The sequence below is a fragment of the Xyrauchen texanus genome, chromosome 4 (assembly GCF_025860055.1).
Source record: "Xyrauchen texanus isolate HMW12.3.18 chromosome 4, RBS_HiC_50CHRs, whole genome shotgun sequence".
Classification (NCBI taxonomy): Eukaryota; Metazoa; Chordata; class Actinopteri; order Cypriniformes; family Catostomidae; genus Xyrauchen; species Xyrauchen texanus.
In genome coordinates this window covers 12784916-13058779 of record NC_068279.1, presented here as the reverse complement: position 1 = coordinate 13058779, position 273864 = coordinate 12784916, and the positions used below count along the sequence as shown (strand labels likewise).

Sequence of the window (273864 nt, the reverse complement as noted above, 5' to 3'; positions counted from 1 at the left end):
ATTTCAAATGGGAGATTAACATGCTGCAATGGTGAAAACAATGACATTAAAAGATTTCAGGCTTCTACCAAATGATTAATATGCAAAACTCAAGTCCAAAGAGGCCGTGTTTAAATAGATATAATCACCTAAAAATGAAAATTATTTCATCATTTACTCACTCTCATGGATTCCCAGATGTAGTATTCTGTATTCAGTATTCTGTGTTCAGCAGAAGAAAGAAAGTCATACACATCTGGAACGGCATGATTGTGAGTGAGTAAATGATCAGAAAATCTCTAATTTTGGGGTGAACTATCACTTAAAACATGGTTTCTTTAGACTTAAGTAGTAGGCCAATAGTATATAGTATACTGTATATACTTAGTATATGGTACTCTGTATATACTTAAATATACAGCAGAGCATTGCAACAGAGCCTTGCAATTTTGTAATTTCAAAATAAGAGTCCCTTTTGTATTTCAGGCTTGTTCATACTCCCGGGTAATGTACCAAATATTTATTGGGATTTTGGTTGAGCAAAACTTCTAGGAATTTATTCGTTTTGGACTCTTGTAGCTTCTATGTCTCTGCCCAAAATAGTAAAAAAGAATAAGGAAAGATTTTAACATTCTATAAATCGATTTATAATGATTACTCGGTTATCAGCCTATTCCACCACCTTTAGTTATCAATATTGGCAAAATCCACTATCAAGACAACCTCTACTAAACACCCCATTTGACATCCTTCGTGGTTCTTGAAATGAGTCTTTCAAGACCAGACCATGAATTGCATTGTGTCGACCACTCAGTGAGCTGTAATCTAGTCAATGTCTTCTGAATGAGAGAGAAAGAGAGAAAACAAATATATGTATGCCCACATTTAGATAAATAGATTTGTCCTTGGCCCAGATTTGCCATTATTCTAAACTCCCCACAGGTGAAAACTATACAACTATACAACAAGTCTCATTCTAGTGATTTAAGGCAGTCAGACTAAGTCAAAGTGACTATTGGGTTGTTGGTTTGTACTGCATAAAGTGAAAGTAGGCAGCTGTTACCTCAAGAAACAGTTTCTGATATGACCCTTAAAGATTGGTGAAAGCTAATGTACTGTAGTTAGGATGTTTCGGTGATATTAAATTACTATAAAACCAGATAATTTAGATGTGCCCACATGAAACACATTTTTATGTAACCTGAAAAACCTTTGTATGATGAATTGCTCATGTGCATAATTTGCTTTGTTGCTTTGTATTAAAGCCTCTGCTACATGACTAAATGTACAGGAAATGTAAATGTTGTACACTGTAAATAAATGATTACAACACAAGCATTCGCCATATGGTTTCTCCACTTTAAACATGCTATTATTCTTGAGTGATTCATTTTTTATGAATCAAACATCTGCGTCCTTTCCCCCATTATGTTATGTAATAAAATATGTTATATAATCCAATTATTTAATATTTTAATAATAGTTTACATTCGGAGTGCGGATCATCTCTTCATTGTCATTTCATTGTTTATGTGGCACATGAAATGAACAGCGATCATTTATCTTTCATTTTGTTGCAGAGTATTTAATAAGAGTCTAATTAAATGAATTATGAAGTGTTAAGTTCACAAGCACATATCCACATGGGAATTTGGCAATGGGACAACTGAACTGATATTTCAAGTACTTGCTGACTAACATGAACCAGCTAGCATGAAAGCAACTTGCTCACCAAAAACTCCTTTTAGGGTCATGTTAGGGTAGACCACTCTCCGTTGTACTATTAAATTAGTGGGATCCCCTTCTCTGTTAGAAAAATGTGTGAGTTCGGAGACAACCAAGTTACATGCAGACCGAGGTCTGCTGGGATTGTGCTTGGTGCCGTTGTCAAGCACAACAGTCAGCAGGGAGTCTGTGATGTGTCATCACATGTGTGTAACATGAGCCTTTTGATAATGTGTTTGCATGCGAGTGTGTTTTATGTTTCCATTCCCATTTTGGTTCTTGGCTAATGGTTTCCTAACAAAAACACCCCTTTATCGTGTGTTGCTCTGTGTGTTTAAGTCATTGTGCATGCCCATGTGCATGTCTTTGTACATTTTGTGTGTGTCAGTGTCTGTTTTCCGGTTCAACTAATTGTCGGGTCCCCGCTCTTGGATGGTGACCTGGTCCCTCGTGGTAGAATCTGTTGTTTCAGATGCTCAGTGCATCTGTCATCCTGAATGTGTCTCTCCAGACAACTCTCAAAACATGTCACCTCTCTGTTACCCTCACCTCAGCATCAAACAAACAGCACAGATTCAGTCAGAGTAGAATGGCAATCTCTCTCAACTACTTGGCCTTATTTTATCTGACATTTTAAGCTCACATGGGTTAATTGTAAAATGGGCTCTTATTCACCTGGTGCACACTAGAAGCTTAGTATTCTAGAGCACTTCAGTTATTTCAACAAATAGGGTACAAATTAGTGCATCATTACTTTTTAAAAGCAATAATGGCACAATTTTCTTATTTTATTTTTTTTGGAGAGCTTTAAAATATGTTAAATATTTGATTATCTTACAAAAAATAAGCTTAAACACATCAAATATCTTTGAAAATATCAGTGGCATAATTTTGTCATTTTCTGTTTAATTTATATTTGTTCAATTGTAGATTGTTTTTATTATATTATAGTTATTTAGTATATAGTTATAGGCTATAATATATATAAGCAATAATGTCTAGTATAAACACCAACTAGGTGATTACAGTAGGACTGGTATCACCCTGAAAGGGTTTATTTTGCGAAAATAATAAATTTAGATTAACAGTAATGTGATGTTTGTGACATATCTATTTTAGAAAACAAAAGTCAACAGTGTAGACAGAGAGGTGACACAAACTTCTGAAATCGTCCAGGTACGATCATATTTGACACTGACATTAATGAATATTTTTATGCTTTTTATGCTTTTTATGCTTATTTTTGTTTCTGGCTGACTGGACCAATGTTTGAAATGTTTGACAGTAGTCATGAAATTATCTGATCATTATTTTGCTTAATAGAAACATTTTCATTCATACATGGTTGCTACATTTAGCTTTAGTTATTAAAGTTCTATCATAAAAATGCTGATGTTTCTTATATGTTCAGTTGATATGCTTTCTTTGACACAATGTCACATATTTATTAAAACATAAAACATATATTTAAAAAAACACATTCTCATTACATATACTAAAAAATTGTTTAAAACTGTCATATTGCGAAGAGAGGATGATGATATTTAGAATATGTATTTTAGATTGTTTCTAATGCCCATGCTTGTAGAGATCGCAAAGTGATACAAGAAGTAGGAAAGATGATTTGCAATACCTGAATGACTGATCTGTTTTCACTTTTGTTATTTAAAAATAACAAACTGCTAGATGACTAATTAGAATCGAGTATTCCAGGGAGCCAGGTAATAATTTGTTTTATAATCAAAAACATAATATTTAGCCATGTTACCCATTTTAAGCATGGAATAAGCAAGGAATATTTCACACTAAAATGAAAGTACTCTCATCGTGTAGTCACCCTCATGCCGTCCTGGATGTGTATGACTTTCTTCAGCAGAACCTAAATTTGATTTTTCAAAGAATATCTCAGCTCTTTTGGTCCATACAATACAAGTGAATGGGTGGCAAACTTTCACACAAAAATCACACAAGTCAGCATAAAAGTAGCCTAATCCATGTGATTCCAGTGCTTAAATCCATGTCTTCAGAAGAGATATGATAAGTTGGTTGAGAAACAGATCAATATTTAAGTCCATTTTTACATTAAATACTCCTCCCTGCTCATACAATCTCCACTTTAACTTTCACTTTCTTCTTTTGTTTTTGATGATTCACATTCTTCATGCATATCACATCTACTGGGCAGGGAGAAGAATTCCTTGCAAATATTGACTTAAATATTGATCTTTTTCCTCACCACACCTATCGCATCTTTTCTGAAGACATGGATTTTACCACTGGAGTCATATGGATTACCTTTGTGCTGCATTTATGTGCTTTTTGGAGCATCAAAATATTGGCATCCGTTCACTTGTATTGCATGGACCTACAGAGCTGAAATGTTCTCCTAAAAATCTTAATTTGTGTTCTGCTATAGAAAGAAAGTCATAGACATCTGGGATGGCATGAGGGTGAGTAAATTATAAGATAATTTTCATTTTGAGTGAACAATTTTTTTAAGTAGCACATGGGGGGGGCCACATTGTTCTCCTTTTGAGATACAATGTTCCAAAGTGATTTAGTTTCTATATCTTTTAAGCACAGCAATAGTTGTGTTCTCATACTAATGCATGATGCACAATTTTCTGAAGTTTGTGACTGTGGAATGTTCTGCCTGAAGTATTGCTCTACAAATGTTGATACTTTCCTGATATTGTATTATACAATTTAACACACTCTCTTATTTACAATAACGCCTCACCAAGATGGGCATTGGCAGAATTATAAAGTATATTTGACCATTTAGGCGTATACCCACATTAGCGCACAAACTTTAGCCACCTGTCAATCAAACAGAGTGCAGCTACAGACATCAGGAAATAGTTGATAAAAATAAAATCAGGACAGGGAAGTAGCGAACACAGACGGTGGGAAAATTACATTAAAAGAACAGTTACAGCACTTAAAATGTACTCAAGTAAAAGTAAAAGTATACCATTTTGAAATTACTTTATAAAGAACAATTCCTGGGGGAAACTACTTTACACCCCTGGTCACCATTCATTTTATTTTATGGTAAAACAGATGCAATGAAAGTGACTATAACAAAGGCTAACTTTCAACTTAACGTATCTTTTGCCCTGTAATAAGAAAGTCCTGCAGGTTGGATACAACATGAGGACATAATTGATGACAAAACTTTCAATTTTGGGTGCTTTAATGCTGCAAAAGGGCACTCTCATTCCAGGTAAACCACAGTAATTTTGCCTACTGTTACTAGTGTAGGATGTGAGAAAACCATTGCTGGCGGTGACCTTTGTTTAGAAGTCCCTTTGTACCTTAACACTTCTCCCAATGCTGAATTATTCAGCTACATTCAATAGAATGCCAGTGATTGTTGCTATGCACGGGGCTGGATGTCAGTGTATGTTGCTCCAAAATTTTTACATATCTGTCTGCATTCATGGTGTTCTCACAGATGTGCGAGTCACCCATGCCATGGGCACTTACACACCCCTGGCCCATACAGACACTGGATTTTGGATCTGACACTAATAACAGCTTGGATGGTCCTTTTCCTCTTTGGCCCGGATAACATGACGGCTTTGTTTCTCAAAAATCTTTTGAAATGTGCACTCTTCAGACCAAAAAACACAGCTCCACCATTCTACTTTCCATCTAAGATGAGATTGAGCCCAGAGACGTCGGCAACGCTTCTGGACAGTGTTGTTGTAGGGCTTCTGCTTTGCATAGTAAAGTCTTAACTTGCATCTGTGGATGCAGCAGCGAGTAGTGTTGACTAACAATGTAATGGTTGCAGGAGGAGGCAGACGAGGAGTGAGGATCTAAGTGTGGGTTTTATTTATAAAGGTGAAAACAAGACAGACAGGAACAAAGGAAACATCCACGATGGGAAAAATTAAACAAAAACATGAAAACATCAAAGGTACATGAACAGGGTAAACAGGGCTGACACATCGACATCCAACATCTACAAACAAGTAACAATCGACAAGGACTGGAGAACAAACAGGGTTTAAATACACAGGGAGAGTGATGATCAAACGACAAACAGGTGAGAACAATGAATAACTGCTGGCAGTGATGAGGGCAGGGAACTCTGGGAAATGTATTTTATGACAGGTGACAGGTGAAACACAGGGCAGACAACATGGGATCGTGACCAACAAAGGTTTACTAAAGTTATCCCAAGTCCATGTTCATGATATCCATTACAAATGAATGACGTTTTTTAAGACAGTGACATCTGAGCAGCCGTGGCCTGTGCATTTTAAGTCTAGGCCTTGTTGTAGAAATTGTAATACTCATTGATCAGTAATAGTCATTGCAAAGAAATTCCCCTGTATCTAAGGAATGTAGAGGGGGAGGATCTGCTTCTGTTGGAGACCTTGGGGAAAAGAGGTATAAAAAACAACTCAGCCCTCCCGACAACGTCTCACTCATGGCACAGAGTAATTCCTGTGTAATGACTGGGTCCTTCTTCCAAGAATAAATTCTTTTAAAAGACTGTTTGATTCAGAGTGTCTCTTACACAGTAATAATGGTTGGTTAATAATTATTTTGCCACAACAGCCTTCAGTGCGATTCATACCATTAAGAAAACTCAGTTTTACAATGAACAAGACACAGTATGCCATATCATACATTACGTGGCAGTCAACTAATAATACCAATTGACATTTTAAAAACATGTCCATGCACGAAAGCCAGAACCAAGAGGTCTAATACCAAGAAAAAAACTTTCTAATAATATTTGTTTAAAATAGATTTAAATTTTGGGTACATGATTACTTTTCAAAACTTGATCCGACACTGAATGCTCAAGTATCTTAATTTACACTTAAAAAATTCCTAATGTCGTCTATTCACTGCAGTGTCTGAAGGCCTGACGCTGTGGAGCTCAGGCTCTCTGCTTTGGGCATGCGCTTTGTGAAACAGTTGTCACACTTTGCTTGTAAGCATCGAGGTATAATTTCTGATTGGATAAACTTTTTGTATTTTGCTATTCATTTGTAGATGAAATAGGAGTGGAAAGCAATTGAAAATACATAGGCAAAAAGGTCAATGAAAATGAAAGGATGAAAAAATATTTATTTATTAGACATATTACGCCAGCAGAGAAGGCTTTGCTGGCCATGAGAAATCGCCACTGTGTCTGAGAGATCAGAGATCACGTGCATTCAGAATTGGTTTTCATCTTGCCCTTTACGCGCTGAGATTTGACCAGGTTCCTTGAATGTTTTAACTATAATGTGCACTTTAGAGGGTGAAATGCCCCAAATCCTTCCAATTTGTCTTTGGGGAACATTGCTCTCAAAGTGCTGGATTATAGGCTGAAGTATCTGTTGGCTGAAGTCTCGAATGATCCTTCCTCTTGAAGGGCTAGGCTGTTTTTTGAGGCTCCCTATGATACGATTGCCTCACCTGTTTTACATCTCCTGTTTCACATCGTCTTGTTATTTCAACTCATCAAATTGTTATTACTCTTAAACTCCCCGTCTCATCTTTTTTGGAGCATGTTGCAGTCATCTGATTTGAAATGACTGTACATTTTCAAAAACAACAATGAAATTCACAAGGAAAAACATCATATAATGTGTTGTAGTGCTTTCAATAAAACAAATGGTGAATATAAATTACAAATTTACAGCATTTTTCATTCTGTCTCAACTTTTTTCGGAATTGGGGTTGTACCAATATTGATTGGAATGAAATTAAAAGCATGTGAATAATAAGGTAATCATACCATGATATCGTGATGTATCGCAATACTGTATATAGTATTGTGACATATGAATCGTGATACGTATTGTAACGTGAGGTGGCTGGCAATGCCCAACCCTACTTTCCATTAATAGTGTTGCTGGTAATGTACAGTGTTTCAGTCACTAATGACTGATTTCCGAAAGGATGGTGCCTTAGATGGTAGATGTCTATGTGGACAGTAGATAGTGAGGCAGCACACCTGGTCCTGGAACAGAGCTAGTTAAAAAAAATATGTTTTAAGAGAACATAGAATATATCAGGTTCTACCAAAAACGTTTGTAGCAATAATGGAAATTATCATTATACTAAGATTAAAAACCACAGGAAGAGAGTTTCAAGGATGCAGATCGATTGCTCTTCTTCCTTTAAAGGAAATTACCTAGTATACTGCACCGATTTATTGTTGTAGAAAGATTTACGTTAGTAATGGCCAAGGTTTTACTGTACAACATCTATTTTTATAATAGCAGTAAATTATGTGGCATTTGTAGACCAGAGGAAGCCTAAAATCGTTTTCTCTCCATCTTAAGAGTGTGTGTGAATAGGACAGCATTTAGTCAATCGCATCACTTGAGAAAAGCTTCCTCTCATAGCGTGTGTGAGGTTAAGTGCTGTAATAAAACTATGAGGACCATGGCAGTCACTCTTCCTGGGGGGCGATAATGTATGAGCTGCCATTAAGTGTGGTTAGGTTCAGATTGGACACAGAATTACACAGAAGAAAGATCACTGAAGAATCTCATTGAGTACTAGTAGCCAAAGGTTTATGGTGTAAGGCTGATCCATTGTTAAACACGTATACTTATGTTTGACTGTGCTCAGGTGTGAGTGTGCATATCTAGAAGTGATAAGTAGGTGAAGTCAAGAGCGTAGCCTTCATCCCCCTTGACCTCATGCATATTGCATCATGGACTGAGGGCATGCAGTAGACTAGATGAAATATTTACGATCACCTCCTCCCTCCATTCCCCCCCTCCCAAGTTCTCTCTATATATAAACCCAGAATGCATATATATATATATCTAAATCACCCTGCTTGTTGGTGGTTTGAGTATTTCTGTAACTGCTAATCTCCTGGGATTTTCATGCACAACAGTCTCTAGAATTTACTCCGAATGGTGCCAAAAACATTCAGTGAGTCGCAGTTCTGCGGACGGAAACGCCTTGTCAACGGAGAATGGCCAGACTGGTTCGAGCTGACAGAAAGGATTTGGTAACTCATTGTAGTGAGCAGAATAGCATCTCAGAATGTATAACATTTCGAACCTTGAGGCGGATGTGCCACAACAGCAGAAGACCACGTCAGGTTCCGCTTCTGTTAGCCAAGAACAGAAAGCTGAGGCTGCAGTGGGCCTACCATCTGGGTACCTCAGCAGAAATCAAGATTCATCAGACAAGGCTATGTTTTTCCAGTCTTTAGCAGTCAAGTTTTGTTGAGCCTGTGCCCACTGCAGCCTCAGCTTTATGTTCTTGGCTGACAGATGTGGAACCCATAGGTCGTGATGTGGTCTTCTGCTGTTGTAGCCCATCAGCCTCAAGGTTTGACATGTTGTGCATTCTGAGATGCTGCTTTGCTCACTACAATTGATTAGTATTGGACAGAGTCAGAGTTGGTCAGAGTAGTTATCTGAGTAACCGTTGCCTTTCTATCAGAACCAGTCTGGCCATTCTCCATTGACCTCCCTCATCAATAAGGCGTTTCCATCTGCAGAACTGCTTCTCACTGGATGTTTTATGTTTTTGGTACCATTCTATGGTCTAAATCACTGATATATATATATATATATATATATATATATATATATATATAGTCAGTCAGTCAGCTCTGTTGATGGCTTGAAGCCACAACTGTCTACGAATGCCCTTGAAATAATTTTTTAACAACGGAATCTGATAAAAGTTTACTTTTTGCGCACGTTTTTTGCCACCACTTCCATGTTTGACGTAAGTGATAATGTTGCCAAAGGACTGGCCTATTAAAATAAAAAAAGGCATGTCATGACCCTTAAAGGAGAAATATTATGCAAAATTCACTTTTGTGAATAAATGTACAAGTCGGCAGTGTGTGTACACAATCACACTACAATGTTAAAAGTCCACCCACTCCTCTTTCTTATATTTCTATTAATCAAAAACAGTGTGTCAAAATGAACGGTTTTCGTTTCTGCTCTAAATTGACGTCACTTTAGAGCAGGCCTTGCCCAGGACTGGTACAGACTCCACCCTCCTCCCCTGAGTGATATACACACAGTGCGCCATTGTTTTCTGTGCTGGAGCAGTCATCAGTGAGGAGAATAATGTCTCAGCTTCATAAGCGTCATAAGTGTCCTGTTTGGCTGTAAAAGTGGACATAAGAGTCTTCATGTACTCCCTGCATCAGAGCCACTGATGACGCAGTGGAAAATATGGACTGGTAATCTGGCATACCGGTCATTTTCCCGGTAGGCCGACGCATTTTGGGGTCGATCAGGGGCGGACTGGCCATGGGAGAACCGAGCGGGCCGGCGGCCCTGCCTGAACTCCTGTATTTACATTGTCAGTTATATAGGTTCTGATTTGTTGTTGCTGTAGTAACCGAAGCACGAGCTGTAAATGCACAGCCGTCTGGGGGCGGGAAAGGGGGCGGGAAGTGGCAGCTCATTTGCATTTAAAGAGACACACACACAATCAGTGTGTTTTGGATTCCACTCAAATAGAGGCATTTATAACATATGATCCGTTGGGTATTTTGAGCTGAAACTTCCCAGACATATTCTGGGGACACCTGAGACTTATTTTACATCTTGTAAAAAGGGGCATAATAGGTCTCCTTTAAATGTCAATTTTGGGTAACTGCTCGTCTTTTAAGCTTTAACCTTTTAAAACCGTTTTTAAAACTTTTAGATTTGTTTGCACTCCACTTACGTAATCTTGTGGGTTGAAAAATTATTATTATTCTTTTTTAAGTAAGAATATTATATTAAATGAAGCGCCTCACCTACAATGTGTCACACAACTTAGAAAATGTTGTTTTATAATAAATGTTTAATAATTCAAAAATAAATGTTATACAGTTTTAAATGTATAAAACATTATACGTAAATATCATGCCAGACTGCAGGTCCCTGTTGCGACTGCTTGAAAAGTGATGACAACTGGCTATTTGAGATTACATGAATATCCTTTTGACAAGTGCTGCCACCTTTTGGTGATAATTTGCTATTGCATCTGTATGTACGTGTGATGTGTTACCGTTTGAGCCGTGTGTGTTGCGCTCACATGACGACAATGAATACGGTATGTCCAGTACGGAAGACATAGGGCGTTTTAAAACATTCAAATATTTCATTTAACACCTTTTGAGCTTTCCACCATCTAAGAAGCAACGGAAATGAAGAATGAAGGCATGTTTGTGAGCTAACGCGGTGACCGTTGAGAGAAACGCAGCATGACACATCGCATGGTACATTTTCATTACATCATCGAAATCAAATAAATAGAATTTGTAAACGTGAATTTACAAGTGTGCTGCTGATTATATATATATATAAAAAAAACATATTTTAAGGCAGACTTAAATTGAATAAAGCCATAAAAGCTAGAGTGCATGCTGTTGGTTAGGGCTTAATCTTGGATTATCATCTTTTTTTAATGTAATAGGAATATTATTTATATATGCTATGAACAATATACCTCCCCGATATATATAATGTGTGTATATATAAACATAATGTGTGTGTGTGTGTGTGTGTGTGTATATATATATAGAATCACAATAATGTATTTCTCTGTAATGTCTGTGTTTATAGAGGGAGACTGAGTGGTTATAGAATGGAGGTTCCTGCTGTAAACACAAGCTATCCACCACCACCACCACCACAGCCATGGCCTGGACAGAGCCACACGACCTGGGCCATGTCTCCAGCCAGATGTCCACCACATCCATGTCACTACCCAAACCTGAACTCAATTAATTTGAGTGCAGCAGTGAGCGTGACCCCGATGACCCGGCCTCAGTCGCTGTTTTGGGACCCCTCTCAACAGAGCAATCAGGGTGAGCAATCAGAGTACTGAGCTATCACTATATATCTTTCATAAGATTTCAGTCTTAGCTTTTTAATTTTCTTCTCATGGCACAGATGCCCATAAACCTGTTCCTGAGCTCTCAGATATGAACACTCAAGGGATGCCACAGAAAAGCTACTCATTACCAGTAAGAAATCCTAAAAATGTATTAATGAAGAATGTTTCCCTTATTATTTGTATTCAGTGTATTCCAGGGTCCCACATCAGTTATGAAAACTCCCTGTCTCTCCCTTTCTTGTTTCTCAGACGAGTCCAGTGTCAAATTCTAAGTCAGAGTCTCGATATGGCCTTGATCCTCAGCTTCTTCCCAGTGTAGTAAGTGAACTGTCCCTCTTCATCTCAGATAAATGCAATATTCTTCCATCATGTTTGAGTTGTTTATCATTAGCACTTTTAATCCTTGATAATTTTAACCCTGGGTCATCTTGTTTCACACTTCACAATGTTCATAATTTACACGGGATAATTTACACTGGATTCTTTTGGCCCTGAGTAAAAATCAGTGCTAACACATTTAAAATGTAAGTGTTGCTTAAAGGGTTAGTTCACACAGAAAAAAAAATCTCTCATTTACTCACCCTTAAGCCATCCCAGATGTGTATGACATGCTTTCTTCTGCAGAACACAAACAAAGAGTTTTTAGAAGAATATCTCAGCTCTGTTGGTCCTCACAATGCAAGTGAATGGTGACCAGAACTCAGAAGGTCCAAAAAGGACATATAAAGGAAGCATAAAAGTAGTCCATATGATTCCAGTGGTTAAAGCCTTACCTTTTGAAGTGATTTGATAGGTGCAGGTAAGAAACAGATCAACATTAAAGTAATTTTCTTTTACTGTAAATCTACACATTCACTTCCACATTCTGGTGTGGCGTTACTTTCACATTCAGCCACCTACTGGTTGGTGCTGGTCAAAGGTGGAGATTTGTAGTGAAATAGGACTTAAATATTGATCTGTTTCTCACCCCCACTTATACGCTTCTGAAGATATGGATCTAACCACTGGAGTCTTATGGATTACTTTTATGCTGCGTTTTTGTCCTTTTTAGACCTTCTGAGTTCTGGCCACCATTCACTTGCATTCTGAGGTCCAACTGAGCTGAGATATTCTTCTAAAAATCTGTGTTTGTGTTCAGCAGAATAAAGAAAGTCACATATCTGGGATGGCTTGAGGGTGAGTAAATGATGAATTTTTATTTTGTAGCAAACTATCCCTTTAAAGGAATGTTCCGGGTTCAATTCAAATTCATTTTTGCTCCTCTTTTTTTACAGAAAAGGAGGAACGAGTTGAAATACATTTTTGTGGTAATCAACATTATGCCACAAATGCTTTTGATTGAGCTTAACTTGTATTGAACCTGGAATATTACTTTAACACAGGGTCAAAAGTGGACTTACATTTTGGGGTTAAAAATTATGTTAAAGGGATAGAAAGTTTTAAGAGAAAAAAAAAGATAATTCTGTCATCATTTACTCACCCTCACACGTACTATATGATCTTCTTTCTTCCATGGAACATAAAAGGAGATGTGAGGCAGAATGACAGCCTCAGTCACCGTTTTCTTTCTTTGTATGGAAAAAAGATGCATTGAAAGTGAATGGTGACTAAAGCCCTGTTACTACCTGGTGTTAAGATTTGATATCAGACACACTAAAGAAGTTCAGTGAAGTTCTTGTGCTTGTATATTTTTGTCTTTTTCAAACTTTTGATCTGATGTTTTTTTCTTTTAAAATTGCACATAACCGGCAAAGTTTAAACATTTGTTTAAGTGCAATGGTTGATTGACAGGTGAGAGGTGGTGTTATGCTGCTGTCCTGGACGGATTTAGGATGGATTAGCGTTTACACCTCAAATGTAATGTGGTCACATGCCTTTTTAAATACTTCCGTATGTGGTTTCAGTGATCCTATTCTGATCACAAAATGTTTTGGAACCTGTTTCCACCTGTATTTAGCACAGACCACTTGAGAATGCATCACCAAAAAACGCCAGTTGAAAACAGCCTGAGACTAACATACCTGTGCTATGGAACATTTTCTTTTTGTTCAGTGGAATAAAGAAAGTCAATTGAGTTTGGTTTTACCAAAGTGTGTGAATGATGATAGAATTTTCATTGTTTTGATGAACTATCCCTTTAACAGAGTTAAACATATTGTAATAAGCCTAGTTGTGTTGCTTTGCTCAACGCTTTCCTAAATTAACAGGTACAGGTGATCAAAGAGGACCAGGCCCAATGGGAAGGGAAAGTTTTTGTTTCAGAGTGCATATCCTCTGTTCCCCCTCTCTCCTCAACACAATGCACCCTGGAGGACAGAGGTACTGTCAGTGCTGCCAAATTTAGCCACATAAACTTTTGACTTTATTCCCAAATTCACATGAAATATAAATGTGCTGCACACATTTCATCATGACCGCTTTTGTTGTGCTTAGATATTATATTGACTTTAACTGACTCTCAGGCAATATTGAAGACAAACACACAAAAGTAATAAAATATTGACAGCTGTTTCACCTGTCTGCTATAAACAGGCCATTTTTCACTCCCATAAATAATGCAACACATTAAGGGTGGTATCCTGCTGACAACAGTGCGAACACACAATATGTTTTGGATTTTCATTACAGCTTTACTGCTGTATGTTTTCATGAGGCTAATTTTCTGAAGTAATATTGTGTGAAATAATTTGAATTAATAGCATAAAATATAACATGATCTATCAAGCTGAATAACTTTAAGGTTTATTTAATTTAATATTTAATTTTGCCTTCAAAAATACAATACTTTTTTGTTTGTTTACTTACAGTCAGATTTTACAAGTCAAAATTCTGTTTACTTGTCAACTTGAGTTTTTGTAATCTGGTTAGTTGATGCCATAGTTTTCTACTGTAATTCAAGTCTGTTTTGTAGCAGTTAATGCATATTCTTAAAGTGATAGTTCACAATAAAATGAAAATTCTGCCATCATTTACTTACCTTACATGTTCCAAACCCATATAATTTTCTTTCTCCTGTGGAACACTAAAGGATATGTCTTTAGTGTCATTAGAGAGTATGTAGTAGAGAAAGCTCACTTTACTAAAATGAATAGGAGAAATTAATTCAGAACACCCATCGGTCAACGAATGTAGAAAGGAAGTCCCGCTTTACAGGTAAAAGAGCCAATCACCTTTTAGAGACAGACATCTCCTGTCAATCAACTCAAGAATGTGCATCCGCATTAGCCATAAAAGCAGGAAAATGTAGTTGTTTTAGCGTAAGCTGAGGTAAAGAAGCACAACTTATCGGAAACCTGTTGTCTGATTTTACTGCTGATTTGAAAGATGTTATTTGAATGTAATCTTGAGCAAATGTTATGGATATTTTGGTCTTTCTAGCTGCACTTGTATGCTGCTTGTTTACATAGAAAAATAGCTACCCAGGAGTGTTTCAAAGATGGCCGCCGTGTGAAATTACTTTATAAAAAGACACCATTTTCATTTTGTGGAAAATAGATGCATGAAAGTGAAGCTAATATGCTGCCTTATGTATCCTTTCATGTTTTACTGAAGGTACAAAGTCATAAGGACTTTGAATAACATGAGGGTGAGTAAATGATGATGGAATTTTCATTTTAAGGTGAATTATCCCTCATTCTGTTAGTCAATATGAGGTTTTTATATCTTGCCCTTTAGATTAAACAGTAATGGGACAATTCCTCTTCCTCTCGTGGTAAAGATGGATGAGACAAATTTGTTTGTGTTTCATCTCACATATTTGAGTTTTTGGCTACATAATGGAGGGTTAACCTCTTTTGTTTTCTTTTTCGCTTTCATGCACAGGGAACACCACATCTCGTTTTGTCCGTTTTACTTCCTACAGCTTCCCTGTGGAGGCTCAGTCAGCTCAGAAGAGCCACCTCCCACTGGGTGCAATCGTGTGTCCACTGGCCAGGCCTGAGAGAGGGGAAGTATGTATAATAGAGAATTTATACGTTTTTTAACATTGATAAAATAATCTGTTTAACCCATAGGCATAGTGTGTGTGGTTGGTCTGAGTTATGTTTATTTTCAAATTGACAGACTCCCTTCACATTCTGCTTAGTGTTTTGATTGTGGCATGTTTGACTCACCTGAAAGTTTTATTTAGAATTCATGGGAATGTTTTCTGCAGTGTGCTGTGTCAATGTGCGAAGCAGGGGAATGTGTAAAAGGCTGTGGGCACTGTGAGGCCTTCATGAGCCCTGCTATGAGCTGGCAGGACTGCGGGCAAAGATTCTACTGTCCTTTCTGTGATAGTCTCACTGAAGGTAAGAGTCTCGCTGTCAGCCTTTACAGTCTTTCTCGATTTCTGTTTTTAACTACAGTATGTATTTTCTGTCTCATAGTGCCATGGCAGACTTATCAACCCACTAATCAGGGCCGCCGTGTTGATTGGGACAAAAAACCTGAGCTCAGTCGAGGATCTTATGAGATCCTGGAGAAACAGACGGTCAGGAATGGCATGGACTTATTTAAAACTTTGGTTACAATCTTGGGTATTGGTGTGCTATAGAAATTACACATACATTATTCCTGCAATTTTAACTACTTTTGCTATGTTGCACTTATTATTACCTGGTTGTGGAAAGGTTAATTGATCTCACTCAAATGCTACTTTTCAGTTATAGTTTATACTTAAAATAGAGGTATTTTTACCAAGAATTGCTAGTTTAAAGTGTGATCATATCTTATATATGCTACCAGTAAAAGGTTTAGACACATTTAATTAGTCTCAGTGTACAAGTAGGAATAGTCATTGCATAGACTTTGTCTGTTTGTCATGAAGTATTTGTTGTCCTAATTTGCCCTCAATTCGTAGTCTTCTAAACAGAACAATGCTGCTGTGTTGCTGTTGGCAATAGATGTTTCTGCCAGTGCAATGAGAACGGGGCAGCTAGACCACATTTGCCAACAGATTTGTTCACAGTTACATGCTTTAAATGGGTATGGCACATCAACATCAACAGAAAAACACATAATTTGTACACTTGCAAAAATAGCTATCAGATGGTCATGTTTTACTCTGTTTTAGGGGGGGAAAATCAGATCTTCGAGTGGGTTTGATGACCTATGACAGCCGAATCCATCTTTATAACCTAAGCCCAGCTCTGTCCCGCCCCCACATGATGGTCATCACTGATTGTGAGGAGCTAGAGCTTCCTGTAATGGAGGGCTTACTGGTGCCACTGAAAGACTGCAGACACATAGCTGGGAGGTTTTGTGGAAGCATTTGTTCTTCAAGTGGTCCATATTAAACCGTTAATTGTCCATTTACAACTTAACTAAAATAAGTTTGTTTTTTTTGTTTTTTATGGGCAGAGTTCTACAGGAAATTGCATTTTTTAACCCTGAACCGGAAAACAAATCCAGCTCTCAAGAGCTCCCCGTTTCTGCTACGCTGAAAATTCTTCAGGTAAAGGCTGTGACATGAATCTTACAGGAATAGTTCACCCAAATATATGGAATATTCAGAAGTAGTTCACACTCGTATTGTTCCAAACACATATGACTTTCTTTTCCCTGTGTAACAAAAAGAGGAGACATTTTCAAAACGTATTACTAGTCTTATGAATTAATATGATAGCTTTGTGTGCAGAACTGAAATCAATTTTGTTATTCGCTGATAATCTTGACATCGCTCCTTGAAATAATTATTTTCAGTTGGATTTTGTTAACGACTCTGTTTATCTGGTTCATAAAACCTGTTTGAATGATTTGTTCATGAATCACACTGATCTGGTTCTCGAGTTCAACTCACTGACTCATTAGTCAGGCCACACGTGTTCTCAAGTTTACAGCTCACTGGAGAAGATTATCTGTGAATACAGACATAAATTTCAGTCTGTACCTCATACAAAGCTTTTGTATGCCTTCAGAAGACATATACTGATCTGCAACAACATTAAAACTACCTGCCTAATATAGTGTAGGCCCCCCTTGTGCCGCCAAAACAGCGCCAACCCACATCTCAGAATAGCATTCTAAGATGCTATTTTTCTCATCACAATCGTACAGAGTGGTTATCTGAGTTACCATAGACTTAGTCAGTTTGAACCAGTCTGGCCATTCTCTGTTGACCTCTCTTGTCAACAAGTTGTTTATGTTTGCAGAACTGCCGCTCACTGGATGTTTTTTGTTTTTGGCACCATTCGAAGTAAATTCTAGAGACTGCTGCGTGTGAAAATCCTAGGAGATCAGCAGTTACAGAAATGCCAGGGTCCAAATCAATTAGATTGCTTTTATTTCACCATTCTGATGGTTGATGTGAACACTGAAGCTCCTATGCACTGCACTGCTGCCACATGATTGGCTGATTAGATAATCACATGGATGATTGTTGGTGCCAGATGGGCTGGTTTGAGTATTTCTGTAACTGCTGATCTCCTGGGATTTTACACACAACAGTCTCTAAAATGTACTCCAAATGGTGCCAAAAACAAGAAACATCCAGTGAGCGGCAGTTCTGCGGACAGAAATGCCTGGATGATGAGAGAGGTCAACAAAGAATGGCCAGACTGGTTCGAGCTGTCAAAGTTTACGGTAACTCAGATAACCGTTCTGTAAAATTGTGGTGAGAAAAATAGCATCTCAGAATGCTGTTCTGAGATGCAGGTTGGCACTGTTTATGGGCACGAGGGGGGGACCTACACAATATAAGGCAGTTGGTTTCAATGTTGTGTTGGGTAGTAACAGATTACATGTAATCGGTTTACTTAATCAGATTGCTAAAATTATGTTCTTGTAAATGGAAAAGATTAGAATAGAAGAACAGGGCGCTCTGCAAGAGATGGCATTGCCCCCAAAGAGCCCCCCACTGAACATTGTGTCTGTCTGGGATTACATGAAGAGACAGAAGCAATTGAGACATCCTATCTGCCAACAAACAAGAAAAACTGTGTCCAGGTGTACCTAGGAGAATTGGGGCTGTTTTAGAGACAAAGGTGGCCACACCAAATATTGATTTAGGTTTTTTATGTTTACTGGACTTTGTATGATGTTAATTGATAAATGAAAATAATTTTTGGCATTATTTTTGAAGACATCCTCACTATGCAACATTTTTCACAAGTGCCTAAAACATTTGCACAGTACTGTAGATTATATGATAACATATTAACAAAGCAATGGCAGTAAATATTTTTTTAGAAAATTCTTCATGTTCAAAAGATAATATCTTGCACCTGAGTTTTAGAATAGGTGATGGACCATCAGTAGGCAGTAAGGGTTAAGTGTTTCATTGTTTTCGCTTTGACCTAGCAACGTTGCTGTTGATTTTATGGTCATTAATGTTTGTAATGTTGCTAGTGTTTTATACACTTAAATGAACTTGATGTCTCAGTGTTTTGTATTATAAACTTTGGCCATGTAATGTTTATTTCATTCATATAATGTTTAATTAAATTTTTTTAAATGTCATAGAGCTCTTTTTGTGAAGCTTTTTTGTTAGTAATAAAGAATGGAATGCATTTTCTTTTTGTACTATTATGTTAAAATGATTATCCTACTCAAATACATGTGACATAAAATAAAATAGAATTAGGATGAAATTAATCCAAAAGTAATCAGATTATATTACCCCAAAACATTTTATCTATAAGATTACGTTACTGATTGCATTTTCTTTGTCAGGTAATTTGTAATCAGTACTGGATTACAATTCACAAGTAATCCACCCAGCACTGGTGATCATATAGATCCATTTTAAGATTCTGTTATGGTGCTTTTTGAATCCTTTTTGAAGTTTGAAAGCTATAGAATAGAATCCTTTATTTTGGTCACACATTATACACACAGTTCTTTGCATATATACAGTGAAATGTATTAGTTTTCACATATCCCAGCTAAGCTGGGGTCAGAGTGCAGGGTCAGCCATGATACAGCGCCCCTGGAGCAGATAGGGTTAAGGGCCTTGCTCAAGGGCCCAACAGTGGCATCTTGGTGGTGCTGGGGCTTGAACCCCCAACCTTCTGGTCAGTAACCCTGAGCCTCAACCACTGAGCCACCACTGCCCTATAGTACACATTCATGGTAATTGCGTGGAAAAAAGTGACCAGTACATTCTTCTAAGAGAGAAAGTCACACAGGTTTGGAATGACTTGAAAGTAAATTAATGATGATGAGAATTTTCATTTTGGGGGATTTTGCAGTGTATGCTGTTTTACAAATCTCTTACGTCTCATTTCGATAGGCTGTAGGCTCTCCTGGCAAGTTACTGATCTTCCATTCCTCACCTCCTACTGAAGGCATGAATCAGAGGAGTTCCTCTGGATTCTTCAGTTCTAGCAAAGTGAAGGTGAATCGAGCAGAATCCAATTAAACAGAATATAATTCATCCTTTTATTTACAATATTAAGTCCATTTAAGTTTTAAGTATAACTTAACATGCTTCTTTATCTTCTTAATTTCTATGCTCTCTTTTTTCCATATTAGTCCATCTTTCAAGGGCCGGACTCTTCTACCTCATTGGCTAAAGAGTGTGTCAATCAAGGCTGCTGCGTGCACATGTTTATGCTCTCTCATCAAGAAGTAGGCGGAGCTTGGCCAGGGCACATTCCCAACCTCACAGGGGGTGGCCTAATCTGTTACAACAGTCTACAGGTAATAAATGCCATTTGTATTTGGTTGACATCTACTAAACCCTCATGGCCTATTATATTGGAAGAAGCTTGTCTCAAAACCTTAGAGCCCAATTAGACTAAACTGCTAAACAGATTTGAAATGAAAACAGCCCCCTGCTTGCTTCAAAAATTAGTTTGGAATTTCATAATTAGGTGGTGATGGCCGACTTGTTAAGGATCTCTTCTGCTAATGCAAAAAGGATGTTGAAAATAATTTGGGGCCACTTATAAACTGAAAGAGTTACAAAAAGGTCCACTTCCTATTCTCTTACAGTTGTCCCCATTAGCTGAGCACTTTACCGTAGATGGTTTCAGGAGGACTGGCCCTCCAGCTAGCACACAGTGATTAGCATCAGATGAACAGGGTATGCTCAGTGACAGTTAACCAAGTAACATTGTCTGTGTGCTTACTGAATACTGTGTATTGTACAATAGTTAATTCTGATTCTCTATTTTGATTGTAAAATTACCATTTCAAAAGTGCTGATATTTTCGATGCAATTTGTTTCACTCCGCTTGTCCATATTTGCGAGGTGACAGCTGTGTGTTGCCTGGTGACACACAACAGTTGATAGTTCTTTAGCTTCTTTTGGAACTATTTTAATTGGAGGAGGGAAAAAATTAACAAATTGATTGGCCATATTGTGTCAAAATTGTAAGTTACTCAATATTTAAGGTATTGTTCACCCAAAAATGAAATTACCTTAAGATTTCGCCCTGATGCCATACCAGAAATGTTTGACTTTCTTTCTTCTGCAGAACACAAATTAAGATTTTTAGAAAAATATCTCAGCTCTGTTGGTCCTCACAAAGCAAGTGAATGGTGACCAGAACTCAAAAGGTCCTAAAAGGACATGAAGCCAGTATAATAGTAATTATACTGGCTCCATATGATAGGTGATGGTGAGAAACAGATCAATGTTTAAGTTCTTTTTAACTGTAGTCCCAACCAGTGGGTGGCTGAATGTGAAAGTGAAAGTGTAGATTTTTATCTCTTTTTCATCCATATCTTATCGCTTCAGAAGATAAGTATTTAAACACTTAGGTCTGTTTGGACCTTCTACATTCTAGTCACCATTCACTGGCATTGAAGTGACCTACAGAGCAGAAATATTGCTTTAAAAATCTTAATTTGGGTTCAAAGAAAGTCATGTACATCTGGTATGGTTTGAAGGTGAGTAAATTATAAGAGAATTTTCATTTTTGGGTGAACAATCCCTTTCACTTCTTCTAAATGTAATAAATAACCAAACTGCATGTGTACAGAACACAATTAAGCTATCGAAAGAGGACTGACAACTGTTTTTCTGTAGTTTGTTCATGGCCAGAGTGTAATTTCATAATTCTTTACTTGTACATTTCTTTTGCAGTCAGAGATAGAACAGGAGCGTTTCCGAGCTGATCTGAGAAAAAGTGTAAATATGCAGATGGCCTTCCAAGCTCAGCTCAAAGTCTTTGTTAGCAAAGGTAATCAAATGCACAAATTCAAGGAAATCAAACGCAAGGGTCAGATTCTCAAGGTGTGGTCACACTAGACTTGGCACTCCAGTCACTACCATTCAAATGTATATAAATGTGTATATGTCTCAGTATAAACTCGAACCCATGTGAAAACGTTTCCACTTGCTGTGCACATAAAAGTTCAACTTCGTGAACCATTAACTGCTTATTCATATAACGAAAAGATTTTATGGGCAATAGAGGATCTGAATGTCTCAGATTGACCCCTCTTTGCTCATCACCGAGGATACAATCATAAAAGTCATGGTTTGCATTGCTGTGTCTCCTTTCAGACAGAGAAAAACCATTGCTCAGAAGGACTTTTAACAGTGAATCAATAACTCGATGCAGTTAAGACCGACTGTTTTAGTTGGAGGCAATTGTATGTATGATACATCGATACATGAAACATTATAATCAGTCAGTTGTCAAATAATTTATGTACTTTTGCCACATTGATTGCAACATGAAGAACTATCATTGTTTGAATGGGAGATGTTATTCATCAAAAGCTGGTGGGTATATTAAGAGCTCTGTTGCCATGTCTCTGCAGAGATGCGCGTAAGTGGTTGCTATGGCGCCTTCATCACCAGTCCTGACTCCAGCCGGGTTGCCTTGGCAGCACTTGATTGGCACACAGCTATGGCATTTGAATTTTCTCACAACAAATCTCTAGATGTAACAAAGGGTGTAGCAATACAGGTTTGATTGATGTGATTTGATTGAATGCATGTTCTGTATTGATGTGAAAACATAAATTATTGCAATTAGCAATAATCATATCAAATCAGAGTTATCATAATGCATATGACAAATTATTTGATTGAAGTACTTGTGTGTGAGGGTATTATTGGATCTATTTGATCACCGCTATCATCTGCTTTTGTAGTTTGTGCTGTCATACAGTACATTTTCCGGAGAGAACAGGACACGAATACACACTGTTTCACTGCCATGCTCCCATCAGCTGCTGGACACCTTCAGAAGCAGCCAGGCTGAGACGCTTCTCACATTCTACTGCAAGAAAAGTATTTGCAATCCTTTACTCACCCTCGTATTGTTCCAACCCTATTTTCTTTCTTTTGTGCAATACACGAGGTGTTAGGCTGAATGGCTAAGCAATTCTTTAAAAAAAAATAAACAGTGTGTAATCAGGTGATGTTTTAATGACGTATTGGAGAAAAATAAATGTTATTCTATTTTCAGTATATTCCTCAGTGTTGGAGAGTCCACTGCAGTCCCTGCGTGAGGAGTTACAGATGGAGGTTACTGAGATGTTAGCGTGCTTCAGGAAACACAGCTGCACTACCTCTGCGTCCCCAGGACAGGTCAGTTGAAGAACGTTTCACTGTTGTTCTCCTTGCTTCACGTGTGTCTGTCTATTCAGTGAAAATCTTCTTCCCCTTTAAGGACTCACACATGCTTATGAGTGTTCAGATATCCTGGAGTTTTATCATACAGATTTGCACAATAATTCAAATTAATATTAAATCATGATCAGTGATACTAATTGAAAAAGTAAGCACAGACTATTTTCAGTCCAAGTAATTTTGTGATCGCTTATGTGAGGAACAAGCTGCAATTTAAGGCATTATTCATTAATTACTGTCCCCTCTGCCATAGCCCTGAAGTGTCATTCGTGCTTAAATGCAATTCAGAAATGGTACCTAATGGAAATCATCCATTAATTGGACTGTTTTCAGTCCAATTAATTTTAATTCCTTAAAGGCATAATTCACCCAAAAATAAAAATTATCTCATCATTTACTCACCATTATGCCATCACAAATGTGTATGACTTTCATTATTTTGCAGAACACAAATTATGATTTTTAGAAGAATATCTCATCTCTGTAGGTCCATAAATGGGTAAAGTAAATGGGTGCCAAAATTTTGACGCTCCAAAAAACACATAAAGGCATCATAAAAGTACTCCATATGGCTCTGGTGTTTTAATCCATATATTTAGAAGTGATATGATAGGTATGGTTGAAAAACAGATATTTAAAGGGATAGTTCACCCAAAAATGAAAATTATCTCATGATTTACTCTTGTGCCATCCCAGATGTGTATGACTGACTGTCTTCTGCAGAACACAAATTGATATTTAGAAGAATATTTCAGGTCCTTACAATGCAAGTGAATGTGTGCCAATATTTTTAAACTCCAAAATCCACATAAAGGGAGCATAAAAATAATCCATAAGACTCCAGTGGTTAAATCACTGTGTTCAGAAATGATATGATAGCTGTGGGTGAGAAACAGACCAATGTAGATGTCTTTTTTTGTCTTAAATTCTCCTCTCTGCCCATTAGGGGGATATGCAAGAATGATATGAATCACCAAAAACAGAAGAAGGAGAAAGTGAAAGTAAAGTGGAAATTGGTTGTGCAGGGATAAGTATTTATAGTAAAAAAGGACTTCATTATTGATCTGTTTCTCACCCACATCTATCAAATCACTTCAGAATATATGGATTTAACTACCAGAGTCATCTGGATTACTTTCATGTTGCCCTTATGTGGATTTTGGAGCTTCCAAAATTTTGGCCCCATTCACTTGAATTGTATGGACCTAGAAATCTTCGATTATGTTCAGCAGATGAAAGAAAGTCATACACATCTGGGAGGGCATGAGGGTAAGTAAATGATGATAAAATGTTCATTTTTGTGCGAACTAACCCTTTATGTCCTGTTTTCTAAAAGAATCTTCTCCCTGCCCAGTAGGGGGCAGTATGCATGAAGAATATGAATAACCAAATTTCAACCAACAAAGTCTTCTCCCAGTACTTTCCAAAAAAACACTTTTTTTAGCAAATGACTGACAGTTTAATGTACTGTAACTGTATTCTTAATTTCACATGAATAAGAAGCAACTAACATTTCCATTAGCAATGCTTTGAGGTTATTCAAGTACAGTTAATATTTCTGTGACAGTCATTCTGTGCAAATCATTTCATTTGGATAATAAGAGTCAGTGTGTGTTAAGTGTGGATCCAAGCAATTTAATTCTGTGTGAAAACAGCTTGATTTTCATTCTCTCTCTCTCTCTCTCCAGCTGGTGTTGCCTCAGTTTCTGAAAGCCTTACCTGTCTACATTAACAGTCTGCGCAAGAGTGAGGTGCTGCTGCCTGGGCTGCGTAGCTCTGTACATCAACGTCTACAACTGCGTAGCCTTATTGTCTCCATGGACACACTGAGCACTGCTTCTCAGTTCTACCCACTTATTCTGCCTCTGGTGAGAGACAGACATCCAGAACATTCTGTTCATCCATATTAGTCACTGAATTGTCTATAAGAATTCCGTTTTCTCAGTTGGATTGTTCTGCAGGGACCATATTTTACACTTTTGTAGCATTTTAATGCAATTGTTTAATAACTGACATACCTAATTACTCACAACTTTAAACATACATTGTTTAAAAGTATAGCCACAAGACGAAAACAATATGTGAGTAAACAAGATTTTAGTGTGATAAAATCACTTACTAACATTTTCTGTGTAGTCACATCCAATTTCTTTATTACCATGATGACAAAAAAAAAAAAAACGACAGTAAAAATGCGATTAAGACAACTTTACAACAAAAGTTTTAACAGGAATTAATGTATCGGTAAGTGCTTTTATAAAATTATAAGCTTCACATTTCTGTGTTGAAAGCCTCCAAAATATTTGGCCCAATTTAGTTCCATTAAAAGTGTCACTGTAACATTGATTGTTGCTTTTTTATTGAAAAGGAGAGATGAGTCGAAATCATGTTTTGTGGTAACTATCATTATGCCAAAAATTCTGTTGATTAAGTTTAACTTGTTTTAAATCCCGAAAATTCCTTTTAAATGTGCTACTGTACCTTTAAGAACTCTATATGTAAATGGCATTTGTTATAACTGGCTAACCTCTGCGTACCAGCTTGTTCACACTGTTGTTCATCAGAACTGATCAGGTTGCATAACACTGAATAGACACTGATAAATAAATGTGGGTAATTATATGTTAATGAGCTTTTTATTACATCAATATCATGTTGGTTTACTAATTACCTGTTTTTGCTGGGTTTCAATAAATTGTCTTGGAGGATTTGGAAGGGAGCCATGCAGTGTGAATGAGTATGTCTTGTATTTTAAAATTGCAAAGAAAATTGTGTTTTCCATGATATGTCTCTTCTAAACTCAAGGCAAACCCCTAATGGGATTATGACACTAAAGTCTCTGTCTTTACCCTTCTCACCCCTGCAGCCTGTCTCTGCTGAAAATGCCAACATGTCACCAGTAGGAGAAGCTGTGCGCTGTACTGTCTCTAGTCTGGATCCAGGGGGTCTGTATCTGATCTACTGCCCACTGGCACTGCTCCTATGGGTGGGCAGCTGTGTGCCTCCTCACACCCTTCTCCAGCTTTTTAACACCAACTCCTTTTCCAGTCTCACATCTGGCGAGGTGAGACTTGGCCAGGTGGAGTTCGGCTGCATGTTTTAAACAGTATTGTAAAATTCAGTCGGTCATTTTTCACTATAAGATCTCCACTCAGCAAGTTGACAAATAATGTCCATTAGCTTTTTTTTTTTTTTTTTACTTTAACATTAAAGGAATATTCGTAGCTCAATACGAGTTAAGATCAGTTGACAGCATCTGTGGCATTACAGTATATTGATTACCACTAAAATGAATTTTAACTTGCTCTTTTCTTCAAAAAAGCACAAATCTGGGTTCAAGTGAGGCAGTTACAATGGAAGTGAATGGCTCCAATCTGTAAACATTAAAATAATCACTGTTTCAAAAGTACAGCCACAAGACATAAACAGTATGCATGTTAACATGATTTTAGTCAGATAAAGTAGCTAATTAACCTTTCTATGTAAAGTTATATCCAATTTTACAACTTTGTTGCCATGACGATGTAATGTCAACAAACCCTAATGACTGAAAATATGATAATTTAAACAACTTCACAGCTCAAATAATATGTATTTTTTTTATATACTTCCCTTTTCACCCCAATGTGCTCTAAGTCCTCATGATGGTGTACTGACTCGCCTCAATCCAGATGGTGGGGGAGGAATCTCAGTTGCCTCCGTGTCTGAGACCTTCAATCTGCGCTTCTTATCACGTGGCTTGTTGAGCGCATTACCGTGGAGGCATAGCGTGCGTGGAAGCTTCATGCTATTCTCTGCGGCATCCACGCACAACTCACCACGCGCCCCACTGAGAGCAAGAACCTCATTATAGCGACCACGAGGAGGTTACCCCATGTGACTCTACCCTCCCTAGCAACCGGGCCATATGGTTGTTTAGGAAACCTGGCTGGAGTCACTCAGCATGCTCTGGATTCGAACTCGTGACTCCAGGGGTGGTAGTCAGTGTCTTTGCTTACGTTTTTAACAGTTTAAGTGAATAATTAATGCAAGTGCTTTTATTAAATTATAAGCTTCAAATTTCTGCCTTCAACCCCTCCAAAAATTGTCCCCATTCACTTCCATTGTAATTGCTTAAATGCATCCTTGATTTTTGCCTTGTTTTTAATTAATTTTTAATTGTGGTATTCAACATTATCCACAAATGCTGTTGATTGAGCTTAACTTGTATTGAACCCGGAATATTCCTTTAAGATCGTCAATTCAAATTAAAACACAATATATGTTGAATGGAATGTGTATATTTAAAGGGTAACTAAACCCTAAACCAACTTTTTTTAGTTAATGATCTGTAAGCATGGGGCTTTATTAGTACTGGTCATTGATTCAAGTAATTTTTTTGAGTATAAAGTGTTTTAATTCTACAATATATGGTGTAAAAACGTCTGAGTGCTGCCCTCTTCAGGTTGAACGGTGGCTACTGCAGTTGAATTTTCCTATTGGCTGTTGCGGTACTTCCTGACGTAAGTGGTGACAGCTGACGTAAGCAGGTTCCAGCTCACCACGCCAGATTCACGTACATGTCGTCTTGCGACCGTGTGAGGAATAATAATAACATAGAGTCTGACAGCAGCTGTCAATTAATCCGTCACTACGAGTCTCAGGTGCCCCCGGCTCAGCCCCGCACTCAGTTCGTTCCCTCTGTCCCCGCCAGGGTCTGCCCACTTTTCCTGCATTTTCAAATATTTCTAGTGGGTGGAGTCAGACTCTGAGCAGGTGTTTAGTTACCCTTTAAGGTGCTGTTAATGATCTCCATTTCTTGCAGTTTATTTATTTATTAGCATTTTTAATCACCTTTTAAGCTTGTTTACAGTTCAAGTAGCTTCAATATGTCAAATAATTTTTTTAAAGTAAAAATTCTCTGCGAAGTATCTCAATTAAAGGAATGGTTAACTCAAAAATACTGTAGCTTTAATATAAAAATTAAATGCTAAATAATAATAATTAATTAATTTAATAATATGTAATAATAATTAGAAATGAATAACTTTGAATCAAAAACTTTACAAGGAAACAAATGCAGCCTAAAATATCATAAATGTATTCCTTCTGAAGCCATATGATAGCTTTGTGTGAGGAACAAACTGAATTTTAAGTATTGGCAACTTTTGTGGTACTTTATACAGCTTTTGTGGCTATTACAAAGCTTAAAAACTCCAAATTGTTTGGGTTAAATATTCCTTTATTGAGAGAATACATGAAACTACCCACTCAAAAGCTACTCATTTTGTTGTATTATGTTTTACACAAATTTCTCTGACTTTGCTTTAGTCTTATACATTCATGTTTTGTATATTCTCTATTGATCAAGCTTCCTGTGCTTGAGAACTCCCTCTCCATCAGCACCAGAGCTCTCATATGCTCTCTGCAGTCCACAGCAGCTGCTACTCTCCAGGTGAATGACTCGCACTCCTCATTTGCAGAATGTTTGATTCAGGATCTGACAGGATGTGGACAATCAATTAACTTTGCATTACATAAATGTCAGCACAATGGCACAAACTTCAGCATTGCTTATTTCTAAATAATCAGACCAGTTTGAAACTGTAAAACTTTTGAGCACCATTCCTGAACATAAATATTTATTCTGTAATGGATTTTCTCATATATGTGGTTTTAATGCATGTTGATCGTTGTGCAGCTAAAGTTGGTGCGGGAGGGTGACAGCTGTGAGGAGTCTGTGCAACGCCTCCTTGTGGAGGACAAGAGCCCCAACGGTGGAGCCTCATACGCTGACTTCCTTTATCACCTTCATGTTAATGCATTGCGTCTAATTGTTTAACTGTCTCTTTTCGTACACCAGGCTATCTAATTTGGCTCTTGAATATTTGTAAAGCACTTTTCCAATGGGTGCTTTCCATCAACGTTTATCTTTTGTCTCACTGTGTCAGTTGGTGTTATACTTGGGGATAGTCCACCAAAAATTTGATTTCTTAATTTTCTCAACCACATGAAATTTCAACCCTGAATGTGACAGCCTCAGCCATTATTTAATTTCATTGTATTTTTTTCTCCATAGAATTAAACTAAAGTTACTTGATTTTGAACATATTTTTGCTTTATTTTTTTTTTTTTGCTGAATACTAAAATGTGTCGTTTTAATTTTCAAGGGCTCAACATGACTGAATACTGTTTGTACTCCCTTCAAATACTCGTTAATAATTCTGTATTTGCTGTGTGTGTGTGTGTGTGTGTGTGTGTGTGTGTGTGTGTGTGTGTGTGTGTGTGTGTGTGTGTGTGTATGTGGTTCTGGTTAATTTAATATTTGCTCTTGACTCATGAATTTTGCACTCTGAATTGACTTAATTAACTGAGTATTAGAGTTGAGTAAGAGTGTGCATGTTAATATTTTAAGCAATAATATATTTATTGAATTTTTTTGTCATATTACATCTCAATATTTAATGTCTCGATAAGAGTGCTGATATTTTGATTGGGCCATAAGCATGTGAATATGTTTTAAAATAAATGATTTATCTAACATTTATTTTGTATGAAGAAGATACTTTCCCCTATGAATCATGGAAATACTATAAATAAATATAAATGTGTGTCTGCCTCTGAATCATTCATTCTACCATTAATTTTCTTTCCAATTTATGTAGTTCTGAGAACTGAGTCATTGCAAGACTAATTAGTGTAATCAGGGTTAATGATGTTGACATGTGCTCAATAAGAAATATCGGAGTGGGTGTCCATGTTTGTTATCTAATCTCCAAAAACACACTTAGATACAAATGAGCAGTATAATGTTGGAACCATTAGCCGCTCTTTGTGTTTTATTTTTAATGCATTGGACAAATTTTATGTAGAAACTGAAAAATAAATACTGCATCCAAAAAGAAAGATCATTGATAGCTCAGGATAATGACTTTGTTTATTGCATGCATGTAAAAGGACAGTAAATGTTTGACAATATATTGATTTTAAGAGAAAGCCAACACAAAGGATGGCACCCATTCAGGGTGTACTTACACCCTGTCATTTCTTTTACATTTATTCTTGTATAAACAATAGAAAATATAACCAGCATGAAAGAATAATCCTATTCATGCAAATCAATTAAATATTAATGATGTGATTCAAACATGTAATGAAAACTCACATTTTAATTGCAGGGTTAAGCTATGTTCAGGGTATTATTTTTTAAATGTCAGGTCAGATAATGTCTATGCTGACATATTTTTCACAAGTTGTCACAAGTGTTGTAATTGTGGGCCTATATAAATAATTCATTAGAATAGTGGGCCAAAAAAAATAGTTTATATATATATATTTCATTTGGCTGATTCATACATCATGTTGAGCTTCATAATAGTTTTACTGTAATAAAAAGCCAATAAATAGCTTATAAATATGGTACCTTCCCATTCTGACAACTTATACCTAATACGTTGTGGTATGTTGTCACAAAAGGTTAATAGCCTATATGATCAATGAACTGTTGCTATTTCTTTTCTTGGGAGGTTTTTTAGTTATGTGCCACATAATTTCCATCCATCCATCCATCGTCAACCGCTTATCCTGTGTACAGGGTCGCGGGGGGCTGGAGCCTATCCCAGCTAACATTGGGCGAAAGGCAGGGGACACCCTGGACAGGTCGCCAGTCCATCGCAGGCCACATAATTTGACTCTTAAAAATATACATACCTGATAAATATTCAGTGGAGTAAGAAGAAAATGAGACAATCTTGGGCTGTGTTATGTTTTGTATTTGGAAATGAATAAATCAGTTTATTTTTACGTGTCTGTTTTATTGGTGCTTTGTGTTTTTTCCTTACTTAACTCGGATATATCACGATTACGTAAGAACTCGTCGAAATACAAATAGCCCCCCTCATGGTTTGTCCCTATTTGGAGTTACAATACACCCAGCGCAGCCAACGCATACGAGTACATAAATGCGACACCGCCGACAGGTGGCGAGCGCGAGTCAGATGTCAGCGCGCTCTCGCTGGTGATTGGAGCAAACAAATAACCTGTCGTTTCAAGGCATATCGGGCTGTTTTTTTTTCGAGCGCAAGATCGAGGCGAATATCCCGGACGTTTGCCGCAGCTCAGTTGCTCGCAGAAACGAGGACAAATTTGAATTCTTATAGCGTGTCTGAGTCCGAGACGGGAAGACATGGCCACGACTACATGTACGCGCTTCACGGACGAATTTCAGCTGTACGAGGAGCTGGGCAAGTAAGTATCGCGTGGATTACTGTTGTGCCTGTGTGATACATACAAGATGATGTTTGGGGCAGTGGGGGCAAACTGACAGCAAACGCAATGTGTGGTGCTAGGGGTGGTTGCACACAGGCGGTGTTGCCCCGGTAAACATGCTGTCATAGAGGGAGGAGATAGACACGCGAGCCCTGCCATTTGACATTTCCATGTGAGCAACGTTATAATGTGCAGATTATTCGGTATATGCGCTGATATATGTAGTATGTAAGCTATGAACTGATTCATATGCTCAAATGAGTACTGCTGCATTGCATAGAAGATGTACGCAGTCAGAAAATAAGTCTTTGTTGCTGGTTTATTGTCATATTAGTTACATGAATCTCAAGTTCTGATCGGACTATATCAATACATCTGTATGTGGTCTGTGCATATATGTCTGTTTTTTAATATCTTTAAGGTTTAATCAGTGATTTAACCAAACAATTAAGATTGTGGTGAAAACTTTATAAATTGTTCAATGGAAAAGCCTGTATTTATATTGAGATGTCCCTCAATACCTGTGGTGGTTATGACCCTGATCTTAATGTTCACTTTTTTGCCTGAGGTTCTGAACTTGTTGATAATTGTTTAAATCATGCAATAAAAAGACAAAAAGTATATGAAGTCAAGCAGTTAGCTCAAGACTTTGCATTTACAGTCAGTTTTAGCTCTGTGATTGAAATGAGAGTATATGTAAATTGCCTGTGGGAATCAGATGTTACAGGAACAATGACTGAATGGTGTGAGAGCTAGGAAGAGGAAATGAAGAACAAGAATTGGGATGACAAAACTCTGCCCACGTAGTGATGCCTTTTGGCTGCTGAGGTTTAGCAGAAAACCTGCTGTTGAAGTTAAAGAGGCCATGACATGAGGAATCAAATGTTCCTTAATCTTTTGGAAAATAAGAGTTAATTGTACAATAAAAACATACTGTAAGATTCAAAACTCAAAACCTCCTCATCACTGCAAAAAGAGCATTTGTTGAAACCAAGCTGCCAAAGCAACTCGTTCTCTACTTCCTCCACATTGTGATGTCACGCTGTGGTAGACATTTGCATCTGACGGCCTCCACAACAACACATCAATGCCTACTTTACCTTATCTCTTTCATTGCCTGCCCAGCAGAGTTGAGCAGTGAGATGGGAATGAGACAACAGATCAGTCAAGAGTAGAGAGCTAATCAGATCATTGGGCGTTAGGGCTGGGCGATATGTAATCGGATATCGACCATATCTTACAAATATCCAGGCAATATGCCGATTGCAAATGTCATTGACAGACGACAATATTGGGAAATGGCAAAACTATGGATCTGGGAATTCAACAAATTGAGTGTGAAACTAGCAACCGCCATATATATCTATATATATATATATACTGTATCTCTCTTTGTATTAAAGAAACAAAGACAAAGGTGATTAAATCACAAAATAATACAAGACACATTCAATAAGAACACATTTTGCAGCATTATTTTGGGAACACAAGGGAATTTATTAGGCTTATTTATTATGATAATTATTATCTTTACATTTTATAATTGTCTTTAGTTCTTAATCTTTTGGCTAATTTTCCACCTGTTGTCATTGATGGATATTTGTTTGATGGCAAATGGGGCCATTTGAGATGTATTGTATTTGGGGAGGTGGTTATATCTAACAAGTGCAATTTGAAGTTTTTCATGTTTCAATAAATGCATTTAATTTTTAAAGCGAAATCAATAAAGCAAAATTATTCACTGTATATCGGCAGGGGGGTTGACGATATTATTGGAAGTTGTGATATGTTTTTAGACTATTATTGATAAAATATTTTTTAAATATTGCGTGGAAAAAGATCATATTTTACAAATATAGGACTGTTTTGTGCAAAAAACAAAACTTGAATAATATTATAAGTGAACATAAAGGAGCATATTTAAAATAAGAATTATAAAAATGCATGTCATGACCTCTTTAATGTGGAATCGCACATTGCTGCTCATACCAGCTCATGTAAGCACCTGTAGAGGCTACTGGATGTGTTGTATACTTGTGGAAATGCACAGGTATGTGTGTGATGTGAGGCTCCCGAGAGATGTACGTGACCTCATTTTCTATGACCTTTGTGTTTGTGCATCTATCCTTTAGCTCCAGTCATCCCAGTAATGCAGGGAGAGGTGGTTATAGAGGAGCTGTAGTCTGTCTCAGTGTGTCACCATCAATTCACACACATGCGCACGCGCACACACACACACACATACATACACACTGCTCTAATAAATCACTTTAATGGACACTTAGAGCTTTAATGGGGCTAGCAAAAACAGGGCTCATTTGAAGAGCACTTTAATGGTGATTGTGGCCAGTTAAAGACTGCCTCGAGACAACCTCTGGCATGATTGGCACTGGTTCTAAAATCCGTTTACTTTTTTGGTGTTTCCAATGTCACAGTAGTTACACACTGATGCTTTAATTGCAAAAAAATATTATAGTTTCCAAATAGGTTTCCCAAAGACTCCAAAACACTCCTTTCTCCAACTCATAACATTGGTTGAGCCATTGTTTACCTGTAGGCTATCTAAAGCAAACAGAGCAATTGACCTTTCGCTTAGCTCCTCCCCCCCTTGGTTACCGTTGCTCGCTCTGACAAGCTCTGCAGAGCTCCCCATTGGAATGAATATTCTCATAAAAGGAATGGATAATATTTTTGTGGGCTGGTATGAAGAGTGACATTGTAAAGCATATTTATCTGAAATTTTTTGTAAAAGAATTGATTAAATTGCAAAGTAATTTGATTAAAAACTGTGGAGACAGTGAATCAGAATCAAGGCAAATGATTATTACAGTCACTTGAAAAGAGAAAAACGCCATTTTAATAGCGATTACACATCTAATAACATTAGCGTAAGTGAACAGAGCTGTTTATAACGTCTCATAACACACTAATTTTAATGCTGTGAACTGTTTGTTTACTATCGCTTTGACATGAATGAATGAATGAATTAACATTCAGTTATTAGCTTTAATTTACCTTGGAGCAAATGTAGGTGTCGTTGCAGATGTTATATGTTCATTTGTGTTTGAGGGCAGACACATAATCCATAACATGCTCTTCTACAGATTTATTTAAAGATTATTTAAAAAATAAGAAAGAAAAATAATGTGGGTGTCCTCTCTGTGTAACTCGTGTCACTATTACAAATGACCCGGCAACAACACGTTTGATATTTGTTTTGATTATTTTGATAAAATCCTGCTTAAAATGACTTAAACACACATTGCTTCCATAGGCTGTCATTGGAAAATAGCAAACACGTGTCAGTGTAATGGTGGCAGGGCAACAGTTGCTAAAACAGAATTGGTCAGAAGCACTTTTAAGGCGGGGCTTAGTGAAGGGTCAATTTTGAAAGGCTACATAGCCACAGTTTGTATACTCTTAGCAAAGTAAACTAGGGCTGACAATAAAAATTGTCGACAAAAAATTGTCGAATAGTCATTGGATCTCATTTAACGTAACATGAGATCACATTAAACTCTAATGATGATGTGTGAGAGCAGCACTGTAGTTCTTGCAAGACTGAGGAGAGGAAGCATTACACAGATCACAGTCCAGATGCACTCTAAACATTCCAAAGAGCTTCAGCTTATGCAGATAGCAAAGTACAAGGGAATTATACAAAAATACCAAATAAGTAAATACAGAAGCACTTTTGTTGTGGAATAAGTCGGAGCTCTTTAAAGAAAACATGCCGGTGTTACATCTTTAATGCAGTTATATTTAATGTGCTATATCTTCTGTTAAAAATCAAATATATGGAAGCAGGTCATGTAATTAACTACAAATTGTGAAACTGGCATTTCTCTTCTATGAGTTGCGTGAATGTCTCGATCCAAGGGGGATATATTAAAACTGCACCTGACTGAGACACGCGTTGTGTGGATGTTCGTCCCTCGAGCCCGCACTTGCTGCAGCTAGATTATAAAGCGATGGGTCGCTACTTATTGATTCATAATATTTGTCACTTTGCATTTCTTATTGTGAAGAAAATTGGCAATAAGTAGCTTTATTAATAAGAGAGATTTTTTCAGTGAGTTAAAGATGGATTGAAGTGAACAGAAAGGTTGTGTTCACCCCATTATAGCCTACACTGCAACAATATACGTTTATGAGTTGTTTTGGCTTGTTTTCCTATAAAAATATCTAAAACTAATTTAAAACAATGTTCATTTCCTTTAGGAACTATACTGCAGAAGGAAAAAAGTTATCTGAGAATGTTGAATATAATGTTAAAAATACAAATATTTTAACATTTCTAAAAATCCATTTAAAAAAGATGCATTCACCTGAAAAGCAGAATATAAGATATTTAGACTTGCTTTTAGAGAATAGATCTTGAATATAAGTATATTTTGTCTTTTACTGTTCTCACAGAAGTATAACCAAGTGAAAAAATTACACGTATATACAAAATACACGTATATTTAAGATACATTCTCTTAAAGCAAGTCTAAATATCTTATATGTTGCTTCTCAAGTAAATGTTTCTTGTTTTAAGGATTTTTAGACAATTTTAAATGGAAATAAAGACAAAAACACTTAATAAACAATCAGTTTTTTTTGCAGAGAATTTATTTATTGAATTAAACTTTTTTTAAAAAAAGTATTTTTCCCCTTTAATTCAGTGAATGTCATTTAGAAATATTTTTAAAAGTTGATTTTGTCCTCTCTTATTGTTAGTAAGCACGTTTAATACAACCTTTTAAGTCAGGGTACAAGCTGAATAATTGGTTAAGAGCTAATGATTAATCGTTGCAATAATCAGCGAATAGTCGAATAATCGTTCTAATAATCGTTAGATGAATTGATTATCATCAAAATAATCATTAGTTGCAGCCGTAACGTAAACATAAATGGCTTTCTTATAGTTCTCTGCACATTAATCTGGGATTGGAGAAAGTATTTTAATATATACTGTGTGTGTATGGTGCCTTGCAAATGTATTCAGACGATTTTCTCATATTACCGAATTACAAATGGTACACTGAAATTTCATTCTGATTGATATTTTATTTTAAAACACTGAAACTCAAAATCAATTATTGTTTTTTTGTTGGGAAATATTTTTATGAAAAATTTAAATCTGAAATATCTTGCTTCCATAAATATTCAACCCCCTCACATTAATATTTGCTCAAGACACCTTTTGCTGTAGTAACTGCTTTGAGTCTTTTGGAGTACATATACCAGCTTTGCACACAGTGACAAAGTGATTTTGGCCCATTCTTCTTGGCAGATTTGCTCTAGGTTGTTCAGGTTGGTTGGGTGATGCTTGTGGACTGCAATCTACAGATTCTCAATAGGATTGAGATTTGGACTTTGACTGGGCCACTGAAGGACATTTAACTTTTTGTTCTTGAGTCACTCCAATGTTGCTTTGGCCTTGTGAAGCTCCCAAGCTTCAGTTTTTTTAGCAGACTGAAGCAGGTTCTCTTGCAGTATTTCCATATATTTTGCTCCATCCATTCTTCCTTCAATTCTATCAAGATGCCCAGTCCTGCTGAGGAGAAGCATCCCTATAGCATGCTGCTGCCACCATCTTATTTCACTGTAGGGATGGTGTGTCTTGAGGCTTAGGAAGTGTTAGGTTTACGCCACACATAGCGCTTTGCGTTTTGGCCAAAAAGCTCTATCTTGGTCTCATCTGACAAAACCATCTCCCACTTCACAGCTGGGTCACTCACACGCTTTCTGGCAAACTCCAGATGTGCTTTCAGATGGTACTTTTTGAGTAACGGCTTCATTCTTGCCACCCTCCCATACAGGCCAGCGTTATGCAGTGCTCTTGATATGGTTGACTGGTGCACCATTACTCCATTCCCAGCCACTGAACTCTGTAGCTCCTTCAAAGTGATTGTTGGCCTCTCTGTGGCTTCTCTCACAATTCTCCTTTTTGTTAAAGTGCTGAGTTTCGAGGGACGGCCTTTTCTTTGCAGTGCCTGGATGGTGTGGTGCAGCTTCCACTTCCTGATTATGGATCCAACTGTGCTCACTTGGATATCCAAACATTTGGATGTTATTTTGTACCCTTTCACTAATTTATGCATTTTTCTTACTTTATCTCTGACTTCTGTGGAAAGTTCTTTGGTCTTAATTTTCCTTCAGATTCACAGCATGACCAATGGATTTTTTTTTTCCCAGAAATTTTGATTGCAAATTTAATGATTCACATGTGGATGCCAGTGTTAATGTAATTGTGTCCTCATTGGGCAATAACCTGGGCAGCTTCCACAGCACAGAGGTTGAATACTTATGCAAGCAATTTATTTGAGTTTTTATATATATAAATATATATTTCCCATCATATAATTGAACAATAATTGATTTTGAGTTCCAGAGATTTCAAATAAAATATCAAACATAATAATTTCAATGCACAATTTGTAATTCAGTAATATGAGATAATTGGTAAGGGGTCTGAATAATTTTGCAAGGCACCTTCAATCCTTAAAAGGGGACAGAATATAAACATACCTCAGAAAAATTATTTATTGCTATTAATGTACATTAGGGCCCAAATAATACATTTTCATGTGTTTTTTTTTTTTTTTTTTTCTTCAAAGTGTAGTTTTTATTTTCTTTACAGCTTGTGGCTCATTGATAAATAATTCTGTCCGAGGTGATAAAAAGTAAAAAAATCTAGTTTAAACAAATGTGTCAAGTTTGTAGAAATGTAATCTTTGTGTCCATGTTGGTGTTTGAATGTTTGAAAAAAGTTGCATTTTCTACAAAACAGTCGATTTAAAAATTGTCATGTAGTGTAACCAAGTAAAAGGTATTTAATACTTTACTTGCACTTTGAATATATGCGAGTGTATTTGACGTAATCTTTATTTTCAGATATTATGAATATGAATATCATAAATTTGAGTCACAAATATAATTATTTCTTAGCGATAGTTAGTCTTTTCAAATAAATGTTAAAATATCTGATATTTTTTAAAAACTTCATACAATATTATGAGAAGTTTTAATAGGGTTGTCTTTGTTTTTTTGTTGTTGTTTTTTTGGTCATAAGGCAACAGTATTCCTACCTGTAGGTTTGTTGCGCCTGACTTTGATTTGGTGGACAAAAGTGTCCATCCATCCATCCATCCATCGTCAACCGCTTATCCTGTGTACAGGGTCGCGGTGGGCTGGAGCCTATCCCAGCTAATATTGGGCGAAAGGCGGGGGACACCCTGGACAGGTCGCCAGTCCATCGCAGGGACAAAAGTGTATCAAATATTAATAATATTTTAAAACAAAATTGGTTTACTGTTTTGTTTTGTTTTTTTTATTTAATTTAGTTTTTTAAAGAATTTTCTAAACTACTCATGCCATTTGTTTAAGATGGTTAAGGATGGTTAGAGGACTTGATCTTTTTTTACTGTAAGACCCAGAAAGAAAAAAAAACATCAATAGGACTTTGAACTCAGAAATGTAAAATATTTTCATCATAGTAAAGATGTATCATGTTGTTTTTTTAATTGCAATTTTAATGAATTTTTGAATAACTGAAAAAAAAAAAAAAAAAAAGATTCACGTCATTGACCCTTGTATCTTTCATGAATGTGACATCTAAAAGTTGTCACTTGCCTCAACATGCCGCCATGTTACTTAAAGATATAGATTTTGAGTTAATGGCAGAGATTTTATACAAAGTCTTACACATATTCTTATTTGCAGGGAATCACTTTTTCTATTTTTTTCTCAAACATTTGGCTGACTCAGCTCTTACCCCACCCTCTCAATTAGCTGACTCTGCAGAAATTGCCTTGTTGGAGTCTATTAATAAGACATACTCACTACACAAATTTTCTTTTCATATAATACAAACCCAGTCGGGTAAACTTAATATAGGCCCGGCCGCCAGAATTAGCCCTCGGTTTAGTGACATCAGCCTGCACAGTTGAACAGCCACTCTTGCAGAAGAGTCAGACAGCATGATCTAGGGAGTTTTGAGTGATCTGCTAGGTTTTACATTCAGTGCTGTTGTCTTACTTACTGGTTCCTGTTAATTCCCTTCTTAAAAAAAAAAAACCCACAAAAGAAGGTTCTGTCCAATCAATGTTTTGCGATTTAAATTTTTGTAGAACAAAAACCTCAGTCAACACAGTGCCTTTTATGGCTATGTAGACATTGTGCTGTCAAGATATTATACTGAAAGCATAAAATCTCAAATATTTTGTCTGTTTTCCCAGGGGAGCATTTTCTGTGGTGCGACGGTGTGTGAAGTTGAGCACGGGCCAAGAGTACGCCGCCAAAATCATCAACACCAAAAAACTGTCTGCGAGAGGTGAGTCCGTTCAAAAAAACAGAATCTCAAGTCTTATTTGAATACACATTTTCCAAACAATTAGAGATGCACTGATATGGAATTTCTGGGTGGATACCCATTAACCGATAATTAACAGCTCGTGGCCAATATCAATAACCAATCAATTTGGCTGCTCATTTAAGACTTAAGCATCACTGACTGTCATGTCATCACAGATGTGGGGGTGAACAGCAAATTTGATTTTGTTGTTAAGAGTGATGCAAAGGGAAAGAGACCTAGCCTTTATTTTTGTCTGCAGCTGCACCAGGCATATGTCCCATAATAATAATGTGGGCTACAAGAGGACGTATAATTCAAACATCTTTATTACATAACTCCCGAACAAACAGCCTTAGCAGCAGCATCTGTTCAGTCCGCAAATATGTGCTCTTTCTCCGCTCTCTTCTAATATCTTTCATCACACAAGAGTGTGTGTGTTTCACTCATTAAAGCTCCAGCAGTAACAAGTGAAAGCGGAACTAAAATTACCAACATCCAACACAGTGAAAAGGTAGGGAAGGTAGCTAGAAATCAAATCAATTAATATAAAATATTTAGATCTTATAATAAAATGCACAAAATAAAATCAATATAAAATAATGATGAAGAAATTAATAATTAAATACAAAATGTAAGAATATAATTAAATTAAATGGACAATAAGTAATTAACCATGTCTGTCACAGTAAAGGGATAGTTCACCCAAAAATTAAAAGAATATTTCAGCTCTGTAGGTCCATACGATGCAAGTGAATGATGCAAGTACTCAGACCTTGGTAACTCCATAAATTAGAAGGGATATAAAAGGTGTGGGTGAGAAACAGATCAAAATGGAAGTCATTTTTTTTTTTTTTTTACTGTAAATCTCCACTTTCACATTTACCTTTACATCTGAAAGTCACATGTGATGCCTGTTTAGTTTCACTTTCACATCTGAAAGTGACAGTTAAAGTGGTGATTTAGAGAAAACAAAAGGACATGAATATTGATCTATTTCTCACCCACACCTATTAAATTGCTTCTGAAGACATGGATTTTAACACTGGAGTAATAATGATTACATTTGTGAGGACCTACAGAGCTGAAATATTCTTATAACAATCTTAATTTGTGTTCTGCTGAAGAAAGTCACACATTTAGGATGGCATGAGGGTGAGTAAATGATGAGAGAATTAACATTTTTGGGTGAACCATCGCTATGTTTAATAGCACCTATCGGTTATCAGTTCAATTTAAGTTAGACACCAAACCTTGTTCTTTAACTCACAATCTAACAATATAGAGAATATTTTGTGTAAGTATACCTGTTTTGAAGCTCTTTTAAAACTTTCACTTTAAAAATGAATATTTCTGTGTGTTTTTTTTTTTTTTATTTGATTATCAATTAACCAACCTTTAATATCCTATTTTTGTCAGCAACAACTAGGCAACAGCATTTCAAAGTAACAGTTAACAGTGAGCAGAAAGCTTAATATAACCAGTTATGACAGAGCTCCTGATAAAAGGTTAATGATCGGGATTGGTATTGGCCGATCATGTGACAAAAAAATCAGTAACAGTATCGGCTGAAAAATCCTGATCGGAGCATCCCTAGTGGTGGTACCATGTTACAATGATGGTATCAGATGGTAAGACCAGTGTATTTTCATATGGTGCTGAATGATTAGCACATATGTACTATTGCGTATTGTACTATTTTTTTCATTAGTGGAAGATTTGTAAATGAAAAAGTATCCAAGTATATTTCAAAGGGTATTTAAAAGTTCTAAAACATGCAGATAACTATATTTAAATCCATCTGCTTCCATGGTACTCGCATTGCCAACAGCAAGTCCAAACAACATGGCAATGAGCCAAAGTCTGTGTTTTCTTTCTTTCTTTTTTCTTTCTTTTTCCTATCTTTCTTTCTTTCTTTTTGTATTGATACTTTGGCAATATTGTCAAATCAAAAATGCCAAGAACTTTGAAATTTAAAAAAAAAAGAAGAAGAAAAAAAAAGAGACTGTAACACAAAAATGACAGACAGAGCATTTCCCTCTTTTTAGGCTGTCCCGCTGGTGAGTGGTGTAAATCTTTGTATGCCCTTCTGTCCCTCCTGAAACTTGAACCCAGCAGTTTCTTTGCCAAAGTGTCACCGTCATGATGTCCCCCATTGGCTGTGTGGTCATTGTGGTGAGAATGTGTAATGCGGAGAACAAGAACTTGACATGGATTTGATTCCACATGCTCTGAAAACCATTTTAAAATAGGCTCATCTGCCATCTGAATATGTGTATCGGCTTGTGTGGACAGATACATAGGTAACGTGTGCTACATATTTTCCCCCAAAATTCTCATTACTGTAATTTATCTGTACATTTCTGGACCTTTTTTTATTATTATTATTTTCATTAGATTCTCATTAGTGTAATACTGTAGTTTTAAAATATGAATAATACATTGTATATGATTATTTCTTCAAAAATCAACAAATATAGATAACAAATAACAAATTGTTGTCTATATTTGTTGATTTTTGAAGAAATAATCATATACAATGTATTATTCATATTTTAAAATTACAGTATTACACTGCCATGATGTACAAGGCTCGATAATAAGGATGCCCGGGGCCAGTGTGAGAGAAATTCTGGCCAGTTGCTAGAACGGTCACTTGCCCGAACAGGCCAGTGCTGCACTTATAACATTAGTGCAAGCACACAACAAGCAAAAGAGCACAAAATAATTACACAGAGCGAACACCGTCATCTAACCGAGTACCCAGAGATGAGCGAATGCAATCATTTCTAAGCACACACATATATATATATATATATATATATATACTGGATGTGCTGAGGCATCATCGCGTGAACACTCAAGAGTGTGTAGACACAGAGTTGTTCGGGTTTTCTAATTTCATGGTTAAATCCACATTTTTAATTCAGCGATTAGGCTTAATCTACCTAATGTACATTACACATCACAAACAATTTAGTGGCAAGGTCTCCTCTTTCAGGGACTCTTATATTTATTACAGAAATACTCAAACCAGCCCGTCTGGCACCAACAATCATCCCAGCGATTATCTAATCAGCCAATCATGTGGCAGCAGCAATGGGACCGTGGCATGATAGTTGGTGTCAGATGGGCTAGTTTGAGTATTTCTGTAACTGCTGATCTCCTGGCATTTTCACACACAACAGTCTCTAGTATTTACTCAGAATGGTGCCAAAAACAAAAAAAACATCCTGTGAGGGGCAGTTCTGAGAGAGGTCAACAGAGAATGGCCAGACAAAGTCTACAGTAACTCAGATAACCACTCTGTACAATTGTGGTGAGAAGAATAGGATCTCAGAATGCTATTTTGAGATGTGGGTTGGCACTGTTATGTACCAAAATAATCTTTTGCGTTGAGCCCTGAATGTATAAATGTAGGCCTATATACATTTTAGATTAATATATATATATATATATATATATATATATATACATATACATATACACATATATCTAAAAAAAATAATAATCTATAATAATATCCCCTTTTTTTTTCCAGATGACATTAAAAATGGGCTTAATTGTTATGAAAATAATGTCACAATGAAAAATCCTAAAGGTCTTTAAAATAGGCTTCATAATATTTAAGCAAAATAATATTTCTTATTTATTTCCTTTTGATATGAGAGTGAAACCTTACCTTGACATGTTCTTTGACAGGTTTGGTGAATTTCATAATCATAGACCCCTACTGTTGTTGAAAATAAAGGACATATAAGGTCACAAAATGAAGTATAGGATAAAAAGGTTTACAGTGTTTGATTTTGTATTTATTTACCCGCATATGGCAGTGGAGAAAAACGCTGTTCTAGTGTGGATAAGAGGCATAAACATAAAATAAGGTGGTTTCAAACTAAACGTATTAGTGTGGATGTGGCATTTATGTTTGGAGTGACTGTCTTTTAACCGAGAGTTACTCTGAGGAGAAAGAGACAGTATGATCTATCAAGGGGTTACAAGGAGGATGGGCGTAAGTGAGGGAATGTGACCTAGATATAGTGAAAGATAATGAGTGGGAGAGAGAGGAAGAATCGTTATGAACGCCTGTGCGAGCGTAAGAGGAAGACAGATAAAGAGAGGACTGACAGTAAAGGCACCTTTGGCACTTGGCTGTGGTGTGTTTGTGTGTGAGTGAAAGAGAGAGAGAGAACAAGTATAGTTACATGCCTGGAGCATAGGACTCTCAAATGACTCCCGGAGATGGTCATGACTAGTGGTCGACTGAGTTTTTAATGGCCGATGCCGATATCCAGAGAGCAGGGTGGCCAATAAAATTCAGATATGAAACACAATTATATAGTAACAAGCAAAAAAAAAAAAATTATTATAATAATAAACTCTTATTCTCTTAATAATAAACATTTAGCACTGTATTTACTCAATTTCACACAAAACAAAAAAATAATGTTGTATTTTAAATGGTAGATAGGAGTTTCTTCAGATTTCTGTTTAGTCATCACATTCTAGTAATTAATTTGCACATGAAGAAATATTAGGAAGAAGGAAATAATGGGACACACTGTAGTCCAGCAACCATGGATGGCATGTCCACGTTAGCAATCTCATTTTCTCAAAAATACATGTGGCAGGGCGGAGGGCAGGGCCGGGTCGTGATTCCACACACCCGGCCCCTAATCAGGCTAATCAAGCCTCAGAGAGGGATAAGGGCTGACTGGAGACTGCAGTGGGACAGAGAGAGATTTATGGACAGCTGTCAGACACCTGTGTGTGTGTTTGTCTTTTTGGTTAAGTTTATAATTAAAATATTATTTATATTGTCAAGCCAGCTCTCGCCTCCTCCTTTCCATTAATCCCTTTACACTATATAATATTTTTATTGATATTTGCCTTTTATCATTAGAAAAGTGACATGGTACTGTTGAGGAGAGACTGTTAGAATACGTGCTTTAGAGGAATATTTATGAGCGCTCCACATGATGCTGTGTGAGGTTTGTTTATTCCATCTTTTTAAACGAGATATGCGCTTATTTGCAGATGGTATATGATATTAGTTTATTCATATTTGCCTTTTTATCATTAGACAAGACAGTTAAATTTTACAGGGAACTGGTGAGGAGAGAGAGGGAGAATGAAACGGGCGAACCCTTTAACATTATGAGCTCAAACGCAGCTGCTGTGGCTCTGATATGCAGACTGTTTCAATGAGGCCGTGTTGCACACCGGTCTTTTATTGTAGTAACACGATGGCACTTACAACAAAACGAACCGTGACTGGTTGTTTACATGTCTCAGTGGCTTCACATGCAAGGAGGCCAAACGGGAAAATGTATTTGCCGATGCGATAATTAAAAAAGTCAGAATATCGCCCGATTTATCGGCCTCGGCCATAAATATCGGTCAACCACAAGTGATGACCCCAACAAAACACACTAAGAAGGGCACATTAAGATGTGGTTCATAGGAAACTGCATCATGCACAAAACCACCAAGAAGCATTACATTCTTATATCATCACAAGTGATCTGTTGAACTTATTCTACAATTTTTTTTAGAACTAGCTAAATTGTAAATTTATTATTATTATTATTATTAATTATAAAAGTATATAAATTGTCTACATTGTAAAGTGTTTAAACGTCGTGCTATTATTTTGTCTCACTGCTTTTAATTTGCTGTTACAAATAAAATTAAAATGCATTTGGTTGGAAATTAAATGTTTAAATCTTAAGGTTTTTAGATTTTTATTTTAAGTCTTTTGTAGGTAGAAAAATGTGGTCCTGAAGAAACTGAGGTTGTTAGCGTGCTTCTGTGGTGAACTCATTAGTTCAAAAAGGAGCTTCATAGCTGCTTTAACGGTGGTTGGTGTTGGCATTCTAGTGTTGCAACAGCTTCACGAGTATGTGTATGTGTATGTGTATGTGTAGAGAATGTCCAGCAGCTGAGCTTAAGGTCAACACACATCAACGTCAGTGACGGACAAGGGTGCAGGATTCCAAACCCTCTAAGAGCCAGTCACAAAGCCCAATCTCTGTTAGTAAGACTGGGTTACTTTAATGGTAAGACAAGACAGTATCAAGCCATTAAATCTTAAAATATGGCAAGGCTGAGAATAGGGACAATAAAACATTTAACAATAGAAAAGAGGTGGAAAATGTTTTGCGAAATGGGGAAAAACACATGTCCAAATCCAAACTAATTGGCTTAGCTTATGTAGTTCAGCTAGTCAGACGTTCAGTTTTTGAGAGTTAATTGGAACTAATTTTGTTTAACAGAGGATGAGGTAAAATCAAAAATTGTATTTGGATTTATTGCCACATTCAGCATATCATTTGGCCACTGAAACATGATATGTTTCATGAAACATAACATGAAACATCAGCAACACATTCTCCATCAGTGTTGCTGATGTTTGGTGAAAATGAATTTTTGGCAGCTAGAGTAGCCTTGTAATACTCAGAGAAGCATAACATATCAGAATGGCGCCTGTTCATTTGGAAAGAATGTTCTCAACTCTTTCAGCAGTCATAAAACTGTGTGGGACACCAGTCCAGTATTTGGCTTGTTGATATTTGTTACATAAGGTGACAATATGGTTTGATATTAGTATAGTAGAGTTGCAACAGGGTTCCTGTCCACAATCAGATGTGACTTGAACATGAAACGCCGTTCAAAACTCTAATCTGACATATTTCTGAGTGAAACAGACAATTCAAATAGAAAAAAATAAATAAGGAAGGGATTGTATCTATGGACCCTTTTCACAGACCTGTGATGACACGTTTCCTCCTTATGTAGTGGCATATATCTAGAAAACTTCTTCATATTTGCCATTTTTTATTATTTAGAGGGTATTTATAGCATTGCACTTCATAGTATATTACCCTGGAATTAGATTTTAATGATGAGGCTTATAACACAGCTCCTATACAGTGACAGAACATTTGCCATCTTCTCTCTTCAGACGTTTGTAATCCCTTTTCCCTCAATTTATTTTTTCTTCATTTGAAAAGTTGTGAAAATGTGAAAAAGTGGCGTTTTTATTTTAATGTTGGAGCAATGAATAAGCAAAAATTATATTTGCTGTGATCTCCCATACACTCCCATTCACCTCTATCAAGGTTGTCAGACTGTAACATCTTGTCTAGCATCTTCTTTTAGTGTTCTACTGAAGAAAGAAAGTCATATGGGTTTGGAACAATATGAGGCTACGTCCACACTAATGTGTTGCAATCCTTTATCTCCATGTTCCAAAAACCGGGGGGACCATTGGGAATGTATTGGACTGTGGAAAGTGGGTGTTACGTTTCAGAATAGAGCCAGGTGATTGGAGGGGAGAGGATGAAAAATAAGAATGACATGATCATAAAAGGAGGCAGTGTACTGTAAGTAATTATATACTGAAGAAAGTTAACAGACAAATCTTTTATTTATTAAGAATAATGTGCACTGATGACTCTGATTAAACTTTTGGGTTTTTCTTCACAAAAATTACAATTCTGTTGTCATTTACAAATTCTCAGGCTAAATACTCATTAATACGAATACATTTAAAATTTTGTTTTTGAAATGCTCTCTGCCCACACTGCTGATTTTAAACATTTTAGAATTTTTTTTTCATCCACAGCGAAATGTATGAAAACGATTAAGTCCCCTTACTACAACCTGAACAGTGTTTGTAAATGTATCCACTTGGGAGATCGATTTCGAACAGCTCAGTTTTCGCTGCCATATCAGTGTGGAAGGAAGGCCAAAACCAAGGAGATTTTCAAACGACAACACATTAGTGTGGACGTAGCCTCATATTGTTCCAAACCCATATGACTTTCTTTCTTCAGTAGACCACTAAAAGAAGATGCTAGACAGGATGATACGGTCTGACAACCTAAGTCACCATTTACCGTACGTGCACCGTATGGAAAAAAAGTTCCAATAGAAGTGAATGGTGACTGAGGCTAACATTCTGCCTAACATCTCGTTTGTGTTCTACGGAAGAGAAAGTTGTATAGATTTGGAACAACATGAGGGTGATGATCATTTTGCGTGACTATCCCTTTAATTGGTCTAAAAAAGACAGAAATATCTTGACAGATGTACAGTGCAGCTGAATTTCCAGTATTGTTGATTCTTTTTTCTTGTCTGTCCTCTTCAGATTGTTGAAGTAGATCACTGCAGTGTCATTAGTGCAAGCAGATTTGTAATTGCAAAACTTGATTTTGTGTTTCATTTGTCTCAAATAGCTTGAGGATTTTTTTGCTGCTATCAGTTTGATGAGATATTAGTCGCCCTTTCAAACTCCTTTTAGAGACGAGCATGAATCACGAGTAAAAGACACATGTTTTGTATTATTCTGATACAGATGTCTTCATCAATAATACTAAAAAAGAGCTAAAATCTCTGTATGCTTAATAATAATGAATTAAATGCCCTAAGTTCCTTTTGACCTAACAAATAGGCCTATGCTTAAATTATTCAAGCACAAGGTACCTCCTGTACTTGAATGTTTGAGTTATAAGTAAATTAAAATCTTAATTTTAGGGATTTTTAGCCAAAGAAGTTTAAGGAACTCACAATTATTAATTTACTTGATGTATCTCTCGAAGTTCACCTTATAAATTTCATACATTATCAGGGATCCAGAGTACGATTAATGTGCGACCATTTTTCCTAACAGTGTGATTGAACTTTGCAAGAGCTCGCACTGGTGCGACTACAAAGTTGGCTGACTCTAATTCTCTAACTGTCGTTGAGAAATATCAAACCGCAAATGTTCAAAACACGAAAGGAAACAGCTGTACCCGGATCAGTCAGCGCAGATCATCATAGCGCTATGAGAAGCGTGGGCTGGGTCGTGGATTCAGCATTGATTATTTGTTTAAATCTCTATGAAAACGAATAATGTTTTGATGATTAAACTAGTTTAAAATCATAATAAATGGCTCCAACATTCTAAACAGCACTGAAATGGAATAAAGGAGAAATCTGTACCATGCACAAAGAAATCGTAGCTTAAGGTGCGTACACACTGCCAGCGACATTGCGCGTGACAGCGACTCCATACCATTCATTTTCAATGAGAGCACAGCGATTTCCGGCGACACGAGCTGTCGCGACCGTTGGCGCTAGATGTGGGCGTGTCCAGCGACGCGACAAAGTTGAGACAAGTTAAACTTTATTCAAATGAAGAGGGACTAACAGAAGCGACAGCCAATAGGAGAGAAGACGGGAGAGCTCACGTGATCCTTCTCTCTCTCTCTCTCTCTCTCTCTCTCTCTCTCAGCTCCTGCAGTAACGGAAAGATGGATGAAAGGCTATTGCTGTTAGAAATGTTCCAGTGCTCTATTATATGTCTCTTCCACGTACAAGGACATTTTAAGAAAAATACTGCGTGGAAAGGTGTATCTGAGATCGCGGGTATTTTATGGACCCAGTGGGAACACCCACTAGCGACAAAGTCGCTGGCAGTGTGTACGCACCTTAAGCTGCGTACACACTGCCAGCGACTTTATCGCTGCAGGTCGCCAGTAGCTGGCGGTGAAGTAGCTAGTGGGTGTTCCCACTACTGGTTGCCTAGTAACGTTTATAAATTACATTCACGGATGTCATTCCATTGCTGTTGACAGCGAATCTCTTTTCTTGCCACTAAAAACAAACATTTTGGAGGGAAAAGACTAAATATAAATGGAATCAGTACATAAAATGCTTTATATCAAAGATGAATGAGAAACCAGGCGTGCTGTTTGCCATAGCGGCTGTTTATCTGCGGCGAAAATGCAAATGCCGGTCTGTCTGGGTCCACAATATCCCCGTGATCTCAGATACACCTTTCCACGCAGTATTTTTCTTAAAAATGTCCTTGTACGTGGGAAGAGACATATCATAGAGCACTGGAAAATTTCTAACAGCAAGAATTAGCCTTTCATCCATCTTTCCGTTACGGCAGGAGCTGAGCGAGAGAGAGAGAAGGATCACGTAAGCTCTCCCGTCTTCTCTCCTATTGGCTGTCGCTTCCGTTAGTCGCTCCAAAGTTGAACTTTTCTCAACTTTGTTGCGTCGCTGGACACGCCCACATCTAGCGGCAACGGTCGCGACAGCTCGTGTTGCCGGAAGTCGCTGTGCTCGCATTGAAAATGAATGGTATTGAGTCGCTGTCGCGCGCGATGTCGCTGGCAGTGTGTACGCACCTTTAAGGCTTTCAGTCCACACATCACAGATATTAAAAAAGTCTGGAGCTCTGCATTATGGTTGTTGTGTCAAGGAATATTTTTTTGTGTGTGTCATCACAACACATCCACCTTGTGAACCTGTAATCTAATCCTAAATCCAAAGTCAAAGTACACATTTTAACATTGTGCTTAGTTTCCAACTAGCCACCATCAATTCTGAGCCACACTGACCCTTTTTTAAGACTAAATTATATCTAATTGATGAGTTTTGTTTTGCCACCTCCCCTTGTGCTTTTGTGCCAAATGCTCAATGCTTGACACAGGAAGCAGTGTGGATGTAATTAAAAAGCATAATATCATTTTTGGCATGTGATCAGGTTATTGCCAATGGAAACATGGCATGTAATTCTCTACAGCAGGGCTTTAACCAATGTGACTGGTGTGAGATAAACTGCTAATTTTACAATATGTACCTGCTCTGTCTCTTATTTTTACCATGCATGGTACACCCATTTATTGAAGTTTATTTATTTATTTGAATATGGACAGTACAAAAATATGATGTCAGCACAAAAACTAAAAAAGATGATTTGCACATAGATATTATAGCACATGCTAATCTGCATCTCAGGATCCTTGATAGATGATTATTATTATTATTATTATTATTATTATTAAATTATAAACGTAATGAGGTTGCTCCTAACCATAGTAACAAATAATTGAAAATATTAGACCAAAAGTTTATTAACAATTAAAAATGAGTACAGCTTTGGTTTCTTTTAAGCAAGTCCTTAACCATTATTGTTGATTTCATTTTTATAAGTGGTTTTAATTGCTCTTTCTGTTTTTGACTCTCAGATCATCAAAAACTGGAACGAGAAGCCCGAATCTGTCGTCTGCTGAAACACTCCAATATTGGTGAGTTTTTTTTATTCCCCACAATAATAATAGCTACAATTATTGGCAAGGAATGTGCGTACAAAAAAAGTGTTTGAACTCTATTTGAGTGATTGTTTATAATGGATTGTTCTCCAACTCTCAGCCCAGGTGGATGTTAATTACGATATTGTCCTCATCATCACAACAAAACCTTGTTTCATTTCTCTTTTTCTGTTATAGTTCGTCTTCATGACAGTATATCAGAGGAGGGCTTCCACTACCTACTGTTTGATTTGTAAGTGTTAATGTATTACTGTCAGAATGTACCTCAGTTTCCCGTCATGAATTACCCTTGATGTGAAGTATAGCACAGCTTAAAGGGATTTATCTCTAATAAGCTGTCCCTCTAAACACTTTTAAAATCATTCTGCTTTTTTCATTCTGCTGTACTGTTAAAGGGGTAGTTCACCCAAATTGAATAAGTAACCTAAAGTAATATACATGTTCAGGGTTCCCATGCATCCTGGAATGCTTGGAAAACCTGGAATTTTGCAATGCAGTTTTCCAATCATGGAAACGTCATGGAAAATTAAAAAAATACCTAAATGTCCTGGAACAGAATTATTTGTCTTGGAAAATATTTTTAGAATAATAAAACGGTTTGACGGTGTTGCTAGCAAGGTTTTCGTTACATGTACAAAAACATGATAACGATCGGGACTCCGAATAGGAGTCAAATACACAAATTTGTATATTTTTTGTCACTGCCGCCAGCTGTGCATTGTGAAACAACATCAACAGATTAGGGCGCGGTCACCCTCATGATTGATTACAGCTGCGGCCAATCGTGTGCTTGGCAATTGCGGTCCAACCGAGGAAGATCGCTTGATCGGTTACATCGGTTAATCGCGTGCTTTGCTACAGCAGCACGTGCACAGTGAGAAGTGGCACATGTGAAACTTCTTATTCATAAACAAACTGAATGACCTGGTACATGTACCGACCGACTGAATGAGAGGGGCATGTTGTTCATTTACTTTAGCATCGGCATGTGAGTCTACCTTGTTCATCATGGAGAGAAAAGGGTGGAAGAGCTATTTAAGGTGTAAACGTAACAGATGTTTATACATGTTGTGGGCCTTCACATGACTCAATCAGTGCTGCCAAACACATTGAAGTCTATGAAGTGACGCGTCAATGCAACCTCGGCTCCAACGTCACACAAAAGGGTTTTTCACATTAATTTTTGCCTCACAAGTAATGTCTTTGAAAGTACAAAGCTACAATAAATATTTTAAAACTGTCCAATTTTATGAAGAGGTATTGAATGTCTCATAATTTATTACCTTATCGTTTAGAGTATCCAGAGACCTCAGTTATTTAACTACTTCAGTTTCAGTTTATTCACAATACCTCTTCAAACATTACAATAATACAGTTTTTAAAAGTACAGAGTAGATTGGGTACAGTACAGTGAAATGGGTCTCCCAAAGAAGCAAAAAAAAAGCTTATAAGTAGGGGCTTATACTGTAATTACATTCACCTAAAAATCAAACACTAAGACTTCAAGATAAACAAGTCGTCTTTTTACTTTCTGCAATCAAAGCAATTGACAGGCTTTTTCTATGCCAAACACATGTTTTCAATGTTTATTGTGCACACCTCCTGCTTTCTTGTGTGGCAAGCTTGTAAATTCGCCTCTCCGTGATGCTTTCTGCAACACTTGTCACGTGGAGGGCAAGGCACCGCTTAAGGTTAGCGTTTATTGGAGCATTGATGCCTCGTCTCAACTCATGTGAAATACGTTTTACAATCACGAAAGAAGATTATTGAAACTCAAAATTATTATTATTAGACTATTACTGTTGCCTTTTATGATAAATGTCATGCTCAGCAGTTTAAATGTTGTTGGAAAATGATAACGCACATCTGCTTTGTTCTTATGCTTAAACATTCTACTAAAGTCTGTAGATTTGATATGCAAATTTTAATAAAGGAGAAGGTAAGGACATTATTGAAACTCATTATTATTATTATTATTATTATTATTATTATTATTAGACTATTATTGTTGTCTTTTTGGATGAAAAGTCTTGGCAGTTCACAAACTTAACAGAAATTAGAGATATGCTTTGTTATTATAATGCTAAAATACTATAAAGATTCTTGGCAGATTTTGGTCATGAACATCTCAAAATGATTAATTGACTCACTCATAGCACATAAGACACTCATTTGTTGCCACCTAGTAGTATCTCCAGAAGCATTTTATTTATTAGACATTTATTAAACAGAAGCAAGCCATTCCAAAATACCCTTTATTTTTGCAGCCAATTCTGCACAATTGTGCAGATAATTTTCTATACTTGAAAAATTTAATTAGCTTAATTTGGTTCTTTTAGCTCATTCTTTAAAAAAAGTTACCCCAGAAAATATGTTAGAGGATCAGTGATTGTCTCACCTTGCCTAAAAGCGCACAATTAGAGTTTGCATCCCTGTGAGTTATAAACTTTAGACAATGATGACAGTTGGACCACTGATTATTTTTAAAAATTAATTCACACTGGGTTGGTGAATAAACAAAAACATTGACAACGCCAAAATAAAAGCTTGATTTAAATGGACACATGTGTTTTTGCTTAAATATTGCATTTGTTGTGCACATACAATGTCCTGGAAATGCCCTGGAAAATTGTGCCTTGAAACGAGTGGGAACCCTGATGTTGTTCATACAGCTCCTGCACTATATTCCAAAAACCATAACAATAGTTTTGCTTGAGGAACCGAAAGTAGGAAGTATCTTTTTAAGGGACCCCTTTAACAGACTGTGATGACACCTTTCCGCCTAATTTAGTGATGGGCATTATCGTTCTTTATTTTTTTCTCATACCATTTTTCATCATTTACTCATACCATTCCAGATGTGCATGACTTTTTTTTCTTCTGTGTTTCTTCTATCAATCTCCAACTTTGGCTAGCCCCAACCTTTAGGTGGGCTGGTTGTGAAAGTGAAAGTGTAGATTTACAGTTAAAAAGGGCTTAAATATTAATTTGTTTATAAGACCTATAATATCGCTTCAGAAGATATGGATTTAACCACTGGAGTTGTATGGATTACTTCTATACTGCCTTTTGGGCCTTCAAAGTTCTGGTCACCATTCACTTGCATTGTGAGTACCAACAGAGCTGAAATATTATTTTAACAATCTAAAAGAAAGTCATACACATCTGGTATGGCATGAGGGTGAGTAAATTATGAGAGCATTTTCATTTTTGGGTGAACTATCCCTTTAAAACCCATCTCCCTAGTTTTCACAGTTTTAGACTTCCTCATAATTTTCACATTGGATTCTCCTCTGCTTGGAAAATAAGTGCCAGGAAGAGGCATGCACTCTAGAACAGGAATTTTGTTTGAATTAGTAAATAGCCAAGCTGAACTTGCTGCCTTTTTAGGGTGACTGGAGGTGAACTGTTTGAAGACATTGTGGCCAGAGAGTACTACAGTGAAGCAGATGCCAGGTAAGGAATACTCTTGATTTCTTTTTCCAACTACACTTTTCACTGTGCACCTGTCCTTTCTTCTACCCTTTCTTTTCCCGTTTAATTTGCCCTAGCTTGTTGCACACGTCACCACCACATATACATTTAGTGATAGTTTGTTTTGCAAGTGGAGATGCTATTCCGAACAGATCGTGCTCATTGTCCCCAACACACTAGGGTGAAACATGCAGTTTTGACTAAAAGGTGGCATGATAGAACTGGACACTAACATTGAGGAAAGGAACTGTATTCTGTTGTGTGTATTTCATGTGCTTTATGTGAACTATATAAAGTGCCACTCTAATAGTTCTATAGTGTTTCTGTTCTGTCTCTGTCTCTCTGTCTCTAGATCTGTCTTCTTCTTTTTTTCTACTGATCTATATCTGTCCTAACATAACACATCATAATAACACACCCTTTTTCTCATACACAAACACCTGCTCAAACACACACACACACACACACACACACACACATCTCATAGACGCATATTTTTTAAACCATGATCCTATCCCTTAAGGAACTGGCATACATGGAAACATTCTTTTCGTTCTTTGCTCAGAGCCCAAAAAGTTCAAAACAGCTGAGCAATGGTATACTGTTTGCGAACATTCAGACACCAGCAACACCAATGTGGAAGCCGTTTAGAGGAACATGTAGACTACATGTAAAATCTTAACTAATGTGACATTAAAATGTGTTATCAATTAATTAATGCCTCATTCTATCAGTAGAATTCACACAAGATCAGTAAAAGGACCTGTTTTAACCACTCAATGATTTGAAGTAATAATTATGCAGTATATTATGTGTAATTTGTCATGTTTACATTCTGCATTTGTGATGCTTCTACGTGGTCATAATATGTGCTGATTACCCTCTGTAATGTATTTTATGGTGTTAGTGAAACTATTGCAAAGATAGGTGTATAAAAAGTGTTAATGGGCTGAATACAGACAAAAGAGTGACAATAAAAGAGGCATATCTCACATTGAGCAGATGTGTGAATGGCTTTTGGCTGCAGACAGCACATGAGCTAAGCAGCAAATAAAACAATAGTTAATGGGCACTTAGAGTATTCAAGTAGGTTTGATTCCTTTAGTTGATTAATTAAAAAATAAATTGCATGACATATTTTTGGAAAACGTCTCTATGCGATTGATTGTACAGATGTAGATAAGATTGCACCAGCTCACTAATAACTCTGCATGCTGGTGTGTTCATGTTGACTGAGCTCCTGGTCACACCTACCAATGGTGTGTACCAATGGCAGTAAGAAGTTCTTTATCAGCCGGTGCAACGGTTTCCTGAAAGTTTGCATAGGCGAGCTATTACAAACCACTGAAACAAACTCCAAAAACATTGCACATGACGTTACAACATTTGTTCTTGGATTTCGTATAAAGCATGCTGGGGGCCTTAAAAGCTAACCCTTATTGAAACCTTTTGATATCAGTAGATTAAAAGAAAAACAACATTTATAAACATTGCTACATTCACTTTGGCTTGCTCACTGGGAGCATTAAGGTATGTTTTTCCTTAAACTTATTTGAAAAGAGTGTGCATTGTGAAAAGTGCTATACAACTGAAGTTGTCTTGACGTTAGCATTTCAAATAGTCAGGACCACTTTAGATGTCCTCACAAGTCTGTTTTTGACATGTTTCACTATATTTGTGAAGATATAGCAACAACATTTGGCATATGTATAGCCAGACCAGTACACACAGCCAGACCAGTCTTTTGTCTGCACCTTGCATATCCCTTTCCACAGTGTGTGTGTGTGTGTGTTTGTTTTTGGATGCTTGTTACCAGGGTTTACAGGATGTAGTTAAAGGTGTTAGTCCCAGGCATTATCACCTCTGCTGTCCAACCATATATGCAATTCCTCAGAGCAGCTAACACAGACTTCCCTGCATACATTATGTGGGTGTGTAATACTGAGTTATTCATTTTAAGAGTTTCAGTGTGGGGTGGTATAAATTAGTGGTTGAATATCTGGGCTGGCAAGTGTAAAGCTGTAGGTTCAAACACGGCAAGGGTCGATCCATGAACTGTCACCCAGGGTTCCCATGTTCCCATGGATTTTGTCAACTTTGAAAAATCAGTGCAATCTTAAAGTCTAATATGTAAGTCTATAGTAAAGGTATTTTTTATATATATAATTTAGGGCTGTGAATCAATCATTTTCTTTTATTAATTAATAATTTGATATTATAGAAGTATATGATATATTACAACAAACATTAAAAAAATATAATATACTGTAATTTTTGGTCTCAAAGAACTTGCAAGAAATTTGTTAGTCATCATTTATTTTAATAGCTTAAATATGTACGTTCAAATAATGTGGTTACAAATGTTGAAATGTTGTTTTGTTTTTACTGGTATAAATCTTTGAAACAAGGTTATGTATACAGACCATGAAATCAGTGGACATGCTGTAATTAAAAGTTGGGCTAAATCTTTCATTTTACTTTGGACTTTTTTTAACTTATAGGATAAAAGGATGAGATTCAATTATAAGCAGTATAAACTGTATTGGCAAGATAATCTTAAGTGTACATTGCTAATACATTATTAGGCCTTGTTCAGACTGCCACTAAAAATAAGATTTTTTGCATATCCAGATTGTATCCAGATGAGTTTTTGATAGTCTGGACAGCAAAAAAAAAAACATGAAATCTGATTTTTACGAATCTGATTCAATCCACATCGGGAGGTGGTTTCAAATGCAATTGAAATCAGATTTTTTCAGATGCGTCTCAGTCCGGACACTCTGGCTGCTCAATTCAGATTTCAAATGGTCTTTTAACTCGATACAGAACGATGACATAAAAAATCGGCGACTGTAGCATGGAACATCACAATATTTTAGTTTTTCTTGTGTGACGGAGGAGTTTTGCACCGCTACTGGACAGGGTGCTTATTTGGAGAGCTAGATGGTGTACCTCAATTTTTTCCCACATCTGTTTTGAAAGCTTGATAACGTGGGTACGCCTACGTCATTACCAAAGCAGACCATAACTGATTAAATTTCCCAGCCCTAAATTAATTTGATATATATTTAGTTTAGCTGTTTTCTAAATATTATTGTGTAAATATTTGGCCATAAATCAGTGTGATAATGTCAGTCTGTTTATTGAGGGTCTTATTGGACACATTTGTACACTAATAATTATTAACATTAATCTAAAGTCATAAGATTCATACCCAACATATAAATGTCCCAGCAATCTCTAATAAATTTTTTTTTTTAATTAATCTGTGTTCTGTAATCATAAATGACTGGAAAGTGTCATGGAAGGTCAAGGAAAATTAATTGGTCAAAAATTGTAGGAACCATTGGTCTCCATTATGCACACAAGCAAAACATTTAACCCCAGGACCCTGGAACACTGTCCAAAAAATTTATTATATTATATTACTGGTTGTCTAATCTGGACTGCTTATCATATGTTACAGTTTCAATCCCAAGTAGTTTAGCTACTTGGGATTGAAGTAGCTCACTGATCGGTGTCAGTTGAGCAATTTGCTTTTATGTCCATGACCCAGCTTTGTGCTACCACATTACACTTCAGCTGAGTGTCTGCTAAAGGGCAGTTTACAAAGTGTACTTGCACGATAACGCTTTTACAATGCATTAACTGCAATTATATGTTAATACATGGCAGTATATGAAGCACAGGATGTCCCCTTGGGATGGTATCTCAACCTTGAAAACGTCTCGATTACTTGGTTACCCAGATGGTGGGAACGAGAGGATGTGTCGATGTAGTGACACTAGGGGTTTGCTCTTGAGAGCCCCAATCACCTTTGATTTATTCAGAAAAGGCCAATGAGAATTGGCGAGTGGAATTTTTCATGCCGCTTTCCACCCCGTACATACGGGTATAAAAGGATATGGCGTGCACCACTCATTCATATTTGTGCTGAGGAGCCGAGAGAGAGAGTCCCGGCCATGTCATCAGTCGGTCCAGCGCTGTGGCAGAAGGGACACAACATCTCGTTCCCCCCATCAGGGAACTGAGGTTACAGGAGTAGCCGAGACATTCCCTATCTGTCACTCACTCAACGTTGTGTCGATGTAGTGACACTAGGGGTCCCTATACTAAACACCACAGGCCCTGAACCGTGTCACAAGGTACAGGGTGGTGGACATGGGCAAGCTGCTGTGTGCCTTGCAGTGAGCGCTCAACCACGTCGTGACCTTCCAGCATGTCAGGTAAGGCACCTCCCAGGTCCTGATAATGGTGGAAAGAGAGCACTTACCAGGTGGCCTTTCCTGATTTCTATATTTAGCAATTTCCCACCGAGCACCTTATAGAATAGCGCTGGGGAAGTGGTCTTCCCTCTTCTAGAAGGAGAGCATTATGGAGACCACATCCTACCAGAGGGAGGATAACATGTGGAGAATACCTCCAAATGGACTTACCGACCGGGAAGTTCACATAGGGTCCTCCCCAGGGGTTTCATTCCATATCTATGGAGACGGGGAAACCGAACAGTGGAAATGCATCATACGGTATTACAGAGGGTGGAATCACCACGTATGGAGCACTGAGCCCAAATAAACGGGCTCACCTGAAAAGGGCCAAGGCCCACAAAGCATGTCCGGCCGGAGAAAGGCACCTTCCGTGACTTTGTGAGCTCCTCGCACACTTCAGGGCAGGTCGCGGCCGTGAATCGTGCTCCAAGCCCAGAAACCAGTCGTCCAGCCATGAACGCTCAGGGCAGGGCGGAGGGTTCCACTCAAGCCTGATGTTTGTAGCTGCCTGGGCAAGCATCGCTGCTAAATGAGCGTCCGCTTCATCCTGAGAGCGGGAGCTCAGTAGATTCATCTGCTTCTGAAAGCAGCAGCCCACCCTCCCATGCTGCGACCGATAACTCATCATCATCGCGAGCCCCGATCGAGACATTAAATCTGCCCTGAGGCCTGCGTCGCTCGTGAACCGTACCGGGCAGAACGACCGTGCTGGTAGATGGGAGGCCGTGGTGACCGAGCCGATGGATAGACTCCCATAGCCACCCCCAAATTGCCCACGGTGCTCGCCGCCCTTGTCGCCTGTGCTTCAGCACAGGACGGACCAGGTTGGGGAGCAGCCGCGGTGGTTCTCTGCTTCAGGAAGAAAGAAGATTACTGCGAACGCAATATTCTCGCAGTGAGAACATGTCCCATCCGCAATATGCTGTCTTAGCGTGATGGCAACCCAAGCAATCGGTAGCACAAAGGGGAAAGGACATCTTTAAAAAGATGCTAATCATTTGTGCGAGCTCTTTTATAGAAAATTACTCTAAGAAATTGCTCTTTTACACCTGTGAACTCCGCTGCGGAACCACCCAGGGGAAGAACAACACTCGACCATGCACGAGTGAGACTCGCTCTCGAGCGAACCCCTAGTGTCAGTACATCGAAACAACTTTGAGTGAGTGACAGATAGGGAACTCCAAATTGATATACACTGAATTTTAAAATTGACTATAATGTCACAGGTTATAATATAAGATAATAGCTAGTTAGGTATACAGTAAGACACTTAAACCTCAATAAACTCCCAGATTCATCGTAAATTAAGTTTAATAACATTTGTGATCAGTGATAGACCAATATATTAATAGGCTAATTGAACATCTATTAACTGTCCACTTAACCCGATCAACTGTCCCCTTCCATCAGTTCCAAAGTTTCTCAGTGTGAGTGAGTGCTGCTTGCCCTTGGAAAACTCGCCGCCACAATCCTGGAGTGTTGTTAACAATGCTATTAGTTTTCAATGGTGTTCTGAGTGGTTGCTATGCTACTGGAAGTGTGTTGTGGGTGGTTGATCACTGGACCAGGTCTGAAGAGCTCTCTCTCATGATTTTCGGCCCCTAAATGGTTCCAGTCTCTTTTAATGTAAGTCTATGGGGTCCCCTCCCCACCTGCAGTCTGTCCCTCCACCTGCTGTCTCTACCATTCCTCTCTCTCTCTCTCTCTCTCTCTCTCTCTCTCTCTCTCTCTCTCTCTCTCTCTCTATTTTTCTTCATTCTTTCCATCTCTGTTGTTCTCTCTCTTTCTTGCACATCCCTCTTCTGCATCCCTGCAGCCCTATGCTGCCCTCTACCTCCTCAGAGATAGCGAGACCGAGAAACTAGGGCTCCAATTAACACATAATTAGAGCCCCCCGCCCATTTGCCATCTGTCTCTCTCTTTCCCTCTCTCTTTTTCTGACATTAGTTCTTACTTTTTCCTTTCTCCCTCTCTCTCTCCCTCTCTCTCTTTTTCTGTCTGTGATAGTGTCAGTGACACTTTCTATGCTATGTTGTTGGAAGTGTGACAAGAGAACATGATGCTATATAACAGGCCCAGAGTTCTATATCCGTGAAAATATATCACTTCTTTTTTATAAAGAAGTGTAGTATTTAATTGTGTATTTCTAGGTTTGTTTTATTGTGTAATGTCCATTTGCCCAGATGTAAGGATTTTATTGCAGTTTAAATCCTTGAAAAACAGAACACTGATAATATTAGTGGTGTTTGTATATGCAAGCATCATTATGGAGTGATCAGTGCAGAAGCTATATTTTAAGCCATCTTTGTTCCAGACGTGTTTTGCCATTCATTTTTTCCATTGAGATGTCGCAAAGTACTTCAAACAAGAGTTCTAAGCCACAAGCCAAACCAACCAGCTCAAAATAACAACATTTCAAACTTTGATTTGAAGCAACAACAACAAAAACAATAATTTGAAAAGCTTGGAAGCATGCGGTCACTGTTGGGCTCTTTTGCAGTGGTTTGTTTGCTGCGATTCTCTGATTGGTGGATCTTTTTCCTTCAGGATCATGGGTAGCGTAGATATTGATCACAAATTCCTTTAGTGAATTTGATTTCTAAAAAAATTAAGTTATTACATGAAGTAATGCCATCAACAGAAGCATACACCATCGATTTACTGTTGAAACTCACAGTAAGTCTGTTTTTTAAAAATCAATTCCCCTGTGGAAAATATTTATGTAATTTTTAATTTCTGAACCAGACTTTCATACTCCATTAAACAATCATCCTTAATATATAAAAATTTTGAAGGAGTGACCATGCCATTTCTAGGGACCACAATATCATAGAATTTTGGGTGTGGGCTTTTTTGACTTGATGAGCCATTAATCAACCCTAACAATCACCCAGAATAACCTAGCAACCATATGGATGTGAGTGTGTGCGTGTGCGCGTGAACATGTATTTATCACATTGTGGGCATTTATCCCCATGAGGAAAACAGCTTATAAATTATACTAAATTATGTTTTTTAAAAACCATTATGTCTATGGAAAGTCCCCATAAAACATGGAAACCCAACGTGTGTGTGTGTGTGTGTGTGTGTGTGTGTGAGATTGCACTTAGAATACACTATATTAAAGGAGATCCCTAGCAGTTAATTACACATCCTTCATTCTTAAAACGCACACATACACCCTCTACTCCTGTTGCTCCTCACCTCCCTTCCTCCTACTCTCTCTCTCTCTCTCTCTCTCTCTCTCTCTCTCTCTCTCTCTCTCTCTCTCTCTCTCTGATGTCGTTGTTGTTGTTGACAGTTCTGTGTCTCATGTCTAAATGGTTCTGTCTCTTCACTTCTACCATTTACACCCCATTCTCATTTAATCCCTCTCCTGTACATGTCACTCATCCCATCCCTTGATTATTGATTCATCCCATCCCCTTGTTTTCTGCTATCCCTCCATCAATCATTTGATTTCACTCTGTCCATCCTCACATGTCCCCCTTCAACTGTCATTCCCTCCCTCTCCCCCTCCTTTCCCTTTTCTTTTCTTCTGTTTTGTCTTCACAGTCACTGTATCCATCAGATTCTAGACAGTGTCCATCATATTCACCAACATGACATTGTGCACAGGGACCTGAAGGTCAGTATGTAGCTCACACACTGCCTGCATATTGCCTGTCTGTTTGCCCCTGCTTGCTCCTGTCCATGTGTATGTCTTTAGCTATAGCCTGTCTGTCTATCCGTCTGTCTGTCTATGGCATCATAAACTACCCTTAATCCATTGACTTGCTCCCCAAACATCACAAATCCTTGCATTCTGTGTTTGATCTTTAGCTTGATGATGGTATGCTCCTCAACACAGACAAAACTTTCAAGGTGTCAAGGCTATTTTTGCCCAAAACTTTGAAGGTTTTTAGTTGTTTGTTCCTTATTTTGATTCGTTTTTCTGTTACTGTTTTCTGTTACAAGAGTAGTGAATTATTGTGTAAACATCCTTTTACAGGGCTCCAGACTGCGAAAGTTACAAAGTTGCCTGACTGTCTGATTGTGCACTGTTATTTTTTGTTGCGCATGAGAAATATCAAACGGCAAACGTTCAAAACACGAATGGAAAATTTTCCACCCGGATCAGTCAGCGTGGCTTAATGAATAAATCAGCGCAGAGCACATGTGTTTTTTTTTTACACGTGGACCGGTGTCGAGCGCTCAGCCACAATAAATTATCATAAACAGCGCTCGAGAAGCACGGGCTGGGTCGTGGATTCGGCATTGATTATTTATTTAAAACCTCTATGAAAACCTATAAAGATTTTCTAAAAAGCATTGAAAAGGAATAAAGGATAAATCTGTACATGAACAAGGCTTTCAATCCACACATCACAGATATTAAAAAATATTTACCATGAACTTAAATCAGTATATCGGGGTAATGAGGGAATACAGTTTAATTTTGGGATGTGTTTTTCTTATGAAAAATGGCATAATTTGTTTTATGGTTACTGTCCATGTTATCATGGTTTTACTTTTACCTTTGCTTACTATGCTGTTATTGCAAATACAACATCCTGATGAAAAGAAACCATAAAAGAAAACTAATTCCCACTGTCACACCATGTCCTAACCAGACGCGATGCGACATTGCAACATCCTTCTCGTAACAGTAAATTAAAGCCGGGGTGACACTAGCCAGTTCAAAACAACGTTATTTCCTCAGACATACGGAATTTATGGTGTAGTGGTGGCGGAGTGGGCTAAAGCACAACATAGCTGGTAATCAGAAGGTTGCTGGTTCAATCCCCACCCATCCCCCTCCAGGTTGCCCCAGGGGGAATGTCACTGTAACAAGTGCACTGTAAGTTTTGGATAAAAGCGTCTGCCAAATGCATAAATGTAAATGTTGTGTTTGAGGTCAGCACACTGTAAAAACATTTTATGGGTTTATCCAAATCAATAAACAAGCAACAAAAGAATACCTGTCCGCATTTACATGCTATTTTTAATGGTCTTGGCAATCTCATTTACCAGCCTTATCTCTTGTTAATGTTTTTGCAAAACAACAATTATTATTACAATAATTATATAAAGTGCCTTATTACACGTTTTGCCGCAGTTTCCTAGTGAAATGTCCTGCAGGAGGCGCCAAAAGTGAGTGCAATGGTGCTGTAATCATACTAGGTTTTAAAGGTTAAAATTAGATGCAGGTTTTAATGAGTAAAACGTACCTCCCCTCACTCTCCCCTGCAGAATGTGCATTTTTAGGGACAAGAAAACTGACTCCTTGTCATATTAGAATGAAATCATAGTTTTAATAGCAAAATGCCTCATCTGTGATCATATATGTCCAAAGACATGGCCAGATGTGCAGTCCACCAGCGTTAGAGCGACAGCTGTAGGAATGCCCACTGGTGACTTCACAGTACAGAGATAGCGACATCATGCGATAAAGTTGCTGCATGTGTGTAGGGGACTTTAGATTAGCAGCGTGACAAAACAACAGAGCTGTGTACATTGCAAGTGCTCCGGGGCTTAAATAGCACTGATCTTTCAGCTTATTTTTCTCGAGCACCAAATATGCTTCATTAATGCCCTTTCGCGCTCCATACACGTTGCCTCTCTTCCCCCGGCCCACATCATGAGGTGCATAGTAGAGCTGCAGATGCAGTTATTTTACCGACAGTAGACCGGAGCAGAGAAATACAGTGAGCAGCAATATAGATGCATACCAGCATCTTTCACTAAAGTACACTACAGAAAACAAGAATGAAGCAAAGTTAAACAATCTTCATGTGTTTGATATGACCCCGATGGTTCAGCTAAGCAAGTTATTGTGGTTCCAGAGTGCCTTTTTTTTGTCTAAAATTAACTTTATTAATTAGCATGGTATATCGGCCCTGAAAAAACCCTATTGGTCGACCCCTAGTAAGCAGATTGGGTGAGCTAGTCTGAATACAGTGTGCTCTTGTGTTATTATAAGAAGAAACCAAAATTAACAATTCCTACAAGAAGGACAGTGACAAACCAATACTGCTTTAAAGTACCAGCAATTAGATGTTGATATTTCTAGTGCATCGACTGCTGAGCACTAAATTAATGTTATCTTAAAAAGAACTGTTGCTTGTAGAATTAAAGGTCCTTCACTGCCCATCATCAAGCCTGTTAAATGGACACCTGCTAAAAGTGAGCACTTTACTCTGAGTTATTGTGGCTGCTTGCTCTTTCATTATGATTGAACAGGGATGTTGAGATTGGAAATGAAAATGAAAGCCATTTATCTATTTTTAAGGAAAACAAAATTACATATATTTATATGTAACATTTTCAAGACAATGTACGTTGAATCATATATCAGGTGTTTCATTTGCAATAATAGCTGTAAATTATTCAGCTATATTGTAGCTTCAACATTTTACTGCTGTAAATTCATACACATAATTTCAAAAGTGTCTTTTTTCTTTGCAATTCTTCTCATAAGGCCTGCACCCCTGAGTCGTCTCTTTGCTGTTGTACATGAAACTGGTGTTGAGCGAGTAGAATTCAATGAAGTTGTCAGCTGAGGATATGTGAGGCGTCTATTTCTCAAACTAGAGGCTCTGATGTACTTGTCCTCATTTAGTTGTGCATCTTGGCCATTCACATCTCTTTCTGTCCTTGTTAAAGCCAGTTGTCCTTTGTCTTTTAAGAATGTAGTGTATGAACTCTTCAGTTTTTTCCCAATTTAGCCTTCATTCCTCAAAACAATGACAGACTGACGAGTTTCTAGAGAAAGCGGTTTCTTTTTGCCATATTGACCTTATGGCATGCCAGGCTATTGCATACTTTGGCAACTCAAAAACTAACACAAAGACGTTGTTAAAAGATGTTAAGCTTCATTTAACAAACAAAATCGCTTTCAACTGTGTTTGATATAATGGCAAGTGATTTTCTAGTACCAAATTAGCAAAATTAGTGGAAATGGGATCTGTCTAGATTTGATCAAAAATGACTTTTTTTCAAATAGTGATAGTACTGTTTTTTACATCAGTAATGTCCTCACTATACATTGTGATCAGTTGAATGCCACTTTGGTGAATTAAAGTACCAATTTCCTTTCAAAATCTGTACATTATTCCAAACTTTTGGCCACAAGTGTATAGATAAATAATATTGGCATTATATGCTGTTTAGCCAAAGGGGAACTGGCTCCCCCGGTGAGTCTGGCTTCACCTAAGGTCATTTTTCTCCATTAATGCTGCACTATGTAAGTTTTTTTGGTTCCAAATTAACAAATTGCTGTGAATGATTTGAGTACATAAATAATCAGTACCTTACCCCGATTCACTATAAGAAGCCTATACAAATTATTTGTTTTTTGAGCTGTCTGGTCGGATTTGGTGCAAAATCACTGACTTATGTCGTTCATCCTTGCGTCAATATGTTATATCCGTAAACACAAAAAATAAGAACCGGCTGTCACGTGTTCCGGCAGCATAATTTATGCTCTTCACTTCAGTTCAGTCAAACTCACACAGTTTAGGACAGCATCGCTGCAGTCTGGATGGATTTGTTATCTGTATGGCGAAGTTGTTTAGCTACTATAATGCTTGGATATGTTTTCTGGTAGGGTTGTTGATGCTTATATTTGTTGTGCTTTTATAATTCGAACATTACTTGTGTGTCAACCGATTGCGATGTATCTACATTTTCTACAAAAAGCTTCATTGGCCAAAAAGTATTATTTTATTACAAAAACACAAATTTTACTGTTTTTTGGCCCTTGCACAAAATGACCAGCTAACATCATTTCACTAATCATATCAGCAGCACCTGGGAAAGTGTGAACGAGTACTAGTCAGGTGATTATTCAATTCATTCTGATTGGATTATAAGAGCAGACTGATTGCTATAAAAGGAGGGAAGAAGTGCTTCCAATCATTGTGTTCTTGTTAGCAATGGTTTAAAGAAAGATGTGCAGCCATCATCACTTTGCATCAAAATGGCCTCACATGCAAGGAAATTGCTGCAAAGAATATTGCACCTGAAAGAACCATTTACTGGATCATCAAGAACTTCAAGGAGAGAGGTTCAACTGCAGTGAAGTAGGCTTCAGGACATCCCAGAGTGTCCAGCAAGCGCCAAGACCGCCTCCTCCTGAGGAGTCAGCTATGGAATCGTGTCACCACCAGTGCAGAGCTTGCTCAATATTGGCAGCAGGTTGGTCTGAGTGCATCTGCACGCACAGTGAGGCGAAGAATTTTGGACAATGCCCTGGTGTCAAGAAGGGCAGCAAAGAAGCCACTTCTCTCCAAGAAAAACATCAAGGACAGACTGACATTCTGCAGGAATTACAAGGATTGGACTGGTGCAAAGTTATTTTCTCTGATGAAGCCCCCTTCCGACTGTTTGGGACATCTGGAAAATCAATAGTCCGGAGAAGAAAAGGTGAACGCTACCACAAGTTCTGTGTCGTGCCAACAGTGAAGCATCCTGAGACCTTCCATGTGTGGGGTTGCTTTTCATCCAAGGGAGTGGGCTCTCTCACAATTTTGCCCAAAAACACTGCCATGAATAAAGAATGGTATCTAAATGTCCTCCAAGAGCAACTTATCCCAACGATCCAAGAGCAATTTGGTGATGAGCCGTACATTTTCCAGCATGGAGCACCATGTCACAAGGCAAGAGTGATAAAGAAGTGGCTCGGAGATCATTACATTGAAATTTTGGATCCATGGCTAGGCAACTCCCCGGATCTTAATCCCATAGAGAACCTGTAGTCAATCCTCAAAAGGCGAGTGGACAAGCAGAAGTCCACAAATTGTGATCAACTCCGAGCACTAATATGGCAAGAATTGATCGCCATCAGTCAGGATTTGGCCCAGAAGCTGATATCCAGCATGCCAGAGTGAATTGCAGATGTTATGAAGAACAAGGGTCAACACTGTAAATATTTACTCTGCATATATTGAATGTTTTTGCCAACAAAAGCCTTTAAAACTTATGAAATGCGTATCATTGTTTTCCAGTATACCATAGAAACATGTGAAATAATAATCTGCAAATATTGAAGCATCAAACTTTGCACAACACAAAATTTATGTCACTGCCAATACTTTTTGCCATGGCTGTACATCTTGTGTAGTTCTGTGTTCCTTGCTAGAGTTGTCATTGGCTTGATCACTGGGGGTCTAAAGACAAATAATAATTTTAAGGCATAAGCTACAATCCCGTTTTTGAACAAACCGCACAATGAACACATTACAGACATCACAGCTTAATTTTCTGTTACAGAATAATTTTCTGTTAAGGTGCTTTGCGACCATGTGCACTATAAAAATAAATATTACTTGATTTGGTTTCATTTTGCTACGTATTTTGTAGCTTTTGCATTTTGACAGCCTCATCCAGCTTTGTTAGCTACTAGATAACGTTACCTTGTTGCCAAAACATCTGCAGCATTTACAACTATGTGTAATACATTGCAGAATATTATTAAATTATTTTAGGAACAGTTCACACCAAAAAGGAGTCTTTTACTCAACCTCATTGTTCTAAAACCAAATTACTTTCCTTGGAGAACAAAGGAGATGCTTGGCAGAATATTAGCTTTAGCCACCATTCACTTACTAATTTCCATACAATGAAAGTGTATGTAACTGAGGCATTCTGCCTAACATCACTATAATTTTTATTACATTTTTTTTACCATGGAAGAAATGAAGACAAATGGGTTTTTGAACAAGAGGGAGGAAATCATGACATAATTCATGAATTTTTATTTTTACTTTTCTCTTATGAAGGGTGGAGGAAGAGATTCAGTAGTCAAACACTGCAATATTTAGTGTTGTTAGTACAATGTATTGTATGCTTGTAGAAATAAGAGATTTACTGGCCACCACTGTTCTTTAGAGTGGAGATTTGTGTAAACACCGTGACACTAAACGATCTGTTTCACCTCTATACTCCCTCGCATACACTTTCACACAAAGTGACACATGCACAGAAATCTTGTAGACCAGCCATGATCAGCTGCTGACCATGGGGGAGGTGTGAAGAGACACACTTGTGCATCAGGAATGCACAGAACCTTGCATGTTTATTTATTTTAGAAATATATTTGTATTCATTATCATACGTATACACAGTCCACAGCATATTAAACATACTGCACAGATTTGCACTCCGGCGTGGTGTCCATATGACATGATCCGCACTCTTTTAACAGGAGACATTTAGAAATGAAATGGTGCACTTTAATTTACAGCCCTGAACTTTACACACATGCCAGTAAACTCATGCAGTGCACATGGATAATAATAATCACAGGCAAAATATCCAACTTGGTTCAGTTCAGCTTATTTGGCAATTTAAGATTTTTTTTTTATTTAAAATTTAAAACAAATTTCGCCTTGAAATATGTCTGCAAAACAACCAATTATAACCAATTGCAACGCAATTGCAAAATTGACTCCAAAATTGATAATGTCTAAATCAAAGCTTGAATCCCTTTAAATAGTACAGTCTCAGTGCTGTCATTAAATCTGAAACCATATTGGAATATATCTTGTATCTTAATTTTATCAGTTTGAATTTTACATTTCCCCAAATATTTGCTAAAAAAATAATAAAATAATTAAAAAAGGAAAACCACTGATATAGTATAGCACTTGAAAGGCATTAGAATAAAATGTGTAATTAAATTTAATGAAATAATTGAATTTGAATGTGTATTGCTGCTGATGCTTATCAGTGAATATGCAGCTTTTAACAATTTTAAGGAAAGTTCACCCAAAAATGAAAATTCTGTCAACATTTACTCATCCTCATATTGTTCCGAACCTGTATGACTTTATTTCGTTTGACAAACTCAAAACTATTTATTTTATTTTTTTCTCGAGAATCTTAGTCTTAGTAACAATTCATTTGTATTGCGGTGAAACAAAAAGTTGCTGTGAAAGTGGCTGGTTACTGAAGATGACATCCTGCCTAAAATATATTTTTGCATTCCACAGAAAAAAGTAAGCCTTCCAGGTATGGAAGAACATGAGGGTGATTAAATGATGACAGAATTGTTATTTTGGGGTGAACTAGCCTTTTGATGTCACTCACAATTACACTAAATCATGTTCTTTAGCAAATCAACACTGTCTTCCACTGTTCTCCAATCTTGGCTTTTTTATTCCAATGTTGAATGATTTGACTCAAAGAATGTGCTGTGTATTGTAATACCTTTGGCCTACAGTAAAGATCCGTTTACAGTATTAATATATTTAAACAATTGATGTCACCTCCACACCCAACTTCTGTGATGCTCAGTGAATTATCACTTGGGTGTCAGATATAGTCTTTGCCTGTCAAATAGCAACACCTTCATTGGTTTGCAGTAACTGTGAATGCAAAATGCGGGGGTCTCTTGGCAACCTGCTCACATGCGCACACACACCTCCCAACATGCAATGCAATCACATTACACACATAGAACTGTATCTGTCAAAGACATCATAGATATTCTGCTGTTTTACCATCGCTCCGTATGATTTCCTCTATAATGAGTTAATATCTGGGTGCCACTGCCGTAGACTGATATTTATGCATCTATAAATATGTACAGTACATCCAATTATGGTCTGATTTACACCTTTTACACTGAATCTAGACCCACATTGCTACTGAACCCATTTTACATACAAAATCAAAGCATTGAATAGTAGATTCATGTGGCTTTTTATTTGTGATATATGAATATGCCGCCCAGGCCATTTAATCAGCTAATATTTCACCATTTAGAAACTTTTGCCATTGTCTGATAACTGTACTGATTGATAGAAGGGGTCATTCTGCCTGGTGTCAATTCCAGCATAAATCAACAGCCTTATAAATGGATAATAAACAATAATTGTATTGCATTATACAGTATACAGTATATACACTCAGTGACCACTTTGTTAGGCACATCTAGACACCTGATTCATGCAAGTATCTAATCAGCCAATCGTGTGGCAGCATGCAGTGCATAAAATCAATGGGGAAAAAATTTAATCTCTGTGATTGTATGTAAACCCTGATATTACACCGGATAAATGTTTCTTTAATAGCTGTGAACACCGCATATACACATCGATGGATGGTCCTTATACTAAGTCCGAACATTTCCCCCAGTATACTTGGTGCAGGTTGTCAGCTTGAAGAGGGCCGTGATGATTTGCTTTTGGGTCGGAACTGGTGGCAAACTACGATTCCATCAGGAGCAATATTACAGTCTTACCATAAGGGCAACAGCTCCCTTTTGATTGCAGTTCCGTCTTCTGATTGCATTTATATGTGAAATTCAAATGACAGTAAGCCGTCTTATTTCAATGAATCGTCTCAATACTCTCCCCATTTTACAAACATTTTGCAGAGGAAAAAATAAGGGACATCTGGGAGGCGAAAGGTACACAATTAGCGATATACACACATTTCTGTATGGAAACGTCAAATTTAATTTGCGATAAACTAAAACTTATGCGACAGTGTTGTCATGTGCCAACAATTACGTGTCATCTGTCATGGAGATTTTTAAACTACACCTCATCACCCTTAATAAAATTCTGTTCGAATGATGTTAGATCTTCGAAAACATTGGCTTTAATTTCAGATATGCAAATATTGTCTACAAAGATGACTTAAACCATGAAGTGCCTAATGAATTGTTTTATAATAAGCATACTAGTCAACAACATCAGACTGATTTTTGAAACGTAGCATTGTGTTAAGGTTGATTACTATTTTTGAATACCACCAAATGTTGTTTTTTTTGTTTGTTTGTTTGTTTGTTTTTTTACTCTGACTATGTTTGTCAAGTTCCAAATAAAGAGGAAATTATATAAGAGGAAGTAGTTTTCATTCATAAAGTATTCAATGAAAAAAAAGCATTACAATATGGTTATTTAATATATAAACCAATTTGTATTTATTTTTTTTATTTATTTAAATATATCATTATATATATCGTTTTACGTGAATCATGATATAAAATTTGTGATGTAAGATTTTGGTCATATTGCCCACCCCTAGCTGTATATATATATATATATATATAAGCAATATAATGGTCATTGGCCAACCTGCTCTCTAGATATAGTTATCCGTGTAAATTTAAAACCCAAAGTTGAGCACTAATTTCTGAGGGTAAATTCGAGATTTGCAGTGGTCTATTTAGACAGATCCTACAAATGTTGACAGAAGGAAAATAATATGAAACTATCTAGAACTCTCTATTGGCACAGTGCATTGCTTCCATATCTTAGTAAAGCTACTACGTAGCTTGTTTACCTATCTCCTAATTCTGAAAATATAAAGCCTTAACTTTTAAGGGAATGTTTTTGTGTCTAGCCATAAGTTCTATGACATATTGCAATAAGTATTAATTAATAATGGGGTTTCTATTCTGATTTGCATTAATATTCAACTACATGGAGGTAAGCTTGAGTCTAGAGAGATGCCCCACCCCCCTCCCTTATACAGAGTTACCATATCACCTGCCCCAAATACCCCAACCCCAACCCCCCTGGCCTGTGCATGAGACTGTAACACTGCTCAGACTAACCTGCGCCCCCTGCTGTTTGCATGCAGTCACTGCATCCAGCAGATCCTGGAGGCGGTGCTTCACTGCCATCAAATGGGTGTGGTGCACCGAGACCTGAAGGTAAGTGATGAGTGTCATGTCATCGCTGTCCTTCAAGTATGTGAACATCTGTGCTCAAAAATTGTACGCATTTAGTCAGCGAAAAATACGTGCCTATCACTGTGTGGATTTGAAGGCGACTGACGTAACTGCCAATAGTGTACAATAGTGGCAATTGTGTTGCTGATGAAAAAGTTATTTACGTAAATTGTATTGAAGGTTGGTCCAATTTCACACCGTGATAGTGCACAGTGTGTGTTGCTGTGTGTGGGCGTTACTGGTGATTACATCACTTTCATGAATGTTCAGGTAAGAATACACAAATTGGATGAAAATAAAGAGTTCCAAGAGTTTCAATGTCAAGAATTTATTGGAACTAGAAATCGCTAGTAAGCTGTTTTAAATGTGTCACAAAGTAATTCTCTGCAGTCTATGACAACATTGGATGTCCGTGGCTAATTATTATGTATCGGTAAAGACATCTTCTCATGTTCTTAAGAAACTGTCTGTTCCAAAAGTGCTTAACTTAATAAAATAGCCTAATTGTACAGTATAAGATACAGAAGTAGACCACATTGAATTCTGTTCTCTTATTATTATTATTTTAATTGCAATTCCCCATAAATCCCTTCTGAAGCCCAGAGAATCAGTGTAGCCATCAAGGTCCCTGTCCCAGATCAGTCATCATGTCTCCAGGTTTGAGTGCAAAGCAATGCCATTTCACAGCTCTTCTCTGACCTTTGACCTTATCTAACATGCAGTGTGCTTTTGGGAAGGATGGTCCCTTGACATAACTCCACCGATGTCACGCAAGCATGTATTGCATTGTGTTCTGGCCAAAGCCTAGCATAGGATGCTTAAGAGTCTTAATTACCCTTTTCAGATGAACTTGAGTAGCCATTCTTCTCAATCTAATTGGCTGTCAGTTATAAGATTTCAAAAGCTCCCATACCTTGTGTACGAACACGTAATTAGTGCTTTGTAGTACTGATTTATCAGTGGAGAGGCTGATCTTAGAAACTGCTTCAAAATGCATGCTGCGCATGTTTCTGTCTTTGTATAAAGTAAAATTTATTTTGTTGCTTCTTGTTAATTGTTCTCGCCGTGGTTTGCTTGTTTGTCTTGTACATGCATGCAAATGTGGTTTGATTACGACTTAAATATATTTAATGTGACTTTTATAAATGCTTTTGACAAATAAGTTTGTGTGTGTAATAATACAATTTGTGTTATGTAAGATAAAACAGTACACTTTTATTGTGTGCTTTGAGTTTGTAAAAAACACATGCAAAATCACATTCATGTTTATTTCAATAAATGTGTGATAGCAAGGTGCTTGAATCTGATATGATCGAATCTGTAGGACATTCACCCAATATAGATTTACATTAAAGTGATAGTTCACCCAAAAATGAAATGTTTTTCCAAACATGTATGGCTTGCTTTATTTTGTCTCAATTTTCAATTTGCTTTCATTGCATTTTTTTCTCTATACAATAAAAGTGAATGGTGACTGATGCTGTCATTCTGCTTAACGTCGTCTCTTGTGTACAATGGACAGAGAGAAAGCCATACAGGTTTGGAACGACATGAGAGTGAGTACATGATGATATAATTTTCCTTTTTGGGTGAACTATTCCTTTAGAACTTTGTATAGAATGTCAATGTAGGAAAGTCCAGTAGATACAGACAAAGCAAATATGAAAATTCTAAAATCCACAGCAGGCAAATAGAGTTGCAGTGGTACATACTTTACTCTGGCAGTACCATCATTGTGGTTTCCCGCTATCAGTGTCTGCCCACACTTGACTGGCATTTTGAGTGGTGGCCTGCAACATGCTCTTCCATAGCGGGAATCTGAGAGTGAGCATGAGAGGAATGCCATTGGAGTAAGAGCAGAGATCCTGTGCACACACTTACAGACATAAATTCCCCTCTTAAAGAGCGCAGGACCAAATGAATATACAAATAGAAACGCATGCTTTTGCTATGGTAACTGCGTTTGGATTTAAAAGAGTTGTAAGAATAATAGAGTAAGGACCCCATGAAATCGCATGAATAAACACATTTTTCTGTCTTGTGTTGTTCCTTTTGAAACAGGGCATTTAATAGGGACATATTGAAGGGTTTGTCCTTTATTTTTAAAATAGCTAGTAGGCTTTAGTTACATCACAGTCATGATTCACATTTGATTGGTCCGTTTTTGTCAGAAGAGATACTGAAAATTCTAAATGTGTATATTTTGTAAAAGATAATTTTGTCAACGTTATGGAGTGTACCAGCATATAAGTGGCATCATTACTAATGCTCATGCACTAAAAGCCACAAAACTCCAATTTTGATTTCATGTGGTCTTTACAGTAACCATATTCATTTTTGTATTCTTTGCTGTAGCAACGTGTGAGGCCATGCAAGTGAGGTTTTTACTAAGAAGGATTTTACTGCAGGGGATGTAAATGTATTCGTGATGGAGCGTTGGAGAATGATTTTGGCAGATCTTCTCTGTCAGATTTGTTCTCAGAGGGAGCTGTTCATCAAAATTCCTCCCACTGTTGAGCTTTAAGGCTGGGATTAGCTCCTGGTGTTCCAGCCCCCGGCAGAGTGCGAGTTTAACCTCTTCTTGAAGCAGTCTGTATTAGAAATACCATATGAGTACTGCCTTGACATTATGCGAGTTTGGAGGCAAATGTTTGGATATTTAATTGCAGTGGTGAGCAGGCAAGCTTTAAGAAATAAAGTTTGAGAGACCATACTACAGTACATTGTGAATATAGGTGCTGCTAAAGTGGGATTTAAGGCACTACGTGTAGCAGACGTGTAGGTTAGCCATGACAATGGCATGCCATCAAGTGCCTTCTTGCATATATAAAGCTGCAATGTATATAAATTGTCATAAATGAAATATTAAAAGCACAATTTTAATTACAGCATACATTTTTTTTTAAGAAATTGAAGTGCCATTCTTCTGCAACAAGTCCCTGACAGAACATTATTCTATGTGCGGCATAACGTCATAGCTGTTTTTATATCATATATTTTAACATGGATGGAATTCTGCATTGGCCAGTCAGCATCCAGGACCGGAACTATACGTTTTATTATGAGAGCTATGAAACCAGTTGAACATTGGGTTCTTCTAGCACTTCACCAAACACTGCAATGACGGAAAAGCTGCTTCAAATGTCACTATCCGCTGCAGTGCTTAAGGTGTTTTTATTTGGTTTGTTAGCCAGCACTTGCAGAACAGAGTTGCTACCATTGTGATTCAGCGCTCTGTGTGTGTGCACACTTTGGAAGTATTGTGTGGCACTAGTGGGGATATCACATTATTAGCATCCAACATTGACAGAGAATAATGAGGCTAGATAATCTGGGTCAGTTATGAGAAAAACACACACACTTTCTTGTTACCAGTGGAAACAAACACTGCCTTCATATCGTTTTGTCCTTATTCTTAATTTAGAAACATTTAGCATTTTATCAGAGTTGTGCATCTACATTCAGTATTCAACTGATAATTCATAATATTGAAATATAGTCAACACATAACCATGTTTGTTTGTTTTTAACATGCCCTTGGGTTTGTGAGAGTGAGTGAATGTACAGTTAAAACTGGTGCTGGTGTTTTTGTGTTATGAACATGATAGATATTTGACTCTATTCCTGTAGTAAAGTGTGTGTCTGCATGTAGAGTATGCCTATCACTGTGTGTGTGTGTGTGTGTGTGTGTGTGTGTGTGTGTGTGTGTGTGTGTGTGTGTGTGTTGGAAGCACCTGTACAGTTGTGTGTTAAAAGGGATAGTTCACCCAAAAGTAAAACTGCTCTCATCATTTACTCACCCTCATGCAATTTCAGAAGTGCATGACTTTTCTTCTGTGGAACACAAAGATTTTAAGAAGAATATCTGTCAAAACTGTGAAGCTCCAAAAAGCACATAAAGGTAGCATGAAAGTTATGCATATGACTCCAGTGGTTAAAATCATGTCTTCAGAAGTGATAGAAGTGTGGGTGAGAAACAGATCAATATTTAAGTCCTTTTTTCCTATATATTTTCCTCCCTGCCTAGTAGGTGGCAATATGCACAAAGAATATGAATCGTCAAAAGCATACGATGAAAGTGAAAGTGGAGATATATAGTATAAAAAGACTTAAATATTGATCTTTTACACTCACCAATCATATCGCTTCTGAAGACATGGATTTAACCACTGTTCTGCAGAAGAAAAAGTCAAACACATTTGGGATGGCATGAGGGTGAGTAAATGATAAGAAACTTTTCATTTTTGAGTGATTTATACCTTTAAGGCAGGAGAAATGTTGTCTTTACTCTCCCCTCAGCCAGAGAATCTGCTGTTGGCCAGTAAGTGCAAGAACGCTGCTGTGAAACTGGCCGACTTTGGACTGGCCATTGAGGTGCAGGGAGAACAGCAGGCATGGTTTGGTATGTAATCGTTGCAACATACCCCAGGAGTCCGATATTGAGACACACACAATAATCAAAATTTTCCATTATTAGTTTTAACTTTTGCGTACATCTATTTACAACATTAATGTTTTGCATTTGTTGTGTACAATCTTTGTGCTTTTAATCAAAGTTGCCAGATTGTGTGGGAAACTGTGTTTAACTGTGTTTTACAGGATTTGCTGGGACACCAGGATATCTGTCTCCTGAGGTACTGAGGAAGGAGGCATATGGCAAACCAGTTGACATCTGGGCCTGTGGTAAATAAAGTTGAACACAGCAATAATAATTTAATAATCCAAAATTTAGTCATCTGCCTCGCTGGATGCTGTACACGTAGGCAGCGAACTTTCACAGCAGCATCCTAACCTAACAAGGTAAATTAAAGCTAATAACTGAACGTTAATTATTTATTGATTTAAGTCATATTAAAAGTGATGGTAAATAAACAGTTCACAGCATCAAATTGAGATGTTTTATAATAATAAATAATAATTTAATGTTTTAAACAGCTCTGTTCAATTACGCTAATGTTATTAGATGAATAATCACTATTAAGTGAAGTTTTTCTTTTTTCAAGTGGCTGTAAAAATCGTTTGCCTTGATTCTGATTTACAGTCTCCGCAGTTTGAATCAAATTACTTTGTAATTTTTACAAAAAACTTCAGATAAATATGCTTTACAGTGTCAGTCTACATACCATCCCACGTAAAAATATCATCCATTCCATTTATGAGAATATTTTGCCAAAAACCATGCCGTCCACGGCAATCTCCCATTCATTCCAATGGGGAGTTCTGCAGAGCTTGTCAGAGTGAGCAACCGTATATAAGGGGGCAGATCTTAGCGAAGGGTCAGTTGATTCCAATCTACTTTGATGTTACCATGTTGCTAAGATAACAAGTCAAGACTAGTAAACTCCAAAAATGTAAAGTATACATCAAAAATGTGTGAAAATGCTTTAATTAGATTTCATTATTTTGTAATTAATTTGTTTTCTGATACTTTTCAGTACTACATAAAGTGTATGTACAACCCACTTTTCCCTTGACTCCATCTGCCATAATAGATAGAAATTGTCGGAAATTGTAAGTTTTTGGCAGCAACTATGCTTTGAGTGCAGACATTTTTTATGGACAGCAAACCAGGATATGATGTCATGCAGGAGGCTTTGTATAAGTAGCATAAGTAATCATGTAATACATCACAAATAATATTAAATAAAAAATGTTAAAATATATTGTCTACTCACTTTCCTGCAACAATAAAACTTGTAGCTTTGAAATATTGAAGAATTGAGCCAAGAGGTCAGTGTGTAACGTTTCGATCTTCTATTGGTCATGCGTCCTCTCGTCATCTTAATTCGCAGTTCAGAGTAATGCAGCTTCATATGAAAGCTCTTCACACGAGCTAGCGTTTCCAGTCTTCCGCGTTTGAATGGGAGTAAAAGGAGCGCAAAGTGTAGTGTGACCGCCTCTTTAGAATTTGGACAAAGTTACAGTCACAAAAGTAACAGAGCTTATTTTTTTCCATGTCTTAATTAAGGTGTTATTCTGTACATTCTTCTGGTTGGATATCCACCATTCTGGGATGAGGATCAGCATAAACTCTACCAGCAGATCAAAGCTGGGGCTTACGATGTAAGTTTTTCATCTTCTCCTTCTATGTCATAATCTCTTAAAGTTCTGATTAACTTTTGCTCTGAATGTTCTTAAAGTACTGAAGTATGTACTTTCTAGAATGTTCTTAGTGCTGTGCAGGAGCAGAGTGCACTCCTTAGTTGCTTTTAGTACTAAGCCTCTGTTCTGTAACTCGTCTCCTGTCTTTCTCTGACTATTCCTGGCTTCTGAGGTGTGTTCATGTGACATTTGATGTTCTCTTCTATCTAGCTTGTGCAACAAAGTTATTTTATAAATATTTCATGAATGCAGGTGATTTTGAAGAGATATTTCCCTACGACAGAAACTGAAGCAATATAAGGTGTTTCGAGAAATGTTTGTAATCATGTGGCTCACTTTTGGCCTGCCTTTTTGCTGCTGTTACTGGTTTGTCTCAACTGGACTACATTTCTTAGGAGTATTACTGTATGTTGCTGACCTAGTCATAAGTTACATGAGCGTTAAACTTTGTGATTTGGTAATTATGAAAATTTTATCTCTTTGCAACCACTGTTATTTGTGGTTTATTTGGTAAGCAACCAAACTGTGAGTGAGCATATTTTAATTGAATTGGATATACTGAGTACCATCTTTCCCGGTTCCCTTACACCAACTCACCCCCCCAACCCCCCGTGAAACAATTTACAACAGTAATCCAGCGATTACTGTCTCCTCCTTCACGTGGATCGTTACCTTGCCAACGAGCTTACGTCATCCCTCTCATGAGCGCGCATCACAGAGATGTACGGAAGTGAACATTTGTTGTTAAAAAGTATATAGTATTGTTTTGTTTCTAAAAATAATCAATCGTTTGGGTTCAGAAGAACTTTATTTGTCGACTGGAGTCGTGTGGATTATTTTGATGCACCCTAAATATGCATTTTGGACTGTCAAAAAAATGGAGTACATTCACTTGCATTGTTTAGAGGAGGCCTGAAATGAAATCCTAAAAATCTTAAATTCTGTTTTGATGAAGAAAGAAACTCAGATACATGTTAGATGGCCTAAAGGTGAGTATATTATCAGCAAATTTTCATTTTTGAGTGAACTATTCCTTTAAAGTGTGACTAGACTCGCTCTGTGTATGCAAGCCATTCTCACATCACAAGCCGACTATTTAGCCCTTTTCAGTGAAACGCACCTGCAAAATCCTAAAATGAAATTCAGGTTTAATTAATATTTTGAATAGACTCAGATTTTGTAACCCCGTGATGTGGGTTTATGCTTTCTCTTTTAATCATTTGATGTAATTTTGAGTGTGACTATGGTTTAAGGAGGGTGTACCTGTATGCTGGGATGGAAATCTCAAGGATTAGTAGTGGTGTTTTCCTAATTATATCACGTGTTGTTCTGAAACACGGAATGTAGGCTACCATCCTCACAGCCTGACCGAAACAAAGCGGGCATGTTTACTTGCACGATTAACCAAACGTGAAGCACCGCCAGCTCATAATGCTCGAAAGGATTGCACGCGCTACACGAGTCTGTTGGGGATACTGCAGTCCTTTCACTTTTTGTCTTTTTGTTTAGCCTCCCATTCAGCTCATGAAAACACGCTGTGTGATCATGAGGAAGGATTAAATCAAGATGTAGATTGGAACGTAGGTGCCAATGCTGGCATGCATGCCATAGGTTGCCGACCCCTGATCTAAATAGTAGTTTTTTTAAGTCACCTTAGATAAAATGACATTGTAGACAGTAGACATATTGGAACCTGCCTTACAGTGTGTTGCATCAAACCATCCAAATTCAAGAAATTTAGAAACCAAAAATATAAATTTCCCTTTCAGCCTGTCATATTAATAATTTTGCTTGTTGCTGGGCCAATGCAATTAATGGTAATATTTATACATTTCAGTGTTTACTTTTGTACAATAAACAATTTTGTTACTGTTTTGGGTCGCCATTCGATGTCCAATGTGAAATCTGGGAAATCTGAAGCAAAACCCTTAGAGAACCGCTTGTGTAAATAAACCTCCAAAGGAAATTGTTTTCCATAAAGGCAGAATGCCATATCAGTTTTGGCACAGTTTGCCACTCTTTATTTTATTTTTTTATTTTTTTTGCCTGACAGTTTCCATCTCCAGAATGGGACACAGTTACTCCTGAAGCCAAAAACCTCATCAATCAAATGCTGACCATCAACCCTGCCAAGAGAATCACTGCACAGGAAGCTCTCAAGCACCCATGGGTCTGCGTACGTATCCTCCAATATACAGAATTCTTGAACAAAAGCAATTGCAAACCAGCTTTAGATACAGTAAACATTTTTCCTCATTTGTTTCCATAGCAACGCTTAACCGTGGCTTCCATGATGCACAGACAAGAGACTGTGGAATGCCTGAAGAAGTTCAACGCCCGTAGAAAACTCAAGGTGAGATACACAGATACTAACTCACTTCTAGTTATACACACTCCACTAACTCGGCAGCCAGTACTTAGTTAAAGGTCCTTTCTCTCCTCATAGGGGGCTATTCTTACCACTATGCTTGTGTCACGGAATTTCTCTGGTAAGTTGCTTGGGCCTTGTGAAGCTGAAAATTAAAGGGATTGTTCACCCAAAAATGAAAAAAATCTGTTTATATTTACTCATCCTGATGACTTCCAAAGACTTAAGAAGACTTTGAAAATAACACTTAAGATGCACGGACAACTTATGCAATACTTTGGTGGTGAATTTTTGTCATTTTGGAGCTTGACAGCCACAGTCACCATTCACTTTCATTGTATGGAAAAGCATTGCCAGGATATTCTTTGAAAATTGTCCATTTGTGTAAATCACAAAAGAAATTAAGTCATTCAGATTTGGAATGAAATGAGGGTGAACAAAAAATGACAGAATATTCATATTTGGATGAACTATTACTTTAACCTTTTGAGTATTTGATTGAAAATTGAGATGACTGCTGTGTGTGTGTTATGATTGGTTTGTTCTCCTCGGTTGCGTTTGGGTGTTATTATAGGTTGTTTGTCGCCAAGGAGACATCTGTGTATTTTTGGATCCCCACTCTTGATGTCTTTATGTTTTGTTTTCTGTTACTGACAAAGAAACAATGTTCTACAACAGTTTGCTCTAAATAAAAGTTGACAATCTCTTCCGTTGTTGTGTGGCAAAGATATTCCACACAACACAAGTAATACTCTACCAAAAAATCTCAATTTTACACAGAACAAATCTACTTTTTACTATCAGCTCACTTTTTCACCTCCATCTCACAATGTGCAGTTTCAGAAAGCTCTGACATCTCAGATATCGTGCATAATAAAAGTGTACCATAACCATGATTTCCTACAGTTCTTGCAATTCCGTTGGATGTGGTATTAGTTCAAGAGATACTCTCATTCTAGAGAGGATTTGATTGGACACAAATCTGTGTAGTGCAAGATGAGTCATCAATATTTTTAGTGCTTTATCCTGGAAAAAAAGAACATTTATATTTAAGTTTACTTTGTCAACTTTTAGGAGGGCGCTAGCAGATAGATTGTTTCAAAGCTAATAGTCATGGAATAAAAGCAAGCCACAAATGAAATTTTGATTTGTTTGAAATAAACTATATCTTTAAAGGGATAGCTCACCAAAAAATGAAATATCTCCCATTGTTTGCTCACCCAGATGTGGATGACTTTCTTTAATCTGTCAATACAAATGAAGATTTTTAGAAGAATATCTCCATACAATGCAAGTGAATGGTGACCAGAACTAAAAGCACATAAAGGCAGCAAAAAAGTAATCCATGACTCCAGTGATTAAATACATATCTTCAGAAGTGAAATGATTGGGAGTTAGTAATTATGAGTGAGAAACAGATCAGTATTTAAGTTCCTTTTTTTTTTTTTTTTTACCAAAAATCTCCACTTTCAATATCAAAATGTGAAAACATGTACTTAATTAAAAATGTTCGGTGATCTATCCCTTTAATGGAAATTCTATTAGTTTTTACATCGCTTTCTGATTTTATCTGTGATATCCGAGCTTCGCTTATAATCACTTTAGATGATGGTCTAACAGACGACATTCTTAAATAAGAGGACTTTCATAAATGTGTGTGCTGCTTTTTTATGTTTGGTTGGATAAATCTCACTGGGTCATAAATAAAAAAGTCTTATCTTTATTGTATGTTGCTTGCAATTAAAACCTGGCTCTCATTTGAGTGGGGATCCTGGTGTTCTGAGCCACCTGTCTTTCAAAGAAACAAGAAATTGGTTTGACATGTTTTTATGACTTACAGTTTTTTCTCCTATAGACTAATGAATGGTTCTCTTTCACTCTGCCCCCTTTCCTCTTCCCTCTCTCTCTTTGTTCCTTCCTCTCTTTGTGTTTGGGTTGGTATGTATGCATCTGTGTGTATGGATGTACATACTCCTGTGCGTGTTAGTGGGTAGCAGGCAGACCACGGCTCCTGCCTCGGTCACTGCGGCTGCAGCGGCAGTAGCCGCAGCTGCAGGCACCACAGCAGGGCTAGTGGAACAAGGTAGCACTGCCCTATGGGCCCAGTTCCTCTGCCCCCTTATATCTCTACTCTTTTATCCCTTCCTTACTCTCCCTTTCTGTTCACAATACTTTCCTTTCATCTCCATTCCTGTTCACAGTGCTTTCCTTTCCTTTCCATTTTCTCTTTTCCATTACCTTTTCCCTCCATTTCATTTCCCTTTCCAGTCTTTTCCCTTTTCCATTTAATTTTCCTCCATTTCCTTTCCATTTCCTAACTTCTCCAATTCTTTTATTTATTTATTTATTTTCTCTTTCCTTTTCCTTTCTCTTACCTATCCTTTTCCTCTTTCTGTACTAGTTAATCCCTTCTGCACTCTCCCTTGCTATTAACAGTACTTTCCCTTTTCTTTTACAATTCCTTTCTTTTCCATTTTCCTTTCCCATCCTATTCCTTTCTTTTTCTTTTCCCTTTTCCTTTCCTTGTTCATTACCTTTCCCATCCTATCCCTTACTTTTTCTTTTTCCATTTTTTACTATCCTTTCCCTTTGCTTTTTCAATTTCCTCTTCCTGTCTCTTTCCTTTTATTTTCTATACTTGTTCTCTTCTTTATGCACTCTTTTGTCCCTTCCATGCACTCCCTTCCTATTCACAGAACTTTTCCAATCCTTTTCTTTTCCTATTTCCTTTACTAGTTCATTTTCCTTTCCTGTATTTTTCTTTCTCTTTCCATTTTCCTTTAATTTCTTTAATTTTCTTCTCCTTTTCCCTTTCCTATCCCTTTCCTACTTTCCTCTTTTTCCCTTCTGTCACTCACAGGTCCATGACTGTCTTTGCATGGGACTAAAAGCATGCATGATGACTCACTCGTCTTTCTTGATCTGTCTCCAAATCCCCTCATCCTGCACACTTCAGTGCCATTATTTGACTAATTTTGTAAATAATGTCGCATAGGGCAGCTCATTGGTCCTCTCAGCTGTCCATCATCATCATTGTCAGCTTTTATTTATTTAACAGATTAGCCACACCGAGGTGTGTGCATGATTAATCTGATCTCTCTCTCTCTCTCTCTCTCTCTCTCTCTCTCTCTCTCTCTCTCTTTTTTTAGACTTGTTCTTTCCATCATTCCTACTATAATGTGTTCCATAAATCACTGCCTTTTGACTTTTTTCTGGTTTTAATTATATACTCCTCCTCCTCATCATCACTTTTCTTAGCCATTTTTATCTGACACCCATTAGCCAGCTTCATCCTCTGTATTCCTCCTTCCTTTACTCTGTCTTTAATATGGTCTGTGAAGTTGAAGTTCACCCCTGTTTTTGGGGGTGAAACAGTCTGCCTGCTGTTGTGCTGAATGCTGCATGGGAGATTGGACTAATGCATGTTCACTAACTTGGGTGTGTAAGGGGATAAACAGATCTGGTGCACTTGTGCATGGTCAAAGCTTCGTGAAAACTATTCTGTGTATCACACAGTTTTTTGCAGTAATGGTCTCTTTTATTTGACATTTTTAGCCCTTTTTAACTAGCATTTGAATATATTTGTCTGGATATAGGCTCATGTGCTTTATTTATATTTATTTAAATTACTTATATTAATAATATTTCTATAATTAATTTTCTATAATTTATTTTAAAAAAATGTGTGAACACATTTTTACACATGAACTCTAGCAGTGGATTTTCACAAACAATATAAACATCAATCAGCCACAACATTAAAACCACCTTCCAAATATTGTGTAGGTCCCCCTTGTTCTGCCAAAACAGCACCAACCATTCTGAGATGCTATTCCTCTCACCACAATTGTACAGAGCGGTTATTTGAGTTATCTGTTGACATTTCTCATCAACAAGGTGTTTCCATCCACAGAAATGCTGCTTGCCGGTTGTTTTTTGTTTTTGGCACCACATTTACATTTACATTTATGCATTTGGCAGATGCTTTTATCCAAAGCGACTTACAGTGCAATTATTACAGGGACAATCCCCCTGGAGCAACCTGGAGTTAAGTGCCTTGCTCAAGGACACAATGGTGGTGGCCGTGGGGTTAGAACCTGTGACCTTCTGATTAACAGCCTTGTGCATTAGCCACTACACCACCACCACTCCACCACACCATTCTGAGAAAATTCTTGAGACTGTTCTGCGTGAAAATCAGAGAATGGCCAGACTGGTTCGAACTGACAAAGTTTACAGTAATTCAGATTACCACTCTGTACAACTGTGGTAAGAAGAATAGCATCTCAGAATGATATTAGGTATTTATGTTTAATGTTGCTGATCGGTGTATATACACTGGTGGCCAAAGGTTTGGAATAATGTACAGATTTTGTTGTTTTGGAAGGAAATTGGTGCTCAGTTGAATTCACCAAAGTGACATTCAACTGATCATAAACTACTTTACATTACTGATGTAAAAAAACAGCACCATCGCTATTTGAAAAAAATTCATTTTGATCATATCTTGACAGGCCCCATTTCCAGCAGCCATCACTCCAACACCTTATACTTGAGTAATCATGCTAAATTGCTTATTTGGTTATAGAAAATCACTTGCCATTAGATCAAACATAGCTGAACATTATTTGGTTTATTAAAGTAAGCTTATCATTGTCTTTGTTTTTGATTTGCCACAGTATGCAATAGACTGACATGTCTTTATTAGGTAAAAATAAAAGAAACGGCTTTCTCTAGAAACTCATCAATCGTTGTTTTGAGGAATGAAGGTTATACATTGCTTGAAATTGCCAAAAGAAAATTGAGATTTCATACAAAGATGTACACTACAGTCTTAAAAGACAAAGGACAACTGGCTCTAACAAGGACAGAAAGAGATGTGGAATGCCAGATGTACAACTAAACAAGAGGATAAGTACATCAGAGACTCTAGTTTGAGAAATAGATGCCTCACATATCCTCACCTGACAGCTTCATTGAATTCTACATGCTCAACACCAGTTTCATGTACAACAGTAAAGAGAAGACTCAGGGGTACAGGCCTTATGGGAAGAATTGCAAAGATAAAGCCACTTTTGAAACAGAAAACCCAAAAGAAACCGTTAGTGTGGACAAAGAAACAGACATTGGACAACAGATAATTGGAAAAGAGTGTTATGGATCTTAACCCCATTGAGATTTTGTGGTATCAGCCAGACTCTGATGTGTGTGAGAAGTACCTGACAAGATCGCCACATCTATGGCAAGTGCTACAGGAAGCGTGGGGTGAACTGTCACCTGAGTATCTGGACAAACTGACAGCTAGACTGCCAAGGATCTGCAAAGCTGTTATTTCTGCACGTGGAGGATTTTTATTTTATTAGAACTCTTTGAAGTAGTGAAGAAGTTCTACAAATATCTTTTAAATTGTAATAGTAATCTTTCACGTTATTAATGTCCTGACTATACATTGTGATCAGTTGAATGCCACTTTGGTGATAATTTTCTCTCTCTCTTTTTTTTTTTATTTTTTATTTTTTTCTTCTTCCTTAAGAGCAAAATCTATGCATTATTCCAAAATTTTGACCCCAGTGTATATATACTTTTTTCCTCACAATACAAATTTTCTTAACAGAAGTATATTAAAGGTGCAGGATGTAAGATTCAGAAACCCGTTAACTGCAGCCAGCTACCTGTTGCTCGTGCACCTGCACATACTCCATAGGGATGTGAGCATCGACCAAAACAATGATGTAACGTACTAAGAGGCTGAACGTGATTCAACAACATCATGCTGACAGATGAGGTAGCATAATTAAAATCACACAGTTATGATTGTTTTACTACAAAGTACTTTGAGACTGCATGTATATTATATTTGACTCTCCAGTGCTGGAACAGGGCTAAAACAAAGTGTGGAAATAGGTCTGACTATGCAAGACTCAAATTTGAAGTAACCACTTTTCTTTGCATGATAAATAGACAAAGGCTATGGTATAAATGAGTCGGTGTTAGCTAGTCAACTAGCTTTATCAGTAGCTGTTAGCTAAATTTGGTGGATGATGACAGTAGCTGTTTATAAAATAGACTCTACATTATATATATGTTGACACAATTCAGTATTGGTGTGATTCCATCACAACTGTCATTTTGATATATCGATGCGCTATTGTTTTATAATAATAGATTGTATATATTTTCTGTATAACCAAGTTACGTTACACTAATGAATGTGTCTTTTTGCATTATCTTAAACATCCTCTAGCATTCATTTCATGTGTTATTGTAGTTTACCTTGCTGAATAATTACAGATTGATTATGACAGTTAATGTGCAGGCAAGATCAAGTTAGCTAAAATTACACCGACCAATCCTTTTGGCAGTATATTTCACATGCTTTTCAGTTATGTAAGCTTACCTGTCCAATAAGAAGAACGCCAATTCAGGGTCGGTTTTGATCCCAAAACTGAATGAAGGTCCCTCCGGGAATCAAATGCCCTGCCGATGTTCACTCTAGTTTTCGCTCGACTGCGATCATGTTTCCGCTTAGCCAGACTGGATTTGGTAGATAAATTTTTTTTCTTTTGGCTCAATCTGAGTTTGATTAGGAGTCGGTGTTGTGATGCCAGCCAAACGTTACCGGACAAAGATAATGTTACCTAGTGTTGCAGAGAGTTGTCGCTGTTGAATAGCGGAAGAGAAGCACTGAGGCAAGGCTCTCGGGAGCACACATAAACATCACATCCTTTGGATTTTACCGGCAAATCCAACCTGCCTCCTTCGCATGAAAATCAGTCTACAGGCTTTAATAGGCAACCTAAGAAGTCCGGGAAGGGCACCTTTTTTAAGTTGCATTACAAGCCGTTCACACATTGGCAAAAAAAAAATGAATGCCATAGTTCTTGATTATGGGCCAAAAATTAACTGCTTTAGTACATTTGTAATATTAAGTAGTAGTTTAGCCTAGAGGACTCCCTTCTCAGAGCAGTATATCATAATAAATCTTTCCACACATAAATGTAATGATACATAACATTAATTGTTCAATCAACTTTGGATTTTTAATTGTTATTTTTTCAATTAAATCTGGAGTATATTTCCTCCAGAGCAGATTTGAAAAATCCATAAATATTTGCATTTGATTCATTTTGTTAATAAATTATGATCCTGAAGCGCTTGAATCCAACATAATTCCCTCTTGAAAAATCTGGTTAAACACCTAAATATTTTAAACCAAGTGAACTTTTGAGATTTTAATTTTATGAAACCGATTTCACAACCCATTTTACTTCTGTAGTCTGACAAAACTTCCAAGATAAACAGGATTTTCAACAACAAAAAATGTAAACTAACCATCAGGAATGGATTAGATCGTGAAAAGTGGCCATTACCAGAATGGAGCCAGGGAGATGGAGGGAAGGAGTTCAAATATAAAGTAAAGTTATTTCTAAGGCAGAGCAGGATTGCAAAGACAAACATTTTATTATTGTTTTTATTATTATTATTTATTTTGTCTTTAGGGTAATGTGCTCCGATAAAGGCCAATTTATACTTCTGTGTCAAACCTACGCCGTTGACTATGCATAGCTATGCCGATTACGGCGTAGCCTACTTCTTAGCCTGATGTGCACTACTTCAAAAATGTGATGCAGACCACAACAGCTCTTGTCTACTTTGACAAGAGACCGCCTCCCAGGATGATAACAAGGATATCTGAGGTTGCTTCTCATTTTAGCCAAGATTTTTGTAATATCTTTGCATCATGTCACATTGTATTTGGTCTTAATTGGAAGCATTTCCTGTTTTTTAAATTAAATTTGTGTTTCATGAAGAGAAACGCGACAAAATGTATCTGTTGACAGCTTATAAACTCTAAAAGCTTTTATTCTCCGGGCCTTTACTTGATATTAATTTGATATGTGAGTGAAATAATATATTTTATATTCTACTTGTGATCTTTCCAATCGGCACAATGAGTTGACCATATGTTTGACAGTATGATGTCCAGTAAATTATCATATTTCATAAATTATGTAAAAGAAACCCTTCTAATATGTCAGCAAATTAAAAAGCACCTGATAAGAGTTGGTATATTGCATATATGCATTGTAAACTCTTGAAACATCAAAAGAATGCCAAAATATTTGTATATTATTATATAAGCGACTCAAGCAAGCATACAGTAATTTCCTCATTTTCTGACTGCAATTCAGGAAACATGTATAATAAATAAAACCTACATTTCAAGATGTTCACATACTTAAAAAAAATGTTTGCTACAATAATTTAATAAATACTTTTGAATCAAGAAATTACTTTGCTTTTGTTTATTACAAAACATGTAGTTAGCAGTATGTCTCTGTACTCATAGAACGACGCAGACACACCAACGCAGAACTATTAGTGGAAACCAATGCATTGGCCACTATGCGGAGCCTACGGCGTAGGTACGACTCAGAAGTATTAATAAAAAAAAAATGGTAAATGGTCTACACTTATATATCGCCTTTTTAACCTTAACGGTATTCAAAGCGCTTTACACTGTGACACATTCACCCATTCATACACACATTCATACACCAATGCAAGGCGCTAGCCTGCCATTGGGAGCAACTTGGGGTTCAGTATCTTGCCCAAGGACACTTCGGCATGTGGATTCGAACCAACAATCCTGCAGTTAGTGGCCGACCCGCTCTACCAACTGAGCCACAGCCGATTAAACAATGTTCAAGAGATAAATTGGGTCAGTTTTGATTTCATGTTGAATGTGTGAGAGCGCCTTAAGTATGAAGTCTGAGGAATGTTAATGAAAAGGGTAGAATAGATTAGAATAGAACGGAAACTTTGATACTAGTTTAGTTTTAGATGGTCATTTACTATGCTAAGAACATAGTAAATTTATTCCAAACACTGAAACAATATATGCTGAATTTGGGTATTTAGTGATACTTAGAATATCTTAAGGGGTCTGAACATCTGTTGTGCTGGAGATGCTGATAACATTGTTTTGCCTTATACCTTCTCGAAAGGGGAGAACACGATTCAGGTTTTTAAGTTGCTGTTCTTTTTCACTTTTTATTTTTCTAGCAGTAAAATGCATTATGAGTGAGGTAGAAGGGATGAGATGCTATACAGAGCATTTGTGCTGTGGCTCATTGTGAATGCTGCCTCCACATGCTTACAATCAAATATTTATGTAGTGCTGCCTCTCTCTGTTGTCCTCCTCCCACCCCCAGCCTGAGCAACAAGACTATACTGCACTATAGGCAGTTAGACTGCATAACAGACTGATTTCTGGATCTTACCAAAATCATGACATTTGACTTTCTTCATACATAGCATACAAGTTTACATAATGCAATTTATATTTTATGTGTATTAGATTATTTAACACATGATTCCTCTCTAATGTCTTGTTCTTATAAGAATGGCATCGCTCCGTTTCAATACAATTAAAGGGATAGTTCATCCAAAAAATTAAAATTCTGTCATCATTTCATCACCTTCATGTTGTTGCAAACACATATGACTATGTTTTTTTATAGAATAGAAAAGGAAAGAATCTTAGGCAGAATGTTGGAGACTAACATCCTCAGTCACCATTCGCTTTCATTGAATGGAAAAAAAAGATGCAATCAAAGTGAATAATGACTGAGGCTAACATTCTGCCTAACATCTCCTTTTGTGTTTCACTAAATAAAAAGTCATACCAGTTTAATGATGACTGAGTAAATGATGACAGAATATAAATTCTTTGGGCAAACTATCTCTCTACGTTTGGCGGCATATGTTTTCCATAATGCATGGGAGAGATGCCCAGGAGTAGTGAAACTGCTTAGCCAATATAAAGTAGCTTGGCACAAAACTTGTATTTGCCTGCTATTTTGCTAAATCTTGTTTGTGCTGACTCTAGCCCTGCTAAGCTGAAAACATGATGACTTTACTGAAAATAAGTTGACATACCTTTTTCTGTTCTTTGCTCCCAGTTAGAGCTCCATAGTTTTTAGCCCCACTGTTCATAGAAACAGCAATAGCACAACAGATTCTGGTATTGACTCTTCTCTATTGCTCTCTCCTCTCTTTTTCTCTTCATTCTATCTTTCTTTTGCTCTCTGTGTTAATGGCAAGGTAAGGAGCTCCACTCACCCTAGAGTATTAGATGTTACTTTACTCCTGATCTTTCTACAAGGACACATGCACATTTCTTTTCACTTATCACTTTGGGCCACCAGATGGATGGGTTGGTGGCCCAGATACAGCTCTATGAGGATTTGTATCCAAAACCCACTTTCAGTGACCCCGTTCTTCAATTTATGACCCTCATTTGCAGTAAAACTTGCTCATAATTCATAGTGATGCCCCATTTGTCAGTAGATCGTTCTTTTGAGTCCATTCTTTTCAATGAATTCGTTGAAATGGTTCACAAATCGGTCTGAATAAAATGTATTTTAATCTTTGTCCAGTTACCACAAATGCCTGGAAAAGAAATGGAAATTCATAGGTAAAAAAGGATGGGAACACTTTGTCGGTTCGAGTCAACGAAGCGATCATACTGGTGACGTAGTTAAATCTGATCCTGTAGCTCAACTGGTAGAGCATGGCAACTGCAAGTTTATGGGTTTGATTTCCAGGGAACATAGATGATAATAAAATTTTCACAGGGCTCCCACAGTCATGAAAAACCTAGAAATATCAGGGAATTAAAAATATTTTTTAGCCTGGTAAAGTTATTGATATTGTAAAAATTCAAGGAAATAGTGAATGTAATCTAATATATATATATATACAGTACCGTGCAAAAGTCTTAGGCACATAAGATGTTTCTCTAAAGCATTTGTCTTAAGATGGTTATTTATTTCTTCAGCTTTAGTGTGTCAATAGGAAAAATACATTGTAGACTCCCAAACATAAATTTTGCAAAGAGAAAAGATTAGAATAGAAGAACAAGGAGCCCTGCAACAGATGGCATGGTCCCCACAGAGCCCCCCACTGAACATTGTGTCTGTCTGAGATTACATATAAAGACAGAAGCAATTAAGACAGCCTAAATAGATCTGTGGTGAATTCTTCAAGAAGCTTGGAACCTCCTATCTGCCAACAACCAAGAAAAACTTTATCCAGGTGTACCTAGGAGAATTAGTGCTGTTTAAAAGGCAGAGATGGTCACACCAAATATTGATTTAGCTTTTTTTATGTTTACTGGACCTTGTATGACATTAAGTGATAAATGAAAACTATTTATTAAATTTTCTGAAGACATTTTCACTATACAACATTTTTCACAAGTGCCTAAAACTATTGCAGAGTAGTGTGTGTGTGTGTGTGTGTGTGTGTGTGTGTGTGTGTGTGTGTGTGTGTGTGTGTGTGTGTGTGTGTGTGTGTGTGTGTGTGTGTGTGTGTGTGTATGTGTATGTGTGAGCGTGTATTTATCACTTTGTGGGGACCAAATGTCCCCATAAGGATAGTAAAACCCGAAATTTTTGACCTTGTGGGGACATTTTGTCGGTCCCCATGAGGAAAACAGCTTATAAATCACACTAAATTATGTTTTTTGAAAATGTAAAAATGCAGAAAGTTTTCTGTGAGGGTTAGGTTTAGGGGTAGGGTTAGGTTTAGGGGATAGAATATAAAGTTTGTACAGTATAAAAACCATTATGTCTATGGAAAGTCCCCATAAAACATGGAAACACAACATTTGTGTGTGTGTGTGTGTGTATATATATATATAAAACATCCAAAGAACTCTTAAAATGTAATGGAATCAAATGATATTCAGAGTGCAGAAATTGTAATGAGATGTTAGTTAAAAATGTTTAGCTGGGTGAAGTTATCTGCCACACCACTTCGTTTGTAAAGCACAGGCACAAAGAAGATGAAAGGTCTTTGTGAATGAAACTATGGGGAAATGTTTATGGGTAAAACTTCATAATATCTTTTATAACTGTTATTAATAGGTCATTCGTTATTGGAAAATGAGATTAGAAGGTGCCATGAAACTTTAAATCATAGTTTCAGATCTAGTCATTTTTGTATGTGCATGAACTACTGATGTGATCTAACATGAACTACTGATGTTTTTTTTAATTACTTTATTAATTAAAGCTATGGTAAACTGTTATCAGTACATTTTTAGAAATGTGGCTATATCAGTCAGAGCCTGATCATTATTATGTGCATTGTTATCTTTAATTTTTAGGAAATACAGCTCTGGGTAAATTATTGACAGTTGTTGATGGTTTAATTTGACAATTTTTCTCTCTTATTTGCTCCCATTGTAGCAGCCAAGAGCTTGTTGAACAAAAAGGCAGACGTTAAGGTAAGGAGATCTGTTGAACTTCTGACCTCTGTGACCCAGACATGACCATTTGGCTTCGTAGTACCTTTTCTCTTTTCTCTTCTAAGTCGCTCTGTCTCTCCATCCTTCTATTTTACTGGCTAAGATATCAGTGCTAGTCACTTGTGTTTAGAGTGTTTCCTCTTTTGCATGTTTTTCTTGTACATGCATAGCTGTTGTCAGTTCATATTATGTGTGCAGTGTGGTTATCTGAGTTTATTTGTGTGTGTTTGAGAAAAATAGATTTATATGATGCAAGAGAGTCTGAAAATGCGACCACTGACTCCTAAAATCAGCTCACTAAACAGTACTTCTGTAATGTTAATTACACTAAGGAAATATTAGTCAACCTCTTTAAAGCTAATTTCACCTTGATGAAAGACTCAAAAACATCATATTACAAATAATCAGAAATCTCTGTTCTTAATTTATTCATTCAAATTAGAATTGTGGTGGTGGTGTAGTGGGCTAAAGCACATAACTAGTAATCAGAAGGTTGCTGGTTCAATTCCCACAGCCATCACCATTGTGTCCTTGAGCAAGGCACATAAATCCAGGTTGCTCCGGGGGGATTGTCCCTGTAATAAGTGCACTGTAAGTCGCTTTGGATAAAAGCGTCTGCCAAATGCATGAATGTAAATGTAATTGTGTTTTTCTGTAGAATACAAAAGATGTTTGCTTTCAGAATTTCAAAAAAGGCAGATGACAAATCCGTGATTGTCAAGCACTAAAATAAATAAATAAAAATACAACAAAAGTAGTCCAAATGACCACATTTACATACATTTAAGATAATGTTTTTCCAGGGTCTTAGCAGAAACGGCGTTCTGAAACGTCATGTAAACAAGAAGGCTGATTTTCTTAAGCCGTTTAAGGGATTAAGAGTTTCTCCTGGAAAACCCAGTTTAAAGCTGCACTATGTAACGGTGCTCTCTAGCAACATCTATGGTTGAAATTTTAAATTGCAAGCAATTTGCAGAAGAATACGTTACATCAGTCGTGATCTGGCACTGCTCTTCTGCCGGATGAATCTCCCAGTTTAAGCTTACCTTGACATCGCTTGTGTGAGATCTTGACTTGAGCCGGAGACATAACTTGCTACTTTCATGTTGATATTATGTTAGACGATTAAACATTTGAAACTAAAATATTACTTGCTTTAATGAAGATAAACAACACTCTTATTTACATATTTGATTGAATATTTTTGTTGCTTTTCTGACACTACACTCAAAGCATTTTTAAAAAGAGAACAAGGGGACTCCTCAGCCACCATCAGTAGATCTTAATGTGAATATTCAAGAGTTTTATCTACTATTAATGTTTGAATTGTATTACAATTTTTAATTTAAGAGGTTAAACTCATGATATGGCTGATACGAGTTCAATAGAAGACTTTAATACTTTTATATATATACTTTATACTTTATATATTACTGAACTGAGTTGAACAGCGTAGTTTCTCCAGCACGAACATGAGACGCTTTTTTCCTGTTTGTGTGGACTTGACATAATTATGCAAGGAAGAAAATCATAAGCCAGCGATTTTGCGCCAAATCGAACCCAACGGCTCAAAATACAAATAATTTTTATAGGCTTACAGTAGTTAATCAGGGTAAGGTAAGGACATTGTTTAGAACACTGATTGTTGATGTACTCAATCAATAATGGCAATTTGTTAATTTAAAAAAAATATAAAAATCTTACATCTTTAGTGTCCATGCAAACACATAAGCAGCATTCTGATGGGTGTTTAAAGAGTGTGCATGTGTGGAATAGCAAAATGTAACAAATGGCATAGTACGGAGCCCAACAACAAGTAAACACAACGTAAAGAATTCAAAATTTCAGGGAGTCCAGTGGGAAAATCACATAAACTATACCTATTTATGTACACTAATGTAAAATAGCGACTGTCCCTTATGTTTGCGTATATGCGCTTGTACATTGGAAAGTTTTACATAAAAGGAAAACCCCGCTACTGCATCACAATTCAGCTGCTGATCACGATAGAAAGTGAAGGAAACAAACTCAGGAATATCTGGAAGTAAAGCAAAGTAACAGAGAATAAAATAGCAAACTTCCTCGTATTCCATGTTTGTTAATTACAGAAGCGTTGCATAGAGTATAGAGTACGGCGCTTATACAGTGCATGTAACCAGGTATGCTGTTTTCTCACGAAACCCCGCTTGCTCGCAATAAGCCACATTCTGGTGTTCATGTAAACGCAGTCAATGACTTGTGCACTGTTTGAAGTCTTCTAAAGCCATACAATGTTAATTTTATGATGGCTTGAAGTCAAGATATTCAGCAAATAACACAATGTTTGTCTTTTTTGTTTAACAGCTATTGTATGGTTTCAGAAAACTTGAAATATAGCACACAAATGTTATGGACTCCCTGTATAAAACCTTTTTATCCTTTTTGGTGCTTGACAGCCACTGGTCACCATCTTCTTTCATTGTATGGAAAAGAGCTGCCTGTTAAACATCTTTTGTGTTCCATGGAAGAAAGAAAATCATACGGGTTTGGAATGACATAAGGGGGAATTAATGACAAAATATATTATGGTTTGTTTAATTGATGATTAAATACCCCTGTTCCTTGTACCTTATCACAATTGCATTAAAAAAAAATTCACATAAATGTTACATTGTAAATATTTTTGTTAACACTGCTACCAAAAAGAGAGTAAGTACCTTTTTTAACTCAATGCAATATCTTATATTCCCCAGATTTCCAGAGAATTTGCCCCACGATCAGTGTGAAAATATGTGCAGATTACACAATTAGCATAGCAATTAATATTTCACTGAATTTACCATGCTGTCTAGCAGCAATAAGAGCATTCCAATATAAGGTGTTCCAAACACCGTAACAAGCTTTATCCGGTCATGGAGAGAGCAATCCTCCTGAAAGAGTAGACTAAATTAAGGTTTTATTTCTGTCAGCGCCTGCGGGCATGTGTGTGAGATGTTAAAGAGAATGAAATAACAATAACAACTGTGATGCCACTGAGGAACCTATGGAATCATTCACAAGAGACAAGAGTAATTTGATTCACAAATTGGAATTCATAAATGAATAAAGTTTTGAACTGAACGTCTCGCATAAGAGCTCCTATAGAGCGTTCACACACAATTACCTGTTTCCACTTCATCGTCACCCTACAACCCACCTCTATGACTAACACCTGCTATATCAGTGAGTATTCATACACGTGAGTGTGTCTGAGTGTGTTTGAGCAGAGAAATAGTTCAGCGGTGAATGTGACTCTGGTTCCAAAAATAGCCATAAGTCTGAAACTCTGAAATGAAAATAGCAGCACTGCACTCCTCTCATCGCCTAGCAACAGCCTCCCTTCCTCCTCTCCAGCCATTTTAAAAGATTGATCTTCTTCTGTTCTTTTATTAACATGCTCTCTCCTTCCTTCACCTTTATGCTCTATGTCTATCTTTTAAGCCAAATATTATGCTTAGCTGCACTTTATTTAGTTTCTGTCACAATTTTTTTGATTAGCTGAAGCTGACTTCTTTACTTTGTATCAGAATCTTTGGAGTTGCACTGGTTATGTAATACTGCTTTAGAATCGGAGGCGTTTTCATACGATTGGAAGTTGCTCTGCTGCATTTTCAACCAAACTGCTTCTGGGAACATTCAATGCTTAATATAACCAGTTCTTGGCTGCCCCCTATTTTTAGGACAAAAAATATCACTGATCTGCACAGACTGTGCTTGTCTCATCCTTTAGTATCCCTGCTTGTCCTTGCACATCATTCCTACAGTTTCCCCTGCACCAGAGCTCTGGTTCAAGAGATGACTTTCTCGGAATGATTACTGTTTTGCAGCACGATGAAACCGACCCCAGACTTAACTTTGCTTACTCTGTTCAATCCTCAAGTGCACTTAAGCTTTCCTTAAACTAGTAGCATGTGGCTCTCTCCTTTCGCCCACACTTCTCGTTTTACGATCCCTTCACTTGACCCACCACCCTTCCTTTTTCCTCTGGCTAGTGATTTCCAAATTCCCTTCTCTGTAGAAGAACCTTTCAGTCAACAACTAGCACCATCTTGTTCCAAACACAGTCATTCAGATGTGACCCAAAATTGTTTGAATCCTTCTTTGGCTGAAGATGTCTTTTATCTTCAACAAAAATGAACATGGTTTTGCACAGTCTTAAAACGTCTCCCACTCTCTCGTTCTCTATGTCTCTCATTCTCACTTTTTCTCCCTCTCATTCTCTCTCTAGAAACGGAAGTCAAGCTCTATCATTCAGTACATGGTGAGATTAATGTTCCATTTACACTCTTCTATTTTCCTTTCACCTTTCTCCGCATGTATCTCCTCCTGCCAACGAATTGCCAACACCTTCCCTGAAACTCCTCCTTCAAATTCAGCATTTATTTGATGGCCAGTAATAAACTTCAACAGCCTTGAAAAGTTGATTTGTGTGTCATCTACCATGTTTAACCTTTTCGTTAAGTTCTTTAGGGTTTTTACTGGTCATCAGGTCACCTATGCTAATGTTCCTCACTTTCTGTTTTATACATTTTCAGACCAACGTTGTTGGTTATCTTTGCTGTTCCTCTCTTTGTGTGAATGATTTTGACCAACTCCCATTGACACGGATCTCCTAGGTCTCATTCTGCATGTTGGTAGTCTGAAGTATTTTGGTTACTGCAGACTACAAAAACCATTGTAAAGCAGGTTTAGGAGAGGCCATTCTCTTCATACAAGAATAGATGAAAAAATGTCCTCTATTGTCTGAATTCTTCTTGAGTTTGAACCCTCAAAGCTGTGTGTTTTGTCACTTTACATTCACCTGGATGAAGTTGGACTTACATGAAGATCCAAGATCTACTGAAATAAGTTTTTGGGAATCAAGTGGTCCAGTTAATAGAAAGACTGTGTGTTTGAATCTGCATGTATTTGACCATAGTGCCAAAGTCTCTTTAAGGGACATTCACACTTGCAGCGATTAAATGCTTTATTGTTGGTTTCTAGTAGCTGTTCCCACACAATTGCTCGATGCAGTTGTACAAGCGGCTGATAACATGAACTTGTGAATTGTGTTGCTGCACATTTTCATAAAGTTGAACTCAAAACGTTCTTAACTTTTACATCTTCAGATGTCTCTGTTGCTCATATCCTTTCAAGTCAACAAACGATGACTTCTAGTCTCTGCAAATCTGTGTGTGTGTGTGTGTGTGTGTGTGTGTGTGTGTGTGTGCACGCACATATATTTAATCTATACATATATTTAATTACCATTTATTCATTTGTGTCATGGCTTTCTTTCTGGTTTGTGAGGGTCCAGTAATTGTGAGTTGTTTATCCATCTCCTTCCTCAAGCAGGCACATACTAACAGTTCTTCTCGCATGAGCAGCCCTGGCTATTTGAGGGAAAGAGGATTCTGGCCACCTCGACAACATTTCAGACCAATAAACATAGCTATATAGACCAATAACATGACTCTGTAGGGCCTGAGGGAGCCAGAGTACCAATAAACATCAAGAACTCATCTGCCTCTGCATATAATGGGCCTAATTGGTATAATGGATTCAATTAGGGGGCTTAATTGGCAAAACGTGTTTAATCGCCTTGAATAGTCCCCCTTCCCTCTCATTGCTAGAGAATGTTGTGCCTTAATGTAAATAAGCAATTGGCACTAAATCAGTCAGTTACCTTTTAAAGGGATAGTTCTTCCAACCCTCATGTTGATCCAATCCCTAATTACTTTCTTCTGCTGAACTCAAAAGGAGATGTTAAGTTTAATAATAACAGCCTCGGTCACCATTCACATTTGTTGCAACTTTTTTCATGTAATGAAAGTTAAGGTTAACTGAGGCTAATGTTCTACTTAACATCTCCCTTTGTGTTCCTTGGAAGATCAAATCAAATGGGAGCAGAACAATATGAGGGTGACTATGATATGAATGCTATGATATGAATTTTCATTCTGGCGGAAATAACCTTTATAATAGAGTAGGAATGCACTTTGCTGAGTGTGTAAGTATGTGTGTATTGTTTTGTTTTTTGTATGCATTTATGCATGCTGTGCTTTCCCTCCATCCTTCTTAGCCTGACCCTTTCTGAACTGAATGTATGTTGTGTTTCCCTGCACAGCCCCAGACAAACAGCACCAAAAACAGCATAGTCACCAGTCCCAAGGGAAACCTCCCCTCTCCTGCACTGGTATTTAACTCTCTAAACCCTCATCTGTTCTATCACTCCCTTCTTTTTACCCTCTGTCTATGACTGTACCTGTATCCCTTTGTGAAGTTTGATTTTAATTTTTTTCTTTTTTTTTTTTTGTGCGTGTTTATGGAGAACCAATGTGAAGTATTTATTTGGTAATTGCTCTTTGGAATTATAATACTTTTTCTACAACACCTAGTTGTGCCTATAAAGAATGGTGATCAAGTCAAGTCATATATATATATATATATATATATATATATATATATATATATATATATATATATAAACTCAGCAAAAATAGAAACATCCTCTCACTTTCAACTGCTTTTATTTTCAGCAAACTTAACATGTGTAAATATTTGTATGAACCTAAAAAGATTGGTCAGTGTCTGGTGTGGCCACCAGCTGCATTAAGTACTGCAGTGCATCTCCTCCTCATGGACTGCACCAGATTTGCCAGTTCTTGCTGTGAGATGTTACCCCACACATCCATCAAGGCACTTGCAAGTTTCTGCGGGGAATGGCCCTAGCCCTCACCCTCCGATCCAACAGGTCCTAGACGTGCTCAATGGGACTGAGATTCGGGCTCTTCGCTGGCCATGGCAGAACACTGACTTTCCTGTCTTGTAGGAAATCACGCATAAAACAAGCAGAATGGCTGGTGACATTGTCATGCTGGACAGTCATGTCAGGATGAACCTATACCACATGGATGAATGGGTACCACATGAGGGAGGAGGATGTCTTCCCTGTAAAGCACAGCGTTGAGATGCCTGCAGTGACAACAAGCTCAGTTCGATGATGCTGTGGCACACCACCCCAGACCATGACAGACCCTCCACATTCAAATCGATCCCACGCCAGAGTACAGGCCTCAGTGTAACGCTCATTCCTTTAACAGTAAACGTGAGTCCGACCATCACACCTGGTGAGACAAAACCATGACTCGTCAGTGAAGAGCACATTTTGCCAGTCCTGTCTGGTCCAGCAAAGGTGGGTTTGGCCCATAGGCAACGTTGTTGCCGGTGATGTCTGGTAAGGACCTGACTTACAACAGTGAATACAAAATACAGTGCCCTGAAAAAGGGATGTTTCTTTTTTTTTGCTGAGTGTTTATTTATATATATATATATATATATATAATATATATATATATATATATATACATATATATATATATATATATATATATATATACTGTATGTTTATACACACACACTACACTCGATCAGCCACAACATTAAAACCACCTTGTGTAATATATGTACTTATATAAATAATATTTATACCTAAAGATATTTGAACACTTTAGCCACATCTATTTTAAACCATCTGATCTCATATCACCACTTAGTTTAACAACCAGAAATTGGCAAAATATTTTGTCTTCATTTTGAACAGTATACACTTTATTATGCAATATTTTGCTTAAAATATGGTTAAGCAATTTTCCTTTAAAAAAAAAGAAAGGTAGGTCTTGGTTTATTTGTTGTTGTCTTTGCAATGTCATTCATGCATGTGGAGCTTGGCTAATCAAATATTTTTCGGGCCACTGTACGTATTTTAGTGGTAAATTAGGGATGGAGAAGTTCAGGTCTGCAAATCAGAGCAGAGAAGGGTTTAATTAGAATATACATATAAATATACTGATGAAGGTGACCCATGAGATAGAAATGACCCATGAGTGTGTTAACATGTCTTGAATTGAACTGAAGTCAGTTATCAATGTTCAGGCCCCTTGCTGTATCCTCATTTAGGATCTGGATTGGTTTGGTGTTAATAAATCTGCCTGGGTCTCTCTGAATTGGCCTGCGAACTGCGGTTTCCTGGCACAGTGGTAATAGGCCGTTGTTTGGTTGACTGGGATCAGTAATGATTATCTGGGCTCTAGTTCTTTTGCACCTGCTGCACATGTGCTGAAGGTTGGAAAGTGCATCTTATGGAATGTTCACGGGACTGTGGCATTTTGTTCTGATTGCAGGCAGTGATATATGTGTGTACAGGGTCCAAGGCCAAGTATCTGCCCCATTTCCCAACAAACAAATCACAAATTCCTTCACAAATTTTAGTGTATTATCAGTTGCAACTGCATATTGACTGTGTGTTGTTCATCATAACCTTAGCTTGTAACTGCTGCGTGTTGCAGGGCAATGGTAGCCATGGTGATGAATACATCATAATGATGGGGATTGCAGGCTGCTGATAGGAAAGTGAGGGAATGTTACTTCAGGAAAGTGAGGGAATGTTACTTCAGGAAAGTGAGGGAATGTTACTTCCTGTGAGAGAGACTGGGCATTACAGATTTATGCGGTCTGATGTGCGACTAGCTGGCAGTTTCCGGGGGATGACGCATATGCAGTGGAGACTGAATAAAATAAAAACCTTGTTGCAATGTTATATAAAAAATAAAAAAACAGTTTGCTGGCAAAATCACAGAGTTTCTGTGAAACAGCAATATATTACTGTTTTACCTCAGGTTTTGAAATATAGCCTCACATTAAAATGATAGTTCACCCATTAATGAAAGTTCCAAATCAAAATTATAAATGTTTTTCTGTGGAACACAAAGGGAAATGTTACATCCTCAGTCACCCTTCACTTTCATTTTATCTTTTTGTCCATACATTGAAAGTGAATGGTGACTGAGGGTGTCAGTCCCTTACATTATTTTGTGAAATCTCTCTTTTTATGTTCCATTGATAAAAGAAAGTCATATGGGTTTGGAACAACTTGAGAATGGATATAATTGCAGAATTTTGGCCAAAAAAACAAATCCCTTTAAAAACTTATAAAGTGTAGTCATTTGTTTTAAGTACTAAAGATAGAAGTTCTTTGAACCTCTGGTGGCTTTTTAATGTGTTTTGTTCATTTTTACTGGGTTGGCAATCATAAACACCCATCCACCCACACATGTTCTCTCTCTGGTTCTTTTCTCTCCTCATGTTTTTACACCCCTCCCCGCCCGTCACACTGTAGGAGGCACAGGCCACTGTCATCCATAATGCAGGGGATGGGATTAAGGTAACCCCCCCCCACACACACACACACACATCTGGATACACCTCCCACTCTTCTTTACTCACCCCACTCCCTTCACCATCCATCCATTGTCTGATCTGCATCTCCACAATGCATTTTGGTTAATGTGACTGTAGAATATGACATCATCTGTGCATGTGTGTTGGCTGCATGCGTGACCCTTTTTAAGTTTTCGCAATATTTCTTACATCGTCAGATACATGAACTAAACATAGTTAAATGACTATACATATCCCTTAATGTCTTAAAGAAACACATGTCATATTAAACTAAATTATAGATTTGTGTCTGATGCTCCTTCCTGCTTTTGCTCATATGTTTGTAGTGATCTAAATTAACAGTAGGTTTAAAAGGACAGTTCACACTAAAATGAACATTTTGAAATCAGTTTCTCACTCTCGTGTTGATCCAAACTTTCTTAGACTTACTTTCATGGAATGAACATGGAAATAAAGAAATTGAGATTTTAGGCAGTATTTTAGTCTCAGTCACCATTTACTTTCATTTTATTTTCTATACAATAAAAGTGAATGGTGACTAGGCATTTTGTGATTATTAAATAACCATCTGATTGCAGTTATTTGAGACAACCGTGTTTATTGGACATTCTAATTCCAATCACATTTGAATGCCCAAATAAGGGAAATAATGTATAAATGCGATGAAATCACATTTGTGCATCATTCAGTTAAACTCCAAGTCCAAGTGTCACTGAGCCACGGACATCAACCAGCTCCTGTCCGGAAGAGCGCACGCTGTCAGCAGGCTCACGCCAAACTCCTGTGAAAAAATAAATGAACAAATATAAACTGTGATATCACGATTGTGTAATGGTACATTTTCCTGGTTCATACACGCAGTGACACAGGAAGAGTCTTTGTGTTCTGTGGAGTGATGAAATGATTAAATTAAATCTCAAAGGTTTTGCTTCATGACAAATAAAGGCTTGTGGGTTTAATCAAAGAGCATTAAAATAATGTGTGAAAGTGATGAAATTAGGACCGAAATATTTTACTATTGCATAATGTAAGAAAATATATCATATAAAAAAAAATTGACCAAAACTAATGTTGACCAAAAATAGAGACCTATTTTAAAGTATTTTAGAAATATTTTAAGATTTAAAACAAAATGTAATTCATACATTTTTAAATCAAAGGAAATCACATATCCCTATTTTATTATTTTATTTGTATATTTCAAGTTAAATGTGTAAAAATCATTCTTTGTGTTCAACATCTCCTTTTGTGTTCCATGGAAGAAAGAATGTCTCATGTTTGGAGCAACGTGAGGGTACGTAAATGATGACAGAATTGTCATGTTTGGGTGAACTATCAATAGTGTATTTAATCAATATAATAATTAAGAGTGCTTTTTATTAATGATCTTGATGATGGGAAACTATACTTGACACATCAGATGTTTGTAGCATGATGCGGCAGAGCAACAGTTGGAAATGTGTGTCATGATAAGAATATTAAACCAGCTGTATCAGGGGTCTCTGCGCTCCACTCTGAGCTAACGGAGACCTTGTGAAGTAGTGACCTCTTGTGGTGGACTTTAAAAGTGCAACTTATGAAACAAGCTCCCTGAAATTTGCTGTAATAATGGGAACCTGATTTTACCTGTTTCAGATGCACAGATTCATATACATGGCATATAATGTATGTGTAATGACAAGAAAAAGATTTTATAACAAAAATGTACTTGATGTACCGGCTATAGAGACACAAGTGGTGTAGAAGTATATAAGGCCATATAACAGTTATGTCACATGTCCCAATACTCCAAATACAGAGTTTGAGTGCTCCATTCGAGAGTTCAGCCTAGATTTAGACTTTTAGAGTGTTTCTGCCAGTGGTACAGCATATGAGCTTTTTAAATCCCAAATTGGGCTTAATTTCCCCTCAGAAAATTGACTGTTAGATCCATGCGTGGAAAGCTGTACATTTCTCCACTCTCCATGTCTGCCAGTTTCTTTATACAGATACAACAATGTCTATAGCACAAGGTAGATGATAGAATGAGAGAACAAAAGTTTTTTCAGGAGCACCTAATAATATCGTCCCACATACTGATGACCTATTTACAGTTGGAGCTGCTGTCCTTGGTGATTGCTACAGTTACACTGTGACAGGTGCACTGTTCCGTTTCTAAGGTGACCATACCCTCCTGTAAAACTCATTTCCCATAGAGACATCATTCTGTCGATCTTTCTCCTATAAGAAGTAGTATTGAAATTAGTAGGGTACCAGAGACTGTGCAATATTGGGAATTATATAGAATATAATGTGGATAAAATATAGCTTATATAAAAGTTTAACATATTTTCACATTCATTTATTGTCGTCAATCCCCAAAATGTAGCCCCTGATTTTTAAAGTAATGTTTCTGTTTTTAGTTCTTAAAGAGATAGTACTATCAAAAACAGAGAGTTTGTCATCATTTATTCTTCTTTATGTTGTTCCAACCCTGAATGACTTTCTTCTGTGATAATCAAAAGGAGATGTTACTGAAGAAAGCCTCAGTCACTATTTACTTTCATTTTATGGAGAGAAAAAAAATATGCAATGAATGTGAATGGTGAGTGTGGCTATCAGTCCCTAACATTCTGCCATTTGTGTTCCATGGAAAAAGTCATATGGGTCTGGAGCTACATGTGGGTGTGAGTGAATGTTGATAGAACTTTCATTTTAAGTGAACTATCCCTTTAATAATGCCCATCAAATCTCATTAAACAAAATGAAAAAGAGTTGACATGGACGTAGAATAAATGTGCATTTAATATGCAGAAAATACAGCTGGAGGCTTGTTTCATATTTCATATTACTCATGCTGACCAGGGAAGCTTTTGCAGTATTTGTGGGATTTTGAAGGATTTGTCCTAATTACTCTGGCCTACCTTTCAGATTTCAGGACAGGATGTTGGGAAATTAGGAAGGAAAGAGCATTCTATTCATAAAGTGTCTATTCCCTATTGAGGTGTGGCTTGTATTTGATATCATTACAGTATATATGTTTCTTTGTGAGAGGGAGTATAACATATAATATAACAAGCATGTTCTAACTGTCTTGCTGATGTTGCCATGCATCGGTGATCGGTTAATTGTGTGTATAATCCCCAGAGTTATGCTGTTGAGATGTTAATTTAAGGTGTGCGTACAGTAGGTCTGTGTGTGTGTGAGGACTTTAGCACTATTCTGTGTTCTTTCAGCTAAATGTTAATGTATTATAACTGTGATCTGTCATCTGTCTGAATATCTCAGGAGTCGTCGGACAGCAGTAACGCCACAGTGGAGGACGAGGAAATGAAAGGTAAGAATCAGCTATCCATCATTTTCCTTAGGCTATATGTAGAGCAATAGTTCGGAAACAACTCACACTGCAGCCACGCAGGACAGATGTGGGTGATTCTTCAGTTAGGGAAATTGTCTGCCCCATAATAAGATAAAGTTTTTAATATTTTAAAGATTTTTAAATGGTAGACAGTAATAGAATAATAATTTGTCTGTGTAATAAAACATTTCCTTAACCTTTTTAAAAGTGTTGTCATGTTAAACAGTTCCCAGAATTTGATTTTGGGCTTGTCCCCTACCCTAGCTTTAACTTTCCCTCTTTTAGACACTTCGCTGGCCCTAATACTGGTGTCATTACCAGAATGTACTGTTTGTATATATATATATATATATATATATATATATATATATATATATATATATATATATATATAGATCTCTAAACACTCATGGATTCATTCCACAGCCCATGAATGTTAATCTGAGTAATTTCTGTGCACTTCTGGGCTCATAAACTGTGCTCTGGATTAGTGTCACTCCTACTATCTGTGTATGTGTCAGATCTCTCTGCCCCAGAAGGCAAGGTCACCTTGTGCTAAAATTAACCTCTACAGGAAAAAGAGACTGGCTATTTGTGAGCGTGCGCGCGTGTGTGTGTGTGTGTGTGTGTGTGTGTGTGTGTGTGTGTGTGTGTGTGTGTGTGTGTGTGTGTGTGTGTGTGCGTGTGTGCGCGTGTGTGTGTGTGTGAGGAGAGACCCTCCACCAAATTTCTGGCAGACTGTGTGCATAACAGGAGCGTGATGACTTTAGTGATCACACAAAAGAGACGGTGAGAAGGGTGTGTGTTTGTGTGTTGTACTTTTAGGTGGTGTTAGGAAATATATGGCTGCCTGTGAAATAGTTGATAAATGATTGTGGCTCAGCTGTGGCAAAAGGTTAGCTTTATAACAGCCACTGTAGTACCTCTACTGAAAAGCACTTCTGTTTCAATAACAGTTATTAAACTGGAGGCAGTGAATGGAATGACTGTGGAAACCAGTAATTTTAGTGTTTGAGCTGTTCATTCTTACTGCAGGGCTCAGTTTAAGTTTTAAGTGTGCTTGGATACAACATGTTTTTATCTGTAACCTGTTAGCATTCTTTTAATGTTCCTCACGCTATTCATTTTTCTAATATTCTTCATTTTTACTCCATTTTGTCATATTGCATTCTTTTCTGTATTCAATGTTCAGCTTGATTAAAGGGGTCTTATTGGTTTTTTAAGTTTAATTCTATGAACGGCATATTTTATATACTGTTGATTGCCAAAGTATATACTTTTGACTCCCTTGTTAGCTTGTTTGTAAAGACAAACCAAATGTTGCATTTAATGCACTTAAAATAATTGTCTTTGGGGCAAGGCATTGCACCAGAATAAATGTTAAAATACACACAGTTATAGCCACAACTTCCTCACCGATCGTGCTTAGATTCGACCGTGCTTCGATTCATGGCCAATATTGTTTTTAATTGCAGCACACACTTAATCAAACAAGTACACTACTATATGTAATGAATGAGCACTTGCTTAGACCTCGAAGAATGACATTGTTGCTAATTGAAAAGGTGAATTATTGGCAAATCTAAGCATTCGCAAATTAAAAATGTCATGCTATAATTCAAGATTAATTCTTTTCTTTTTTTATATATATATTATTACATGTGTATAGATGTGAAAAATTTAAGTTGTGCTGTGTATGATGCTCTCATGCCATTTTCCTGGTTGCCAGTATGTCACAATGATCTTTGATAGTGTCAACAGAGCTATTCATAACTTGTTTCAATTCAAACTGATGTTTGCATTTCGCAAGTAATATGAGTTGAATGTAATTTAACAGCATAAGGCATTAACATATCACTGCAGCATATAACAAAGGCACAGTCTGCAATATTGCCTAATTATAGTGTTCAAATGTATGTAATTGGTATCAACCTCAAATTTCCTGATCAATGCCCCACTAGCCACAAGTACATGTTAACTTGTGATAAGTCTCAGCTTCAGACGCCCATGGACCGCCCACAGTCTGTGCACTAACCGTCTGATGCATATTGCACACACAACTTTCTCTTCAGCTCTAATTTGATTGGCTGGTTTGATGGAATTTCAGTGATTAAACTCACACATGACTTTTTATCAGTGCACCTAAAAACAGAGCTGTGTTTACAAGGTTCCGGATTAATACACTGAGTAGCAAGTAAAGCAGATATCCAAAAGCAGAACAGCATAATGTGCTTCGTTTTCTATGAATTTTGCTGTAATACAGTTCTTTTAACAAAAACAAGTGTACATTTCTGGTTTTAAATCCTCACCAATGCCCCATAGACTTAAGTGTATTACTGTATGGTAATCAACAGCATCTCTAGCATATAGCCTGATTTGTTTTGAACCTTTTTCTTCCTTCATTTCTACCCATTATATTCTTAAATACAAAGACTGCAATGTAGGAAATGCACAAACAAAATAAAGGCACCCTTCACATGAAGATGTGAAGACATCTGGCTCCTCCAGGAAAATCCAGGAGTGAGGAATGGCTGCAAAATCTCAGCAGATTGACCCATTCTTTCTGTCTTCCATTTCTTTCTCTCTGTGAATTGTTGGGGTGGGAATGTCACAGGAAAGGTTGTAGATAACAGTTCAGTTCAGTCAAACCCCAGCACCCAGCCTGAACTCGCCCACATACCTTCAGTCTCCTCCCCCGCTGTCTTCAGTAAGTGCCCTCTGAATGCCATGACCTCATGCATTTCACCTGCTATCCCCTCATTCCCTTATGTATGCATGTACTTTTGTGATTTTGATTTGAACTGTGTACCAGTCTATTAAATAACTTAATGAGGATTTTCCCCATTGGTAAATGGATGCAAAGATTTATTTTTAATCAGAACTAAACATAGCAGTTTTCAATGTTCTGACCATTAACCATTCTCAGATGGTTTCTTTGTTTTTATTTAAAGAAGTAGTTCACCCCAAAATGAAAATTCTGTCTTTTTCTCACCCTTATGTTGTTCCAAACTCGCATGACTTCATCCATGCAACACAAAAGGGCAAATTATGAAAAACGTTCAAGCTGTTATTTTCCATACTGTGAAAGCATATAGAGACCACTGCCTGACAAATATAAAAACACTATAAAATGAGTTCATATGATTGTATGTTATATTCCATGTCTTCTGAAGCCAAAAAGCTCTGAAAAAATGTCTCTCTTTCCTTGCATCTCTAAGTAAATAAAAAAATAATAATAAATCAACTAATGACATATGGGTAAAATGTTGATAGAATTTTTATTTTTGGGTGAAGTATTGCATTAATGCCACCCCAAAACAGTATAGATATCCCTGTCCACCTTGTCCTCCCTGCTAAGCTTAATTCCACTGTTATATATGTCCTTCCTGATTCTGGGCCCACAGCTGCCACTAAGTTCACTGATCTACTGGGTGCGGTATGCCGGGGGCCCACATCTGATGCTGAGAGGGGAAACACTACCACTCCAGCTGTTGTGTCTGCCCCATCCACTTCCCAGACCCCTAACATTCCTACACAGAGTAAGTCCTTGAAGGACCAGTATACAACCAACAAGGGTCAGACACTTGGGGGAGAATTCACTAAGAATTAATTGCACCCAGTAAAAGTGGTGTTTATTTGCATGCACTGATTTGGCGCCCAGTTCAACATGGCAATAAAATCGGTACTGAACACAATTTGCACATTGCAGTTCTAATGTGGCGGGCCGGTTCTGAGTGCTGTATAGTGGAGGATGCAGCAGACCACCGCAATCTGGCACACTCAGCATCACTCCACTACTGTGTTCAAGACCCCTGAATGATATCTTTAACATGCCAAAATTGCGCTTGACTACACCACACATCTGGATATATGCCAGGTTAAAACCCTTTTCTCCTTCATTTGATCATCAATTGATGAATTACTGCTACTACGATTGATAGAAAATGGACACAAGCATCTCTATTAAATTAAATTAAATTAAATTTACACCCTGCTTTTCTCAGGCGGTAATAGCACTCAACGAGCAAATAGTTCTGAGTTTTGTGAATGAAGCCTAATAAATAATGAACCTTGTTACAAAGAAAGAAGGTGTGTTTGCATGGAATGACAACGACATAATTTTAATACTGAAGAAAGTTGCTCCGCTATTTTTTTTATTTGCCCCTTAAAGTCAACATGAAACAACCTTCACAGCCCATTTACTTCCATTTTCTGATGTATTTCTGATATATTTTTGTATTGTTAAAAGTGGGTATTTCATACCAGAACAGAGCCAAATGGTTGGAGGGGAGGATTTGCAAACTAAGAGGGATTGGTGGCATCAGATATCATTTCAGAGGCAGAACTCATATTTTGGAGTAATTTTCACCAGTGAATCCTGCACAATAAGCTTAGAAACAAGTATTAAACACCTCATGACATCAGATTTATAGTTTTTGTTCATGTCTGTTAGCTTTGAGGTCATCTCTGTGTTAGTGTACTCCTAAAAGTTGGCAAAATGAACGTTTAGCAGATAAACCATTAGTCTTCATCCTTCAATAAAACTGACCAAAAATATTAATGTTTCATCTTGCATTCTACACATTTTTGTCCAATCAGAAACTCTCAATAATGAGAACGTTCCTCACCTGCCACTGACTAGCAATAGCAATGTTGCTAATCATGGTTCATGGCCAACCCAAGTGATATGTCCGATATATCCCAGCATCCTTTTTTAATAGGAAACACGTTAACCCAGGAACGTAGGGTCAAATTGGATTTCATGCTGACTTTAAAGAAAGTTGTTGTTCATCTTAATCTACAGCACATCCAAATGCTTTTGTTTTGACAAACTTGTCGCCCACTGCATGTTTTATTCATCGTGCTCTCTAGCAACATGCTGTTCATCCATGTTCATTATCTTCTTTTCCTTTCATCTGTCTCGGCAATTATTCATCACCAAACTCCAGTGTCTCGTTTGACTGACCTAGTGAGCAGTGTTCGCAGAAGTTCAGCCCCACAGACAGACAGTGAACCACCAGTTCTCAGCAGACGTCTTACTGCCACTGCCCCTTTATCTGCCTCTGTTGCTCCCCCATCCAACCCCTCCCCATGCCCTTCCCAACCATCCTCAAGTCTCCTGCCATCAGCACATTGTGAGTAGAGCACAGTAAGCAATACCAGCATTACTGTGCTGGTATTACTGTCACAAAAGCATGAGGTTTTTGAAAAGGTGCTACTGGACTTACAAGAATACAGTGTATATTTTTAAAGATGAAGTGTGTAATTTTTGTGCCACAAGCATCACCAAATGCAATTGTGAATAATTATGCAATAATTACTGTTTTCAAACAAGTTTTCCTGAAAACTCCCTTTCTCTACCATTGATTGAACAAACAGATCATCCCACCCCAAACTCACACCACTGGTTGAACCAGTGTAGTTATGCCGGACGAACAGAGCAATGTTTTTATAGTGCCACAGAGATACTGTGTATACATTTTTAGAGGGAATCAACATACAAAAAGCACACTTATAGTTGTCTTTGGACATTAAGCTGGGATAGGAGAAAGTCGAAAAGTTTTGAACATTTTACACACATCACCTTTAATAACGTTTGTACTTACCGAGAATCTGATGTCTTTGAATTGTGTTTCCTGTAGTGATTGGGTGTGATGTGGTTTTCAGAGTCTAACAGAACTGGGAAGGAATAGGTGTGTGTGAGATCATTTAGCATAGGTGGCTAAAATATGTATGGGTGGATGTTCAGACAACCTGTTTTTTATTTGTGTGCTCCTGCCTTGTTTAAGGCTGCAGCTTGAGTGAATTGATGCAAAACAGCACAGATTAAAAGTGAAAAACCTGTGGATGCAGTTGGTGTGCTTTAAAACAAATCACTTTGCCTACCCTGAATGGTGTTCCTGAATGTATGTGAATACTGTACGAGTTTAAAGTTACCTTCTTTTTACACTTGCCCCCTCTTTTCATAGCACGCAAACAGGAGATCATCAAAATCACCGAACAGCTCATTGAGGCCATCAACAATGGTGAATTTGAAGCCTACGCGTAAGTCACTTATGTGTATATATATCTAATTGTGAAATTGGGAGGTTTTTTTTTAACCCCAATGGAGAGTAAATAAATTATATGATATTAAAACATTGGCTTCAATTCTTTCCAGTAAAATTTGTGACCCTGGACTCACCTGTTTTGAGCCAGAGGCCTTGGGAAACCTGGTGGAAGGCATGGACTTCCACAGATTTTACTTTGAGAACTGTGAGTTGAGTAGAAATACTATATACAGACTAAAAACCTACACTGTTGACACATGGAAATGTTAGAATTTTTACAGTATAGTAGAACATCATAGATACAGTATTACCCTGTATTTATATTCTGATAACCTGTTCTAAATTGTGTTTGTCCTGTGTTGTTCTAGTGCTGTCTAAGAACAGTAAGCCCATTCACACCACCATCCTCAACCCTCACGTGCACCTGATCGGAGAGGACGCTGCCTGCATCGCCTACATCCGCCTAACACAGTACGTTGATGGGCAGGGCCGGCCGCACAGCAGCCAATCAGAAGAGACGAGGGTGTGGCATCGCCGGGACTCCAAATGGCAGAATGTCCATTTCCACTGTTCGGGAGCTCCTGCCGCCCCTCTACAGTGAAGGTACATCTTCTAATAGAGTTATATAATATTATTCAAAGGTTCATAATTTTATTTTGGGGGTCTACTAGAATAGGTTTACCTGCTTTAATGTAAAAAAATATATACATATATTTTTCTCATACTGAAACGCTGCTGTCTTTTTAAAGCCCTATTTCCAAAAAGCCCAGTCTGCTCTGATTGGTCAGCTGGCCCAGTCTGTTGTGATTGGTCAACCGCTTAGAGCGTGTGTCAGAAATGCAACGGCCCTTACCATTACCGAGTTTCAGCTCCCGAGACTTCCTGAGCAGCGCATTCCTGAGGCAGGCATTATGCAAATGTGTTACTTGGTGACATAGCTATGTCACGGAAGTAATGGCTGGACTGCAAACCAGGCGTTTCAGGAGCAGTTTTTTTCTGTGGGAGAGAATAACTCCCTTTGGTGTGGACTTTGTGCTTTGTAACTTTGCAGACCTTTTACATGCACAAACTGCTATATTACACACTAAAAGAAAGATAAAATCCCCAAAAGCATAATGGGGCCTCTGATTTTAGAGTCTTTAAAAAAATGCTACTTGTGATACAGTTTTATGTTTGTGCTGCTTATATATCACACTTCTAATTCCAGTGAATATTTCTCAAGGTAGGTTTATTTTTAAAACTCAAGTTTTGATGTAGGCACATGCCTTAAAATCGTGACTAAAACAAAAAACTAAACTATTAAACACTTTCACCAATATTGCTGGAACAGCAAAGATATATGAGCAAACATGCCAAAATATCAAATTATTGTTTTGGCCACAAATATTGGAATAAAAAACTGTATACAATTACACTTAAAACAGCTTAAATATAAATGTGACATATCTCAGATACTTGTCTGCTAATTATATCACACTTCTTTTACCTTATTTCTTTTGTATGTTTTAATAAGACACACTTTTAACTATATTTTTCCACAGGTTGAGCTCATTGTAGCCACATCTAACAAGAGTGCCCAGCCTGAAATGGAGAGTGCAGAGAGAGAAAGAGAGGGAGGGGGAGAAGTTGAAGAGAGGGATGAAAGCGAGTCCAGTGATGGGTGGCTGGGAGTCTGCAGTTCCTGACCCTCCCACACTGGCCCTGCTCCCTCGCCTCTCGATTTCGTCACTTGCCAATCACTTTTGTGCATTGTCCTCTGTCTCACTGCCCCATCGACTTTACTCCTCCCTCCCAATCGACAACCCTGTATCTTTTACATCAATGGAGGGACCGTGTTGTGCACTTGTGCTTGTGGAGTTGGACAGTCTTTGATTAATAAAGGCCTCGAGTCGTCTGTGAAACGCCATGCTTTCTGTCGCACCTTCCCAATGTGAATAATGACCTTTGATCCACTGATTCGCCGTCCTAACTTAGTGTGAAGATTTTCAATATTATTGCTATTATTATGATTAATATTGTTATTCCTGTTGTTATTAGTATTAATACAAGAGCAATTGTATGTGTCACTTCTACCATTCATATTCTGGATGTCAGTGATTTAAAATTTATGTAAGGCTTTTGTTTATGGACATTTTTGGGAAGCTTGATTTTTTTCAGTATATACAAAAGTGACCATTTCTATGGTGAGTTGATGAGATAATAATTGTCACCATTTATGTACAGCATTCTTGATGTGTTTCATGGTTGAAAGCTCAAGCTCACATCCAACAAATGTGTCTGTCCACGTGCTAAAACATTTTTGGACATTCAATCCGTGTGTGACTGTTTGGTGCAGAGCCTACCAGAGCCTAATCAAGAACGTTGTTTGGGGTCTTCCAGTTTTTAGTTTCATCATTATTTCGTTATATCATTACATTAGTTTTGAAAATACTTAGCAGATTTAGTATTAGCTGTTAATTCACTCTTTCCTCTTGATTTTTGGTGAAAGCCACAATAGTTTTTGTAAATGTTTCAGCTCTTGTGACTGATTGCAATGCTATTATTGGATGTTAGTAGTGGTAGTGTTGCAATTTTAAAGATTTTCAACAATTTTTTTTTCCTTCATTACTTCAACTGAGCCAGTGGAGAGATGTGTAAGTATGGCTCTTGAGCAGTTTATCTTAAGCTTGAATGATTCAATCAATTTGAAGCCATACCTCAAATGGAAATGTCACCATCATAGGAAAACTGGTGTACCAGATTAATGTGTTTTAACCAACTTCTGCCTAAGGAAAAACATATTTTGTTGAGGACTTGAATCTCAAGAGGTGGCTACTATATTTTTACTGTCTAATTTGTAGTCAAAATGTAGGCTTTGAGTTACAGAAGGCCATTGAAGATCAGTTAATATGATCTTTAGAAAGACCATCTTAGCGAAACTTGGCAAAGGCCATACCTCTGGATTTTCTCAAGGTGGTCTTTAGCTGAAAGAATAATATACCTTTGCTGTGATATATTTTGTCTCTTATCAAATTAAGTTTATATTTGTTGCGAAATTTGGTGATAAATATAAATATTACTTGTTCTATTTTTGAGAGTTTATTTATAATTTTGTTGTCAGTGTGTGAGACTCTTTGAACGAGAGTGGTTTTTAACATGGAAAAACAATTGTTACCCTGGATCATTTTTAAAGTGTTTTTCCCTTTGGATGGGCAAAGTGCAAGGTGTGTGAAAATCTTTCAAAGAATGACGTGAAGAGGTTCATAATCGAAATAGGCAGCAATAGTTTTATATTTCAGATGATGGTGACATAGTTGAATGTGAAGTGTATCAAAAAGGAGCTTAACACGTCACACCTCGTGCAACTTTATGCTGGTTACAGTCTGCTTTTGAAGTGATAGGGCTGGTAATCATGGTGAACTGAACGATCTTGTGACTATTTTGGCTGGAATAACCCAGGAGGCTAATATACTGTTTGCATCCTCAAGTTGTATTTATTTGATTTTCTCAACTTCTTATGTGCTTCTTAAATGCATGTGCATTACACGCATTTGTACACTCAGTAGCTTTGAGCCACATGTCAATATCAGTGATAACTGCTGACTTTTTATTGTTGTTATGATTTGAAAGCAACTCAGTAGTCGAAAGCACCTTTATCCAATATAAAATGAAAGCAAAATCTAAATGTTTATCTCAGAGAAGAAAGTGACCCCAGGTGGCTCATGGTGTTTCTGTTCCGGTATTCTGCTTCTAATACAGTTGCATCTCATTCTTGGGTGTTTTTTGTTATATCGTTTTGTCTGAGACTAAAAGTGATCAAAGTCCCACACCTGTCCACTCCCTTAAAAAAAGACAAAATAACAACAAAAAAAATGTACTGTTTTCTGTGATAGCAATCAAAATAAACATGTTACAAGTGAAAGTCACTATTTAAACAAGACACACAGTATTGAAACTGCAGTTTACTTGCATTTCAGCTGGAATTTCTTTGCATGAGTTACTTGAACACTAGGTTTTGTGTTATTTCTCGATTTTACTTTTTTTTTTCTATTGAATGCTGATTTACCTAAACCTCTCTTATCTGTTTGACCAGCTTTGTTAAGTGCATATAATATTTTTGTCCCAAGATGATGCAGACAATGGCAGTGTAAATGATGAAAACTATAGCTAATAATGTTGATGATATTAAGACTATGGAAATGGTGGTATTTCTACAGCATGTTTTTGTATTAAGCTCATTGTCGTCAATGCAGGGTGACTGATATTTATATTAACGACTATAAGAATACTCATTAGTATGAGATTGCTTGACTTCAGAGAAGCACTCACAATATTAGCTAAATATGCATGGGATTGCTTATATTTCAGAATATCTCCTTTAGTCTCCTAACGGCAGTGACATCATTCTGCTCTGTGCTTAGCGGATGCTCAGTACTCAATGGCCATTCAAATCATGTATTGTTTTTAACTTTTATTAGCCTTTTACGAAAACACCACTTTAATTTCACTCGCACCAACCCCATCTGTTTTAAGCACAGGACAGTTTCCGCCCCACACATATCATTGATCTAAATGGAAACGGTACTGAATATTTTCTCTGAAGTTGAGTCTTCTCACAGTAGCCCTCTGATAGATTTGTTTTTCAGTATGAGGTAAAATAGTATCTTTAATTTCTGACAATTCTTACTCTTGCTATTTCTCTGTTCTCAAACATGCTCTGAGTATTCCCTGATTTAAGCAAATGTTAAAGTTATAAATAAATGAGATGATTTAAATACATATGAATCTTGTTCATGTTTCTTCAAAATTGACAACTAATATATTTTTACAGTGCATAGATAAAGATATATGTTTAAACCCATTATTTACTTCTCTAAAATTATATATATATATATATATATCTCCAGTAAACAAAACTGCAAATGTCATGGTCAAAAATTTTGGAAATTTGATTTTTATCATAAGACAGTAAAGTGTAGTAAATGGGGGAGGAACCAGTTGAAATACAAAACTTGAAATATGACTTTCTTCTGCAGAACACAAACAAAAACTTGCTCTGTAGGTCCATACAATGCAAGTAAATGTTGGGAAAAACTCTGAAGCTCCAAAAGGCATTTAAAAATAAATCTCCACTTTTACTTCCAAATTCTTCTTTTGTTTTTTTGGCGATTTGCACTCAATGTGTATATTGCCACCTACTGGTCTGGGTAAAAGGTGGAGACCCATTTTGTGGACCCATTAACTGTTTTCACTAATTAATGTGATAAGTAAAAAATATAGGCAATGCAAAACTGAATGACCAAATGACATGAGTGAACCAAAACATGTCAATAATCACCAAATATATTACATTGTTAAAAAACACATGTGTAAATCATAAGTAACAAACAATCATAAAAATCACATCCTTACGAACAAAAGTCACACTGTGTTCCATAAATTAATAACATAAGTATCACAATCGAACATGCAAATAATATTAGTGGCTTCAGGCCAGTTTAACTAGTCTCTCACTGGCCTCCCAAAGTTTTTTTGCTACTCCAGCGTCCCTAGCGAAGGCTCTTAGAGGAGCCGGCTGACAGTCAGTGAAGTATCCTCCACTGTGCGGAAGAACCTCATCTGACACGGCGCAATACACGACTGTCTGTGCCCCAGCCTCACACGAGGTGAAAAACATGAACATCACCACCTGCACCACGATCCGGAACAGAACTGAAAAATGGCAGGTCCAGTTACTCTGAACATAACCTGAATGAGACAGGAGAGAGTTACAGAGACTAGATTTGAATGTTGTACAAAGAGAGAGACTATATATTATATCTCACCAGGATGAACCGCATACGCAGTCACTCCTTTGCCCTCCATCATGCGAGCTAGCTCGTGTGTGAAGTAAATATTGGCCAGTTTGCTGCGACAGTAGGTGAAGAATGGGAACAGGTTGTAGTTGAGATCCTTGAAGTCCAATTTCTGGTACTTGTAGCTGGAGCAGGTGAGCGTGATGACCCTGCTGGGTGAGCTCTCTTTCAGCCGCGGGAGGAGGAGGTTTGTAAGTAAGAAGTGGCCAAGGTGGTTCACGCCAAAACACATGGAGAAGTTGTCATCGGTCCAGTCCAAAACGCTGGGCATGCCTGAAAGTGATAAAAGTATTGAGTCAATCAGGAGATCCATTTAGGCCTAGATCATTAATCCATATTGAAGTTGCATCGCCATGACAAACATAAGCTAAGTAAGAACATTAACAGTGAATGGAACACACAATGAGTGCTTTGCCACTGTGATACCTGCATTATTGATCAGAATATCAAGCCGCTTCTCCTGCTGTAAAAAGGTTTTGCTGAACTCTCGTATAGACTTCATGTTAGCCAGGTCCACCTCTATGAAAAGCACATTCATATTGTGGCTCCTGGCTCTAATCTCTCGAACAGCCTTCCTCGCTTTCTCCTCATCCCTGCAGGCAATGATGACACGAGCACCCCGCAAAGCCATTGCTACAGCTGTCTCCTTCCCGATACCACAATTCCCCCCTGAAACACCCAGTCATGCCACATAAGAAGTTAAAGAGGGTCATCTTCTAATAAAGAGTGAATTTTATTTACCGGGCCCTGCCTGCAACATGTGACTTGGTATAAAATCAAACTTGGTATAAAGCAACTCTGTTTGACATCCTTTACTTGTTAACTATATTTGGAGGGGATTCCTGGTAGAAAATATATGTTTTCTAAGTATGACACAAAACATCTGAATCTCAGAGGATAGCCTACAATGCCTGAATAAGGGTATTACAAATTTAACACTACTCTTAAATATAAAGTTTAAGCAATCTGTCCCATGGTATAGTGATGGCTTCAGATTGTAATATGGTATTAAATATGCTGTGCTTCTGAATGACAACCATATACATGTAGCTAATTCTGAGGTTGTTTTTTTTTTTTTTACATTCCTGCCCATTTAAGTAATATTCTGGGTTCAATACAAGTATAATATTGATTACCACAAAAATTAGGGTTGACTCGTCCCTGCTTAAAACAATACAATAAAAATACAGATTTTTAGTGAATGGGGCCCATTTTAAAACGTTATATACTAATGGTTTCAAACGTATAGCCACAAGACATAAACAATGTGCGTGTAAACATGTTATTAGTGTGATAAAATCGCTTAACCCTTTCTGTGTAAAATGCCAACAAACCATAAACCCATCAAATGACTGTTAAATGGCCATTTAAAAACTTTACAGTTAAATTAATACATGCGTTTTAACAGAATAATTAATGTAAGGGCATTTGTAAAATGATACGCTTCACATTTCTGCCTTTAAACCCTCCAAAAACTGGCCTCCTTCACTTCCATTGTAAGTGCCTCACTAAGGACGAACATAGTCGAAATATTTTTTTTGTGGTAATCAGCATTATGCCACAAATGCTGTCGATTGAATGTAAATTGTATTGAACCCGGAATATTCATTTAAAGAGTTCGGATTAAACGTAAGATCATTAAGAAAGACATATATGGCCTGTAACATGAGCTATCTATCACTCTTTTAACTCTGAGATCATATTATTTAGCGTGAATTGCTTACCAGTTATAAGAACAGTTTTCCCATCTAATCTCTTGACATCCATGCAGTACCTCCTCCGTTTCATCCATTTCAATATCAAAAAGCACAAGAGTGCTGATAATATAGTGTACAACAGATACATGCTTTGTTAGCTGAACTAGCACAATACAAACAGACCTCCTAACATTCAGTCAAAACATTTTTTATGCAGTTTACACATTCAGGAAAGAATGTCTATAAGACGTTTATCAAAAATCAGGGTTCATACATTTTACAAATGTAGCATCAAATGTAGTCTAGTTAGCCACAACAAGCTGTGCGAGACGAGATTGTCATTCATCCATGTCGCTAGTGGGCGCAGGAGCGCTCCTATTATGTTTCTTATGCAGTGCTTCTCTGTAGAATGAGACTGATCTCACACATGGAACAGTGTACACACCAGTTTGAGTTGACAAGTCTAAACTCTCGCTGCTTTTAATGCAACAATGACAATTAGAAACTTTCCTGGTGGGCAGGTTGACGGAATTCTCGATTCTCTCCTTTTGGAGGTTCATATATCACCCGGTGCTAAAGACAAGCTCAAGATTTTTCTGCAAAAGCTTACAGAAAATGCCAGGTGACTAGTTGCTATAGAGATGTTAACATTTAATAATACAATTTGCCATCAATTACTACTAAATGTTATACTGTTGTGCGTTCGATACATAAACCGTTGATTTAATCTGAAATGAAGGTCCTTTTAAATCTGCTTTGAATCTCACTGTGTTTCTGAATTATTGATTTTGTCGCATTGTTTACAATAGCTGTACATTGTTCTGAAGCACTGCATGCTAAATAATGGATTTTAAAGGGATAGTTCACCCAAAAATGAAAATTCTCTGGTCCACTTACCCACATGCCATACCTGTGTATGACTTTCTCTCTGAAAAAGCTGAACACAAACAGAGATTTTTATATCTCAGCTCTGTAGGTCCATACAGTGCAACTGAATGGTGGTCAGAACTTTGAATGTCCAAAAAGTGTATAAAGGCAGCATAAAAGTAATCCATACGACTCCAGTGGTTTAATGCATGTCTTTAGATGTTATATAATAGCTGAGAGTGAAACAGATCAGTCCTTTTTTTTTTTTACTGTAAATCTCTACTTTTACATTCAAACTCTTTTTCTTTTAAGGTGATTTGCATGATTTGTGCATAACGCCACCTACTAGGCAGGGAGGAGAGTTTGTAGGGGAAAATTACTTAAATATTGAACTGTTTCTAACCCACACCTATCATAACTCTTCTGAAGACGTGGATTTAACCACTGGAGTTCAATGGATTACTTTTATGCTGCCTATATGTGCTTTTCAGAGCTTCAAAATTGTGGACACTGTTGACTTCGATTGTATGGACCGAATAAAAATCTTTGTTTTTGTTCTGCAGGAGAAATTCATACACATATGGGGTGGCATGAGGGTAAATAAATTAGAATTTTCATTTTTAAGTGAACAATTCCTTTTATGGCAGGAGTACAGGGAAACGGAGCAGGGAGCGCTCACTGGAGGAGGCATCACAGATCCTGCAGAAGATCCCAAAGGAAGCTCTTCATTCAGTACATACTGCTGGACTTCATCAACTTGTTCAGCTTCTCTTGACTTTGCAGTTAGAAGCAGTGACCACTTCATCAGCCTGCCGTAAATTAGACCAAGTAATGTCTACCTTTGGGTTTATATTGGCAAATAAATGAAATTCTTGTTTCCATTCCCTTCAATTGATGTGCACTTTACTTTCCATTACAGATGCTGTTAGTTTTGGCTGAAGTAAATAACTCTGTTGTCTTAAAGGAGGTTCAACTATGTCTTCACGAGTTATTGCACCAGCAGCAAGTAAGAATACAAATATTTAAAGGACAAAACGTATACAAGATATTTTGCTCATGCTTTGGCTTTGATTAGTAATTCACCATATGTTTTGTAGGTGCTTTCAATAAAAGACCTTCATATAGGTGAGTGCTTATTTGTTAAAGGAATGTTCAATACAAATTAAGCCCAATCAACAGCATTTGTGGCATAATGTTGATTACAAGAAATTGGCTCGTTCCTCATTTAAAAAAATAAATGCTGCAACAGTAAGACACTTACAATGGTAGTGAATGAGGCCAATCCATTCACTTTAAAAGGGTGTCGGCTAATGAACCATGGAAGGGAGCAGGTTTTTATAAAAAACTAAATTTACATTTATTCACTTCATAATTATATCTTTTTGGAATTTGTGTCAACTCCATCAGACACTAAATAGCATACTATTTTAATCTGATCCATCCAGAGTGTGAAGTCTTTGATTATCAATAATAGTGTTCAGGAAAGGAGTTAAGTGATGAAATACATTATATAATTTTTTCTTTTTCATACTATTCTCAAAATTCTGACCATGTTTTGTATTCTGGAGCCATTTAGTTTTGTCCTCAATTGAAGCTGCTTCTATAACCTAAACTCAAATGCCAAAATTATTCCACAATTCTTGACAGAAATTATCATAATGGTATGATGGAATTGACATGTAAAAGCTGTGACTGCAGAGCCTTAAACATGTTTTGTTTAATAGAATAAAATATAAAACTTACCAGACCATGTGTCCTGTTGCATCCGCAATGATCGGGAAGTGGGAAAGGGGTATTCTTTGGTTATAGCTGACTGTGACACCCTCACAGGAAGGAGGACAAGAAACGGAGGATACAACGTAAGGTAAGGGATTTTTATTCGTCTGTCTGACAACCACTTTATATATACACACACACACACACACACAAGCGCACTCAGTTGGCTTGCTCTGTTCCCCTCTCTCTCTGCTCTCCGGCTGTTGGCCTTTTAACCGCTCTCCTCACTCTACTGAAATTAGAGACAGGTGTTAGTCATAATTTGGCCCAGGTGTGAGCGCCCTTACCGCTTCTCTCTCCCGGACGGGCGCTTGACCACGCCCCCGCTGCCACACTGACCAAGACAATGTCTAATTTATTCAGTATTATAAAAAAATCTGACAAGAGTTGACGCAATGTGAGGACACAACCTTGATAGTTTTTTTATGGAAAATAAAATTGAAGGTTTACTTTGTATTTTTTGATGTCTTACAGATACATACCTTTCATCTGATATTTATATTTATGAATTTGTTGCGTATTTAAACACTCTGTTTGGCAGTTTAACATTGTGACCTACTGCTGAGGACAGGTTAAGTTACATGTGCTGCCAAGTATAGAGCATGCATTTAAAAATATATATATATATATTTATAAGAAATTATTAAAAAAATAAGTAAAAAAAATGTCCTGAGAATACACATTTACTTTAGATTTTACGTTTCCAGTATTTTTATTATGAATTTCTTGATTTTTAAAATAAAGATGATTTTTGTATGCGACTTAAATCAGTTCAACATGATGCCACAAATGCTGTAGAGATTAACTTGTGTTAAACCCGGACCATACATTTAACTGCTATTTTGCAGATCTGTATAATAATGGTACAATAATTGTTTTCAGCCCTTATGGAGTTATATTTGTTGTGTTACAATATCTGTGGTGTGTTTTCTAATGCAGCTGGTATGTTCTTGGAGGACAGCAATGTTGGAAGAGAAGTTCTGAAGGCAGAATGTACTACCCTACTTAGGAAAGTTGCTGAACTGATTCCTATTGTTATGTTGGATGAAGCAGCACGAAATGGACCATTGTGTTACCAGATGGTCAAGGTCACAACCCAGTTATTACACTCGCCATTTAGAAGCTTTACTTCATGAATTAGTGTTGATTTGTATACTCACAGCACCTGTTACATTTTCCTCAGGTGTGTTTGCAGGTGTTTCAGCTGTTGCATGGACAGGTGGCGCCATTGGTTTACAGTAAGGAGAGTGTAAATATGAGTGTGAGAGATATTTTGGAGTTCCTGATGAGCATCATCTTAGGAGAGGTTTGTACTTGTCACACAATTTAGATTTCTTTGGAAAGGTGTGTTATTTTGGAAGTGTTTGCACACATCAATGTCTGTGTTGCGTGTCATTTTGCAGAGGTCAAATAGAATATGATACAGAGCTTAATTTTTTTTCATGATTGTGTTCCCCAGGTTTCCAACAGAGAGACACGGTTGTTGGCAGGCACTGCGGTTGCTATGCTTATCAACACGGCGACAGACAGTCAGTGTGCAGAATCAGCTGCTTGGAGTCTATTGCAGATCACCAACACAGGTGAACATCTGATCACGTAAAGGTGTATGAACTTCCACAAATAGGTTCTGATTGTTTAAATGCTTACATGCAATAAACCGATTCCATATAGTCTGTTTCATTGATATTATTACATCATATATATATATATTTAAGCAATATCACACAGGCAAGAGTGCGATATGGCCCTACATCAGCACTACCACAGGCACGAGGCCGCAGGTAATCACAGCAGTGCTGATTTAGGGCCATATTGCATGATTGCGAGTGTGATATTGCTTATATACAACAGTTCAATGAAAAAGTACGTTTTTAAAAATGAGGAAAAATTGAGTACAGTCATAAAAAACGCATTTGTGCATGGAGCTACTTTCTAACGCGATGGATCAGAATCTGCCGTAGCTGGTTCAAATCAAATGATGCGTCCAAGCCTCCATTAGTAATTCAAAAATGTCCCTTCAGAAATAGTATCACGGCTTGTGCTGTTTCAAACAAGTTATTGGATAAACAAGGGTGTGTGTGTGTGTGTGTGTGTGTGTGTGTGTGTGTGTGTGTGTGTGTGTGTGTGTGTGTGTGTGTGTGTGTGTGTGTGTGTGTGTGTGTGTGAGAGAGAGACTGAGCGTGTGAAATCACCTGTTGCCACACCCAAGCAGAGATGGTGTCAGCTTTCTCAGTGGAAAAATTGCGTCCAAGAGGGAGTATTTCGCAGGAGCCGGTGGGCAAGAGTCGATCACTATAGAAACCACAATGTCCTCTGCCATTTTAAGCAGCACCTATTGTGTAATTAATTAGTCTGTGTGTCTCTCAGCTGTGATAAGCCCTAATGCTAAAGCCATTTAAAGATATTTCCTAGATTTAGTAGTGTAGTGAGTGATCACAAGGAGCTGTTGTATGAAACGCTACACGCGGATTCACTTCACATCACCTAACAGTCTCTTATTACACACAAAAATTATCTTTTGCCACCACCTGCTGGCTAACATATGTAATGTAAAAAAAAAGACAAAACCATAGCTCTTAACAGATCTGCAAACGCAGTGAAGCGTCAGAGTGCTGATGGTGTCAGACCATCAGTGCTCATGGAACGTCTCTCGCCCAATCAGATTCGAAGACCGGAAATAATTGTTGTATTATATTTAAATGGCTCTCATATATATATATATATATATATATATATATATATATTCTAGTTTACAGGATTTACTGATTTACTTGTTTCCCTATTTCTCATACATTTTTGTGCATTTCAGAACCATGGAGATTGACAGCAGGAGAGCTAAGAGTGGACTGCCGTCCTAGAGGTCAGGATGGGGTTGACAGGCTGGCTGTATCTAGGGGGCTGTTAACTTGCTGCAGAAATGACAGCCTTGTCAGTCACCGTGGCAACCAAGGGGTACATGTGCACATAGACTTCTTTCAATAAGAATAGTCCAGAAATGTGCAAAATTAAATTGCTTGATTTTATATTGTTTTTATCAGGCTTGTCTACTTCTGGATGGGTTGTTCCCCCTCATTTCTGCTCTTTGTGAGGAAAAGCTTGACTGTCATTTCTATGTTTTCCAAGGTACAAGCTCTCTGGTGTCTTTGATCTTGTTGATTGGTGTGTATGCATATGGATGTGGTAGAGAAAGCCATGATTGTATTAATGTTTTGCAGTATTTACCATTTGGCTAAAGAGGGTGAAAGAGTGTCTCAGTGAAGTTTGGGAAGTTACTGGTTCTCCTTTAGATTCAAACCTCCAACAGCAACTTACACAGATCATCTGGAGCAATGCTGAGAGCCCGGTAAGACAAAAGCTAACAGGTAAACAACCAGTAATTAATCAAATCAGCCATTTTTATCTTCCAGATAAGCTTTTTCCAAATGTGTTTGGGTAGCTGACAAATTACTATTATTATTATTATTTAATAAAAAAATAAAAAAAAAATATTTTTTTTTTTGTATAAAGAGTTTAGGTTAAAATGGTATGGATATGTTCCCCATTTCTTCAGTTATTCATTTCAATCCTGTAGTGTAGCAAATATTACAAAAACATATTCCATGTAGTCTCAATTAGTGTAAGGTTAGACAAATATTTCCTCAAGAATTACATTTGTTAGAATAAAAAAAATATTAAAGTAAGGGATAATGAACAGTCAGCCGTTTGTCATCACAAAATAAACCCTTACAGGATGATCAGGACTCCACAAAGCTACTAACCAAATAAATAAATAAATGGGCATGAAAGATTGATTTGTGTTGAAATTATGTTATTATGTGAGAAGTAATAAATCGTTGAACAAGTGAAATCAACCTCTGTTTTGCTTTGGACTTCTGTTGGTATTTCATTTGTAAATAATGACCATCTGACTGCTTGTTATGCATCCTATTACAAAACTACATGCCAAATATATAAATAAATGGGCATGAAACAATCATTTGAAATCAATTTTAATTATTAGCATGTAGATATGACACAATGATCCAAAAAGCAGGAAAGATGACTCGCAATAGCCGGATAAGCGGTCTGATATGTCTTAATGTCTTGAAGTGCGGTTGTTACTAAGCGATATCAGACCTCTAGATGGTGCCATTGACGAATCAGAATCAAGTATTCCAGAACGCCGTGCAATAAAAATAATTCATATATGGCATGTCAGATTGCAAGACACTGCTGTCTTTTTTTTTTTTTTTGCATTTAACAATAATAAACATAATAGAACTCAGCAGAAGACAGGTACAGGAATGCTGTCTGTGCTGAACATTTCATATCAACTACCCTTTTCTAGTTGGATGGTGTTGCCGAGGTGGCACGAAGTGCTTTCTGTCTCTTTATGGAGATCTATGAGAAGGATTGTTTGCACTTTGGGAGCACTGAGAAAAGACTTTATGTGGAGTTACTGCACAGGATATCAGAACTGCCCTGGGAGTCCAAAGCCAAGTATTCACCTTTATGTGCAATTTTACCATATGCAGGCACAAACAAGGTAAGATGACAAAAATAATAATATTCTCTTGTACATTAACCCTGTTATTTTGTACATTTACATTTTGTGCAGGTTCGCAAAATAAATATTCATATTCAGCTTTCAGAGTGGTGTATTTGCCTCCGTGTGGTATAAAAGAGTGGATTTAGCATTCATCCATTCTTGGTGTGAAGTGAATGAATGGTGAACTTTGAAGCTCCAAAAAGTACATAAAGGCAGCATAAGTTATTTATATGACTCCAGTGATAAAATCCATGTCTTCAGAAGCTAAATAATAGGTGTGGGTGAGAAACAGATCACTATTTTAAGTCCTTTTTTTACTATAAATCTTCACTTTCACCAGCCCTGCTATGCACGTTCACGAAAGAACCGAGTTCTTCTGTTTTTTGCAGATTTGCATTATTTGTGCATGTCGCAAACTATTCCTTAATTTTTTTTTTCACTTTTTTAATCTATATATTCATCAGATATTCATCAGTTTTGTGTAGTATATATATTTCATCAGATGAGGTTTATTGAGGAATTCCAAAAATGTTTAATATATTAAAAAACTATCGGAAACTATCTACATAGAGTTTGCCGATCATAACAGATAGTTCCAAAAGCTACTATTGGCACCGATTAATCAGTAAAACAGATATATCAGTCTACCTTTAGTTACTAACTTACTGGCTCTGAAATATTTCATCCTAAAAGGTTTTGGAACTGTATCCTGCCCTTCCCTCTCACATCCTAAAATGCCTCTCCACCAATCACCTCTCTCCGTGTGCATCAGAAGTCTACAGATCTTTCCTCCAGGAACAGAAGCGTGAGCTTACCATTTATGCATCCCAGAAAGCTCTGCCCACCGACCAAGATTTAGCCAATCAGTGGGCTCAGCGATGGCAACCAATCATCCTTGAAGCTTTGACTTCAGATCTGACTCTACTACAAAATAATGCCTCTGGCCATCTTCTGTCATCCACACTACGGACATTTCCAGGTGCTTTTAACAGTCTGCTTTCAGCTCTGGACCCCACAGCTTCTGGTCACCTTCATGCATGGGCCTCTATCATAAGCGTTCAACGGGCCACAAGTGGACAATCCCTCTGGGCTACAGACAGCCCCCATTTTCTCAAAACCCTTCATCTTGCTCTATCGTCTCTGGATGATAGTGTCCGCCTAGCAGCGTTGAACCTGCTCTGCTGCAGTCCAAAAACTAAAGAAGCCCCATCACAGGTGGAATATTGTGCTCTGAGAAACTTCATACCACTCAATCTCAACAGCGAATCGTCACCGTTCCGCCAACATCTCCAGGCAGCGCTGAGGAAATTCCTGGTGAGAATAAGAGACAGTTGTATGGCAATTATCAAGGGTCATAATAGTAAAAAAGGGCTTACTGAGGAAGAAGAGGCAGAGCTGAAACAAGGAGTCGGTAAGGAATGTTGAGAATAATTTGTTTTTCTGCAGATGTTTTTCCTGTTCTCTAATTTAAAGTCACAAGTTTACAATTGCACTAAGTAAATTTGTACTAAATTCAGAATTTCATACTACCATACTAGTCTTACTATTTCTGCCAATCTAGTTATGGTAGATATTGTAAGAATAGTATGATAGTAAGTGAATCCAACAGTTTACATTTTGCTGGACATGTTTGTCTTCCTAAGCCAAGCATTTTCAAACTTTTAGATGCTGAGTTCCCCAAAATATGCTGTTATAAAAACATGTTTGCAAAATTAAAAATAACTGGCTTTTATTGTGCAATTGTACTAACACTTAATTAAACTTATTTGAAAAATATATACTTTTGATTAATTTTACTCCATTAATTAATTTCAAATATTGTCAACAATATTTTTACAATGTTGTTGGGATTATTTTTTATTTTTTTTATATATTTATATATATATTTTTCTCTATATTGTTTAGAGGACTTCCTGCCATTCCCTTGTTGAGCATTGAGCATCACGCTAATGTTTTCATTTGCTGAAAAATGAATGCCTGCTTTAGTGTGATCATATATAATATGTCATTTTCATTATATATATTTTCATTACATTTTCCTTCAGATTTTGTTGACTGGTTAGCACAGCTGTCATGGGTGTATTTGACTCCTGACAGCAGCTATCAGAGGAAGAAAAGCATTCTGCTCCTGCTGTTTGCAGTACTGGAGACATGCACAGACACCTGGAGTCCAGACAGGAAGAAGGGACAACCACCTGGTAACAAAACACTAACAAAAATGTGACATGGCAATACCATGTTATGTATATGGTGTACATTGGACATGTACAATGGCAGTTCTATGGCATTCTTTGAAGTACCTTGGAGAACCATGTAAATAGAATGTTACATGTATGTGTTAGTCATGGAGTTCTATGATATACAGTAAATCAAAGTACCATGGTATTTCCATCTGATATCATCACAGCATCATGGTACCACCACACTCCTAAAACTCTTTTTTTATTATTATTTGTAAGTCTGTTAGTATAGTATCTTAATTTCAAAATTGTTGAAGACTTCATAGCAGACCTGTAATTTATTTTAAAGTCATAATAGTTTGTATGAATATTGACTATTTATTGATATTTTATGTTCAATGTATATATGTATGTATTTTAGATATGTTTTTGTTTTTTTTCAGCAAATATGTCTACACTTATAAATTGGGCTAAAGAGAGAGGAAAGTGGGATTTCTTCTCAAAGTCAAAGATGCTTGTTTTGATTTGCTGTTTGGAAGATTCAACTAATGAGGTAAAACTGAATTAATATATGCACAGTTAAAACTGTTCATTAATGTAATGTGATTGACTGATGGATGTATGATTGTCCCCGTAGATCCGTGAGCTGTCTGCAGAGCTGCTGCTCAGGTTTTTCCCTCCATCGCTCCCTGATGATGTCACATCTGTGCTGTTCAGCCAGGCAGAACGGCTCGTCCAGAGTCCACGAGTCCAAGAGGCCCAGATGGGAGCACTGATGATCAAACTGCTACTCCAGAAGTGAGCAGACATCACTTTAGTCTGTTCTGATGTGACCTCTGTCCATATAATTTGAGCAGTATTGGTATACATAGGATGCATGTCTGTTATTCTTGACTGTTCTTACAGTTGTGTGTTTGTCTCTGGAGTGCAGGGTTGATGGGGCATTTAAAGAGGGGGAGAAGCAGTCACAGCTGATCAGGTTCCTTCTGAATAAACTGGAGCTTCATTATCTCACTGCCAAGAGCGATATGCTCCTTGCAGCTCGCACAACACCCATCCATGGTCAGAGCCAATAAAATTAGCTAAACTTCGAAATAATAGTCTTACACCATCTTATGTCTACTTGGTGAATTTTAACTAGGAAACAGAAGCCCTTTTACATGCAAAACATAATAGTATGTGATCCTTTGAGCAATGATTAAAATCTAAAGAAGAAACAAAGTGAACTGGCCTAGGTATACTCCACAATAGCATTAATTGTGTGTTTTACTGTATTACTTCAGGTATTGTAAGCGCTCTCAAGAGGGGCCTGCTGGAGGTGCCAAGGATGTTGGTGGAGTCAGAAGACTGCAGTGTTGCAGGAGATATTGTGTCTTTACTAGAGAAGATCACTCTACTGCTGCTGGGTGTGCTGTATGGAGACCAGGATACTGAGGACAAAGGTTAGATACAAATTATTGGGTAATTAAGGAAGTCAGTCTTTTACCATTACTTCTTCAAGAACATGCTTATAAATTAGAGGTCGAACGATAGTGGATTTTGCCGATGAGGGTAACCCATTAATCGGCCGATTGTTTTTAAAATTGCTTAGAAAAGATTCTTAGTCTTTCCTTACTGTGACGGGCACAGACACAGAGGCTACAAAAGTCCAAAATTAATAAAACCTAGGATTTATTGTTAAACCACAATCCCAATAATAACCAAAAAATGTCAGATTTGGTGCATAATGTGGGACTTTAATTTATAAACAAGCCAGAACACGCAAGGGGCTCTTATTTTGAAATGATGGCGACTTGGCTCCATTACAGGGCTCTATATTCCAATCTTTTAACAAATAAAAGAGTTAAATAGTCTATATATTAACCAGATTATTTATACTGTATATGTACACTGATCAGCTACAATAAAACTACCTGCCTAATATTGTGTAGGTCCCCTTGCATTCTGAGATCCTATTCTTCTCACCACAATTGTACAGAGCGATTATCTGAGTTACTGTAAACTTTATCTGTTTGAAACAGTCTGGCCATTCTTTGTTGACCTCTCTCATCAACAAGCCATTTCCATTGACAGAACTGCTGTTCACTGGATGTTTTTTGTTTTTGGCACCATTCTGAGTAAATACTAAATACTGGCACCAACAATCATGACATGGTCCAAATCACTGAGATACATTTTTTCCCCTATTCTGATGGTTGATGTGAAAATTAACATTAGCTGAATCTCCTGACCCGTATATAAATGATTTTATACACTGCACTGCTGCCACATGATTGGCTGATATGATAATCACATGGATGATTGTTGGTGCCAGATGGGCTGGTTTGATTATTTCTGTTACTGCTGATCTCCTGGGATTTTCATGCACAACAGTCTCTAGAATTTACTCAGAATGGTGCCAAAAACCAAAAACATCCAGTGAGCGACAGTTCTGTGGATGGAAATGCCTTGTTGATGAGAGAGGATAACAGAGAATGGCAAAGTTTACAGTAACTCAGATAAGCGCTCTGTGCAATTGTAGTGAGAAGAATAGCATCTCAGAATGATATTCTGAGATGGGGGATGGCGCTGATTTGGTGGCACAAGGGGGACCTGCACAATATTAGGCAGGTGGTTTTAATGCTGTGGCTCATCACCAGTGTAACTATATATTTCAACAGATGATGTTTTTCTTCATGCATGTTTCCATATAGTCGCACTGTTCTTTGTTTTCCCTCGCTTCAATTTAGAACACTTGATTATCTAAGAAAACATTTTAAAAAATGCATTGAAGTGAGGATAAAAATATGGAAGAAATGTGTCAATGATTAAAGATTTAGACACAGCAAATCCCCACATGATTGTTTTTACTTCACCTCTAGAGGCCGCTGTTATACTGTAGAACCAAGCCGTTCCAACTGTCAAATCCTCCAGCGCTGGCCACAGTAACACAGAGGAATCAATCTTTTTATTTTATTTTTATTTTTACTATCGTCGTATATTTTGGCTGATAACCATTGTTTCAAAAACCAACTATCAGCACCAATTTATTCGGTAAAACCGATATATGGGTTTACCTCTAATATTAATTATTACATATTTTTATGTTTTCGTTGGTGAAAGATCACAAAATGATGTGGCTTAACAGAATTTCTTATTAAAGAACACTTTTCGTTTTGTTACAGAGGTGCCTCCATCGTTCTGTGACATGGGAAATGCAATCAGCTCTTTGATTGGTCAGGCTGGGCTTGCGGGGGCAGGGCTTGATGAGGATGGAGAGGAGAATGTTTTGCTCTCTGAGGAGCATAGTCTGGTGCTGACCTGCTGCTGGGTCTCATTAAAGGTAAAACTGCTCGATGATCTCTGAGATGATTGTACAGCTACAGAACAAATGAGAAGTTAAAGCAAGTTACGATTTATATATGTTGAGCCAGAAAGTACATTGTACTGAATAAAGCTGTGGTATCTGCACTTAAGGTGTTATGAATTGCAAAAGAGAGAATATTTTGAAACTTAGAAAGGACGATCTTCTGCAATGTTTGTTCCTTTCCTTTGATAGGAAATAGGGATTTTTCTGGGCTCCCTAGTCGAGAGAATCCTGTGTGAGGACTTCACGCTGTTAACTGTGGAAGAACTCAGAAGAGCTTCAAAGGTGTTTAAAGACATCATTCTGAAATGTAGACATTGGGTAAGTACAATTAAAGCTTAAATCAGTCAAATGTACTTTTTCCAAGTTGACATCGTAAAACAAAGTAAAGTAAAAAAAAAAATCTTCAGTTAATCACATAGTAGTAACATTTGTATCTGTGTCCGTGTGTGATCTTGTTTCTCTCATTTTGCTTTTTTTCTCTATTTCCATTAGGGGGCAGTAGAAGGCTGTTGCATTGGCTTCACTAAGTTCTGCAGGGCTCTCCTGAGCAGCAATGATCCAGAGATCAGAGAAATCCCTACCCTTATATTACAACAGGTTTGCCATTGAAACTGTTTTAATTGATTAGTGTTATCCGGCTCTATTTTACTAATTTGCGGAGATGCTTGTGGTAGTTTACATTTTACAATGTGTTAGTGTCATTGGGTGTTTGTATTGAGATAAGTCACATGGCTAGACAGAGAGGGTCTTAAAGTCAATGAGTAACTTTTTTTTCTTGCAACAAGAATCTAAGTTTTTTTTATCTCTCTCTCTCTCTCCAGGGCTTGTATGTTCTCCAGTCGCCCCGTAGTATGTCAGTCACACGTCGTGCTGCAGGGCTGCCCATGCTGATTTTGGGTGTTTTAGCTGCTGAGGACTCCAGCAAATCCCGCCCCCTACTGGCCAACACCATAAACACACTGCTGGACATGGCCAGAGCAACACTACCCCAGGATTGGGACCAAACCCTTGACCTGCCACAGGTGCAGTTTACCATTCACCCATTAAAGTCCGCATGAAACGGAAGTTGCAACCGACTTCTTTATTGTATGGTATATCAGAGTGAAACAACTTATTGAACAAGAAAAAAAATTTAGGCCGGCAATTTAAGTTTATCCATCAGTTGTTGATTGGATTATGAAAAGTGGGCGTTGCATATCGGAATGATCACATACAGATCTGAATGCGAGTTTGCAGTTGACACAGACACACACACACACCCCTTCCACTGTGCTGCTTGTGCCAGAGCCAGTTACTAGGGAATTTGAGCAGCGATCTCAACACACTAATGATGTAACCAACAATATTCATGCATAACCAGCCCATAAACGCGCATGGCAGTTTTTGCTTACGACTTGGCTGTTGCCGCTGAGAAACAAATGAGTATAAGATCACAATATTACAAAGTTTTTAATCGCAATACACTAAATTTATAGGGGAAAAAAGAACACTTACTCGTGCTGTACATCCCAAGATACCTCCAAAAGATGCCTGCATTAAAATAATATGAATAAACTCTAACCGCTTTCTCCACTCCAAAGCGATCACCTCTGGAAGCACTCATGCATTAAATGCCTTGACTCAACCCAGTATTCACAGTTTTTCCTTCTTCAAAATGTCAATTCAAGCCAGCGAGCCCTTAACCAAGATAGTTTGGGGAGGAAACAGGGTTTTGTTTGGGAAACAGCCAAAGAAACAACTCTTTATATCTGCATTAACTGCTCTAAAATCATGTTTGATTACATGAATGACACTTGATGTGACGGGATTTATACTGACTAGCACTTGTATACGTCAGCAAAGAAGAGTCAGTCATATGAACATAAGAGCATTATGTCATTTTGATTCAAGTTTACGAGGTCAATTTGTTTTTTATAAAATGACAAAATAAGCATAGATGAATCGTTCACAATAAATATGGTCCATTTTGATTTCATGCCGACTTTACGTTTTCCACAGTTTAGCGATGACAACTCTCGGAAAGGTTTGGCATGTTAATTTGGGTATGACGTTGGTTGGATATTGGTCATGGCGGAGAGATCTGCTACGCTGCTGCTGCTCCAGAGCTATTACTGAGACTTGCTACTGTTTGAAAATACACAGGCATACTGAATTAAGCATGTGGTTGTGCTGCTGCACAATTAGACAAAGTGCAAGACATGCTGCATCGAGCACATTAGACATGTTGCTGCATAAATAGACATTACAAACAATCCCCATGTTAGCAGATCTAGACAAGTGAAGATGGGGTGGAGAAGCTCGCTGCAGTGAAACCAGCTTATCTGCAAACAGCCATTTAAATGTTAGACAAATAGAGGGATATAAATGTCAGTAATCATGTCAGAGGACCAATCAGCCTACACCATGCGAGCCAATTGGCTTAACATGTCACACGTGAGCTAGCCAATTGGCTAACAGATAGTTAGAAGTTCACAGAACCGATAAGCCTGAGTTTTATAGCTAAACTTTGGTCATTTATGCTGGATCAGACGTATGTTGCAGAAATTAGTACCTGTGCCATGAAAAACTTTATTATTTACTATTGCATATGTCATATTCATCTGCACATTCTATATCTCCTATTCCCAGAAAATTTACATTGCTAATGTGTATTTCTTGTTTGTGTATTGCTTTAAATTGTGAAAGTCTGTTTTGTGTTTCTGTCATTTTTATTCATGATGTCTCATCGCATTCCTCTCTCACAGGTTTGTGCTGTTCACACTCTTCAAGCTCTGGTCAAGGGCTCTTGCCTTGGTGTGGCCATTCTGCAGTACACCCCTGCTGTTGCTATACTGTCTCTCACACTTCTCAGTTCACGATGCTGGGCCATGAGGAACGCAGCCCTGCAGCTTTACAGTACGATTATCAGCCTGCACTCACACAGCCAGCCTCACTTACAATTGTTCTTCTTCCAACCTGTATGAAGTAGTCACATGTTGCCCTTTGACCTGGTCTTGACTTTGACTCATAGGTTCCCTCTGCACCCGAATGTTGGGTCAGCAGCCGGCCGGTGAGGAGGGCTCTACTAAATCCGGCATGTCTTCCCCATCGTTCTTTAACCTCTATCCAGCCCTAAAGCCCTTCCTCCAGGGGGCGCTAGAAAGCGCAGCAAAAGACCTGCATGATGCCACACTTCTCCTTCACCCATCACTCTACCCTGTGCTCACACTACTTGCCAAACTACAGCCTGGTGCCGAGGAGCAGACACGGTACGATGGTGCAGTCATAGCAGCCTTATTTTGTCTGAGATCTTTTATATTTATTCAAATGGTGCATTTCCGATCATCAGACCAAATTGTTCTGAGCACTGTAAGTACCTGTAGAACATACTTTTCAGGTTAGCTAACCATACTCAAGACAGAGAACCGTGCTGGTAAAACGGCTTTAAAAGTGACGTGGCAACTCATGATTCCCATTTGCTGCATTTGCCATGTTTTCTTGTGCTTTAAACGCAATAAAAAATAAAATAAAAAACGGTCCTAAAAAATGTAGTACATGTTCGTCCTTTATAATTGGTATCTACTGTATAACTGTTGATGGAAAAGCACCAAAAGTTTCAAATACATTTATTCTATAATATTGTGTATATAAATAGATACATATTATAAGAAGTTTTTTTTGTAGTGTTCCTTATGATTATGATTGAATTGTAGATCCCTTCCTGTTCCTGTCATAATGTTATGATATAATAATACCAAAAAATATATTTAATGGAAATTTAAATAAGTAAATAACCGTGTTCCCTTTTCAATTCTTTTGCCCAGAATTTGTCATATGGATGTCTTATTTTGCTTGGTGTCTTTTGGTTTTCCTCAGTGTCCTGTCAAGATTTCTTCCGCCATTATTCCTCCTTGCTGCCAGCCCAGTCTATGGCGTACGAGTGATGTCATCAAGGGCCCTAGTTGCTATGATAACACCAGCAGAATATCTGGCAACTGTCCTGCAGTTGGTGGAAAAGCTGCCAGAATCACCGGATGCGCCGTGCTGTCACAACAGACTGCATGGCCAACTCCTGCAGATAAGATCCATACTGACCAGAGCAATGAAGACTAACACGTAAGAGTAAAGGCGAATAGCATTTTGGCTGACATAGGAAGCTATCTGAAGCTTCCTGACACTTTTTGTTGTCAGTTTTACATAAATAATTTTGTGAACAAATTATCCCCCTCTGAAAACACAAATATCTAAACAATTAAAGCATTATTATAAGTATCAGCCAGATGTGTTGTTTATACTCTAAACATTTTTCAAATTCAACATATTACAATCTGACTTTTCGTTTTTCTAAACAGTTTGTCTTCCATCAATGAGATTGTGGAAAGGTTTGAATGCGGACTGTGGTTGGCATCGTCAAGGCAACGGTGCCCACTGGTTCGACTGGCCTATGTGGATATTGTGAAGCTTTTGAGAGGCTACTGTTCTGGTGCTTTCCTCACCCAACTGTCATCTCTATTGCTACAGGAGATTCATAGGACTCCAAACATAATAGAGGTACCTCTTCATGTACTTTTAAAATGCTTTAACAGGTGTTAAAGGGGTCATGACATGAGGAATCAAATTTGCCTTGATCTTTTAACATAGTCGTTGTACTATAAAAACATACTGTAAGTTTCAGAGCTCAAAACTTCCTCCTCACTGCAAAAAGAGCATTTGTTTAAACCAAGCTGCTAAAACGACTTGTTCTCCACTTCCTCCACAATGTGATGTCACACTGTGGTAGGCATTTGCATCTGACCACCTCCACAACAACACATCAATACTTTACCTTATCACCTCCATAGCCCAGCCCAGTAGCAGTGAGCAGTGAGGTGGCAAGAAGAGAGCAGATCGGTCAAGAGCAGAGAGCCAGTCAGAACAGTGGGTGTTTATTGTCAAGTCTTAAAGCAGAGGCAGCACCAAAATGTGTTTCTGACAGAGGGTCAGAATGATACTAATAGTATAAGTAAACCTCAAGGAACATATAAGAATAATAAAAAAGGCATGTCATGATCCAGTCACAGTCCAGCATTAACTAGGGACCTGGGTGATTTTTCCTACATATTTATATAATATTTGATGTATTTTTACATGTGTATACCTTGTTCACTTGGATCTGTCTACATTTTCTTTGTAGATTGTACTAAAGGCAATTTGAACGTGGCCTCTGTTGTTTATAGGTTGGCTCTGCTTCATTCCACCAAAGTGTAGTGAATTTCCTGTGTGGAGATCCTGAGTGGGCGTGTCAGATGTGGCAGTGTCTGTCCAATAGCAACATGGTTGTAAAGCTCTCACTGGTCAAGTATGTATCAGAGGAGCGTGAGTTGAGAGGGACCATCGTACAGCAGGTTATGGAGAGAGCACTCAAAGTAAGTTTGTCCCCTTATCACTACAGCACTGCTTTATCATAATGAACACTTGATTTTGTTGTGGTTATTGTAGAATGACACTTTTTCAAGACCATCAAATCAAACAAAATTAGAAAGAAAATTCATTTTTGTATATATTTGATTAAGAGAAATTTTCCGTTGTCTTAACTGTTGACATTTTGCCCCGTATGGGAAAAAACAGTTGGGAACTTTCACTTTCTATCTTTTTGGATCAGAGCCCCATATTGTTCTCAATCTTGCCATCCTACTTCACCTGGTTCCCACAAATTGCAGTTTTTGAAAAAACAGGGTTTGTGACACATGCACACATCCACACACAAACACACCCAGAGTATTTTTTACAGTTATGAACAGGTAATATGTTAGAAAATAAGTTTACTAACTTGATTTTATAAGAAAAGGCACAAAGTTCCCCCCCCAATGGTAAAACAATTTTCTCCAAAAATATTATATGGCAGAAATAACTATTACAGCACCTTTCTAAATCCCCATAACAATGCAACAAATTGGAATGAATGGATTTTTTTGTTTCAATGGATGTGCAAAATGGAATAGGCTAAAATGTACACTGTTGTTTTTCTACAAGCATATTAACTTGGAAATTGTAGTAACATAGTTATGATATTTTAAAATGAGACATCCTTGGACAAAGTTTTTAAACTTTTTATTATTATTATTATTCTTTAAAAATGTTGTTACTGATTTAAATTCAGTATATATAAATCATTTTACACTTTGGGACCACAATAAAACTGATTTCATTAAGTGGGGTCAAGAGTTTTAAGAGTTCCCTGCTCAAGAATGTTGTTTTCAATATGGGTCAAAAAGACCCGAAGGACTAAAAGAGGTTGCAGTTTTATAAGATAATAGGAGGGTTTGTGCTAAGATACAATAATAACACAGATAAATGTGTGCATAATGTATATCAACAATTTGCAGCTGAAAAAAAAATTGTATTCGTACCAATGCCAGTAACATTTTATGATTCTTGATACCTTGATACTAATATTGATACCACAGCAATAATACCTAAAATGCCATTGAACACACACTTTTATTTAGTTAAACATTTATGTAAATATTAACCAAGTAAATTAAAACTATGGCATGCTGCATTAAATTGTTTCCCAATTAAATAAAATACATTGCAAAGTAAACTTACAGTAATTCTTTAAGGAATTATTCAGGTAAACTCATAATCATAAAGGGCTTCTGTATGTATTAAGTAAACTTTAGAAATGAAGAACATTATAATTAAAAGGCAATAAGAAACTTTGAAAAAAAAATGATGAGCAGTGAGTGGTTTTCTCTCTTTAAAAAAGATGGTTGTTTAATTAACATTAACAACATAATAGACTGCAGCTGGTCTATCAGATTGCATTTATACTGCAAGTCCTAATGCACAAATCCAATATTGTCAACCAAATAGTCTGGAGGTCTTATTTCACTGTTTATATTCTAGCATACAAGGGGTGTGTTAGTTATTATATTCACTAATCTCTAAGAACAGACTGGATTTGGTCTTGGGCAAGATTTCCAGTCAGCTGTGTTGTCAGTTTAATGTAGAACATAATTCACTTATGCCTGATGCAGCTTATGAATATGTAATGATAGATGATGACCCATTCAGTAGCAATGGGAACCCTTGAATAGCAGTGTATCTGTACTGCAGTCTAACCTAATGGAGGCATTGCTGGACCAAAATGTGGAGTACAAAGAAACATACCTAACAGCACTGGTGGAGGTTATGACCCCACAGGAACACAGTCTGGCCCTGCCACGTCCCTCTCTCCCAGGCTTTGAGGAAGCATGGCTGCAGGAGTGTGTGGAGGTTCTGTTTAGTGATCTGGAGGTAGAGAGAGGAGGACCAGGGCTAATCTCCACAGCTCTGTGTGCAGTTAGTCTGCTACTCTCCCAAAGGTAACTCATAAGTCTATTGTAAACATGTTTATCTTGATATTACTGTCCGTTTCCCTTTAAAGTAAAGTGTGTAATTTTTTTCAATGTTAAAATATTGTCTCCTATCCCCGTTTAATAAATGAGACTACTGTAATTAAGAAAGGTTGATATCTTTAAGAGAAACACTGTGGCTCTCTGGCACTGTAAAACACTTCTGGTCAGTGGCATGAAGTGGCAGAACTATTTGGTTTGGCCGAACAATGTCAGACAGGGAGCGTTAAATAGTTTTTGGGAAAGCTGTTTGAAAACAATAATTTTTTTTTGTCAAATTCCATTTGGTGCTGCTGATTGCTCAGAAATTACACACTTCACTTCTAAGTCCTGATGTTTCTCAGAAAACCATAGGATTTTTCTCTCTCTCTCTCTCTCTCTCTCTCTCTCTCTCTCTCTCTCTCTCTCTCTCTCTGTCAGTGTGGACTTGTCTTTGCTCCAGCGCTGGTGTAAGTTAATAGAAAAGCACAGATATCCTGAAGCTCCTGAGGCTCTTAGAACAGCTTGTGCTCAAGCTCTTTGTCTGTGCGGATTCACCGTGGTGAGCAAAAGCCTGACGGGCAGCTTCATACTCAAAGAGCTCAGTACCAGGTATAATACGGGGGGTGTGCTCTGATTAACTCCGCTGTTTTGGGAAGTGACTTATGTATAAATAAATTGTTAAATACAGATGTTGAATGTTGCTGTCTGACTGACATTACCCAGCAGATTAGTTGCAAGCTCAAGTTTTCTAGGCCTGTTACAGACAGTCTTGCCAGACTTTTGACCAGTGGTGGAAAGAGTACAGATTTTTTTTTTTACTTAAGTAAAAGATACTGCTACTGAATAAATAATTCACTATTAGAAGTACTGAGAAATATTTTGACTCAAGTAAGAGTAAATATGTAGTTTGCCGGAAAAACTACTCAAGTAATTACATTACAAGTTACTTTATGAAAATTATATTATATATTTTATATACGCTTCCAATTTTAGATCACAAAAACAGTTTTGTTCTTGAAAGAAATTGATGCTTCCTTTCACCAAGGATGCATTAAATTGATCAAAAATACTGCCAAAATCATTCATTTCAAAGTATTATGGTTTATTTACCCGTGATGCAAACATATACAGTGTCACCTATTTGTTACAAAAGCATTCTAAAGTGCTAATTTGGTACTGAAGAAAATGTTCTTATTATTAGAACGATTAGAAATGGTTGCGCTACCATGCGGCAATCACAGTACAGTTTTTTTTTTTTTTTTTTCATTTGCTGAAGTATTGAGTTCTTAAAATTTGCTTTAGATGTATGTCCAAGTATTTTGGCTCTTAAGTTAACATACTGTACAAAACTAATATAATGCAGTATCAAAGAGGAGGAAATGTATTATTATTAAGTAAATTGTAGCATTTGGTTACATTTATGTTTTGTGATTTCTCATACCTTTATATAACATCCATCTCTTGCGCACATTTGGCATCTGTGCGCGCGATGGCGTGAGGAACCGGACGGCGGTAAAAAAAATATGTTCAGTGAAAAGTATAAAGAAGATCGCAATGTATGTAAATGTAACTATATCGGATATTATTAATAAAACACAGGAACTCATTTTGTGGGCATTTTTTGCTGCCATATTTTGCATTTTGGGGATATTTTTGTTCATTTCGGTGGCATTCAGTGCCCATTAATTTCTGACAATATTGGCATTGTATATAAAAAGTTTGTTTTAGACATACAGTATAGTAGCAAGATATAACAAGATATCCCCGCATATATGTCAAACTACATTGTGTAAATGTTTGACACAGTTAAAACATCTTAAAAACAAGTGAAGTTTTGTGCCGCCCACAGCGCATTTTAGTTTATAGACAGATTTAGTGCTTATAACTTTCTTATTCCCAAAAATTCAGAAATATTTTGTATATTTTTTATTTTTTTGTATTTTGTAATTGTGGTAAAAAATAACTGTAGTGAAGTAAAAGTACTATTATTTATTTATACTTAAAGTAGAAAAATTTGGAAAATGTTCTCAAGTACTGTAATGAGAGAAGTTACTTTCCACCTCTGCTTTTCACATAAAATTTGGACTACTGCAGCTTTTTCAAGCCAAGAACTGCCCAGTTAGACAGGAAAAGCCTGTTTGACCATCATGCAAAGTCACCACCCACAGTATTTTTGGAGAAGGCTAACTCAGAAAATTACAGGTCATTGATATATAGCTGACTTGCTACTAACTACTATATATACTACTATATAGCTACTTGCTTCAAATAAAACTCTAAGTATCTTTGAAAGACTTGATGTCAGTAATCTGACAAGCTTTGAAAAATCAAGTACTTCCTCAAAAGCACTCTTTTGTAGCAGCTTGTTACCCTGTAAACACATCTTTTACAAGGTTCACACAAGGCCTTTTGAAGTGCTTAAAGCAGGGGTTTTCAAAGTCTTGGACAGTAAGCTACCCCTCTGAGAAAATATACAAGATCGCGCCCCCAATGTTTTCAGATTTCCAACATACAATAATGTTATAGGCTTTTAAAGAGGCAGAATATATTTATATGAATGAACAGAGTCAGAACTGTGTGGGTTATTGAGCAAGAGCAGGGAGATTTCTTAGAGCAGCGTATATTTTTGAGCATTCGACCAGATTTAAATGAGAGCCATTTACAATCACAATACATTTTTCTAGTATTTATTTATGTATGTTTTGATTTCACTTGATGAATTTATCATCAATCTCTGCACCTCCCCAGTTTGAAAACTGTGGGCTTAAAAGGGATAGTTCACCCAAAAATGAAAATACTCAAATGATTTACTTACCCTCATGATATCCCAGGTGTGTGTTACTTTCTTTCTTCACCAGAACACATTTGAAGAAAATCTCTTAGCTCAGTAGGTCCTTAAAATGCTAGTGAATGGAGATTTTTTTTTTTTTTTTACGCTCCAAAAATCACAGAGAGTCAGCATAAACGTCATCAATACGACTCCAGCGGTTAAATTACTAATAATAACTCTAAATCACTGTTTCCGGTAAGCTTTAGGAGAGGGTGGAGATCATACGGTGCAGAATGGAAGCATGATTTATAGATTAGAATAATATTTAAAATATTTATAATTTTCGCACCAAAAGCGATCGTGTCAGCTTTAAAAGAATGGATGACGGTCATGCTAACTGTCTGTGATTTTTGTAGCTTCAAAGAGAGATCTCCATCCATTTTCATTTTAAGGGCCTACTGAGCTAAGATATATATATATATATATATATATATATTTTTTTTTTTTATTCTTCAAATGTGTTCTGGTGAAGAAAGTAAGTCATAAACACCTGGTATATCATGAGGGTGAGCATATACTGAGAGAATTAATTAGAATTAAATGTTTAATTTTTGATGTTTTTGAAAAAGACTATTAAAAGAGACATTATTCAATAACATATAAATGCATGGACCTCGTCTTTGGACCCACGGAACAAGTCAAACAGACATTTTACTCTCAACATGCATTAAAATCACCTGTGCTTAACTTCTTCCCCACTATACTACATAATTTATAAACATTTACCAGCCAGTGGCTAATCATAGACATTTTTAGTAGCATAGTGTGAAATTTGGTCCCATATGCAATTGATTTCCTCTTTTGTAATAGAGGGTTGTGTATACAGTAAAAGATTGATCTTGGGATTTAAGAATCAATAATGAGATTGTTCAAATGAAGATCGCTATGCATTGGCAAAATTATATTGTTACCCAGTCCTATGTAGAAATATAAGTACTGGAATACCGTTCACGTCATCTGTAATACAAGTTGGAAACTCCAAGTCCTTGAAAATGAAAAATTGGTGCTGGAAAAAGTACTTGAAAGTCCTGTATTTTAATTTATTGGTGTCTGTATGAACCCTGCCTTTGTTTCTAGTTGCTTAAATTTAGCCAATCAGATTGAAGCTGGATAGATCAAGCAAGCCATTTTTGTGTGCAACATTCAACAGACTAGGCTTGTGTTTTTGAAGATATGCTTGCAGTTTATAATCTGAAGATATGTTTGTAGTCTGTAATCTGATGATTATGCAAAATACCATTTGATGGATGACAAAATTTGTATCACTCCTTTTTGTAGGTTGATCAGCACAGGTGTCTACTTGCTTCAGGATGAGAGCCCACAAGTGAGAGCAAAGGCAGCTGTCTTTGCCTCTCTGCTCTGCTGTTCTCGACAGCCTGAGGCTCCACAAAGATGCTTCAACATGCAGGTGAACCAGGTTCTGTGCTCACTGCTGGACCTGCTCTTGGAAGAATTCTGGGATACCAGTGGTGCTTTGGAGGCCTTGGTGTGCCACCTGCCTGACTGTGATCTGAATGACATTCTGCAGCAGGCCAAAGAGACACAGTAGGTTAATCAACACACAAAGTATGATTTCATAAGGTTAGTTAAGACAAATCGCATCTGTCCAATGTAATGTATATTCAGGATAACCTCTTGGAATATATCTTTATAACTTTTGAAAATAAGAGCTCTTTAGTAAAAGCTGGAAAATGCAGGCACTGCAAATACTTGCTGGCATGCTTTTCTGCAATAAAAATCATTGTTAGGCCAGAAGCATAATTTTCACCGAAAATACTTAAGATATAGTTCCCCCATTTACTTACCCTCATGCCATCCCAAACAGCTTTCGCTGTTGCGTGCCATCTCTGTTTATATACATGTCTCCTGCTGAACGCGTTTAGATGCGCTTTACAATATAGAACAGGTTTCCGTTGGCCCCCTCCTTCCAGTCCGTCTGCCCCTTAGTAATACCCACTATAGCGCCCCTTGTTGCAATGTTGAGAATGCAATTGCGTTTTGACACGTAGTGAAATGGAACAACAAATTAAATTGAGCTTTTGTAACTTGAAGCGTTTGCATTCACATAATTGCATAGACTACATTTCGGGTCTTATTTAGAGTAGATCAGTCACTATTACTATATGTATGTTTTTATCATCTAGGTCATAGTTTGACCAAATGTAGTATTAGATAGGCATGTAGACTGCTATCGTCATTGATTTAAGGTTGTTTTTAAATTCGTTTGTGTTCTCTTTTGGTCAGGTGCCACAGTCTGTATGAGCGAGATGAGGCTAATGTGTTTGCAGAGCCATCTGTGATCTCAGAGTGCCTGCTGCCGTACCTGTTACAAATGGCTAAACATTACCCAGAATCCTCAACTCTCGCAGAGAACCTCGAACACTGGGCCCGAAACAATGCAGCCACTGTCAGGAAGAATCTCACAATTTGTATGCAGCTTCAATTAGGTATTTAGTGTTTACCAGAACTCTAATGAACGTTGTTCTTTTTCCTTGTCATACTTTAATTAACCTAATTTAGTCAACTTCCTGATACTCCCTAACAATTAAATAAAAAAACGTAATTATGACAATGTAAGAATTATCATTGCAGACACATAGTAGTCCTTGAATGTTTACGTAAAACAGTTACTATGCTTCTAATTTGTTGTCCAGGGGACGTCCTGAATCCTGATTGGCTGAGTTTGTTGACAGAGCCCCGTTTCCATGGCGCACTTTCTGGCTTGTTAACCAGGGCGACTGTTCTACTCCAGCTGCTCAGGGAGTGTGATACCATACAACCCCTGCTTGACCCCTTGAACTTATCTACAGACCTACATCACATTCACAGACAGTTTGTCCTAAATGGAGTCTTCCTTTCTCAAGCCTTCATTGATGCACTAAGTGCAGAGTAGCCATACTGCAATTACACTTAATTAACACAGTAATCATTATTGATTGAAGAAGCTGCCTCTTCATCAGTTTATTGAGTGGAAACTATTCTAAAACTTAAAGGAAGTATAACAATCCCCTGCTGTGTAATACTGGAAAGATAATAAAGGAAAACCAAAATCAACTGCCAACTCCAGATAACTGGATGACCGTAACTCTATAAATGGGGTACATTTAATTCTGCAACGGCTGGAAAACGGGAACAAAACAGACTGTCTACAGAAGCACAGATTACGTGCATGCACGTTCATGCATGTGTGTTTGTTCATGTTTGACTGCACCCAGATAGCACCCTGGGCGTATGAGGGGGGAGCATGCATTTTTAGCCATAATCATCCATGAAGAACATGTCACAGTGACATTTTGTGTTTCCCACTCTTCACCTATGATAAACCAATTTATTTCAAATGCAACTTATGTTTGATATTTTTATATATTTAATAAATTCAATTTGAATAATTTTAAACTGATTGCCTAACCGTTTTTGTCATTTAGCTTTATCTATAATCACAGTAGCAAACCTTTGGTATTCTTTACCCTTGAGGAAAGAAAGTGTTTTTTGTTTGTTTTAATACCCAGTGTCATGCTCTTCATGATGTGACCTCATAGGTTCTTGGTTAGCTTTGAGCGTATTGGTCCAATGGTCACATATTTAAAGGGATAGTTCACGCATCTGTATGACTAACTACTTTGGCATCTTTGCATCTTTTTGTATACTGTGAAAGTGAATGGTGACTGAGGCTGTCAGTCCCTAACATTCTGCCTTACACATCCTTTTGTGTTCCATAAAAGAAAAAAAGTCATACAGGTTTCTTGGTAAGGTGAGTAAATGATGATGTGAACTAATCCTTTAGTGCTGTGACATCACAGACCCTGCTGCTACTGCTTTTGTGTAGTGCTGTGGTTCATAGTTAGCAGTGAGCCCATTGGTCCAACAGTATTAGTTCACCATAAAATAAAAATTATCTCATCGTTTAATCAACATCATGCCATCCCAGATGTGTATGACTCCTCTTTCTTCTGCAGCACACACACAAAAAAAAGATTTTTAGAAGAATATCTCAGCTTTGTAGGTCCATACAATGCAAGTGAATGGTGACAAATACTTTGAAGCTTAAAGCACATAAAAGTAGTCCATAAGCCTCAAGTGATTTAATCCATGTATTCTGAAGCGGTTCAATCGAAAAACATGTAACTCCTTTTCACTGTACATTTTGCCATTGCAGTCTCTAGGCATCATGATTTCAAGCTCGATAGCACTTCCTTTCACCATCTAGCTCTCTGCATATGTGTCAAGCACTTGGAAGTGTAATCAAGCTTGAAATCATGATTGTGCCTAGAGTCTGCAATGACAAGATGTACAGTGAAAAAGGAGTTACATTTTGGTCTGTTCTCATCCCAAATCTATTGTATTTCTTCAGGAGACATAGATTTAAACACTGGAGTCGTATGGATTACTTTTATGCTACCTTGATGTGCTTTTTGGAACTTTAAAAATGTTGGTAGCCATTAATTTGCATTGTATGGACCTACAGAGTTGAGATATTCTTCTAAAAATGTTTGTTTGTTTTCTGCAGAAGAAAGTAAGTCATACATATCTGGTATGGCTTGAGGGTGAGTAAATCAAATAATTTTCATTTTGGGGTGAACTGTTTCTTTAAAAGAGCAATCCACAAAAGCCCAAACCAGTTTAAGCTGCCTTATACCAAACTCAGAGCATCTTCTGACACCCTGACCCCCTACCCCCTTCAATTAATTTCCTTCTCCCTCAGTTTTTTCCTATTTCTGTCTCTTTTAATTCATGCTTTATACTTTTATCCTGCTGTTATGTTTTTGTATTTCCATCTCTTCACATCATTCTCTCTCACTCTTATCTTATCCCTGTTATCGTCTCTTCCACTGCAGGGATGAATGCATCAAACAGTGATGTAATTGCTTGTGTGGTAATAGTGGAGTTGGAATAACAGCAGGGGAGTACTGCCAGTTTTATGCCACATTACAGACTCGTCTCCCAGGTTAAGTGTCCATTTTTTTTTTTTTGTCCTCAGCTTTGGGCTGTGAGGATTCGATGCTTGGATATGTGCTCAGTTGCTGTGCAACACTCCTGTGTATTTCTGGACACAGTGCAAGGACACAGCTGGGTTTCCCAGTAGCCATCAGTGGAGCAGATGGTCAGGGTTTACAACAAACACTGAAATCACTCCTCTCTGGTCCCTTTGACTGTATTATAAATGTTTTACTGATCTTTTTTTTTTTTTTATCCAGATGACATTTGTGTGATCTTTTAGTTTTATTTATTTCAAAATTTGAGGAAATATGGGAGAGAAAAAAAATCTGGATTAAAAGATAAAGGCCATTTACGGGGGGAAAAAAGTGTGTGTGAGTGAGAGAGATGTGTGATGTATAGAAGTCTTTTTACAGGGCTCACCAGAGTGATATTTGTCTTGGATTTTTCCATTCATTAGCTGATGTCTGCTTCATACAAACCCAAGTTACACTTCCTGTTTAGCCCAAACAGAGCGCAAACGTGTATTGACCTAAGAAATCACAAGTTAATCCACCACTGTTTTACTTTTAAAGACCTTCTACAACTTAGAGACAGATCATAATGCAAATAATGGATAGTGTTAAAAAAATTATATTGCTTTTACAAGTTTACAAAATGTTGATGCACTATACTGTATATCATTATGTGTGCATGTTGTTTTTAGTTTGAGCTTTCAAAATGTAGTCACGTGATGTCTTAGAGAAAATAACAACATATCAAACAAACCAGTTAAACAGCTTCCCTCACCAGAAAGAGCAAATAGGTGGAATGACTGGGAGTAAAAAACAGCAACAGCATAATCAATGAATTTAAACACAACAAAAAGCATATCTCTGCAGCTCTTAATACAGTCGACTGTTGTGTATGAAGTTTTTCCAGACACAGTTTTTTTTAAACTACATGACTGCAGTTTTACTTTGGAAACTTTGAGTAATTCATTTGGAAAAAATAAAGTGTGCCAGTTAACCTGGCAGAAGTACAGCCAATCTGACCTAATTAAACTCGACTGTTTACTTCAACCCTCCAATATGCCATAAAAACCTTAACACAATTTCCAGGATGTCGTAAAATATATATCTTTTTATCTACAAGTCTAGACCTCTATTTTAAATATCATGAAGATGTGCTGTATTAGATCCAATGGGCTCTATTTATAATAGCTGTGAACAGCATTTTTTATAAAAAGAGAAATGTGAGCGAAGAGTATTCCTGAATGTACCAATGAGCAACAGTTAACACAAAGATGAATGGAGCCATAAATATGAACAAAGCGAGAAAGGTCGCGTACGTGGGTTTATATGTGTGTGTCTTTCATCCATTCTGAGAGCAACAGCTATTTCAGAAGCTGAATAGACTTTACCGACTCTGTCACGTCACCAATCAGCTCACTGTGTTTTTCTCTTGCTATTAGTCTCCTCAGGGGCCCCTCTACTTCCTTGCAAAGAATAGAGGCACGTTCATTGTTCATCGGTGTGCTAATGAAGTTCTGCTCTGTCACATTTGTTTAACAAGGATAGATGATGTGAATGAAATGGACGGAGAATGGTGCTGGAGGTGGTGTAGTGCTGTGATGATGGATTTGTGCGTAGGCTTTGGACTCTTTCATCCTTCGTATTTCCATGTTGCAAAGAACATTGAGTCACATAGCTTTCATCACAAGATATAATTTCATAAGTGAGTTGGCTTCAAATTGTGCTGCAGATTAGGAATGCATCTGTTGCAAGTCAATGGAGTGAGTGGCTCATCTTGTTGTACATGTTGCAGCCTTGTACCGGCCCATTGAACAGTCGCTTGACTGTTGAATCTGCGCTTCTTTTTGTGCTGGCTCCGCCTAGCGGCTGGAGTTTATTTTGTAGAACGTCACACCTTCATGACTGTTATGAAAGAAGCAACACGCTCTTTGCGTTTATTCCGCGTATTGGCTGGATTTTATAGATTATCTTTTGCTCTGTAATTCTGTCTCACAAATTTTGGATAGAAACACAACACTGGACTTGAATGATCCGACGGCAAGATCCCGCGGGGGATCTCGTAGGCCTACAGTACATTGACTGTTTGACTTTGGAGGGATGGACGCCAGTTGTTTTTCTTTTTTCTGTTTGTTTTGTTCTGGGGGAGTTCTGGTTTTGATTGTCGCACGAATGTCGGAATGTGGTCTTAATGTTGTTTTTGACACACAATCTATTTTTTTAATGTAAAATGTTAATATGAGTGGGATGATATATAAATTAAAATTTTAAATTGTGTCATCATTTTCTCACCCTCATGTTGTTCCAAACCCATATTACTTTCTGTCTTCCGTGGAACACAAAAGGAGATGCCTACAGCCAAATCACGAGTGTGATATTGCATGTATACAAGCTTTAAACAGTTCAACGAACAAGTAAATAATAATACATAATAGCATAGTTCCAAAAGAATCCAAAGCACCAAGCACAACTTCACTCTTTGCATGGCAGTCACACTATATGCACACTAGTACTATGAACTAGTGGTATTTCGTTCGTAAGAATCAGTGTTTTTGAATTAATAATTTCAGTGAACCATCCTGTCAGTGGTGAACTACTGTGTGTTTCAATGAATCAGTTGAGATTGAAAAACTCACAGCATAAAATACGCTCATGTGTCGCCACCTACTGGCGTGAATATGCAATCTCCAGAAATGATCACTGAATGAATAAATGAATGATGAACCAAAATCCCCACCACCATTTGGGATGCCATGAACATGGAAAGTTGAGTGATACCAATAGACCAATCCCATTGTTTACAAACATTGCAGCTCATGTGCTGTAAATTGTGGAAAAAGGGCGGCAAACTGTTGTTTTATGTTTGATAGATTAGCCAGCTAGCACTGGCTACATAATATAGAACAAATTTAGCTTTCAGGTTCAAAGCTAGCTGGTTTTGGGTACGCTATAACACAGCTAGTTATAGTCATTGATTAAACAACAGTACAAGACAAAACCATCATAAAAACAGAAATATTTTTAGCTATACTATTATTATAATGATATGAGTAAATAACATACCTTTTTATTACTATATAGCATACCTCAACATATTTGTTACATTGTTTGCTCATCTGCGTCTGTTTCCTCTCAACATGTCAATAAGACATGTAGCAGAGGTCTTTGAGACAATTATGATATAAAATGTCTGTTAATCTGATGTTTTTAAGATGTGTAGCAGATGTTAATTAAATTGTGATGCTATCCAGATTAAAAGAGCTAAAACAGACATCTTGGAGACGTCCGTGTGCTATATGGGTTTGGTTCACTCTTCATGCCTGCTTTTTTGCCACCACTTCTGTGTGACATAGACGGAGACGTTGTCAAATTATTGGTCAATTGTCAAGCATCCCAGTGCTGTTGAACCACCTTAAAATGCTTGTTCTTCATCTACATAAGTCATTTCAGTAGTTTTTACATTGCTTCTTATGGAGTATGGAATGATATTCCGGACATTATTCAAAAGGAATTGCAAATTGTATTTGCAATTGCGTTTTCAATTTGTGGACGCATAAAATGTGACATAATCCAAACGCAATTGCAAATCGCGCATTACAGTTTGCATTTTCGTTTAAGCGAACGCACAGTGACTGCCAGATTTCAAATGGAAAAGCAAAGTCCGTTTGCAACTGTGTTTCCCATATCTTACGAGTTTTGGCCCTGTCATATTTAAATAGCAATTTCAATTACCACGTCTGCTTTTTCACTTTCTCAGCGTCGCGTATGTAGCCAGCCAAAACTCAAATGGAATACTAATTCCCTTAGTATTTCCATTTCCGATGCCTTACACAGAAACCTGTCAATCAGGGTCAAGGGTGGGATTATGCTATGGGGCGTGTTTGTCTTGGGAAGTGACATCACTCACAGTCTATCAGGATCAATAATTAGCACTGCACTTTATTCATCTATAATCTCACACTGGACTGTCAACATATTCTCCTCAATATACTACTTCATATATATATATATATATATATATATATATATATATATATATATTTCATATACTCCTACTTATTGTATTGTATATTGTGTGTATTGTTTACTGTACATTGTATATAATTATTGTGTTGTGTAAGTATGTGTACATTTGTTATGTAAATTGTGTTGTGTAAATATGTTGTTTATTGTAATTGGTATATGTCTCGTCATTGTCATGACTGCTATGTTGCTCGGAACTGCACACAAGAATTTCACCTACTGTTGCACTTGTGTACATGGTAGTGTGACAATAAAGTGATTTGATTTGATTTGATTTGATAAACCGGCGTCTGTTCAGGGCATCACCTCTTGACCGTCGACTGTGAGAGACATCACTTCCCAAGACAAACACGCCCCATAGCATAATCCCACCCTTGACCCTGATTGACAGGTTTCTGTGTAAGGCATCGGAAATGGAAATACTAAGGGAATTAGTATTCCATTTGAGTATAGAAAATCAGTTATTTTGAATTCTTATAATAAAGGTGGCTTAAATTTCATTGATTTTGATTCTCTTAACAATACCTTAAAAATTAATTGGCTTAAACGTTTCCTTCACAATCAATCTTCTATTTGGAGTATAATCCCAAAATATATTTTTTCTCAATTAGGAGGTATACATTTTCTTTTAATGTGCAATTATTCAATTAGTAAACTTCCTGTCAAACTTTCCAATTATCATCAGCAGATGCTTATGGCTTGGAAACTTATTTACAAGCATAATTTCTGCCACACAATTTTTTAATTTGGAACAACTGTAATATTCTTCATAAGAGGAAATCTTTATTTCTTGAAAACTGGTTCAATAATGGGGTGATATTAGTAAACCAGCTATTTGATAGTGAAGGTAATTTATTTAATTATTCGATTTTGTTTCAGGATACCAATTCCCAGTATCTAGTAAAGAATTTAATATAGTTTTCAAGGCCATCTCTTTGGAAATCTGTATGCTGTTTAGAAACAATAATAGTGCTACAGTGACTTCTGTTTCTCCCCCTAGCCCTGAATCTACTGTGGTTGGTTCTGTTTGTTGTTCAATACATAAATCCAATTATAAAATTAGGTCATTATTTTTGGACCCTGTTACTTCAATTCCTTCCTCCATTTCTTATTGGAATAACCTTTTTGATGATATTAAATGGTCATATGTTTGGTCACTTCCTCAGAAATCCTTTCTAACTAATAAAGTTAAAGAAATATCCTATAAAATTATTCATAGATTTTATCCAGTTAAATACTTTTTTAAAGAAATTTAAAAATGATATTGATACTTCCTGCTCTTTTGTGAAGCCTCCTCTGAAACTGTTGATCATTTGTTTTGGGAATGTCTTTTTACTCGGTCTTTCTGGAACAATATTGATGCTCTGATTGTCCAAAAGGTTTTATGTAACTTTTCTTTATCATATAGACACATTCTTTTTGGATTTTATGTTAAAGACAAGAATCTAATTAATGCATGTTTTTGTATAAACCTTCTTTTATATATTGGAAAGTTTCATATCCATAAATGTAAATATATGAAAAGTAAACCCCACTTTAGCTTTTTCAAAGAAGAACTGAAGATGTATTTAAATACAATTTCAACTTCTGTTAACAAGAAAGCAATGAAAACATCCAGAATTAGTGCCATGTTTAATATTCTCTCTTAATGTTTTTTTCTTTTGTGCCCTCTTCTTCTTTTTTTTTCTTTCTTCTCTTACTCTCTTTTCTTTTTAGACTATTGTTGAATATATTTACATTTCTTTCACATTTCCTCTCTTAATGTATTCTGAACCATAATTTCTCTTTTGTTTTGAAAGATTGTTTATATTTCTTGTATGTATGGTCTTGTTCTGTTTGTTAATATTGCAATAAAAAATAAATAAATAAATAAATAAAAAATAGTATTCCATTTGAGTTTTGGCTGGCTACATACGCGACACTGAGAAAGTGAAAAAGCAGACGTGGTAATTGAAATTGCTATTTAAATATGACAGGGCCAAAACTCGTAAGATATGGGAAACACAGTTGCAAACGGACTTTGCTTTTCCATTTGAAATCTGGCAGTCACTGTGCGTTCGCTTAAACGAAAATGCAAACCGTAATGCGCGATTTGCAATTGCGTTTGGATTATGTCACATTTTATGCGTCCACAAATTGAAAACGCAATTGCAAATACAATTTGCAATTCCTTTTGAATAATGTCCGGAATATCATTCCATAATGGAGAGTTTAACCAGAAATAAGTTTAGCGGTTATCAGAATCATCAAGGCCCTGCACAGTGGTTGTACAGGAAAACTGGGAATAAAATAACATGTCACAATAACTATTACATGAGAAATAATAATACAAATGAACACATAAAATATAAATATTAAAGAAATTAAATATAAGTGGACAATATGTAAAGAATCATTTGCAGTGTTTCTAATGCACAACAGACTATACACAAAAGTCTAAATATTTATTATGCACAGTTATGTTTATTTTTAAAATATGATGTACAATCACAATCTATCGTGTACTGGATTATTTTGGACATTTCATAAACCGTATGCATCATGTATAGTGACTCTATCTGATGATGGAGAACATGATGGTTCTAGGACCTGGATGACGCGGAGCGCCCCACGGCAATGGGGAGTTCCTGCCATGAATCTGTTTACCAGCCCTCTGCCGAAGCACAAAAACAACAGCGTTTCTGCGGTGTATTTGGAGAGCAGTGTGGCTGCATTCACCATAGGCTCCTCCATTAAAACAGACCGCTCTCATTTCGGTCCGTCATGAATCATAATTGTTAGTTTGGTGAATTATATCGACAAGTGAAAATGTTCCGACCTGTTCACTTTGTGTTGCTGCTCAACTCTGTTTTGGTGGACTGCTCATCTGTTGTTGAAGGTAAGATCCAATTACATTGTAGTGCATTTACTCTCTAAGAACAGTAGTTTGTTTAGTTAGGTTTAATTAATTTGGCAAATGAGTTTTGATGCATGTGGGCATATATTTTCCCAACATTTTTTATTGTTTTATTATCATCTAAATTGTATGAAATGTTTTAAGATTACATTTGGATATCGGTTATAATAAATCATAAAACATGTTATTAGTTATTACAAAAATAAATACAGAATTTTCTGTAATTCAAGACTGAAAATATTCTTTTCATATATTTCAAATGTATTTAATATATTTAAACTGAGCTGAAAGAGTCTTTGAAATCACATTAAGTTCATTTCTTTGTTCAGAGTGCATAACATCCCATGGAGAGGACTACAGGGGAATGCAACAGAAGACATTCATTGGGAACATTTGTCTAAACTGGAATAAGTTAAACCTCAAGTTTAAAGACTCAGAGACAGGTAAAATATCTGCATAGAAAAAATGATAACATTTTCCATAATTTAATGACCTTTTTGTATTTTTTACCATAAAACTCTAAATTAAACTCTTCATTTGCAATTAAAACAAAGGACATGAAACTTGATTCCCAAGACCCAAAAAGTTCTCCTAATATGCCAAAAATATGTGATGTTTATCCTCAAGGTAATCAAGTTAATCAAATCTAAGAGCTGGAGATGTATTGACAAATTGTCATAGTGCATTAGAGAGTGCGATATTTCAGCTGTCAATAATGTTGCAGATTATACTGTAGATTTTGTGTTGGCATGCTGCCCAGATCATATTATAAGCCTCAACTCAAAAAGCTGAGACAAGGGCATTTATAGTAATGTGCATATAGACAGGGTTGGGTGGGTTACTTTTGAAATGTATTCCACTGCAGATTACAGAATACATGCTGTAAAATGTAATTTGTAACATATTCTGTTAGATTATACAAGGTCAGTAACGTATTCTAAATACTTTGGATTATTTCTTCAGTACTGGTAGATTTCTGTCACTTGTTTTGACTATAAAAACTCTGCCAGTACAATAAGACAAAATACACATGATAAAAATACATTCTCTGAAAAACCAAAATATCTTATGCAGTGTTGTTTCTAAAACAAGATCAATCAAATTGATCTTGTTTTAAGGATTTTTTGAAATCTTTACAGGAAAACAATACAAAAAATATTTATCAAGAATAACATTTTTGTCCTAATATCAAAGGTCTTACTAGAAAAAATAAATTATGATCCAACGTGAATTTTCTTGATAAAAAAAAAATATGATCGTGTCTGGTAACGTGCATGTAAAATGGCTAGAAATAGCATTTTAGCTTCGAGGAAAGCTGACAATTTACACAAGGTATTTCTATTTCTTCTGCTCCAAACTTACTTCTTCATATGTCTGCTCATATGAATGTAACACATCATGAGAAAGTGTTTCACCACTGTTCAAATGCACTTTGGATCGCATAATTTATATGTTTAAATTTTTCCATCTGAAAAGACAAAATATTAAATGAAACGAATGACAATAAAATGCAAAGTAATCTCTTCAGTAATCACAATACATTTTGAATGTAACTATATTCTAATTACCAATTATTAAAATTGTAACTGTAGTGGAATACAGTTACTTATATTTTGTATTTTAAATACGGAATCCCGTTACATGTATTTCGTTACTCCCCAACCCTGCATATAGAACACACACCACGATATTTAAACACAAAATGTTTGAAAAGAAAAGAACTCTACAAAAAGTTAGTGATGTAATGTACACTATGAATAACAAAATATATTTTTGTTTTTTGGCCATGTCTGCATTTGAAAATGTACGTTTTAGATACATTTTTAGTGCTCATTAAATCTTTTTTTATTGTTTTAATAATTTAGTTCTCTTCTTGATCGCAGGTGTCGGAGACCACAATTTTTGTCGCAACCCAGATGGTTCAGATAAGCCCTGGTGCTACGTCTCAGGGTCCAATGGAGTGACCAGAAAAGAAGCATGTGAAATTAGGACATGCCAAGGTAGCCATCTTCACTCTTAAATCATTAAATTAATAATGATATATACAGTCCTCTATATGTGAGGATAAATAGATACATTTTTGCTTATTGATAGCTGACATCACAGACCTATAAACTTATTTTTTTCGGAACTTCAAGATTTGAGGTTACAATTTTTATATACAGGAATATAGAGTATACGGGAAAAAAGGTCTGTTTTTGTCCCGTTTTGGTAACTGGTAATAATTCCTTTTTAACAAATTTGAACACCTTTTTTTTTCATTGAATATTTCATTTAAATGGTCATTTGGTGTGACAATTTTAGTTTTTTAAATTCAAATGTTCCATGTAGTCTTTCAATTCATCAGCAAAATGCTGTTCAAACCATTTTAAATGGATTATAGCATATATAGTCATATATACAGTATAAAGCATAACACAGGACATCCCAAAAACGGACAAAATGTATGTCTACCGTAATATCTTTAGTTTTTAGCTTCTCTTTAATTTCTATAATCCTTCCCCATCTCTAAAATGTAGAATCACCTTTTAAAATTAAAATAAAGACCACCAAAAGTGTGGAAATAAGTGAAAAGAAAAGTATAACTGGACCCCAGCACAAAATGTGCTTTTAATTTATGTGTAACTTGTGCCTTTATCTGGTATTTCACAGCGGTGTCCTACTAACATGCTACTCTGTTTCCAATGGCTCATACTTTAGCAGGATGCTTTCTTCCTAGAATTTAAAGGGAGCTGATTCAAAAATATTTACGTAAGGCAGAAATGTGTGATTTTATTTTTCTTGTGGGAAAGAGAAATTGGTTTCAAGACAACATCCCCTAGGGAGTAACAAGGCCAGCACCAAATACTTTAGTGCACTCACTTTCCTCTAAGCTTACTCTACACACTGTGAGTTTTTGCTTTTAAAGCTGTTACTACTATTCAACTATTTGATCCAAAAGCCCTGGTAGTTTATTGATAATGTCACTGGATGTGCATTTAAGGACTTTTTCCCTCCTAACTTGGAGACACCTTATTGAGACAGTTAGGTTAGTTGGTCAGATTTAATCCACATTGGTGTGGTTTCCTTAAACAAACTTGTTTGGATTAGGAGCCAAGGACAGATAACTTTAAACAATAGCACAAGTCTAGACTCATCAGCCTTGAGACTTCCTCAGTTGGGAAAGACAAAGAAACAAACAACAAGGAATCTTGTCTTGCAGCTGCTGAAGAGAAAGTGTAAGAGGAGAAAGAGGCCTCGCCCTCTTGGATTCTGATTGGCTGACAGGAACATGCTCACCACGGTGACAGCCGCTGATTGGTTGGCGGAACTGTGACCTCATGAACTTAAACTCTGCAAGAGTGTGTAAACAACTTTTTCAAAGCATAGTGTGGGGAAAAAAATCCAGAGGGTTGCAGCACAGCAAGGGAAGCATGTGTTAATGTTGTAAACTGTGAATTCTTCCTATGGGACATTTGAAGCATGTCATGTGCACCTAACACCTCATTTAAATGAAAATAGTCAGGCTTTATCTCATTACAAATGCCTCAAAAGTAAATAAATGAATAAAGTCCTGATATTTGCCTGGTGTATCTAGAGGCTAAGGCCATGTCCAAACTAATACTTGTTTTTGACTGAAAGCTCCATTTACCATTTTGTAACGTCATCGTTTCCCAAAGTATGATGTACTAGAGAGCATTTAGAAAGTGCCTGTTATTGGTGGAGGGAAACACCTTTGCAGTGTGGATGAAAGCCATAAATGTAGTAAAATCAATGTGTTTTCAACCGAAAACTTAGAAAATCCAGTATGTGAACTGTGCAAAGAATGCACATTTTCTGCATGTATGGAACCCAGATGAACCTACAGGACTGCATTTGTACTGTACAATACTGTATCCCACAATGAAATTTGCTCGACTTTACCTTCCATTTCTAGTGTGATGAATAAACCAGAACCATAGTAATATCGGGCAAAATGCTTTAATTTTTCATTACTCGTTATTTGATGCTTTTGTTTAAAATGGTTGTTGCTGCATAATGTGTAGCATTTCACATTCTATTTTAAAAAATTTTTTAGAGCATATTTGATTTATACTGCACAGAATGCAATAAGTAGTATGCTGGTAATCTAGAAGTCTTGGTATTCTGCTTGCTTACTGAAGTACTTGAAGAATTTCACAATATTTGCACTACAGCCTTAAATGGTTGTTGCTCTCTTCTGGATCTCTTGTTTTGGCAGTTTTTACTTGGTGTCTCCAGACCAGATATACAAAACAGGCAATTAGAGTCATCATGGCGCCGCCCAGTGGTTGGTCAGGAAAACTGTGGATAGAAACAATATATTCAGTTACCAGGTATAAGTTAACCTGGAATACCGCTATTAAACATGATTTTTAAACAATGAAGTCGAAATTACACAGACTGATGGCTTCAGCGGAAGCATATTCCAATGATGAGCGACCTCGGAGCTCATAGCAGGCCTGTCTTGAAAGATTTATAAGTTATCGTCTATGGAAAAAATATATGGGATTTTTTACTTCCGGAACCAGACTGTTGCACTCTATAATCCATGTGGCTCATGAAGTCTGACAGATATGACAGTCAACTTTGAATCTGATTCAGACAATTTTCATTTTTTGCTCAAGGCTTGACATTTAATCTACCGTAAGCTTTAGCTACAAATCCAGACAAGATCTCACCTCAGAAAATGTAAGAACCAACAGATATAAAATAAACTAAATGTGTCATAACAAAACCAATTTACTGTCTAATGCATTGAAAAACACTGTTCCAGTAGACAAGATACTGGTAGTAGAGGAGACAATTATTGGTAGAATGAACTCACTCCCATACCACAGTAAAACCGTGTAGTGTAATTTTGTGATGTCAATAAAGTTGTTGTGCTGAGCTCCCTTACATTAGCAGTACAGCTTGAGGTAATGCAGAAAAACAACAAGAGCTTTCATGGTATTTCATATTCTGTCCATCCTGTCACCCTACAGACCAAAACTCCACAGAAGCCACGGCTCAAGAGTCTGTCCTCACTCCATTCCCAACCCTGATGATGGTGGAGACCTTTGAACCTGCAAACTCCTTCCCCTCACAGGCTGAGGTTGCGGTGGTGCAGCCCGTGAAGGGAGTACTACGGCCGGTCATAGCAGGACCTAAAAAGAAGAAAGACCTTGGGACTCTTGGTAGGTCTTTAGATTGAGATTACCTAAACCTCAAACATTCCAAACGCTTGCTTATCATAAAAGCAAGATGTAACTGAGGAAGTTACTTAACTTAAAAAAATTTGGTCTTAATGATGTGGTTTCCGAGTGCTTACTGTGATTTTGCCAGTGTAGCAACATTCCTATGAACCAGTCAGACTTAAGAGTTAGTGTTATACTTGGGTTTAAGGCTGATTGGTAGCTATGGTAATTGGGATTGGTTTTCCCCCACGTGGGCAGGGCCTCCTCTGACTCGGTCTATATCCATGTTAATTTAACATGAATATTATTCCACGACCAACATAAGATGTTGATCCAGTAATACATCCTGTCAGAGACTGTTCAGCTCAAGATAGACTACCTACAAGATGTTCGTGTACTATATCCAGAAGAATTAAGAAGTATTTCTACACTTCTTATTTTGTATCATGCCAGGTTATGTTCTTGCCGTACTCATGATGGCCATCATCATCCTCCTTGGAGGCGGCATCACAATGGGATACTTCTACAAAAGGTGAGTACAACCCAACACAATTAATGTGTGAGAGGATGGACAATGAATGCAATTAACAGGGCAAGACAACAGACAAAATACACACACAAAAAAACTTAATAATGAACTTGAAGGAAAGAGATGTTTGGCCAATATAGCTTCAGAAAATTCACATACAATTCATTATAATTCTAGTTTTCTCTTTGGACAATGTTGTTTGGTTAGAGTTTGCAGACAGTTGGTTAATCTTAAAAATTGTTTTTTAAGTTAATAAATTGATTTTATCTTGCTCGGAAGTGCTATCTGTGAAACAAAGATAAACAATGTCATTGTGTTTACGACATCCCTGATAGCCTACATACATCACCCAGATGTCTATTTTATGTGTGCGTTTACATCTAAGCGATATTTTTAGGTTGTTTGCTCATCAGCAATATGTCTAAATGTATAAACATTCCTTGTCTGTCTCTTTCTTCTGCGCTTGATTCTATACTACTCCAGCCAATTTGAAATACTTTTACTTTTGAATGACAAATTGCTTGCTAGGTTCCTCATTTGTAAGTCACTTTGGATAAAAGCATCTGCTAAATTACTATATGTAAATGTCTAAAAGATGTTTCCTCTCAGATGTCATTAAAACATTCAGCAAATGTCTTTGAGATGTGCATGATTTAGAATGTTGGTAAATCTTTTTAAGATATTTAGCAGATGTAAATTAGAATGTGATGCTTTCCAGATGAAAAGCTCTTAAACAGACATCTCTGAGATGTGTGCTATCTAGGATGGTTTCAAGGGAAGAGATATGGTGGGTGTGTTGACTTATATGAGGCTTCTTGCCTATCTATTTATAGGAGGTTGTTTTGATATTTATAAGTGGGTGTTGAGTTTGTGGAGGAACTGCATGACTCTGAAAGCTGATATCTAGAGATATAAATTGCTTATGCATATCTAATCACAATGTACTGTTAATATAAACCAGAACCATGTGCTGATGTAATAGGAAGTCTTCAAATTGAAGGTTTTATTCTAAATTCACAAATAGATTCACATCTGATTTTAGGTCTAAAACTTGAGGCTCTCTGAGAGTCACATGACGCAAGGCAAAGTGGAAGAGGCGAGCTCCGCTTCACTTTGCTACAATTATATTTTTAATCAATATTACTCATGAGAATTTAATTAGTTTTGATGCTAAAACTGTGCTGGGAGTGTAGAACGTTGAAGAATTTGAAATCGTCTGCCTGTGGGGACATTAAAAATAATTTGCAGTTGCACACGTCTGACGCCTCTCTAGAGCAAGATGGCGGTGGTTGGGTTGGGAATGAGAGTGAGCCTCATGATGACATGGGTCAAGATAATGTGAACATTTATGCTGCACTAATGAAAATCTCAACTGACATGGAGGGCCTCGTGGAAATAAAGTGCTGTAAAAAAGTATATATGATTTCTTCTGTTTTGGTGTATATCATATCCTAAATTGTTTCAAAAATTCAAACTAAATCTAACATAAAACAAAGGAAATCTGAGTAAACACAAAAAACTGTTTTTAAATTAAAATGAAAACAAAAACGTTATCCAATACCAACTGGGCCTGTTTGAAAAAGTATTTGCCCCCCTTAGTTACTAAATCCCTAAATCTATGAAACTGCATTCATAATGGGGTTCAGCTGGACTAGACACACCCAGGCCTGATTACTGCATGTTCAATCAATTCAACATCTAAATACAGCATGAAGTTGGCTAAAAGATCTCACCCACAGTAACACACTGTGCCAAGATCACAAGAAATTCCAGAAATTATGAGGAAAAAGGTGACTGAAATACATTATACAAAGCTATTTCAAAGGCTCTGGGACTCCAAAGAACCAAATAGAGAAAACTTGGCACAGCAGTGAACCTTTCTAGAAGTGGCCGACCTTCCAAAATTCCTCCAAGAGCACAGTGACGGCTCCTCCAGGAAGTCACAAAAAAGCCAAGGACAATATCCAATGAACTGCTGGCCTCTCTCGCATCAGTAAAGGTCACTATTCATGACTCCACTATCAGAAAGACACAGCCAAAAATGCCATCCATGGAAGTGTGTTGAGGTGAAAACCTTTTCTAACTCAGAATAAAATTAAGGCTTGAGGAACACACCTTTTATGTTCCTCAAACCTTTTGGTAGAATATTTTATGGACTGATGAGTCCAAAGTGGAACTATTTGGAAGACAGGGGTCCCATTACATCTGGCGTCAATCAAACACAGAATTCCACAAAGAGAACATCATACCTACGGTCAAGCATCGTGGTGGTTGAGTGATGGTGTGGGGATGCTTTGCTGCTACAGGGCCAGGGCGAATTGAAATAATTCAGGGAATCATGAATTCTGCTCTCTACCAGAAAATTATAAAGGTGAACATCCGGTCATCAGTGCGTGAGTTGAAGCTCAAGCATAACTCTATTATGCAGCAAGGCAATAATCCAAAGTATAGAATTCCAATTTTAGAATTTTGAATGCTCCAAAGAATCTAAATTAAAGTTTCGGAGTGGCCTAGTCAAAGTCCTGATTGATATGCTGTGGTAGGACCTTAAACGTGCAGTTCATGCTTGAAAACCCTCAAATATGGCTGAACAAAAGCAGTTCTGCAAAGAAGAGTGGGACAAAATTCCACCACTGATTTCCAGTTATAGGAAGCATTTGGTTGCATTTGTTGCTGCTAAAGGTGGCACAACCATCTATTAAGTTTTAGTTTTTCACATAGGTGATATAGATGTTGGATAACATTTTTGCTTCAATAAAAAATATATATATATTTGAAAACTGTATTTTTGTGTTAACTCAGGTTGCCTTTGTTTTATGTTATATCTCATTTGAAAAACAAAAACAACTTGGTATGAAAAATACACACAAATAGAAGAAATCAGGAAGAGGGCACATACTTTTTCACAGCACTGTACGTTGAACGACCACATCTGTGGAGGCGAAACTTTCCACCCTGATCACAAAAATAGACAAGGTTGAAAAGAGAATCGAGTTTATGGAAGCGGCCGAAAAAGAGCAGCAGTCTAGCTCCTGCCACCTGATAATGTTATGTTGGAATCCCCGGGGAAAGGAAGGGCAAGATATTGTTAAGTTCTTGGAAGGGCTAATTCCAAATTTGTGCACATCTTGCATTTTGCTGATGTGGTCTGAGAAGGCTTGTTTTTCCTTTGGCTGCCCACATCTCTCTCTCTCTCTCTCTCTCTCTCTCTCTCTCTCTCTCTCTCTCTCTCTCTCTCTCTCTCTCTCGATCTACTTTTTTTAAATCATTTTTTTCTCTTTTCTTTTGTTGATTTATTGTTGAGTTTATTTGTTCATTTTGTGGGTTTGGTGTTGTTTTTTACTGGGACCTATTTCATTGAAAACTTTTATGTGCAGTTCAATTGTACGGTTTACATAAAAATTATACTAAAAAAAAAAACCACCGGAATGAAGTAATCTTGTAGCAACGGTGTTGCGGAAAATCTGGTGAGCGTCCATGGACTGTCGCATTTCCGGGGAATGGACACCAGTTGGGACTGTTATGCACGAGGTTGAGCAGCATCTTTTTTTCTGTTCTGTGGGTTGTTGGGGATTTTGTGGTTACATCAATGCTGGATAGTGGTCTATATAATTTAGCCTTGGGTACACAATGTTTTGTAAATATGCTACACTTTAATACAGTTTAAATGTTTCTCTCCACATGGAATGTTAATGGCTGGGCACCCTATATAAAGAAGGAAGATTGTATCTTTCCTTAAGTGTAAAACATTTGTAAAACGTAAGTTGAAAACACTTCACAGGAAGCTGAAAAACTTGGCAGGGCTTGGGGTGGGCATGTGTTTTGCAGTGCTAGTTTGAGTAAGAGCAGGGGAGTCATCACATTGATAAGTAAACATTTACAATTGAAATGTATCAAACGGATTAAAGATATTTTAGGAAGAGTCATTATAGTTTTGGCTGAAATACAGAGGCAAAATCTTATTTTGGTTAATATTTATGCACTCAACGCTGATGGTCAGAACTTTTTATAGATCTTGAAGGAAAGTTACAAGCAGCTGGGATCTTTCATCATATGGTTTTAATGTTACAGATAGAAGTTAATGTTTATGTACAAACCAACTGGTCATCAGTGTCCTCTGTGGGCGTGGCATGGGAGGTGCTTAAGGCTGTTCTTAGGGGCGGATCATACAGTATGCCTCATTAATTAAAAATATCAAAGCACTGGAATTCATGGAATTGGAGAAGAGTATTAAAATAGCTGAAACAGAGCTGAAGCACTGAATGTCATCCAGTGGACAGCTAAAATATCGAGACAATACTATTTTGTCACAGAAGGTAGAGTTTTGCTTATTCAGGGCAAGACAGACATAATTTGAGTCAGGAGACAAGGCAGGGAAACTACTTGCCAGATAAAAACAATTTCCCCACCATCCCTTCAGCAGTCTTCTGTAGACAATATATTTACCTCTACCACAGATATTAATAAGATCTTTAAAGAATTCTATTCTGGAAATGTACGGGTTTGGGGAAATTTTATTGGGTGGATTAAGTTACTTTATAAACAACCGTTAGCGGCAGTGCAAATTAATGGATGCATTTCAGATTTTTTTTCTCTTGGTAGGGGAACCCGACAAGGCTGTCCTCTTCTCTTTATTGTTATGTCTTGCCCTGGAACCATAACACTGCAATTTTGTATTTCTATGCCTCAGTCTTTTAGGTTTGTACTACATTTGGTGGTAGTGTACAACCCCCTAAGGCTGCAGACACTGTATGGTGCTCACAGCCTTTGGAAAGGGTCATGAAGCATCAGTGTATTACTCCTAGTTTATTCAGAGTCTTGGTTATGGAGCCTTAACAGCTCTTAAGAGGTTTTGGGAAGAGATTTGAACTTGTATTGGAGGATGTGGAGTGGGAAGAATACATTTAAAAAAAACACGTCCAAGGATGTGGCTTATTCAGTTTAAGATATTGCATTGTTTCTACTGAACTCCCTCTAGATTGTTTAGGCTTGGTTTAATAGTCACACCTATCTGCTGTCGATGTCAGTTGGAGGATAGGGACACAGCCCATGCTCTGTGGTTCTGCACTAAGATTCAAGAATTCTGGGTAAGAGTACGGAATTTTATCTGAAGCTTTAGATTCTCAAATTGCTATCTGCCTTAGACTATGTATATTGGGTGAGGGGGCAGTTCTTAAAGTAGGTGATAAATATAGAAAAGCTCAGTCCATACTAGTTTGGCAGACAGCTTGGCAAAAAATTGGACAAGTACATGACCTTTCTGGAAGGCTCTCAGTGAGGACCATGTAGAGAGAAACATGATTGTGGTAGAAATTGTTAATTGTATACTTTGTGTGATTTAAAAAAAATAATAATAATTCTCTCTTCTCTTTCAACTGTCTTTTGTTGATTTATATATTTTTATTTTCTCAATTATAAAAAATACAAAAAAATTGTGTGTGTGTGTTTATACCATGTAACTCAGGTTTGACCACAGAGATTTTGTTGAGAGCTAGGGTGAGGATTGGGAAGGTGATAGGGAAATAATGGGGGTTAAAAAGGGATAATTGTTGATTCTGTTCATATATATATTATGCTTTATTTAGGATTATGTTGAAGAATCAATAAAAAGTGTGGAGGCATTTCTCCTCTCTATCTTGAACAAGTTTGGCAGGGCACACAGTTGCCTTGGGCATGTACTTGTATGTCAGCTGATTATGTGTTTATGTTGAGCTTATTGCAGTTAATTGGCTAATAAGCAGGGCAGGGCGTTGAGTTGAGAGAAGGGTTTATGTGTAATATCAATGTCACCCACAGGAATCATGCTATGATGTAACACCACATGGATGCCATATATTTACATTTACATTTATGCATTTGGCAGATGCTTTTATCCAAAGCGACTTACGGTGCAATTATTACAGGGACAATCCCCCCAGAGCAACCTGGAGTTAAGTGTCTTGCTCAAGGACACAATGGTGGTGGCTGTGGGGATCGAACCAGCGACCTTCTGATTTACAGTTATGCGCTTTAGCCCACTACACCACCACCACTCCTATATATTCCATTGCAAATATTTTGGCACAGGGGGTAGGTTGGAAATAGGGGGTATAATTATGTTGGCTTGACAAAGCCAACATAGTATTATTCAATGGACATAGTTTAGTTTTTTTTTTTTACACCCTAAATCAAGTCCAAAACTATCTGTCCGCATGCTGATGCCTGCTAGATTGGGCAAATGGAGTATAACATTGAGAAGAATATTTTCAAATTTTGCACGTCAAGCTCTGATTGAGTTTGGATCTTTTGAACGCTGGCCACCCTTAGCATGTTCAAAGCTTGTGAATGCTTGTTAGGTGCTATTGCTAAGTAATGGACTTGAACTGCATCGAATATAAAAACTTTCCAGATAAATGACTCTCGGATCTGATCCACAGGCCAAAGTTTGCCAATGTCTTTTATAAACTGATGCAGAAGGCTTTGCTCAGTTTTGATAAGGTAGAGTTCACTGCAGAGCAGATACAAAGGCTCTGGAAGTGCTGAGAGTAGGAGGGTTACATAACCTGCTGCAGATTGGTTGAGTGCAGCCTGAAAGAAGAGAGAGAGAACGAGAGAGAGAGAGATGGAGTGGAAGGAAGGAAACTAGAAAAATATGACGTCAAAGGAAAGACCGAAGTTCAGTTGCAGCTGAGCAATATGACATTTGTCCAGTATTCGGCTCCCATTTTTCTCTCTCAACTACTTCTAATAATCTGTAAAAGATAGTAATCCTTGAGATCCGTCTCTTCCTTTGCAATGGATGATGAATCGGAGCTAGCCCTCACTCTTTACAGAAGCACATACATATCTTGTAGCTAAATATATCACATACTGGAGCCACATCATTCCCTCAGTCTGTAGTTCCTTACTGTGAAATATCACTGTCTAGCTCAAATGGACTTGCACTTGAAAGGCTTTATTTAATCTTGTGAATATCCAGGGGAAATGAAGTGAAACCACTGCATAATAAGTCATTAGTTGTAGTAGATTATGTAATGAATGGTTCTTTGAAGAATGACTTCTGAAAACTCACTCTTTCTATATCTTTGTATAAATTACTTGTGGGTCATTGACAAATCAGGTTGTCCGAAGTGATGAAAGGAGAAATCTTTTACTAGTTTAAAACACATGTTTCAAGTTTTTTTTAAATGTTATCGTTGTGTACATGTTGTTTTATTTATTTAAAAACATTCATACCATTTTAGATACCATTTTAAATAATTTTTATGACTTGCAACTGTCATGTGGTGTAACCATCAATTAAAGAATATTAAGATACTCTTTCCTCAAAAGTTGAAAACATGAATGTACGTAACTTAACAAATAATTAAAATGTTGCATAGTGAGGATGTCTTCAAATGTAATGCCATAAATAGTTTTCATTTAGCACTTAATGTCATGCAAAGTCCAGTAAACATAGCGCTAATTCTCCTAGGTACTCCTGGATAAAGTTTTTCTTGGTTGTTGGCAGATAGGATGTTCCAAGCTCCTTGGAGAATTCACCACAGTTCTTCAATATATTTAGGCCGTCTCAATTGCTTCTGTCTTTATATGTAAACTCAGACAGACACAATGTTCAGTGGGGGGCTCTGTGGGGACCATGCCATCTGTTGCAGGGCTCCTTGTTCTTCTATTCTAATCTTTTCTGTTTCCAAAGGTAATGTTTGGGAGTCTAACATTTATATTTCCTATTGACACACTAAAGCTGAAGATAAATAACCATCTTAAGACAAATGCTTTTGTAAAACGACTTTTGCACAGTACTGTGTATATGTGGAGATATATATCTCAATACATTTTTGAGTCAAGAATATTGAGTTACTTCATATGACCTAAACAAAATGTGCTTTTTCATAAACTATAAAATATTTTTTAACTTCACACATATGGAGGGTCTTAAGGGGTCCTCTCAGTTATTTATTATTTTTTATGTGACTTGACAAAAAAAATAATGTTCTAAATGTTGGTTACACCACATGACTTTAATTTGGTGGACAAAAAATTAAATAGTATTATTCATATTTTAAAACCAAATAGTTTCACTGCTTTTTTTTTTTTTTTAAAAAGAAATATAAAATATTACTCTGCACTACTCATGCCAGCACTCCTTATTTCAGCTTTTAATTACTATTAATTATTTTAATTTATTTTAATTATTATTTAGCATTTTAATTTATTTTTTAATAACAACAGACCCGGACAAAAAAAATTAAAAATTCACTATTTCTAAGCCTCTAATAATTAACATTGATATGTTAATTATTTTGTACAAAATGTTAGATTTGCTTCAAATGAGAAACATAAGATGCTCTTTGAAACATTCTCAAGCTCGTCTGTTTTTAGTTTTTACAAACGTGCATGAGTGCATGCAGTCAATAAAGCAAAAGCATGCCAAATACTATGAAATTCATGGAATGCAAAATAGAAACATTTTCAATAGTGGTCTCAGACTTTTGCACTCTACTTTATTACTTGATCAGCTGACAAAACTCAAACTTGACTGAAGATACAAACAAAAAAATCTCTGTTGTGACTGTTGTTGAAGTTCTATTGAAACACTAATGTTTTTGCTGTCTGTCCTGCAGGGGTCGTGACCTTAAGAGACAGCATGACCAGCGCGTTTATGAGCGTGAGATGCATCGCATTACACTTCCCCTCTCTGCCTTTGCCAACCCCACCTGTGAGCTGGTCGACGAAAACACCATCATCATCACAGCTGAACCAAACAACCAGACCCCCACCCAGGAGCCCGCTGAGGGGGCCGACCCTCTTATAGCGGCTGCGGGGACTCCCGGAGCCTGATTAAGGAACAGGGTGCGTGCCTGGACAGGCCTAGCTACTTAAGACATGACAGTGCACTACTGTAGATCATTCTGAGGACCAAACATCCACCTCCTGCCTGTCAACCCTATTCTCTCTGCCCTGCCTTTACAGCATGGTTTCATGGAAAAAGTAGAGCATGTGCCCTGAATGAGCAGTTGAATGCCCCCTCCCCCCAAATAGTGTCTTTATTTCCTCAATGGAACTGTTTGGTAGTGTACTTTAATGGTGAACTGGAAAGGGTTTAAAAAGGTGGTTTTGTGTAAATATGCATGTCAGGGATTCTCATTTTCCTTGCAAGTAAATTTCAAGTGCATTGTACATCATTACAGGGCATGTCTACGCCCTGCTTGTTAAATCCAGTGAGAGGGCAACAGTGCCATTGACTACCATGTATCCTTTTATGAAGTGACCATGGATCAGATCATCTGAAGAGATTTGAAAGAGAAGACTACATTCTATTCCTCTTTTATATCTTTACTCTATCTTGTTTTTGATCCTAATGCAATTGAGATGAAGTAAAAAGTGTGTTAGAAGCTGAAATGGTGTAAAAGTGTAGTTGAAACTGATGCTCCAGTGCTGTGCTATTGGAGTAGGACTAGAGTTAATTGTCTTTGATAGCACTAACCCAGAAATCAATATTTAAAAATGAGATCATGTGGTCTGGAATGCCTGAACTGCCTTTGCTAAGTGAAGGTTTTTGACTGAAAGTGAAGAGGGAAGCAAATACAAAAACTAGCTTTCTGGAGATGATGCCTTACTTTTAAATGTATTATTGCTTTTGGTTCATGAGTGTTGAAAAGTGAATGAGCAGTGTTTTCTTGAAGGAAGGTGACCTCAGCAGACCAATCAGAAAGGGGTCGCACCAGGGGCTTCTGATACATTTAGTTAATAGCGCGTTTACATGCACAACAAGCTGATAACACCCAAAAATCAGTTGATTACAAAATTCCAACAATACAAGAACACAGTGTGTACATGACATTGGAAATCATCAGGTTGTTCACATCAAAACGTAAACAGTCATGCACACAACACTTGCACGCATTGGTTAAGCTGGTAAAGGGGCTTGCACGCGGAGCTAAATCAGGGTAATAGGCAAAAATGTACTGGTGTGAATTGGTTTATGCTTAAACGTTTTATGATCTTACCACAATAAAGGAAAACCATTTAAGGTGTTTACATGACTATTTGTTGCACAATCATCATGCATGTAAACGCGGCCATTGTTTATCTGTCCTATTTAGACCCTTCCTTCTGTATGGTCAGGAAAAGTGTAGGCTACTTTGAAACAACTGAAAGATCCAACTGTTCCGCTGAGAAATATTGATCGCTTGTTTAGTGGTTGCATTTCTTTCCATTTAAGCAATTGGTGCAAATGAGTTTGTCAAGATTTCTCAAGGAATGCAAAAGAGTGCAAGATGAGGTTATGAGTCACTGTACTAAAGGTGGAGATAATCAGTTTTATATTTTTTCCACCCGAGTAAATTTAACATTTTGTAAAGATCGTAGTCTCTGAAATGGGATGGTTCTGTATATCTGTGCGAAGACAAGTTTCAAAGTTGTATCTTTTGATTTTGTTTAGTCTCTGCTGTATGTATTTTTTTCCTGTGAGACTAAAGGTCTAGTGTGCATTTTTATGTTTAGCAGTTTTTACTGTTGTGAAATAAAATCAGTTTGAAGAGAAGTAGATTATCATATTGTACCCACAGTAGCAGTTTTCCTTACTGTACCCTTTGGGAAAAAAAATATATTTGGGACCGGATACTAGAATACTGAATCGCTTACACAAAATACAATTATAATTTTTTTTTTTTTTAAATAGTATGCAAAACAATATACATCTAATTTAAATAGCATGCAACACAGTTGCCACATAGTACATGTTTAAACCTGCAAGTGTATCAGGTACCAGATATCATCTATGAATTCAACAATTATATTTGGTAACATTTTTAAATAAAGGTTCCGTTTGTTAACATTTGGTATCATTGTTATTTTTATTGTATTTTTTTTTTTTTTTTTTACAGCATTTGTTAATCTTTGTTCAAATTAGTTAATAAAAACACATTCGATTTTTGTTAGTTCATATAATACATGAACTAATGCAAAAAAAAAAAATAAGTCAAAAGTATATGTATTAGTATATGGTGAAATTACCTTTAACCAAGAATGCTGTAAAAGTATTGTTCATTGTTAGATCATGTAAAATGTTACCAATTTTTTTTTAATCCAACATTGGAGTAGTAGTGGCGTAGTGGGCTAAGGCACATAACTGTAAATCAGAAGGTCACTAGTTATGTAGTATGTTGCTAGTATACTCGACATACTACAGCCATGGCCGAAAGTATTGGCAGTGACATACATTTTGTGTTTAGCAAAGTTTGCTGATTCAGTATTTGTAGATAATTTTTTTCTATGATATATACTATGTTTCTATGGTATACTGGAAAACAATGATAAGCGTTTCATACGTTTTAAAGGCTTTTATTGGCAAAAACATTAAATATATGCAGAGTAAATATTTACAATGTTGACCCTTGTTCTTCATAACATCTGCAATTCACTCTGGCATGCTGGATATCAGCTTCTGGGCCAAATCCTGACTGATGGTGATAAATTCTTGCCTTATTAGTGCTCGGAGTTGATCAGAGTTTGTGGGCTTCTGCTTGTCCCCTCGCCTTTTGAGGATTGACCATAGGTTCTCTAATCTGGGATTAAGATCCGGGGAGTTGCCTGGCCATGGGTCCAAAATGTCAATGTAATGATCTCCGAGCCACTTCTTTATCACTCTTGCCTTGTGACATGGTGCTCCATCATGCTGGAAAATGTACAGATCATCACCAAATTGCTCCTGGATCGTTGGGATAAGTTGCTCTTGCAGGACGTTTAGATAACATTCTTTATTCATGGCAGTGTTTTTGGGCAAAATTGTGAGAGAGCCCACTCCTTTGGATGAAAGGCAACCCCACACATGGAAGGTCTCAGGATGCTTCACTGTTGGCACGACACAGGACTCATGGTAGCGTTCACCTTTTCTTCTCCAGACTATCGATTTTCCAGATGTCCCATACAGTTGGATGGGGGCTTCATCAGAGAAAATAACTCTGTACCAGTCTTCTGTGGTCCAATCCTTGTACTTCCTGCAGCATTTCAGTCTGTCCTTGATGTTTTTCTTGGAGAGAAGTGGCTTCTTTGCTGCCCTTCTTGACACCAGGGCATGGTCCAAAAGTCTTTGCCTCACCGTGCGTGCAACACCTACCTGCTGCCAATATTGAGCAAGCTCTGCACTGGTGGTGACACGATTCCATAGCTGACTCCTCAGGAGGAGACGATCCTGGCGCTTGGACACTCTGGGACATCCTGAAGCCTTCTTCACCGCAGGTGAACCTCTCTCCTTGAAGTTCTTGATGATCCGGTAAATGGTTCTTTCAGGTGCAATATTCTTTGCAGCAATTTCCTTGCATGTGAGGCCATTTTGAAGCAAAGCGATGATGGCTGCACATCTTTCTTTAGAGGTAACCATTGCTAACAAGAACACAATGATTGGAAGCACTTCTTCACTCCTTTTATAGCAATCAGTCTGCTCTTATAATCCAGTCAGAATGAATTGAATAATCACCTGACTAGTACTCGTTCACACTTTCCCAGGTGCTGCTGATATGATTAGTGAAATTATGTTAGCTGGTCATTTTGTGCCAGGGCCAAAAAACAGTGAAATTTGTTTTTTTGTGATAAAGTACATTTTTTTGGCCAATGAAGCAATGAACAGCTGAAGCAGAAAACTTTGCAAAACACAACATTTATGTCACTGCCACTACTTTTGGCCATGGCTGTACATACAATACAGCAATAGACAGAAATAATCAGCCTGCGTCAACACCAAATACTTTTAACAACAGCACCTCTGTGTGGCTAATTAATCAAAGAAAAAATGGGTGGATTATATTTGACCAAAGGGTAAATAAAATTAGTCAATACATATCTGCTCATTTTTATTCATGAAACATTAGGTGTCAGAAAATCGGCAACATACAAGTAGAGGTTATAATTTTGTACAATTCAGTACCTTTCACAGATAAGTCTAGAATAAGGCTTCTCACATATCTTTTCACATTTTACAAACATCTGTGATCAACACATCCACGTTATCCCAACATTTGTTGACCTCTTCAAATCTATACAAACATGAAAAATATTTCCAGTTATTAATTTAAGCATTTGTGATCAAAGTGAGGATAACATTTTCAAGCGTCCTCACAAAACGCCATCAGTACATTCTGCGACAGCAAACATTTTGATTAAAGCCCGTTTCAATGAGCTGAAAACTCTGAAACAGTCAAGATCCAGCATTACGATCTCACTTATCATTTCACTTTGAGAGAACATCTCCATGACTGGTGGTGGCGTAGTGGGCTAAAGCACATAACTGTTAATCAGAAGGTCGCTGGTTCGATCCCCACAGCCACCACCATTGTGTCCTTGAGCAAGGCACTTAACTCCAGGTTGCTCTGGGGGGGTTGTCCCTGTAATAAGTGCATTGTAAGTCGCTTTGGATAAAAGCATCTGCCAAATGCATAAATATAAATGTAAATGACTGGAATTAATGAATTACTGACGTACCAAGTTTTATCTACAATATAAGAAAAGTATTCCCAAGAAACCACACATGGAAAACCAAATCAGAATTCAGAAACTAGTTATTTCATTTCATAGAAGATTTATCACTCTGGTTTGGGATAAACAAGTTACAGAGGTCATGATCTCAAGTGCTAGTGGTAAAGAAATAATCAGTTTATTATTAAACTGAAAAGGGATTGAGTGCATATATGCACACCTACCGGCAGGGGGTAGTGTGGTACAACAATGCTTGATTTGATTTCCTAGAGTTCAAGGTAGTTTAAATAACTGCAAAATACTTTAAAACGCCCATATTAATTTGACATAAATGGGTAAATCTCATAAAAACATGTCCGGGTCCCAAAAAAAATGATGTTTATAGAAATGAATCTTATCATTACAGCTTAGTTTTCTTTCAATGTTACAATTTTTATAACAATTTAGAACAATTCTCATTCCTTTATGCATCCAGACATTCCCCTTATTCTCAATGGCAATTCCACACAAATACATAGTCAGTTAAAAACGCATTGATTTTGCTACGTTTACTTATTTCATTCACACTGGACAGCATTTTTCTCCACCGAATACATCAAAAATGCTCTCTGGTACAGCATATGTTGGAAACAGTGACGTTAGGAAACTGAAAATAGTTTTAAATGAAAGCATATTAGTGTGGATGTGGTATAAGAGTCTCAGTACTGCAATACAACATTTTTAAAGCAAAATCAGTATTAAGGCAGTGCAACAAATACTACCATGATATATACATATGTATGCAGTACAGTAATGAGAGGGAGGAGGGCGGAGTGTTAATGTTCATGAAATTACAATGCAAAAAATCTTCTAAAGTAGTCTTCATTTTCTAAACTTTTTCTTCTCATTTTTAGACTTCATTTCAAGCCAAATCAAAAAAAAAATATTTTGATTTTGATGTGAACTATGACCCGGACATGTTCCCCCCCATGTCTCATGAGATTCAACCATACACACTTTTGAAATCCTTGCAATGGTAAAAATATTTCATGATCAATGCAATGTGTTGCTAAATTACGAATTTATCGTATTGATGGGGAAACTTCCATCAGGGAGTTTTGTCGTTCAGTGGTAGGTACTCAAATATGTTCTGAGTTAGCTCAACACTAAACCATCCCATTTAGTCTGTTATGAAAGACCGAAGAAAAAAGTGCCACTCTACCTCAGAAAGAAACTCAAGGTATCTGAAATGTACCTGTTCCTGTAACAGAACTGTGCGAAAGCCCTCAAAAGGTTTGCATGCTCTGACGATCTCTAGAAATCATACCAGCGTCCATGTTCCCACGCAAATCCAAAATATATACACAGCTTTAATTCTGTAAACTCAACCAAAAAAAAAGAAAACAAAAAAAAGTTTGAGTCTATTTTGGCAACTGTGACTATTGAATTAGGTCCTGTTGTTATCCTGGTTTTCAGAGGCAATGCCACTCGCTCCATAAGTCCTTAAAAACTTCTGCTGAAGTTCATCTAGCTCAGCCGGTAGAGGGATGCCCAACTCCTGATTCAGAGTTAATGCCTCAAAACAGTCCTCTAACTTCTGAAAAGCAGGCCTGAAGAAGACAAAAAGAGGGAGTGGTTAAAAGGAACTATTCTTCCAACAGAAGGCAATTTCAATGACCATTGTTTATTATGTAAATTAATTTCATGCATTCAAGGGATAAAACTTATACGCATGTTGGCAATATAGACATGACAATTCAAGCAGTTATAGCGATTTTTCTGTAGCTCAAGTGGTAGAGCATGGTGCTAGCAACAGCAAAGGTCATGGAATTGATTCCCTGAGATCATATACTGATAAAAATGTATACTGGTATTGTATATCCAGAGTGTGCTGAGTGACTCCAGCCAGGTCTTCTAAGCAACCAATTTGGCCCGGTTGCTAGGGAGGGCAGAGTCACATGGGGTAACCTCCTCATGGTCGCTACAATGTGTGGTTTTCGCTCTCTGTGGGACACGTGGCGAGTTGTGCGTGGATGCCACGGAGAGGAGTGTGAAGCCTCCACACATGCTACGCCTCCGTGGTATTGCGCTCAACAAGCCACGTGATGAAAAGCACAGATTTACGGTCTCAGACATGGAGGCAACTGAGATTCGTCCTCCACCACCCCTTTGGACAATTGGACATTCCAAATTGGGGAGAAGAAAAAAAAAAAAGAAAAAAACTTATGTTCCAGTGAGGCATTTACCATGGAAGTGAATGGGAAAATTGTGAAAAAGAGATTCAACAATCATATGCTTGAAGTTGAGAAGTTATCTAATGCTTTTTTAGTAGTATCTTCCACCTGCATATGAGAGCAAATGTTTATGAGTTAATCTGCAAGAGTAATGCGCTCTTTTGGGTGTGTTTATGGGAAAGCATGCTGATTTTCTAGGCTCTGTGTGACAGTTTGGTCGCGTCTTTGCAGATGGCTGCTGCGGCTTTGGCATGTGAAGTCTGTTTAGTGTCTTCAGAGTGAGAGATCATCTGTTCTTCACAAGACTGAAGTATTGGACTGGACTAGGGATCAACAAAATGCTCAACTAGACTCCACTGTGACTATAAGTGATTTGACTCACCTGTTATTAAATGGATTCCTGACAATAGTCTGTAGTTGGAGGTCTTATCAGTATAAAGTTATAGTTATTTAGCACACATGTTTATCTGAAGTGACTTACACAACACTAATTACAGGGGCAAGATGTTAAGCGTCTTAATGGATCTCCCATGAAGGGTACTTTTTGGTAACCAAATCAGATCTTTCATCATAATGCCACATCACCCCCAGGTAAATGTTCACTTCACATCTGTTCAACTTCAACCATCACTGCTGAAGAGACAAGGACAGTTATCAGATCTGTGGAAAAATTTGATTTGTGGCCACTTGCCTGTTGTCAGGAAAGAGGCCACAACATGCCACAGCCAATGGAAAGAAAGCAGGAGGGCAGTCCTCAGGAAGGAATTTCTCTATGAACTTTGGCACGTTAAGCCCAAAATCCAGCGTTCTTGGAAGACACTCAGGATCTGCATTTACCTGACCTATAATCTATAGCGCAAGAAGATCAAAAGAGTCCAAATGAAGAAGGGGGAGAGAAAAAAAAAAGAGAGAGAAAAAATATGAAACCTTCATGATTACGCTTGCATAACAGAGTGTACTGAAAATTAAATTTGGCACTTGTCTCCAAACAGTTGAGCGTAAAATTTTATTTCAGCATTCCGACATTCAAATGCAATTGCTTAAATTATGTGTGTGTGTGCAAAGAGCACATGCTGTTCTTGATAAAATCTGGCACAAGTGTCTTACCTCACAAAGCACAATGCCAAAGGAGAATATGTCCACCTTCTCATCGTAGCGTTTACCTGTTTACACACAGATAAAAGAAACCAATCAGGAAGTCCCCAAGACACAACTCTTCTCAAAAACAATTTTGTTTATTGAAGATGATGCCAATGAACTGGAACACAATATTCTCAGAATGCAATAAAGGTGTAAATACCTTTGGCACTGATTGTGCATATCAGCAAAAAGGTATGTCAGCAAGTTGCAGTCAAACTACTACCATATTTGGTTACTTGTTTTCAGTTTATACAAAGTAATTTCAGGGTTGCTGCATTTTATTTTTTTCAAATTTAAGACTTTTTAAGGCCTTTTCAAGACCTGAACATATAAAATTAATAACTGTATCCCCATACGAAAACAAACACTATCTCAAAATAAATAATGTATCACATACTCTTACTAAAACAGGCAGGTGAACATATTCAACATGGCCTTAACATTACTTATCAGTAAAACAGGGTGGACTATAGGTTTAAAATACCACAAATATTTCACATTAAAATTGTTTATGTATCACTATATAAATGAAAAAATAATTAGAGGTTGACCAACACTGGATTTTGCTGATAGGATAATGAGTTAAAAGAAATTAAATTAATCTGCCAATCGTTTTTTTAAAATTGGTAGTCTATATGAAATGTTCTTAGTCTTTCCTTCCTGTGATGGGGAGGGCCAGACAGAGGTTTAAATTCCAGATGCAGTTAATGGTGCAACCAAAATATGGCAAAACCAAACTGTTAAACCAAGGTCATTTTTGACCCTGGGATAACTCTCTCCATGTTTAACACAAAGAATAATCTTGAGTTTGTAAACAATCCTTGGTAGTTATGTCACAAGAATTAGCAATGTAACATTAGTAAACCCTGGGCCACTGTAACTGTTCGCGTAATTAGGAGGTTTAAAACATTAATTGGACAAATACATCCCACAATGATCATCATATACCTTGTTAGTGCAATATTAACCCTGCACTGGTACAAGGTTAAAGAGGTGCTAACCCTTTTAAAAAATTACAAGTGTGAAGTGTTATGCTTAATCCAGTGTAAAGTTGCCTTAAACTTGGTTTGAAAAACAAAACAAAAACAAACAAACAAACAAACAAAATTCTCCCCACCCCCTTTAGTAAAAGGGAACTTATCTGGGACTGAACCAACAACCTTCGTGTTGCCAGCCTAGATACTTAAGATACCAACACCGGCAATTTTCACAAATTCAATACTTGATTACGGCAGCAAAGTCTGAAATGAAGTATACTGAAAAGCCCTAACATAAAATGTAATTCTTTCTCCTCACCATTGAGCATCTCTGGGGCCATCCAGTAAGGGTTCCCCACCACTGTGTAGCGTTTTTTGCGGTCTATGCATCTGAATAGTCTTTTCTTATTGGTTGGCTTGTCAGGAGGCGGCTGCTTGACCTTTTCCTCCATGATAAGACGGGACAGCCCAAAATCGGCCACCACAACAGTGTTGTCCTACAGGGGTCAGACATGTAGAACAAAGATGAATAGACAGAACAGATTTATGCTTAATATGCAAAATTGTTCAGCTACAAGGGACTTTCTTTAACAGGTATAAAATAAACGTTTAATTATGATGAAATCACAGGCCCAGTTTACTTTGTTGAATATAATAGCTGTAATAATGTAACATATAATGCAATAATGTAAGCTATTAAGTTCACAAGTTAAATTATCCAGCATCTCATTGTTTTTATTCACTTGTTTGCACTTACAGCTGACAAGACATATATATACACTGTGCTACTATTATGAAACAAGTTCATGGGTATAAGAGAGCAAAAAAAAAGGCACCATACCAAAGCATGCACAAAAAACAAAAGCAAAAAAAAAAAGTAAACAAAAAAAACAAGAAATTAAATCAAAAGCTCAAAGCAGGGTGGCAAAGATACACCAGTAGCACCACAGCTATAAATTGTTTACGGAAGTCTGAATGTTTAATTACGTCAAAGGAATGCTATATGTCCTGATAAAAAAGGCTCTTTGAATAGCACAAACTGAAATACTCAGGTTATATGGATCGCTGATGTCAGTCAGAATCAGACAAAAGTTTTGGCTTATCTTCTTATCAGAATGACCAACCACCAGTTAACCAACAATTGTGAACAGACCCCTCTCGTTCTCCTGAGGTTTCTCGATCTCCAGCTCTAGTGTTCTTGCGTAACTTGTTTTGGGGTCTCCTTTAGCCTTTTTGTTTTGTCTCTAAGCCAGGGGTTTTCAAAGTCAAAGACAGTGGGCCTCCCTTGTCACACAACCAGGGACGGAATATGACTTGCAAAGGCCCTGTGGCCAATTATCTCCAAGGGCCTCACTCTTTGCCTATTATTTTCAGAACTGTTTAAATAATATTTTTAATTTAATAATTAAACTCCACACACACACACACAAACCACAGTTAGTTCCGGTCCTCGAATCTGATTGGATGAGAGACCGTTCCATGAGCACTAATGGTCTGACAGCATCAGCACTCAGACGCTTCACTGCGTGTATCACTCCGCTTGTGTTCGTGCATTTCTAAACTAAAGTGTAAGCGTAGTGCATATGTGTTAGGAGTTACTGTCTTTATTTTTGAAATGACGTATGTTAGTCAGCAGGTGGTGGCAAAAGATCATTTTTGTGTGTAATATGAGCCAGTTGGTGACAAAGTGAATCCGTTAGTCATTGTTTACATAGAACAGCGCTCTGAGTATCCACATTGGATACATACTGTTTAAAATGGCGGAGGACATCACCGTTTCTATAGTGAATAACATTTGCACACCGGCTACCCCGAAATAGAGGAATACTTGGACGCCTGTATTCCACTGAGAAAGCATCTCTGATTAGGTGTGGAAACAGGTGATCACACACACCCACCCTTGTTTATCCAATGACTTGTTGACAGCACAAGCTGTAATACTATTTCTGAAGTGAACATTTTGAATTACTAATGGAGGCTTGGACGTTCTTTTTGTTGATCAAATAACACTCACACACACACACACACAGTTGTGTTTCCATGTTTTATGGGGACTTTCCATAGACATAATGGTTTTTATACTGTACAAACTTTATATTATATCCCCTAAACCTAACCCTACCCCTAAACCTAACCCTCACAGAAAACTTTCTGCATTTTTACATTTTCAAAAAACATAATTTAGTATGATTTATAAGCTGTTTTCCTCATGGGGACCGACAAAATGTCCCCACAAGGTCAAAAATTTCAGGTTTTACTATCCTCATGGGGACATTTGGTCCCCATAAAGTGATAAATACACACACACACACACACACACACACACACACACACACACACACACACACACACACACACACACACACACACACACACACATTAAGCTATTGCTGACTGTTGGCACTTTTGCACTGCATGTTACAGATTGACTCGACTCTACTCTCTTTACTTTTCCGAGCTTGCTTTTCCACTGCAATTTAGTGCCGCCTCAACGTGGGTGGGATTATAGAATGATCGTCATAGTTGCGACGCCTCCACTGCTGTGACATCATCTTAAACGAGACACAGTTGTTGCATGGTGATTTTACACAAGTGTAACAGTTAAATTGGCCTGGTTGTTTTAGAAGAAGCTTTCCAGGAGCTGGTCAACTAAATAAAGTTAAACTTTCAAGCAGAGTATAGAGTATAGAGGACTCAACAACGTCATGGCAGAGTCCAGGGCACTCTCCCTCCCATTGCTCAAAGGTCTAGATAGCGTCCATTTGGTCAAACCACTTCCACTTTTCCTTGATGGTTCTGTAGTCACTTTTAAGTTTTTTTTTTTTCTTTTCCCTACACTGTTGGTAGGTGCGATGGTAGCTGTGTGTGGCCAAAAGCCGAGACACTTCCTGAAATAATTTTTCGTTTTGCATCATTTCGTTCGTAAAAATCTTTTTTTGACCATGGCATGGTTTGGAACCTGACTGCCACAAAAAAATCCACAGCGGAAACCCCCCAAAAAGCAAGCAGAATCGAGTCGAGTTGTCGAGTTGTACCATGCAGTGGTAAAGCCCCATATGAAAACTTGTTCCTAGGTCCTGTGCTCCCAAGCAAGGCCAAATAAATGTACATTTTAAGTTAATATGTGCATCTATGAAGAAAAAGGAAAAGTCCTCTCGTACCAGTTTGACCAGGCAGTTGTGTGAGTTGAGATCTCGGTGTATGATGCTCATTGAATGCAGATACGCCTAAAAAAACACAAAAAAAAAACAGATCAATAATAAGAAAACAGGAAGGACTCACCACTGGCGCAGCAGTGGTGCACCTACTGTTGCACTTGTGTACATGGTAGTGTGACAATAAAGTGATTTGATTTAAAAGCTCAGATTAACATGAAATAATTATCACTTTTATTACACTTTATCATGTCACACTGGTTAAATATTCTCATTCCATGTCTCAAAAAATTTTACCATGGAGACAGCAATATCACAGATTAATGTTTATGGGAACACCACGTCAATACATTTAATAGGCTGGAGTATGTTTAATTACGTTTAAACATCACATGGACTTTCATGGCCTGCTTTATATCACCATTTCTGATCCAATGTGCTTCAAATCTTGCACAATATGAGGAGTTGTTGTATTATATATGTGCAGACCCAAGAGACCACTCACCATTCCAGTTGCAATGCTCTTAGCAAAACTAACTCTCTGTTCCCATGGGAATGGGTCCTGAGGGGAGAGCGATAGAGGAAGAGAGACAGCGAGAGAGAGAGAGAGAGAGAGAGAGAGAGAGGATGAATTGCTGGCCTAGTTTATGACCACACTATTATTCAGTGCAGTGTGACCATGCTATGCTGTCCATGAATTAGAGAGGAAATCGTTACATAATAGCAGCCACTAATTACAGACACGAATAACAAACAGACTTTTTTTTTTTTTTTAAATCATTCTAAAGAAATCAAGAGAGAGACATCTCCCTGTCTCTCATCTGTTATCCATATGTTTGGTGTTGAAACTGATATTTTAAAGCAAACCCAGTGGGTGATCTGAAAAACATTCCCTCTAGAATCCCTCACCTGGAAACACTTCAAACATTCTTTATCTTGCATGCCATGCAACCACACAGCTGCATTTTCACCCTCTCATTTTACCAACTGTTTAAAGTGCGTGTTTTCCAGCCCTCTCTCCTTTAATCTTAGTAAAGTTCATCTCAGGTGAGTCGAGACAGTCACCAAGATTAACACACTAACAGATGATTTACTGCAGGAGGAAAGGAAGAGGGAATTATAAACCAGGACTCACTGTGTCTCTGATAAAATCCTTCAGAGTGCCTCCCTCAATGAACTCTGTTATCAGATTGAGTCGCTTGTCTTTGTACAGAACGCCGATGAACTTCAAAACATGTGGGTGATCAAGACTTCTCATCACTTTAACCTGAATGAGTGAGAGAGAGAAACACCAAAATACTAATTGATAAGATTCCTAATGTGATTCATACTAAATACACACTGGATAAATCTAAGCCCAAGTCTCTATTCCTCGATAGTAAATAATAAACCCTAAAGAATGCCGCCACATAGCTCTGCTTTATCTACTGTTTAAATCATACCCTGATATTGACCCAGACCAGACATAGAGAGATGAAGGAAAAGATTAAGAGTTAATCAGATTAAAGTATGAAAACAGCAATAAGAAAAAAAGAGGGAATAAAATCTTACCTCCTTTAGGAACGTTTTCTGTGTCTCTTCATCACAGCGGATCAGCTCCTTCATGACCATCACCTCACCCGTAGCTTTATGAGTCACCTAAAGAAAGAAGACACTGTATTAGGGTTGGAAGAACAGATTCAGAACCAAATCACATTTTTAATTTTTTATATTAGAACCAAATGATTTTCAAGACATTGGCTCCATTAACACATCTTGCACAAGTGTATTTTTCTTGTGATGCAAATGGAACATTGTATTAAAGTGCTTTTATACAGTGTACCAGCATACGTGACCAGCATAGTCTGATTCACAAATGAATGACTCTCATGAGCATTTTTTTTTATTGGTCAAAAAAACTCACGAATCACGAGTTATCAGTTTGAGACTGTCTAATAAATCGTTAACGGAATTGTTAAGAAACTTCAATCAGAACCATGGAATGTGAATTTGATTAAGAATAGTTAAATTCTTTGCGATTCACATCGGTACTCAGTATGAGGAAGTAAAGACCTGCCCTGTGAACTAAGGTTATTCAAATCCAGTGACCCATGTCCTACTGTCTGCATCACACAAGAAACAGACTGGTGACATAAATGGGAAAATGTTGTTTTGCATTAGCTCACCTTGATAGCCTGTCCAAAAAAGCCCTTTCCAAGGATTTCCCCGTGAATGAGGTCACAAGGACGGAAGATACGATGTGAGCAGCTGGAGGTAGAGCGGAGGGATTCAGAGCGCCCAATATCCCGGGTCAAGCCCTGGGGGTCTTTAAGAGATGCAGAGACTGGAGACTTGCATGTGCTGTTGCTACGTCTACAACACACAGACAACAGTATTGATTCTGTATAAACTTGAAAATATATATTGGAAATATATACAGCACTGCAAAAGTCTTAGGCACATAAGATGCTTCACAAAAACGTTTGTCTTAAGATGGTTATTTATATTTTCAGCTTTAGTGTGTCAATAGAAATTATACATTTTAGACTCCAAAACATTTATTTTCCAAATAGAATAACAGGCAGCCCTGCAAAAGATGACATGGTCCCCACAGAGCCCCACACTGAATATTGAGTCAGTCTGGGATTACATGAAGAGGCAGAAGCAATTGAGACAGCCGAAATAGATAGAACAACTGTGGCAAATTCTCCAAGAAGCTTAGAAGGTGGTCACACCAAATATTGATTTAGCTTTTTTATGTTTACTGGACTTTGCAAGACGTTAATTGATAAATGAAAACTATTTATGGCTTTATTTTTGAAAACATCCTCACTATGCAACATTTTCCCCAAGTGCCTGAAACATTTGCACAGTACTGTGTATATACACTCACCTAAAGGATTATTAGGAACACCATACTAATACTGAGTTTGACCCCCTTTTGCCTTCAGAACTGCCTTAATTCTACGTGGCATTGATTCAACAAGGTGCTGAAAGCATTCTTTAGAAATGTTGGCCCATATTGATAGGATAGCATCTTGCAGTTGATGGAGATTTGTGGGATGCACATCCAGGGCACGAAGCTCCCGTTCCACCACATCCCAAAGATGCTCTATTTGGTTGAGATCTGGTGACTGTGGGGGCCATTTTAGTACAGTAAACTCATTATCATGTTCAAGAAACCAATTTGAAATGATTCGAGCTTTGTGACATGATGCATTATCCTGCTGGAAGTTGCCATCAGAGGATGGTACATGGTGGCCATAAAGGGATGGACATGGTCAGAAACAATGCTCAGGTAGGCCGTGGCATTTAAACGATGCCCAATTGGCACTAAGGGGCCTAAAGTGTGCCAAGATAACATCCCCCACACCATTACACCACCACCACCACCAGCCTGCACAGTGGTAACAAGGCATGATGGATCCATGTTCTCATTCTGTTTACGCCAAATTCTGACTCTACCATCTGAATGTCTCAACAGAAATCGAGACTCATCAGACCAGGCAACATTTTTCCAGTCTTCAACTGTCCAATTTTGGTGAGCTCTTGCAAATTGTAGCCTCTTTTTCCTATGTGTAGTGGAGATGAGTGGTACCCGGTGGGGTCTTCTGCTGTTGTAGCCCATCCACCTCAAGGTTGTGCGTGTTGTGGCTTCACAAATGCTTTGCTGCATACCTCGGTTGTAACAAGTGGTTATTTCAGGCAAAGTTGCTCTTCTATCAGCTTGAATCAGTCGGCCCATTCTCCTCTGACCTCTAGCATCAACAAGGCATTTTCGCCCACAGGACTGCCGCATACTGGATGTTTTTCCTTTTCACACCATTCTTTGTAAACCCTAGAAATGGTTGTGCGTGAAAATCCCAGTAACTGAGCAGATTGTGAAATACTCAGACCGGCCCGTCTGGCACCAACAACCATGCCACGCTCAAAATGGCTTAAATCACCTTTCTTTCCCATTCTGACATTCAGTTTGGAGTTCAGGAGATTGTTTTGACCAGGACCACACCCCTAAATGCATTGAAGCAACTGCCATGTGATTGGTTGATTAGATAATTGCATTAATGAGAAATTGAACAGGTGTTCCTAATAATCCTTTAGGTGAGTGTCTATATATATATATATATATATATATATATATATATATATATATATAGACATCTATGCAATACTTTTTGAGCATATTTATTTTTTACAAAAATATTTTCTTAAAATGGTTATTTTAACATTCCCTTTGCAAATAGAATTGCATAGAAGAACAATGAGCCCTAAAACAGTCAGTCTGTGATTACATGGTGAAAAAAGCAACTGAGACAGCTTAAATAAATAGAAGAACTGTGGTGTATTCTACAAGAAGCTTGGAAAGTCAACAACCAAAAACTGTGTCCAGGTTTATCCAGGAGAATTAGTCACACCAAATATTGATTTAGCATTTTTAGGTTTACTGGACTTTGTATGATGTTAATGCATTCTTAATCTTTTTAAGTCAATTGCTAGGAATTGATTTGATGACGTAAGCTACCTGAGGGACCTTCTCTTTAATGCCCCACTGTCCACAGAGTCACTCCGCTCAATCTCAGCATCTGATGGGGAGGACAGACGCATTCGCGATGCTGCGGGGACACCGAGCTGGTTACGGGATGAGCCTAGGCGAAGTCGGTCCAGACGCTGTCTGACTGGATCATACTCTGTCAACAGCTGCAACGTGTGACTGGTCTGGTGGATGAGGTCCTCCACCTGCAACGAACACCACAACCACCAATCTTGATAAGCATCAAGAAAATCTGTACAATGGCTTTAAGTTATATGTATAAAAAAAATGTTAACTGGTTCATATAAATAACACTGATTTTACCTGCCAAGTATGCCTTTCCACACTTAAAAAGGTCTTCTTAAATGGGCCAAAAGAAATGGCAAAACCAACATTGCATTCCAAATCATGTAAAACATAGAAGCAGTGGAATACGTTTGAGATAACATTCCATTTTCTTTAGCCCTTCAAATCTGGATACCCAGTAATGTATATCTAACTATATCCCTAAGGTTGGATTCCAATATACACTACCGGTCAAAAGTTTTGAAACACTTACTCATTCTTTACTATAATATTTTTTTTTTCACATTTTAGAATAACAGTAAATTCATCAAAACTATTGAATAACATAAATGGAACAATGTGAATTATGTTGTGACTTAAAATCCAAAACAAATCAAAACTATGTAATATTTTAGTATCTTCAAATAGTCACACTTTGCCTAGAATTTGCAGACATGTACTCCTGACATTTTCTCAACCAACTTCTTGAGGTATCACCCTGGGATGCTTTTTAAACAGTATTGAAGGAGTTCCCATCTATATTGGGCACTTATTGGCTTCTTTTCTTTATTACAAGACAGACAACTCATATAAACTAGCTAAATGAGTTCTTTTCTGGCAAGCTTTATTCTTCATCAATTTAAAAAAAAAAAGTCATCTAAATTGCAGTCACCAAATTTGCTTGATTCTTGGCATGCTCCTTTAGGGTGCAGTTTAGTTCGCATGAAAAATTGCTAATGTGAAAGCTGTCATGCGGACCGGGGTGCGCACCGCAGTAACAAACCCGAGACTACCTTTAGGAGGAAGTCTGAGTTCTTTTGCAATGGAACTGTAGTGCAATTTGCATGAATGAAAAAGCAACTCTGACTCGGGAGCGCACTCGTTCAGGAAGTAACCTGCACATGCATTTTAGCCGATAACGACATCATTAGTTTCGACAACACACGAGGACCCACACATTCCTGAAAGTTCCAAAAAATGAATGACACGGCAATGGCATACAAGTACAATCAACACTATAATTACTGTCTGTCTGTCTATATGTACACCTTATAAATACTATTATAGGTTATAAATATATGTTATAATAGAAGATGACAGTAATCCAGCTAGTTTTGGGTGAGAACAGACCAAAATAAAACTTTTTTTCACTGTACATCTTGACAGCAGTCTCATTGGTGATCATGATTTCAAGCTCGATAATAATTCCTATAGCGCCATCTAGCATTCTGAGCATGCGTCAAGCACTAGGAAGTGTAATAGAGCTTGAAATCTTGATCGCCAAGAAGATTGCGGTCAAGATGTACAGTTGAAAAGGAGTAATATTTTGGTCTGTTCTCACCCTAAACTAACTGGATCTCTTCTGAATATATGGATTAAATCACTGGAGTTGTATGGAATACTTTAATGTTGCCTCTATCTCAGTTTTGGAGCTCCAAATTCCTGGTCACCATTCACTTGCATTGTATGGACCTATTCTTCTCCTGTAATATTCTTCTAAAAATCTTTTTTAAAAGTCATACATATCTGGGATGGCATGAGAGTGTGTAAATGATGAGCACTGTCAATCAAACAAGTTTCATCAGCTGTCCCGTAATTTATGCAATTTATTGTACTTCTGATACTCGGTAAATTTAAAGTCAGTTACTTTAATACTTTTACTTAAGTATTTTTCTCATGAACTACTTTAACTTGAGTCAGTTTTCATGAAGGTATGTTTACTTTTACTTAAGTATGACACATGTACACTTTATACAACACTGAATAAATGTGAATGGTGAATGAGATACAACTAGTCTATTCCAATATATTTCGAATTGCGGGACATTAGGCTGCTCATTACATTGGGGATATTGCTGCCAAACTTTAGTAACAAAATAAATTCAAAAATCCCAGTGTAAGAGATTAAGCAGAGCAATACAGATAAGACAAGTGTTAAGAGGAAACTGTGGGAAAACAAACTCAAATTTGAAATGCATGATAAGAATGCAAAGCATTTTCATAGTCAATCTATTCACCACACCACTTGGTATAAAAGCTAATATTAAAGCAATGTTTCAAAAATGAATATCCTGTCATTTACTCATCTTTATGTTGTTCCAAACCTGCATGACTTTCTTCTGAGGAACATGAAATTAGTTATTTATACCACAATTGCAAAGCTTCTTTTTTCCATACAATGAATGTGAATAGTGACCATGACTATCAAGACTTTAAGTGAATAATGAATCAGTCTGCTCATCAAACAAAGCTATTGTATGGCTTCAGAAGACTTGAGTTGTATGGGCTAAATTTATGGTGACTCAAGTTGATGTACTTTTTGGAGCTTGACAGCCTCTAGTCCTCACCCACCCTCTTTGTATGGAAGATATCAGCTCAAATAATCTGCTAAAAATCTAATTTGGGTTTTCACAAAAAAAAAGAAAAATAAATTATATGGTTTTGGAACAATATTAGGGTTAGTAAATGATTGGGTGAACTATCCATTTAACATGCTGGTGCTAAAATGAAGCATACTTCCTCCTCCATCAGAGCTGTCACTGGGAGCCCATTGATCTCCAGGATCCGGTCCCCAACGTGGATGGCATTCCGAACCTCTGGACTAATATGCATACCTCTGACTCTGTAAGGACAAGATGTTTTGGGTGGTTTACTTCATCAAAGCCAGGTAAATATCACAGTTTATGTTATTGTTTTGCATACAGGGGGGACAATGAAGAACAACATGGGAACAACTTGATTTTTTGTGCAGGAGGAACAAAGGAAAAACTGGCAGTTTGTGCCATCATTTCCACACGAGCAGTCGTATCACCACGGTTATGCAACACATTCCATATGGCACTAACAATGTCTCTAGCATGGGGTGTGGCAGCATTGTGGCAAATCTCTGAGGTGATAAATAACTTTCGTCAGTAAGCCTCTATTCCAAATGTTCCCTCATTTAATCTGCCAAAACTGTCTGGCTGCCTGCCTTTACCAGGACTCAAACGAAGATCTCAAATAAGAGTGAGGAAAGCATGAAGATTTTTCGAGTCAAAGAATTGGAACACTCGACAAAGTCCTAAACATCCCTTGCATGTTCATTTATATAAAGGATAGTTCATGCAGAAATGTATTTTTCATCATTTACTCACTCATGTTCTTCTGTGGAACACAAAAGGAGTTGTGAGGGAGAATGTTAGGGACTGACTGACTCCGTCACCATTCACTTTCATTGTATGGGGGAATTTTTTTTTTAAAAGCATTCTTCACAATTTCTCCTCATGTTCCACAGATGTCAGTCAGTCATACAGCTTTTGAAATGACATGAGGGTGATTAAAGAATAGAATTTTCATTTTGGATGAACTAAATATTATTTGGAACACATTTAATATTAAGGCTCATTAGATAATTTAAAGGAAATTATTATTTTTTCCAATGGATGGAATGGATCAAATCTAATTTAGCATTGAAAATGCAGAAAAAGTCCACCGATTCACTGCATCTAGTCAGTACTTACTCTTTGACCTGTACACTGGCTGTGGCACTGGTGCAGTCTCTAATAACGCTGACAGAGAAGCCCCGTTTACCATTTGTGGCAGCGGGCATGGACACCAATGTCACTGTGTGAGGGAGCAAGTCGGTTGGAGAGTCGGCCAAATCACGTTTCTCCAACATCGGAGTCAGGACCTCCTGCTTGTAGCATTTACCACTGCGTGAGAAACAGAAGTTGATGAACTTGACTAGAGTCCTTAAAGCACAATTTGGGCAAGACCTGACAAGAGCAATACACCTCTAGACATGTTACGAAACACTTTTCAAGAAAGCATTTTTGTCAACACTTGGAAAAAAAAAGAGAGAGAATAAACAAACAATACAGCAAATTACAACTGCTAATGTATGTGGTGTTAATATGATGTAAATATGGTTTCTCAACAATAGAGTCTAGAGCTAATAAATATAAAGTTCTTACATTAGTATTGTTTGGATTCAATATGTAAAATTTCCTGTAAAATTTGGGGTTAAAAGGAGTGTTCCGGGTTCAATACAAGTTAAGCTGAAATTAGTTTGTGGCATAATGTTGATCACTACAAAAATACATTTGATCAGTTTGAAAAGATATTTTATAAAACATAAAATGAAAAAAATATGGATTTGTCCCTTGTTTATGAAAAAAGCATGTGGCCAGTCCATAAACATTAAAATGCAAATGTTTCAAAATTATAGCCATAAGACACAAACATATTGTGTGCTAACATGATTTTTAGTGTTATAAAATTGCTTACTAACCTTGTGTGTAAAGCTATATCCAATAATAATACAATGTTGTCACGACGACATAAACCCTGTAATCTGGAAAATGTGGTAAATCACTTATTTTAACTCGTGTTAAAAAGTAATATTTACATCTTGAATATATACTTTTGAAACGGTATGTATTTTAATGTTTATGGACTGGCCCCATTTACTTCCATTGTAATTTAGTATGTGGTAATCAACGTTATGCTACAAATGCTGTCGAATTTAACTTTTATAGAGCATGGAACATTCCTCAGTACAGAAAAGTTTCCGCACAAGCACAGCTGGTAGTTGACATGTGTAAAGTTTCTCACCAGTAGAGTTTGGCACGTTCCACTAAGGCATATGTATCCCGTTCCTCAATCACCACCCTGCAGCTCAAACACACAAAGCATTCGGGGTGGTATTTATAGTCTCCTGCCACCTGAAACACACGAAAGCCCAGTGCAGATCAGCAAACCACCAAAGCGCCTCAAGCTTTTACCCCTAATGGTACATTGTACAGTACATCCCAACAGCGAATCCTCCGTGCCCCTGTTACGCTCACACAGTAGTACTCCTGTAGCTCGCTGTCTGTCAATACAAGGCAGTTGTGGATGTTTTCATTGTGCATCATCAGTTTTGTGTCAGTACATTGATTTTGTTCAGTCTGCGTTCCTTGGCAATGACGCAAGCATGCGTGCCAGCTTTCTCTTCAACACCTGCAAGTGTCTGATATCAGAGGTGATATAATGCTGCCAGCTCCTCCCAGAAACAATGATCCCATGCCCTTTTAACAACACATCATGTGCGTCAATAGCGGTCTAAACCCTACTTTCACATTTCTTCTCTAATTCTGGCTGTCTCTCTGATCCTCTCTTTTTTTTTCTCTTTCTCCCATTTTCTCCCCAATTTTGGTATGCACAATTCCCAATGCGCTCTAGGTCCTCGTGGTGGCTTAGTGACTCTCCTCAATCCGGGTGGGGGAGGATGAATCTCAGTTGCCTCTGCGTCTGAGACCGGCAATCCACACATCTTATCACGTGGCTTGTTGAGCACATAACCACGGAGACATAGCGCATGTGGAGGCTTCACGCTATTCTCCGAGGCATCCACGCACAACTCACAATGCGCCCCACCAAGAGCGAGAACCACATTATAGTGATCATGAGGAAGTTACCCCATGTGACTCTACCCTCCCTAGCAACCGGGCCAATTTGGTTGCTTAGGAGACCTGGCTGGAGTCACTCCGCATGCCCTGGATTCGAACTCGCGACTCTAGAGGTGGTAGTCAGTGTCTTTACTTGCTGAGCTACAGAGGCCCCCTCTGCTCCTCTTTTAGATCTAAGAAAATAAACAATTCTGAGAAAATAAAAGGCTTTTGTTATCTGAAATGCTTTTGATGTTTTAGTTTTTTTTATTGCATCTTATTTCATGCCTGTGTCTTTTACTTTGACACTCAAAAATTATTAGACCCTGAGTAATGAATAAATCACAACAAGGCCATCAAATGCAGAACCACACACAAAAACATTTTAAACCTTTGATGTATGAATTGTTAAAGCACAATGGAAATACTTTTGATGTTTCTTTTACATCAAAACAACAATATAATAATTCCCAACCTTTGGTAATTATTTTTTGGGGGGCAAAAATGCCCCAGTAGTAAATTGTCAAATAAAGTTTTTACTTTATTTGACATTTGATAGAACATAGTCTATTCCAGGTTATTAAGTGATTGGCATAAAAATTGTAGTCTTCAGTAGTAGAAAAATGTTAAGGTAAAAATGTAAAAAAAACTTAATGAAAATACAATGATAACCCTTTGTCGGCTATTTTCGAATTATGTTGTCATATATGAAAAAACAAACACATAATGGCATAAAAAGTATAACCATAGACATCAACTATGGTAATTATTACTAAGTCTATAATTCTATACATGCGTGTTAATGGCTGAAAGGATACGCCATATTTTTTATTTTTTGCTTGTGCTTTTTTCGTATTTTTATTTTGTTTAGTTTTTTCTTATTGATTCTGTTGTGAATATGTTAATAATGGTCTTTTTTTTTTTTTTCAAACTTATCAGATTAAAGTAATAAAAAAAGGACAGCCATATAGAATATGAGTAACAGTCAAAAGTAATCACCCATGTTGTTTCGGATGCAATATCACGCCCGCTGAGAGCAGCGCATGTGCCAGGCATCCTGAACCAGGGAGCGGACATGCTGTCCAGAGACAAGGTTCTCCCAGGAGAATGGTCTCTCCACCCCCTGACGGTTCAGTGGTTATGGCAAACCTTTGGCAAGGCGGAGGTCGACCTCTTCGCCCCCAGGGAAAATGCGCACTGCCCCCTTTTCTTCTCAAAGAGCACGGACGCGCTCACCCAAGTCTGGCCGAGCCACCCCTTGTATGCTTTTCCCCCGATCGCGATGCTACCTCAGGTCATCAGTCGGATCAGGGAAGTGAAATGTGCAGTGCTCCTGGTAGCCCCTCTCTGGAAAAACCAGACATGGTTTCCAGAACTGATGCAGATGATGCAATCTGCCCCATGGCCGATTCCGCTGAGGCTAGACTTCCTCAGGCAGGCCAACGGGATGATTCTTCATCCCCGCCCCGATCTGTGGGCCCTCCATGCATGGCCCCTCAACGGGTTCCCGAGAACCTCCCCAGTGGAGTTTTGAGAACCATCACGGAGGCGCGAGCGCCCTCTACGAGACGCTTATATGCCCAAAAGTGGAAAGTGTTCAGTGACTGGTGTGATACCAAGAGCTTGAACCCCAAATCGTGCGAGATACCAAGTGTACTCGCCTTTTTGCAAGAGCTGCTGGAGGCGGGCCGCACACCCTCCACGCTCAAAGTCTATGTGGCTGCCATAGCGGCGTCACACAATCCTGATAAAGGACGTTCATTAGGGAAAAACGACCTAATCATTCGTTTCCTAAGAGGCGCTAGGAGGATGAACACCCCTCGCCCCCCCTCGGTGCCGATCTGGGACCTGGCCACGGTCCTGGACACACTCAAGAGTGCCCCGTTCGAACCTCTCCGAACAGTGCACCTTAAACAGCTCTCGCTCAAAACTGCGCTCTTGCTGGCGCTCGCCTCAGTCAAGAGAGTGGGCGACCTGCACGCGCTGTCATCAAGCGCTGCTTGCCTGGAATTTGGACCTAACGACTGCAGAGTTGTCCTTAGGCCAAAGCACGGGTATATTCCTAAAGTGCTCTCCACACCCTTCAGAGTACAGGTGATATCTCTGGCAGCGCTATCGTCCCCAGCGGACGAAAGCGACGCTAATTTACTCTGCCCGGTCAGGGCGCTCAGAGTATATTTGGAACGTTCTGCCCCGTTCAGACAGACGGAACAATTATTTGTATGCTTTGGCGGCCGCACTAAAGGTCTCGCAGTTTCAAAGCAAAGAATATCGCGCTGGATAGTGGATGCTATAGGCTGGCTTATGAAGCCAAGGGCCTTCAATGCCCCTTAGGCATCAGAGCTCACTCTATGAGGAGCATGGCCTCCTTGTGGGCGTGGTCGAGTGGGATACCCATTGAAGATATTTGTGCGGCGGCAGGCTGGGCCTCGCCTTCGACATTTATCAGGTTTTATAACCTACAGGTCCCCTCATTGCATTCCAACATTCTATCAGCCTGACTGTAGAATGGACTGGAGTATGTATATGCTGAGCATTATCTCCTCCCTTATAGGTCCGTCTCTGACTGACTTAGAGGATTTTTTATGCATATCAATACATAGAAAAATCAGTACAGAAGTTATGTGCTTGTGTTTTTACAATGAGCGCCCCACCATGGACCTCCTTGGGGCAAAGGCACTCTGTATTTTCCCATTATATAGCTCGCCGTTGGCCGGCTTGTTGGATAATCACTTTGCTTTAAGGCTCAGGCATCCGCCTCTGGCTTTATAGAGCGAAGTCAGCACGCACGGCGTTTTGCATGGTGTTCCCATAGCGTAAGCTACTTACGCAATAGGAGAGACCTCTCGAGAGGGAACGACTCGGTTACTAACGTAACCTCGGTTCCCTGAGAGGAGGGAATGAGTATTGCGTAAGCTGCCGTGCTTGTGCTTGGTCAGTTCGCTTCAGTCGATTGAACCTAAAGAACTCTCATGACGGGGCGCCTAATATATAGCCTTAGCCACGCTAATCTTGGCGGGCTCTGAGCGCGCGGGCGCGAAGCGCGCGCTCATTGGTCGCGCGTTCAGAGTCGCCCCGTCATTGGTTCGAGCAAGTTGCCGCAGCACAGCCAGTGACCGAGCTGCCTCGCTCATTGCTGTCTGCTGTGCAGCTGCAATGCGTTTTACATAAAGACTTCAATACTTCTCGAGAAACGGAGTTGTCCCATAGCGTAAGCTACTTACGCAATACTCGTTCCCTCCTCTCAGGGAACCGAGTCGTTATCACCCAGGTAAAGTTGCAAATTGTTGTTCATTTGCATTATAGGTTATGTCTACGGATGATCAAGCTCTTTCCTAGTCCATTTTCAACTCACCTGACCAATCACGCTCTCTTCAGAAGTTTGCTACTGATCAATCACGGTTTCTCTTTCAAGCACATGCTGAAATACAGAACCGCACCGCAGATATTTACGAGTCTTGTATGTGTGGCGCACGAGGATGACGATACAGTTTTTGATAATGTATGTTTTATACAGAACAGCGCATCGCTTATGTGCAGTTATTTTAGAGCACTACACATTTACCTCAGTTGCACATCTGCCCAATTCCAAATATGTTTGGCCACGACAAGTGTAAACAAATTTAAAGTAACCCCATGGCACCGGAATTGTGTGGAGCGAGGAGGAGACGAGACCATGTATGGAAGGAGCATAAAATGCCACACCGTAACTTCTACTGGTAACACACAGAAAAAACACTTTCTTCATTCAAAATAAAAGGCTTGATAAAATAATTACATTTCCTTCAAAATAGATGCTTGAGACTTTATAGAATCAGTGCACACTCAATTATAACAGAAATAGATTACTATTAGCCTATATATTACTGTAGGGTATGGGGATATAATAATACGGTTTACAATAATTAATAATACATTTAAGAATGGATCTTAAGAGGATGCAAATGTAAACACCCTAAAGAGTAACTGTTTTTATTTGCAGTAAAGAATGGGCAAAACAAGCCTTAATTTTGGTCAAATGGAATAATTAACTAGTTAGCAGTTCTAACAACTTGTTTAACATGAGAGCTACTGTTTAATGTAATTTTATGTTTTTTGTTATTTTAGAATCAAGATCTAAAGCAGTGCCAACAGTATTTCATTTATATATTTTCAAATTGTGCAGCCCTGTAATTAATTTTCAAATAACAGAATAATCTTGATTAATAATCGTGATTAAAATTTAGAGTATAATAATAATTTTCACCATTATCGTGCAGCCCTATACACAGTGCATCCGGAAAGTATTCACAGCGCTTCACTTTTTTTGTTATAGCCTTATTCCAAAACGGATTTATTTTCCTCAAAATTCTACAAACAATACCCCATAATGACATGAAAAAGTTTGTTTGAAATCTTTGCAAATGTATTACAAACAAAAAAAGAAAAGAATCACATGTACATAATTATTCACAGCCTTTGCTCAATACTTTGTTGAAGCACCTTTGGCACCAATTACAGCCTCAAGTCTTTTTGTGTATGATGATACATGTTTGGCACACCTATTTTTGGGTTGTTTCTCCCATTCTTATTTGCAGGACCTCTCAAGCTCCATCAGGCTGGATGGGGAGCATCGGTGCAAAGCCATTTTCAGATCTCTCCAGAGATGTTCAATCAGGTTCAAGTCTAGGCTCTGGCTGGGCCACTCAAGGACATTCACAGAGTTGTCCCGTAGCCACTCCTTTGTTATCTTGGCTGTGTGCTTAGGGTCGTTGTCCTGTTGGAAGATGATGTGCTCTGGAGCAGGTTTTCATCAAGGATGTCTCTGTACATTGCTGCATTCATCTTTCCCTCAATCCTGACTAGTCTCCCAGTTCCTGCCGCAGAAAAACATCCCCACAGCATGAAGCTGCCACCACCATGCTTCACTGTAGGGATGGTATTGGCCAGGTGATGAGCAGTGCCTGGTTTCCTCCAGACATGACGCTTGCCATTCAGACCAAAGAGTTTTTTGTTTCTCATGGTCTGAGAGTCCTTCAGGTGCCTTTTGGCAAACTCCAGGTGGGCGGTCATGAGCCTTTTACTGAGGAGTGGCTTCCGTCTGGCCACTCTACCATACAGGCCTGATTGGTGGAGTGCTGCAGAGATGGTTGTTCTTCTGGAAGGTTCTCCTTTCTCAACAGAGAAATGCTTGAGTGACCATCGGGTTCTTGACCAGCTCTAGGAAGAGTCCTGGTGGTCCCAAACTTCTTCCATTTACAGATTATGGAGGCCACTGTGCTCATTGGGACCTTCAATGCTGCAGAAATTTTTCTGTACCCTTCCCTAGAACTGTGCCTCTTATACAATCCTGTCTCGGAGGTCTACAGACAATTCCTTGGACTTCATGGCTTGGTTTGTGCTCTGACATGCACCATTAACTGTGGGACCTTATATAGACAGGTGTGTGCCTTTCCAAATCATGTCCAATAAACTGAATTTACCACAGGTGGACTCCAATCAAGTTGTGGAAACATCTCAAGGATGATCAGTGGAAACAGGATGCACCTGAGCTCAATTTTGAGTGTCATGGCAAAGGCTGTGAATACTTGTGTACATTTTGTTTTTTATTTTGAATAAATTTGCAAAGATTTTAATCAAACTTCTTTCACGTTGTCATTATGGGGTATTGTTTGTAGAATTTTGAGGAAAGTAATTAATTTAATCCATTTTGGAATAAGGCTGTAACATAAAATGTGGAAAAATTGAAGCGCTGTGAATACTTTCTGGATGCACTGTAGTAGCTTTTCTTGCTGCTGCTTAGAAAGAGATTACAAATAAAACTCACAGGTAACAACACTTCGTTGCGCCAAGACAGGATGGTTACTGCAAACAGAGGCTAACAAAACAAGGGTTATAAAATGGAAAAGACAACTTAACTTCTTATTTTAAAATGGAAAATGATTTGCACAATTGCCTCTGGCTCTTCCTCTCATTCTGCTTAGATGGAGAAAGTATGAGATCATGCTGAGGTTTCATTTAACATGAACCACAAAAGACAGATTAGCAAAAATGCTCAATGAGCTGTGAATCAAGATCACAGTGTTTGACTAACCAAATTCTTGAGTCATTTCTCAGCTGGGTAAGCCACGCCTCTGCATTCAGACCAGTCAACAATCAGAGTTTAGAACTTGCAGACTGGAAATTAGAGGAATATATGCCTTCCTGGTTAAGGTCTTGCTCATTCTAGGTATCGGGGAAATGTGTCACCATTACAAAATTACTGTCTATATCATAACATTAAATTCAGTCTGCATTTACTGTGCCTTGTTCGAGGGCAGTACCAAAGTTGTTTATTGCAAAAACATTGGGAAATAATAATAATAATAATAAAAAAAAAGATTGTAAATGTATTAATGTTACAATATCAAATAAAATAATTTAATAATTAGATTAAATATGATAATTAATTAATTAAAATATAAAAAAAAAAAAAATAAAAAAAAATCACAAATAATAATAAACAATTGTTTGTTGATATGACTGCTTACAGAAACAGCACGATGAATTCTGATGTGGTTAAGGCAATCCTTTCTGCTCGGATTCAACCAAATGCTGCAAAACTGAGAGGACGGCGCTTCACAATACTGATGGTCAGTGACCAAAACATAGTGTGAAAGCAACCTAAGAGCTTTTTAAGGCAAAAAAGTGGAATATTCTTCAATGGCTGAGTCAGTCACCTGACCTCTACCCAATTGAACATGCATTTCACTTGCTGAAGACAAAACCGACAGCAGAAAGTCCCAAAAACAAGCAGCAACATAAGACCACTGCAGTAAAGAGAGGAAACACAGAATTTGGAGATGTGAATGATTTCCAGACTTCAGACAGTCATTCACTGCAAAAGGACTTTCACCAAGTATTAAGAATAATAATTTTATTATGTCCAACATTTGTTTGTCCAATTACTATTGAGCACCTGAAAATGGGAGGTCTGTGTATAAAACATACATTAATTCCTAAACTGTTCACCCAATTCGGATGCAAATTAAAGCTGACAGTCTGCACTTCAATCACATAATCATTGCTTCATTTCAAACAGTATTTTTTCTTACCTTGCATAATTTAACAGGCCTTGTTTATGCTGGCATCTGCCTAGTTTGCCTTGCTTCTACCTAGTGATGTGAATTTGCGGCAAAATACTGTAGAGCTTGATTAGACGTGCAGCTTAAGTGAACAATAAAAGACACAAGATGCGCTTTCTCCTCCCTTTTAAAGATAATAAGCAAATGCATTTTCATACCCTAAATATGTACAGTTAAGTCAGATGTTTACATACAACTTTGCCAAATACATTTATTAATAACATTAAAAGTGGGTGGTGGTGGTGTAGTGGTCTAAGCACATAACTGGTAATCTGGTAATCAGAAGGACGCTGGTTCAAGCCCCACAGCCACCACCATTGTGTCCTTGAGCAAGGCACTTAACTCCAGGTTGCTCCAGGGGGATTGTCCCTGTAATAAGGGCTCTGTACTCTGTAAGTCGCTTTGGATAAAAGCGTCTGCCAAATGCATAAATGTAAATGTAAAAGTATTTCACAATTCCTGACATTTAATCGTAGAACACATTTCCTGTCTTAGGTCAGTTAGGATCACTCCTTTATTTTAAGAATGTGAAATTTCAGAATAACAGTAGGCAGAATGATTTACATTTATTTCATTGATCAAATTATCCGGTGGGTCAGAAGTTTACATACACTTTGTTAGTTTTTGTAGCATTGCCCTTAAATTGTTTAACTTGGGTCAAACATAATTGTGGCCCATTCCTCCAGACAGAACTGGTGTAACGGAATCAGGTTTGTAGGCCTCCTTGCTCACACACGCTTTTTCATTTCTGCCCAAAAATTTTCTATCGGGTTGAGGTCAGGGCTTTGTGATGGCCACTCCAAAACCTTGACTTTGTTGACCATAAGCCATTTTGCCACATCTTTGGAGGTATGCTTGGGGTCATTATCCATTTGGAAGACCCATTTGCTACCGAGCTTTAACTTCATGGCTGATGTCTTGAGATGTTGCTTCAATATAGCCACATCATTTTCCTTCCTGCCATGTATTTTGTGAAGTGCACCAGTCCCTCCTGCAGCAAAACACCCCACAACATGATGCTGCCATCCCCATGCTTCACAGTTGGGATGGTGTTCTTCGGCTTGCAAGCCTCACCCTTTTTCCTCCAAATATAACAATGGTCATTATGGCCAAAAAGTTACATTTTTGTTTTATCAGACCAGAGGATATTTCTCAAAAAAGGAAGATCTTTGTCTCCATGAGCATTTGGAAACTGTATTCTGGCTTTTTATGGCAGCTTTGAAGCAGTGGCTTCTTTCTTGCTGAGCAGCCTTTCAGGTCATGTCGCTGTAGGACTATTTTTTACTGTGGATATATATACTTGTCTATCTGTTTCCTCCAGCATCTTCACAAGGTCCTTTGCTGTTGTTCTGGGATTGAGTTGCACTTTTTGCACCAAACTACATTTCCCTTCTAGGAGACAGCATGTGTCTCCTTCCTGAGCAGTATGATGGCATTCACTGCAAAAGGACTTTCACCAAGTATTAAGAATAATAATTTTATTATGTCCAATATTTGTTTGTTCAATTACTATTGAGCACCTGAAAATGGGAGGTCGGTGTATAAAACATACATTAATTCCTAAACTGTTCACCCAATTCGGATGTAAATCTGCATGGTCCCATTGTGTTTATACTTGCGTACTATTGTTTGTACAGATGAACATGGTACCTTCAGGCATTTGGAAATTGTTCCTAGTTGCATTTGAAGGTAATTTGAAGGTAGGCCTTAAAATACATCCACAGGTACACCTCTAATTCAGTACATCTCCTATCAGAAGCTAATTGTCTAAAGGCTTGACATCATTTTCTAGAATTTTCCAAGTTGCTTAAAGGCACAGTTAACTTGGTGTATGTAAACTGACCCACTGGAATTGTGATAGTCAATTAAAAGTGAAACAACCTGTCCGTAAACAATTGTTGGAAAAATTACTTGTCATCACAAAGTAAATGTCCTAAACGACTTGCCAAAACTATAGTTTGCTAATGTTAAATCTGTGGAGTGGTAAACAAATTTAGTTTTAATGACTTCAACCTAAGTGTATGAAAACTTCTGACTTCAACTGTATGATATGGCTAACTATTATTTGCATTTAGGATTGTTTTTCTCTGCCATCCACAACTAGAACAGACCCACTGCAGTTTAAAACCAATACTTTACATTACAGCTAATTTGGTTAAGATAATCTGTGTGGCCAGAATGTCATGTGTAAAAAAAAACAAATTAAATGTTACGACTCTACCAAATGGAGCAACTTTAGATCAAAAAATTTGGAGGTAAAAAGAAAGAGAAACAAAAATGACCAAGGTTTCGGAACAATGGAAGATTTAACGAGGGCAGCCAAAGATAAAAATAAGTCCATCAAGTTTAGTATTTGTTCAAGAATCTTCATTAGAACACATAATTATGAGGAATTAGTCTGACAAACGTATTTCAACAAACACTTGAGCTGTGAGGACGACGTGGTTTCCTCTGCCAGTCATTGAGAGGTTTTGACACCCCGCTGCTTGTGCTTTCTGGGCCCACAACTGGGAACGCACGCCTGACCAGAAATACTTGGCATCCTTCAATCTGAGCTCAAACAGAAAAGGCCCATTATGTGTTTTTCTTGCTGGCAAATTCTTCTCACTCCCCTCTTTCTCCAAAGTTCCTTTTAGGTCCTCTATTAATCCAATTAAAAACTCCTTTCACTGAGCAGCGATTTGATTACATTAGAGACAAATTCATCAATCTCACTTTCATGTTGATATGGCACACATTAGTGTTATGATTACATATATTAATTTATGAGAAATGATTCACAGTAAGGATGAACCATTCTTGGATAAGGACTAGGGGTGTAACGGTATGAAATGTTCACGATAACCTTCACAAAAAACACAGCGGTATTATGGTGCCTTACTAAAAATAAATTAAAGTACAGCAACGAGTCGTTTGACTGGATGATGGCCAATGATGTGATGTTGGGGCATTTTCTGTATGAATTTGAAATCTTTTTAGTGCATTGATGCCATTCCTAATTGATTTTTGAAACACAGGCTACATTATAAATTATAATGCATAGGCCTATTTTAAAATATCCAGGTATTTGCAAAGTTCTTTTTTATGCTGTTTTGAAATATAATAATAATGTTAAAGGGGTCATGACATGAGAAACCAAATTTGCCTTGATCTTTTGGTATATAAGAGGTCTTTGTATCATTAAAACGTCCTGCAAGTTTAATATTTTAAGACGTCCTCCCCATTCTAAACGAATCATTTATTTAATCAAGCTCAAAATACAGCTCGTTCTGGATTCATGGTTAGAAGTGACGTGTCGGTTAGAAGTGACGTAACAGCGTTTGCATATGACCGCCTCCAGCACAAGATAACTACGATTTAAGCACAAGACAACTACGCTCATTTCAGTATCGCCGTCGCCTCACAAGTGTTCAGTCGATGGACAGCGAGCTCTGACAGAGACTACTTGTGCACAGGAAAATTACGATGCCACACAAATGTGCTGTTCCTGGCTGTGGTCAAACAAAACCTCTGAATAAGCTGCTGAAAGATCCAGACGTCAGGGAAAAATGGATGCAGTTTATTTTTTGCGGACGTTCCAGTCACGGCAGTGTTAACTTAAGCGTTTGTTCTGTACATTTTAAGGATGACTGTTTTGAGAACAAATCTCAATATGATGCTGGCTTTGCCAGAAAACTGTTGCTCAAAGATAAGTCCGTGCCGACTATTCTGGGAACAACGACGACGCAAACTGTAAGTAATCTATTTTAAACTTTAAACTACTTTTTAAAGCGCAATTTCATTCATTATGAATAATCACAGTGTTTTTACTTACTTTACTTGCATATTGTTCTGGCTGGAGGCGTCAATAATTGATACATAGGCACTGACGTTAGCCAATCATAACAGTGGGCATTAACACTGAAGTCTTAAATGGAAAACGCCCCCAAAACAGACTGTTTGAATCAGAGGATGAGAAACAGGGTGGGAAAAGGTCATAAATCACTAGATTTTAAAAGTTTTTCTTAAAAAAAAATATATTAATACTATAATTGCACCTAAGGGAACATAATAATACAATAAAATAAACCATGTCATGACCCCTTTAATACAGGAAAAAAATCCCTGTCATCTTTTTCTCCTCCTTTACGATAACATTAAAACCACTTGTTTTTCTATTACATTTCTATCATTTTTGGGACACGCTGATTGTCTCGCGCAAGTGTCTGACTGACTTGTGTCTCACCACCTTTCTAAAATCTTTAAACTGTTTAGATGCAGTTGACCTACCACTTCGCTGGTGTTCGCGTTTTATGCCGTGGTTGCACTCGTGCGTGATCTTGTTGAGCTATGGTTGTTATTAAATTCAGATCACACTTTTTTCGAAAAAGTTTACGAATTAGGAGCCCAATCAAAAATAGCCTTGTTTCCGTCCACTTTTCGTGCTATTTTGTTATTGACAATGTGAAAATACGTAAATACGTAAATACAAGTTTGGGAAATTTGCCCTCTTTTGTCTGTTTCTATTCAAATGGCCAGTGCTTGATGACATCATGCCTAAAACAAGTTTTGGTTTATCGCAAAAGAAATCTGCCGTTTCCATATAGAAATGTGTATATCGCTAATTTTGAACCTTTTGCCTCCCAGATATCCCTAATATTTGGTAAAATGTGGAGAGTATTGAGACAATTCATTGAAATAAGACAGCTTACTGTCATTTGAATTTCACAAATAAATGCAATCAGAAGATGGAATTGCAATCAAAATGGAGCTGTTGCCCTTCTGATATTGATCCTGATGTTGCGCCTATCGTAGGTTGCCACTGGTTCCGACCCAAAACCAAATCATCATGGCCATGTTCAAGCTGGCAAAGTGCACCAAGTAGTGGGGGAAACATTCAGACTTAGTACAAGGACCATCTATCGATGTGTATATGCTGTGTTCACAGCTATTAAAGAAAAATTGATGCGGTGTAATATCAGGGTTTACATATGATACATTCCTGATATTCATTAGGCTATTTTGAACAATCATTTAATCTAAAGCATCGCCATAACAACTGCATTATGTCCCGCATATTTCTCCAGCATTTAATAGACAACTAAACTTGACTGTCTTCTAAAATTAATTTTAGCACTATAATGCAAAAAATCCTTTGATGGAAATGTAATTATTGAATATACCTTGTGGGTCTTTTAAAAGAATAGCAGACTTCAGACACTTGGTAGAGGGAAATACAGGTTCAGGCATTGACATTTCAGTGGGCAGTGCTCTCTGCCATGCAGTTCACATGTGCGGCTTTTAAAATTAAGTGATGTGTCTTTTTAAAATGTTTTTCTTACCATAGCAGGTCCAGTCATAAGCAGCGAGCAGCCATGGCACAACTCTCCGAACTTCTCGCAGTAGTGTTTGTGACAGTACAGCCTCCCCTCCTTCTCAAAGTACCAGTTTGTCAGGAGATCAAAGCACACAGAACACCTGGAGGAACAAGAATGGAAAAGTGAAACATTCTGTTTGCAGACATTCCCTTGAGCAACAGATCTGAGATCAGCTCTCCAGGACAGGAACCTGCCTCGCTGAAATTTTTAGGTAATGAGGATTATTTTGTTAGTCCATAAACAGTACAAGAGCATGTGACTGCTTGTTTTGACATGTTCACTGTGTCATTGGAATTTTATGTGTAAAAAGAAGTTTTAAAGGAATAGTTCACCCAAAATGTAAAAGGTTTTGCTTAACAGCCCCAGTCCCCTTTCACATTCTTTATATGGAAAAGAACGACCAAAATATTCTTTACAAATTCCCCTTTAGTGTTCCACAGAAGTGGAAAAAGTCATACAGGTTTGGAACAACATGACAGAGTAAATAAGTTGTATTAAACATTTAGGCAAAGTTAGGTTAAAAATGAAAAAAAAAAAAAAACAGTCATAAAGACAGATGGCATTATCATGATAAATGCTCTAAATATTTACTCTACGTAATATACACACCAAGCCCTGCAACATCTATTCACTGTTTGTGTGCTGCTGAAGTAGTGGTGCTAGCTAAGGCAAGCTTAACTATTGCTCTTACATAGGGTTAAGAGCTTGCTTAAATATACAACCCTAAGTATTAAACTTCAAGTAATTCATCAAACACGGTTTGTGCTACAGAAATGAATGCTATACCTCAAATTGTGAAGCTTGTTGAGGAAATGTGTGATATTTATTTTCTAAGCGATCAGACATCTACCTGGTGAATAATAAAGAGAGCAAATAAATCCCACAGACACTCTAGCAACAGAAAAGCAAGACAACCAAAACTACCGAGAACCTACCCTGCGTCCGATTATGTTGCATACTGTCAGACAATGTATTGTATTTGACGAAGGACACACTTCTTAGCCAACTAAACAGTACGTTTACTAGGTATGCATGAGAGGAGCACGAATAGCTTCCAGAAATACATCAATCAGGGACATCATCCTACTTTTAATTATGTAGCACTTACAGTTGAAAAGAGCTGTCCGACTCAGTTTCAGTGCCATTATTTTAAATCCAGCATTTTGAATGTGATGTCTCCTCAACTCCAAAGGGATTATGGGAACGTAAAGTGTCCAGTCGATCTGCAGGTTGCCAGAAATAGTAGGTCATTCTGGTATTTCTCGCTTACTCTTTAATGAATACTGAGGGTTCAGATAAACTATTCCATTGGCATACAGCTTTTTTCTGCATACAGTAGGCAATGATGTTCAGACATAGCACTAGATTTAGATTTATTCATTGGGATAATGAATTTTCCTTAAAAAATATTTTTATCTTAAGCGGTTACCATGGCATATCCAATGCTAAAATACAAAAATCTAGAATGTTCTTTGCTCTTGCTCAAATATTTGACTACTTTGTGATAGCTTTCTGTCTATAATCAAAGTAGGTAAATCTCAACTTTGTACTGGATAGTTTTTACATATTTTTGTATTTATATAAGTGTAGCTACTATCAAAAAACTGTTATTTATTACAGTCGGCTGAAGTTTATAAGGACAGAACTGCAGCTCAAGAGAAGGCAGCCAATCCTTTGCATACTACTCTACCAGTTAGAAAACCTCCAAGCTAAAACGATTTGCATCCAGCATTGGCAAGGGATTAAGTGAATCTGGCAAAACTTTCCACTGTGAGCGGAGCAACAATGAGGACAGCATGTTCAGAGTTCAAGAAACTAAACACTCTAAATGCCATTAATGCAAGTTAACGCCAGGAGGCAAAAAGAAAACATCTAGCTGCAAAATTTAAGACCAAACTCTTAAGACAATGATTAAATCAGTCATGAGGTTTAGAAAATAAGTTTTCTGTAACACTCAGGGTATGTTCAGACTGTCAGTCCCAATATGATTTTATGCATATCAGATTGGAATCTGATGAAGTCGTTATGGCATTTTAAAAAAAAAAAAAGCCTGTTTCAAGCTACATTCATATGTAGAGGTCGACCGATTAATCGGCCGATTTTTAGCATTTTTTTTACATAATCGGCATCGGCCAATTTCCAAGTATATCAAGCCGATTATTAGGCAGGCGCATCTGTGGGCAGCCTAGTGTTGTTGTGGAACACGTGTTCGACGCACACTGCCCCTAGAGTCATTTTCCAGCAGAGTGAGCAGACCTCATCCAGTGCCTAAGGAAGGAGCTAAGTTCCTTGGAGAAAACAGTAAGGATTAAATTTGTATAACTTCTTTATATTTAATTAAAAACGTTTGATATTTTACTGCCAACTTAGAGAAAAAACGCGACAGGACATTCGGCTACTTTGGATATTGATAGCGTAGTTGAAGTTGCATTATCACAGCAGAAGGGTTTGCAATTACAGACAGTGAATCTGAGACTTTTATTTGTTCTGTTTGTGTGTCTTATATTTGAGAGGGTTGTCACTCAATGCAGAGAAATAAGTAATAAAAAAGATACCAACGCGCTATATGCTATTGAAGGACTGGCTTTGGTAAGCTCGGACGTTACCGGTTCTGCTGTCAGTACTGGAGAAATTAAGAAAATACATGTATTATTGCTATAAAGAGAAAGTTATTTTATCTCGCCAGCCATTTCTATGTATAATAATTCTATGAAACCATTTGTCTGTGATGCAATTTAGCTATTCGCAGTCAGAGAGAGAGAGAGAGATCTCGCGCACAGCGAGCACAACACAGCCCAGCTTAATGAGTGACAGAACTAAACATTCAAACGTAGCCTGGTTTAGGTCTGTGATATTAGTCTGATTTTATTTTATATTTCGCCTTCCAAAGATTATAAAAAGAATATTTATACATAAGCCGCATTCTGTCTAGCACAACTCCCTTCCCTTCACAGCGGTGCACTGACATTTCTCCCTAAAACTCAAACTTAACGTCAGAATCAGCACGATCGGTAATTGTTGTAAAATACAGTCTAGCTACTGTTGCTAAATTGCGGGATGCGTTTAATAATAAAAAGATCGCAAGAGATACCGTTCCCAAGGCGGCGCGCGCTCCGAAACACACCGCAAAGAGACAAGCAAAGTATAGGCTATTTTGGGTTTCATGTGCGCATCTAAACGATCAGCTATACACAAAAATATGTCTAAACGACCGACTTGGAGATTCACTTAAACACAGTTTATGTCTTAAATGGATGTAGTTATGGAAATAGTTGGGAGAAAATATGCCGCATCAGAAGTCTATTAGATCTGAACTCGGTCTTAAAGGGGAAGCTGTCTAATAAACATGACGATTGAGCCATTACTGCGAATCAAACAACAAAAGGCAAAGAGAAAATCACTTACAGCTCTTGAATGAATAACTTATGCATTAATAAGCATTAATCTATCTATGATAAAGTATGCAGTGTTATTTTACAATTGATTACTAGATTATTAGATTTCTTTTTAGACCACACCTGAACAGTAATGTTAGTAGACCTTCCTGAAATTAAATCACTGTGCCTATATAACGTTTATCTTAAAAAGAACCGTTAAGAATACAGTTGAATTACCGGATCGATAAGAAGTATCGGTAAGATAGTAATACCATTAAAACCTTAACGATACCATCACTAGTTATGCCTGTGCTTCTCTTGGATGCTTGAATATTGGATTACGTGTCTGGATTGCCCCTTAATTAAAGCTGCATTTGGATCTCAACCTTCGTGTCTCGGAGCAGTTTGTAACACCTGCTTTGTTTATTTAATATATTTGTTATACATTATTTATACAATATGTTTTTACATTATACATTTTTAATTTTAAGTGTACAAGTGCAGATTGGTCAAGTGTTCAATAAATGTATTTGTTGAGAAATTTTGTCTATCTTAAGTAATTATTTGTGTTACATTTTATCTTACAAATAAAAGGTTCAAATAAGAGGTTAAAAACAAGCACATATCGCCAAATATCGGCCAAAATAAATCGGCTGCATTAATCGGCCGACCCGGATTTCAAAAGATCGGCATCGGCCTGAAAAAACCAATATCGGTCGACCTCTATTCATATGTGGTTTGAAATCTTTTTAAAAACACATTTCTGGAACTCTGTTTCAGTCTGACCACTCAGATCAGATGGGGCTTTTTGCCATATGGCACTTTTTCACGCTATGTAAAGACACACTTTACATAACACATTGTTGCAGGAAACATGCTGGCAGTGGTGGTGGAAATTAGCTGTGTGGTGTCTGAGTGTAGGTCTAGCTGAGAATACTATTAATGGAATCTTCCCGCATGCATTCTGAAGTTCGACAGTCACATCGTTTCATCAAATGTGGCTACCACACGAGTCCAACAGTTACTGCTAGTCTGTCTGGATCACGCAACACTTTGAACTGTGAAACCTGCGAAGACAGCAGCACAAAATAAAGAGATGCACGCCAGACTCCTCCATCTCTGCTGCTGCCGCCTCATTAAGCAACAGTCCAGCGCCGTAGCTACAAATTACCATGTTATAAGCTAAAATCTCTATTCCATTCCCCTCCATGTTTTTGCATATTGACGCAACGTCATTGTTATAGCAATCCATGCAGATATGCCAGAAAATGAAGATAGCCACGGGACACACAAATCAGATCTGCAAAGGGTGGTGCGAACTGCCAGAAACATCATCGGATGTGAGCTTCCCTCCCTCCAGGACATATATAACAGGCGGGGTGTGAAAAAAGCTCGGAGGATCATCAGAGACTCCAGACACCAGAGTCATGGGCTGCTCTCACTGCTACCATCAGGCAGGCGGTATCGCAGTATCAGGACCCGCACCAGCCGACTACATGACAGCTTCTTCCCCCAAGCAATCAGACTTTTGAACACTTGATCTCTCACGATCTACAATCAGCACAGCACTTTATTAATTATCATCTTGTATCACACAATGGACTATCAAATATATTCTACCCAATTCAACTAGTGTATATATATTTTATATACCCTTACCCTTTTTTAATGTGTATTCTATATTGTGTGTATGGTTTACTGTACATTGTATATTGTGTTGTGTAAGTATGTGTACATTTGTTATGTAAATATGTTGTTTATTGTAATTGGTATATGTCTCGTCACTGTCATGACTGCTATGTTATACGGAACTGCACACAAGACTTTCACCTACTGTTGCACTTCTGTACACAGTAGTGTGACAATAAAGTGATTTGATTTGAGATCTGATCCAGATGCGATACACAGTGCGGACAGTCAATCATGAAGATCGGATTCAAATACACAAAAAAGAAAAAAAGAAGGAAAAATAAATGCATTTGGACTGACAGTTTGAACATAGCATCTGAATCTGGTCAGAAAAGGAGGTAGACAGTCAAACTGTCTGAACCAAATTAGAGTTTCAGGCAGGAAATCACATCCAGGCCATGATCCAGGAGTACAATGCGGTTCATTTCCACATTAAAGAAAACATGAATACTCTCCAATGCTGAGTGGATTAACAAATAATCTTTTTAAATACCCTATTAAAATATGCAGCATGAATGGTTTGGTCTGCAGTATGAATGGAAAACAGAAAGAACAGCAATTTTTACTACAAACTTCATGGACTTATTCTTCCACAAAGACTGTGTTGATTTGTAGTTAAGGAATAGTTCACCCTAGGGTTGCCCCTGATAGTCAACCAAAGGTTAGTCGATGAGAAGAGACTTGGTCGACCAAGTTTTGATTGGTCAGTTGGTCGCAGAAAAATAACTCCACATAAAAACGACGAACACGGGTATAAGTGCTGATTGGACGCTAGGTGGTACTATGGGGTAATTTTTATCAAGCAGAGTTAGGGTTAAGCCTACACAATAAAGCAAGTCACCTTGATTTCAAACTTTGAACTTTATTTTGTATTTATTTTAACAAAAAATTCAAATGAAACTTTTTGAAAGATGGCTTCATCTGTGCATTCTCTACCAGTCGGGTATTTCGTTATCCGGGAAAATACATCATGTGTGTGAATTAGTTTTGTTCCCTTCTTCACGATATATATTGCAATATCCAATTACATCGGCAACCCCTGGGCTGAGGGATCAATGAATATTCTTGCTTTAGTGACTATGCAGGGACTGACACTGTCAAGTAATGGTTGACCGATAGTGGATTTTGCAGATACAGATAACTACGTTTTTGGAGAAGGGCGATAACTGATTTATCAGCTGATATTTTTTTTTAATAAATTTATAGAATGATAAAATAAATGTTGGTCTTTCCTTACTATGATGGGCATAGAGGTCACTAAAGTCTAAAATGAATAAAATCCCAAAAGCTGTTTGTGAAATCAAAATCCCAATAATAACCAGGAAAATAAAGATTTGATGCATAACACTGGACGTTTATCTATAAACAAGCCCAAAACACACAGGGGACTCTTATTTTGAAGTTACAGACTTGGCTCTGTTACAATGCTCTACATGCTAGTACTCAACAAATAAAGCTTTTTTATAGCAATATACGCCGATCAGCCACAACATTAAAACCACCTGCCTAGCATTCTGAGATGCTATTCTTCTCACCACAATTGTACAGAGTGGATATCGGAGTTACTGTAAACTTTGTCAGTTTGAATCAGTCTGGCCATTCTCTGTTGACCTCTGTTATGATGTTAATTTAGAAATAAAAAAAAAAAAAGAACTACTGCCAACCATCGGCATAGATGTTTGCTAATAACCAAAAAGCAACTATCTGCACAGATTAATTGGTAAAACAGATCCAACAGTCTACCTCAACTTGACTACTTAAAGGCAACATTTATGAAGGATTTTGTGTCATTTTGGAGCTTGAAAGCCCAGTCCCCTTTCACTTTTAATATATGGAAAAGCACAGCAAGTATATTTGGTAAGGAATTGTCATTTTGGGATAAACTATCCCTTTAATAAGAGTTTTAGACTCTGAATCAAGGCTTGTATGCTGAAGGCCAGGCTCACTCTCTGCCTAAACCCAAAGAGACGAAGTGCCGGGGAAGATTCTGGCATGCTATATTCTGCTTGAAGGCCATTCACAGACGATTACATAAAAAAATAAATAAAAAATAACACTCAATGGTATGAAAACAGGGAGGATGTGGAAAAGCAACACAGTGCCGAGACATCCTGATAACGATCACATTACTGTAAGAAGGCCACCAAACCAACTAGATTGCAGACGGAATGGCTGGATTTTGGCCATTTGCCCGGTGGGTGCCTTTGTTTGGAGGAATGTTGACAAGCTCTGTTTCTAGAGGGAGACACAATAAGCCAGGCACACAAGCAGAGTGGGCAGAACACCCTCATCCAATTCTGAGACACCACTTGTATGCCTGCAAGGAATTTATGAGTTGAATTTGCAAGTTGTGCAACCCGTGTTCCGATAGTGACATCATCATAATCCCTCCAGATAAGGTTTGTGAATCACCCACTAAAAACATGAGTGAACTAACATCTGTGAAGATGTGATGAAGGCAGAGCAGGTGTGCACAAATGACATCAAATTTCACCTTTTAACCAGATGTGGACATTTGTCACATTTCAAAACATACCTGACAGGCAGTACCTTTCCAAGGTTATAAATTATTCCTTTGTAGAGCACTTTGAAGAATGAACAGTCATGGTAGCCTTGTTAGTGTTGTTGCAAATGGAAATGTTCAAGATGTTGAAAGGGCCCTTAACAGATGGACATTTTGCTCACAAGATTATTTGGTGCTGCACCAAAACCTCAGTCTGGAGCAGACGACACGTAACTGCACACGGTTTGCCTAGTGTAATTGTAAATTAAAGGGTTAGTTGACCCAAAAATTTAAATTCTGATCATTTAGTCACCCTAATGCCATCCCAGATGTGTATGACTTACTTCTGCAGAACACAAATTGTGATTTTTAGAAGAATATTTCAGCTCTGTAGGTAAATGTGCAAGTGAATGGGTGCCAAAATGTTATGTGTTTTCATGTTTCAGTGTGGGCAAGCAACTTTTGGAAAATGCTTGAAACAGCAGTGTGGATGGAGAGCATTTAGAAAATGAAAACACCGTTTTCAAATGTGTCCGGATTAATGTAGACGTAGCCTTAACCATCTGTACCTGCGAACATGCTCTGGTTTTGTAAACAAAAAGCCTTTGATTTAAATCACTATGGATTTATATGACTTTTTAAAATTTTGATAGAAAAAAAAAAGCGAACAGTTCTAAAGCACAGCTACACAACGTGCAGCCTTGCAAAGTACCGGTATACTTCCAAGTGCATGAGAATGCATGGTTAGAAAAATCTGGCTGCACTTGTTCAGTACTCGAGCAATCTACTGAATTGTAGATAATCTACTGACAAAATGTGTCACGTGTCCTTTCTGACTAAAGTATACTTTGGGCTTAACATCTTTTGGGCTTAACATCATTTTTTTTATTTTTGGGTGAAATATTACTTACACCGGTAACAGAATTAAACCTCTGGCTCGGAAAGATACAGCAAGGATGAAGTGAAATTCGAATTACCATAATTTCCGATCCCTAAACCCTTTAACCTTCAAAACTTCTCACAGTGGATGGTAAAGCCATTGCTCTATTGGGCCATATATATCAGTGTTTCCCAACCTTTTTTCTGCCACGGCACACTTTTTACGACTAAAAAATTCTACGGCACACCACTATCCCACATAGGCTAACCATCGTCAATATTTTTCGTTTTCAAGAACTTGTCCATGTTTTCTGTCCATCTTAGTAGCATACCACACAAAGCAGATGACTGCCCCCCGCACCGCGCCGCAGTGACAGCGGAGGCCACTAAAATATGAACAACGCAATATTACAAAAACTTATTACAATATGAACCAAACACGTAAAAAAAATGTACTGAACAGAACTCAAATCGACAACTCAAACCTTCCTCCTGGTCAGCATCGACTTAAACTGGTTGCTCGCTTGTGCGTAGTCAAACACATCAAAGGAGACTGATGCTGAGGCAATTGTCATTAGATATTGTGACTTTGCCTCAGACAGATGACTTCTCGTGGCAGTTTTCATTTGGTTCTGGAGGCTGAACCCAGTGTCAAGCACCGCATTGCCCACCACATGACAAGAGTTGCAGAAAGAATGACAGAGAGGTGATTTTACGAGTTTTGCCCTTTCATTCTGCTCTAAGGAGTCAAAACCTATTCTTCCTGTTCTGAGTTTACACCTAGAGAAAAAACAACAGGTGAAATAAAATAAGTGATTCAAGCCCTGACAAACTCTAAGACAAACATTACAGATACAGAACAAACACTCTGTTCACTTCCTTAATGCTGCTCAGTGCTCACGACTGGTATTCAGTCAAACTGATCCCTGCTGGTTACCAATTTCTGTCTATTGGGTCTCTTTTGGAAAAAGAACTAAAGAGGCAAAAAAAGCATAGCTATAAAAAGAGGAGAGAGATGAACAAGTATAAATGGTTTTGGAGGAGCCTGAGGATGTCCTACAGGCCAATTCAAATAATCATCTGTAACGGGGTATAATGGAAAGGAGGTGGCGAGAATCGGCTTGAGATATATGTATATATGTATATATATATATATATATATATATATATATATAATAATTGAATTATTAACTTAAGACATATAAGTGTCAAAAGACATATAACACATACATACAGGGCAGATGCCTGTCGATCTCACTCCCAAACTGCCACCTCCGACCGCCTTTATCCCTATCTTGGGCTTGATTCAACTGATTAGGGGCCTAGCATACATCCTCACGGCCCGGCCCTTCTCCATGCCACATCATTTAACATTCAAAATTATTTTTTTACTGGAGAAAAAAAACTACATTTATGAATTTGCTCAAACGGCACGTGTTCTTAAACAATTATTTAAAATCTGGATTGTTGTCAGAGTCCAGACAGCTATGTTTATAAGGTGTTTGACAAGTTCAGATATAATAAAGAAAGGCTACCTATTTAACAGGTACTTTCAGATGAATTACTTTTATTAAGGAAGTTAACAGGCTAAGACACCATTTAAATGCCCATCCCATAACTATTGATCAAACAGTAATTAGGGCATAAGAGTTCAGTCTCTGTCACTCCAATCAAAAAATGGGCATTAGTCGACACTTGACAGCCTCCACTTTACAAAAGGGGAGAAAATACAGTCTTGCATTTGTCTGGAGGGGCTATGAGCCAATGTCTGGGAATGTGAAAGCTAACTAAAGAGGAGATCCTACCAGCATTACAACCAATAAAATGCTTACAGGAAAACAGGAATGCCTGCCATAACATAATGAGGATTCTTCAAATGAACGAAAAAGATTAGAGGAGAAAACATACAATAAAATAAAAATATATACTGGGCTTGCGTGAAGTAGACTCGGATTCAAAAACACCACACTACGGTAGTAAACCTTGTAATGGTTTTAAGCCAGATAATGCCTTGACAACAAGCTCACAATTGCTGGAACACACAAATATTTAATATCCATTCAACCTGGAACGTATTCAATAGAGTTATAATGAGTCCACACTTCACTCTCATTGCAGATTACATAAAATGCTGTGAAATGGGCTTGAGACAAATTGCTGCCCTCATTAGGGGAAGTAAATCATCATCAGACCCTCCATTTGGCCCTGTTCTCCTGTTGCTGGACTGATTTGATGACAAAACTGCTCCATGACCTTTTGGCTTGTACTTTAAATTACTCAGGATTGGATTTTTTTTTTTTACTTTTCAGGCATGCATAAAGGCCAACCAGTTAACCTCCACAACAATTGTTCCAAAATCTTCTACCTTTTAAGTCAGCTAAGGAGTCTAAAGGTTTAAAAAAATACAAGTCAGGTCATCAAAAGCAAACTTCAACTGTAATTAATTGAAACGTCCAATCAAATAGGATCACATAAGGCAACAAGCCTGAGGGCAAACCTGAACTAAGAATAGTACACTTATAAAATGAATTTCCGTTATGTTAACTGATGTCCTTTGAGCAACAAAATTCAACAGTGCAATAAAGAAATGCTTGTTGCTGCCCTAGCAATATGGACTCTGGTTGGCAGATTTTTAACTAAGGATGCCGATTTGATTACATAAATTTAGCAGCCTGATCTCATGAACATTACGTGACCATGGCTACATTTTAGCAAAAAAGGTGCACCAAAAGCGAGTGTATTGGTATCGGAATTGGACAACATTTTTAAGGTGAATATAAGATGGAGTAAAACATGCCTCCCTAACCTAAAACTTTAACCTAAACCTAACCAATAGTGGTCTAAAATCAAAAGAGAGGTAAACAAAACAGACACACATAAGGCGGTCACACACCAGACGAAAAGCACCATGCCGCGTCATGGCTAGGATATGGAAGGTATCAAACACAGTGCACGTTGATGCGGTTCAGGTGGCAGACAGTACACACAAAAGTTACCAAGGTTTTTCCCTTCTTCAAGAATGATCAACCCTAGAGTAAATAATCTATGTTCTCTAATAATAATTTGGGACAAATTTTATGTAAAATATGCGAGTTGTGCTCTGTGGCACGGCAGAAATTTGAGCAGCCTCCAGTCGTAGCTGTACTGTAATTTTTGTCACCAGACGCGTCCGGTGTGTGACCCCATTTAGTTTACAAAAAACGTTGTTATAGTAACGTTCATTCTATGCGAATAGGTTGTAATTTCGCTAAGCAAGATCTTCTAAGAGTCACTTTATTCATCTTTAAAAGGACTTTTAGCCTGACACACATAATTTGAAAGTTAAACACTGATCAGTAGCAAAAGTTTGCCAGAAAGACAAGAAAGCTGCTTTATGAATGAAAAATATGGTAAACAAAACACCTCTAATAACAAAATAGCATTCCATTAAGACAACTGCTCATCATTCCACTGTTTGTTTTGTGTACAAAAACATGTCTGACACACATAAACAAAAAAAACATCTAACCCCTAAGCTTCTAGGAGTCCTCGGTAGTTGCTGACAAGCGTCATTGAGTTAAACAGCCCATAATACCTGCATGTAGGTGTGCAAACAAACAATAGGGAGTGCTTACATTTGATTGCAATAGTCTGCATGCTTTCCTCTGGAGAGGGTGTGGGGGACATTTCTCACTGTCTAGGTTTCAAGTTACGGTCAACTGGACCACCTTGGTCATTTCGTATGGCTTGACATGTCTGTTGGTGCTTCCACTTTATGGGCAGTGACCAAAACATTGTTGTTAAATGATTCTAATGAATGAACTTATGACTGTGCATTTATATTACAAAGCGCTCAGGGGCTACACAAAGCGTCAGACTAATCCAAGAAAAGCAATTAAGCCCCATGTCTGTGTATTTCAGCCAATTATTTGCCAGTCTGGCTCAGTTTAAAAGAGAAATCATGATTTATATAGGATTAAGACCCACTGAAAACATGAGTTGTGCCAGGCGTCTTGAAGAACCTTCACATGAAAAGCGTCCTGAATCGTCCCGCCACAGCCCGTGCACACGCGCTCCGTCACATCTGTCAATCAAATACAAGAGGAACCTTTATAAACCAAAACCTCTGGTACACCTTAATACAGATAATGAGTATGTTTACATGTGAAAACACTCCTAGACATTCAAAGATGTACGCATGTCCTTTTAGCGTTTTAAAACTTGTAAAACAGAGCCTTGATCGGCAAGCAGTTTCACATTAAATTCACGCCAATGTTTAAAGTTACATTAACACCATTTAGTTGCAATGTACCTTTGAAAAGTAACCCTAGGCAGTTACATGTAGTGGCTGTTCTTCGACAAACACTTTAGCAGTCTCCATTTTTTCTTTTTGAAATGAAAAACAGTTCAAGGTTACATCTGAGGCCATTTTAGTAGTTTGTTTAATTGTTTTGGGGAGGAAACTGACTCTGTTAATCAAATGAAGTGTTTTAACATTCAGAAAATAAATATTCGTTTATACATCGGTAAAAAGTATTAAATGTTACAATCTCCAAGTTTATTATTGCATTTTTTTCAGTTACAAAAGCAAGACCAAGAAATTAAGCAAATCCCTTCAGCCAAGTCACTTTTGTCCTATCTAAATGCAGAATAACTTTGAGTAACTAAAGAAACTGGGTGAGTCTTTGAACTGTGAGAGACTCAACATAGAGACAAAGAATTCATTGTGCAGCAATTTAACCGCTCACGTAAACATTTACTGGTACAAGAGTAAATATGGTTCATGGAATCCTTACCTTCTCGTTCGTCCATGTCCTCCCTGATCTGATTCGATTATATTTGTTCAAGCTCACATGCTGGTCCAGAAATGTCTGCGCATCAGCGATGCTCCATTTCTGAGACCCACAAAATAAATCCAGTTGAATGCGAGGAATGTATGAGGGAAAAACAAAGTGTCTCTCTCCCTTGTCCGAAGAGATGATGTCATAATGTAAAAAATGTACGGAGACCGGAAGGGATCAAACAGCATCACCTGGGACAGGAGCGTGTGCGGGCTGCGCGACAAAGCCGTTGTCAAGCAGCGCCATCTGTCGCTTTCAATAAAGAACCGTCTGCACTCTCTAGAGATTTTTCTCACTTTCATTTGTCTTTGCAGTACATTATTCAAAGCAGAAAATGACCCATAGATAGACACAGTTATGTATATATCTGCTTCATCGACAATTTAATATAAATATTATTATAGAATATTTTACAACTCATGTAGGTGGACTCCTATTCAAATAATTATTTCATTCAAACGTCCATCCTTTTATTCATCATAACTCCAATTTCTGAAATCCATCAAAATTTTAAAAAGCAAGAGCCTTCAGAAATTATGTAGGCCCGTATAGCCTAGTTTTCATTCCTTTCCTCTTGAAACTTTGAAGCTCCACTTTCAGAATGTGAAAGTGAACGGGTAGATTTATAGAAAGGAAGGACTTATTATGCAAAATGCACTTTTACATGGTGTTTGAATATAAATGTGTGTTGGCAGTGTGTGTACACAACCACCCTATAATGATAAAATCCACCCAGTCCATTTGTTTAATCCCCATTAACAGAACCGCCGCTCTACACGCATTCTACGCAGTCTGAGTGGGGCACCAACTCCCTAGGGACAGAGGCGTTGCAACGGGGCAGGCAAACCAGGCAATTGCCTGGGGCCCCATCTGGAAGGGGGACCGCTCAAGGACGGCTGATTACATTGGACCACTGCAACGACAACATGGAACCCCTTTAAATAATTTGATGGTACAAGACTCTGCAATGACACGCCCAGAACCCCCATAGGCCATCATGCTACGAGCTTGCTGTCAAAAGTTTCAGAGTTTCAGAGCGGCAATTAAATGACCGACCATGAAGCAGATTTAACATATTGAAAGGAAACGAAAGCAAGAGGAAGAGGAAAAGGCCCTTTCTGCCTGGGGCCCCCAGAGTCTCATGAAATGCCCTTGCCTAGGGAGGTACCATCTTACTCTAGGAGGGCACCAGAAAGTCCACTTTCATGCCCTTACTAGCACGTTATACGTTATACGTTATTCAAGGACCCGAAAGTAGTTGTAGTTGTGACGATCCCTTCACGATCATATCACGCGAACGCCTGTGCATTGGCTTAATGTTGTTGTGTTGTATCTTATTTTCGTTGTGCTGTGGGTTTTCATTGTGTTGTGGCTTAGTTTTGTTGTGCTGTGGCTTAATTTTGATGTGTTGTGGCTTTTCCATTTTGTTGTCACTTCATTACATTGTGTTGTGAATTTTCTGTTATGTTGTGACTTCCTTTTGTTGTGTTTTGGCTTTTTCATTGTGTTGTGGTTTAATTTTGTTGTGTACAGGGTTGGGGAGTAACGAAATACATGTAGCAGGAATAAGTATTTAAAATACAAAATATAAGTAACTGTATTCCACTACAGTTACAATTTAAATAATTGGTAACTAGAATACAGTTACATTCAAAAATTATTTTGATTACTTAGGAGTTTACTTGCATTTTATTGTCATTTGTTTCATTTAATATTTTGTCCTTTCAGATGGAAAACATTTATACATATAAATGATGTAAAATATTCTCATAATGTGTTACATTCATAAGAGCAGACAGAGAAGTAAGTTTGAAGTAAGTTTGGAGCAGAAGAAATAGAAATACTTTGTGTAAATTGTCAGCTTTACACTAAGCTAAAATTCTATTTCTAGCCATTTTACATGCAGATGTTACAAGGCACGATCATATTTTTTTATCAAGAAATTTCATGTTAGATCATAATTTCTTTTTTATAGTAAGATCTTTGATATTAGGGCAAAAATTGTATTCTTGATAATAATTTTTGTATTGTTTTCCTTTAAAAATATCAAAAAATCCTTAAAACAAGATCAATTTGATTTACCTTGATTTAAAAACAACACTGCATCAGATATTTAGGTTTTTCAGAAAATTTTTGTGTTTGAAAAAAAAAAAAGAAAAGATATTTCTATTGACTGCTAGTCATGACAAAGTTTTAAAGATAAATTTGAAAACATATAAAACAACCATAAATGTGATGAGTGGATTTTTTTAGAGCAAGCACTAAAATAAGTACTTTATAGATCAGACAAATAACATGTCAGAAGCCCCCAATTTACAGGTGTATGCATGTGTGCACATGAAGGTACAAGGGAAAGTGTGTATTTTGTGCTGTGACAAGTCAGCATAAAGATCTTAATCACCTTTCAACTTTTTTCTAGAAGTGCAAATAAACTGTAGTCTTAGTTAATATGAGGTTGTGGAAACAACAAGTATAATAATTATATATGTATATATAGCTTTTCAAGATCATAAAATGCAGTTTAAAATTGTTAGATGAAGAAAGTGTCACACAGCAGGACACTGATGACAATGCTTCACATTTCATGCCAATTACTCACATAACAATGTGTAAATCTTTATTTAAAAAAAAAATTGAAAACACAGTTGTCCAAGAATATGTATATGAAATTATAAACAAATATAAATATATGTAAAACAAAATAAACACCTTTTAAAATGTAGATCTTTGCAGATATTTTGCAGATTAATTGCTCATATTTTCAATGTTTTTTTATTTTTTCAGGTTTTGCTGTTTCGGAAGGAAATTGGTACTTTAATTCACCAAAGTGGCATTCAACTAATCACAAAGTATAGTCAGGACATTACTGTTGTAAAAAAACAGCACCATCACTATTTGAAAAAGGTAATTTTTCATCAAATCTATAGACAGACCGCATTTCCAGCAGCCATCACTCCAACAGCTTATTAAGTCAAGTAATTTTTTTTGTATTGCGCCTTTCACAACACACATCGTTTCAAGCAGCTTTGCAGAAGATCAGGCATTAACAGAAGATAAAACTGTAATGTCTATAATGTCGATGAATCTTCATTGTGTAGTTTGATAAAATATGATTGTGAATTGTGTTTAAAAATAAGTAATTACTTAATAATTGTATTTATGAGTGAGCAAGTCGAAGGCGACTGTGGCAAGGAACACAAAACTCTATAAGATGTTGGCTAATGGAGAAAAATAACCTTGGGAGAAACCAGACTTACTGTGGGGGCCAGTTCCCCTCTGACTAACATCATGAATAGACTGTTCTGACTTACTAAGCCAATATTACTTATAGTGCAAGTCATGGTTTAAAATTATTAAACTAAGTAAGTGATAAGGGACAGTGTTTAAACAAAGATTTTTTATGAACTGTAAGATTAATAACTGGATGGATTAACTGCAGAAGTTCACATAGATGCAATTGTTAATTGGCTGATGAAGGGTTTTGTTGGAAATTGATAGTCTATGTATTCCATTTCAAGAGTGTAGTCCATAGGCCAAGGTGATGCAGGTAGAGATCAGTGAGATGCATCGCAGTTCAACCTGGCCGTTAATTTCGGTGAGGTTCAGTGTGGTCCATCCTAAGTCCAAGGTTCAGACAATGACATATGAAGTATCCCATGTCTTATGCTTGGAGTTGGCATCAGTTCATCCTCTGAAGTCCATCGTAATAGACTGAAGTGATGTTTGGCTGGCACCGGCTGCATTTAGTCATCATCACACAGCGAGTCCAACATGAAGCAGGAATGGAGCTGGATCCAGTATCTGTAATTATCCTTGAGTTATCATGCTAAATTGCTAATTTGGTACTAGAAAATCACTTGCCATTATATCAAACACAGTTGAAAGCTATTTGGTTTTTTAAATGAAGCTTAACATTGTGTTTGTGTTAATTTTTTAGTTGATACCTTATGCAATAGACTGGCATGTCTTAAGGTCAATAGTAGGTCAAATTGGCAGAAAAAGAAGCAGCTTTCTCTAGAAACTTGTCAGTCAGCATTGTTTTGAGGAATGAAGGCTATACAATGCTTAAAATTTCCAAAAATCTGAAGATTTCATTCAAAGATGTACACTATAGTCTTCAAAGACAAAGGACAACTGGCTCTAACAAGGACAGAAAGAGATGTAGAAGGCCAGATGTACAACTAAACAAGAGGAAAAGTACATCAGAGTCTCTCAGAAATAAGACTCTCTCAGAGTCTCTTGAGAAATAAACACCTCACATATCCTCTACCAAGGATCTGCAAACCTGTCATTGCTGTACATTGAGGATTTTGTAATGAGAACTCGAATTTAAGAAGTAAATTGTAATAGTAATTTTTCACATTATTAATGTCCTGACTATAAATTGTGATCAGCTGAATGCCACTTTGTGAATTAAAGTACCAATTTCTTTCCATAAGAGCAACTTATTTCAGTAGTTCTTGGAAATACAGGCTCATCTACTCAAACTTCCCACAAATGTATCTCATGGGATTGAAGCATCGCGCTTTGGTATGTGCATACAGGCCCTGATTTAATTTGAGAATAGACCTATTAATAGTAAATGTCATTCATGCTATTATAAACAGTACAATGCTTTGTAGTGAGCTGTTTATTACGAGATTTAACTTTTTCTACCATTTTTTTTTTAATCGAAAAATAATCTATTAAATGGTCTGGAATTGTCTATTGGAATCGATTCTAATGATTCCAAAACCAGGAATCGGAGTCGATTCCCAAATTTCTGGAACCGAACAGCCCTAATAATTAGGTCCAAGCGTTTATACATGCACGCAGGAAAGTGCTACTAAAGTATGAAAGTACTTTCAAAATAAAAGCCATTCTATAAGTTTGACTTTACAGAGTCTTTAGTATATTCACTCTGAAATGGGGTCAGCCCGGGAATGTTGGAGCCCAGGGAGGCCGCCTATATCGCCTGTAGGAAGGGCCAAGTTACCTAGCAGCGTCACACCGGGGAATGCATATAACTTTTGTGAATGACAGCAGATTCCATCTGGGCCTTCTCATTGACGCAGTTTTATGTACTGTTTTTACAAGACGTCAGTAGAGGTCCAGATGCTCTTTGAATTTCAACCCAGTCGTAGGAAAGGTACCGAATTTGTTTTAATTTATGGCTTCAAAGAGACTTATCTCTTAAGTTTTGCTAACCAAAGCTGGGTGCATATCTCGTCTTACTTATGCAGCCTTATCTCTAGATGTGAACAAACGGATCTGTACGGTAAATGATAACTTACTGTACGACTTTGTATGGAGAAATAGAACCCATTATGTTAGAAAATCAGTATTAATGAACACCTATGTAAATGGTGGTCTAAACTTTCTTGATTTCTCTACCCTCAACAATACCTTTAAGATAAATTGGATAAAACAGTTTAAAAAAAATCCAAACTCAGTCTGGATTTGTATTCCCAACTACCTGTTTTCAAAGCTTGGAGGTCTTAAGTTCCTCTTACTTTGCAGCTACAATGTGGAAAAAAAATCCCATTAAAACAATCAAACTTTCACAAACAATTGCTTCTTTCCTGGTCCTTAATTTATAATGATAAACATAACTTTTCCACTCACAAGTACTACATCTGGAACAACAGAGACGTATCATATAAACACAAATCATTGTTCTTGGAAAACTGGTTTGTCAATGGAGTTTATCTGGTTAAACAGCTCCTCAATTCTAGTGGTGAATTAATGTCATACTCCGAACTTCTAGACAAGTATGGTATTCCTATACCACCGAAGGAATATGCCTTAGTGTTTGATGCAATCCCTTCTGGTGCTCTAATGCTTCTTAGAAACTATATAGTATCTGTACCAACTTTTTTGCCACTGGATCCTTGTGCGACTACTGTTGGCCAGACCTGTTTCTCCTCTAACTTGAGAAACAATAACCGAGCTATACGTACTCTGTTTCAAAAAGAAATAGTCTCTGTTCCAATTGTTGTTCCTTATTGGAATAGCCTTACTCCAAATCTGGACTGGAAGAAAATGTGGTGCTTACCTTCCAAATACCTCATTTTAAATAAGGTTAAGGAAGTGTCTTTTAAAATGCTGCATCGCTATTATCCTTCCAAGATATTTCTACGAAGATATAAGAAGGACATTGATGTGGACTGCTCATTTTGTCAAATAGCTCAAGAAGACCTGCATCACTTATCAAGATATCTGTACATTGATCTCCCAATATATTGACTTTGAATTCTCACTTTCCTATGACAAAGTATTGTTTTTTTTTTTTTTTTTTTTTTTTACATACCATCAATTTGATGTTATTGCTGGCAAAATCACAAGTTCTCCAACCATAAACCTTCCTTTGCCATCTTTGAAAACGAAGCCAAACAGTACATTAAAACAATCCTATACTCTAAAAACAGGAAAACTATCAAGACCTTGCATCTATTTACCCTGTTTAACATCTTTCAGTGCTGATTTTTTTGTCAGCCCTATGCTCCCCTGGTATTGTCTGCCCTTGTGAATTATATGTTTTCCATACTGTTTGTCAATGAAAGCATTAATTAAAAAAAAACTTCAGTAGAGGTTGCTTGTGTAATAATTTGTGGCTGGAAGTAGTTTGACTAACTTAAACTTTTTGAGAAACATAATTCAAACCATTTCGGGTATGTCACACCTGCCTTTAGTTCAAATTCCTTGTTTTAAACAATGAAGACTAACTCCTCCTCTGACACACACTTTTAAATAAGCCTGAAGCCTATATCTTTAATGTGTTGACAGAAAATACCAGCTCTGCCCAATAGCTACTTGACAAAGTAAATTCAGTATATCAGTCAGTGTAACAGGTAAAATGTTTTTTCAGGTTTCACAGATGCACGTCAGAATGAAATTGCTCAAATTGGGATGATCATGAAAATGCGTGGAAACAGCTCAAAGGATGCTGACGCCAAACCAGTATGAAAAAATTAATTCGCCTTTCATGTTTAGACCAACACAAAAGAACTTAAAACCATTTAACTAATTGCAAACTGACTGTTAACGTCACACATATGCACATCAGCATTCAACACATAATAACAAGTAAGCACTGATGAAATAGGCCTTCAACAAATAAATTAGTATAGGCTCCAAAATAATTTTGGCTGATTAAATAAAAAGTGTATGCATGTTTATGACATAATAAACTTGTGTCTGTCCACGTCTTTAAAATTGCATAAGCAGACCAAATATGTTTTACACGAAGACATGTGAGTGGAATAAGCTTAAACTGTTGTTGTCTAAAACCTAAAAGAAATATGCGCCCTCAAAAAAAGACAATCGTCTCGAGATTACGTGATGTCCCGTGAGCACTATCCTAAATTACTGTTAAACCGCCGAACTGAATAATGATAAAAGCGTGTATGTGGTTTTGTGGTAGGAATTGTGTCGCGTAGCCTACATGTTAGACTGGACAGAAGAAAGTAAACATATTCGAGCCTAATACTGTAAATACCATTGCACTTAATAAATAAATGGCATGGAAATAAATAAACACTTGTGAATAGTTCTACTACTAAAAGAACCTTCCCTTTTCCCCGTTAGCATATTTGCTCACTAACACCGCCCTTTCATTTCTGCAAACTCATGCTGAGCCGACATTTTTATTCGTATAGCCTACTTTTGAATTGTAAGGAACCTTTCCTATAGGAGCAGAATCTTAAAAAAAGAAGAAAAATGCAAATAGATACATTTGAGTTAAATAAATAAATAATAATAATAAACGAATAATCTATAATTCGGTTTATCCTCAAAACAGGAATCAAATGGAGTCAGAGATTCCCTCGCGACTTCAAGCAATCGTTATAACAAATAAAACCTCGTACATTATCAGTATAATATTTCGTAACAAAGGTTCCATAGAGCAAACGTGCGTGCGCGTGATGTTTCATTTTAATTAGCACGTGAGCATTAAACGCAGAGAACCACCTTGCGCTGTGCTCGACGGGGTTTCACAGCATTCTGACGTCACTTAAAGAGGCGGACCTGAAGGTGGTCAGCATGGTGACATCCTTATATGTAACCCAGGAAACTATAGTTGAAGGGGACTGGTTTTAAAAAATTGTGTAACTGCACTATATAAGCGGCTAGATTAACGTTCGGTGTGTTATGTATTCGTGTCAGTTATATAGACTACGATGCGGTATCTCGTTGTTTTGTAATGGTGGATTGTATCATATGCTACACTTACTTTTTATATAGGCTACAGTATAGAACGGGAAGGTTATCTAGAGTGAGGCTGAGTTACACATGACAATATACCTGCACATTCTTTCAAGAGCGAGACAATTGCAACAATTGAACAATTAAACATTCATTTAGCAAGTTTTCCCAATTTAATTCGTCTCAGTTTGAATTGATGGCAATATTTGTCTTATTTCGTGTGAAATAGCGACCATTTCTTGTTTACGAAACCCAGCGATTAAAACGCTTTACTTGCGATTTAAACATTTGTAATAATGGGAGTTGGAGCCGAGAACAGAACCCCGAGCATATCTAGTAATTTTGCATTGCACGTTGGAGAGGGAAAAGAGGAGGCAGAACTTGGCCAGATGACACCCGGCAACGCTGAAGCCATGCAGTTAGCGATGGTTGATCAGACTGCGGAACCGAGAGAGACGTGGGGTCGGCGCTTGGAGTTTGTGCTCGCCTCCATCGGATATGCGGTCGGTCTGGGAAACGTGTGGCGCTTTCCGTACCTGTGTTACAGGAGCGGAGGAGGTGAGTTACGAAACTGCTTCTTTTCTCTCATGAATTTCCTACTTGGTTGCCATAGTACTCCCTCTACAGAATTAACCATGGTACATTTCCGCCCAAAAGACCTGGACATTTGTTTACCACTGTAAAATCATAATAGGCCTACATTAATGTTTCTCATTCAAACAGAGGAAGGATTTTTGGAACATTTCTGTAATATATACAAAGCAGGGTTGGGAGGGTTACTTTGAATGCAAAGTATTCCGTTAGATTACTCAAGGTCAGTAACGAAAATACTTTGGATTACTTCTTCAGCACTGGTAGATTTTTCACTTGTTTTGATTATAAAAACTGCCTGTACAGTAAGACAAAATACATGTTAAAAATACATTCTCTGAAAAAACAATATTATTGGATAAATCCAATTATATAGATAGATGTAGATCTTGTTTTAAGGATTTTTTTTAAAAAACTTAGCAAGAATATTTTTTTTGCCCTAATATCAAAGGTCTTACTAGAAAAAACGAAATTATGATCTAATGTGAATTTTCTTGATAAAAAATATGATCGTGTCTGGTAACATGTGCATGTTAAATGGATAGTAATAGTATTTTAGCCTAGCATAAAGATGACAATTTACTCAAGGTATTTCTATTTCTTCTAATCCAAACTTACTTCTCTGCCTGCTCGTATCATAAGAAAGTGTTTCACCACTTTTCAACTGCACTTTGGATCACATCATTTATAGGTATAAATGTTTTCGTTCTGAAAGGACTAAATATTAAATGAAATAAATAACAAAAAATGCAAAGTAATCTCTTCAGTTATCAAAATACTTTTTGAATGTAGCTGTATTCAAATTACAACATTTGTATACAACAGTTCAATGAACAAGTACATTTAAAAAAAAATTATGAAAAATGTAGTAGCCTACAGTCATAAAAAACTGCATGGAGCTAACAAGAATCTGCCATTGCTTGTTCGAACCAAATGATGCGTCTAAGACTCCATTAGTAATTAAAAAATGTCACTTCAGAAATATCACAGCTTGTTTCGAACAAGTTATTGGATAAACAAGGATGGAGCGTGTGTGTGAGTGAGAGAGAGAGAGAGAGAGAGAGAGAGAGACGGAGCGTGTGTGATCACCCAATGCCTCACCCAAGCAGAGATGTTGTCAGCTTTCTGAAGGTCAGCTTTCTCAGTGGAAAAATAGCTTCCAAGTGAGGGTATTTCTCCCTATTTCGCAGCATGGTGTGCAAGAGTCGATCACTATAGAAACCGCAATGTCCTCCGTCATTTTAAACAGCACTTATTTTGTAATTAATCAGTCTGTTGTGTCTCTCAGCTATGATGAGCCGTAATGCTAAAGTTGTTAATTTAAAGCCCTTTGAAGCTATTTCCTAGCTTTAGTAGTAAGTGTAGTAGCGATCACGAAGAGCTGTTGTATGTAAACGGCTGATGCAGATTCACTTCACATCACCTAACAGTCTCATATTACGCACAAAAATCATCTATTGCCACCACCTGCTGGCTAACATATTTAATGTAAAAAACAAAACAAAAGAAAAGACAAACCATTGCTGGTTACAGATCTGCAATGCTCTAATTTAGAATGAAAGGAACACAAACGGAGTGATACACACACACACACACAGTGAAGCATCGGAGTGCTGATGGTGTCAGACCATCAGTGCTCATGGAACATCTCTCGTCGAATCAGATTAGAAGACCGGAACTAACAGTTGTGTGTATATATATGTATACATACATACATACATACATACATACATAAATACAACTGTTAGTTCCGGTCTTCTAATCTGATTCGACGAGAATATATATAATATATAAATATTGTGGCAGAATGATCTGTCCTTCCGGCTTGTCATCGTCGCCTCGCCTCTTAGGGCCGTCCTTCAGCCAGGTACACGAGGGGGGTTTGGAAGGAGAGCGAGAAGATGTGCATAATTAATAAGCCTCTGTTTGACAGCGGTGAATGAAGCACACCTGCTGTGAATAATGCTTCATTGCTGCTGTAGTATAGTGTAGAGCGCACTTCTCGCGGAGCCGGTTTCAAATCTCCATGTGTGCACACACACACACTGGCATCCTCGCAGGACCAGAGCTGGGAAGGGTCGGACGCAGAGTGCGAATTACCCCACCATAATTGGGGGGTACTGCTCCTTCCAGCCAGGTTTCTTAAGCAACCAAATTGGTCCGGTTGCTAGGGAGGGTACAGCCACATGGGGTAATCTCCTCGTGGTCACGATTAGTGGTTCTCACTCTTTTGGGGCGAGTGGTAAATTGTGCATGGATCGCGGAGAATAGCATGAGCCTCCACATGCTGTGAGTCTCCGTGGTGTCATGCGCCTCACGGATTGAGGTGAGTAGCCTCGCCACCACGAGGACCTACTAAGTAGTGGGAACTGGGTATTCCAAATTGGTAGAAAAAGGGATAAAAAAAAGTTATATAATAGGTGTGGGTGAGAGACAGATCAACATTTAAGTCCTTTTTTACTATAAATCTCCACTTTCACTTTTTTCTTCTTTTGTTTTTGCCGATTCAAATTCTTCATGCATAACGCCACCTACTGGCCAGGGAGGATATTTATAGTAAAAAGCAACTGCAATATTGATCTGTTTCTCACGTACACCTTTCATATCGTATGGATTACTATTATGCTACCTTTTTTGCTTTATTGAGCTTCAACTTTTTGGTACCAATTCATTTGCATTGTATGGACCTACAGAGCTGTGCATGTACATGACTTTCTTCTGTTGAGCTCAAATGAAGATTTTCCTTCAAAGTGAGTGAGTAAATGATGTGAGAATTGTAATTTTTGGGTGAACTATTCCTTTAAGGACATTTATATTTGCTCAGTCAACACATGGAGGTTATTCTTTACATGTTCTGTTTTAATATGGACAATGACCGAGGGTCTTATTCATGGTAACATTGTTATGAGTTTACCTCAATATGCCAGCCCTTACATTCCAACTGTTTTGTTATGTGCGCTTTGAGCATAAAAAGGTCAAGAGAATTTTTTTTGAGTGGAAACATACCTGAAGAGAGAAAACCACAACATAGTTCTCCACAATCAGATGATGCAAGCAGAAATATGGGCGATGACTCGTTTTGTTGTTGGGTGAGCAAAGTAAACTGTTGTTGTTTCCAGTAAGATGTGTCACTAAAGGTTAAAAGCAGGGCATGTCAACAAGGCCAACGTGTAACCATATGTAGTCAATACATTTTATAGTGGTTTATAGTGAAACCGGTAATCGTCCCATCCCTACAGGTAAGTAGCCGGTAATTCAATGTATGAAGACGTGACATGAGCTATGAAAGAACAAAACACGTTAATAAATGAAGGTTGTAAAATCAACAAGCTAGACGTCAGCTAGCAACTTATAATTATCCATGCACGTCAGCAGCAAACCGTTCTCTATCTCCAATGCTTCTAGCCGCCACGGTGGTTAAAAATGGTACGGTCCACTATAGGGGTGTCTGAAATCGCTTTACATTAAAATGTTCCTACAGTGAAAATAGGAGTTGACTTATATTGTAACCGTAAATATATTTTTTCACAATATCAGAAAAATTATCTGACCCCCCCAATACTGATATTTCTGTCCCTTTGGGGGGTACTGGGTCTTCATTGGGGGGTATAGTACCCCCCAGTACCCCCTGTAATTCGAACTATGGTCGGACGAGGTGATGTGCTGCGCCGCGCCGCCGCCGGACCCGCTCCTAGGACCCCCGGCCCGATTAGATGAGTCGCCGTGGGAGAACTGCACACGTCGCGGCGGGAGTGCCTTCCCCTCTAACTCGCCGCGGGCGTGGGAAGACAGGCTGCCGAGGACGCCGCTGCCCCTTTGTCTACAAAACTCATTTAAAACATTTAAGCATACGCCTTCAGATCAAAAGGTTTTTAAGATCATGAGAAACATTTCAGTCAAGTGTTTCAAAACTTTTGACCAGTAGTGTATATATAATGAGAAACCAGTTAAATGTATTGCCTGTATGGGTATATGTGTTTGTTTATTTACTTTGTGGTTATTAGGCTACTATCTCTTGCTCTTGCAAAATTCACCACAATACTTTTTCGCCCAAAAGACCATATAGTCAATGACTTTGGTTTGCAACACCATGTTTTCATAGTTTTATACGTACCTGTTTTTGTTTTCTTGAAGAAAACTAGGGGAAAAAACTGGATTAATTTGTTAATTTTATACTTTTATCGAATGTGACTTACAGCAGGAGCAGTCCTTCATGGAACAACATATTATTAGATGCCTTGTTTTTACAACCTTTGGGTCACCAACCCTGTTTTTTATCCTCTGGGTTACACGACTCCTTAAAAGTTTTTGAAATTGATCTTAAATGCTTAAACCTAGATTAGCATTTTCTGAAGGAAATTCCAGTGCTTTTGATTCAACAAAAGAATTGTGTTAAATGGATAGTTCACCCAAAAATCTAAATTCTCTCATTCACTCACCCTCATGGCATCCCAGAGGTGTATGACTTTCTTTCTTCAGCTGAACACAAGCAAAGATTTTTTTAATTTTTTTTGCATCTCTAGGTCCTCACAATGCAAGTGAATGGGTACTACCAAAAGTTTGAAGCACCAAAAGTACATAAAGGCAGCTTAAAAATTATCCATACGACTCCAGTTATTAAACCCATGTCTTATGAAGTGAAATGATAGGTGTGGGTGAGACATAGATCAATATTTACTTTTTACTATGAATCTCCATTTTCACATTCTTCTTTGGATTTTGTGATTCATATTCTTTGTGCATATCGCCACTGACTGGGCAGGGAGGAGAATTTATAGTAAAAAAGGACTTAAATATTGACCTGTTTCTCACCTACACCTATCATATCACTTCTGAAGATATATTCAACCGCTGGAGTCGTATGGATTACTTTTATACTGCATTTTGGAGCTTTAAAAATTAGGCACCCATTCACTTGCAATGTGAGGACCTCCAGAGCTGAACTATTCTTCTAAAAATCTTTGTGTTCAGCAGAAGAAAAAAAATCGTACTCATCTGGGATGGTATGAGGGTGCGCAAATGATGAGAGAATATACATTTTTGGGTGAACTTATTTACTACTCCTTACAAATGTTATGATTTTCAAATCATAATACACTAATAGTTTCTTCTTCAAACAGTTCAAGTCTTCAGTGTGTTTCAGTGATTTATTTATTTATTTGGTTAGTTAATAGTCAGTTTAGTTAGTTTCATTTAGTTAGCTTATCATTGCCACTTGCAAAATGTACCATTGAAACCACAGTAACTGCTCAAAAGACCATAGTTATTGAAAAATCATAACACTGTAAAATCATAATACATTTTTATGGTTTTCTTTCAAATGATCTAAAGGATCTCCTGAAGGAAATACCAGTGCTTTTGAAGCAAAATAATAGGGTTAATTTAAAGTTGTAGGTTTTAGGATTTGGTTTTAAGAGTAGTAATTAAATGCTGCATCAGTGCAGTTGTCTTGAAACTGAGCATCTGCCTTATTTTCAGTTGGCTATGAATTAACAACACAGTCACTGTGGATTGCCAAGGTGAAATATATGCAAGGAAGACAAGACTAATCACAATACACTATGCAAATTAATAAAATAAAGACCAATCCCAAGACAGTATGCAAGTGTTACAATGACGTTATCACTGTCAGTTACACTTTGAATGCAAAACACTAATAAATTATGGTCAACCACAGCACACAGGCATACATAAATCGTAAGCAAGGATTTTTTTCGAGGTTGATGGTCTATCACTGTTATGGCTGCAAATGTCTCAAATCTAAGGTCATAATGTTCCTCTTTGTTTATTAGAAGATAGTGTGAATGTTTTGTTCTTTCTATGTGCCTCTGTTCCTTAGTGAAATTTCATTAGATGATTATATAGCACAAGCAGCCTGAAATTAAGAAAAATGGAACTTGATAATTAGGATGGTTCAGCTATTTCAAGTCATAAGTTATAATTGATGGGAAAACTGAGAATGTTTGAATTCCAACCTCACATTTAAAGTTTTAAAGATAATTATTTTGTTTTTCATGGTTGTTAACACCCAAGTAACATTACCCTCCAGGTTATGTTACACAGGGTTGATAAAGTTCAGGTGAGAACAAAATCTTTCTTGAAGTTATAGTCCTCTATAATGTCTGTAACAAGCTATCCCCAGAACAGAAACACAATGAAGGAATGTGTATTTTATAAGCTGCCATGTGCTGAGTGTATTACAGTAATCAAATGTGTAGGGTTATGTGTTTCACAGGGTTTAATCCAATGGTCTGACCAAAAGAAAGGTGCGACCAAACACATTGCAGAGTCACAAATCCAAGTTTCAGTAATATGTGCAGCACAGCAATATATAAGAAAGTTTAATAAATAACACCTTAAGTCGGTGGCTGTGCTAGTGCGGCATATGATGCAAATTGACATTCTGGCATAATTAGTAATATATTTGTTGGTAATGTCTTTAGCGTATATATATATATATATATATATTCTACTAGAACTACCTTCAGCTGCTTTTGAAAACTTTTTAGCAACTTTGTTGAATCCAAATCAAAGTTGTAAAATTACAATTGTATTATATTGTACATCATTTTTAGACACAATGAATTACATCTAATAAATATGTCTTTATGCCAGAGAAATGCTTTTAAATAACTTTTTTTTTTTAAGCTAAATGTGTTGTAGTTGTGTAACTAAGGGTATGTAACAGATTCTTTTGCCATTTGGATGTGCCTATTGTTTCTACTGCCAGATGTTTTTCATCTCTGCAATGCTGTAATTCCGCCTGGTTGTTGGTGTTGCCCTTTGACAGTTTTTCCTCTTCGTTAATCATATATAGACTTAAATGCAGAAGTAGGTCAGAATATATGGGTCGCTGTGTCCTCTAATATTTATTGACCATAAAGTTTACTTATTGGGTTGGCACAATGCCATATAGGCTACAGTATTTATGCTAAAATCATAGAAAAATGTGCAAGTTAGGTGTGTAAAAATTATTTGAAATGAATAAGAACTTTGAGATAGCACAGCTGCACTCACTGCCCCATCGGTGACAAATTCCAGTGTCTGTATGAAGAGGTCTGTGAGATTTTGAAGAACAAACATAACAGGACATTGTCACAAAGTTCACAGCAGATAATCATGTGTCTTGTTGTTTCTGGTTTCAAAAGTGAATGTCTGTATTGTCCAGGTGTAACGTTTGTGTTTTGCACCTGTACTTTCATAGACAGAAGCACCATTCAGGACCTCAGATTCTTTCTTGTTTATGTTCTATATTATTTTGAATGTACTGGACATTCTGAAATGTCTAAATCTTTGAAATGTCCATGTCCATGTTTTTTTTTTTTTTTTTCTCTCAAGAGCATGTGAATAAATCATCTTGCCCTCTTAAAAGACATTTCCTCTTCTCATTGAAAATTTGCATTAACAGTGGTTGCAAGAAAATGTTTCTGCACTCTCACAATGACTCAGCAAAAGGTCAAATTAAGGGCTGGACAATGGAATTAGATGACAATTTGACTGTGTTAACATCCCATTGATGGATCCCTTTCAAATTTATAAAGATGTTTGTGACCATAAAAGTGAAACAAAATGACTGTATTACAAATTATATTATGTCTTTGTCAGGCCATTTGGGAAACAATGGCAATTTTAGAGAATATCTAATCATGTAATACATGTTTTCTACTCTCATGTTTCAGGTGCTTTTTTGATTCCCTACTTTATCATGTTGTTACTTTGTGGCATCCCCCTTCTCTTCATGGAGTTCACCATCGGGCAGTACACTCGATTGGGGCCAGTCCATGCTCTGGCTAAAATATGTCCCCTCTTCAAAGGTGAGTGGTCCGTTTGCCTTAATCACCTTCATTTCCACTGTTTAATTATACCATCCAAACACAGTCCAGCAAAATATTAGTAACTTTATTTGTAAGTATGATTAACTTGCTTGTATTATTCTCATTTGTAAACCACTTTGGATAATAGCATCTTCTAAATAAATAAATACATGCACAATGTTCAAGCCTATTCAGTGGTAATTTGGCATCAAAACAATTAAAGGAAATTAAGAGAAGAAATTAAAAGACACAGTAATGAAAAATATTCCTATAAACTTTGGATGGCTTTGCCTGAGGTACACAACAAACAAGGTACACTACAACTGAAAAAGCAAACAAAGTGATAAGGTGCACAAATCAGTTTGTTTGCTTAATGTTGTGTACCTCGTTCGTTTTTGGTGGTTTTCTTACTCTTACTCATGGTTGCCATCCATGCTACAACTGCTGTTGTTTGCCACATTGCAAATATAGGAATTGAACAGGGTTCTAAAGGAATAACCAAACTACTTTATTCAAATGCTGTAAGTAATTGGTATTTTTTTATATTGCGCAATAGTATTCAATTCCTATTTCCTTTGTGGCATCACACTGCATTGTAACCATTTTGCTGGGCTATGTTTTCAAGATCCAAATAATTTTAAGTGAAGCAACTTGTCTTTGCATGTACAAAGTAGTTCAAATATGGATACTGAGTGCAAAGCTCACCTTCTCATCTTCACTTTTGTTTAACTTTTCTCCCTTTAAAATGTGTGGTCACTATGCCACTTGATCCCTGATGATCTGGTGATGGCTGATCTCTTGTGTTCAACCTGATCACCAATCAGTGTTCTGTGCCTGAATCAACCTTTAATCAGCCATTTTAAACTCTCACATTTCAGGAAATTTGAACCATTTAGTGTGCAGAAACAACAAGATGCCTTCTAGAACCCCGTTCAGTTTTAATTTTTTATAAAATTTCCCATTTTTCCCCAATTTCCAATTCCCACTACTTAGTAGGTCCTCATGGTGGCACGGTTACTCACCTCAATCTGGGTGGCGGAGGACAAGTCTCAGTTGCCTCCGCTTCTGAGACAGTCAATCCGGGCATCTTATCACGTGGCGCGCTGTGCATAACAATGTGGTGACTCATTGCATGTGGAGGCTCCTGCTTCTCTCTGCGATCCACGCACAACTTACCACGCACCCCATTGGGAGCGAGAACCACAAGGAGGTTACCCCATGTGACTCTAGCCTCCCTAGCTACCGGGCCAATTTGGTTGCTTAGGAGGCCTGGCTGGAGTCACTCAGCATGCCCTGGACTCGAACTCGTGACTCCAGGGTTGGTTTTCAGCGTCAATACTCAGTTTTAAGAGATGAAGTATTGTTACTTATAATACAGAAAAACTATTCTCAAATCTAAGCCTTTTTTTGGCACTTTGAAGCTCCTTAAGACAATTTCATTACAAAAATGAATTATGTTGAATTATATAGTAGAGGTCGACCAAATGTGGGTTTTGCAGATAGCGATAAATAAGGTGGGGAACAGGCCGACAGTCGATTAAACGCCCGATATTATTTTTAATCTATAACATGACTGAAAACTTTTCACTCAGTGTAAAATAGTGCTGAACTTTAGTAAGTATCACTTCCCAAGCTTTTGCCATCTGAATTTAATGAATCTCCAATTTTGTCTTTTTAAATGTAATTTATGAATGGCATTGTGTATATTATATATCAATGTGACCTCTCCATGACAATAATAATAACGTGTATTGTATAAATACCTTTTATACAATATTTTCTCTGTCGATTTTCTCTGTCGTTGTTTGAAATCTGCTTCTGAAGCGTCTGTCTCTCTGCATAGCCTTGTCATGTTGTATAACAAACTCCACACAGAGTCTGCGATTATTTTTATTTAACCTCTAGAGGGCGCCGCTATAGTGTAGAACCTGCCACAGAAAATTTTAACTAAAAGGAACCATTGGAAACTATCTATTGGTGTTGAATTGTTCCGATAGCCGACAATTAAAAACTCAAATATCGGCCCAGATTAATTGGTAAATCAGATATATCGGTTGTCTAGTATATAGTTGTGTTTTGTTTTTTGAATAGGACATGATTTATTTTCATGCAGCTTAAAGTATTGAAATAAAGTCAGCACTTTATTTACAAGCCTTATTTAAACTTAACAACAGTTACTCGTACTGCTTTGATGATGAGGCTGTATCAGAAATGTAATTCAGTCATGACAACCCTCTGAATAAATTTGGGGTGTTATAGTGAATATGAAAAGTTAGTATAGTTAATTAATACGAAAGTTAATTGGCTAACTGAATGTTCAAATTATCTGTTTGTGCTATGTAGAATCTAATGACTTAACAAAGAATCATTTCTATAATTTTTTAAATCCAAACTAAATAGTTTTTCAGGGTAAATAAATATACAAGTTGTACATTACAGATGGAGTAGCAACATGTATGTGTTTAAAACATTGTCAACCAAAAGATATAGACAGTTTGTGACAAAGCAAATGTTACCTCAATGGAGTTCAGCCATCAACGGTCATCAGATTCTCATAGGGTTTTCTTTCCTTTTTGAATTGACATACTCTTTCACCTGCTAACTAAAGACTTCTCTCCATAGTTTTTTTTATCTCCTCAAAGACAGAGATAGTCTACCCGGTCAAATCTTTTGGGTCCGTCCCTTGATATAACGCTCATTTCAGCCGATTACGGCTCCTTGCTAGCAGAGGGACTAAAGCAGGTAGTTCTCTCTGTATATTCTTTTAATTGAAATGTACATGCTTATGTCGCGTTCTTTGTGTTATTTCTGACGATCCCTCAACAAAAGTAAGTAATGGGCTTTTCAGTGACTTGGTTATCTAACTGGGGCTTTTTTCTAATGAGGTGCAATTTGCTATGATCAAAATTAAGTGTCATATTGTTTCATAATGTCTCCAGTTCAAAAAATGACTACAGAGAAGGGAAAATAACCTCACAGAATCTATATTGACACAATTATTGCCATAGTTTTCTGTCTCTGGGATAATCGGCTTCTACTGAGTTCTATCTTAAAAAGAGAGGTTTATGGTGACATGGGTTGAATGAATTAACAGGGTAACCCAAGGTGAAAATGGCTGCTGTTAGTGGTACATAGGAGAAGGTAAAATATTGCAAGTTCTTATATTGTTAAGAAAACTGATGAAATCAAAATCACGAAAAGGAAATCTTGTTTAAAGACTGGATTTGAAATGAAAGAGCAAAAAACTATCATCGGAATGTCGCTTTCTGATTTATAATGCCTTTCAAAGATAGCTGGACTGTTTGTCAAGCAAACAAAACATTTCCATAAATGTTTATTTAATGCAACAGACAAATATTAATTGCACTCAGATAAGGTCTTGTGGTTTTATTGCTTCCTGGCGGTTCAAACTCTAACAATTCTAATAATACTAATAATACAGAGTTTATTATGCAGTTGCATATCCACTGTGGCTGATCTAGTTAAAGCCAAAGAGCTGTTATGAATCCATAATGCAATGCTTATGCCCAAAAGAATAAAAATAACATGGTTTTAAGGACATTTGCTCCTTGACCTCTGAAAAAGAATGTTTTCCCCAGTAATGATGTGATGGTATTTTTAGGATTAAACATGTTTTAAAACAGTCTTGTTCCTACCGTGTAATATAAATTAATAGAAATGAATACAGAATTTTAAGTAACTTTAACATTGATTTTAAGATTGCTTTTGTATGATAATTATTAATCTTACACTTGCAGAAATGTCACATTTGGCAAAATACACATACGGTTCTAATGTACTAAAAGTTTACAAATATAAACTTGTAGTTAATTTCACCATGGTGGATTTACTGGGATTTATAATAGAACATCCAGCTTTAAACCAATAAGCCCACAGTGGTTTGTATAGTTAAAGCAGTGGGATCTATTAGGCTTTAGTTCAGGAAACCAGCATGCTTTGGTGAAATCTAGGTGATCATAGAGGCACCAAAAACATGCCAACAACAACATTCCTGTTTTCAGACAAGTTAATCAGGCCTGGAACAACTAATGAACATTCCATTTAGATGGTGGGAAAATGCACAAATCAAGTGATGATAGCTAATCCAAGGACTTAAAGCAAGCATCCAAACATGGCAAAGCCAAAATAAAGATTTTTGCCTTGTTTCCTGCCAAGATGATTTAGGTGACAAGGTACTAAAACTGGGTCACCAGTTTATATATTTGTTTGTAAATAAATAATAATTATTATTTATTTACATTTTCTTTGTCATTTTTAGAGATAGATCTATCAGAGATAGATTGGGGAATTCTAAAGAGGCTTGGGCACAACTCCAAAAAATAAATCAGGTACAGGGGGTTGAATGAGGTCCAGGGTCACTGAAGACACTAAACTATTGTAGATGATATATATGCTGGCTTAATTATACACAACCAGTCAAAAGTTTGGACACACTTGAATTAATTTCTGAATTTATGTTTCTCATGATGATCGAAAAGACCTTTTGATATAAAGGCACATACTTGAGTGCTTTAAATTAGTTTTGTATGCAAATATAAATTGTTGCTACATATGAAGTTATTTACTAAACTAAATTACAAAAAAAGTTTTGTTCTGTTTCTCTAAAATACTGTTGAAAAGCATTCCATGTTGCACCTCATGAATTTGGTTAGAGAGTGTGAAGAGCTGTAATCTAGGCAAAGGGTGGCTACTTTTAAGAAAATACTATATAAGATATTTTGATACATTTATTATTTTATTGGTCACTACATAATTCCCATTCTCCAGTTTATGTTATTTCATAATTTTGATGCTTGAATATTTTTTCTAAAATTTAGAAAATATTTATAATATAGATTGTGTGTTTAAACTTTTTTCTTATAGTGTGTATTTCTTTTAACTGAATTAAAACTGTTAATTGCATTAACTGAGTTAATCATTGGAAAAATCCTTTACCCTAATATAAGCTTCTTTATACAGAATTTATAATGGCAGTTATTTAATCTACCCTGGTGACTAAACAGGTTGTTGAAGCATGCTTCATGTTTCTTATGAGAAATGTAATTCTTAAACATTTTCAGTCTCTAATTCAAATTCTGCTGCACCCCAGGCTTCTATGAGATCACTTTCAATCCTGATTACAGCATGAAAGTTAAACAAAATCTAGATTGCTGTAAGCAACTCTTTTCTAAAGTTCTTATTATATCAGAATGCCATTGATATCGGCACTAAGGATTTGTATTATGTTTACCCCTAACTATTGAACTCCTTTGTAAAGTAAAGCATGCCATGTGATTTACTTACAGTCCTGCTTCTTCTTGTTTTTGAGAAATGCTTTTAAAACTTGAAATTGTGGAAATATAGAAGTGCCGATGTGTAATAGCAGTTACACAATAGTGTAATATTGTAAAAGCAATTTGAATCATGAGATTTTAAGTGGGAAGATTTAGACTTTTGGAACCATTGGGGACATTTAGTATCCAAGGTTGTAATTCCAAAATCGCATGTAAGCAAACGTCAGGGAACAACCCTTGGGAAATCAGAATAATTACAAACAAGATCTCCTTAATATCTCAGATTTCTCAGATTTTTCTCCTCACATTAATCTCACATGTAAATTCTCTAGAGTTTCAGAAGAAACCTTAACAATGTTACAGATTGTGTAGGATTTTCTGAGATACCAAAGTCCACAATCAAAAGTCAGAGATCTCAAATTGAATTCGATAATTTCTCATCAAATTGGTCCAATACCAAATCACGTTCATAGTTTATATAGCTCAATACTCTTACTGTAGGACAACAATTGTCTTATTTGTTTCCATTTCTTTTCTCCTATAAGGAATTGTTGGAGAAACATCTGAGACCAAGTTGAAACTTAATTGACACATGACAGAGAACGTCATTAAGTCTCCTGAGCTATGAAAGAGTAACCTCTGAGCAACCAAACATTTCTCTGGGCAAATCAATTTGAAGCTTGTTAATAATGTTAATGCCAGAGAGCTTTTGAACTTAAATCTTGGGAGTCGTTAATATTTGAGTTTGGCTACAGTATGTTATGTATCTAAGCGTTAGCATAGATTTTACAGCCTTAACTGATTCACCAGTATAAACTACTGGGGAAAAAATAGACTTTTCAATTGACATTTCTCAGAACCTCAAGCATTAGGTGTATGCAGCAATGTAAAGCCCTTGTCCAACAATAAGCAAAATATTCATTAAAAGGATAACCATAGAATCCTGAGAAACTGAAAAGGCTTGTTTTGTTTTTCTTAACTTTTGTTTTGAAATGTTCTCAAATAATGCCTTCTCAATATGACTTGACTTAGATTCAAATGGAAACGTCTGTCCCAGAGATTTGCTATGTCGTTCTTGTGTAACTTGTAACTTAACCTTAAAAGGTACTTCTGGAGGTCAGCATTTTTTATTTATTTATTTTCGAAACAAAAACTAAACATTTCAGAGCCTCTGAAGAGCCCTAGGTGCTGTTCCAATATGAGTCTTGGAGACTTGGAGAAGCTGGCTGGAAACAAAGGCGTCACCTGGTCTCTGACTCTTCTTTTGTCTGTCCTCAGGTGTGGGATTTGCTACAGTGGTAATTTCTTACGTGCTCTGCACCTACTACAATGTGCTCATGACCTGGGCCCTTTACTACCTGTTTAACTCCTTCAGCCCCTCATTGCCATGGCAATCCTGCAACAACACATGGAACGCAGCTGGCAACTGTTCCACTGGTTTCCCTGGCAATGCCACAGATCTGCAATCAGCGAGTCAACAGTTCTTCGAGTGAGTGGCAGACTGAATTTTTTTGTTATACTATTTGGTGAGAGTGTTTGACTTGAACCTCAAATCATGTGGCTTCATTACTTTCTTAAGCAATCACAATTAGTTTTCACCTGGACAATAAAATGGGTGAAAAATCCCATAGATCTACATTTATTGAGAGACCAAACTATCATAGAGACTGAAGAGTGGACTCATTTAACTTGGGCCATGAAGAAACCACCTAGCAACAATCCATAACAACCTAGCAACCTCATAGCAGAATGCTAAAAACCACTCACAGATTCCAAACAATGTGGCCGCAATTTTGCACTGCCAAGCACAATTCACCTTTTCTTTTGAAATATTTGAAAATGAAGTTAACCTTTGAATATGCTTGTGAACTATTTATCCATTCGGAAACTTTTCAGAGTTGTGAAGTCATTATTTATCTAGCACTTTCTGATTTATGTTCCATGAATCTTCAAACTGAGAGCGAGAGTTACACAATTACTGTAGTACAAAATGAGAATGATTATTTTTATCATCAGGACCAAATGTGATCATGCTTTGTGAAATCAGAACATCATTGTGTCTTTTTCAGTCGTAAGGTGCTAGACATGACAACGGGGATTGAGCACGCTGGAGGGATTCGCTGGGAACTGTTTGGCCTTCTGGTGCTGGCCTGGTCCATTGTTTATTTCTGTATCTTTAAAGGAGTCAAATCTACCGGAAAGGTCTGAGTTTAGAGGCAACACCACCACTGTATAGATTAAATGTGTTTAGACTAACCTTTAGTATGGAACACCATAGTGGTATTACAGTACATATTATAGCTAGTTAGACATTTTATAACAAAATATAAATGATTATTTGTTTATTTAAAATGGTTGAGTATGTTAAATGTAATAGTAACCATATTTAACACACTTTTAAACCTTTTAACACATTTAACCTCATTGAATTGCAACGCAGTTGTTAAAGAAACTGATGGTCATACAATTTTTTTTTGTCATATAGGTAAATTCTCACTCATATATATTCCTCTTAACTCTGTCCTTAGGTTGTCTACTTCACTGCTACGTTCCCTTATTTCATACTATTTGCATTGCTGATCAATAATGTCCAGCTGCCTGGAGCTAAAGATGGCATCCTCTTCTTCCTCATGCCAAACTGGAGCAAGCTCTTGGAAGTCCAGGTGAGATAATCTGTTGTTGTTTTAGTTTAGTCTATTTTGGACTCATTAGACAAGTTATACTCAAGTCAAGTGGTTTAAAAAACAAACATGTAACCGCAAGTTAAGGATTTATTACAGCTTAAACTCTACCATAACATATCATTACCAGACACTGCTGTTCCATTGTGGAACTCAGTTGCAGACTGCACTGGAAAAACAACATTGTTGCTGAAATTGTGGCGTTTTTTCATGTTTAATTGGTACTTGTTCAAACTAGAACCTTAGCACTAACTGATCTATGAAAAACAATGCTTCATGTAAAAATACACAATAAAGCAAGTGTGATGTAATGTTGATATAAAAGGTAATGCCTTAGATGTATGTGGTAACAAATATGGTTAAGGGATACAAACAAACTGCTGTGCTTGCGGATGTTTGATTGAGATGAACACGGTATATCTGACCTTTCAGGTTTGGGTCAACGCTGCTGCTCAAATCTTTAACTCCATTGGAATCTCCTTTGGTTCTATGATATCTATGGCCAGTTACAATAAGTACAACAACAACATTCTCAGGTGAGGGAAATTACAATTAAAGCTGCACTACTGAACTTTGTGCTGTCTAGCGACATCTGTGGTTGAAACTTATAGTTACAAGCAATTTGGGGAAGAACACTTTACATCAGTGGTGTTTCGGCGCTGCTCTTCCAGCAGGAGAAATTCAGAGCTGGAATCATAACGTGATATTGTCATGTTGATATTATGTTTTATGATTAAACATTTAAAACTGAAATATTACTTGCTTTGATGAAGATAAACAACACTCTTATTTACATATTTTGAATGAATGTGTGACAAGGCAGGTGTAGAATGAGGATCTAAACACAGCTTTATTTACAAAAGAATAAACAAACTAACTCAGAATATAATGAAAAACAAAACAGAGGGAACCAGGCACAAAGCATCCAACAATACATGCAAAGACTGACGAACTAACCAGGAGAAACAAGGGCTTAATTACACAAGGGAAAACAAGAGACCAGGAGACCAAGGAGACCTGAGCAGATCTGGAGGACGGCCAGGAGACCACCTCAAGTTGAGGACCGGGTCAGGAGGTCTGGGAGGCGGCCGCAGGACCGAGACAGGGCTAGGAGGCCCAGAGTGCAGCCGTAGGACAGGGAACGGGTCAGGCGCCCTAGGAGGCGGACGCAGGACCGAGACTGGGTCAGGAGGCCTGGGAGGTGGCCGCAAGGCTGAGGCAAGGTCAAGAGGCCTGGGAGGTGGCCGTAGGGCCGAGGCAGGGGCAGGAGACCTTGGAGGCGTGGGCGTTGGCTCGTTGGCCATGGCAGTCGTGGAGTGACGAGCTATGGAAGCCTGGGGGGCAATCACTGTGGGAAGAAATTTAAAGCCCTCTTCCTCCTCACCCACAGGGAAAGGTGAGCACTAACTTGCAGAGCCTCCTCCAAGAACTCAAGGAGCATCCAGTGAGGATGCGCTGGAGGCAATAGCTCCTTTAGTGCACTACTGAGACCCACCCTGAAGAAAACCACCGAAGAGTAGTCTGGATTGTGCACTAAATTCACCAGCTCTAAAAACTCATGGACGTGATCCTCAACTGGATGGCCCCCTTGCTTTAGGAGGAGAATTCTGACAGCTGCCATATCCATCTTAAGTCAGTCTTTCTGTGACAAGGCAGGCGAAGAATGAGGATCTAAACACAGCTTTATTTACAAAGGATTAAAGAAACAAACTCAGAATATAATGAAAACAATACAGAGGGAACCAGGCACAGAGCATCCAACAATACATGCAAATACTGACAAACTAACCAGTGGAAACAAGGGCTTAAATACACAAGGGAAAACAAGAAACACCTGGGGAAACAATCAAGGGAAAACCAATCATAAAATGAAACTACAAAAGGGCTACAAAAATTAACAGGGAACAGGAACTAAACAAGAATTACAACATAAAAGACAAGACCAAAAACAACAGAAAATATGACAGTGAGCATTTAACACTTATAGCGCTTTTCTGACACTACACTCAAAGCATTTTACGTAGAGAACAGGGGACTGTCCTCAAAAACCACCAGTTCCCAGTATATTTTAATATGATTATTCAAGTGTTTTTCTACCATTAATGTTTGTATTGTATTACACTTATCAATTTAAGAGGTGAAACTCGTGATATTGCTGATAGGAGTTCAGTGGCAGACCTTATTATTTTTAAGCCTCAGTTGATAAGGCAAGTGAACCATAATACTACAATAGTATGTCAATGTAATGCACAAAATAACACAGTAAACTAAAAATATAAAATGAGGATTCAGTAATGATGAGGATAAAATATACTTTATTAAACATGTAAATAATATGCAGAAATGTGTAATTTAACAATAACAAGGAGTCAATCTCAGAAGTCATACATATTAGTAAACATGTCACAGTAACAACTTAGATACATCACGATCGGTTGGCACATGAGTAATGTTTGATTCATAAAAGCATGACAAGCAATATAAGCTTCAACAACCCTACCAGAAAACTTTTCCAAGCATTATATCAGGTAAACAACTTCACCAAAAGTATAACAGATATAAATCCATCCAGACTGCAGCGATGCTGTCCTGAACTGTGTAAGTTTGACTGAACTGAACCGCATAGCCTCCCCAACCAAAACATACCATAGCCGGTACTTCTTTCCAGTGTTTACTGATGTGACATAATGGCGCAAGGATGAACAACATAAGCCAGCAATTCTGCAGCAAATCAGAACCGACAGCTCAAAATACAAATAATTTGTATAGGCTTACCAACCGTAGGGAAATCAGGGTAATGTAAAAACAATTTGCGTAGTGCAGCTTTAAGATTTTTTTTTTCATGATATCACAGAGGGTTATTTCTTTACAGGCAGCAAAACAGACTACACCAGTAACTTAACTTTACTGTTCAGTGAAAGTAAAATATATGTGAATGTTAACTTGTCATGTTCAGGGTTGGGAGGGTTACTTTTTAAATGTATTTCACTACAGATTACAGAATACATGCTGTAAAATGTAATTTGTAACATATTCTGTTAGATTACTCAAGGTCAGTAATGTATTCTAAATACTTTGGATTACTTCTTCTGCACTGGTAGAGTTTTTCACTTGTTTTGACTGTAAAAACTCTGCCAGTACAATAAGACAAAATACACAAGTTAAAAATACATTCTCTGAAAAACCTAAATATCTTATGCAGTGTTGTTTCTAAAACAAAAGATCAAAATTTTAAAAATATTTGTACAGGAAAACAATACAAAAAGTATTATCAAGAATATTATTTTTGCATTAATATCAAAGGTCTTACTAGAAAAAAAGAAATTATGATCCAACATGAATTTTCTTGATAAAAAAAATATGATCATGCTTTGTAACATCTGCATGTAAAATGGCTAGAAATAGCATTTTAGCTTAACGTAAAGCTGACAATTTACACAAGGTTTATTTCTATTACTTCTGCTCCAGACTTACTTCAAACTTACTTCTCTGTCTGCTCTTATGAATGTAACACATCATAAAAAAGTGTTTCACCGCTGTTCAAATGCACTTTGGATCACATCATTTATGTGTATAAATGTTTTCCATTTGAAAGGACTAAATATGAAATAAAAAAATGACAATAAAACGCAAAGTAATCTCTTCAGTAATCAAAATACTTTTTGAATGTAACTGTATTCTAATTACCAATTATTTAAATTGTAACTGTATACGTAATCCTATTACATGTATTCCCTTACTCCCCAACCCTGGTCATGTTATACAAGATGATATAACTCATGTGAGTTCTTGTATATTGTAGATGTTGATAACTCTGTTCTGTTGATTACTGGACTGATTTAAGTACTATTTCTAAGAATGAACTAAAATATAGAAAATAAATATGTAATGTGCACTGAAGAAAAATACCCCCCCCCAAGACAAGAATCTAATAATACTACTCTGCTACACTGTTAAACAGATTTGTATTAATAGTAATTAGCAAAAAAGTTACTAAGTGCAGCTTTAATGTTACATTAGACATCTGTGATAGGGCTTTTGCATGTATTCTGTTATCCAATAGTCACAAATATAAATGTCCTTAAAAAGACTCTGAGAAATGCCATATGTCAACATCATTATGCACCTCTTGTTTAACAGGGACACATTTATCGTCTGCCTGGCTAATTCAGCCACCAGTATCCTGGCTGGCTTTGTTATTTTCTCTGCCATCGGGTACATGGCCCACATTCACAACCTGCCTGTGGATGACATTGCAACAGATGGTAAGTTTTTTTTCTTTTCTTTCCTCTGTATTATCAGTTTCTGCAGCTGTGGACCTAGTCCTCCCATGTCTTTGTTTGTTCTCAATGTTTGTTGAAAAGAAGGAAATAGATTGAATCTCTTGCACTGGCAAGGTCTGAATTCATCATCTTTTTTTGATTTGTTTGTTTGTTGCTCTGTCTGAGTTTTAAATGGAGAGTTTACCCAAAAATGATTCTATGATCATCATGTTGTTCCAAACCTGTATGACTCTCTTCCGTGAAACACAAAAGGAGATGTTAGGCAGGATGTTAGCCGGCTGCCTCACTTATCATTTACTTTCATTGTAAGGAAAAAAGGTACAGTGAAAGTGAATTGTGACTTGGGCTAACATTTTCCCTAACATCTCCTTTTGTGTTTTTAATGAAAGAACGTTTGGAGCAACATGAGGGTGAGTGAATGTTAAAGTTTATTTAGATTTTCGCAATAAATATTGTTTCGAAGCAGCTTTACATAAAATCATGCCTTAATGTCTTAAAGCCAAGAGTGAGTTCAGCCAAATGCTGACCGGATTTTCATTTTTGTTTGGTGAACTACCCCTTTAAGGACAAGGATCACAATGGATCTCTGTTCTGTTTTTTCTTACGTCGCCTTCAAGCTTTGACAAAACTGTTTAAAGCTCTTTATAACACGCACAGGAAAGACTGCACTTTGGCAATGGGAATGGAGTCAATGTCAAAACATTTCAAGCTATTGAGATGAGAATGCAGTGGGAAAATTCCAGTCCCATGTGTTGAGATGAAGCTGGAGAATAAATGAAAAGTTTTCATTCTTGTCTGTGGAGGAAAGATCAATATGAGGGGAGGTGAAGGGTGGATAAGATTATATCAAAGAAAGAGAATCAAGGGGATTATTCATGGAAGAATCTGAATCAGGGTGAAATGTAGCAAGGTGGGCAGGGGAGAACAGTATGATTACAAAAAAATGTAAAATTATAAAATAATAAAAGATGTCATTGTGTTCCCATTAGGAAAAGCTGTTTCCTGGATGAACTGTGATGAGGCAAAATAAAAAATATTTAGAAACAGAGCTACTGAGCTTGCCTTCATAGATATCCTCAGAAAGTATTTGAACACAAATGTATTCTGTCATAGTAGCATTTAATTGGAAGTTTTTCGGACAAAGCATTTAAGGAATTTATGTTTGCTTGGTTTTAACTTTTATTTTCTATTCCTTCATCTTGGCATACTGAGTACAAAATACAGCTCTTGTTTGTTAATAAAGACTCTTGTGATCTGTTGTACTTGTTGTCAGCTTTCTCTTGATCAGTGTGATTTCTGTCATGCTTACCCATATGTGTGTGTTTTTCCTGCAGGCCCTGGTCTGGTGTTTGTGGTGTACCCTGAGGTCTTCTCCACTATGCCCATCTCTCAGCTTTGGGCTCCTCTGTTTTTCATCATGCTACTCTGCCTCGGACTGGACAGTCAGGTAGAGGAGGCATCAAACCACCCAAAATACACACACACACACACACACACACACACACACACAGACAGGTTCCAAAATGAACTCTTGCCAAGTACCGAATGCCTTTGATCCTAAATAAAGTGATATTTGGTCAGTAACTCTTTTGGAGATTGCAGCACATGCTATTTCGTGATTTTGCTTGTGATAAACAAGCTCCTTTTTGTGTCTTAGAATGATGGAATAATATGAAAGTTTGACCATTTTAACTGATATAAGTGGCAGCAGCGAATCAAATCAAAGAAATACCATCAGCCCACTAAAGTAGTCACTGTTGTTGTGTGTTTTATAAAATCAATTGATAAAATGTTACAAAACATTTCTTAGACTTTCCTTAGTATGATGAGCACAGACAAAGAAGCTACAAAAATCATAAATATATAACATCTCAGATTAATTATTTAACTAAAATCCCAATTAACAATTTGCTAAGCCCTGCCTTAAAAGCGCTTCTGACCAATCCTGTTTTAGAAAACATTGCCCTGCCGCCATCACACTGACACGCGTTTGCTATTTTCAAATGACAGCCTATGGAAGCAGGATAAGCATGATTTTAATAAAAAAAATAATAATAATAAAAAAAAAAAAGTAAAACACGTTGTTTCCGGGTCATTTCTAATAGTGACAAGAGCTACCCTGAGAGGACACCCACAGTGTTTTTCTTTCTTTTTAAATAATCTTTAAATAAATCTGTAGAAGAGCATGTTATGGATTAAACCGTGTCCACCCTCAAACCCAAATGAACATATAACATCTGCAACGACTCCTACATTTGCTCCAAGGTAAATTAAAGCTAATAACTGAATGTTAATTCATTCAATTATTGATTCATGTCAAAGTGATAGTAAACAAACAGTTCACAGCATTAAAATGAGTGTGTTATGAGACGTTATAAACAGCTAATTTCACTTACACTAATGTTATTAGATGAGTAATGTCTATTAAATGACGTTTTTCTCTTTTCAATTGACTGTAATAGTCATTTGCCTTGATTCTGATTCACAGTCTCCACAGTTTTTAATCAAATTCTTTGCAATTGAATCATTACTTTTACAAAAAACTTCAGATAAATATGCTTTACAATGTCACTCTTCATACCAGCCCACAAAAAATATTATCCATTCTGTTTAAGAGAATATTCAGCCAAAAAACACATTGTTCACAGCAATCTCCCATTCATTCCAATGGGGAGTTCTGCAGAGCTTGTCAGAGTGAGCAACGGTAACCAAGGGGGGCGGAGCTTAGCAATGGGTCAATTATAACCAGAAAAAAGGTTTATTAGTATTTACAAGATATAAAGTTGGAGACAAGATGCTGACAGGGCATGTTATAGTCGCATATTTCTTTGCATGCCCTCGCTTCAAATTAGAACATTTAATTAGCTAATCAAAATAACAATATATGCATTGACGTGAGGATAAAAATATTGATGAATATTGTCAATCCTGAAAGATTTAGGCCTAAACGTTTTCGTTTGAAAACACATCTTTTTCTCTCCGTTTTGGCCTTCTGTCCACACTGAGACAGCGTTTTATGGCACTTTTCTACTGCACGTTACGGTTCGGTTAGACTCTACTCACTTTACATTTCTGGGCTTGCTTTTCCACTGCAGTTTAGTGCCACCTCAACGTGGGTGGGATTAAAGGCTGATCAACATAGTTTCACTGTCTCTACTGCCGTGACATCATCTTTAACGCAACACAAACATTACCAACCATTAACAATAAGACGACCGCTAGCTGTTAGCTACTAGCTCATTGTCCTGGATAAAGCAGTTGTTGCATGGTGATTTTACACAAGTGTAACAGTTAAATTGGCCTGGTTGTTTTAGAAGCAAGCTTTCAGTAGCTGGTCAACTAAATAAATTGAAGCTTTCAAGCAGAGTATAGAGTTAACGTACCATCCTCCATCGTGGACTCCAACAATGTCGTGGCTGAGACAAGGGCACTCTCCCTCCCATTGCTCGCCGGTCTAGATAGCGTCCATTTGGTCAAACCAATTCCATTTTTCCTTGATGGTTCTGTAGTCACTTTTGAGTTTTTTTTACTTTCCCTACACTGTTGGTAGGTCCGGTGGTAGCCGTGTGTGGCCAACAGCTGAGACACTTCCTGAATGACTGTTTCGTTTCGCTTCGTTCGTCGCTAATGAGAGGAACGTCTGCACCTCATTTATTGACCACGGCGTGGTTTTGCGCACAGCCATTTCTTTTTACAATTCGATGAACAAATGATGCTGCTATCGCTGTAGCTAACTTTAAAACTAGCGGGTTAATGTCCTGTGTCGAAAATCCAGTGACGCTGATAGTGACGATTCTCTGTGACCAATCAGTGATCTGCAGGGTTTTGACATCACATTTAGTATCGGCTCGGCCCACTTGGACCCTTGATCGAGGTGGTACTAAAAACAGTAAAACCCCCAAAAAGTGAGCAGAGTCAAGTCCAGTCGTACCATGAAGTGGAAAAGCCCCATTAGTCTGTGAAAACTGTGTTTTTGTGTTGTAGTGTGGACTGTGAAATAAGGATGGGCAGATCAATACTAAAGTATCGATACTTCCGATACTGATGTGGTATCAAGAATATCGATCCTCACATAAAAATATTTAGATTCTTATTATTTAGATAAAATGAATATTAATGCATCTCATAAGCTTCATTGTGGAAAAAATTATTATATGAGCAAATAGTTGCATGGCACCGAAACTATTTATTCTTCTACTCATCTTGATGCGTGGAAATGCTAAACTACACCAACAGTCAGACAGCGCTCACTCTTTCAGTCACAGGGTTTGACAATTTTTACAGGTTTATTTAATTTCAGAGTTGTTAAAACATTGATAATGATCTTTAATCCTTGATAATAAATTATACCCTTATGAAAACTTGTGGATTTACTGTAGTAATATTGTATTAACCAAGACTAGTAACAACGACTGTTGTAACCATGTTTTTCCAATTTTAACCAAGGTTTTGAAACAACTGACCGACTCGGTTACTAACGTAACCTCGGTTCCCTGAGAGGAGGGAACGAGTATTGCGTAAGTAGCTTACGCTATGGGAAAGTTCCGTTTCTCGAGAAATATCTAAGTCTTTATGTAAAACGCATTGCAGCTGCACAGCAGACAGTAATGAGCGAGGCAGCTCGGTCATTGGCTGTGCTGCGGCAACTGCTCGAACCAATGACGGGGCGACTCTGCCGAAATTAGCATAGCCAGGCTATATAATGGGCACCCCTTCATGCAAGTTCCTTTAGGTTAAATCGACTGAAGCGAACTGACCAAGCACAAGCACGGCAACTTACGCAATACTCGGTCCCTCCTCTTAGGGAACCGAGGTTACGTTAGTAACCGAGTCGTTCCCTATCGAGAGGTCTCTCCTATTGCGTAAGTAGCTTACGCTATGGGAACACCCTGCATAACGCCGTGCGTGCTGACTTCGCTCTATAAAGCCAGAGGCAGATGCCTGAGCCTTAAAGCAAAGTGATTATTCCACGAGCCGGCCAATGGCGAGCTATATAACGGGATAACACAGAGCGCCTTTGCCCCAAGGTGGGGCGCTCATTGTACAAACACAAGCACATATCTTATGTACTGAGTTTTCTATGTACTGATATGCATAAAAAATCCTTTAAGTCGGTCAGAGACGGACCTTATAAGGGAGGAGATAATGCTCAGCATATACATACTCCAGTCCATTCTACAGTCAGGCTGATAGAATGTTGGAATGCAATGAGGGACCTGTAGGTTATAAAACCTGATAAATGTCGAAGGCGAGGCCCAGCCTGCCGCCGCACAAATATCTTCAATGGGTATCCCACTCGACCAAGCCCACGAGGAGGCCATGCTCCTCGTAGAGTGAGCTCTGACGCCTAAGGGGCATTGAAGGCCCTTGGCTTCATAAGCTAGCGCTATAGCATCCACTGTCCAGCGCGATATTCTTTGCTTTGAGACTGCGAGACCTTTAGTGCGGCCGCCAAAGCATACGAATAATTGTTCCGTCTGTCTGAACAGGGCAGAATGTTCCAAATATACTCTGAGCGCCGTGACCGGGCAGAGTAAATTAGCGTCGCTTTCGTCTGCTGGGGACGATAGCGCTGCCAGAGATATCACCTGTGCTCTGAAGGGTGTGGAGAGCACTTTAGGAATATACCCGTGCTTTGGCCTAAGGACAACTCTGCAGTCGTTAGGTCCAAATTCCAGGCAAGCAGAGCTTGATGACAGCACGTGCAGGTCGCACACTCTCTTGACTGAGGCAAGCGCCAGCAAGAGCGCAGTTTTGAGCGAGAGCTGTTTAAGGTGCACGGTTCGGAGAGGTTCGAACGGGGCACTCTTGAGTGCGTCCAGGACCGTGGCCAGGTCCCAGCTCGGCACCGAGGGGGGGGCGAGGAGGGTTCATCCTCCTAGCGCCTCTTAGGAAACGAATGATTAGGTCGTTTTTCCCTAATGAACGTCCTTTATCAGGATTGTGTGACGCCGCTATGGCAGCCACATAGACTTTGAGCGTGGAGGGTGTGCGGCCCGCCTCCAGCAGCTCTTGCAAAAAGGTGAGTACACTTGGTATCTCGCACGATTTGGGGTTCAAGCTCTTGGTATCACAACAGTCACTGAACACTTTCCACTTTTGGGCATATAAGCGCCTCGTAGAGGGTGCTCGCGCCTCAGTGATGGTTCTCAAAACTCCACTGGGGAGGTTCTCGGGAACCCGTTGAGGGGCCATGCATGGAGGGCCCACAGATCGGGGCGGGGATGAAGAATCATCCCGTTGGCCTGCCTGAGGAGGTCTAGCCTCAACGGAATCGGCCATGGGGCAGATTGCATCATCTGCATCAGTTCTGGAAACCACGTTTGGTTGTTCCAGAGTGGGGCTACCAGGAGCACTGCACATCTCACTTCCCTGATCCGACTGATGATCTGAGGTAGCATCGTGATCGGGGGGAAAAGCATACAAGGGGCGGCTCGGCCAGACTTGGGCGAGCGCGTCCGTGCTCTTTGAGAAGAAAAGGGGGCATTGCGCGTTTTCCCTGGAGGCAAAGAGGTCGACCTCTGCCTCGCCAAAGTTTTGCCATAACCACTGAACCGTCAGGGGGTGGAGAGACCATTCTCCTGGGAGAACCTTGTCTCTGGACAGCATGTCTGCTGCCTGGTTCAGGGCGCCTGGCACATGCGCTGCTCTCAGCGAGCGCAGGTGGTGTTGTGACCATAAGATGAGCTCCCTGGCCATAGAGTGCAGGGAGCTCGACCTGAGTCCACCCTGGCAATTTATATACGAAACTACCGTCATGTTGTCCGTTCGGACCAGGACGTGTTCGTTTTTCAGGTACGGAAGCAGGGCTCTGAGAGCCAAGGCGACCGCTTTCATTTCCAGACAGTTTATATGTAGGCGCTTTTCCGGGTTTGACCAAAAGCCGGAGACAGGCCTGCCCTCGTAAAGGGCCCCCCATCCTATTTTGGAGGCATCTGTCGTGATCATTTTTCTCCGCGTATTTACGCCCAGACTCAAGCCGGTTTGATACCAGTTGATGGCTTTCCAGGGCGTCAGGGCTTTTATACAGCCGTGATTCGCTCTGATCAAAAAGTGGCCCGAGCGCCACGCGTGAGTGGGGACACGGCTCTTGAGCCAGCGCTGGAGAGGACGCATGTGCAACAATCCTAGCTGGAGTACCGCTGATGCCGAGGACATGAGACCAAGCATTCTTTGAAATCGTTTGACGGGGCGTGTGCGCCCGTTCTGAATGATGTTGCAAGGCGTCGCATAGAGAGCGCGCGCTCTGATGAGAGGCGCGCTGTCATCTGCACTGAGTCTAGCATTATTCCCAGAAAAGAGATATTCTGGCTGGGGGATAGCACGCTCTTTGCAAAATTGATTCTCAGACCCAGGCATTCTAGATGGCTGATAATCCAAGATCTGTGCGTCGTTAACTGACCCTCTGATTGTGCTATGATTAGCCAATCGTCGAGGTAATTCAGTATTCGCACTCCCGCTGTCTCAGGGGAAAGTGCCGCGTCCATACATTTCGTGAATGTACGGGGGGCCAATGATAGGCCGAATGGTAGTACTGTGTACTGGTATGACTGTCCCTCGAAAGCGAATCTCAGAAAAGGCCTGTGATGAGGCGCTATCAGAATGTGAAAGTAAGCGTCTTTCAAATCCACTGATAGAAACCAATTCCCGGGGCGAACTTGCACGAGGATATGTGTGGTTGTTAACATTCTGAACGAGCGAATTATTAAAGCTTTGTTCAGATGTCTAAGATCTAGGATGGGGCAAGGCCACCGTCCTTTTTCGGGACGAGAAAATAGCGGCTGTAAAAACCCGCCTCGCTCATAGAGGGAGGAACAGTTTCTATAACGCCCTTCTCTATCAGTTTGAGCACCTCGGTGCGTAGAACATGTGACACATCTTTCCTCACTTTCGTCTCGACCACCGCTGAAAAGCGGGGCGGTCTGCGAGTGAATTGAAGTGAGAAACCGTGTTTTATTATGTTCAAAACCCATTTTGGCATGTCGGGGATTTTTTCCCAGGCTTTTGCTCGCACAGATATGGGCTGAATGCTGGCTGGGGCATGTCACTGTGACGTATGGGCCCCACCGGCAAATTGCCTTGTGCTAACACTGAGTTTACAGCTCTCAGAGGTGCAGGTGCGCGCTGAGCAGCCGTATTGAGTGCCGAGTGCAGAGGTGCGTGTGAGAGTACAGGCACGCGCGCTATCTCCGAAATGCTTGCAGCATGAGTCGGAGAAATGCTTGAAACTGTATGAACAGAGTTTTCGGGTGGGGGTGCATACATCGTAATAGGCATGCGCGCCACATTCATAAAGCTTCCCGCTTTTAGCGGGGCGTCTCTTGGCTCGCGCATCGCATCTGTGATGTTTGCGGCATGAGACAGAGAACTGTTTGAAACTGTATGGGCAGCACTTATGGGTGGGGGTGCATATACTGTAGTAGGCACGCGCACCACTTTCATAAAGTCTTCCGCTCGCAGCGGGGTTTTTTTGGCTATGCATACAGTGTTTGTGTGTAGGGGTGCATGCAGGACAGCAGGCACACGCGCTACCTTTATAGTATTTCCCACTTTTACTGGGGAAGTGTCTATAACTGTGGGAACAGTGCTTGTGTGTAGTGGTGCATACATGACAATAGGCACACGATCTACATTTATTGGACGTCCAGCCTGAGCTGGGGAAGTATTTGGCACTGTTTGGACAGTATTGGTATGTGGGAATGCGCACTTTAGTGTGGACATGTGAACCCTTAGTGACACAGGCAGAAAATGACTCTTTTCGTGATTTCTGTGTGTCGCCGTTAAAACGGCGTTTGATTGCAGGTGAGCGAGTTCTGTGACTGGCCCATTGACTGCTGTACAGACATTTCCAACCGCCTGTAAGGGGACTGGGTAATGTTTTACATGTTTTAGAGAGAGTGGTCCAGTCTTTGCGAGACACGTACTCTCTCTTTTTCTTCCTATTGCTAGGAAGACTTCCGAGGCTCCGGGTTCAGCACGATCTTGGGCCGAGGACCTCGTTGCTCAGGCGGCTTTCTTTGGCCAGCAGAACACGAGTGGCGTCGAGCGTCCGTTTCAGGTCTGCTCTTCGGCTTTTGGGAGACGGGAGGGGCCGCCCTGGCTCGCTGCTGCTGCTGAGGCGGTCTCTGGTGAGACGAGCTGGAGCGCTTGGGCAGGAAGTGATGCATAGCTTGCGAATCCTTCCGGGCCTCAGTGAAGCGTTCAGTGAATTTTTTTACCGCTGATCCGAACAGGCCGCTTGGAGCGATAGGCACGTCAAGGAATGGCGCCTTATCCGCATCCTTCATCTCCATTAGCGTCAGCCACAGATGGCGCTCAAGGACAGTCAAATTAGCCATGGCCCGGCCGATGGATTGGGCGGTGGCCTTCGTGGCTCGCAGGGCTACGTCAGTGGCGCTGCGCAGGTCCTTGAAAGCTTCAGGTTCAGGTCCAGACTCGTCCATGGTGCGGAGAAGTTTGGCCTGGTAAACTTGTAAAACCGCCATTGAATGAAGCGCTGATGCAGCTTGGCCGGCGGCGGCGTATGCACGACCAGCGAGAGCTGAGGTGGATCTGCAGGTCTTCGAGGGATGAGAAGCTTTGGCTTTCCATCCGGCGGTGGAGGGTGGGCACAGATGGTTGGCCACAGCCTCCTCGAGGGGCGGAGTTCCCTTGTAGCCTCTTTCTCTTGCGCCGTCCACTGAGGAGAGCGAGGAAGAAAAAGAAGGCTTCAGGCGAGCAGATTGCGGGGCTTTCCACGACTTTGTGAGTTCGTCGTGCACTTCGGGGAAGAAAGGAGAGGGTCTCTGTCGAGGGGCCTGCTGGCGCCCCTGCAGGAACCACTCGTCCAGCCGGCTGCGGGCGGGCCCGAGGTCTTCTACGGCTTTGGACAGGATGCGGACGATCTCAGAGTCCATGCTGGTGCCTGTGCTCGTGTCCGCTGATGTCGATGGCGCGGGGTCGAAACTCGAGCCCGGCCAGTCGTCGGATGCAGCGTCAATAGAGAGGCTGTCATCCTTTTCATCGTCGTCCCCTGACGCGCCGAACGAGACGAGACCCACCGCTCTGCTGGAGGGGTGCTGGTCCGTCTTCATAAAATGGACTGGCGGCGGGGAGATCTCAGGCAGCGGTGAAGCACGCGGGGACTGGGCCGGCGTGACGTCACCGAAGTCTATGTGCTCTGGCAGCCTCTGTGAGTGGCGCTTTTTCCTGCGCGGCTCGAACGGAGGGGGCGGCAGCACGGTGGAAGCAGGCTCGATTGCGGCGAAAGTGGCAAAGCGAGCGCGCAGCTCGGCGAGGCCCAGGGAGTCACATTCGGGGCATCCGCCCTGAATGAGAGCAGCTTCTGCGTTGTCCGGTCCCAGGCAGCGAGTGCAAATGATGTGACGATCCCCATCAGGAAGAGGGCCTCTGCACGAGGCGCAGGCTGAAGGCATTTGTAACAACGCCTTGAAAAAATTGCTCTTTTACTAATCAAAAGCGTCGCAGGGGCGAGCGCTTACAGTAAAGGATATAGCGTTGCGCGCCGGATGGCGTAGCAGAAGGCTTCGAAGGCGGCTTCGAAGGCGGCTGAAGATGCCGGCGTCCTCTTAGCGGTCCTGCTGTAGGCTTTTTGACGGCGGGCGAAAGACTCCAACAATCCGGAGAATCCAGCGAAGAGAAGGTCTTTGCTGAAGGAGATTAAATCTAAAGGAACTCGCATGACGGGGTGCCCATTATATAGCCTGGCTATGCTAATTTCGGCGGGCTCTGAGCGCGCGAACGCGAGGCGCGCGCCCATTGGTTGCACGTTCAGAGTCGCCCCGTCATTGGTTCGAGCAGTTGCCGCAGCACAGCCAATGACCGAGCTGCCTCGCTCATTACTGTCTGCTGTGCAGCTGCAATGCGTTTTACATAAAAACTTCAATATTTCTCGAGAAACAGAGTTTACCCATAGCGTAAGCTACTTACGCAATAGGAGAGACCTCTCGATAGGGAACATGGTTTTACTACAACATTACTGTAGTATCCATGCATGGTAACTTATTTTTATTAATAGTAACCATATATTAATATCTATGGTTAATTTTGAGGTTTTATATGTGGCTTATACTAACTCATTTTTAAAAGGTAAACAAAGCAGCCTAATATTTTCTGTTTAGGCCCATAAATATATATATATATAAAATTATAATAAAGTTACTAATTTTATCCAAAGAATTCGTAAAATTTCAATTTAATAGAGGTATCGGTATTCAAAAAGTACCTGGTATCTTATCGAAAAGGAAATAAGTGGTATTGCACATCCCTACTGTGAAAACGGATATATCTGAAAATGATGACGTATTTGTTGTCATGTGACTCAGTCATGTGATCTCTCCAACCAAAACAATCAAGATGGCGGCCTGTGAAATAGCGGCGCTTTTGTACTTGATACTCACTCCGATAGCGTTGTTAAAAAATAAATGTTACTTTGTACAACCATCACATTGCGTTCCTTCAAAGGCGAAGGGACGTTTACTCGGAATTGGTGTCCGGCGACGGAATACGAGGACAATTGCGTTTCAGCATGCGCAGTAACATTTAAGCGTTTTCATACGTATCAGTGTGGACGAGCAACTTTCGGAAAACGCTACTGTGGACTGAGAGCGTTTTGAAATGTATCCGGATTCATGTAGATACAGCAAATCCCTGTATTTGTATTTATTTCACCTCTAGAGACCGCTGTTTGGTAGAACCAAGCCGCTTTAACGAAACGGCCACAGGGGACCTGGAGGAATTTCTTTTTTTGGTGTAAGTTTGTATGTATACATGTTCACATGTATTGTATGTATCTGTGCAGTTTGCCATGGTGGAAGTGGCTGTAACGTTCATCATGGATGGTTTTGGAAAGAAAATGTTGCGAGTTTTTAAGAGGAAGGAGCTGATTGTTCTGGCAGTGTGCAGTTTTGGCTTTCTGCTGGGGATTCCTCACATTACCAGGGTAAACAAACTCTAGTTTCAACTTGTATACATTTTTTGTATTCTTGCGGTTTAGATTTTACTTGGATAAATTGAACACTTGACCTAAATAAACAGAAGTGATTGTGATTGAATAAGAAAACGAACCCTGATTTCAAGATTAATGATACAATTTGTGTTTGTTTGTGAGTACAGGGTGGGATCTATGTGTTTCAGCTGATGGATCACTACACAGCAGTGGTATCACTGATGTTTCTAGCATTCTTCGAGGTGCTCGCTGTAACTGTTATATTTGGTAAACATCACAGTTTCTTCACAGTAGATCATTGATTACTGCCATGTTGCCACTTTATTGCTGATCCTGTTTAAATATGATGTCATGCTTTTCCATTTCACTTATTTTCTGTTCTTCTCTCTCTCTCTCTCTCTCTCTCATGCAGGAGTAAAACGACTCAGCGTAATGGTGGAGAAAATGTTGGGAAAGAAACCAAATTTGTTCTTCCGTGTGTGCTGGCAGTTCCTGTCACCCATGCTTGTACTGGTGAGAAGAAAACCAGCAACCATACCACACTAAAGGGTTAATGGAGTGATCCTATACTCTATCAGTGTTGGGGAATAACAAACTAAAAGGAGTGATGATACAAATGTCTTTTTTTTTTCTTTTTTTTTTTTAGAAGTGTGGCAGCATCCAAAATTAGCTGATTACTGGTTATTTCTACTGACTACCTTCCTAGCACTGATATTTATAATTATGTGAATGTACAGTATCTGTTTACGTTATGTTAATTTGATAAGAACAGAAATGTTCTGATGGGAAATTCATATTTATTTCAAAGAGAAATTTAGGAGAAATGTACATTTATAATGGAGCATCTTCTCTCTTTCTGCAGGGTATTCTGATCTCCAGTATTTTTCAGTATACTCCGGCTCGATACGGTAAGTCGTACACATACCCGCTGTGGGCAGAAGTGATGGGCTGGTTCATCTCTCTTGTCTCCATCATCTGGATCCCACTGGGGGCTCTACATGAGCTCTGGACCACCAAAGGATCTCTGCTGCAGGTATGTACAATGCATTCACTCACATTATTTAAAAACATGTCTTGGTTCTCTATGCCAAAATTAACCTAATGTCTCTCTCTCTCTCACTCTCTCACTCACGCAGAGGTTGAAAATATCCTTAACTCCAACTGTAGATCTGGAGTGTGTCTCTGAGAAACCATCTGCAGAGTCCATTGCATTGTTTACTACTTCTTAGACACCGGCGAGTGTGTGTATACTTCAATGTGTTTACCCATTATAGATAAAGATTAGCTTGGCTTGAATTGTAAAAATATTTGACATATTAAGCATTTATATTCTGTGTAATGTATTTGAGATGTATGCTGAAACACACTATCATAATGGTCTCAGAATTTTTTTTTACATGTTTCATTATTTGATCTCATAATTAAGAAGGCTGTTAAACAGCTTAATAATGTTCAAAAGAGAACTATTTTTAATGTCAGACATTAGAGCTTGAATGCATGTTGGCAAGATGTGGTTGACTTCTCAATATTTAAGCTTTTTAGTCTACTAAAATTAGATGTAATATATCTTTTGATACACTTTGTTGAATGATTTAAAAAAACAGAAATTATGTTTATATTGTTAGGGACAAATTACTTGATTTGCAAAACATAATTTTAAAATGTTTGGTGCCACTGCACCGTCAAACGCCTTCACAGAACAAGAATGCTTCCATGAAATTATTAAATTCCAAGTTCTCAAATGTCACCATCACATTGTGGATACATAAATATGCACTCTCACAGGCATTCAGATTCTATAGATTATAGAAAAGTGAGAAATGCAGGAAAGCTGTTTTTTGAGTTCCGCTGAAACCGTTAATTGTATTCACAGAGGACCAAGCTGACATATACTAGTATAAATGAATTAAAAATCACCTTTAAAACTGACCACTATTTACTTTTGCCCTTACTCAGCTGCTTGGACCATTAATATGGCACAAATTAAAGCATATTTAAATGTTTAAGTGGCAAAAACAACCAAATCATTAAGTTTGCCAGACACCCCTAATTTTGTGGAAAATTAGAGAAAAAGTAAAGGGCTGAAAATAAAAAAGTGTGTGTGGCCTTAAGAGTAAGCAGAGATGTGACTGAAATCAAAGTTTACATTTACAACAGCTCCTTTGATATATGTCTTTAATTTGAGATTATGCAATTTAAAGAAAAAAAAGTATCTTTAGTTATTTTATTTTTTTCCAGAAAGAAATAGCCCAAATTGATATCAAAATGTTTGCTGACACCAAAATGAGAGAAGCACATATTTATTTAGAATTTCTTTGGCATAGAAGTATTAACCTAGAAATAGAAAAGTTATACCGACGTGATTACAAAAGAGCAAATTAGATAGATCTACAGATTACATACAGATAGATCACTAAAAATGGTTTACAAATTGGAAAATTTACAATTTGGGATTATTCAAAAAGACTACATGTTTTAACATAAACTATTACAACATATTTGAATACATATTTTTATTGTGTCATACAATCACAGCTGTTGAGCTGAAGTCTGTCCTTGTGACTTCAAAAAACACTGCTATTCTTTTTATTTTACTAGAAGACTAGTCATTTTTGTATTCATATTGTCATGTATCATCTTTTTTCTGTGTGTTATCTCTGTTTAAATGAATACTTATTTATTTAACTTTTTCATTTTCATTAGTTTTGTTTTCCAAGAACAACATATAGTACAGATTTACAACGTGATCATTTATATTCAAACAGTTTAGCTTTGCTGTGTTTAATAAGTTCTGTTGTGTATTTTCTGATTGTCTATGAAGTTGAGATAAAGCCTTTTTTATATTTAAACTGTTTTTGTTTTGACAGGCAGTTTTCTAAGCAATAAGTGGTCTCATTGAAATAAAAGCCATTGTTTTGTCATTTGCTGATTTATTTAGCTTCTGTGTCTTCAATTCTGATCAAATGTGTATTTCCAGATGATTAAGAGCAGTACTGCAATTTCACCACACGATGTCACCCTAGCACAGCTACTGAAACTAAGTCATTTATTTGTCACGTACACACATGGTGCATAGGCAGTGAAATGCTTTCCCTGCAACTGTGCTTATTTGCATTTTCAAATTTAAACAAACTTAGAACCAGAAAGAAGTATAAGAGCAAAGTTCAAGATGTAAAATCAGGCAAGAAGAGCAGAGGGGGGTGGGGATTTCACTTAGGGCCCCATACACTCAGAAATGGCCCTGCTCCTTAGACACACATTTTAAATATAATGTGAAAAAGCTCACTGACATTCAATGTGGCACTGTCATAGGATGTAACCAGTCAATTGTTTTTGTTTAGTTTTTTGTGGAAGAACATCACTGGCCTGCAGAAAACCCAGATCTGAAACCAAATGAACACTAACTTCCATTTGGAAGCCCCATCACCCTATATCAGTGTCTGATCTCACTAAGGCCCTTGTGTCTGAATGAAAGCAAATCCTTGCATCCATGTTAAAATATTTAGTGGAAAGCCTTCCCAGAAGAGTGGAAGCTGTTATAGCAGTAAAAGGAGGACCAACTCAATACAAGAACATATGGGTATGGTGTTTGAGTGTTAACATACTTTTGGCCATGTAGTGTATCTGTGTATGTGTGCATATTTGTAAAATAAATATATGTAAATATAAGTGAAGTTTTTGCAAACATACTTTTATTTTAATGAAAGAGAAATGCTATGGCAACAGGCCTAGCTCCATTAGGGTGACCTTGAGCTTGACCCACCTTGGTAACCAAATCCCCACCCTTCTGTCCAACAGTCTGGACCACCCAGAGGGACCTATGGTGTGCCATAAGTTAGACTCATTGACTTAAAGGTGCACTCAGTAATTTTTTCCCCATTAAAAATGTTAGAAGTTTATTGTAATTTTGAAACATGTATAAAATCATGCCCACTCACATTTCAGTATCTTTATAAAAGCTGTTTTATTCTGGGGTAGGGGCACCTTCATGGGGGCTGCCATTTTTGAATCACATGACCAGCTGAATTCTACTCACTTAATCTTGTCTTGTTATCAGACACTATCAATCTTGGATTAAATTAATTATGGCTGACTGTGAATGGGTCATTCCTGGGAATTGGTAATATTTCAGCTTGGGAGAAAACATTTTCAGACTATATCTGATAAATTATCTGATTATTCCTGAAAAATTAGGCACATATTAAAAATCCAACAAATTGTATTTTCCCACATAAGGCATCAAAACCCTTTTATTATTTCCTATTTTTTTCTGATTTGGATACCTTCTTTCTCAACCCCGTCTCGGACATAATGGTAATTAATGATATTTTAATCCATAAATATATATAGAATGTATTATTATCATGGATGATATGTGGTCTTCTGATGATGATGGTGGCGTGGTGGGCTAAAACACATAACTGTTAATCAGAAAGACTGTTCGATCCCAACGGCCGCCACCATTGTGTCCTTGAGCAAGGCACTTAACTCCAGGTTGCTCCGAGGGGATTGTCCCTGTAATAAGTGCACTGTAAGTCACTTTGGATAAAAGCATCTGCCAAATGCGTAAATGTAAACCACATGAGGAACAGTGTCAGAATGAGGAACAATAATGTCACATATATTTATGGGCTGAAAATGGTTGGTGTGACGGGGTTGAGTTCAGACTGAGGGACAAACCTTTACAGCCTGGTTTTTATTTTTAATTTCATTATTTTGTAATGAAGATTATTTTAATGCAATAATTATTTTAAATAATTATAATGGACACATCAACAACTTGTAAAAAAGCTTTCAATATTTTATTTTCGTGATCCACCTCTTTATAAGGTCAGGGGGACTGAAATATTACAGAATCCCAGGAATTACCCATAGTGAATTTCTACAATGACATCTGTAACTGAAAAATATGGATTTGAAATGTTGCGTCATCCGCACCACTAGGTGTCACTGTGAATCCAAGATGACACAAACAGAGTTACTGAGTGCACCTTAAAATCAAAGTTTTTTAATTATGTCAGATTACAATAAGCACAAGTGGTACATTATTTAGTGTGGTAACTTCATCCTGTAGATCAATAGAATTTTCAAGCATTTCCTGTGTCAATGTATAAATAAAGCAGAAAGAGGAAGTACTAATAGAAGGAAGTTGAGATTGCTGTTGTGATGGCAGATCAATACACTCTCTCAGTGCAAAAGCAGGCTGGGTGCCACCACAGTGTCTCATTTATAGCCAGCAGCAGATCAATACACTGCAGCCTGCGGCAGAGCAGTGCCTCTGTGGGAGTGACATGCCACACTGCTGTTAGCTGAACTGTGTTTGTGTGTGGGGGTTTAGGTACAGAGACAGGGATGATTGTATGTATGTGTGTTTTTGGGACAGGAAAAGGCAAAATACTTGAATGTATGTGTGAACCTATATTTGTGTGTCAAGTAAGGTTTTACCAACATTTTTATTAAAAGAATAGTTCACTTAAAAAAATTTAATTCTCTCATCATTTGCTCATCCTCATGCCATCCCAGATGTGTACAACTTTCTTCTGCTGAACACGGATAGATTTTTTTACCCCAAAACAATCAGATCACTTGATAAGACATGGATTTTACCACTGGAGTCGTACAGATTACTTTTATGCTGCCTTTATGTGCTTTTTGGAACTTCAACGTTTTGGTCACCATTCACTTGCATTGTATGGACCTACAGAGCTGGTAAAAAAAAATCTAAAATCTTTGTTTGTGTTCTGCAGAAGACAGAAAGTCATACACATCTGCATAACAGTGATTAAATGACGATTTGAAATTTATGACCATACATTTTCATTTTTGGGTGAACTATTCCTTTAAGTTCGTTTCCACCATCGGGCCGAAAAAAACGGTTCTGAACCGTTAGAACCAATAGTGAAAAAGCACTTATGGTGAAACCAAAAGTCCCCACAAGGATAGTGAAACCTGAAATCTCCTAAATTGTGCAAAAGGCATTCTGAAAATGTACAAATACCGAAGTCGTAGGGTTAGGGGTTTTAAAAGTCAAAAGTCAATGGAAAGTCCCTAACATAACTGAATAACAAACGTGTGTGCTTATCTATATTTCTTGACCTATTGTTGTAAAAGTAAGCCCAACCAAATAAAATTTGCCTTTGGGGACATAGGGGCACATTCTCAACTGGAAAACTGCAACAGAATCAGAATGAGCTTTATTCAACACAAGGAAAGGGTTATGGTGACAGAAGCTTCCTGTGCAAAGAGAATGCCACCATATATACATACATACAAACAGAAATATATGCATATAGTGACATAAAAAAAATTATTATTTAATGATTTATTATTATAAATAAAATAATTTAACGAGGTATGATATGCAATTTGTAACTTCATAAATAAAAAGTATATATTTGTTTTCATTCTAAAAGTGGAAAAAGCTTTTTATCAGTAGGTTTAGCTTTGGCTAAGGCTTAGTTTTAAGTTTATTAGCAATAATTAGATTTATATAATAATTATTGAAATATTGTATGTCCCCATTTAGATAGCTAAGTAAATGTGTGAGTATGTGTGTGCTTGTATAACAGAGAATGCATGGGCTTTCGATCTGTATTTGGCATAGGGAATTTATATCTTTGTGACCCGACTGGACCCGGTGCAATGAGAGAGGAGCTTAGCTCTTTGGAGAGCTGCCCTAGGCATGGATGACCTCTTGGAGACCTCTGTCTGGCCCCTAACTGACCTTTGGGGTACCTTTGCAAATGTACCCCAGCCAGATCTGACTTCTCTTTCTGTTCCCCATGGGAGAGCGCAGGTGCAATTTAATGTATCACACTCAGAGTCGCTGCTGGGGTAGATTCACTTGCAGTGAAAGGGGAAATCAACCATAAAGGGAAATGAAGACACATGTCCCTCTCTTCCTTTCCACACACGTGCGTGCGCGCTCACACACACACACACACACACACACACACACACACACACACACACACACACACACACACACACACACACACACACAGGCTTTTCTGATAGAAAAAATAACATCCAGTGTTGTAAGTATTTACATTGACTTTACATAACTGACTTCACATAACCACGAATGTTGACTTATTGTGAAGCCGCAACTGTAGCTATGCTCATAATTGTTTAACTCAAGGCCATTTGTTCAGTATTAGTCAAATGCTGGACATCTATGCAAGACTGAACGTCTGATACTGCATGATAGAAAAATTACAAATGAAATCTCTTTAATATCTCAATTGATTCTTTAGGATAGCAATAATATATTATTATAATTAGAGTGCAAATACTAAAGACTTTAGCTTAAAGTCAACATTTTAAAGGAATATTCTGTGTTTAATACAAGCTTAGCCTAATCGACAGCATTTGTGGCATATTATTGATTACTACGAAAAATGATTTTGACTCATCTATAAAAAAAAAAAAAAAGCAAAAATCGTGATTATAGTGAGGCACAATGGAAGTGAATGGGGCCAATCCTTAAACATTAAAGTACTCACTGTTTCAAAAGTATAGCCACAATACGTAAACAATATGCATGTAAACATGATTTTAGTGTGATAAAATCACTTACTAACCTTTTCTGTCTGAAGTTATTTCCAATTTTACAATTTGTTACTATGAAGATGTAACACTAAATCTATAAAACAACGGTAAAATGACGATTTAAACCATTTAACGGAAGATTTGATGCAAGTACTTTTATGAAATTATATTCTTCACATTTCTGTCTTTAAATCTTCCAAAAATTGGCCCCATTCCATTGCAAGCTGCTTAACTTTTCAATTAAATTTTTCTGATAATCAACATTGTCACAAATGCTGTCACTTGAGCTTAACTTGTATAGAAACCCGAAATATTTCTTTTATGCTCCTCCCTGGTCTAATTGTGCACAATTCTTCAGTGCATGTTATTCCATGTAAAACGAAAGTTTATCTTCATAATCTTTTCTAAAAATGGAATAACTTCTCCAAAACCACTTTCCTTTTCTGCCGACATCATCAAGCACCCTTATTTTTTAACCCATCCCCTCCAACCACCTGTCATGTACAGGCAGGGTTGGGGAGTAACGACATGTAACGGGATTCCGTATTTAAAATACAAAATATAAGTAACTGTATTCCATTACAGTTACAATTTTAATAATTGGTAATTAGAATACAGTTACATTCAAAAAGTATTATGATAACTGAAGAGATTACTTTGCATTTTATTGTCATTTGTTTCATTTAATATTTAGTCCTTGAAGATGTAAAACATTTATACATATAAATGATGTGATCCAAAGTGCATTTGAACAGCGGTGAAACACTTTCTTATGATGTGTTTGTTACATTCATAAGAGCAGACAGAGAAGTAAGTTTGAAGTAAGTTTGGAGCAGAAGAAATAGAAATACCTTGTGTAAATTGTCAGATTTACGCTAAACTATAATGCTATTTCTAGCCATTTTACATGCACGTGTTACCAGACACGATCATATTTTTTTATCAAGAAAAATACGTTGGATCATAATTTCTTTTTTTCTAGTAAGACCTTTAATATTAGGGCAAAAATCTTATTCTTGATAATATGTTTTATTTCTTTTTTTGTATATTTGATTTATCTGGTTTTAGAAACAACACTGCATAATTAAGATATTTAGGTTTGTCAGAGAATGTATTTTTAACGTGTGTATTTTGTCTTAATGTACTGGCAGAGTTTTTATTGTCAAATCTACCAGTGCTGAAGAAATAATCCAAAGTATTTAGAATACGTTACTGACCTTGAGTAATCTACGTTACAAACTACATTTTCAGCATGTATTCTGTAATCTGTAGTTGAATACATTTAAAAAGTAACCCTCCCAACCCTGTGTACAGGTCAAACAGTAACAGACTATCTTCTAGAGATAAACCAAGTCCCGCCCTACAGTTTTGGTCTCATTGAATATCATGTTTCACGCAAAGTAAAATGGATGACAACTGGTGGATCATGTTCACCGAAATCTCCTGCTTCTCAGATGCTTCTCAGATGTTTCTCCTGAGAAAAAGGAGTGAAAAATCACCTTCAGAGATCTCAACAATGTCTCACACTGTGCTCAGATTCGCCAAGATACTGAAGTCTGCAATCAAAATTCTAAAGCTTTCAATTTGATCTCAAAGATTTCTCATACAATTCTTTCCAGACCAAATGATCTGAGTTAGGCTTTCCACATTTATTTCATAACTCTATACTCTCACTGTGTCAACAATTGTCTTATTTGTCACAGGTTCAATAAAAGATACGCTCAATCGACGGTATTTGTGGCATCATTTGCTTACCATAAATATATATTTGGACTCGTCCCTCTTTTTCTTTAAAAAAGAAAAAATCTGGGTTACAGTGAGGCACCTACAATGGAAGTGAATGGGGCCAATCCGTAAAAGTTTAAATACGCACTATTTCAAAAGTATAGCCACAAGACATAAACAATATGTGTGTTAACATGATATTAGTGTGATAAAATCACTTACTAACCTTTTCTATGTAAAGTTATAGCCAATTTTACAACTTCATTGCATGACGATGTAATGTCAACAAACCCTAAAATGACAGCAAAAATGACCATTTAACTGTACAGATCAAATAATGCATGACTTTTAACAGAAGAATTAATGTAAGTGCCTTTGTAAACTCATAAGCCATCTACTGTATATATAAAATAGGAAAAGAAGAGGCAGCTGTGTTAGTTTTAGCAGCTGAGTGTACACACTCTGCCAATCTTTATTTTTGCATGTCTTAGGGTTTGCTTTGGGGGCAGCCTGAATGTTTGTGTAATGAAGCTGTGTCTGAAAATGACAGGGACGAATGAGAGCAGCTCAGCTCAGAGCACAGAGAGAGGGAGATATAGAAAGACATTAAAGATAAAAAAAAAAAAAAACATGTCTGAACATACACACCCACTCAGTCACCTTTGGCCTTACTTTTCATTCTGGTGCCAGACATTTGTCTGTGTCTTTTTCATATCCGTTACTTGAGCAGATAGATTCTAGACCATCTTTCTTCAGTCTCTAACAGACTGTTGATGCGGATATGGCTGCATATCTATTGACTGTTTTGGACAGGGTGTAGAATGGAGTTCAGGGCTTGATGTGGTACCACAAACAGGTATGGATGGACTGCATACTCCAAAAAGTTTTTTTTTCTTTTTTTTTTTGCAGCTAACTCAATTTAAATGAGCTAATACAACACAATTCTTCAACATTTTCAACATTTCAATTTACATTTAGTTTATTGTGTGCAATCTATTAAAATATGTAAACGACAGGGGTCTGTTTAGCTGAGCGAGTATTGACGCTGACTACCACCCCTGGAGTCACAAGTTCGAATCCAGGGCGTGTTGAGTGACTCCAGCCAGGTCTCCTAAGCAACCAAATTGGCCTGGTTGCTAGGCAGGGTAGAGTCACATGGGGTAACCTCCTCGTGGTCACGATTAGGGGTTCTCGCTCTCGATGGGTGTGTGGTAAGTTGTGCTTGGATCGTGGAGAATAGCATGAGCCTCCACATGCTTTGGGTCTCCGCAGTGTCATGCACAGCGAGCCACATGATAAGATGCGTGGATTGACGGTCTCAGAATCCTTGTTGGACTCCAGCCATGCAGGACTTGTTGAATCCACCCGGACTGAGGTGACCACGCAACCACGAGAACCTACTAAGTAGTGATTATTAGGCATCGTAAATTGGGAGAAAAGAGGATAACAAAATAATTAAAACATGTAAACAACAAGTTTACTTTTGGACAACAGGAATAATTCCTACTGGTGATTTTTGGAAGGAAATGAGAAGGATCTGTGCAGGTATTGTGAGTTGGATTTTGAGCCTTGTTTTGTATATGAGAAGGAATCTAATCTTTGCAATTAAGCACACACACAAAACCCAGCTGGTTACACTGGATGGCTAAACAGTAAAAACAAACAAAAAAACAGTTATTTTCTGGCAGTAGGGGTGGTGTAAAATGTTGAAAAACAGAAAAGTACTGTTGGATTAAAAACATAGATAAACTGTAAAAAAAACATCTATTACTGTAATTCTACAAGAAATCTCCCTTTAATTTCATGAAAGCTTTTACGTTTAAAATATATTATTTGTTAGAATAGAGTCATAAACCTCTAAAACACAGAATAATTATCTTTAAAAGAATGATAAGAAATGCTTTTTACAGTACAGATCATTACTATTGTTATTACAAAAAATACTGTAAATATAAAACCATTTACACACACACACACACACACACACACACACACACGTTGTGTTTCCATGTTTTATGGGGACTTTCCATAGACATAATGGTTTTTATACTGTACAAACTTTATATTCTATCCCCTAAACCTAACCCTACCCCTAAACCTAACCCTCACAGAAAACCTTCTGCATTTTTACATTTTCAAAAAACATAATTCAGTATGATTTATAAGCTGTTTTCCCTCATGGGGACCGACAAAATGTCCCCACAAGGTCAAAAATTTCGGGTTTTACTATCCTTATGGGGACATTTGGTCCCCACAAAGTGATAAATACACGCTCACACACACACACACACACACACACACACACACACACACACACACACACACACACACACACACACGCAGTAGTGTTTCCATGTTTTATGGGGACTTTCCATAGACATAATGGTTTTTATACTGTACAAACTTTATATTCTATCCCCTAAACCTAACCCTACCCCTAAACCTAACCCTCACAGAAAACATTCTGCATTTTTACATTTTCAAAAAACATAATTTACTATGATTTATAAGCTGTTTTCCTCATGGGGACCGACAAAATGTCCCCACAAGGTCAAAAATTTCGGGTTTTACTATCCTTATGGGGACATTTGGTCCCCACAAAGTGATAAATACACGCTCACACACACACACACACACACACACACACACACACACACACACACACACACACACACACACACACACACCATGTAATTTTACTTTGCAAAAGCCCAGGTTTAAATGAACTGTCTGAAGTGTTGCAAAAAAAAGTTTTTAATGTATTTGCGTTGCTTTGCACATCGCATCACATCACATACAAATGTTAATTAATTCTTTAAATACACAGTAAGTTTATTTTGTTCATTCAGGCCAAATCCTTTTTAACTTTAATACATTGTATTTTGGAATGATAGGGATGCTTTATTTACATGTCATATAAATGGAAGGATGCGTAAAACACAGTTAATAATTTGTTTATTTGAACTCTATGGTTTTACACAGGTATGTTTTTTCATTTTATTTTATTTTATTTGTATTTATTTATTTTTTTACATGAAATGCACTTATTTAACAATACAATCTTTAAATTAATACAAATGCAGTGATAAAGTGAAAGTCAAAATCTGATAAAACATTTTTTTCTCATAGGATAGTCAATACCTGTGAAAGTTTATGTATGTAAAGTAGTGGTTAAGTTATGCAAAATGACAAAATATTTATTTCTTTAGTCATGTGTTTTCTTTCTGTTATCCATTTTTAAATGTATTGTAAAGGGATCAATGGAAAGGAGGAGGCGAGAACCGGCTTTTCAATATAAATAATAGTTTAATGATAAACTTAAAACACAACATAAACACATGACAGACATGTCCGTAAATGATCTCTCTCTCCCGCACGATCCTCTGCAGTCGACCTTTATCCCTCAGAGGCTTGAGGTATAAAAAAAAGCCTTAGCCTAGACCGGGTGTGTAGGATCACGACCCGGCCCCGCCCTCTGCCCTGCCACATTCCTCCCTCGTTCTCTCAGGCTGGGGAGCCCCCAGCATGACGTACATCCTCCCCCCTCTTACCCTGGGGGGAGGGCGTCCCCTAAGCCCCATCTGCTGGCAGGTCATCCCCGTCTACCTGGACGAGGGAGGGGACAAGGGGAGGGAAACAGAAAGAATTAAACTGGGGGGGGTACTTCCTGTAACAGTGTAGTACCCCCCCAAAAAACACTGTAAAAACACCTTAAAAAAAAAGGCAGACCAAGGAGGGCACAAGGGGCAAACAGGCAGTCCAAGGGGGGCACAAAGGGCAAACAAGCAGTCCAAGGGTCGAGAGGCGGAGCCCTGGGAGGCTCGAGAGGCGTAACCCTGGGAGGCTCGAGAGGCGCTGGCTCTGGGACGGTCGAGGCTACAGGCGCTGGCTCTGGGACGGTCGAGGCTACAGGCGCTGGCTCGCTGGCCGTGGCAGGCGTGAGCTCTGGCTCGCTGACCGTGGCAGGCGTGGGCTCTGGCTCGCTGACCATGGCAGGCGGAGACTGGGGAGCAGAAGCCTTTCCTCTTCTCCTCCACCTCCGGGCGGACGAAGCTGGCAACGCTGGCTCTGGGACCGATGAGGCTGGCAACGCTGGCTTTGGGACGGATGAGACTTCCAGCGCGTCGGCCTTGGCAGGCATGGATGTTGGCTCGTTGGCCGTGGCAGGTATGGGCGTTGGCTCGTTGGCCGTGGCAGGCGTGAAGGGACGAGCCATGGAAGGCTGGGGGGTGACCACCGTGGGAGGAGAAGTAAAGCCTTCTTCCACAACACCCACAGTGAACAATAAGCCGCTAACTCGCAGGGTCTCCTCCACGAGTCTCCGGTGGCAACAGCTCCCTTAGCAAACTATTGAGGTTTCCCCTGAAGAACACCACCAAGGAATACTCAGGGAATTCCGCCACATTTGCCAGCTCCAGGAACTCCCAAATGTGATCCTCCACTGGGCGGTCCTCCTGCTTGAGGCAGAGAAGCCTGTAGTTTGCCTGGTGAACTCCATAACGTGGACGGTCGTTCTGTTATGATTCAGACGAGGTGCAGACGAGGAGTGAGGATCTAAATGCAGCTTTTTAATGACAGAGCAAAATGTCAACAGGATAACTAAAAATAAAACAACACAGGGAAAAAACAAAACATCCACGAGGGGAGGGGAAAACAAAACATAAAAATGAAAAACATCCACTGAGAGCACGGGCAGGAGAAACCTAGAGGACAACCATAACATTCAACGACCGACAACAAATGAACAAACAACAGGGCTTAAATACACAGGGATGATAATTAAATTACAAACAGGTGAGAACAATGACACTGGCAGTAATGAGGGCAGGGGATGATGGGAAGTGTAGTTCGGGACAGGTGACAGGGGAGAAACACAGAGCAGACAACAGGGAATCGTGACAGATACATTTTGATAAACAATTTATTCTTGTAATTAATTTTTTTAACATTTAAATACAGGGAACATTTTTACATTTATTGGTTAAAAATTTAAAAACAAATTATACAAATGTTTACTGTGTATTTCAATTTTCATGAGATTGTGAGGTGTAAACATGCATGTGCCCTTCTCATTAAAGGCTGCTCTGATGTGTCTGCTTATAGTGGTTATGATTCTGCAATAAACATATAAGATGGGTTTTGTGTGTGTGTGTGTGTGTGTGTGTGTGTGTGTGTGTGTGTGTACGTGTTGGCGGGTTTATGCTGTTTACGAGGATTTTTTTTAAGATTACAAACTGGTAATTACAAGGGTATTATGCTATAAATGTCGTTTATGAGGACATTTCTAGTGTCCCCATAATTCAAATCGCTTAAAAAAAAAACCATACTAAATAATGTTATTTTGAAAATGTAAAAATGCTGTGGTTTTTGTGAGGGTTAGGTTTAGGGGAAGGGTTAGGGGATAGAATCTATAGTTCATACAGTATAAAAATCATTATGTCTAGGGAGAGTCCTCATAAGGATAGCTGCACCAACCTGTGTGTGTGTGTGTGTGTGTACATATTTATGCTACATTGTGGTGACCAAATGTCTCCACAAGTATAGTAAAACCTGAGATCACCAACATTGTGGGTCCCTGCCAGTAGTTCCCACAAGGGAAATGGCTTAGTAAACATACTAAACATACAAACATACTTATATTTTCAAAGTTTTTTTGAAAATATAAAAATACAAAACATTTTTGTGAGGGTTAGGTTTAGGGACAGGGGATATAAATAATTGTTAAATCTGTATAAAATCCATACAATGCATGGAAATCTATGTCGAGTCCCCACAATTATATAAAAACAATTTTGTGTGGGTGTGTTTGTTCAGACTTCAAACCAGGCTCTGGTCTCTTAAAATAGGCTTGCCTAAAATGGGCATATTTGGGTTGTGTTATTTATTTTAGCTGAGAGCAGTTCTTTAAGTTTTACCCCCTAGTCAGCTAATATTATCAATGTAATTTTGGCAGAGCTTTTTGCTTACACTTCATATAATGATTTTAGTAGCAAGCAAGTGCATTGCTTGGCATGGCAAATATGTCCTTAAGATGCTATTGTTGTCACTTCCTAAACTTGTTTTCAATCACACGTTTGATTTTCACACCTCATAATATAAGTGAGTTGTTTATTGCAATACTTGCGGTCTGACCTTTTCTATTCACAGGAAATCAGCAAATTAATACAATACTCTTTTCATCACAACCTTAAGTCAGCATAGCAGAGAAGAGCATTGCACTCTGTTTCTACAGCATTTCAAAGATGGTATCTTGCTTTAGTACTCTTTACAAATGCTCTCAACCCTTCTGTTGTCTACCACATGAGTTGGGTGATTGAGGAGAATGCCAAACGCTGTCATTTGCTATAGGAAACTTTTGATCACATTCACAACATTGCCAACTCTGGTCAACTGCTTAACATCTGTGCATATTATAATTTTGCATTTGTGCATTTACAGTACATGCCAAATGTAGCCTACACCATTCACCTGAGAATTGACTATGCATTTAAAAATCTTAATATACTTATTTAGTTTAGTATTCTGCATACATGCTTTTGCCCATCTCACAGTATATTGTAAAATTAATTATATCTATAAATGCAGTTGTTATAACTTTATATTAGTTTATGTGAGAGTTAAAAATGATGTCAACTATCCATGTACTATACACTATGCAATCTTATGATTGGGATGTCAACAGACCCAAAAGCAGAGATGACAGCCAGGGACCATTAACAAAGGAATTAAATTCAATGAAAGGTGCTCCCGGCGCCGGCTGTTGATGCAGATCCAATGAGCTGCTATGGGCTAGTGAAGAGTGTGTTCGTAAGATGAGTGTGTGCATGTGGTAGTCTGGAGAAATCCGAAGAGAGTCTGATGAAGCTAGTGTAGTGAAAAGCAAAGTCCAGACAATTCTCCTGAGGCATGGGCAGATACAGAGGAATCCTCTTCCACATGAACTGGGCACCGAACTGGTGAGCTACAACAAACAGACAGGTAACCGCACCTCTACAGACAGGCAACCAGCAGATACATGAGCACATTCCAACTACACAAGAGAGAATAATTAAACATGACTGCGAACAATAAAATGGCAAAGAAAGAGGGTAAACACAAGGAATAAGTAGGGAGTGCAAGTAGAGTGAAGTAGGTGGACCGAGTGAGTAATCATTGCCGTGATCAGCGTCTCCCTGAGAAAGATCACCGTTCCCATGGAAACACTGATCATGCATACTGGCTCCACCAGCGAGACACGAGGTAGAGAAAGAACAAACAACAGTATGAGCTGGTACGAATGCCGGAACCGTGACAGAAATAGTGACTTTTTTCAAGTGCATATACTGCATACCATGTGGATTGTTTTCTTGAGGGCACATCATCATTTTAATTTATTAAACAATCCGTTTCTCCATGAATGAAA

At 37.8% G+C, this 273864-nt stretch overlaps 7 protein-coding genes and 1 long non-coding RNA gene across 18 annotated transcripts; 6 read left to right on the top strand and 2 right to left on the bottom strand.

The window, feature by feature from the left end:
• Positions 1 to 10695: 10695 nt before the first annotated feature.
• On the top strand, positions 10696 to 29633 carry si:dkey-13n15.2 (protein transport protein Sec24C). Its single transcript, XM_052113978.1, has 21 exons — positions 10696 to 10912; positions 11259 to 11503; positions 11589 to 11662; positions 11782 to 11850; positions 13740 to 13851; positions 15355 to 15482; positions 15686 to 15821; positions 15900 to 16003; positions 16373 to 16497; positions 16586 to 16768; positions 16873 to 16966; positions 19742 to 19846; positions 19984 to 20151; positions 21542 to 21638; positions 22225 to 22373; positions 22561 to 22699; positions 22878 to 22999; positions 24730 to 24909; positions 25908 to 26105; positions 28392 to 28475; positions 28722 to 29633. The coding sequence occupies exons 2-21, from the start codon at positions 11281 to 11283 to the stop codon at positions 28860 to 28862; spliced, it is 2631 nt and encodes an 876-aa protein (XP_051969938.1). The 5' UTR covers positions 10696 to 10912; positions 11259 to 11280; the 3' UTR covers positions 28863 to 29633.
• Positions 29634 to 31039: 1406 nt separating this feature from the next.
• LOC127636331 (calcium/calmodulin-dependent protein kinase type II subunit beta-like) lies at positions 31040 to 113245 on the top strand. Of its 10 annotated transcripts, XM_052116789.1 has the most exons (25): positions 31040 to 31267; positions 39514 to 39608; positions 50654 to 50713; positions 50915 to 50969; positions 54128 to 54193; positions 72055 to 72127; positions 76445 to 76547; positions 76745 to 76828; positions 78114 to 78208; positions 80301 to 80423; positions 80517 to 80600; positions 80694 to 80736; positions 82603 to 82698; positions 92873 to 92910; positions 97178 to 97210; positions 99056 to 99124; positions 102107 to 102151; positions 105436 to 105484; positions 108120 to 108212; positions 108910 to 109044; positions 110455 to 110640; positions 111475 to 111550; positions 111666 to 111760; positions 111924 to 112158; positions 113097 to 113245. In XM_052116789.1, the coding sequence occupies exons 1-24, from the start codon at positions 31206 to 31208 to the stop codon at positions 112154 to 112156; spliced, it is 2091 nt and encodes a 696-aa protein (XP_051972749.1). In that variant the 5' UTR covers positions 31040 to 31205; the 3' UTR covers positions 112157 to 112158; positions 113097 to 113245. The 10 variants fall into 10 exon arrangements, with proteins under 10 accessions (XP_051972749.1, XP_051972753.1, XP_051972760.1 ...); XM_052116793.1 differs by lacking the exons at positions 72055 to 72127; positions 97178 to 97210 and adding an exon at positions 62035 to 62107; XM_052116800.1 differs by lacking the exons at positions 72055 to 72127; positions 97178 to 97210; positions 102107 to 102151 and adding an exon at positions 62035 to 62107.
• Positions 113246 to 117007: 3762 nt separating this feature from the next.
• On the bottom strand, positions 117008 to 119428 carry si:dkey-174n20.1 (uncharacterized protein LOC796174 homolog). The gene is made up of 4 exons (XM_052116846.1): positions 119114 to 119428; positions 117816 to 118058; positions 117360 to 117662; positions 117008 to 117282 (listed from the first exon to the last, which is right to left on the bottom strand). The coding sequence occupies exons 1-4, from the start codon at positions 119232 to 119234 to the stop codon at positions 117023 to 117025; spliced, it is 927 nt and encodes a 308-aa protein (XP_051972806.1). The 5' UTR covers positions 119235 to 119428; the 3' UTR covers positions 117008 to 117022.
• A 94-nt stretch (positions 119429 to 119522) lies between these two features.
• Positions 119523 to 145316, top strand: si:ch211-225b11.4 (thyroid adenoma-associated protein homolog). Its single transcript, XM_052123633.1, has 31 exons — positions 119523 to 119708; positions 120601 to 120781; positions 120873 to 120959; positions 121051 to 121078; positions 122669 to 122817; positions 122913 to 123035; positions 123189 to 123309; positions 124539 to 124681; positions 124768 to 124852; positions 124945 to 125072; positions 126057 to 126254; positions 126951 to 127668; positions 128303 to 128455; positions 128881 to 128990; positions 129075 to 129235; positions 129369 to 129499; positions 129721 to 129879; positions 131602 to 131759; positions 131976 to 132104; positions 132279 to 132383; positions 132608 to 132808; positions 134531 to 134681; positions 134797 to 135034; positions 135642 to 135881; positions 136118 to 136316; positions 136982 to 137170; positions 138864 to 139111; positions 139562 to 139732; positions 143232 to 143498; positions 144198 to 144400; positions 144608 to 145316. Exons 1-31 carry the CDS (start codon positions 119578 to 119580, stop codon positions 144844 to 144846), a joined length of 5544 nt encoding a protein of 1847 aa, XP_051979593.1. The 5' UTR covers positions 119523 to 119577; the 3' UTR covers positions 144847 to 145316.
• Positions 145317 to 153544: 8228 nt separating this feature from the next.
• LOC127638319 (phosphoinositide-3-kinase-interacting protein 1-like) lies at positions 153545 to 170340 on the top strand. Its single transcript, XM_052119801.1, has 6 exons — positions 153545 to 153800; positions 154148 to 154261; positions 155702 to 155818; positions 158801 to 158992; positions 159446 to 159524; positions 168125 to 170340. Exons 1-6 carry the CDS (start codon positions 153731 to 153733, stop codon positions 168339 to 168341), a joined length of 789 nt encoding a protein of 262 aa, XP_051975761.1. The 5' UTR covers positions 153545 to 153730; the 3' UTR covers positions 168342 to 170340.
• Positions 170341 to 172337: 1997 nt separating this feature from the next.
• On the bottom strand, positions 172338 to 216531 carry limk2 (LIM domain kinase 2). The gene is made up of 16 exons (XM_052119691.1): positions 216348 to 216531; positions 215539 to 215635; positions 203089 to 203224; positions 189850 to 189959; positions 188757 to 188948; positions 187774 to 187879; positions 184963 to 185177; positions 182627 to 182813; positions 182013 to 182099; positions 181597 to 181728; positions 180967 to 181023; positions 180468 to 180533; positions 177626 to 177803; positions 176297 to 176352; positions 175881 to 176038; positions 172338 to 174565 (listed from the first exon to the last, which is right to left on the bottom strand). Exons 1-16 carry the CDS (start codon positions 216361 to 216363, stop codon positions 174403 to 174405), a joined length of 1956 nt encoding a protein of 651 aa, XP_051975651.1. The 5' UTR covers positions 216364 to 216531; the 3' UTR covers positions 172338 to 174402.
• LOC127638347 (uncharacterized) lies at positions 177883 to 269146 on the top strand. Of its 2 annotated transcripts, none has more exons than XR_007969855.1 (2): positions 177883 to 179543; positions 269013 to 269146. It is a non-coding gene; the product is annotated as an uncharacterized LOC127638347 (long non-coding RNA). The 2 variants fall into 2 exon arrangements; XR_007969856.1 differs by lacking the exon at positions 269013 to 269146 and adding an exon at positions 268669 to 268801.
• Positions 224459 to 260109, top strand: si:ch211-225b11.1 (uncharacterized protein LOC561694 homolog). Its single transcript, XM_052119703.1, has 13 exons — positions 224459 to 225134; positions 232847 to 232981; positions 239554 to 239764; positions 240345 to 240477; positions 240804 to 240938; positions 241389 to 241492; positions 245097 to 245221; positions 246574 to 246686; positions 257040 to 257180; positions 257354 to 257453; positions 257599 to 257699; positions 258049 to 258219; positions 258323 to 260109. Exons 1-13 carry the CDS (start codon positions 224873 to 224875, stop codon positions 258413 to 258415), a joined length of 1824 nt encoding a protein of 607 aa, XP_051975663.1. The 5' UTR covers positions 224459 to 224872; the 3' UTR covers positions 258416 to 260109.
• Positions 269147 to 273864: the final 4718 nt, after the last annotated feature.

What these genes read in the sequence shown, in the direction of transcription:
- limk2 (XM_052119691.1), bottom strand. An exon ending in TTAAAGAGAAGGTCCCTCAG is followed by an intron (nt 182,814 to 184,962) that starts GTAGCTTACGTC and finishes TGTGTGTTGTAG; the next exon opens with ACGTAGCAACAGCACATGCA. An exon ending in ACAACTGCCTGGTCAAACTG is followed by an intron (nt 177,804 to 180,467) that starts GTACGAGAGGAC and finishes TGACCCCTGTAG; the next exon opens with GACAACACTGTTGTGGTGGC.
- si:ch211-225b11.4 (XM_052123633.1), top strand. Translation starts at nt 119,578, where the DNA reads ATGACAATTAGAAACTTTCCTGGTGGGCAGGTTGACGGAATTCTCGAT. An exon ending in GTCACCGTGGCAACCAAGGG is followed by an intron (nt 124,682 to 124,767) that starts GTACATGTGCAC and finishes TGTTTTTATCAG; the next exon opens with GCTTGTCTACTTCTGGATGG. An exon ending in GGACTCCAAACATAATAGAG is followed by an intron (nt 136,317 to 136,981) that starts GTACCTCTTCAT and finishes TGTTGTTTATAG; the next exon opens with GTTGGCTCTGCTTCATTCCA.
- si:dkey-13n15.2 (XM_052113978.1), top strand. Translation starts at nt 11,281, where the DNA reads ATGGAGGTTCCTGCTGTAAACACAAGCTATCCACCACCACCACCACCA. An exon ending in ATGCACCCTGGAGGACAGAG is followed by an intron (nt 13,852 to 15,354) that starts GTACTGTCAGTG and finishes TTTCATGCACAG; the next exon opens with GGAACACCACATCTCGTTTT. An exon ending in CAAAGGGTGTAGCAATACAG is followed by an intron (nt 22,374 to 22,560) that starts GTTTGATTGATG and finishes CTGCTTTTGTAG; the next exon opens with TTTGTGCTGTCATACAGTAC.
- si:dkey-174n20.1 (XM_052116846.1), bottom strand. Translation starts at nt 119,234, where the DNA reads ATGTATCTGTTGTACACTATATTATCAGCACTCTTGTGCTTTTTGATA. An exon ending in GAAAACTGTTCTTATAACTG is followed by an intron (nt 118,059 to 119,113) that starts GTAAGCAATTCA and finishes TGGGTGTTTCAG; the next exon opens with GGGGGAATTGTGGTATCGGG. An exon ending in TGCGTATGCGGTTCATCCTG is followed by an intron (nt 117,283 to 117,359) that starts GTGAGATATAAT and finishes TGTCTCATTCAG; the next exon opens with GTTATGTTCAGAGTAACTGG.
- si:ch211-225b11.1 (XM_052119703.1), top strand. Translation starts at nt 224,873, where the DNA reads ATGGGAGTTGGAGCCGAGAACAGAACCCCGAGCATATCTAGTAATTTT. An exon ending in TACAACAACAACATTCTCAG is followed by an intron (nt 241,493 to 245,096) that starts GTGAGGGAAATT and finishes CTTGTTTAACAG; the next exon opens with GGACACATTTATCGTCTGCC. An exon ending in CGCTGTAACTGTTATATTTG is followed by an intron (nt 257,454 to 257,598) that starts GTAAACATCACA and finishes TCTCTCATGCAG; the next exon opens with GAGTAAAACGACTCAGCGTA.
- LOC127638319 (XM_052119801.1), top strand. Translation starts at nt 153,731, where the DNA reads ATGTTCCGACCTGTTCACTTTGTGTTGCTGCTCAACTCTGTTTTGGTG. An exon ending in GTTTAAAGACTCAGAGACAG is followed by an intron (nt 154,262 to 155,701) that starts GTAAAATATCTG and finishes TCTTGATCGCAG; the next exon opens with GTGTCGGAGACCACAATTTT. An exon ending in GAAAGACCTTGGGACTCTTG is followed by an intron (nt 158,993 to 159,445) that starts GTAGGTCTTTAG and finishes GTATCATGCCAG; the next exon opens with GTTATGTTCTTGCCGTACTC.
- LOC127636331 (XM_052116789.1), top strand. Translation starts at nt 31,206, where the DNA reads ATGGCCACGACTACATGTACGCGCTTCACGGACGAATTTCAGCTGTAC. An exon ending in TGTGTCACGGAATTTCTCTG is followed by an intron (nt 80,737 to 82,602) that starts GTAAGTTGCTTG and finishes TGTGCGTGTTAG; the next exon opens with TGGGTAGCAGGCAGACCACG. An exon ending in TCTCCTGCCATCAGCACATT is followed by an intron (nt 110,641 to 111,474) that starts GTGAGTAGAGCA and finishes CTCTTTTCATAG; the next exon opens with CACGCAAACAGGAGATCATC.